This window comes from Phyllostomus discolor, chromosome 9, assembly GCF_004126475.2.
Source record: "Phyllostomus discolor isolate MPI-MPIP mPhyDis1 chromosome 9, mPhyDis1.pri.v3, whole genome shotgun sequence".
Lineage (NCBI taxonomy): Eukaryota > Metazoa > Chordata > Mammalia > Chiroptera > Phyllostomidae > Phyllostomus > Phyllostomus discolor.
In genome coordinates this window covers 67,741,101-67,988,571 of record NC_040911.2, presented here as the reverse complement: position 1 = coordinate 67,988,571, position 247,471 = coordinate 67,741,101, and the positions used below count along the sequence as shown (strand labels likewise).

Here is a 247,471-nt window from a genome sequence, read left to right as displayed (position 1 = left end):
CATTTTTCCCCAAATATACCCAGATGTTTTCATCCCATTTGAATGGAATAAGTTGTCAAACAGGAGGTAATGAAGAGAACATAAGTCACTGTTTTTCAAAGATGACTTTCAGATCTTCTTCCTGTGCTTTCTTTATTCTGGTGTGATGAATCTAAGGTTTTATTCCTGCCAGCTTCACTGCAGTTGGGGTGGTGAAGAGTATATCCAAAGGTCCAGTCCACTTTTCTTCTAGTTGATTTTCTGGGGATCCTGTCCTCCAAATCTTGAGCAGCACCTTATCTCCTGATTTGAACGAATGCAGTGGACCTATGGGAGAGAAGTCCCTAATACATGCAAAGTTATTCATCACAGCTAAGGTCTGATTTAAATATTGCACATATTTTTTTCTACCTTCAGATTTTTATCCATATACATATCTTTCACCCCAATTGTGACCCGAAATGGCTATCTGTACACAATTTATAGGGACTCAACTGAATCTCACTTCGAGGAGCCACCTTTATCCTGAGCAGGGCAATAAGTAAAGCTTGATCCCAATGAAGATGAGCTTCTTGACACTTTGGCTATAGTTTTCTTCAAAGTGTGGTTCATCTTTTCTACTTTCCCAGAAGCCTGGGGTCCCCATGCCGTATGGAGTCTCCACTTAATTCCTAGGATTTTACTAACCTTCTGTGTGATTTCTGAAACAAAAGCAGGTCCGTTATTGCTCTGAATGCTGTCAGGGAGGCCAAAGCGAGGGATTATTTCCTCTAATAATGCTTTTACTACTTCTGAAGATTTCTCTGTCCTACTGGGATAGGATTCTACCCATCCTGAAAAGGTGTCCACAAAGGTTAACAAATATTTCCACCCTCGGAGCTTTGGCATCTGGGTAAAGTCTATTTGCCAGTCCTCGAATGGGCACTGTCCTTAATATTGCTTTCTTTCTTTCTTTTGGTGGGGTTCTGTTTTGGGATTGTTCTTTTGGCATACAACACATCTAGCAGTTATATTTCTTATTGCTTTAGAAATTCCAGAACCTGTGAGCCACAGTTGACATAGGTGGTTGATGAGTCTTTTCCACAGTGCGTGGCCTCGTGCAAATGCTTTATGACTGGCTCTAATAAATGTTCAGGAAAACAGTATAGCTTCTTTCTTATTCTTTTCTATTGGCTATCAGGACCTTCTTCATTAAAACTCATTCCTTAAGTTTTTCTAAGTCTGCAGTCAAATATTCAGGGTCAAATTTTGACAAGTCCAGAACAAGTACTAATGGCATCATAAATATTCCTTTAGCAGCTTCTTTTGTTGTCTGTTCAGCCAGATTGCTTTCTCTAGCCACTTCAGTTCTCTCTCTTTGATGTCCCGGGCAGTGCATGACTGCCACCTGTAAGGGTGCCTGGACAGCCTCTAATAACTTTAGAATTTTGACTGCATGCTTAATTTCCTTTTTATTGGAGGTTAACAGTCTTTTGTTTTCTCAGATGGAGCCATGTGCATGCAAAATCAAAAAGCTTACCTTGAGTTGATACACACATTTACTCTCTTTCCATGAGACAATTCCAGCACCCTTGTCAATGCAGCCAGTTTAGCCTTCTGGGCAGAGGTTCCTGGCAGCAAGGCCTTGGCCTCCACTATTCCTTGAAGAGTCACAACTGCATCCATCTGTACAGAGAGTCCAGTCTGCTTTTTCTACAGGATGCTTCTGTAAATCAATTCTGCTAGAATACACTTCATCAGTTATTTCAGCACAGTCATGTATTAGTGCAGCTGAGTCAGGGTCTGGGAGAAAAAGGCAGGAATTACTTCACTTACAGTTTAGAGGGAGACATTGGGATTGTCGAGAAGAAAGGGCTTGGTACCTGCCCATTCTTTCAGCAGTCAGACACATATTTTCCTTTTGCTCCAGCAGGCTCAACACTTGCTTCGACACATAACTGGCATAGGCTGCCCCAAGGCAAACTTTTTCAGTTTCCTCCAAGAGCTCTCAGGTGGTTGCCACTCAAGCAGGCTGGCCACACCAGGACAGTGTGATTTAATATCCTTGACAATTATGCGATGGATTGCAAATGCCACTAAGCATTTGGGTGAGGAATCCTAGGGCAATGCCCTGTTTCTCACACACAGATCATTCATTGAAAGGGCTCCAGTAGGCCTGAAAGCCCCAAGGCTGGTGCTGAAGCCAGGTGCACTTTCAGAGACTCAAAAGCCTGAGTGCGTTCCTTTGTCCACTCTAAAGGGCTATATTCTGGTTCCTTCAGAGCCTCACACGGTGGATTAGCAGTGAGCCCAAAGCTTGGAATTCAAATGCAGCTGTCACTTGCCATCCTCAAGAATCTTCTTAACTGATTCCTAGTGTTGGGAGGAGTCCTCTGTGGACTTTTGTTGCACGGCCTGCACTTACTCAGACTTTCTGTTCAGGGATCTCTTATAATGCTCTAAGAGAGAGAGGCCATCCCCTTAAGGGTCCCAGTTGGGCTCAGTTCTATAACCTATGTATTGCCCTGGGAAGGCCCAGAGCCCCATCTGGATTTTCTTGGCTTAATCTCCAAGCCTTTTCATTTGCCTTATCCAATACCAGCCTCTGCTCATCCCCCTTACTGAAGCAAAGAATTCAATAAGGCTCCTATCTCTGCCCAATTGAGATGATAAGTGGCAAAAACTGACGCGATCAAATCAGTCATTTTAGCAGGGTTATGTCCATAAGAAGGATTTGAGCTTTGCCAGTTTAACAGATCCAATGTACAAAACAGAGTATGTGTCAGATAACATCTAGCAGACTGGCCTTCTGGCCTTACTCTCACTAAAAAAAAAGTCTCCAAAAAGGATATTGCCCTGCCCTGGTAGGGGCTTTTCCTCCACCGAATCTGGTTTCTTGACCAATTCAAGATAGCGGTGCCGGTTCAGGCGCACTTTTCCCATTTCACTCACAGGAGTGGATCCCCTAGGGCTGCAAGAACTCTGACCAGCCTGCAGTGGTTTTAATACCTAGATCTTCCTGGCCCCTCTCCTCTGACCTTCTATCTTTCATATGTAAATTCTCTTTTCTCTGAGCCATTAACTGACTTTCCCCCCTTTTTTTTGCTTTTTAACTCTGCATGAATCTTTATCATGTAAACCCAAAAACTTCTAGGTAAGGCACTTTGTCCCACTTCCCTGATTTTGACAAAACAACTTTAGTTACAGTATAATACAGTAATTTAAAGACCAATTAATCCAGTGACCAGCACTCTCCTGAGTGAAATGGGAAAAGTGCGCCTGAACTGGCACCGCTATCTTGAATTGGTCAAGAAACCAGATTCGGTGGAGGAAAAGCCCCTACCAGGGCAGGGCAATATCCTTTTTGGAGACTTTTTTTTTAGTGAGAGTAAGGCCAGAAGGCCAGTCTGCTAGATGTTATCTGACACATACTCTGTTTTGTACATTGGATCTGTTAAACTGGCAAAGCTCAAATCCTTCTTATGGACATAACCCTGCTAAAATGACTGATTTGATCGCGTCAGTTTTTGCCACTTATCATCTCAATTGGGCAGAGATAGGAGCCTTATTGAATTCTTTGCTTCAGTAAGGGGGATGAGCAGAGGCTGGTATTGGATAAGGCAAATGAAAAGGCTTGGAGATTAAGCCAAGAAAATCCAGATGGGGCTCTGGGCCTTCCCAGGGCAATACATAGGTTATAGAACTGAGCCCAACTGGGACCCTTAAGGGGATGGCCTCTCTCTCTTAGAGCATTATAAGAGATCCCTGAACAGAAAGTCTGAGTAAGTGCAGGCCGTGCAACAAAAGTCCACAGAGGACTCCTCCCAACACTAGGAATCAGTTAAGAAGATTCTTGAGGATGGCAAGTGACAGCTGCATTTGAATTCCAAGCTTTGGGCTCACTGCTAATCCACCGTGTGAGGCTCTGAAGGAACCAGAATATAGCCCTTTAGAGTGGACAAAGGAACGCACTCAGGCTTTTGAGTCTCTGAAAGTGCACCTGGCTTCAGCACCAGCCTTGGGGCTTTCAGGCCTACTGGAGCCCTTTCAATGAATGATCTGTGTGTGAGAAACAGGGCATTGCCCTAGGATTCCTCACCCAAATGCTTAGTGGCATTTGCAATCCATCGCATAATTGTCAAGGATATTAAATCACACTGTCCTGGTGTGGCCAGCCTGCTTGAGTGGCAACCACCTGAGAGCTCTTGGAGGAAACTGAAAAAGTTTGCCTTGGGGCAGCCTATGCCAGTTATGTGTCGAAGCAAGTGTTGAGCCTGCTGGAGCAAAAGGAAAATATGTGTCTGACTGCTGAAAGAATGGGCAGGTACCAAGCCCTTTCTTCTCGACAATCCCAATGTCTCCCTCTAAACTGTAAGTGAAGTAATTCCTGCCTTTTTCTCCCAGACCCTGACTCAGCTGCACTAATACATGACTGTGCTGAAATAACTGATGAAGTGTATTCTAGCAGAATTGATTTACAGAAGCATCCTGTAGAAAAAGCAGACTGGACTCTCTGTACAGATGGATGCAGTTGTGACTCTTCAAGGAATAGTGGAGGCCAAGGCCTTGCTGCCAGGAACCTCTGCCCAGAAGGCTAAACTGGCTGCATTGACAAGGGTGCTGGAATTGTCTCATGGAAAGAGAGTAAATGTGTGTATCAACTCAAGGTAAGCTTTTTGATTTTGCATGCACATGGCTCCATCTGAGAAAACAAAAGACTGTTAACCTCCAATAAAAAGGAAATTAAGCATGCAGTCAAAATTCTAAAGTTATTAGAGGCTGTCCAGGCACCCTTACAGGTGGCAGTCATGCACTGCCCGGGACATCAAAGAGAGAGAACTGAAGTGGCTAGAGAAAGCAATCTGGCTGAACAGACAACAAAAGAAGCTGCTAAAGGAATATTTATGATGCCATTAGTACTTGTTCTGGACTTGTCAAAATTTGACCCTGAATATTTGACTGCAGACTTAGAAAAACTTAAGGAATGAGTTTTAATGAAGAAGGTCCTGATAGCCAATAGAAAAGAATAAGAAAGAAGCTATACTGTTTTCCTGAACATTTATTAGAGCCAGTCATAAAGCATTTGCACGAGGCCACGCACTGTGGAAAAGACTCATCAACCACCTATGTCAACTGTGGCTCACAGGTTCTGGAATTTCTAAAGCAATAAGAAATATAACTGCTAGATGTGTTGTATGCCAAAAGAACAATCCCAAAACAGAACCCCACCAAAAGAAAGAAAGAAAGCAATATTAAGGACAGTGCCCATTCGAGGACTGGCAAATAGACTTTACCCAGATGCCAAAGCTCCGAGGGTGGAAATATTTGTTAACCTTTGTGGACACCTTTTCAGGATGGGTAGAATCCTATCCCAGTAGGACAGAGAAATCTTCAGAAGTAGTAAAAGCATTATTAGAGGAAATAATCCCTCGCTTTGGCCTCCCTGACAGCATTCAGAGCAATAACGGACCTGCTTTTGTTTCAGAAATCACACAGAAGGTTAGTAAAATCCTAGGAATTAAGTGGAGACTCCATACGGCATGGGGACCCCAGGCTTCTGGGAAAGTAGAAAAGATGAACCACACTTTGAAGAAAACTATAGCCAAAGTGTCAAGAAGCTCATCTTCATTGGGATCAAGCTTTACTTATTGCCCTGCTCAGGATAAAGGTGGCTCCTCGAAGTGAGATTCAGTTGAGTCCCTATAAAATTGTGTACAGATAGCCATTTCGGGTCACAATTGGGGTGAAAGATATGTATATGGATAAAAATCTGAAGGTAGAAAAAAATATGTGCAATATTTAAATCAGACCTTAGCTGTGATGAATAACTTTGCATGTATTAGGGACTTCTCTCCCATAGGTCCACTGCATTCGTTCAAATCAGGAGATAAGGTGCTGCTCAAGATTTGGAGGACAGGATCCCCAGAAAATCAACTAGAAGAAAAGTGGACTGGACCTTTGGATATACTCTTCACCACCCCAACTGCAGTGAAGCTGGCAGGAATAAAACCTTAGATTCATCACACCAGAATAAAGAAAGCACAGGAAGAAGATCTGAAAGTCATCTTTGAAAAACAGTGACTTATGTTCTCTTCATTACCTCCTGTTTGACAACTTATTCCATTCAAATGGGATGAAAACATCTGGGTATATTTGGGGAAAAATGTCCTGAATATTTCTGACTTTTGTCTTGCAGGAAGAACTTGTGTAAAACAGACTTTCACTTCATGTCTTACAGGCGTCTGTGCCCCTTTGGAAAGCTTTAGAAACTATACTATGTTTGAGCATATTGAAAAGAAAACGGCCTACTCTGACATTTATAATTGGGGACCAGTGGTAAATATAAAAGATAGGGAAATGTTTTCATTGAAGGTTACTAATGTAACCCCAGCTAAAGAATATGTAATTTTTGTCAACTGCACTAAAAACTGTCTTGTGCTGTCAGCAGGTGTGAAGATGAATTGCACCACCACCACTGATGTATCTTATGCTTATGCCCATGTTAAGCAGCCAATAGGATGGTTCCTGATATGTGGAATAACAGTTTATTCTTATGTTTCAGCAAACAGCTCTGGGGGACCGTGCTCTCTGGGAAGACTAACGGTGTTTATGCCTCAGAAGCCCCACTTAACCCGGGTTTGACGGGATGTCTCCCTTGCACCTGATTGAATCAGTGATTTAAGCCTCTTGAGCCCTGCTGAATACGTGTCTTTAACTATATTTGTGATGCCAACCATGGTAACTTATTTAAATATAGAAATAAGCAAGTTAGCCTGGGCTATGGTGAAAGCCTTAAATGCCACCTCTCAAACTATTAGTGCCATTAGTCAAGGATTAGGACAAGTCAGAGAAGCAGTACTGGAAAATCGTGCAGCTATAGACTACCTTCTTTTGAGACATAATCATGGATGTGAGGAATTTAAGGGACTCTGCTGTTTCAACCTAACTGATACTTCACAGCTTAGAGAGCATAAAGTAAAGCAAATAAATGATGTGGTGTCCAATATAAAACAGGGAAAAGGATTCTTTGGCATTAATTGGTCTAAACTAACCTCCTGGCTGCCCAGCATATCTGGTCTTCAAGAAGCTTTTATTGTTTTTATCCTGGTCGTTTTCTTCAGTACCATAGCTTGTTGTTGTATACAGTCTGCCCCCTTATGTAAGTCCGCAGTTTGTGTGTTCCTAAAACCCCTGCTGAACAATCGAGTGTCCATAAACAGGCACGGCAACAAAGTGAATACTTCCATAGGAAGCTGATCTCATAGAAATGAGACAGTTTAATACTAATGGTGGGGAATGATAGGGGACTCAAAACTTGGAAAATTTTAGCTTAAGGTAAATAGCCAGAAATCTAGCAAGTAATGTGTATGTTAAGCTTTTTGTTCCAGAAACTACAGATAAGGCCCATCTGGTGCCTGAGGAAAAAAAAACTGACCTTCTGGAGTGCTGGCTAAAGATACCACCTGGAGACATCCCCACCAGGCGACTACCCCTCCCCTTGGAATTTCAAAGACTCTCACTAACTCCTGTTTGCCCTCCCCCAACCCCCTTATAAAAGATCTGGCCGGGAAAGAAAGATTAAGATGGTTTGTTAGGGTATGAACCCGCCATCTTCTCGGATTGCCGGCCATCTGAATAAAGTGCCTATAAAAGATTCGATCATTGTCATTGCTTATTGGATTTGGTAGTGACAGGCAGCCCCAAAGCCGGTGTCTTTTCCGGTTACAGTTTGAGTCCCCTATCAAATCAATCGTGTGTATGTGTGTGTGTATGTGTATGTATATGTGGTATATATACAACTCTGAAAGGACACTTTCCAAACCAATGATAAGGTTTAATTTGGTAAGGGGCAAAGAATTGTAGGGGAGTAATGGTGAAGCTTTCTATACGGCTTTCTATTAAGGAGACGGTATTGATAGATAATTTGCATAATTAAAAAATGTTTAAATCACCTTTTAAATTATTGGATAAAAAGGTGTTGGGACAATTAATTGGAAACGTTTTTCTTTCTTATACATTTTCAGGGTTTTTTCCCCCTATAAACCTACTTTTTTTAAATAACCTGAAGAATACAACGAAGGGATTTTTCATTCCGTAATTATTTTTAATACTTTTTGGCTCTCTAGCAGAATGACCCAGGGCCCATCTGTGTCATGGCTCAGGGCCCAGGGGCTCCCTCTCTCTTGGCAGACGGTGAAGTGTTCTTGCAGGAGCCATCCACACAACTGCTGCCTCTGTGGCTGCCAGCATCACCTTGGCTACCTGCAGAGACACACTTCCACAGCCTCTCAGGTGGAAAGAGCTCCCTCCCCATGAGATTGAGCACTTATTAATATAAGATGAACAAAGAAGCAAAGGAAGGAAAAAATACAGAGGGCCAGTCCTTCCAAAGAAGTCCTGTTTCCTCAGTACCACCCTCATACCCCATGTCACATTTCTCTGATTAATCTGGCTCTCACAGTATTTCTCTCTGAAGAAAAAACTTGAAATAAGTTCAAAGGGCAGATGGATGTTGTATATCCTTTCCCACCTGCACTGGTGTTCCACACCATGCCAGGTACCTCATCTCTCTCCTGTCTCATGGTGGATTCTCTACAAGAACTTATGAGACGACCTTAGCTGTTTCTCTGCCTCCAACCTCCCCTACAGAGTGTTCTAGAGTTTCTGTCCTGAGTGGTTAAGTCTATTCTAACATGGTCTCCTCTTTCTCAAGGGAAGTCCATAGGCCTATGACTGGTTGTAGAAGGGTCATCAACAAGACCTGGTAGACTTAAGGAAACACATTTTCAGATTCGGTGCCTCCTCCTGGGTCCCTGACTTAGGACCCATACATGCTTATCAGTCCCTTTAGCCATTGTACAGGGATGGGCAAAAGTAGGTTAATAATAATAATAATAATAATTAATGAATAAATAATACAAGAATAAATTGATCATGTACTCACAACTGAAAACCTTTTGCCCACCCCTGTATTTGAAGCAGGAAGTTGTGGCCTGAGTCTTTCCTTGCATTATTAATCCCCATCATCTATGTATCATGACCCTATACAGAAGAGTTTGTTGTGTTTATGCTGGGATAGCCAATTCCGAAGAACACTACTACTAAGTCATGCTACTCTGTTAATAAACTGACAAGTTATACAAGACAAACCAGCTAAAAGGCAGATTCAAGCTACTCTTCACTAGTTGTTGATGTTACAGTAGCCATTTCCCCAGGTTTAAATATCAGTATATTATATTTTCTTTAAAAAATAAAACCAGCTGATGGCAAGTTAACACTGACTTTATTTCATAAGAAATAAAACCTCTACTCAGGAGCTCAATCATGACTTATGGCTCAAACTTTCTAAATTTTCTCAGAAACAAGATGATATCCTGGATTCCTAACATCTCTCCAGCATGTCTAGTTTCTTCTACACAGAGATGTGGAGGTATTTCTACTCAGGAAGGAAAACATTTACTTTCCTTTTTTTCTTCCAAGGGAAAATATTTTAATCTTTATCCTCATTATTTTTTATGGTTGGTATTTTCATTATATTAGTCAAAAAAGGTCTGGATTAAATAAAGTGTAAAACAAAAGGCATTTGAAATGGCTTCCTAGTCAGGAAGATACTGTATCCATCTCAGGAGTTTCTGGCTTCAGGAAAAACAAATGAAATCTGGGCTGGCCAGGAAGGGCATCTAACAGAATCCAAGCAATCAATGCTTTCTGCTCTTTTTTTTTTTTTTTTTCTAAAAGCTCAGAGGCACAGCCACCATTATTTGGATACACACTCCTTGTTTTTTATAACCACAGAGTCTGGTTTAGCTGAGTGTTTCTCATGTCAGGTTACTGCTGAGCCAATATTTATTTCAGATATTTCCATGAGCTATAAAATAAATCCAAAACCTGCTGTACCTTCTATGGGTGTTTCTTTTTTCTTTCTTCTTCTTCTTCTTTTTTTTAATGCTACATTTATCATCAATGAAAGTAACTTTTTTAAATTTATTTTTTTAAGATTTTATTTATTTATTTATTTTTAGAGAGGGAAGGGAGGGAGAAAGGGAGAGAGAGAAACATCAATGTGCAGTTGCTGGAGCCCATGGCCTGCAACCCAGGCATGTGCCTTGACTGGGAATTGAACCTGTGATGCGTTGGTTCACAGCCTGCGCTCAATCCACTGAGCTACACCAGCCAGGGCTTTATGGGTGTTTCTTGAATCCCACACAGCATTCACCAGACCACGGGCTACTTTCTCCTGCATGGAGGATCCTCTTCAAAGTGTGTGGCCTGTTGCCTAAAGCTCCATTCCTTCCCAACTAGAGGACCTAGACCTCTCCTGTGTCCACAGGGTCAGGGCAAGGCTGCAAATAAAGGAAGCTATAGAGGTTTGAGGGAGGAAGTGACTCACTGGCTCAAGGAATGCGAGGGAAGATTTTTCACAGGAGCCAGAATATGAATGAACAAGTAACTCCTTCCACTTCCAGGATGGAAAATCTTGTGAGGGGACAACCTCTTAATGACTGGACCTGAATTTATTGATCAAAAAAATTTTGTTCAGTTATTGCAGGATCTGACATGTTTGCCTCTCATTTACATGTAAGAGTATGTGACATTAATGTTATTTTCTCCCTTTGTGCCCATCAGCTCCCTTTCCCCAGGTGTGGATATCTGAGAGAATCTCATAAGTCCACCACCTGGATAATTATACTAAGTTATTGATTTTGCTGTAAAAATATTCACTGTGTCAAGAGTTCAAGGCCTACAGATTACAATTAAAATTCAAGGGTTTGCCTCAATATCACTAGAATGAATACTCCACAAATTGAAAATACTGTGCTAGATACTCAGTGAAGCTTCTGTGTAGTACAGGTATCACATTTTAGAGTTAAAGCTGTTAAATTCATCAATGCCTTCAATTTGCAGGTGAGGATAAGAAAGCCCACAGAGGTGCACCTTCTAGGAGGTCACAGAGCAAGTCAAGACTGGAACTTGTAGCCCTGGCTGGGTAGCTTAGTTGGTTGGAGCATCTTCCTGATACACCAGGGTGTGGGTTTGATCTTTGGTCAGGGCACATACAAGAATCAACCAATGAATGCATAAATAAGTGGAACAGCAATCAATGTCTGTCTCTTTCTCTTCCTCTCTCTCTCTAAAATTAATAAAATTAAAAATAAAGAGTAGAACTTATAACAATAGTATCAGTACCCTGTTGAACAACTGCCAAAAGAAATATTGGAGTCTTAGTGATAAAAGTGAGAGTTACACTAAAAGGCACTTGAATTTCACATCACATCCATTGTCCCCTGGCTGTTAGAGTTGCTGTCCTTTAACTTGCTCTGAGTTCTTTTGTCCTGCAGAGCTTGGGGTTTTTTGCCTGACCCATCATTTGACATTCCTTATTCTGCCCCTAGATGAAGGGAAAACTAGGAAGCAAGCCAGAGCAGCCCCACAAAGCACACAAAATTCACATCTATGTCTATCTACTTAGGTTTTGTGGTCCATGGAGTATAATTTTTTAGTAGGAACATTTGGTATTCTTTCTTTTCAAACATCAGTCTGAGTGAGCCTTCGAGCTACCTTTTTCATAATTAAATGAGAAATCATGTCAGTGAGAAACACACACACTTCCTTCCTCTTGGGATACCTCATGCATTATGATCTGTTAATATCTCCTGGTATGATCTACCCTACCAGTTAGAATCCTGAGAATTCTCAAGGGAACCTGGGCTGAACTTATCTTGACGTGGATCTCTTTTCACTAGTGATCTCCTTGTGGCAGGCGCATGACTTATTTATCTTTGTATTCTTGGTAGCTAACATGGCCACAGGTGGCACACAGTAGGATCCCAGTAAACTTCTGCCAAATCTGACTGAAAATACTTCAAAGTGGCATCCCATCATGAATGCAAACAAGATCACTCTTTTGCCTCCAACACAAATTTTTATGTCTTTTATATGAGAAATTCAGGTGGTAATAATAGATGATATAGTGATGCAAACATCTTTTAAAAGGCTCAGGATGCACAGACTCTTGCTTGGTTAGCATGCATTAGGTTGAAACATAAGAAATCCATGCTTTTGTAGGTCAAAATAGTTTAATATTGTCTGTTTCCTAAGTTCAACCTGATATAATTGATCATAAAGATGTCATGTAACTGTAAATACATTGCTTATATGATGATATAATAGTTTTTTCTTTAATCCACCCTGATCTCTTTACATGGTCTACAGGTTCTACATGATCTGCTTACTGGTTACACTTTCAGCCTCAGCTGGGTCCACCCACCCTAGCCCTCCAGGCTGCAGCTGCAGTGTCTTCCTTTGTTCCTGAGCTAGTGTAGCTCATTCTCTCTACAAGGGAGGCTCCCTAGTTCTATCTTCACATTGCTAAATCCTTGGAATTTAAATCTTAGCTTAAATTTTACCACTTTTGAGACTTCTCTGAGTACCAGTTTAAACGCGCCCCCCCAACCCCCCCTTTCCCTCTGTCACATCACATTTTTACTGTCATTAAAGCACCTATCACTTCCCAGTACTTTTTTGTTTAGTTGTTTATTGTCTGCCTGTAGCTATCTGGAATTTGAGCTTCAGGACAGCAGGAACCTTTTCATTCTTTTTTTTTTTACAGTTCTAAGTTAACTGTAATGATTTAATCTTTTTAAAAAGATTTTATTTATTTATTTTTTAGAGAGGGAAGGGAGGGAGAAAGAGAGAGAGAGAAACATCAATGTGCAGTTGCTGGGGGCCATGGCCTGCAACCCAGGCATGTGCCCTGACTGGGAATCGAACCTGTGATGCTTTGGTTCGCAGCCTGCACACAATCCACTGAGCTACACCAGTCAGGTTGGAACCTTTTCACTCTTATTCATGCTCTGAACAGATTTGGCACATTGCATTAACAATATAAATGTTGAAATAATGACCTCAATAATTAATTTAAAAATGAAACAGAACTGAAATTGCAGTTATTTCTTCAAAGATTTTCTTCCCTCAGTTTACTAATTTCAATCTGAATTTTTTTTTTTTAAGATTTTTTTCTTTTAGAGAGGGGAAGGGAAGGAGAAAGTAAGGGAGAGAAACATCAATGTGTGGTTGCCTCTCGCACACCACCCAACTGGGTACCTGGCCCACAACCCAGGCATGTGCCCTGACTGGGAATCAAACTGGTGACCCTTTGGCTCATCAAGCCAGTGGTCAATCCGCTGAGCTACACCAGCCAGGGCTCGAATTTTCTTTATACAGATACTGGCCCTTTTCTCTCTACCCTCCATGCCTCTTAACGTTTTTTTATTCTTTGCATCTCTATCCTTTCTAGATACCTTCTAAGAATTAATTCCTTGACCTCTCTTGCGAATCATATCTTCATTTTTTACACATATTCACTGTGTTTTCCAGCCCATCCACTGAATATTTTAGTTCAAGAATATGTTATACTTACAATATCTTCAATGTTTCTATAACTGTTGTTCTTGCTTCTGGTTTCCTGATTTCTTTCCTTATCTCTCTGGTTTCCCACTATCTTATCTTTACTATGCTCACTTTAATTTCTTGTCCTGCTTCTTCTGCTTGAGTTTATTCAGCTGGTTATTTTTCTTTCAAAATGCTTGAATCCTTTCTATGTCTATGTCTTATCTTTACCTCATACACTCATACACACATCCTTAAGATTCTCATCTACCTGAACTTGTAGAGAAAACCTGGGGAGAGAGTGAAAACTGGTGCTACTCCTGGAGAGTTTGGAGGGAGACAGATGGGGATGCATCAAGCTGAGAAACCTCTGATGTTGCAATCTGTACTCAACTTCCCACATCTTAACCAGGAGGCCCTTCTAGAAGACTTTCCAGTACCCCAACTCCTCTGTTTCAGGATATAACTATTTAGTCCTCAGGGGCTGGGGAGGTGGAAGTGGGGTGAGAGAAAGTGCCAGGGTTGGGAAGCCTACTTGTATTATGTTAGTATCCCTTCCCCACACCCCAGCAGAGCTCCAGCACTGCCTCGGTATCACCTGGCAGCCTCCGGGGTCAACACTTGGCTGGTTCTGAGGTTTTCCTGCCCTATAGTAGTCATGGGAGAGGCAGAGTTTTGCAGAGCATAATGTTCTGAGAGCTTGCCACTATCAGCCTATTACTGTTTATGACATGCCTTTCTTCTCCTCCGTCATCTCCCTCCCATACTTACCCGTCATGTAAAATAGTCCTTCTGTTTTTTCTAAAGTTATATCTTTTGAGCTATAAGGGAAGCCTTCTCATTTTTATGTTACAATTTGCTGCAACATTTCTATTCACTTTACTCTTACCTTTCATGATTTTATAACTGATCGTATTCAACCCTCAGGCTTATTTACATTCTGAAGAGTTTGCAGTCATTTAGTCAATAATTATAGCAAATACCTCATACCTTTATTGGTCTCTTTTTTAATATTTACGTGTTTTTTTCCTTTCTCCAGAAATACATCAACCTGATAGGAAATGTAGAGAGAATGTATCATGCTTCTGAAAAATGGGAAGACTGATGGACAGATCCCCAAGACATACTGTGGAATGAGTGAACAAAGACAAGCTGCCATCCTAACTATATTGAAGAGGCTGTTTGTATTTTTTAAATGCTCCAAATTATCAGGGTCTGGAAGGCTTCATGCTGAACTTACAACCACTCTGATCTTGGCATATGTATTGTAGTAGAAGAGAAAAAGTGGGACTCTTCCTTTATCCCTACCTTAAGTTTCCTTTTTAGAACATTTCCCAAAGCCTTTCTTGAAATACCAGTTTAATGGATGGGCATCAGGCCTGAAATTGTATGCTAAGCTTTGTGAGTAGTAGCAAATGTCTGCTTTTCTAGAGAGAAGATCTGTACAAATTTTCATCAGAATCTCAGAGGAAACATTTGGTCCAAGAGGGGTTAATAATCATTGGTCAAGATTGTTGTGCCACTTTCTACTCCATTTTCTCACAGATTAACTCAAAAAGTACATATTACCTGTACAACATGTCATATTGTTCAATTTTTAATGTCATAAAATAGTAATATATGGCCTTTACCTTAACATAAGTACCGATAGAGTAAGTGTGTTACCATGTAGTTCTGCATTACCCCCATGAATATACCTAAATGTGTTTATCCCTTTCCTAAAATGGATGCCTGGGCCCTAGGGACTGTCTGAATATCCAGAATGTATTGTCTACAGCTTCCATTTGCTTTGCTTTGTATAAAAGACCCTGTTACATGAAGGAAGAGCAGAAGTACCTCATTTCTCTTGTTCAGCATTACCCATGAATGACGTGTTATGTGGCCTGACAGTAATCTGCTGGGCTCCTAAGGAACAACAGCTCTTCACCTTACCTCTTCCATAGAATGGGACTAATAATATCATCTATGTATGGTAGTCACCACTAGTTATCTCCAAATGTCCATTCCCCCCTTCTTCCTTAGCAAAGGAACCCCAGATTCTTAGCTGAGTATACTTCTTCCCAGAGAAAAGACCCCATAACCCAGCCTCCCTTGCAGCCATATGACTAAGTTCTGGTCAATGAGATAATAGTGGAAAATCAGTCTGGTACTTCTTTTTTAAAAGGAAAGGGCAAACTTCCAGTTTCCAGTTTTGCATGGGAGGAGCTTGGCATTTGTCACTCAGTCCTAACAACAAGTAAAAAGCTGAACAGGCAACTCTTTTTTTGATTTATAAGAGAAAGGAGGACACAGCAAACTTCTGCCTCCAAAACTGGAGACATACAAATATAGGGAATTGCAACTTACCAGAGCAAAGACTCAAGTAGAAACCATTGTGGCAGGGTAGGAAAACTTGAACTGTAGCTGAAAAACTGCTAGAGGCACAATGTGGACAAGTCGAGAGTTAAACTCTAGGGAGACTCATTCATGGGGGTAGGGAGCTCCCACACTTCTATGAGTTTTACCTCTGGAAGCTCTACTAGGTTCCCACAGTAAATACCAAGACAAATCCCTCTGGCTTCTGGCAGAGGGGAGGAGAGAAGGAACTGTTTAGAAATATACCAGAGCACTGTGTTCTTCTTAACAAGGCCTGCCTGTGGTAAACTAGTTACCACAGTCTAATTTGCTGGGGTATTAGCAGAGTCTAACTGACCTGGGGAAGAGAAATATCCCATCTACTCTAGCCATCGTGTCCCAGCTATGGGGGGAAAATACTGGAAAACACTTGCAAAGTTCACAGTCCACAGGCACGGACTCATTAAAAGACTGAGACCTAATCACAGGACTATAGAAAGTTTCCCCTCCCCACCACACCTCATCATCACATTAAATAAAAGCCTATTTACTGCAGTTCTTTTTCCCTAGTATATCATGGTAACCTATCAAGAAAAAATGACAAGGCAAAAATCACAGAAATGACAAATGCATCTTTAAGTTAAAGGATATATCAAAAGAATCCTCAAAATCAAAAAGCAAAGACAATACTGAAAAAAAAACAGAAGAGAAAATACAAGAACTGTAGGACAGCTACAAAAAGTGTAACATATGTGTAAGAGGAAGACCAGAAGAAGAAAAAGAGAAATAGGAGAAATATTTGAAACAACAGTGACTGAGAATTTCCCTAAATTATTGCCAGACACCAAACAACAGATCTAGGAAGCTCAGAGAACACCAGGCAAAATGAATTAAAAAAAACAAACAAATAAAACCCAGAAAACAAAAACAAAACAAAACTACATCTAGGTATATTACAGAAAATCAAAGATAAGGAAAAAAATTCTGAAAGAAGCTAGAGGGAAAAAACACCTTACCTATAGAGGACCAAAGATGAGAATTACATCTGACTTCTCCTCAGAAATCATGCATTCAAGATATTGAAATAAAATATTAAAAATGTTGAAAGAAAAACCCCACCAACTTCAAGTTCTGTACCCAGCAAAATTACCCTTCAAAAGTGAAAGACAAATAAGGACTTTTTCAGACAGACAAATTGAGTTTGTTGCCAGTAGACCTACCTTGCAATAAATGGTTTATTTATTTTTATTTATTTTTATCCTTAACAAAGGACATATTTAGAGACATGAAGGGGGTGGAAAAGAGAGGAAGAGAGACAAGGAGAGAGGGAGAGGGAGAGAGTAAGGGAGAGAGAGAGAAAGAAAGGAACATCAATCAGCTGCCTCTCGTATGCATCCCAACCAGGGATTGAACTTGCAACCTAGGTATGTGCCTTGACTGGGAATCGAACTGGCCAACTTCTGGAGTTTGGGACAATGCTCCAACCAACTGAGCTACCCAGCCAGGGCGCAACCAATGTTTTAATAAGTTCTTTAGCTAGGAGAAAAATAATATAGGTGAGAACTCAGATCTACATAAAGAAAGAAAGAACGCTGAAGAAATAAGTGAAAGTAAAATGAAAATTTTAATTTTCTTATTCTTAATTGATTTAACAAAAAGTTTATTCAAATGACGGCAACAATGTAATAATTATATATGTTTATGTATATCTGTGTGTGTGTGTGTATACATGCCATGCTTATGAATGCTTCAGGTGAAATAAACGACAGTAATGACAGAAATGAATTAGTATTATTATATTATTATAAGAAGTAGTAGAATGTTACTTGAAAGTGAACCTGGATTAATTGTAAAGCTACATTGCAAACTCAAGGGAAACCACTAAAGAAAGTAAAAAAAAGAAGTAAAATTTATAAGCTAAGAAGGGAAAAAAATGACATCACATAAAATGCTCAATTAAAACTTCAGAAGGTAGAAAAAGAGTGGATAACAAAAATAGGAAGAAAGTTCAAAGGTAATAAATAGAAAACAGTAACTAATATTGTAGATATTAATCCAACTACATAACAATTTTGAGTGTCAATGGTCTAAATGTATCAATTAAAAGAGATTTTCAGAGTGAATCAAAAAAATGACCCAAATATATGTTGTTTACATGAAATCCATTTTAAATGTAAAGACACATATAGATTAAAAGTAAATGGATGAAAAAAAATGGATGGGATGAAAATACCATGTGAACACTAATCAAAAGAAAGCAGGAAGAGCTATGCTAACTCTAGACAGAGCAGAGCAGACCTAAGTTATTAGAGATAAAGAAGGGCATTATATAATGATAAAGGGGTCAATTCTCCAAGACACAATTCTTAATGTGTATGTACCTAATAATAGTGTTAAACTACATGAAGAAAAAACTGATAGAACTGCAAGAAGAAGCAGATAGTTGGAGGCTTAACATCCCTCAATTAGAAATGATTAGGTCCAGCAGGCAGAAAATCAAGAAAATCAGAAAACAGTCTATATGATACCACACACCCAGCACAAAACCATCATACAAAACACCAACAAAAGCAAAATGCAACACAAAACACTTGCACAATGTTTACTTCTCTGTAAGGCTATAGACCAAAGTAATCACAGTGGTTACCTGTGAGAAGGTAACTGAGAAGATGGGAAAGGAGAGCAGAGGTGCTCAAGGAGCTTGGCTTTATTATATTGTTGAATGTTTTATAATGAAAATATATTCACATCTTACTTATATGTTCAAATTATTTTTTTTAAAAAGGGGCTATACAAATAAGCAAGGGAATGAATAGGTGAACTTGTGGGGAGAGAGAGGAGAAATTCAAAAAATCTTTTCTATACAATATACTGTCTTGCCAAAACCCTTTTTCCAGTCTGTTGATTAACACCCACATATCTCTCTCTTCAAGCTCCCAATTATATAATATTCTTCCCTATCACTCATGTATGTCATAAGTGAAAGTACCTATATGTTCACAGACTAAGTATGCAAAAACATATTAAGCATGTTTCCTAAATGAGAAATGGAATACACCCATCTTATATTTAAGGAGAGACCTTCTTTCAAAACTTTTTCCTTCTTTGGGATAAGGAGGAAGGAAAATATGCAGCAAATTTATATGTAAATACAGAAGTTAAAGTTCAATGGGACCTTAAGAAAAATGGGGTTTCATTTTAGGTTATAGTGAACTGATATAGAAGTTTGTCTGATGAATTGTAAAACATCTTCAGATATTGGCTTACTTTGAACTATCTTATCAGGGTCTCTGTTAGGTCATATATAAAATGTATCCTAAACACCCCTTGTCCTCAAACCTCAGTCTAATCTGGTGGTAGTGGTAATATATGAGGCCTGTCTAGAAAAAGTACAGCCATTATTAATATAACAAGAATAGTTTGCACGACAGTGATGCAACCTGGCAGCCAAAGCGAGTGGATTGGAATGCACATGGGTGAACAAGCACAACTTCACTGTACTATTTCAGTGTACTAATTGTTAGAAATGCAAATTCTTCGGTCCTACCCCAGATATACTGTATCAGAAAATCTGGTGGGTGGGGCACACAAATCCAATTTTGAGTAAGCTCTTTTTTTTTTTTTTTTTAGATTTTATGTATTTCTTTATTTTTAGAGAGGGAGGGGAGGGAGAAAGAGAGAGAAACATCAATGTGCGGTTGCTGGGGGCCATGGCCTGCAATCCAGGCATGTGCCCTGACTGGGAATCAAACCTGCGATGATTTGGTTCGCAGCCCGTACTCAATCCACTGAGCTACGCCAGCCAGGGCGAGTAACTCTTTTTAAAGTGAGAACCACTGCTCAGCCTGTCAAAAATCCTGTAACATAGAATTGCTTAGAATTAAGGCTTAGAATTGTCACAACTTGTTTCCCTAAAAACAAAAGAAACAAAAAGAATGTGATGAATACAGTCAAGCCAATGTCCTCAAACTTAATTTGTTCAATTTGCAATTGAAGAGGCAGAAAAAGAGGGAAGGGAGGATATTCCTACTCTACTAATCAAGGAAATGCTTGGGAAACGGCAAGGAATGCAAAGTTTTATTGAGAAATATCACCCTGACAAAGTAGCAAACCTTGCAATAAACTTGTACAATGAATGACAAAGCAGTGTTTCACTTCAGTCAAGTGTAAAACACAGGCAAAACCAAAAATCATTCAATAGGTTTTTAGTGAAACAGAGGCCAAGTAAGCCTAAAGCAAGATCTAGTAGTAGAACAAAGAGACAAAAGGGAAAAAACACCCAGACCAGCTACCTGACATTTTTATGGAAGGGGACTCCCCTTCCAAACAATAACATCCCTCCATCCCTCCTCTCCATATTCAGTCATCAATAGCTCTCAACATTAAAGATAAATCTAGTGTATACAAAAATTTTCATTTTTTACTGTACATTTCACTTAATTTTTGTTGAATTTTCATTTATACTTTAAGTCCTTTTTGTTTTAAATTGTTAATTAATAGATTCAACAGTGCATTAGCCATGTACTGTATATAAAAAAGGTTAAAACAGGCAATTATTTGGAGGTCCACAACAAATTAATTCAATTTACATTATTTTTAATGGGAAAAATGATTTGGTTTTCAAACTAATTGCTCTTCGAATAGCCTTCTGGAACAAATGAAGTTAAGAGAACTGAGGTTCCACAGCTACATTGGTTAGAACAAAAGTCACAAACAATTTAGATTTTAGATAGTGCCCAGAAAAAAAAAAGAAAAAAGAAAACACAATGACGATCCTGTCCAAAAAACCTTACATTTGGAGAATTAAAATAGTTTTGGTAGCAGTCATGATGTTCTCAGTAGCTTAATTAAATAAAACCTAAAATAAAATTAAGCAGGGATCCAAGATGGGTTAGGTGGGAGCTACACTAACGTCCTCCTGATACATAACGAAGTTACAACTAAATTATAGAAGAATCATCCTGAATAACCCAAATGAACACTAGCTGGAGAGAAGCCTTATAACCAAGGACTTACAGGAGAACCCACATTGAAACTGGTAGAAAGTGCAGAAATGTGAGAGGGCTGGCTGGGCTACAATTGGTGGCAGTTGAAGTTCTGGAGGTATATCTCAGCTGTGGGGGGGTTCCCTCTGAGAACTGTGGGATCTAAACCCCAAGACAGACTCCCCAGCCCATAGCATCACAACTGGAAAAAGTACCTATATAACATCCAGCTGTGAAAAGCAGTGGGGTTTCCCCCTGCCAGGGAAAGACAGCTAGAAACACAGTTACCCTCTTAAAGGGCCAACCTACAAAATTTCATTTGTAGCCACTTACTGTGGGCTCCAGTGAAAAGAGGGCAGAGCAAACTAAAGCAGCATAAGGAGAGTCTGTGGTTGGTGGACTGGAGAGAGAGCTGAAGGGTCAGCTGCCAAATCACTGTGCTCAGTCAGTCATCCCCCTATATTGCAGAAGCTGTCTTTCTGGGGCAGATCGCTCCTCTCCAGATGGCATCAGCTTAGGAGAAACGATAGCCTCCGCCTCAGGAATCCCTCTTGCCCCACCGTGTGGAACTTCAGTCCTGCTGAGATGGACAGCCAGAGGCTCTGTCAGTGACAAGGACTAACAGGTAGCTTGCAGGCAGAAGCGACTGTGGGTACTTTTGAGACTTTTGCTGACACACTCTGGGAACAGTGCAGGTAAAAGCTGGTCTTGGTGCATACCTTGGTCCTTTCCTCAAGCACCCAGCCCAGCAGAGGGAACCTATGGATCACTGATCGATCCAAACATATTGCCCATGGACAGTCATAGGTGGTGACTGACATAGGCCTGTACCAGAGTCTTGCAAGTCTACCTAATACCAACAAACAAACAAACAAACACAAAGAGGCAGCCAAAATGGGAAGACAAAGAAACAGGCCCCAAATGAAGGAACAAGAGGATGCTCCAGAAGAGCTAATAAAATGGAGCCACACAATTTCTCAGATATCGAGTTAAAAGTAATGATTACAAAAATGTTCAACAGCATTAAAGAGGACATACAGATGATAAAAAAGGACCAGACAGAAATTAAAAATACCTGAAATAAGTAATACCCTGGAAAGAATAAGCAGTAGGTTAGATGATACAGAGGATTGAATCAGCAATTTGGCAGACAAGGTAGGAAACAACACCCAGTCAGAGCACCAAAAAGAGAAAAGATTATTAAAAAATGAGGATAGTATAGGGACCATTGGGACAACATGCAGTGTAACACCATCCATATCATAGGGGTAACTAGAAGGTGAAGCTAGAGCACAAGGTATTGAGAACCTATTTGAAAAAATGATGACCAAAAATTTCCCTAATCTGGTAAAGGAAAAAGACACACAAGTCCAGGAAGAACAGAGAGTCCCAAACAAGATGGACTCAAAGAGGCCTACAACAATACACATCATAATAAAAATGGCAGAGTTTAAATACAAGAAGAGAACCTTAAAACCACAAAGAGGAAGATAGTTACCTACAAGGGAGTTCCCATAAGACTGTCATCTGCTTTCTCACAGAAACATTTCAAGCCATAAGGGATTGGCAAAAATATTAAAAATGATGAAAAGTAAGGACCTACAACTAATGCTACTTTACCCAGTAAAGCTATCATTTAAAATTGAAGGAGAAATAAAGAGCTTCCCAGACAAGAAAAAGCTAAAGGAGTTTGTTAACACCAGACTAGTACTGTAACAAATGGTAAAGGGCTTGCTTGAAGAAGAAAACATAGGAACATAGTTAAAAAATAAAATGGCAATAAATACATATCTATCAATAACCACTTAAAAGTAAATGGCTTAATCAGGGGTGTCAAACCTTTTGGAGTCTCTGCACCACACTGGAAGGAGAGTTGTTTTGGGCCACACATTAGGGACATTGTGACATTATAATCACAAAAAAATCTAATAATGTTTTCAGTAAACTTATAATTTTGTGTTGGGCTGCATTCATAGCCATCCTGGGCTGCATGAGGCCCATGGGTTACAAGTTGGACACCCCTGGTTAAATGATCCAATCAAAGGACATAGGGTAGCTGAATGGGTAAGAAAACAAGACATATATATGCTGTCCCCAAGAGACTCACCTCAGAACTAAAAATACACAAAGACTAAAAATAAGAGGATGGAAAAAATATTTAATGCAAATGTAAAGGAAAAAAAAAGCTGGGGTAGCAATACTTATATCTGACAAAATAGACTTTAAAACCAAGGCTACAGTAAGAGACAAAGAAGGATACTAGATAGAGATAACAATCCAAAAGAGGATATAATCCTAGTAAACATTTATGCTCCCAACATAGGAGCACCTAAATATGTAAAGCATATCTTGATAAGCAAAAAGGGAGATATTGACAGAAATACAGTCATAGTAGGGGACTGTAAACCCTCTTGATATCAATGGATAGATCTTCCAGACAAAATAAACAAGGAGACAGCAGCCTTAAATGACACACTGAATCAAAAGGATTTAATTGATATCTACAGAGCATTTCACCCCAAAGAAGTAGAATATACATACTTTTCAAGTACACAAGGAATGTTTTCTAGGATAGACCACATCTTAGTACACAAAATAAGTCAATAAATTTAAGAAGACTGAAATCATATCAAGCATCTTCTCTGACCACAATGCTATGAAACTAGAAATCAATCACAAGAAAAACACTGAAAATACACAAAAAGACATGGAAAGTAAATAACATTTTCAAAACAATGAATGGGTTAACAATGAGATCAAGGAATAAATCAAAAGTTACCTTGAAACATGTGAAAATGTGAACATAAGAACCTAAATTTTATGGGGCACAGCAAAAGCACTCATAAGAGGGAAATTCATAGCATTACAAGCCTACCTCAGGAATTGAGGGAAAAACTCAAACAATCTAACTTTATACCTGAAGGAACAACAAAAAAATAAACAAACACAACAATAAACAAAACTGAAAGTGAACGAAGGAAATAAAGATCAGAGCAGAAATAAATGAAAGAGTGTCAAAAAATAAGAAAGATCAATGACACCAACAACTAGTTCTTTGCAGAGAAAAACAAGACTAAAAAATATTTAACCAGGCTCATCAATGGGAAAAAAAGAAAGAATGGATCTAAATAACTAACAATCAGAAATAAAAGAGGAGAAGTAACAACTGACACCAAAGAAAGACAAAGGATTGTAATAAAACATTATGAACAACTATATGACAACAAATTCAATGATCTGGAAGAAATGGTTAAATTCCTAGAAACAAACAATCTTGCAAAACTGAATCAGGAAGAATCACAGAATCTGAATAGACAGATTTCACCTAGCGAAATTGAAGCAGTAATCAAAAAGCACCCAACAAACAAATGCCTTGGACTGGATGGCTTTACAGGTGAATTTTATCAAACATTCACAGAAGATCTAACATCTCTCCTTCTCACAGTACTCCAAAAAATTCAAGAAGAGGGAAGACTCCCAATCTCATTTTATGAGGCCAGCATTATCCTAATTCCAAAACTAAATAAGGACACTACAAAGAAAAAAATTATAGGCCAATATCCCTAACAAACATAGATGCTAAAATCTTCAACAAAATATTAGCAAACCAAATATAGCGATACATCAAAAATATCATACACTATGATTAAATGGGATCTATTCTGGGGATGCAAAGTTGGTACAATTTCTACAAATCAATAAACATGATATACTACATAAACAAAATAAAGGATAAAAACCACATGATTGTATCAACAGATGCAGAATAAAACATTTGATAAACCCCACCACCCATTTTTGATAAAAATGCTCAGCAAAATGGTAATAGAGGGAAAATACATCAATGTAATAAAGGCCATGTATGACAAACCCAGAGGCAACATCATATTCAATGAGCAAAAACTGTAAGTGTTCCCCTTAAGATCAGGAACAAGATACGGATGTCCGAATTTGCTTGTCTTATTCAACATAGCTCTGGAAGTCCTAGCCATTGCAATCAGACAAAAAGAAATAAAAGACATCCAAATTGGAAAGGAGGAAGTAAAACTCTCATTTTATATGCAGATGACATGATACTGTATATCGAGGACCCTAAAGATTCTATCAGAGAACTACTAGAATTGATAAATGAATTCATTAAAGTAGCAAGATACAAAATTAATATCCAAAAATCAGTTGCATTTTTATATGTCAATAATGAACTATCAGAAAGTGAAATTAAGAAAACAATCCCATTCACAACTGCTTCAAAAAGAATAAAATACCTAGGAATAAATTTAACCAAGATTGTTAAGATTTGTACTTGGAAAATGATGAGACACTGAACACAAGAAATTGAAGACACAAATAATTGGAAGCATATACTGTGTCCATGGCTAGGAGGAATTAACATTATTAAAATGTCCATACTACCCAAAGTAGTCTACAGATTCAATGCAATTACTATTAAGGTGCCAATGATGAACTTCAGAGAACTAGAACAAATATTCCAAAAATTTACATGGAACCACAAAAGACCAGGGAGTGATCTTGAGAGTGTACAACAAAGTTGAAGGAATCACACTACCTAATATCAAACTATATTGTAAGGCCATAGTAATCAAAACAGCATGGTACTGGCATAAAAACAGACATATAGGTCAAGGGAACATAATAGAGAGCCAGAAATAAACCCATGTCTTTATAGTCAATTATAATTTCACAAAGGAAGCGAAAACATACAATAAGCTAAATATAGTTTATTCAATAAATGGTGTTGGAAAAAATGGGACATATTCATGCAACAAACAATGAAACTAGAGTATCTTCTTACATTGCACACAAGAATATGCTCAAAATGGATTAAAGACTTAAATATTAGACTTGAAACCATAAAAATCCTAATAAAACACATGCAGTAAAATCTCAGACATTGCTTGTAGCAATATTTTTTCTGACATGCCTCCTCAAGCAAGGGACACAAAGCCCTGAACAAACTGGACTACATCAAACTAAAAAGTTTTGCACAGCAAAGGAAATCAACAAAATGAATGGGCAACCCATGGAATGGGAGAACATATTCACCACTATATCTGCTAAGGGATTCATATCTAAAATTTATAAAGAACTTTAAACCCAACACTAAAAAACCAAACAACCCAATTGAAAAAATGGGCTAAAGACCTGAATACACACTTCTCCAAAGAGGACATACAGATGGCCAAGACATTTGAAAAGATGTTCCATGTCACCAATCATCAAGGAAATGCAAATTAAAATCACAATGAGATATCACCTCACACCTGTCAGAACAGCCCTCAAAAAAAAAAAAAAATCAACGAGTGTTAGTGAAGATGTGGAGAAAAGGGAAGCCTCCTGCACCGTATGGATTTACCTCAAAAAATGAGGAACGGGCCCTGGCTGGTGTAGCTTAGTGGACTGAGCGCCGGCTTCAAACCAAAGGCTTACAAGTTTGATTCCCAGTCAGGGCACATGCCTGGGTTGTGGGCCAGGTCCCCAATGGGGGCCACACGAGAGGCAACCACACATTGATTTTTCTCTTTCTCCTTCCCTTCCCTTGTCTAAAAATAAATAAATAAAATCTTTTAAAAAATGAGCAATGGATCTGCCTTATGACCCAGTGATTCCACTTCAGGGAATTAATCTTAACAAACCCTAAACACTAACTCAAAAGAATATACGGTACCTTAAGTTCACTGCAGCGATATTGACAATAGCCAAGATTTGAAAACAACCAAGTGGCCATCAATAGATGCCTTACGGGGGGGAAAAAAAACCACAAAAAAAAACCCTATTACACATTTACAGAATGGATGGCTACTCGCAGTAAAAAGGAAGAAAATCTGCATGGATGGACCTGGAGAACATTATGCTAAGTGAAATAAGCCAGTCAGAGAAAGACCAATGCCATATGATTTCACCCATATGTGGAATCTAACAAACGAACTGAATAAGCAAAATGTAGACACACTCCTAGATAAAGAGCAGGCTGATAGCTTTGGGGGTGGGATCAGGGGGTCGGGGATGGAGAAATCCAGCAAAAAAGAAAAAAAGAACTCATGGTAGGTACAACAGTGTGGTGATTGCAGGGCCAGGGCTGAAGGTGGAAAAGGTATAGGGGTGATAAATGGTACTGGAAACATACAATAAAAAAAACAAAATACAATTACACAACAGATAAAATTAAGTAATCATCCCAGTTGTAAATTTTTTCTATTCCCTCTATCGCCACAAAAACAACCTCAGGAAATACGCTGGGATACTTTTTGGTCCTTTGAAAACTGTGTTTCTGATGCAACCGCCCATTAAAAAAAAACACAATCCCAAATTTAAAACCTAAAAAACGGAGCAGCAGGGCTGACGCAGTCATCTCAAGAGAAGTGGGCCGTTTCCCAGCCACACCCTTGCGGACCGCAGGGCCTCCTTCCTCAGGCTGTTCCCAAAGATAAATAAATCTCTCCCTGTTTTTTCCAGACCTGAAATTAGCTATGACTCAGAGCACTCGGTATGGCCTCAGTCGCCTTGGGAAGGAGGAGAAATGTGCAGATTTCCTCCTTCAGGCAAAGGCCCGACTTGCTGGGCAGGACCAATCAGGGGAGGATGGCGAGAATCGCACCAAAGTAGGTATAAAAATGCGGGATGGCGTTCCCGTACCTTCTGCAACTGTACTCCCGCGGGTCTTGTTTTCAACTCCCTCCCCCGAGGCCCCGCCCGCCGTCTGACCCCTCCCTCTTCTTCCCCCGCCATCTCCAGGTCCCGCCCCTTAGCGGTGGCGCACACCTGGCCAGGTAGCTATTTCCTTGTAAGGCCAAGGGATTCGCAGTGGGCGTGGCGCCACATGGCCCCGCCTAATTGTTGGGAGCTGGGTCCACCGCCCTGCATTTTACTTTGCCCGCCCCTCGCTAGCAGGTGCCAGTCCAAACTCCGCCTCTTGTACCTCAGTAGAAGACGGAGAAAAGACCCATCCCTCCCTCCCATTGGACCCGAACTAGTGAGAGAGAATCCCAGTTTCCAGAAGGTTGGGAAATCGTCCCGCCCGCGGGTAGTTCAGAGGGCCGCCTGGGCGGGGCGTTACTAGCCCGAACGGTTGCGGAGCAACGGCGGATGGCGCGTGACGTGCGCACTGTCGTGCTAGGGCAGGAGGCGCGTGTCCGCGCACCCGTCCCTTGGTAGGCTCGCGCCCTGGGTAGGCTTCTCGCTTTGTCGCTCTGTCTAGCTTCCCTGAGGAGGACGTTCAGCAGACTCAGCATCCGCCGACTTATTCCCCCGCGTCCGTGCTACCGCCGCGGCGAAGATGGTGAGTGGGGGGATGATCGAGGAGGGAGCTGGTCTGAGGGGCGAGCGCTGTCTCCCCGTCCAGGGGTGACCCAGTCCCTGCTGCTTTCTCCCGACCGGAGGGGGTTTAGGGTGTCTGCTGCCCGCTGGAGCTCTTGTTTTGGAGCGGCTCCCCCAGCCGCTACGTTGGTCGCAGCAGCAGTTCGACTGCCGCGTCGCCTCAGTGGTTCCGCCCGCCCGGGCCGTGGTACCACCAGCCGGGTTTGAGCCCCTTCCCCCCCCCCCCCCCCGGTAAAATCAGCAGGGTGGGGGGCGTCTGAATTCCGTGTGGGCCTTGCTGGGGCTTGTTGCTCCTAAAGCGCGGCATAGAGGAGGCCAGTGACTCGTGCGAATTTCGCTTGAGAGGTCTGTCCATCTCGATGAGGAAAATAAGGCCTTTATTGAACAACCCTAGAGGGCGGAGTGATCACTACGAGCCTGACCCTGGCATGATTAAGAACGGGTGGCCTTGCAGCCGCTTTGTTGTCGTATCTGGCAATCAGCTTCCAGCAGCACTCTCGTCGTGCTCGTCGAGCTTGGCAGTGTCTCCTTAACCCTCGCCTCCCCAATCTCTCATCTGTGGTTATAAATTTTCTTTTACCTGTAAACAGTTTGGCTGTGCCAGAACTTAGCATGCAAGGTGAGGGCACGATGCTGGGATGCTAATAAAAACAAACGAAAAACTTTTAAAAAGTCCGTTAAATTATCCAAGTCTCTAAAAAGGAAACGGAAGCTCATATATGCTAGGTGATGGATACTTTGCTTAATTTACACATTTTTTCCTCTATGCTGTAATTCCAGTTTGCTGTAAAACAGTATTAACGGGACAATCAAGTAGAACATTTGCACACGCTATTACCATTTTTGGTCAATGGTTTGCAGGCAAAAGCTTACCAGACTTTGCTATAAATATTACACTGTTTTTACATCTGTCTGCCTGGAAGCAGTTGGTACCAGCTTATCTGCATACAAAAATGTTCTCACTGAATAACAATTTTGGTTTTTCTTAAGGTATTGCAGACTGTCTCATTAGTGGAAGAAAATGAGGTTGATCATTTTCTAAATGATTGGGGATATGTAATTGAAATTTGATGTTCAGTTTCTGATTCTTATTTGGTTTAATTCTGTAAGCTACAAAGAGGATCAGCACTTGAAGACTTTTTAACCCTTTTAAGATTATAAATATATATATATTACTTTATACTAAAAGACTTTTAATCTAAGAGTGTTGGGTTCTAATAAATGTAAGGCCATCAGCTCTGATGAAAGTACTTTGGAACCTGCTTTAGGGTCCTCTGATTTGACACTCTTTTTCTTTTTTTGTTGGGGGGGGCAGGTGTTGCTAGACTGCAAACTTTATCTTCTGTTTGAAAATAGGACCAAGAATTTTAACTTCAGTGAAATGCTTAAACTTTAGCTAAAGCTTTACTTCCTTATTCCTATAATTCAAACAAAATGAAGAATCTTATTTACTGGTTCTTGGGGGAGGAGGAGAAATAAAAACCATGATGGGGGATTCCAAATACATTTCAGACTTGGTTTAGAGACGTCAATAAGACCTTATAACCTAGTCTTTTTTGGATGTTTGCAAAGGAAGTTCAGAATATAGACTGACCATTTCTAAGGTTACTCTTGTATTTAGCCTCATGAGAACAGGGCATTTTATTCAGGCCAGCTATTAGAGAATATTGTGGAGATGGAAAGTTCCTTTATTATACCAGATTTAAGCATTTTACTTATGTATTTGGAACTGTTTAGATCTGCTGGTTAGATGCTTGGTTCCTTTTTTAAAAAAAAATAGGTTAAATTTTAACTGATTGTTTTGTTCTACATTAACAAAATCACTTCCCGTTACTCAGCAAGTCTTCTAGAAACACTTTGGAATAAAGCAATTTGAAACCAACTCAAAAGATCACTCATGGCACTTTAAGATGAGATTTCACATTTTCAAAGTCTCACTTTGCAAATAAAAGTGCCAATAAAAGGGAAAAAAAGCCCTACCCTCCACATCTACACACTCAAAACAAAACTTCAGTGTCTGTGCTGGATGTGCCAGTTTTCTCAGACAGATTGTTTATCAGCCCACCCACCAAGTTCTTTGGGTTGTCTGCTCAGTAGTTCTTGTGTTGGGTATGGTTTGAGACATAACATAGACTTGCCTAGCTCCTTTTGTAACTGATAGTATGTGCATTTGCAGTATAGCTATATTGCTTTCTGGGAAGTAGGAGTGTAGTGTTGCCCTTGAAATAGTGTAAAGGTCTACATGATAATCTAACCCTTAACTTTCCCCTAATCAGAATGCTACTCTAACAAACTGAGCTAAATGGCTTAGACTGAATTACAAATGTATTCTACCACTTGATGACTAGTAAAAACACTTTCACTTATAACAACCTAGTGGAATAGGTTGGACATGTATTCATGTGCCTATTTAACATATCAGAAAATAGACAAAAGGATTGACTTGTGACCTTTTCTGACTCCACATCAAGTTTTAAAATAATTTAAAAATTAATTTAGAAACATTTTAAACAGAGAACTATGCAGAATAACAGATTCCTTTGTCATATTTCAGGTTATGTTACCATTACATCTAAGTATGCAACTTTCTTACTCCAGTCTCTTCCCTTCCCAGAGATAGCCAACCATTCCAGTGTCAAAGGCATAATGTACCAGCCAATTAAGGAAATGATTTTCTTTAGGCTCTTGCAATTTGGAAGGCATCAATTAATGAGGAATGTCTCAAAAAAAAATAAAAAAGGCATGGGGACCTGGGGCAGGTAAGCCAGGGAATCTTAAGGATACACAGGAACGGAGTTTTATCTCCCATTGAGCCAGGGCAGAATCCTTTTCTTACCTGTTCTGCAGAACACAAAATTATGAGGGTGGATTTCTTAACTGGCACTGCTTTCTAGGAGCACATGGCTCAGGTAAAATTCAGCAGTCACCTGAAATTAGCGTATTTCATGCTCATGGATATTTCTATACTTTTATCTATGCATATATGCATCTGCAATAATACATACTGTATTGCCTTGATATGTTTTTAAATTTTATATAAATGTTATGCTTTGTATCTTTTTGCAACTTAAAAAAATTAAACTTGGTCAGGTTTGGGGGTGGTTTTTAGTTTTAGTTGTTGCTCGGGTTAACTGCTGAATACTTTTCCATTTAACGACTATGTTAAGTTTATTCAGTCCCCTAAAAAAAGGTTTGGCCAACTTTTTGCCTTTTTATCTTGTTTTTGTCTACTTAAACTGTTTTGCAATAGATGGTTTCCATTTTTATATATCACTATGTATTGCTTCCCTAGCCCTAGTGAGTGTCAATTTAGTGTATATCTACAAACAGAAGTCCTGGTTTTGGAGACCATGCATATGTATTTTTTATTGTATTGGGTTGGCCAAAAAGTTCATTTGTTTTGTCCATAAGATGGCTCTAGTAATGTTTAGCAGTCTTTAACTTCATTTGAAACAATTTTGTTAGATTGTATTGTGACAGCTGTCATATCAGCATGAATTTAAACATTTTACAAAATTGGCAAATTTTTGTGTAGCCATTTTAATTTTGAAGATGAAAGAAAATAGGTAACATTTTGGCATATTGTACTTTTATTATTTTAAGGTAAAAATGCAACTAACATGCAAATTAAGATGTGTGCAGCGTATGGAGAAAGTGCTGTGACTGACTGAATGTGTCAAAAATGGTTGGCAAAGTTACGTGCTGGACATTTCTCACTGCATGATTCTCCATGGTTGGGTAGACCACTTGAAGCTGATAGCAATCAAATCAAGACATTAATTGAGAACAATCAAAGTCCTACCATGGGGGAGATAGCTGATATACTCAAAATATCCAAATCAATAAAGTTATTGGTAAAAATGAAAAAGGTGTCTTTTATTTTACGGAAAAAACCATATAGACTTTTTGGCCAACCCAGTACCAGCAGTGGTTATAATTTGCATCCATCCATCCCATCATCTACATTTAGGAGCCTGTTTCTCCATTTCTCTTCATCATTTGCTATTATGAGACTTAAAACCTTTGCCAATCCGATGGGTTTGAAATGTTTTCTTATTCTTTAATTTGCATTTCTCTGATTAGTACCAGTTGAGTATCTTCATGTGTTTATTGAAGTTTATGTTTTTACATACATGTGCATTCAGTGAACTTGACATTTGGGAAATATATTATTTAACATGTCTTCATCTAAGATAATTGTGGAGCCATCAAATAAATCCAGAGTTAAAAGAAAATCAACAAGTATGTGATTGTCAAGCCCAGAATTACATACAGAAGACTAATTCTACTCTCTTTTGGCACCTGGTTTCTTTTCAAGCCTCTCAAGCTGCTAAGTAAGGAAAGTTCAGTACTTTCTCTTAATTCTAGACACCTGGTAGTGGTAGACTGCTGAGTAATCTAGGATAGAGTTCCATTTTTGCCAAGGGCCCTGAGTGTTAACATTCTTTACTTTATATTTACACTTTTCTTTTTCCTAGGTGGTTCATCTAGCCTAAATGTTAAAACACACACACACACACACACACACACACACACACACAGAGGCTATGTAGGAACTCTGTGCTCAGTTTTACTGTGAAGTTAAAAGGTCTCTTAAAAATAGTCTATTAACAACAACAACAACAAAAAACCCCAAGCAAAACAAAACAAATAACCATGACTATTTTTTATAAATAGAATTAGTTTAAATCAAAAGTGTTTAACTTAATATAAGACTGTAAACATTTGTGTTTTTATAATAACTATATTTTCTTCCATTAAGATACTTTGGGATGAACATCATATTTGAAATTTAAAAAAAAAACCTTGAAACTTTTGAAAAACGATTTTTAAAAAAAGATTTTAGTTATTTTTAGAGAGAGGGGAAGAGAGAGAGAAAAAGAGGGAGAGAATCATCAATGTGTGAGAGATACATCAATCAGTTGCCTCTTGCATGCCCCCCAACTGGGAATTTGGCCCGCAACCCGTGTATGTGCCCAGACTGGGAATCAAACTGGTGACCCTTTGGTTTGAAGGCCACCCACACCAGCCAGGGCAAAAAAAAAAAATGGATTTAACATAATTATGTATATGTATTACTTTTATCTGTAGAGCAATTCTCTAGTCTCTGAGAAACTAGGCCTAGTCTTTTTACTGTACAGGCATACCTTGTTTTATTGTGGTTTGCATTGTTGTACTACATATATGTTGAACTTTCTACAAATTAAAGGAAGACCCTCCACCAGCAAAAAGATTATGGCTTGGCATTTTATTCAGTGGTCTGGAACCCAACTGGCAGTATCTCTGAGGGTAGAGTTTGCTGTTTGCATACCTAAAGTGTAGAACATAATAAAGAAATAAGTAGAAGATTGTTACTGCAGTATCTTGAGCTTCTTTCTCTTGTAGTGTAATATTCTTCTCTAGATTGTCCATGAAGATTTACACCTCACACTTCAGAAATATTTTAATCCCAGCTTTTCTTTTCTGTCCCTGCCTTTTTGCCTTAATGTTAGAAGTGAATTTCACTTGAAATTGTGCTTCTAAAAACTATCTCCTATTTATTTTTCTTGAAATTTTACATTGGGAGAAGTATGGAAAAAGAAACATTAGATTGGTTCGTGTTAGTGATGACAATCCTGTTACTTACATTCATCATGGAATCTTCTGTGCAAGGACCCCCATAGAGTTGAGTAGTTTTTAGTCTAGAGTGATTTTTAATTCTTGAAGATAGTCTCATAAGTAGTTGATGTCGTAATGTTTATGTGATTTGCTTTCATATGTTAAAATTTAGGAATCAATTTTTACTTAGATCTTTAAAAAGCAATTAAGTAAAAATGCACTTAAAATTCTTAAAATTCACAGTTTCATCTGTAGGTGAAGGTGTGAAAAAGCTGAGAGTTTGACCTTTTTTAACCTGGGAAGCTAGCATCAAAGAGCTCTGTTCTGTTGCAACAGGGCACAGGATAAGCATTTGAAAGGTAGACACTTCAATGCATACTGTAGGAGGAAACCTACACTTAAAACTAATTTGTTAGCCCTGGCCAGGTGGGTCAGTTGGTTGGAGCCTCATTTCGTATGCCAAAAGGTTGCATTCCTGGTCAAGGCACATACCTAGGTTGTAGGTTCTTTTCCTGATTGGAGCGCTTACGGGAAGCAACCAATTGATTGATCTCTCTCTCTCCATATTTATGTATTTGTAAAATCTCTCTCTCCTGTCCTTTTCCTCTCTCTCTTAAAATCAACATATCCTTGGGTGAGAATTAAAAAAACAACGAAATCATCATCGTGTTTGTGCTTTTGGATCATATTGACGGAGTATTGTTTACTCCTTTCATCATTTTTGCATTACCTTATAGGGTGTTAATCCCATTTGCCTTATTACAGAAAATAAACATTAATTTCCTACCCATATTCCTACTTGGCTTGCTTTCAGAAAATCGCCAACCTTAAATGTAATTAGTGTTTACTTTAAAGTGCTATGGTTTCACATAGCACATTTTTGTTGGTGGTGGTATTTTCATGTAGTATTAGAACTAAAACTAAAGCATAGGCAAATACCAGTAAGACTGCTTCAACTTGCTAGAGCTTCAGAGATTTGAGAATTCCTTAGGGCTCCAGAGCTTCAATGATTGACTTAAAAGATTGCTCCCTAGCAAGCTGAAGGAGGAGTCTTTTCATCTGTGTTGTTGACTAGAAATAAAATACGAGTTACATATGTACTTTAAAAAAATTTATTAAATTTATTGAGGTGACATTGGTTAATAAAAGTATATGTTTCAAGTGTACAACTCTACAATACATCATCTGTATATTGCATTGTGTGTTCACCACCCAAGGTACACATATGTACTTTTAAATTTTCTAGTAGCCCTAGTTAAAAAAGTAAGAGAAAGGTAAAATTTATTTAACTCACTATATCTGAAGTATATCAACATTTAATTGATATAAAAATTAATGAGACATCTTACTATTTTTTATGCAAGTTTGAAATCAGTCTATATTTTATACCTAGAGCACATCAATTGAAATGCTCAATTTACATTAGAAATATTTTAAATATATTTAGATTTATATTTTACTGTTGAAAAAGTAGATTCACATACCTAAGTTGCTCTGGGCATACTTAACAAGTTTTTCCAGTAATAGAATTGATAATCAGTTTTTAAAATTTAAGTTAATTAGCCCTGGCTGGCGTAGCTCAGTGGATTGAGCGTGGGCTGCGAACCAAAGTGTTGGAGGTTCAATTCCCAGTCAAGGCACATGCCTGGGTCGCAGGCTGTGGCCCCCAGCAACCGCACATTGATGTTTCTCTCTCTCTTTTTCCCTCCCTTCCCTCTCTAGAAATAAGTAAATAAAATCTTTTTTAAAAATTTAAGTTAATTAAAACAAAATACAATTAGTCATGCAGTTCTTCAGCAACATTAGCCCCATTTAATGAACTCACTAAACCACATGTGGTTAGAGGCCACCTTAATGGACCAGCCTCAGAGTATGTGGATTGGCCTATTTGTAAGGGAAAGTTAGTATGGATATCAACCAACACAGGTGTTAATTCTCTGCATTTCTGCACATGTCTAAGAAACAGTGCTAAGAGAGTATATGAATATCTTTTCCTTTTTTTAGATTATAAAAATAACTCCTTTAATCAAGGCTTTTAACATGAAACAGATTTCTTGAATAAAATGGAAAGTTTCCAATACATTGAAACATAAATCACCACACATACAACACCTGGCAGGAAAAAACCAAAACAGCAAGTTTACACAATTCCTGTAACAGCCATGGTCTTTTTCTCAGATGCTTCCTCCATCTGCCAAGTGTGTTCTGCTGAGTACAGAGCTCACCATGTTTCTGGGGTTATACTCAGCAGAGGTTGCACAGCCCAAAAAGCACTCCTCTGGCTGGGTTGTGCTGTTGGCTCTGCTCAAGAAGCAAAGCAGTCACCAGCACATCAAACAGTGTATTTTACACATCCTTTAAATATCAAAGTGAGAAACAAGAGGGCAACACAATAATGTTATCAGATGTTAGCCAGTGAGGACAACTGTGTAAAGCTTGAGGCTGAATGGTGGTTCCTCACTTTCATTCCTTTGGCTTCTTGGGCAGTGGCCATGGGAACAGCAAGATGTGAGGCTCTGGTTCATGAATCATATAATGGACCCATCCCTGACTCTGCTGAACACCAAGATTCCTCTATTCAGATTCGGACATCAAATGGGTTTTAGGGACCAGCTTGGCTATGTCCTTGGGCAACAGGACATGCTGGTACTTGAACTTCTCATCATATTTGTCCGAATACAGTCATCCCTCGCTATATCGCAGTTCACTAATTGCAGCTTCATTGTATCGCCTGTTAAAACCCGTGAACCACGATATAGTGAGGGACGACTGTATACTTCACTGGTGAGTACCCATATAGAATTTTATATGTTGTTAAAATTATGTAGCTTTAAGAGTGTAGAAAATGTTTACAAGCATATGAAGTGTTTATAAGGGTGTGGGAAAGTTAATAAGAGAGTGGGAAAGGTTTATAGGAGTGTGGGAAGGGTTTATAAAGCCTTAAAATATATATAAATAATAAAATAAATATAACGCCACTACTTCACAGATTTTCACCTACCGAGGGGGTCTCTGGAACGAAACTGCCAAGATAGGTGAGGGATCGCTGTAGTAAATTTGTTTGTGCATCATGACCACTCTGCCTGAGGACCATAAAGGGATAGCCCCGCATGGCCAACCTCCAAACAACTCCCAGCAGCACACCTAAATTCCTTTATGGCACTTAAGATGTTTTGTGGAACTAGGCTATTAGCACCTAAGAAAGGGTTTATATATTTCAGTAGCAAGATGCCTTTCTCATAGTAGGCCTACAACATAGGTTACTGAATGAACATGAATAGGTGAATAAGAGGACATTTTTAACTAGGACAGGAACAGGTTCCCCATGAAGATGGATTACTTTAATTTTTATACTTTCTATTCCTACATACTTTTTGTAATGCAATGGAAATGGAGTTTTAACTACTAAATTGAATAATATCTCCCCTTTGTATACTGCATTGCATTTTAATTTGAGTTTTATGTGAAAATCCTTTGAGATAAGCACCTTTAAAATAAATCTAGAAGACAGAAACTACTAAAAAATGTGAGTTTTTCTTCTTTTAAAAATTAAATTGAAGTTCAATTCCCAGTCAGGGCACATGCCTGAGTGGCGGGCCAGGTCCCCAGAGGGCCCATGTGAGAGGCAAGCACACATTGATGTTTTGCTCCCTCTCTTTCTCCCTCCCTTCCCCTCTCTCTAAAAGTAAATAAATAAAATCTTTTGAAAAAAAAAAGAAATCTTTAAAAAATTAAATCGAATGGTATTTGGTGCTCATTAAGGCATCCTGAACCATAGAAAAGCGCTTGAAAGGAAGAATGCTATCTTAGATAACTTAAGTATTTACTATTTGTCACTAAATTAAGGCAATTGTGTTGCCTTATCTCATCCAGTCATTATAGCAACCCAGTGAGGTAGATATTGTTATCATTCCTGTTAAATTATACTAAGAAATGGTTAAGAGGATAGGCTCAGAGTTGCTACCTAGGTTTTTTGAATCTTGGTTCTGCCACTTACTAACTGTATCACCTTAGATAAGGCATTGATTGTTCTTTGCCTCAATTTCATCATTCCTCCAAATGTGGAATGATCATAGGAGCTAACATCACAGCAATTTGGGTGATGCATATAACTAATTTAAAGCAGTGCCTAATATGTAATAACATTAAATAACCTTGGGTCCTAATTAGATTATCAGTGTTGTTTTCTTTATATTCTGAGTATCCTAGTGCATGCTTCAGTGATTATAGGTAAAATGAAATGGGAAGAGAACATTAGAACATGTTTCCAATAGTTTTATTACTTCTTTAATGTTATTATATTTGGAATCATTATTTACTTATGACCAACTTTTTAATTTGATTTGTCAGTTGACTTGATTCTTGATAAAAAAAATACCTCTTAGTTTTTAAAGAATTAAATAAACATTTTTCCTGAAGTAATTAATGAAGAATCAAATATAGTTCTTCACTGCCTTCAGGGTTTAAAATAACAACCATTTATTCAGTAAATAGTTGAGAAATTTGATATGCCAAGACCTGATCCAGGTACTAAGGATACAGTACTTAAAAGCAAAACAAAGTCATTTTCTTGTGGAAATTATATTCTAATGTAGGAGGAAAGAAAAAAATGATAACATGTCAGATAATCGTAAGTGGTATAAAGGAAATAGGGTAATCAATAAGGAGTACTAGAAGAATTGGCTACTTTTAACTAAATTGTTAAGGAAGGCCTCTTAGGAGGTGACATTCGAGCTAAGACTCTCATGGTAAGAGAGCAGTCCATGTGAAAAATATTTCAGGTAGAAGGAACTCTGTAAGTAGAAAGTCCTTGAGAAGAGAATGAGCTTGACATGCCAGGGACAAAAAAGATTTGTGTAGTTAGAATTCACTGAAAAGAGGAGAGAGAAGTAGGAAATGGATTGTAGAGGCAAGAGCTAGAACAGGAAGAACTTTTAGACCAAAGTTAGGAATTTGAATTTTATTCTGACTACCCCAGGAAACCACTGGGTTTGTGGTGGTAGGGAGGTGTTAAGGAGTTAAGTAGTGGGATAGGATGGGATTTATCCTTGTGGTTCATGTATAGAGAAGTACAAATGGGAACAAAGACTGATTGAGAGACTTGCTATTATTCAGGCAGTTGATGGGGTAGTAGCTTGGCTTTGGATGGTTAATGGGGAAGTAATTAAGATATACAGTTGACCCTTAAACAACACAGGAGTTAAGGACACTGACCCCTGCACAGTTGAAAATCCACATGTAACTTTTGATTCCCCCAAAACTTAACTACTCCTCGTATCTGTGAGGAATTGGTTCCAAGGATCCACCTCAGATACCATAATCCATGGATGTTCAAGTCTCATATATAAAATGATGTAGAACCGTGCATACAGTCAACCCTCTGCATTTGTAGACTCCCAACTGTGGATCGAAGACAATACAGGTATTTACTGAAAAAAATACCTGTAAATGAACCTATGTGGTTAAAATCCATGTTGTTCAAGGGTCAACTGTATATTTTCGGCACTAAAGCTGATAGTACTTACTGATAATTTAGATGTGTGGCATAGTATAAAAAAGACATCAAGGATAACTCCTAAGATTTAGACCTGACTACTGGGAGTTGGTGGTATCATTGTGTTGGGGACCTATACAAGAAGCTAAAATAAAATAATTGGCAAAAATTGAGGCTCTTAGAACTTTGAGGAATAACACATTGATCCAGAAATATTACAGATCTTTAAAATATCTTTAACTTCATATCTGATTATAATTATGTTTCATTATAAAACATTAAGAAAAAATTTAGTTGTAATGGCAATTCCAACCAAAGTATTAACATTTGATATATTTTCTTCCAGGGCATTTTTAAATATATTTTCATTCTTTCAATAAATGATTTGTTAGGTGTCTTCTAGGAACCAGGTATGACAGGTCCTCGTTTAATGTCATTTCATTCTAATGTTGATTGCGGAAATTCTTATTTATATTAATTAGCTTGTGTTAAAATTGGTTTCATTATATGTCATTTTTTAATTTTTGTCTTTATTGTATGCTTATTACTGTTAGAGTATGGTTTTTTAATAAAGATTTCATTTACTTATTTTTAGAAAGAGGGGAAGGGAAGGAGAAAAAGAGGGAGAGAAATATGAATGTGTGGTTGCCTCTCCTGCACCCCCTACTGGAGACCTGGTCCACAACCCAGGCATGTGCCCTGACTGGGAATTAAACCTGAGACCCTTTGGTTCACAGGCCACACTCAGTCTACTGAGCTACACCAGCAAGGGCTGTATGTCATTTCATTTTATGTCACATAACCTGTCAATGATGTTAAAGCTCTGCTTACACATGACAAAGTCCCTGTCCCTGTGATGTATATACTATAATGGGGGAGACAGGTAAGAAATAAGTAGAAAAAATTGAGTAAGAAAATTGCAGATTGTAATAAGTACTATAATGAAGATAAGGGAGAAAGTGATTATCTGACGACTACCACTACAGTGGTAGTTTTTTCTTACACAGTTGAGTTTATCTGTAACAGTTTTATATTATTTATTTTCCATATCCCAAAGTGACAAGGGTGCCAAGCTAATTCAATGGGGGAAAGAATAGTGTCTTCAACAAATGGTACTGGGACAATTGGATATTTACAAGCAAAAGAATGAATTTGGATCCCTGTTTCATATTGTATGGAAAATTTAACTCAAAATATATTACAGACCTAAATGTAAGAGCTAAAAATATATAACTTATAGAAGAAAACATAGGCATAAATATTTGTGAACATGATTTAGGCAGTGTTTTCGGTCAATTTTCTTGGCCTTTCTAGGCAGTACAGCAGAACCTCCAGTGGCAAAAGAAAAATATGTAAATCAGACTTAATTAGAATTAAAAACTTTTTTTTTTGCATCAAAGAAAGTGAAAAGACAACCCACTGGATGGGAGGAGGAAACATTAGCAAATCATATGTCTGACAAGGAACTTGTATTCAGAATATATGAAGGACTCTTACAGCTAAACAGTGAAAAGACAACCTAACCATATGGACAAAAAGCTTTGAGTAGACATTTCTTACAGAAATGCACTTGGTCAATAAGCACACCAAAAGATGCTCATAACTAGCTATTAGGAAATGCAAATCAAAACCACAGTGGGATACTTCACCCTCACTAAGATGGCAGTACTAAAGACTACATCATACCCACTAAGATGGCAGTGATTAAAAAGACACAAGTAACAAAATGTTGGCAAGGCTGTGGAGCAGGCGGAACCCTCATACATTGCTGGGGGGAATGTAAAATGGTGCAGCCACTTTGGAAAATGATTTGGCAGCTCGTTAAGAAGTTGAACTTGGGAGTTACCATGTGACCCAGCAATTTAATACTTAATTATATACCCAAGCAAAATGAAAACATCTGTCTGCATAAAAACTTACACATGAATGTTTATAATAGCATTATTCATAATACACCAAATACACCAAAAGTGGAAAGAGCCCGAATGTCCACCCGCTGATGATTAGATAGGTAAAATGTTGTATATTTGTACAATAGAATATTATTCGGAATAAAAAATGAAGTACTGACTCATGCTATATAACATGGATGAACTTTAGTGAGAAAAGCCAGTTAAAAAAAAGACTACATATTATATGATTCACTTACATAAAATATCCAAGATAAGCAGATCCATGGAGATAAAAAGTAAATTAGTGGTTGGCTAGGTCTTGGGTGGGTTAAGAATAGGAAAAAGGAGTGATTGCTCACAAGTAGAGTTTCTTTTGGGAGTGTTCAGAATGTTGTAAAATTAGATTGTGGTGATGGATATATATTACAACTTGGTGAATATTCTAAAATCCACTGAGTTTACACTTTTAAATTGATGAATTTTATATTAACTATCGATATAGTTAATGTATTTGCTATAAGCAATTAATTAACTAAAAATACTTAAATTGTTTAATGATATCCTGCACATACAGTGATGATATTAAATTTTCTTCTTAAATTTAAATATAGTATTTTAAGTGATGCTGTCATCTTTGTGCATAAATCTTTGCTTGCATTTGCATTATTCTTCAAAATAGCATAGTTTATATATATTTCTAATTTTTAAACCATTTTTTATTGTTCAAATTTCTAATTTTGAAAATATGCTCATCACAGACAACTTTGAAAATACAGAAAACTAGAGAAAAGATAAAAATCACTTATACCCCCACTGTTAGACATAAAATTTCTTTTCCCTATACTATTTTACATAGTTGAGATTACACTGTATGTAAAACTTTATATCCAGCTTCTTTTTTTCTACTTAAATCATAACTATTTCCCCATGTCATTAAAAACTTTCTGTAAACAGGATTTTAATGGATGTATCAGAAACTATCCTGTGGATACACTATAATTTCCTTTGCAATTTTTCTGTTTTTATTTATTTGGGTTGCCTGATCTTTATGTATTATGAAGTTTATTTCCCCAGAATAAATTTCTTGAAGTGGAGTTGCTGAGTTAAAGAGTCAGAGGGTTTGGATTATTTTAAGGCTCTTGATATAAATGGCCAAATTGCTTTCTGAAAGGTACGAGTGATTCATACAATTGCCTGTGGTGGAAGATGTATCTGGAAAAGTAGGTTAGCTTTGATGATAAAGGGTTTTTAATGCTCTGTTAACAAATATGGACTTTATCTTGTAGGTGCTTGAGAATTGGTGAAGACTTTTAGTCTTGGGAGTGTTATGAAATTTTAAGAGGAAATGAGAAGAAACAGATTTGAAATACACATTTAAGGAGAAATTGGTAGGGCTTAGAAACTGAATGTGACCATGGAACAGAGAGGTAGGTCAGTTAACAACATCAAATCTGTTTCCTGTCTTAGGTTCACTTATATGTCAGTTAATCATGCAGAGAGAAGCCAAATTGTTAAGCCAAGGAGAAATCTTTTACCTTTAGCTCAGCAATTTTCAACCAGTGTGCCACAGAATTTTTAAAACATGCATTACCTATTTATTTAGTCAGGGGCACTGACCTTTTTTCCTTTAGATTGTCAAATAAAAAAATGACCAACAGCCAACATAACAATAGCCATCTGGTATGAATGAATCAAAATTATACCTATTTGTTGTCAGACTGGCAAAAAAATATATTTTTGGTGTGCCACAGAATTTTAGTATTAGGTTATGTGTGCCATGAGATAAAAGAGTTGAAAATCGTGGCTTCAGTTTATTGTGTTTCAAAATGGTCTTTCTCAAAGGAAGATAGAATATTTTTATATTGTTGCTTTTGAAATAAAGACTAGAAGTAATGCATATGTATAATTTGTCCATACAGAATAATTTACATAAAGTAAAATTCACCATTTTTTAAAATTTAAATTTATTGGGGTTACTTCAGTTAAATTAAGTTTCAGGTGTATAATACTGTAGTGCATCATTGGTATATTGCATTGTTTGCTCACCATCTGGAGTCTAGTCTCCTTCCATTACCGCATATTCGACCCCCTTTACCCTCTTTATATTCTCCCACCTCCCTTGTTCTCTGGTAACCATTATACTGTTGTTATGAGTTTATTTGTTCAGTTGTTCCTTTCTATTTTATATCTCACATATGAGGTCAGTCATATGATTCTTGTCTTTTTTCTGGCTTAACTTCACTTAGCACAATACTCTCAGGATCCATCCATGTTGTTGCAAATGGTAATGCTTTTTCAAGGCTGAGTAGTATTCCATGAATTGGGTTGGCCAAAAAGTCTCTCTGGTTTTTTCTGTAAAATAAGAGGCTGATTTTTTATTTTCACCAATAACTATTGAGCTGGATATTTTGAGGATGTTGGCCATCTCCCACGTGATAGGACATTGATTGTTCTTCATTAATGTCTTGACCGATCACTATCAACTTCAGTGGGTCTATCCAACCATGGAGTATCATCTAGTGAGAAATGGCCAGCACAAAACTTCATGAACCACTTTTGACATGTTCAGTCAGTCACACACTTTCTCCATACACTGTCCAAATCTTTTTTTGTGTGTTTTGGTAGCGTTTTTACATTTCTCAAAATAATAAAGCATAATATACTGAAAATGTGTACTTTCTTTAATCTTCAATATTAAAATGGCTACACAAAAATTCACCAGTATTGATATTTTAATAATATATTTATTGATTATGTTATTACAGTTGTCACAGTTTTCCCACTTTGCCCCCCTCGACCTGTTACCTCCAGCAGTCACCCCTTAGTTCGTGTCCATGGATCATGCACATAAGTTCTTTGGCTTCTCCATCACCTTTATTGTTCTTAACAATAAAGGTCCCCTGTCTATTTTGTACCTGCCAGTTTGTGCTTCTTAATCCCTGCACCTTTCCTCCCATTCTTTCCTGTCCCCTTTCCAGCTGATATCCCTCCAAATGATGTCCATACCTATGATTCTGTTCCTGTTCTGCTTGTTTGCGTAGTTTGTCATTTGAATTCAGTTATTGATATTTGTGAATTTATTGCCATTGTAATGTTCATTGTTTTGATCATCTTTTTCTTACATAGTTTCCTTTAGCATTTCATATAATAATGGCTTGGTGATGATGAACTCCTTTAGTTTTACCCTGTCTGGGAAGAATTTTATCTACCCTTCCATTCTAAATGATAGCTTTGCTGGATAGAGTAATATAGGTTGTAGGTCCTTGGTTTTCATTACTTTGAATACTTCTTGCCAGTCCTTTCTAACCTGCAAAGATTCTTTTTAGTAATCAACTGACAGTCTTATGGGAACTTCTTTGTAGGTAACTCTCTGCTTTTCTCTTGCTGCTTTTAAGATTCTTCCTTTATCTTTAACCTGTGGCATTTTACTTATGATGTGTCTTGGTGTGGTCCTCTTAGGGTCCATCTTGTTTGGGGCTCTCTGTGCTTCCTGGACTTGTATGTTTATTTCCTTCACCAAATTAGGGAAGTGTTTTCATTATTTTTTCAAATAAATTGTCAATTTCTCGCTCTTTCTGTCCTCCTGGAATCTCTGATTCAGATGTTGGTACATTTGGAGATGTCCCAGAGGCTCCTTATTCTATCCTTGTTATTTATTTATTTATTTATTTTTAATCTTTTTTTAAAGACTTTATTTATTTAATTTTAGAGAGGGAAGGGAGGGAGATAGAGAGAAACATCAATGTGTGGTTGCTGGGGGTCATGGCCTGCAACCCAAGCATGTACCCTGACTGGGAATCGAACCTGTGACACTTTGGTTCAAAGCCCGTGCTCAATCCACTGAGCTACGCCAGCCAGGGTTTTTTGTTGTTGTTGTTTTTATTTTTTTTTTAATTCTTTTTTCTTCCTGCTGTTATGATTGAATTCTTTTTCCTTCCTTATGTTCCAAATTGTTGATTTGATTTTCAGGTTTATCCCCTCCATCATTAATTCCTTGTAGATTTTTCTTTATTTCACTTAATGCAACCTTCATTTCTTCCAGGGTCTTTTTTGTGGCATTGAAGAACCCAGTGAGTTCCTGGAGCATCCTGATAAACCAGTGTTTTGAACTGTGCATCTGATAGGTTGCTTATCTCCATTTCATTTAGTTCTTTTTCTGGAGTTTTGTTCTGTTCTTTCATTTGGGCCATATTTCTTTTGTCTCTTTGTTTTGGCAGCTTCTCTGTGTTTGTTTCTGTGTATTAGGTAGAGCTGCTTTGACTCTCTGTCTTAGTAATGTGGCCTCTGGTAGAAAAGCACACCTATTAAATTGTATGGGGCAGAAGCTTAGATAATCATCATGGTGGGGCAATCCATGTTACTGCTCTGTTGTTCTGTGTTGGGGAAGGTTTGGAGAGGGGACAGTACCACAGGCTGGCTTCTGGAGTTTTGCCCAGGAGGAAGCAATCTACCAGCATTCACTCTTCACTTTCCTGCCTCTTCTGCCTCTGGTGTCCTTCTAGCTGTTGCCCTGGTGCTTAGTCCCAGAAGGGGTGGGTCTGTGTGAGTCCTAAGTCTGTTGTGAGTCCTTTAAGAGGAGTCTTTTGAGAATTAGCTCTTGAGAATCCGGCACTTTCTTCCACTGCTTCAAACCCCACTGATTTTTACAGCTGGAAGTTAATGGGGATTTATCTTTCTGATGCTGGAACCCTTGGCTGGGTAGTTTGGACTGGGGCTGGGATCCCTTGCTTGCTGAGTTAATCCTCCCAATTTTTATCCTCCTCTTGTGGATATGGAACCACCTCTTCCCATCTCCACACCTCTCTGCGCCATTCAGTGCTCCACACATCTCAGCGCTTCTCCAACTCTCCACACCTCTCTGCGTCTCTGCCCCTCCTACAGGTCTGGATGAATGTGGTTTCTTTAAATCCTAGGTTGTCTGACTTCCACATAGCTCGATTTTCTGACAGTTCTGGGCCTTATTTGATTTGTAGTCTGCTTGTGTATTTTCCTATTATTGTGCACAGAGGTGAGGCATGTTTACCTATGCCTCCATTTGACTGGAAGTAGTTTTTTTTTCAATGCTCACTGATATGACAACTGTCACACTACAGTCTAGCAAAATTGTGTCAAATGAAGTTAAAGACAACTAAACACGAGTAGAGCCGGTTTACAAACAAATGAACTTTTTGGCCAACCCAGTATATATGTACCACATTTTCTTTATCCAGTTATCACTCAATGACACTTGGGTGGTTTCTGTGTCTTTCTACTAATTTTGAAATATGAAAAGTATACACAGTTGTATAACTACCACCACAATCAAAATATAGAATATTTCCTTCACTTTGAAAAAAACTTCCTCATGTTAATTCCTGCTCCCAACCTCTATAACCACTGATAGGGTTTTTGTCTCTATAGTTGTATCTTTGCTGGAATGTTATAACTGAAATCTTCCAATTATACCTTTTGAATCTGACTTCTTTTCACTTAGCAAAAGGCATTTGTGCATCAGCAGTTTGTTCCTTTCTATGATGAGTAGTATTCCATTCTTTAGTTGAGAAACCCTAGTTATTGAAATTAATTCATTCTGGAAGGCAGTTTGAGAAATGATTTTTTTGAAAACTGGATCATTTGTTTCCCATTAGAAATACAGGTATCTGTCCTGGCTGGTGTGGCTCAGTGGATTGAGCACCAGCCTGAGAACTGAAAGGTTGCCAGTCTGATTCCTGCTCAGGGCACATGCCTGAGTTGTGGGCCAGATCCTCAGTTGGGGGCAGGCAACTGATCGATGTTTCTCTCCTTCTCCTTCCCTTCCCCTCTCTCTCTGAAAAAATTAATAAAACCTTTTAAAAAATACAGACATCAGCACTGAAAGGGTTGTCAGGTCAAGAATTGACCACTGAGACATTTTTTCTGTGAACAACTTAGTTGAGAACTGAATTAATTGTTTGAGGTGGGAAACATTTGGGAACTGAGGTTTGAATATATTCTTTTGTAAATTTCCTGTCTTCCTGAAGAATGAGACAGTATATTGTAGAGAACATTTTCCAATATAAATGCTTGAAACAGTCATTTTTTCTTTCTTGTGTAAATCTACTAATAGATATATTCTTATTAAATAGTGCCCTTTTTTATTTTTTGAACTGCACAGTCAAAGAGTTATTTAACAAGAGTATAGATTTCAGGAATTTTGAAACATGTCCATGTGTCCTATGGGATGTTGATTTCTTAATGGTTATGTTCTTTGAATATTGATTGCTGTATACATTAATGGCTCTTATCCAGCATTTGCTCTGAAATTAAGTGATGCTCACATATCAGACACATTTAACAATAAAAAGTATGTGTTTGTGACTTTTAGAATAGAACATGAAGTAGAGCTTGTATTGATTAAGTAAACATTCATTATGCAGCTTCAGAATTCTGGGTAGATGGGGTATTGTGTGTATATGTTGGGCAGAAGAAATTGATAAAGATACTGAATTAAGGTGATATCTAATTGTGGTTTTGATTTGCATTTCCCTTTGATTATTGATGCTGAGCACCTTTTCATGTACCTGTTGAACATCTGTATGTCTTCTTTGGAAAAATGTCTATTCAAATCCTATATCCATTTTTAAATTGGAATGTCCTTTTTTGCTGTTGAGTTGTATGAGTTCTCTATATATTTTGGATCTTAATCCCTTACCAGATACACAATTTGCAAGTATTTTCTTCCATTCTTTAGTAGACTCTTCATTTCATTGATAGTTTCTTTGCTTTGCATAAGTGTTTTAGTTTGTTGTATTCCCACTTCATTTTTTTGCTTTTGTTGCCAAACCCCCCAAAATTATCACCAAGACCTATGTCAGAGTTTACAGCCTGTGCTTTCTTTTAGGAATTTTATGATTTCAGGTCTTACATTCAAGTTTTTAATCCATTTTCAATCACTTTCTGTGTATAGTGTAAAACTGGTGTCCATTTTCATTCTTTTGCTTGTGACTGTCCAGTTTTCCTAACACCATTTATTGAAGAGACTGTCCTTTCCTCACTGTATATTCTTGACTTCTTTGTCATAAATTAACTACATGTTTTAGAATGGCTGTTATCAAAAAGACAAGAAATAACAAGTATTGGTGAGGATGTGGAGAAAAGGACCATTGTGCACTGTTGGTGGGAATGTAAATTGGTGCAGTGATTATGGAAAACAGGATGGACTTTCCTCAAAAAAATTAAAAATAGAACTACAGTATGCTCTAGTAGCCCCACTTCTGGTTATTTATCAAAAGGAAATAAAAACTGACAACAAATTATCTCACTAATATGAGGAATTTAAAAACAAAACACATTCCAAAAAAAAATCACCCTGAACCTACAGATACTGAAAATAGATTAGCAGTTGCCAGAGGCAGTGGGCAGAGGGTAGGCAAAATGGGTGAAGATGGTCAAAAGTACAGACTTCTGGTTATAAAATAAATAAGTCATGGAGATGTAATGTACAGCATAGTGAACATAGTTAATGGTACTGCATTGAATATTTGGAAGTTGCTAAGACTAAATCTGAAAAGTTTTCAATACAAGTAAAAAAATTGTAACTATGTATGGTGATGTATGTTAATTAGACTTATTGTGGTGATCATGTAGCAATATATATAATTAATGGTTCATTATGTTGTACACCTAAAATGAATATCATCAATTATAGGTAAAAGAAAAAAGTTTTTTAACTTTGTCCAGAGGAGATTCATGTTGCCCTGATGAGATTGATGCAGTGAGTTGTCACTTAAAAATGTAGTGTGAAATTTTTCCATCTTTACAAGTTTTTTTCTTGTCGGTTATGAGGAGTCTAAAAACAAAGAATCATAAGTATATGTGAACTATTTCAGAGGAGTGAAGTTCTGTATCTTCAGGATAAAGACAGTAATAGCAGATTTCATCAGGACCAAAATATTCCAAGGGAGATCAATAAAATTTGCTTAGAAGTTTTTTTTGCTTCTCCCCCCCCCCCCCCCCCCCCCCGAAAACCCTAACATTTCCTTTCCTTTTTTTATTGTTAACACTGTTACAAATGTCCCCATTTCTCTATCTTTGCCTGCCTCCACCCAGCCCCTGCCTGCTTCTCTGGCCATGACTTGTTGTTGTCTGTGTCTATAGGTTATGTATATATGTTCATTTGCTAATCCCTTTACCTTCTTTCACTCAGTGCCCCCCTACTCCAGGTGGGTGATATCTCATTATGGTTTTAATTTGTATATCTCTGATGGCTAGTGATGTTGATTATCTTTTCATATTTCTGTTGGCCATCCGTATGTCTTATCTGGGTTTTTTGCCCATTTTTTAATCGGATTGTTTGTCTTCTTGGTGTTGAGTTGTATAAGTTGTTTATATATTTTGGAAATTGACCCCTTGTCATATGTATAATTGGCAAATATGTTCTCCTATTCAGTGGGTTCCCTTTTCAGTTTGTTGATGGTTTCTTTGCTGTGCAGAAGCCTTATAGTTTGATGCAGCCTCATTTGTTTATTTTTTCCTTTATTCCCTTGCCCTAGGAGACTTGTCAGCAAAAATACTGCTCCAATAGATATCCAGGATTTTACTGCCTATGTTTTCTAGGATTTTTATGATTTTGAGTCTTAACATTTAAGTCTTTAATCCATTTGAGTTTATTCTTGTGTATGGTGTAACTTGGTGGTCTAGTTTCTTTTTTTTTTTTTTTGGCATGTGTCTGTCCAATTTTTTCAACATCACTTATTGAAGAGACTGTCTTTACTCCATTGTATGCTCTTGTCTCCTTTGTCAAATATTGATCATATAGGCGTGTGTTGATTTCTGGGCTCTCTGTTCTGTTCAATTGATCTGTGTGTCTGTTCTTATGCTAGTACCAGGCTGTTTTGATAACAGTGGCCTTGTAGTATAGTTCGATATCAGGTATTGCTCTCTCCAACTTTGTTATTTCTCAAGATTGCTGAGGCTATCTGTGGTCTTTTTTGGTTCCATATAAATTTTTGGAATGTTCTGGATCTATGAAGTTATGCCATTGGTATTTTAATAGGAATTTCATTGAATCTGTAGATTGCTTTGGGCAATATGGACACTTCAGTGATGTTAATTATTCTAATCAATGAACATGGTGTATGTTTCCACTTTTTGTATCTTCCCCAGTTTTTTTCATCAATGTCATATAGTTTTCCAAGTATAGGTCTTTTACCTCTTTGGTTAAATTTATTCCTAGTACCTTATTTTTCTTGTTACAATAGTAAATAAGATTGTTTTCTTAGTTTCTCTTTCTGATAATTCATTATTAGTGTATAGAAAAGTACCACTGATTTCTGAATATTAATTTTGTATCCTGCTACTTTGCTGAATTCATTTGTTAGCTGTAGTAGCTTTTTGGTGGAGTCATTAGGGTTTTCTATGTACAATATCATGTCATCTGTGAATAATGACAGTTTTACTTCCTCCTTTCCAATTTGGATGCTTTTTATTTCTTGTCTAATTGCTATGAGTGGCTAGGACTTCCAGTACTGTGTTGGCTAAGAGCGGTGAAAGTAGAAATTTCTATCTTTTCTCTGATCTTAAGGGAAACACTTAGTTATTGCCCATTGAATATGATGTTGGCTGTGGGTTTGTCATATATGGCCTTTATCATGTTGAGGTTTTTTACCTCTACTTCTACTTTGCTGAGGGTTTTTATCATATATATGCCGGATTTTATCAAATGCATTTCTGCATGTGTTTATTGATCATGTAGTTTTTATCCTTCACTTTGTTTATGTGGCATGTTGTGTCTTTTGATTTGTGGATATTATAGCAACCTTGCATCCCCAGAATAAATCCCATTTGATCATGGTGAATGATCTTTATGATGTATTGCTATATCTGGTTCACTAATATTTTCTTGGGCATTTTATTATCTGTGCTTATCAGGGATAATGGCTTATAATTTAATTTCTTTGTAGTGTCTTTTTTTTTAAGATTTTATTTATTTATTTTTAGAGAGGGAAGGGAGGGAGAGAGAGAGAGAGAGAGAGAGAGAGACAGAGAGACAGAGAGACATCAATGTGCGGTTGCTGGGGGTTCTGGCCTGCAACCCAGGAATGTACCCTGGCTGGGAATCGAACCTGGGACACTTTAGTTCCCAGCCCGCGCTCAATCCACTGAGCTACGCCAGCCAGGGCTCTTTGTAGTGTCTTTATCTGGTTTTTGAATTTAGGATAATGCTGGCCTCATAAAATGAGCTTGGTAGTCTACCCTTTTCTTGAATTTTTTGGATTAGTTTGAGGAGAGGTGTTCTTTGAATGTTTGGTAAAATTCACCCATGAAGCCATGGGTGGTCCAGGACTTTTTTCTTCCCCCAAGCATTATTTATTTTTAATATTTAAGAAACTATTTATTTATTTATTTATTTTTAGAGAGGGGAAAGGAGGGAGGAAGAGAGGGAGAGAGCATCAGTGTGTGGTTGCCTCTCATGTACCCTGCACTGGGGACCTGACCTGCAACCCAGGCATGTGTCCTAGACTGGGAATCGAATTGGCGACCCTGTGGTTCTCAGGCCAGCACTCAGTCCACTGAGCCACACCAGCCAGGGCTGGTCCAGGACTTTGATTTATTGGGGGGTTTTGATTACTGCTTCAATTTCACCACTTACAATAATCTGTTCAGACTCTGTGATTATTCCTGATTCAGTTTTGCAAGATTGTATGTTTCTAGGAATTTGTTCATTTCTTCCAGATCATCCAATTTGTTAGCATATAGTTTGTAATATTTTTGTACAATCTCTTGTATTTCTTTGGTGTCAGTTTTTACTTTTCCTCTTTTATTTCTCATTCTATTTATTTGGGTCCTCTTTTTTCTTTTCTTTCTTTTTTTTCTTTTTTCTTTTTTTTTTTTGATGAGTCCAGTTGAAGGTTTGTCAGCCTCGTTTATCTTTTCAGAGAACAATCTCTTCCATTCATTAATCTTTTGTGTTGTTTATATAAACTCTATTTTGTTTATTTATGCTCCAATATTTATTATTTCCTTCTTTATACTTTGGGCTTTGTTTTTTTTCCCCCTTTTCTTAAGTTTAAAGTTAGATTGTTTGAGTTTTTTCTCATTTCTAGAGGGGGCCTTCTAATGCTATGAATTTCCTTCTGATGACTGCTTTTGCTGCGTCCTATAGATTTTGGGTTGTTGTGTTCACATTTTCACTTGTTTCAAGGTAACTTTTGCCCTGGCTGGTGTAGCTCAGTGGATTGAGTGTGGGCTGTGAACCAAAGTGTCTCAGGTTCAATTCCCAGCCAGGGTACATGCCTGGGTTGCAGGCCACAGCCCCCAGTAACCACACATTGATGTTTCTCTCTCTCTCTCTCCCTCTCTCCCTCCCTTCCCTCTCTAAAAATAAATAAATAAAATCTTTTTAAAAAAAGTAACTTTTGATTTCTTCATTGATCTCATTGTTAACCTATTCATTGTTTAATTACATGTTATTTAGCCCCCATAACTTTGTGTTTTTTTTCTTACGGTTAATTTTTAGTTTCATTTTATTATGGTCAGAGAAGATACTTGATATGATTTCAATCATCTTAAATTTATTGAAACTTATTTTGTGTCTTAACATGTGGTCTATCTTGGAAAATTTTCTATGTGCACTTGAAAAGAGAAAAGAATGTGTATTCTGCTGTCTTGGGATGCAATGCTTTGAAGATATCAATTAAATCTTTGTGTGTTATTCAAGGCCAGTTTCCTTGTTGATTTTCCATTGATGTCAATGGAGTGTTAAAATCTCCTGCAATAAGTGCATTACTGTCAATGTTTCTCTTTATGTCCTTCAAGATTTGCTTTAAATATTTGAGTGCTCCTTTGTTGGGTGCATAAATGTTTACCAGAATTACATCTTTTTGTTGGATTGCTTTTTTTTATCATTATGTAGTGTCCTCCTTTGTCTCTTATAATAGCCTTGGTTTTAAGGTCTATTTTGTGATACATAAGTATTGCTACCCAAGCTTTTTTTTTTATTTCCATTTGCATGAAATATCTTTTTCCATCACTTTACTTTTAGTCTGTCTTTTTCCTTCACCAAGTTAAGGAAGTTTTCAGTCATTAGTTCTTCAAATAGGTTCTGTCTTTTTCCTTCACCAAGTTAAGGAAGTTTTCAGTCATTAGTTCTTCAAATAGGTTCTCGATCCCTTGCTTGCTCTCTCCTCCTTCTGGTAGCCCTATAATGTGGATGTTGTTACGTGTTGTCCCAAAGTTCTCTTAAACTATCCTCATTTTTAATTTCTTTTTTCATTTTGCTGCTCTGATTGGGTGTTGTTTTTTTTTAATATGTTGTCTTTCAAATCACTGATCCAATCCTTTGCTTCATCCAGTGTATTTTTTATTTTTCCAGTGTGTTTTTATTTCTTCCAGTGTATTCTTGATGTCAAATACAGTATTCTTCATTTCTGACTGGTTCTTTTCCATGTCTTCTGTGTCTTTTTGCATGGTCTTGTAGTTCTAAGTTGCTGGAATATCCTTATAACCATTACATTGAACTCTTTATCTAATAGACTGCTTGCCTCTATTTCATTTAGCTCTTTTTGTGGACATTTCTCCTGTTTTTCAGTTGGGGTCTGTTCTCTGTCTCCCCATTTTGGCTGTCTCTTTGTATTTGTGTCTATGTACTCGAAAGATCTGATGTGACTCCCAGTCTTTGTGGGGTGACCTTTTGTAATAAGTGTCCTGTGGGACCCAGTGGTGTGGTCTCCTTGATCTCCTGAGCTGGATGCTCTAGGAAAGTCCATTGTGGGATGGTGTGGGCCCTCCTTTGTAGTTTGGTCCTGGTTGCTGTTGTCCTGTTTATACAGGAGATCGATCCTTAGGCCAGCTGACTGTGAGGCTCAACCCCAAGTGTGGCCTGTGCTGCTGGAACAATAAAAGAGTTTTATAAGTATGTGCAGCTGCTGTGCAGATGTGAAAGTTCTCCTGGTCTTTTTTCTCCACAGCTTAGGCAGCTTTAGGTATCCAACCTGTTTATTAGTAAAATGACTGACAATTTTATATTCAAGTCTACAGAAGGCACTCTACAACTCCAGTTGGAATAGTACTCCCTGGGGTTGGCATAGGGGTGCATGCTATTACCCCACTTCTGCCATGACCCTATTTGGAAGTCAAAACCCTGAAGTTTTAAGGTGAAAAAAGTTTTGCTTGATATAAGTTGAAGAATTGTAACCCAAAGAATGGTTTAAATATCTTGAAAATAATAGTATATTTCAGAACAATTTTAAGGGATAATCAGGGTTTTGTTTTGTTTTTGTTTTTTTAACTTGAAAAAGTAGATGATAGTTTTAGGTAGAATAGGTTTTTTTAAAAAAAGATACTGAGAGTTAGTTGTTTCACTTAAGGCAATAAGAGAATCAGACAACCAGTAGACAATCATGGTGTTAGATAACCCTGGAGGATTAGAGGTGGCGTTGAGGGGCCAAGTAAGAGCTGTCTTCCAAGAGGAGGTGATGTGTGAGCTGAGCCCTACAGTACTTAACCAGGTGAAGAGGAGGAAGGTGAAGCATAACAAGAGAACATAGTGTATTCACGGAATCACAAGGAATTGTACATGACTAGAATTAAGAGGTATGTGTCAGGAGAAGTGGGAAAGGAAGCTGGAGAAATACGGCATAAAGGGCTTGATGTGGCATGGATTTTTATCCTGAAGGAGATTGAAAATTCTTGAAAGAAAACAGTAAAGGTATAGGGTTATTTGCCATTGTGCCTACTACTCCTAGGTTGCTAGTGTTTTTGAGGAAAGGAGGAGTAGGGAGTATTATTTTTTTTCTATCAGGCTTATAAAACTCTTTTATTCTTCCCAGTGTTCCTGTCCTCCCTTTCTGACTTTTGCCTTGTTGTTGGGACAAGCTGGGTATCAACGAACACAGTATTATCTATAAAATAAGATCTGAATGAAATTGATTATTTTTAGTAGCTGAGTTTTATTATATCTAATCCACTTTGGCTGTTAACATGCTTTTTCTGTAAGGTTTGATTTTTCTTATTTTGGTGGGGGGGTGGTATTGCATAGAGTTTGTTATTGAATGAATTTTTATCCCACTAAGTAAGGTGTAACCATAAAATTGTTTTAGTGGAACTCTTTAAAATTAATTCACAGCTAGTAAAATTGCTATTTGGTCTGCATAGGCTATCTCAAAGCCACTGTCTGTAGGAAGCACTTCTATAACTGGAAATTGGTTGTAAATTTAACAGTCACTCTCGTTTTGGGGGTGACTTTGAACATTTTTCTGGGTCACTGATAACCTATATAGTGAGTGACTTTGTATAAATTGTGTAATGGTGCTTCCTCTGGGCGATGTGGCCTCAGAACACAAACAGATGGCACTCCTTTGAACTGTAGAAGCTCTGCAGGCACATTCCTTGAAATTAGCTGTCTTGACCCAGGCACTCCTTAAGCAAGGCACCATCTATAAAACTATACCCAGCATCTCTGGACATTTTGAATTTATCAAAGACTGCTGTGTAGGGCAGGGACAAATTTTAGGACAGAGCCTGTTAGCTCACCCCATAGGCCCCAGTTTTCAGCATTGGATTTTGATTTATGGCCATAGGTGATAGTTGTGCCTAGGATAATGGCAAGAAGTAGTAGTGTAACTGAATCTTAATTGTGTTAAAGAGACTTTTATTCTTTTTGTTCCTGCTTGTTGTTGCTAGTCAATCATTTAATAGTCATGGGAATGTCAATATGGTTTTTTAATCCATAGTTCTGGTCATCAGAGAACAGAAATTATTTCAATCTAATTCAAATAGAAATTTTAAGCCATATGGATTTCTTTTATCCATAACCTTCCATTACCTAAAGGCCATATAGGTAACTAGAATGAGTTGAAGAAGTTATAACAGGTTTTCTGGTTAATAACGGGTCTTTACTTACTGAATGGTACCATTGCCAGGCAGTCTACTTAGGTGATTTACATGTAATGTGTTGCTGTGTCAATCCTCTCGATTTAGAGTGATCATGATTCACATTTTACTGTAATGAAACTGAGGTTAGAGAAGTCAGCGTACTGGCTCAAGTTATTTGAGTAAGTATGATTTGATTCAGTCTGACTCTGACTTAGGGTGTGCCTTTTCCTCTGACTAAAAAAGTCTTCTAGACTTCCGGCCAAGATGGAGGCATAGGTAGACACACTGTGCCTCCTCCCACAACCTAAATAAGGACAACAACAATTTAAAAACAAAAAACAACCAGAACTGACAGAAAGTCGAACTAGATGGAAGTCCGACAACCAAGTAGTTAAAGAAGAAACATCCATCTAGACTGGTAGGAGAGGCGGAGGCAGGCAGCTGAACAGAGCGGACTCGCAGCAAAGCAGTGGTAGAGGACCGGGGCTGGCAAGGTGGCTGGTGGACCCAGTGAAGTGGTGGATTGTGGAGCGGGGCAGGCAAGGCAGCAACGGGTGGAGCTGGCAGTCCGACATTCACGTGCGGCTAAACCACGAGGAACACCTGGGGAGCGAGGCCGACCTCACAACCTGGGGTCCCAGCCTAGGGGAAATAACACCTCAAACCACTGGTTGAAAACACCTGTAGGGGGTTGAGGCAGCAGCAGGAGAAAGTCCCAGCCTCACAGGAGAGTTCATTGGAAAGACCCACAGGGTCCTAGAACATACACAAATCCACCCTGGAATCAGCACCAGAAGGGCCCACTTTGCTTGTGGGTAGTGGGGGAAGTGACTGAAATCCCTCAGAGAACTGAGCAAGTGCCATTGTTCCCTCTTGACCCCTCCCCCACATACAGCATCACAAAGGAGCCATGTGGGTTGCCCCTCCCTGGTGAATGCCTAAGGCTCCACCCCTTATATGTAGCAGGCTCCAGGAGACCAAAAAAATGGCCCAAACAAAAGAACAGATCGAAGCGCCAGAAAAAATATAACTAAGCAATGAAAAGATAGCGAACCTATGAGATGCACAGTTCAAAACACTGGTAATCAGGATGCTCACAGGACTGATTGAATGTGGTCACAAATTAGATGAAAAAATGAAGGCTATGCTAAGTGAAATAAAGGAAAGTGTATAGGGAACCAATAGTGATGGGAGGAAACTGGGACTCTAATCAACAGCGTGGATCAGAAGGAAGAAAGAAACATCCAATCAGGAAAGAATGAAGAAACAAGAATTCAAAAAAATAAGGAGAGGCATAGGAACCTCCAGGACATCTCTAAACGTTCCAACGTCTGGATTATAGGGGTGCCAGAAGGAGAAGAGGAAGAACAACAAATTGAAAACTTACAAATAATGAAGGAAAACTTCCCCAATCTGGCAAAAGAAATAGACTTCCAGGAAGCTCAGAGTGTCCCAAAGAAGTTGGACCCAAGGAGGAACACACCAGGGCACATCATAATTACATTACCCAAGATTAAAAATGAGAGCATCTTAAAAGCAGCAAGAGGAAAGGTGACAGTTACCTACAAAGGAGTTCCCATAAAACTGTCAGCTGATTTCTCAAAAGAGACCTTAAAGGCAAGAAGGGGCTGGAAAGAAGTTTTCCAAGTCATTAAAGGCAAGGGACCTACATCCAAGATTACTCTACCCAGCAAGACTTTCATTTAGAATGGAAGGTTAGATAAAGTGCTTCTCAGATAAGGTCAAGTTAAAGGAGTTCGTCACCACCGAGCCATTATATGAAATGTTAAAGGGACTTAACTAAGAAAAAGAAGATAAAAATTTGAATAGTAAAATGACAGCAAACTCAGTTATTAACAACCACACCTAAAACAAAAGCAAAAGCAAACTAAGCAATCAACTAGAACAGGATCAGTACCACAGAAATGGAGATCACATGGAAGGTTAGCAACAGGGGAGTGGGAGGAGAGAAGGGAAAAGGTACAGAGAATAAGTAACATAAATGGTGGGTAGAAAATAGACAGGGGGAGGTTAAGAATAATAGTATAGGAAATGTAGAAGCCAAAGAACTTACATGTATAACCCAGCAACATGAACAAAGGGTGGGGAATGTGGGTGTGAGGGGATGTTCAGGGCAGAGGGGAATAATGGGTGGGAAATGAGACAATTGTAATAGCATAATCAATAAAATATATTTTTTAAAAAGTCTTCTAAGGTTAAATAAGTTTTCTAAATTCTGTTTATAAGAATACAGCAAATTTAAAAATTCAGTATCTGACTTTTTCTATTTATTTTAAAAACATATAACCTAATTAATTATACAATTCATCTAGAATAACTGTGTTTAATATTACAAAAAGTGGCATTATCTGTATTGCTATTAAATAAACCTTGTATTTTAAAGTAATTATTTCAGTTCTTCCTTAAATCCAATTTGTCCCCCCAAAAGGAACAAAAGAACTTTTTGTTATACCATCTATAAGAAAATCTTTCTCTGACTTATTTCACTTAGCATAATACCCACTCGGTCCATTCATGCTGTTGCAAGTGGTAAAATAATTCTTTTTTATGGCTGAGTAATATTTTATTATATGTATGTACAACTTTTTAATCCATTTCTCTATCAATGGGCACTTGTGTTGCTTCCTTATCACGGTTATTGTAAATAACGCTGTAGTGAACATGGGGTGCATACTATCTTTTCAAATTAGTGTTTTGGATTTCTTCAGATATGTACGCAGAAGTGGAATCACTGGGTCATGAGGCAGTTTCATTCTTAAGTTTCTGAGGTTCCTCCATACTGTTTTTATTGTCACTGCACCAATCTGCATTCCCACCAACAGTACAAAAGGGTTCCCTTTCCTTTACAGCGTTACCAACACTTGTTGACTTATGGACAATAGCCATTCTCACAGGTGTGAGGTAATAGATCATTGTGGTTTTTAATTTGTATTCCTTTGAATATTAGTGATGTTGAGCATCTTTTCATATATATATTGGCCATCTGTATGTCCTCTTTGGAAAAGTGTCTCCATATAATTTTACTTACATGTGGAATTTAAACAATAAAATAAATGAACAAACAAAATAGAAGTAGACTCATAGTTGTAGAGAACAGATTGATGGTTGCCAGAGGGTAACAGGGTTGTTAAGGCCGGGTGAAAAAGATGAAGGTATTAAGAAGTACAAATTGGTAGTTACAAAATAGGGGGATGTAAACTATAGCCTAGGGAATATAGTCAATACTATTGTAATAACTGTGTATGGTGCCAGGTGGATACTGGAAATATTGGGGGAGCCACTTTGGGAAGTGTATGATTGCCTAACCATTATGCTATGCACCTGAAATGAATACAAAATAATATGGGCTAGTCTGGTGGTAGTGGATTATCAGAACTCAACTAAAGTTTGTGTCAACATCATGTGAATGTCAACTGTAATTGAAAAGTAAAATAAAAGAAGAATTAAAATCTTTGTTTAAAGTTAAACCTTCTTGTCTGAAGTTTTATAAACTATTCTTGATTTTGGTCATTTTGACTTCCAAATTAACAGGATATTTCTAAACAAAAATGTATATCTGAATCTCTCCCTAACATTGCTTATTTGCCCCCAGAAATAGTTGACCATAATTATTATAGTAAACTAGAATTGAAATTCTCACCGTTAGAGGTATTCTTCTATCAATGCATGGTATAATAGCTGAGGTTTCATAAATTTAAATATGGAACCTCAGGCTAAATTTAAATTTAACCTTTCTGCCTTTTTCAAGGCAGGAAACTGTGACATCTTTTATAAGTTTGTTTCCTCAAAACATACTATTTTGGTGTTGAGAATTAGTTTTATGTTAAATTATTTAAAATAAGATAAAATTAAAAATTTAGTCCCTCTAGTGTATTAGCCACATTTCATAGTCATGTGTTGTACTGTCTCCCATATTGGACACAATGGATATAGAACATTTGAATCATCACAGAAAGTTCTGTTAGGCCTCAAGGTAGTAATGGTGGTAGAGAGAGTGTGTTAGCATTCATTTACATATGTTAATCTGTTTTCCTGTTTTCAGTATGATGAAAGCCAGGAAGATCTACTGCATATACCCTACAGAAAATGAACTCCAAAATTCCAAGGATGTGGAGGTGGTGGCTGGGTGGAGTCCAGGAGAGGGGGCCCTAGGGATCTCAGTGCTTCTCAAACTAATTTTACTAATTTTTCCTTATTTGAACTTCCATTTTTCTTCTGCTCTCCTTGTCCTTGTGGGTTTATGTTCTTTTTCTTTTCTTTTTTTAAAATCTCATTTTCTACTTTCACTGGAATCTTGGGAGGGAGATAAGATTAGATCCCCTCGTTTTAACATAGGATCTATAGGGCTCTGACACTTCTGTATGGAAATGTTGCTCATTTCTTAAGTACTGACACTCATTCTATTTGTTGTCTCAACACTATTGCTCAACCAAAAGCTCAAATATTTTGTACTCAGTTGGTTTTCTGTTTCTTCTGGTCCTTGTGCAAGGCATGTTGTAAATAAAGGAGAAGCATGAACCCATTTTTAAGCTCCCCAACTTCTTTGATTAGCAGTTATGCTGGGTTTTTAACGGTTGGTAGGTTGAGAAAGGAATTGTTTTCTGCCAGGTGTAAATTTGAAATTGTATTGTATTTTTCTGTATGCAGTATTCTGTCAAATATTTTAGACTATTAGCTTAGAAAAATAATTTTTTAAATTAATATTTTGAGGGAGGAAAATAGCTTTCGTTCCTTTTTCTCCAGTGAGTGCTGGGTAAAGTGTACTTGGCATTAATTATGGAGCCAAAGTTAGGTATCCTACTTAAGTTAATGGTGTAGAAATATACCATTGTTTCTGATATGTTGGTTTAGGATGGGTGGCTGTTAAGTTATTACATTTAGGGTTTGGACTGGTTCAGATTTTTATAAAAATTGAATCAGAAAAACTTGATACTCCTTTGAAATGGCACTTACCCTTATGCTAGAATTGAGAGAATTAATGTTTTAAGTGTGTTTCCTCATTTACAGCTTTAAAATGTCCAGTGTTACAAATTTTCTGTAGCATTTACTCCCCTTCTATTTGTGAGTAGTAACTTTATTTAAAGAAGAGTGAGTACAGTTAGTGAATCTTGAGTATTGAGGCAGTACCTTGCCTAATGTCTGAATCAGTGTTTTACAAAAGCTTTGCCAGAGGAGACTGACGGGTTTGAGATCCATTATGCTTCATGAACAAGTTAAAAACTGGTAGTCAAGTGAGATAAAACACAGTGAAGTAATGTAACAGCAACTGTTTTGACATGAGGGTGGAGTTCTGAGAGCCACTGTTATTCTCCAGTGGTCAGTGGTACAGAACACAGTGAAACCAAAGTTGTGGATAACATATCTTTTTAAGGTAATCACAAAGCTCTTGTTGCAATAGCAGTCTATTTTTACTCTCAAGATTTTCCTTCTGAGCCGTGCAGCAAATTTCGGTGCTATGTTCAGAATATTCTTGAATAGTCTTTATTGGTAAACTTTGTAATTGAATATAAATAATTTAAAAAAAGAAATTTAAAATCAACACTGAATTTGATTTTGCCTTTTAAAATAAGCTTTAGCCTTCTCAACATCTGAGTAGTTAATATCTTAGTCACCTAACATTTTAGAAAAATACTTAAAAATGAGACTGATGGGACGGGACCTTTTCTATTAGGTAAAAGGACAATGTAAAGTGAAAAAGCAATCAAATGACTGTACAGTCACAGCTCTTTTGTTTTAAGATTCACCACAATATCTTTTTGTGATAACAAATCCACTGAAATTGATACTGTCACAGGAATTCATCATCATCATGATCATAGATGAACTATATTTCAGTATAATTGTCTAGTAACGTTATATGTTTTATTTTATTTGAAACATTTTCAGAAGGCTTGATTAGTTGTCTGTGGCACAAAAATACTTTGATATTCTTATTACTACTGCTTTATTATATTAAACCTGTAGGCAAAGCAGTAAATTAGCTTTGAGCTAAGATTTTATTATATTTCATGCAATTTTAGAACTATATTTTACTGATTTTTACCTGGAGTTTATAGGAAATGCAAAATCTTAGACTCTACCCCAGATATCCTGAATCAGAATCTGAAATCTACCTTTTAACAAGTTCTTTAGGTGATTCCTGTGCATTTTAAAATTTGATAACTGGTCCTGTGTTCTACCCTAAATAAATTAGTTGAAGGAACTAATTTACTTTGAAGATGTTAAATGACGTGCCCAAAGTGACATAGCTAGTTAGTTAGTAGAGAAGCCTGGATGGATTGGTTGCTCTTACAATTCTGTACTTTAGTTTTACATTATCTTCTTTTGGCTCCAAGATGTTTATAAACTATAGTTACTTAAGGATTATTTTATTTTCTTTCCATCCCACTAATCTTTATCCCAGTTTTTAATCCCACTCCCTTACCTCCCTTAGAATCAAAGGTAAAAAGAACTATCAATTTACTGAGAGGATCAATGCTGGTACTAGTTTAGAGATTAGGAATGGAGGAACCCTGCAACAGTTTGGGATGGGAATGTAGGCAGTATTCCCTGCTTTCTCAGTCTGTCCTCATGGTCTTAGTTTTACTTTATAAAAATAATTGTCAAGAAACTAGGGATGAGTTGTTTAATCTTCCATATCAATGTTATTTCAAGGATACACTAAGTAAATCAAGATGTAACAAATTTAAGTATATTTATTCATTATAATTGAGTCTAATACACACTTTACTTGGTAGATTATTTTTTCATTTTCATGGACAAAATTTGTTATTACAATGTTAGTAGTCATCAATGACTCTAAAGCCTCACCACAATGGCAAGATAAAATGTGCATTTGGCGATATTAATCAGCCTCTTGACCACCAAATTTACCATTTTATTCTGACTCCTTCCTTTCCTCCATTCCTCTCCTAGTCAGTGGTTCTCAAGCACAAATGTTTGTACCTGTGTATTACTGACACCCAGCCCTCTCCCTCATACTGCTCCCACTACTCCAGTGAAGACCTTGATCACCTCTTGCCTTGCGTACTGAATTAGCCTTTTAGCTGGTCATCTTACTTTACTTTTTAAAACTGTCCAATGTCTCCAAACTATTGAACCTGCTATTTGTGGTCTCTTCCTTCTGAACCACGTCTCAGCTTCCTCCCTTCATATTGTATATGCCAGGTTCCCTTTGTCAATCCCTTTGTCAGGGACTTTTTCATTTTTTCAGTCCCCTTGTTTTGGAGTGCTTTAAGTCAGTTTACATGTGAAACCCTCCATGAGTACCTGTGTACCCCTGTCCCCAACTTAATCCCTGCCTTCTTTAAACTCCCTTCCATTGGAGTTTATTAGGGAATAATAGTTATACCAAATATTGAAGATTTGTATATGTTGTCTTTATCTTTGCTAATAATCAAACTACATTGGGAGTCTGATTCATCTTTGATCTCTTCATAGGAACACAATAATGAACAAGACACACACAGTCTATCATAAGGAGCTTAGTTTTAAGGAATTTACAGCCTATTTGGGCAGACAATCATTAAATAATCTTAAAGAGAGAACATTGAAACTGTGGTTAAGTGCTATGGGGTGGAGATAAATGGAAGCATATAATAGTGGTTTTGACCTAGAAAACTTATTTGCAAAGTGAGAATTGATCTAAGATCAAAAAAGTGAATCAGGCAAAGAAGGGTAGAGAAGTGCTATCCAAGCAGGGTGTACATTATGAGCAAAGGCCCTGAGGTGAGAAGGAACACGGCAAGTGGGACTAAAATAAGGCCCAGGTAATGAGATTGCAGAACATGTGTGGTGTAAGATAAGGCTGTAGAGATGGGTAGTGTCAGATCATACATGCTACAGAATTATTACTTTTTACCCTCAGATCAATGGAAATGCGTCGAAGTGTTCCAAGCATGGAGATAGGATCTGTGTTTCACATCTCTGGCTGCAGTATAGAGAATGAATTGGAGAGTGGAGGGGGCTCAGCAGTGGGTATGGGCAGTCTATTGTATTTGAACAACTATGGTAACAAATTACATCCCAAATCTCATTGACTTAACACAGAAAAAATTCATCTCTATCATACAGAGTTCAGCAGAGCTAGGCAGTCATCTTCTGTCTTGAAGTGTATCCACCAAGGTCATCTTGTCAAGAGAAGGTGGAGCTGGATCACTTAAAGAGCCATGCCTGGAAGTGGTTTATATCACTGTGTCTACCTGTTGTTGTATAGCAGAACTCAGTCATATGGCCCCAGGTGGGGCCATGACTGAAGGAAGGCTGGAGAATGTAGTCTTTCTTTGTGCCCAGGAAGAGGGAAACAGTATGGTACACACACATCCTGGTCTCACTCCCCTCCCATGCAGTCAGTTGGGAGGTTATTGCAAGGGTTCAGAACAGGCAGTGATATCTTGGGCTGGAAGAGTGGCAACAGAGAGGGAGAGATATGAATGTCTTGGGAGAATATAAGAATCTAAAGAGCTAACTAAGAGAGGTGAAAGAGAAGGAATTAGAGGATGTCTCAGGGTTGGGGCTTATGTAACTAGGATGGTGATGTCTTAGAAAAAGATATGAAAATATCTTCCTGAGAAAGGAAGAATGACAAGAAGGGGACTTTGGACATGCTGAGCATCAGATCCCTTTGAGACATTCAGCTGGAGGTATTAGATGGGAAATTGGGTGTAAAGGCTGCAAGCTCAGAAAAGCAGAAGTCTGAACAGTGTGTGAGTCGTTGGGATTAGATGATTGAAACCTCAAACTTGGATAAAATCTAAAGATTATACAGAGTCCTTTCTTTCTACCTGCACTGCCATCCTGCCACCAGCATCTGCTTTCTGCCAAATTGCTCTGCCATCACCGTCTCTGATCTCAGCTGAAACTTTTGATGTCCTTGGAGCCCATTTGCTTGTCCTCAGGTGATTGATTCCCTTTGATACTCTGCATAACAGCTATTCTAAATCTTTACCTAGTATGCCCTCATACACTGTGCTTTTCTCCTCCTGGCTTATACTTCACAGAGGAAATAGAGCCTGTCAAACACAGTTTCTAGCAGTGCATCTTTCTTCCTCCAGCTGTTACCCTCCCTTTTCCTATTTTAGAGGAAACTAAGACTAACATCTCCATCTATGCTATGTCCTCAGTCTCTTTAGAGTTCTGCCTCTTAATTATGAGTGGTTATGAATATTCTCTGGAGCCAAATTGCATGAGTTCAGATCTCACTTCACTACCAGTTTCTGTGTGACCCTGACCTCAATTTTCCCATCTGTAAGAAACAAATAATAGTAGCTTTCTCATAGAATTTGTTGGTGATTTAGAAATGTCTGACAATAAATACTCACTATTAGGTTTTTGTATCCTTTTTCTCTTTAGTGCCTTGTTTTCCTTTCTCTTGTTCCCACAAGAGCTCTTTGAGAAGACAACTTCCATAGTTAGCACTCAAGTCTTCCCTCTTCCCTTGACCATTAACCCTCCTGTGTTTTTTACCTCCTCAGTTCCCTTGAATCTTCATCCCATTTCCCTGGACTTCTGCCCCTTCTTCCAGTCTCCTGAAGTGCTCCAAGGCCCAGTTGTCAAGCCCAGTTGTCTGTTTTCAGACATTCTCAAGCTTTACATTTTTTGGTATTGATGATCTCCTTCTTCAAAATACTCTCCCTTGGCTTCTAGGATGCTGTTTTCTCCCTTCTTAATTTTTCTTTTTAGCTTTCATGTTATTTCTTCTTAGTCTCCTTGACTTGTTTCCCTTTTGCTATGTAATGTTGGTCCCTCCATGGTATTGACTATAGTCTAAATAGATCTGTGACTAACAGATCCATGCTTATATTTCCAGTTGAAATCTCTACCTAAATGACTTGCACATTCTTCAAAAAAATTTTTTTAAGCTGAGTAAACTTTTATTTTATTTTAAGATTTTATTTATTTATTTTTAGAGAGGGAAGGGAGGGAAATAGAGATAGAGAGAGAGAAACATCAATGTGCAGTTGCTGGGGGTTATGGCCTGCAACCCAGGCATGTACCCTGGCTGAGAATCAAACCTGGGACACTTTGGTTCCCAGCCCGAGCTCAGTCCACTGAGCTACACCAGCCAGGGCACATTCTTCAAAATGAACATGTCAAATTCTACCCATCTTCCTTCCTCTTCTGTTTAAACACCACAATTTTTCTAGTCACCAATCTGGAGAATAGCATATCTTCTTTGATGCTGCTACTTTATGTTTCACTCAATTATAATATATTAGTTCTACTTTGAAATGAACTTGGACTTGTTTTTTTGTTCTCAGCTCCACTGCTGTAGTTCAGAACTTTCTCCTCTGGATATTTGTAGCTGTCTCAGAAGTGGTCTTCCTGTTTCCACTGTCTTTACCATTTTCTCATTCTCGGTCTTCAGTGTCAATTTTCTAAAGCAGAAGTGTCTCCTCATCAGAGACCTTCACAGACCCTATTGTTCATAGAAAAAGCCCAAACCCCTTGTTACTGAGGCTTTTGAAGTACCTGTAAATTACAGCTTGATTTGGCTGAAATCAGTTGCATTATAATTGCAGAATATACTTTCTTTTCTGTTTTCAGTTACTGGTACCTGATTAATTTAGTTAATTTCCAATTCAGAATTTAAAGTGTTTGAAATACTTCACTTAGATATTGACAGATAAATTTAAATATTGATTGGTTAGATATAAGACTTTAAATACTGCCTTCATGTTTTTAAAGATGGGTTGAGCTAGTGTGGGTAACAAATCAACATTATAGACTTGGGAGTTACAGGAATTGGGGTCTGCTTTTAGTTATTCACTATTTTGTTACTTTAAACATTTTGTTCATCTGTTCAAAAAAGCAAAATAAAGATTCTTAACTTGCTGAACACACATGAACTGTGAAAATCGAAACAGTACTACTTCTAATTTAGTAAGAGGTTTAAGAAAAGTACTTTTTAAAGGTAGGAAAGAGGCTGTGGATGGTATGGATAAGCTGGTTGGAGTGTCATCCTGTAAACTGGTGGAAGGTCTCAGGTTCAATTCCTGGTCAGAGCGCGTGCCTACGTTGCGGACTTGGGTTCTGTATGAGAGGAAACCAATCAGTGTTTCTCCCCCACACCTTCCTTCTCCTCTCTCTAAAATCAGTAAGCATGTCTTTAGGTCAGGATAAAAAATAAAAGTAGGAATGTGATACAATTATATAGATTTGGAAGTAATTTTCTAGTCTTAACTTTCTGTATTTACTACTTTGTTATTTTAGAGTGAAATGTCCATTTATAAACAAAATGTGGATTAGATCAGGTAGAATTGAAGTGGATTAGATGGGATTGAAGTATATCAGCTCTTAATGAATATAATTAAATGGTCCAGTTGCCTTAATGTTAAATAAATTCTGGGATCTTAGTATATTTTAGCTCTCAGAATTCCTATATGAATTTTTAAGTAACAGCTTTATTGAGATATAATTCATACACTATAAAGTACAGTTCACTGGATTTTCAATATATTTACAGAGTTGTGCATCCACCACTGCTATCAAATTCCAACACATTTTATCACTCAAAAAGCAAAACAACATCCATATTCATTAGTTGTCACTCTCCATTCCTCTTTTCTCTTAGCTCCTGGAAACTGCCTAATCTTCCTGCCTGTGCATTTGCCCATTTTGAACATTTCATAGACATAGAAGCATGAAATGTGGCCTTTTCTGTCTGGCTTATTTCACTTAGCATAATGTTCTTCAAGGTTCATCTCTCTTGTAGCATGTGTCAAAACCACATTTTTAAGGGCTGAATAATATTCCATTGTATGGGTATACCACATTTTGTTCATTTATTCAGCAGTTGATAGACATTTGGGTTTTTTCTAATTTTTGGCTACTATGAATTATGCTGTATTTCTCTTGTGTATATACCTAGGAGACTGGCATTGCTAGGTGTTAACTGCATGTTTAACTTTTTGAGAGACTGCCATACTGTTTACCCAAGCAGCAGTAGCTCTGTCAGCAGTGTATAAGGGTTCCAGTTTTTCAACAGCCTCACCAACATTTCTTACTGTTGTCTTTTTTGTTATAGCCATCCTAGTGGCTGTGAAGTAGTAGGTCATTGTGGGTTTGCTATATATTCACTACCCTAATGACTAATGTTGTTGAACTTATTGACCATTTTTCTGTCTTTGAAGAAATGTCTACTCAGATCCCTTAAATTGGGTTATTTGTCTTCTTTATTGAATTATAAGGGTTTATTATATATTCTGAATATATAAGGGTTTATTATATATCATATTATTGGATATATGGTTTACAAATGTTTTCTCCCAGTGTGTGCATTATCTTTTCATGCCACAGGTATTTTTATTTCTTAATCAAATTACTTGACATTAATTTTGGGTTATCATTAAAGTTTTTGCATTATTTAGTATTTATATTCTATTAAGTTTCAGTTATTGCTTTAGAAAAGATAACATGCAAACCAAAGTAGTTAATGAAGCATATAAAAATTATGGACACAGTAAAGTTAGTGTAAATAGCACATTCCTTAAAGATTAAAAGGTTAAAAAATGGTTTTAGAGCTTTTGCTATGATGATCTTGTATAACTGCTCCCTCATCTCAAACCTAAAGGTTTATTTTTCTTGTCAGTATAATCCCAAATAAAGCTATATTCTTTGTTACAGCATAAACACTTTTTTATTTCTTTTTTTTTATTGAGATATAATTGACATTCAACATTATATAAGTTTAAGGTATACAAAATGTTGATTTGATACATTTATATATTGCAATGTGATTATCATCATAGCATTAGTGAACACTTCTATCACTATCATTCCTTTTTGTGGTGGGGAACAATTAAGATCTAGTCTCTTAACAATCTTATTTATTCTAATCTTAGATTAAAACTTGGAATTTAAGTGAAATATTAATGAAATAATGTTACTGAATATTAATCATATAATTTTGAAATGTGAATAGACCAAAGACTTTTTTTTTTTAAAGATTTTATTTTTTTATTTTTAGACAGGGAAGGGAGGGAGATAGAGAGAGAGAGAAACATCAATGTGCGGTTGCTGGGGTTATGGCCTGCAACCCAGGCATGTACCCTGGCTGGGAATCGAACCTGCGACACTTTGGTTCGCAGCCCGTGCTCTATCCACTGAGCTACGCCAGCCAGGGCGACCAAAGACTTTTTAATTCTTCTTTTATTAGCAAAAGCCATGCCATAGGAATGGAATTTTTCCAACCCAACTGCTCTGATCATCTGTTACTCATTATGAATATAATCTGGGGTAATGATAATAACCAAAATGGGGAGATGACTATCCCAGTAATGGCTCTGAGCAACTTTTATAAGAAGAAAATAATCCAATACCTCGGAAGTACATTTTTTTTTTCAGGTTTTAGGGTAGGAAGGGCTGCATAAATGATTCTTCCCTTACTCTCACATAATAGTGATGAATGGCTTATGTATGTAATCTTGTAAAAGTTCAGTGGCTGAAGTTAGTGATTGCAGCTCAGGTATCCCAGTTTCTGTACTGGATGATAAGTATACCTTAAAAATTATAAGTGTATGTCAGTCTGTAAATTATAAGCCTCTTTTTTACTTCCTTTTCTCATTGTAGGCCTCAGGAGTGCAAGTTGCTGATGAAGTATGTCGTATTTTTTATGACATGAAAGTTAGGAAGTGCTCCACACCAGAAGAAATCAAGAAAAGAAAGAAGGCTGTCATTTTTTGTCTCAGTGCAGACAAAAAGTGCATCATTGTAGAAGAAGGCAAAGAGATCTTGGTTGGAGATGTTGGTGTAACTATAACTGATCCTTTTAAGCATTTTGTCTCAATGCTTCCTGAGAAAGATTGTCGCTATGCTTTGTATGATGCAAGCTTTGAAACCAAGGAATCCAGAAAAGAGGAGTTGATGTTTTTTTTGTGGTAAGCAGTGATAAAAAAATAACCTCTGTAAAACTCTGAGTTAATTTCATTGTTAGCTTAGCATTTGGAGAACCAATACCTGGGGCCAAAGTGATTTTCAGTCCAGTTGTCTACAGTCATTGTCATTTAATTTTTATTTACAAGGTATCGTAAAAGAAGGTTTTAGCTGGATTGATGTTGGAGAGACCAAAACTAAATTTTAACTTTTTTGTTTACTTGAAAGATGACTTTGAATAATTGATTATTTTGGAGGTCTAAGGGGCAGGGAATAGATTTCTTTGCATCCTCTGAACTCCTCATATCAGGGGGGACCAAAAAAAAAACTGGAATCATTTTCTAAAAGTGGGCTCTTGTAGTACAGACTTCCCCCACTAGGTGAATGTTCTAAGAACCCATCTGTATCAGTGTTGCAGCTTGCGATGTTTTGAGAGGACGTGTTCGGCTTCAGTGAATTTTTTTTGAAGACACTTTCAGTGCGTATGCTTATTTCATAGTGGGTGATTTACAAGCACACCTGCCCACACCATGCTTAGTGTTCAGCAGTTTTTGAGCTAAAACAGCATGACCCCAGTACCCCACTCTACCTATTCACCTGATCTCCCTGCAAGTGAGTTGGTTGATGAAAAAAGTCCTCAAAGGTAACTTAATGATGTGCCCTGGTGTGTTCCTCTTTGGGTCCAACTTCTTTGGGACTCTCTGGGCTTCCTGGACTTCCTGAAAGTTTATTTCGTTTGCCAGGTTAGGGAAGTTTTCCTTTATTATTTGTTCAAATAAGTTTTCAATTTCTTGCTGTTACTGTTCTCCTTCTGGCATCCCTATAATTCAGATATTGGAACGTTTCAGGTTGTCCCAGAAATTTCTCAGCCTCCCAAGATTAAAGACAAAGTGACAATCTTAAAAGCAGCAAGAGGGAAGGAAAGAGTTACCTACAAAGCAGTGCCCATAAGGCTATCAGCTGATTTCTCAAAAGAAATCTTGCAGGCAAGAAGGGGCTGGAAAGAAGTATTCCAAGTCACAAAAGGAGCGGACCTACATCCAAGAATACTCTATCCAGCAAAGATATCATTTAGAATGGAAGGGCAGGTAAAGTGCTTCCCAGATAAGATCAAGTTAAAGGAGTTCATCATCACCAAGCCATTATTATATGAAATGTTAAGGGGACTTATCTGAGAGAAAGATAAAAACTATGAACACTAAAATGACAACAAACTCATATCAACAAATGAACCTAAAAAAAAAATAAAAGAAAAAACAACAAAAACTAAGCAAAGAACTAGAACAGGAACAGAATGAGAGAAATGGACATCACATGGAGGGTCTTCAGTGGGGAGTGGGAGGGGAGGAATAAGGGGGGAAAGGTACAGGGAAGAAGTAGCATAATTGGTAGGCATAAAATAGACGGGGAGAGGTCAAAATGGTATAGGAAACAGAACTCAAAAGAACTTATACGTACAATCCATAGACATGAACTAAGCAGGGGGCAATGCGATGCTGGAGGGTTCGGGGCACAGGGCAGAGGGGAGATAAAGGGAGAAAAATTGGGAAAACTATAATAGCATAATCAATAAAATATAATTTTAAAGTCCTCAAAGGGAAATGTTTTGCCATTGTGGAAGAGGAGAAACAAAAAATGGTAGAAGTACTAAAAGACATCAAAATCAACAAATTCAAAAGCTGAGCAGTGGAAAGAAACATCTTGATAGGTGTATTACATCAAATGGAGAGTACTTTAAAGGTGACGAGTTTAAACATGTAAGAATAAGTACACATTTTTTTTATGAATTCTGGGGTTTTTGGGTCCTCCTCCCCATAAGCTAAAATTCCTCTGAAAATTCTTCCTAGAATACTGAGAAGAAATTTTATCTCAACAAAATCATTCTTTAACTTGCAATGCCAGGAATCAGTCTTACTTGTGCCTCTGGTTTGCTACTTTTGAAGTTGGTACTGTCATTGCCTCCAAGCTATTTGCTCAAGTTCACATTGTGCATAAGGGTAGCCGCTAGCCACTGTGGCTATTTAGATGTAAAGGAATTAAATACAATTTTAAATTTATTTTCTTAATTACATTGCCACATTTCAAATTCTTAGTAGCCACATGGGACTATTGGCCCCCTTATTGGGTAGCACAGATAGAGAACTTTTTCATCATTACAGGAAGCTGTACTGGACAGCATTGCTCAAAATAGTGAAAGTGTTATAAAGTGATTTATGTGACCTTTTTCTTGAAAGGCTGTTTAAATGAGTTATCCTGGTCTTTTCAAGTAAGTTAATACTTGAAATTGATTATGTGTGATTTAAAAGTCACACCTGTATCCCTCATTTAATTTATTTTAAATACTTCTTGATGTGGAATTCATACATAGACTATTTCTAGCTCCCAAGGGGGAAGGGGAGTGGTAACAGCCTCTTATTTGGAGGGAGTAAGAGTCTTATTAATACTTTGGCCTGAGCCAGGGCAAGGCAAGGGGTTGTTTAGCTCTTAGCTGTGTGCCACCAAAATAGCTTGGGGTGTGGGGCTAGGAAAGCAAAAGAACTCTGATTTAAAGGAATGTGACTCTAGATCACACCTCAGTTTCATTTCAGCAAGCCTATTGTACTCGACTAAACCAGAATGCTGTGAGGAATATAAATATGAGGTCTAGGTGCATTTATTAGGGCAGCTTACAGTTCTGCAAACGAGGCAGCTGCATACATACATGCATACATACATAAAGTAGTTAGACAAAAGGAGCACATTCCTGATTTGAGTGATGGTGCATTTGTTAAACTTAATTTCAATTACATGCCAGGCGTTGTATCATGGCCTGGGAAAACAGGTATGAATAAAACAGGTTCAGATCCCTGCCCTTTCTGGGATTTACAACTGAGTGGCAGATACGGCAGCTAAATAAAGATTTTGGCTTTTTAAAAAATTTTGTATTTATTAAAAGAAACTTATTTGGTAAGGTTTGGCTTTTAAATTGGTGAATTCAGGGTAGGGGGAAATGTAGGTTTACAGTTGTGAGCATGCAAAACAGTTTATTTTTATATTATTATTTATTAATGTATTATTTTCATATGAAAAACTGTAAACCTACTTCTGCCCCACCTTGTATTTCCTTCATTTGTACTATTATCCACTGGTTTTTATACCTTTTTTTTTTTTTTTTTTTTTTTGCTACAAAAAGGATCTTCCATAAGGAAGAACATTTGGGAAATAAAAATAGAAGAAAAGGAAATTCCATGTTAGTGCAGTGTTTTACTTTGCACTATTGCTTTTTTAAAGAAAAGGTGAAACCTTTAGGAGTGTTCCATTACAGTCTCTGTTTAAAAGGCCCAGAGAACACCTCTTAAAGTGTTTTAAAAATCTGGTCAGAGTTAAATCAGAGCTGCAAATAGGCCCCTGCCCTATTTTCCATGAGAAAAGTACTTTGCCTCAGCCAGACCTGAGACTTTGCCCCCTTCCTTGGATCTTAGAGTTGGGAAGAAGCAGCATCTGAGAGACAGAGGCTGCCCGTTTTCTGGTTCCCGAGACTAGAGTATCTCTGCCCGCAGTGGGAGGAGTAGACTAGGTGAGGTCCATGCCAGGCCATGATGTTAATGAGGGTGGAACATCCTGGAAATATGGCAGTGAAATGGAATCATTTAGTGCTTAAAAGTATGTAACTACACTCCATTTACCCTTTGGTATCTTGGTAGTGTGGAGTGGTGGTAGACCTGAGGTTGGGTGGTATAGGGGGAAATGATGCATTCACAGATAGCAGTTTCAATAGGATGGGATTTTTCTGTCAATTGTTAATGCTTGTGTTATTTTTTTCAATATTACTAGTGAAGAAAGTGGTGAAGTGAACGCTTTCTTTCTAGTATTCATTCAAAATGAGGCCAGCCCAAAAATATTTGTAAATGCAGGATAGTAGTAATATTGACTATTAAAACATAGCTATTGCAGAACTGTCATTAAGTTTTAAAAAAGAAATCTTTCTGACATGTTTTATCATGTTAGACTAAGATGGAAGAAACAAGTACCCATGAGGTCAGAATGTGCTCTTAGATTAGACATAAATGAAGGGACTGGGGAAAGGTAAAAAGGAAACTTTATTTGTAATACATTTTTTTAAGAAAACAATTTTAAGTAAAAATGCCAAAATTGCTATAGCATTTCTTAATTAGAGGTGGTAGATATTTGATTTACAGATTAAGAAATCTGTAGGTACTTCTCTGTATTAAAACTGTTTCTAATCTGAAAGGGTTCGTACTTCTCTATATTAAAACTTTTTCCAGTCCAAAGGAGTTAAGAACCTTATATAAAGATGATTGTTATTAGCCTAAACTCAAGCCTTTATTGATAAAAAAATTTTTTAATTTGTTGTAAAGAAAACAAGTTGGGTAATACATTGAATTATCCAGTCAGTGTTGGTTCTTTTATTCTAGTCCCACTAATATTATTTTTAATTGGTGGTTCTGTACTTTTTCCTCTCTTGGTCAGCCTGAGCCATTCTGTATGTGCCCAACCATAACAATTCTCTCTAAAGAGGTAAGGACGTTGAAAAACTGTGTAGCTGAAAGAACTCCCAGGCTATTCTGAGGACTCTCCCTCATCACTTGATGCAAATGTTTAACGTGATGTAAATTTCACTTTCTCTAAACCATTTTCTTTTTTGGGATCTCTTTATCCAGGGCTCCAGAGCTAGCACCTCTGAAAAGTAAAATGATCTATGCAAGCTCCAAGGATGCAATCAAAAAGAAATTTCAAGGTATAGTCTAGATTTACTTCCAAATACTTAAAGGTGTGGTGAGCCCCTGGAATGGGGGCTGTATCTTTTCTAGGAAACACCTTATTTTCTTCAGAGGACCTTGGCCACAAAGAATGGAAGCACTACCTGTTTTGAGGGAAAAACCAGAAGGTTGAACCTAGTTTTTAATGTGTCCTCTGCCTTGTGCTGGTCACTTTGGGGCTACATAGCCCATGTTTAGTAACCCTGTTCTCTCTACATTGTTGCACATCACTTGTTCAGGCTGGTTTTAAACAAGTTTGAGATGCTGCCAAGTTTCTCACATAACAGATGGAGACTAATTAATTGGTTTACATTGGTCATACTAAATGATAAATTTGCTCTTGCCTTTGAATGTAGTTGACATAACAAAGTTGAAAAAGGAAATGCATGTAAATGGGAAAGGATAGTTTTATCTCTAGCTTTACTTTGAATTGGTATGATTTTTAGGTAATTGACTCGTCTGTATCCAAAGGAAAGTTCGCTTCTTGAGCTGCCCAGTTTGTTTGCCTTGCCCACTGGGTGACTGAAATCCTGATGAGAGGGCCTGACCATACTGACTGTTTCCAGCCAGGAGGAAATGTTGGTATGATGGGAAGAGCATGGGGCAAGTGCCCAAAGGCCTGCACTGAGTGCTCAGCTTGTCTCTAACTGCTGTATGACATTGACCAATGCTGCTTAATCTCCTTGGGCCTTGATTCTCTCAGCTGTAGAATAAGAGATCATCTAGGTTGTATGAGCTCAGTCTCCAAATAGCTATCTCCAAACAGCTGGGTGAGCCATGGCCATAAGGGCTCGGCCCAGTGTGGTTTTTGTTTTGTTTGTTTTACTGTGACTGATTTTTACATTCTTGTAATTGAACAGGTTTGCCCTGTCTTGTTTTATTGTACTTAGGGAAACAAACTTCTTGCTTTCCTGGAACCTGCTGCTGCATGTGTCAGGCCTTGTCAGGTTCTCCATGCCTTTGGGTTGATGCCGGACCATTCCCCAGAAGTGTATTCACCAGTTGGTTAACTGATGTTTTTATGTGACTCCTTAGCTTCAATACTTCCACAAATGCAATTGAAAAGGATTCAGGGTGGATTCCTCATCCACTTATCATCCTTATTCTGCATTGCCTTCCAATAAGGGGAATTGCTACATACACTTGATCTGATCATATTAAAGATGGCCACTATGTCACCTTTTTCTAGTGAAACCATCACTGGCTTTCTGTAGTCAGTCCTAAGAGGTCCAAAAGCTAGCTGACCTGATAATGCTTTCAACAGCTTAAGAAATGGTCTTAAAATTATGGAAAATCAGGAACAATGTAGCTATTTGAAAGACAGTTATTTACAGAGAAGCTACTGTATATAATCAGATAATTGAGCTCATTCTGCAGTGTGGTGATACAACTTTTCTTAGAAAACAATTAATACATTTTACATAGTTTTCCTTGATAGATTTCTTAAATGTGTAATACCACTGAGGAACTATTTTGTAGGACAAAAGAATGCCAGTTGTAAATATTCTTACTCTTCAACACAGTTGACTAAATCAACTGTAATCAAAACAGCAAATTCATATTTTTACTTATATTTTAAAAACGAAGAAAAATATTGCTAGATTTGTTTCAATTTTTACTGAAGTACATACATTATATCTATTAAAAACCCATACATCATAAATTTTTGTAGAACTCAGTGAATTTTCACAAATTAACATTATAATGGTCATTTCTTGGTTTAGTGACCAGTACAGAAGTCTCACTTGTGTCCTTTCTAGTCACATCTCCTTTTACTCCTTCCTTCATAGAGTAGCCAGTACCCTGGCTTCTAACAGCATAAAATAGCTTTGGCTGATTTTGTGTTATACAAATGTAATCATCCAGAATGTGTGCTTTGATGTCTGGCTTCTTTTAGTCAACATTATGTTTGTTAGACATTCATTTCATGCATGTAGTTACAGATTATTTATTATGTGTAGTATTTTGTTGTTTGTGTATACCACAGCTTTTCTATCCATACTAGAACTGGTCTTTTAAAACAGCCTGACATTTGCCCTGGCCAATGTTGGATGGAGCTTTGTCCCATACACCAAAAGGTTTCAGGTTCAATCCTCGGTCAGGGCACATACCTAGGTTGTGGGTTTGATCCCTGGTTGAGGCACTTATGGGAGAGAATTGATCAATGTTTCTTTCTCACATTATTGTTTCTTTTTGTCTCTCTCTCTCTCTCTAAAAATCAATAAACATATCCTTGGGTGAGTATTAGAAAAAAAAACAGGTAAACTACTGCCATGATTCTAAACAGAATTATTTTTCCTCCCTAGGCATAAAACATGAATGTCAAGCAAATGGGCCAGAAGACCTCAATCGGGCTTGTATTGCTGAAAAGCTAGGCGGATCCTTAATTGTAGCTTTTGAAGGATGCCCTGTGTAGATCATCGTTCAGTGCCACAAATCAAAAGCTTCTGTGTTTAATATTATCCTTTTGCTATATAAGTAAAGCAAATATATTTAGGCCAGTCTCACCAGGGAGAACTATCTTGTCATCTGTTAGGGTAAATTAAATATTCTATAAACATGTGCAAACAGCCCTAAATAAATTTAAAATCTAAAGTTTTATTGGTGTGAAATTAAATCCTTACTGACCAAATGCCTATTTTTAATGAGCTGGCTTGTAAAGATTTTTGCTGAGCTCATGATTTTTAGTAATGCAGTTCACAAAACAGTATAAGGTCATATGAAAATTATTGCTTCTTGGTTAACCTCAGCAATCACTTTGTTTCTTTAGAGAATTGGTCATAATCTGGTTATAATTTTTGCTCAAATTTTCCATTCTCTCAAGCTAAACTGAATAATGGAAGATAATTCTCACATGTATGTAATAACACTAATTACAGTAAGATTAAATTAGGCAGTCTTTTTAATTCTACCACATGTGTAATAAAGACCATCTCAGAATTGTGTACACTTTTATAATCAGCACTGGTCTTGCAAAGCACAGTTTCAAGCCTGTAGTTGGAATACAGGAAGCACCTACTCGCATCTGCAAAAAGCTCTCCCCTTACTAGTCGGGAGACTCTTCTGAGAGTGACCTTTCATCTTTACACTGATGACCTCCTCGGGAGAATGTGTAGTATCTTGTAACCAATTATAATGCAAATTAGGGCTCCATTGTACTACTACAGTTTGTTAATGAAAATGATAAAACAGTATATTGATAAGCTGCGACACTTGTGATAGCTTTGTGTCTTCAGAACTTCATTGCTTCTGGCACAATTAAGGTGTGGGAGTATTAGGTATGTGTTTACTCTGGGGCCTGGGAGAGCTTCTTAATATCCTAGAGCAATTTGTCAGTTGTATGTGAAATGGGAGCTGGTAAGACAAATGATGACACCCACAGAAACCCACTACCTGATGACACTTGGAAGTGATTGTCTTTAACATCACAGCACAACACTTTGAACAATATAGAGATGCACAAACAGTTGAACTTAGAATTAGCTGTATTGGCTTTATGTAATAAAGGAAGCATTTTTAACTTATCTCTTGTGTAATTATTCACTTGTGACTTGGGGATAAAGAAGTTTGTCTTCCATATATGGGGAAGGTTGTTGGAGGTTTGGGTATTTCAGACAAGTCAAGTCACAGCTCCCTCCTTGTATTGAATGAGAAAATTGGGTTAAAAGTTGGGAATCTTCTCATCCCAAATACCAGGCTTTTATCTCCTCTATTTGAGAGACCAAAAAAAAAAAAGGCTTTAATTAAAATACTTTCTTTCAAAATTGTTTAGAAAATAGTGCTAGTTACTGGTTTACTGATAAGCTGCTTGTCATTCTTTCATCCCAAATTTCTTGTTTTGCCGTTTGCAGTGCTTTTAGTGACTGCATATTAACAGGTCTCTGAGAAGCACTGTAGGCCCAAGGCTGCCCTGCTGAAAAATCAGCCATGTAGATAGAGCCAGGTAGTTGGTCAAGTTTTAGAAGAAAGTCTTTTCTGTGGTTTTAGCTTGTGACATGTGGTATGACTTGGTAACCATCATTCCATGCAGGTGCACATCCAAGTGTGTGGGTGGGGGGCTGTGGAATGCTATGGAAGGATTTCAAGCAGTGTGCACACCATGTGATATGTAAACTTCTACCAACATTTCAGTCTTATTACAGTAATTGGGAGTTCTTAGGTACTATATCTCTACGTAGGCCAACTGTTGAGAAAGAATCCTACTGGAGTCTTGAGGGTGGGGCCCAAGAATCCTGTAAAATTAGAGTTTGGGACCTCAGCTGACATTGGTGAGAAACAAAACTGCAGGTACACTCTACTTTCAGTGAACAGATTCCGTTTTTACAAGTGTTAACATTACAGAATTATGTTTGTGGAAAGCTGACTTACAATTCTAGTGAGTATTCTTTTGCCCTAAGACAGCAGCAGATAAAGTCACTGCTACTAGAAATTCAGAACTTGACTTGTGAAGCTTGTTATTTCAGAAACAATCTGGGGAAAAAAAAAAAAACAGTGTACAGTGTATTGGCTTACCCAGTCCCAAGAGGGTAGGGGGTACACAGTGACTTGAATAATATTGTAGAATTAGGCTTAGTTGAGTGATTTCCTTTTTGCAGAATTGTCCAGAGTGCTGGCTGGTCAACACACAGGAAATGCAGCTTCTGTTTGCCTGGTATGTTGCTTGAGATTGAATATTCCCAAAGATACATCACTTCAAGACTTGGGGCATTTCTGAAATGTAAGTTTCCAGACCAAAATCCAGCAAGTAGGGTCAATAATTTAATTGTTAGTGGGAATGGGGGAAGTTCCAGGAGCCAGGTTCTCCATGGAAGGTTGTAACGAGCTGTTTGGCCAGGCCTCTCCTGGGCTTTGCCCAGTCCCAGGAGGGTAGAAAGGGGGCTTACCCAGCCTGTAGTCAGTGAGTGCCCTTAGTAGCCAGCCTTGAGAGGTCAAGTAACTTGCCTAAAATCACACAACTCATGAGCAGCAGAGCCAGGACAACTTGGATCTCTTGTTTTCTGGTCCTAAGCTCTTGCCCTTGTATCTCTGGAGTGTTCTTTGTTTCTCACACCTGGAATTCTCAAGTTAGATCTTAAGTGGGCAGTGAAACCTGTTAGACCCTTTGAAACCTGAAGATGGTATCTGTGGAGTGTGTCTAGTGGTTTCTAAAATCTTCAGAACTCTGCCATCCCTGAAGTTGGTGGTCTAAGACTGATGCAAGAATTCCTAAAACATGAAGTGTACCTATTTAGTCAGACACTGACCTCTTTACATTAGTCTGTCAAATAAGACAGCCAAAACAATAGCTGTCCCATGTGAATGAATAAAAATTATACCTACTTTTTGGATCAGCAAAAAATATTTTCGGTATGCCACAGAATTTTAATTAATGTGTGCCATGAGACGAAAAAGGTTGAAAATCGCTTGTCTAAGATGAGCAGTAGCACTGCACCCAGGCTGTGGCATACTGGAGTCAGGCCTTGGGAGAATAGTGCTTCCTGTTAGCAAGCCAGCCAGTGCCTTGAGTTGACAAATGCAGCAACCCAGCCTGGGTGATTCCTGCCTCCACACAACTTCATTGCAAAGTGACTACAAAAGCCAGCACTCCAGTAGCCACACCAGTGAGCCAGGCTTGGGTGTCTGTTACATATTGTGGGACACCAGAGCGGCCTGTCAGCCTCTTGTGCTGCAATCATCAGACGGCAGTTGCCTCCCATACCTCCTCGAAGGGCTCTTTCCTCTAGCCAGATGATCAAGCCTAGCCAGGAACAGCCCTAGTGACAAGGCCAGGCTGAGGCTCCCTGGCAAACTTGGGCTCCCTCTGCTGGCCTGGGACATGCCACTGCTGGGCCTAAAGGCTGCTCAGTCCTTCCCTGGGAGCTTGGCTCCAGACAGGCTCTGAGGTAACATTTCCAGAGCCCCATGGGGCCCTTACACCCTGCACTCTTACCTCCTCTCCACAGCTAGACATTGGGTCCCTACAAGGTGGGCTGAGAGAATAGGGCTGTAGCCAGGACCCAGGTACCAGTCTTGCCCTGTGAAACCAAAACCAATTTGGTAACCCCCAGGGTCTCTTGTGCCTTCAAAGTGCTTTTGTCCAGCATAGGAGTTCTCAATTCTACAGTCAGGGGAGGCTCCCAGGCCCAAGGAAGAACTCGCTAAGGCCAACCACTGACCTTACATAAGGCCACTACGTATGGGAGGACAGGTTGTGTCCTACAGGGCCAACCCTCCAGCACTAAGCCCCTGCTTCTGAGGCACAGGGCACACAGGAGGTGCAGTGAGGGACACTCTTCGTGGAATCGAAACACTCCAGATGACATTCTCCCTCCAAATAACCCCATAGGTTGCCAGATGCACAGCCAGGTATTAGATGACAGATGGGTTTATAACCTGCTTGCCTTTTACCTGTTGAGCTACCTTGTTTTACCAGGGAGCTACCTTTTCATGGGGATTGTTTGCAAAATAGAGGGAAGATTCAACTCCCATGGGAATTGATTCACGTGAGAACCAGGCAGAGGGCTGGACATGTGGCAGGCAGCAGGTTTTAATGGTCACTTCCTCTGGCTGTCTCCTGGCCAGGAACTACAACATCCATGTCCCAAGTCCAATGGGCTTCCTCTCCACTTCAGCCTCTCCCTAGTTCTAGAACAGGCATGACTGTCTTCTAATGTCTGTCTGACCTCTCCAAACTCTTTAATCCTCCACACTTGTCCCCTGGGCCTTAACCCTTCTTCTCTTCCTGACAAATGCCTCCTGTTCTGGTGAACTCCAGTTCTAGCTTAAGCTTGCTTCTCTGGGGAACCTTCCCAGAATTTCCAGCACCCTGATCCCAAAATGATAGTAGCACATTAAGTGCCACAGTGTGGTGAGGTAGTCCACAAATCAGGCACTCTGTGAAAGCTGGGACCATGCCTTGGTCATGCAGGTTGTCGTCAGCATTGCCTGGCCTCTGGCAGCTGCTCAAAATGGGGGCGGCGCTAAAGACATGTAAAGGATACACATGCACAATGCTTCCCAAGGACTTGAGGTTCTCATGACAACCATGCAGAGGAGTCAAACCCACCACCTAAAAGGCTGCATGAGATGCAGAGAGGTCTCAAAGCAGGTGGTGGATGGGCTCCAGGGAAAGGCTCATAGCTGCCTTTCCCTGGAGCCCATCATCCCCTCTGGCTGGCTGGACCTGATATCAAAGTGCTCCACCTTCCCCAACCAAGTTCAGCTAATAATCAGACCCTTCCCCCTCTCATTTCCCAGGGCTGAGGCTTGGAAGATGGAAGTGGGACAGTGCTTGGTCCCGGCATCCCTTGATAAAACTGGTTGTCCCCAAGAACCCAGACTGCTCAGATTCACCTTCCATGGCTGGGGTGTTTTAATCCTTCCTGTGATTCAGCCTCTTTTTTTTTTTTTTTTTTCTTAAGCTCCAGGATCCTATTTCTTACAAAGTCCCCAAACACTTTTTGGCCCAAGATTCTTCTGGATCACACTGTTTTGGGCCACCAAGGACAAAGTGGGTCTTGAGGACCACAGGAAGTCTCAGCTGGCTGTTCCAGCCCTTGCTCTGCCCCTCCTGAAGTGAGGATATCTGTCCAAGCCCCAACCAGAAGGGCAAAGACCCCCTTATTCACTCATGGAGCTCATTTCACACAGCAGCCTAGGCCACTCACGGCTCTGCTCGAGTAACCTCAGATCCTCAAGAGTGGGGACCACAGTCAGTGCATCTGGCCACCACGCATCCCAAGGCTATGTTCACCCCACCTGGCAAGCAGTGGGGCCTGAGTGGCACAATGGGGAAAAGTGCTGGGGGCCAGGAAGCAACACATTTCACCCCCCACTTTAGGCAGAGCTGCTGATCCTGACTTCAGAGAAACCAGAGCCACACTTGCTGTCTCCTGAGGTATCCAGCCACTCCTCATTCCTCATCCTAGGCTCAGCAGTCAGTGGGGAAGCCCCAGCAGAAGAGCAGACAAGATGGCAGTGCCGGGCGACAATGTTGGTTTTAATGGCATTAACATCCAGGAGGTCACGCACCAGTTCTGGTTGGGAGGGGTGAGGGGCTGTGGCTTTGCTGGGCTGGGCCGGGCCCCTCCAGTCTGTGCCACAGCCTTTGAGACTCATCACCTGGTCCGCCCACCTCCCGACCCACTGAAAGACAGAACAATTGCACTGATCGACATACAGAGAGCTAGAGGTCCCGGCCTCCCCAGCACACAGCCTGGGGTCTGTCACAGCTGGTAAGGGCTTTGGCGTCTGCTCTGTGGTGGTCCAGGGCTGGTCATGGGGAATAGTGTTTATTGAATGTGACAAAGGTTCTTTTACAAACTGGGGGTCTGTCTGGAAGATCTACTTCTGTGGTTCTAAGAGACTCAAGTCTCTAATGTCTTCTCTCAGAGCCACCAGAGTTGGGCCTGGACAACGCTGTGTCGGTTTATTTGTAAGGAATGTATAAGGCATTTTGGTAAGTTGAACAGTAACTTCTTTTTCTGCAGAGGAGACTCAGACAGAGGTGCCCTCCTTTGAGCTGCTACCGTCCTCCTGCAAACAGGGCAGAGGGAGAGTGAGTGTGGGCCAAGGAGCCAAGGGGAGCACTTACCCCAACTCCCAGGGACCTCTAGGTCCCCCTGGATTTACATCCCATACAACTGCAAGCCCTTCAGAGAACACACAGGACATCTGGAGAACCAGAGCTGACTCCTGGGGCTGGAGGGGACGCCTGAGGATGGGCAGGAGCTGAGGGCCCCAAGTCTGGGTGAGGACCTTGGTCCCACAAGCTTTGGGCTGGTAGACATGCTTCTCACCAAATAGAGTCACGAAAGGGTAGGTACTGCACATCCTGATGCTGCGTTCAGAAGTCTGTCCCCACCACCTTCTGCTCCAGGTCTGTGTCTATTCTGCTTCCCAGGAGTCCTAGGGCTCCCAGTACCACGCCCACCCCTTCCATGCAGCCCTGGAGAGAGGCAGTGGCCCTGCATGGCCAGGGCACTCACTATTTTGTCCAGCTGCTCCTGCAACAACTTCACTGTATCTTTCTCCTTTGCCAGCTGTTCCTGGGTCATTTTCAAAAGCTCCTGTAATTTGGTGGCAGCACGTCCCAGGTCACTCGTTAACTTCTTCTCTTTTTCTAGTCTCTCCTGTGGATCAGAGGGTAGAAGGAGGTCAGCCTTCATGTGCCACATATCAGGAAGGCTGCCTGGTTATGCCTGTCAGGCCCAATGCCCTGGGAACTGGGAGCCCCATGAAGGTAGGAGGAGGCTGCCTGCCTCCTTGTTACCCAGACACATGCAGCGATGACTGGGAGCAAACAGCCCAGGCTACAGTTGGGTTAGTGCCCTATCATCAACGCCAAAAGAGCTTCCTGTGATACTGGGGATGCTTTGATGTGCACCGTGCAACACAGCAGCCACTGAACAGACGTGGTGGCTGCTAAACACTTGCAATATGGCCACTACAACTGAGGAACTGACCTTCATGTTTTATTTAATTTAAATAGCCACATTGACTAGTGGCTGCCATGTGACCCTGGAGGTTTAGGAACTGCACCCCCTCCCCCAACATCAAATTAGGCTGCACCCTGCCTAAGGGGCTGCAAGATGGCTCCTCTCCCATTCCAGGTGGTGGCAATGGAAAGCTGGCACCCAGAGCTGAACCTACTAGAGTCTTGGAGCAGAGCCCACCCTTCTACCTTTAGCTGTGTGACCGTGTTTGCTTCTGCAGACTCAAGGGGGCTGGTGCGGAGTTTCTCCAGCTCCTCCTGTAGCCGACACGCCTCGTTCTGAGCCTTGGCAGAAAAGGTGCAGTGCAGTTAGGGCATGGGGTATGGGTGAAACAACTCACAAACCCAACTAGACCACTTGGGGACAGAAGGGCACTCAGCACAATGAGATAACAGTTTCAGTCTGTGGACAGGATGCAGGTGACCGAATGCATAGCAACATCCCCAAGGGAGGGACCCTCCAGACCCACAACCACCTGCCTGGGCCACACCTCCACCATCCCCTCCACAACCCACTCAGGGTCCCCCAGGTAGGGCCTGACCTCCTCAAACTCAGCCATGAGCTTCTGCCGCTGCATCTGCTCGTCCTCCAGGATGGCTTCTGTATGCTCCAACTGCATTTTCAGCTGTATGGAAACACCACAAACATACTTTGGGAACCTGGTAAAGGACCCTCTTAGGGGCTCAGGGCTCCTGGACAGGCTGAAATCTGGGGACTCCACCTTCTAGCTGTCTGAAGCGTGACTGCTTTTCCCTGCCTCTGGCCAGCTGGAGTGGCTTCTACCCAACAGCCAGCCAACCAAGTCGCTTCCAAAGCTCCCCCTTTTCAGGAGATGGTGCCTCAGCCCCTCAGTACAAAAGCTGATGTGGCTGCAGGGAGATGCTGATGGGACCTCTGCTGACCTCCGGCACCTTTAATGAGGCCCACAGGACAAGGAAGCCTCAGAGTCACTAGGGCAAGCCCCACCCCACAGCAGTATCCCCACCCAGCAACCATCCCACTATTATTCTGGTGACAGGCCTCTGCCTCTTGGTGAGGGCTTCTAGCTGCAATTACTTGGGTCAAAAGTCTGGAAAGCAAGCACCCTGCTAGTGATACCCTAGCAAGGGCCACAGTGGGAGATCAGACCCCAATGGCAGGCCTGGCTGCCCCACCTCCCTCTCCCAGTCTGTCCCACATACCTTGTTAGGCTCAAGCTTCTAACACCTCCCTACCTAGACACCTTCCCTGCCCTTTCATCTGCTCTGTGGCTTCCTCAGAGCCTAGGTGACCCAACCTAGGTATCTGGGCAGAGTGAGGTGGGGAGGGCAGGCAGTGGAGACTGCAAGTAGCAAATGTTTAGCCAGAACAGAGGCCCACCATCCCTGTGTAGAAGGGGCCCAGGGACAGTTAGTGACACACATCTGAGGACAAGCTCACCGCCCTAACCTCGACAGGGTCCTGCTCTGCTTGGGGGGGATCTGGGGGGGAAGCCGGAGACCCAGCTACGTCACCATCCTCTACGTGGCTCTTCATCTCACTCAACTGCTGCCTGACCTGAAACAGGGAGGGGTGGGTTTGTGCTCAGCCAGATGCACGCCCACCCTGCACACACACACAGATGCCCCCCCCCACCCTTCAAGAGCACTGCAGATGCTCTCAACAGCCAAAGCCCCTGCAGCAGACCTGGTTTGGTAACTGTGACCTATGTCGGAGTCCTCAGGCAGGTTCACTGGGGTAGGGGACCAATGCCTTGACCCCTCAGCTGTGCCAAAACTAGGCCCAGGGTCCACTAGGGCCCTGGGCTGGGCTGGCCTGACCCGTGTGTTCTGCCCAAAGACCAGCCAGCAAAGAACTCTCCCCAGGAGTAAGGTGACCCCTGATGGACACAATGTACACAGAGCTAAGAAACCCAAAATGGAGTGAGAGGCAGCCACCTGGCTCAGCATAGATAAGCACTGCCTAGGTCCTGGATTCCTGTCAGATGTTGTCTGCTGTTCAGAGTGCTTTTTGGGGTCTAGAAAAGATTATGAGTTGACACTCGTGCCTAATAGGTCCCCTCACCCCTCAGCTCCACTGCTGGGGGCAGGTGACACATCTGGTGGTCCCCAAGACCCCAGACCATTAAGCCTCAGATCTGAAGAGGCAGCAGCATCACCCATGAAGCTCAGCTAAAGGTTCCAGTCTGGGGAACTGGGTAGCCCTTGGCATGAACTTCCCAGGAGACAGAGGTGATCTAAGGCACCCCAAGTGTGTGGGGCCTGCTCCTTTTCTTCCCTCCCTCTCAATAATCCCTAAAGGTGAAAACCGAACTGCCCGGGCCAATGATGAGGACTCAGGGGAGTCTTCTCCACAGGTGCCCCCAGCCTGGGCAGGAGCCTGTCACCCAGACCTTGCTTTAGGGAGCAGCCCTTATGCTCAGGCGGTGACTCAGGATGTGTGGCACCCACTCTCCAGTGTGACAGTCCCAAGTAAGGCCCCAGGGGAGACAGGAGTGAATGCACCACACAGGGGCTGCTCAAAGCTGAGTGGATGCTGCTGTGGGAACGTCAGCCCATGCATGAGACCTTTGGTCCCCTCACAGAAAACCAGACATATCCATTCGTATTGAAAATCTCCCAATTTCTAAGTGTTAACTAGTTCAAAAATTTTAAAAAGACCATACAGATTAAACAGAACACATTTGTGGCCTTACAGGCTGCTGCTTGCAGCCCCCATCCCAGGAGCTGGTATTGGGACAGTGGGGCTCTACCTCTGTAAAGGCTGGGCTAACCCTGCCAAGGAGCAAGGACTGTGACTAGACACCAACACTGAAAACTGGGGGACCCAGAGGCCAACCTCACAGCAGGGAGTTCTGCAAGTCTGCTTCTACTGCCAGCCATGAGGGAGGCCTCTGTCCCAGCCTGAGTTGGACAGAACCAGGCTCAGCCACTGCTATGATGAGAAGAGGCCCAAGCCCCACAGAGGACAAGGCCTGTGCTAACAGCCATGAAGCAGAGAGCAGCCTAGCCCAAACACCACATGACACTGGGCTCACAGGAATCAGACTACACCAAGCTTCCTGCACTGTGGCCTGGGACGAGTATGTACCAAGAGAGATGGGAGGTGGGACCTGAGTACATTGGTCCCAACAGCTACAGGCCCAGCTTAGAGTTTTGAGCAAACGTGCAAGGAGCCCCTTCAGCACAGCCCAATCAAAGCCTGACCCAAACACCAAACTGGTGCACGTGGCACCACCGCACTGCATCCCCTCTGACAGGACATAAAGGCACACCTGGAATGAATCTCACACACACGCCACTCCATGTCACACACTGTCCCACTCCACGTTCACTCACCAGGGCGAGCTCATTACTCTGCTTCTGGGCTTCACTTTTGGCTGCATCCAGTTGAGATTGAGATTCTAATAAAAGCTGCCTCAACTTGAGGAGAAAACAGACCCAGGCGATGCAGGGGGAAAGGATAAAGAAGAGAAAACCAGCTCCTGTGAGTTAGCACCTAAACACACAATCTAATACTACACCCCTGTAAGCCAAACCCTGAAGTACACTGCAGAGCAGAGTGAGAACAGCTGGCCCCCAGGCCTCTGGCAGCTCCCATTTCTTCTTTGAAGACTCAGGAAGGCTGGCATTCACTGTATGCCTTGTCTGGGGTCTTTGCAAATGTTTATGGATTATCCCGCAAAATAAGGTCAACAGATCAACATCAGATTTGGTTTCAGATCAAACCAAAATGGAGGTGCTTTCTGTTTCTCAAGTCAGAAAACAGTATCAGAGATAAGTCTACTTTCCCCAGAAATGGTGTCACCAAACCACGTGGAGAATTCTCTTGCTGTACAGCTGACCTGGCTTCACCCCTGCCCTGTTGGCTGACGCAAGCCCTAGAGCAAAGCCTGAGAACCGGAACTTCAGGCTCATCTTAATGAGAGCTGCTGAGGAGGGGCAACTCTGGATAGGCTGAGACCCCATGGGAGACTCACCCCTGCCACCTCTTTGGCATAGCTCTGACACTCAGCACTAGCAGCTGCCATGTGCTTCTCCAGCTCTGCCTCCAGATGTGAGGTATGCTCCTTCACCTGGAAACACACACCCACATCACACATCAGGGGCCTCAAGCTGGCTAGCAGAAAACAGGGTGATGGGGTGACAAGTGTAGCTGGCCCGCTGATAAGAGCTAAGAGTCCTTCACGGCCCACTGGCTATGGAGCAAACCAAGGCCAGGAAGAAACAAGTCCATGGCAACAGAGCTTTCTGTTCTGAAAGAACTTTCCTTTCTGAAAATGGTACCCAAACTCCAGCACTCCTGGGTCCATGTTCTCAGACCTCAGCAGTCAAGGAAAGGACAGCTTTCAGATTTACTTGCTAGGTGGATACCAGGTGCACCTTCTTCAAAGCCAGGGCTGACAATGTGTCTGCAGAGGGCAGTGGGGCCACCTCGTACACCTCCAACTCAGAAGGCCACTGTAGAACCCAATATTTACCATGGCTGGGCATTCTGCACATGGTCTACACTGTCTCTGGCCACTCAGGTGGTGAATGCCTCTCATTTAGGAAAAGCAGGACTGACAAGATCCCCAGCCACTCTTAAGACATGGGAGTCCACAAGGGAGAACTGACATGGCCTCAGGAACAACACTGCTCTGCAATATGGAAAGCAGCCCTCTGAGCAGATCCCCCATACGTACCTGATCTGAACTTTCAAGTTCTCCTTTTAGTTTCTCTACAATCTCTTCAAGATGTTTCACCATGGCCTGTGACTACAAAGCAAGGGGAAGGCTCCGTGTCAAATGCAAGCCCCATCTCTCAGGAAGCCCAGTGGTGCCCACCCACTCTGAATGTGACCCAGCAGCCTCTTCCTAGAGGTGACTGTGGGGGAGCGGGTGGGGTCTCCTTGAGATTGAGGACTTAGCTGTCATTCTGCAATCACCATACAAATATGGCATCACCAAAAACCAGCAAATGTGACTCTTGTCTCCCAAATGACCCCAGTGGCTTTCCCCTGGGATTTTTATAGGATTCTAACCCAGCTGTTTTTCTTGAGTAAGTTATGTTTGAATTCCTAGGGAAGGTGGACCTCCTGGAGCGATATTCCTATTGCTGGACCCTGGCGAGGGTCAGAGGGCTTGTGGTGTACCTTCTGAAGCTCCTCCTCCGTGGTGCTGACTTTGGCCTTCCATACCTGCTCCTCCTGCTCCACACTCTTCTGAAGGTTTCTGAGCATGCCCTCCTGGGGAGACAGGTACTGAGGCAGGGCCCTCTCTGTGGAGGCCCCGCCCCACATAAACACAACTGAGTTGTCCTGTCCATTCAGTCTCTCTGTGATGACCACCTGACTGCCAGCGTGACCATGCTCTGATTTTTGTCAGTCAGTATCACATGGGGAGCAAGGTGGGCCATAGTCCTGGAGTGGGGCCCTCTGGCCAATATGTGAAGGAAGGCTGCGGGCCACACATGGGAATGACACCTGTGACCAAATAAGGCCACAGGATTCTCATCTCTCAAGTTTTCCCCTAGTGCCAACTGCAGAACAAGAAACACAGGATGGGGCCAGTCAGGGTGAGAGAACCAGATCTAGCATTGCTCTTGGAGTCACAGAGACCATGACTTCAAGCCAGCTGTCAGCCAAATCCTCATATCTTCCCTTCCCTTCCCATATTGCTGTATCATATGACCAAGTCTCTCCAATTTGATTGAGATAGAGTTCTGGCCAAGATGGAGATGTAGGTAGAAACCCTTCGCTTCCTCACACAACCAAAAGGAGGATGGATAATGACCAATCTAAATATCAATAAACAACCAGAAATGCCAGAAAATCAAACTGCATGGAACTCCAACAACCAAGGAATTAAAGAAACAGTCAACCAGAACAACCAGACTAAGATGCCAGCGAACCATGACAGCAGGGCTGGCTGAGAGAACCCTGGGCAAAGCAGCAGACCATGGGGGCGGGGGCTGGCTACAGCGAGGCAGCAGGCTGCCTGGGTGAGGCTGGCTGAACAGGAAATTGAGACTCAGAGCTGACTGTGGACTATGGTGAGAGTTGCCCCGGTAGGAGAAACTCTCAGTCTCACATGAGGGTTCCTAGGAAAGTGTGATAGAGACAGGGTGGGGGACCGCGCTGTTTCTTCTCTGGCCCCTCCCCCACAGACTGCTGCAGTTCAGCAAGGAGGGTTGCCCTGCCCTGGGGAATACCTAAGGCCCTGCCCCCTTACAACTTACCAGGTGCCCTGAGGCAAAGAAATAGGGCCCAAATGAAAGAACAGGGAAAAATTCTAGAAAGAGAGCTAAGTGATGAGGAGATAGCCAACCTATCTGATGGAGAGTTCAAAGCCCTGGTACTCAAAATGCTCACAGAACTGAATGAGCCTGGTCTAAAAATGAAAGAACAAATGAAAGATACACAAAATGAAATAAAGCAAAATATTCAGGGAACTAACAGCAACAGGAAGGAAACCAGGACTACTCAAATCAACAATGTGGAACAAAAGGAAGAAATAAACATCCAACCAGAACAGAAAGAAGAAATAAGAATGAAAAAAAATGAAGAGAGGCTGAGGAACATCTGGGACAACTTGAAACATTCTAATATCCAAATTATAGGGGTGCCAGAAGGAGAACAACAACAGCAAGATATTGAAAACTTATTTGAACAAATAATGAAGGAAAATGTCCCTAATCTTGTGAAGAAAATAGACTTCTAGGAAGTCCAGGAAACTCAGAGAGTTCCAAAGAAGTTGGATTCAAACAGGAACACACCAAGGCACATCATCATTAAGTTACCCAAGATTAAGATAAAGAATCTTAAAAGCAGCAAGAGAAAAGGAGACAGAGGAGTTCCCATAAGACTATTAGCTGATTTCTCAAAAGAAACCTTGCAGGCAAGAAGGGGCTGGAAAGAAGTATTCGAAGTCATGAAAGGCAAGGACCTACATCCAAGATTACTCTATCCAGCAAAGCTATCATTTAGAATGGAAGGGCAGATAAAGTGCTTTCCAGATAAGGTCAAGTTAAAGGAGTTCACCATCACCAAGCCATTATTATATGAAATGTTAAAGGGACTTAATCTAAGAAAAGATAAAAAATATGAACAGTAAAATGACAACAAACTCACAACTATCAACTAATAAACCTAAAAAAATAAAAGAAAGAAAAAACAACGAAAACAAAAACTAAGCAAACTAGAATAGGAACAGAATCAGAGAAATGGAGATCACATGGAGGGTTTTCAGTGGGGAGGGAGAAGGGAGGAATAAGGGGGAAAAGGTACAGGGAAGCAGCAGCATAATTGGTAGGCATTAAATAGACAGGGAGAGGTAAAAAATGATATAGGAAACAGAGGACTCAAAGAACTTCTATGTACAACCCATGGGCATGAACCAAGGGTGGGGGAATGCTGGAGGGCTGGAGGGTGCAGGGCAGAGGAGAGATAAAGGGGTAAAAATTGGGAAAACTATAATAGTATAATCAATAAAATATACTTAAAAAAAAGTCTTTCCAATTCCCTGAGAGCAGACTCGCACTTTCATCTCAGCCCTCTCCAAAGCTTAGAAGCAATGAAGAGCAACTGAGCGCCTTCCTTATCCCTTTTACTATTCAGCCAATGATATGGGGCCCGGATTGGGTCAGCAACTTGCCCAAAGTCCTACAGAGCCTCTGAAGCCAGGGGTTTTCAAAGGGCCAGTGGGCTTTCCCAAACCACCACCTGCTTCCTGCCCTCCAGGCCTGGAAGCCCCCTCATAGGATAGAGGCCCCAGCCCTCCTGCCTTACTGTCTCAGCCAGAATGGTGCGGTATTGGTCACACTCAGCCTGCAGGGTGCTCTGGATCTCCTCAGACTCCCTCAGCTTGGAGGCCAGGTCCTAAGGGAAGATGGCAGAACAGAGCTCGCTTAGCCAAGCACAAAGGCTTCTCTGGTGGCCTGATGAAACCGAAACACATCCCTTCCCAGGGAGGGGAGAGCAAGTGGCAGCCCCTCAAGGGTATGTTTATGACCTGCTTACCAAGAGGGGCTCTGTGTTCACTGCTGGTTGCTTGAGCAGTTCTGGGCCTTTCTCTCTGAGTTCCCGGAGCCACTCGGTATAATTCTGCAACAAAAATGTGTGAAGGGGGGCTGAGTGGCATTCTTGACAAGCAGTGGGGTCCCAAGGAGTGCCCCTCTCCATTACCTGGTGGGTTGAACTAGAGAGGGCTGGGAACATGGCCAGCAGGGCCTCCTTGGTCTGTGCCTCCATCAGGCTGAGCTGCTTTTCTGATACCTCCTGTAAGGGGAGGGAGGGAGGGCACTGTTCAGATGCGGAGCTTTAGAGCAACCTCTGGGGAGTGTTTTAGAGATGCTGGGGTCTCCACCCCAGGAAGGAACAAGGGCCAAAGGAGAAGGTGGATAGCTTCATGACAATCCCACAGCCTGTGCCAGGTCAGTTTTAAACAGACTCAGTTCTAACAAAGGGGGATAGCAGGCTGGCCCTTGTGGCAGGTATGGGTTAATCCAACACCTCCCAGCAGATCCTCAGGCTAAATCAGTTCTCAATTCCCAAGTCACCCGTGTGTGTCTGTGTATGCACGTGCATGTATGTGTGCATACACTGTAGGGATAGGGGAGGGGGTCGAAGCTACTGTGGAAGCCAAGCACAAGGTGAAGAAGATGTGTATCTCCCACTAGCCATTAGAGTTATGAACTACTGCTGGCCAGGGGTGGTAGGACCCCCTAGTAACCCTGGAGGAAGGAAGAATCAGTATTCCTACTTTGCAGAGCAGGAATTAACCCGGTGAGGATACGACCTTGGTCAGGGTCATGTCTCTCCCAAAGCCTGACTCATGCTGTGGTCATGCCATGCTGGGTCAGTGCCCACATTGGTCCTTGAAGCTCCCACTCACAGCCTAAAGACCAAAGGAGCTACAAAGCAAAGCCTAAGACAGCAGCATCCCCTGAAGACAAGTAACACCCCCTCTCTCCACACCCTGCAGGGGTGGGGAGTGACCACAGGAGATTTCTGACAAACAGAAAGTCTCCTCTAATAACCTGTCCCCAGCAGGTTGAACCTACTGCTAGCTGTTCGATAATCTCAGCATGGCCTGAGACGCAGCTTGAGCCCCAAAGGCAACATTAGAGTTGTCGATTGGTGCTCTGGACTATGTGTAGGGAGGACGTCTGACAAACGGACACCCAGCTTGACCACAGCACCACAAGGTCAGGACTCAAGTCCTAGAAGCAGACTCTTCTTGACTCACCTACTGATTCATAGACAATGCCCATGGCCTGCCATAGACCCCTGACCACTGCTCAGGTCCCCAGTTATGGGAGTCTGAGGCCACAGCCAGTGGAGCCTGAGCAAGTCAGGTGATATCTCTGGTCACAGATTCTGCATTTACCACAGAAAAGCCAGACAGGCTCCCAGGTCACCTCTAGAGAGTCTCTGCCACAATGGGACCCGAGGCCAGCCCTCCACCTCATCCCAGGGTCCCATTTTGTACAACCTTTGGGCTTCCTGGGAGGCTCATGAAGTCAATGCAAAGCTCCTGATAACAGGAAAGACAGTTGTTCTGCATCAGCAAGGATGGGAGGGGAGAGATAGCCACCTGGGGTGCTACATTGGGGATAGAAATGTGTGGTGGTGGGCAAGGCCTCCACTTGCTGCAGTTGTAGGCCATGTCCCCAACCAGAGCCGTGGCACTGGCTCCCACCCCAGGGCTCCAGAAGTAATGTGAGGACCCCAGATACTGCGATGCCTGTACTCTCTCTAACCTGGAGCATAGGACCAATATGGACATCAGGGCTTGAGTGCTGCTAAAGATGTCCTTCCCCTCTGTGACTTACTGTAAAGAGCAATCACAGAACCTACTGGACCATGATTTCAGAGGGCCTGAGAAAACAGCAGGATCAGACAAAATACCAGAGTTTTGAAGACGGCTCAATGTTGAGCTTACTTACAGGAAGTGTAGGCAGGTGGGCTCACAGCCCCAATGGCCTCTGTCTCTGCCCTCTGATGGCAAAGGGCCCAGGTAAGAAATAGCAATCAAGGGTACATTTCCCCCTGCCATCTTATGGAGAGATCAGGGGATTGGGGAACAAGGAAGATGGAGGAGCTGGGGCACTCCATGTACTGGCCCCTTGGAGGAACCCTGGTATGGATTTCTGAGATGCTCCAGGGCCAAGGCTGCGCTGCACACAGTGTGTGTTTTGTGTTTTGCCAAACTACACAAAGTGCCGCTGATCAAGTCTTCACTAGCAGGAAAGACAAGGATGGGACTCTGACCTTGGCCTGGGTCAGGGAACGAAGCTTTTCCTCGAAGGCTCTCTCGGCTGAGGCCAGTGCCTCCATCGCCTTCCAGTTCTTCTCTCGGAGGTCCTGAGGGGAGGACATGGAAAAAGTCAGTAGCCAGATTGGAGCAGCTGATATATCCCCCATGAGCTGCCTCAGTGGGTCTCAGCAGGGCAGGGTCTCCCTGACCCCACTCTGGATCCCACAGGGGGCCTGCAAAGGGACAAAGTGACCTTTCTCTTGGGCTGCACCCACTGGGCCTCTCTCAGGCAGCACTAACACAAGGCCAAGGTGCTGCAGCCCACTATGGTGGGGAGGCTGTGTCATCAGGGTGTGAGTAGTCTGAGCATCTTTTCAGGGAGACTACCCCAGAGGAGGGATGGTCAGCGTGACTCCTAAGAAAGAAGAGGCTCCTGTTACCAAACAGTAAGCACTGACTCCGTGGCTGGCTCTGGCCAAGCCAGGCACAGGTAGGAATAGGTAGACACTCTTCTGGGGAGAGCAGACAGGGCTACCTAAAAGCTCAGGCTCTCTGAGGGGCAGTAGGTAGGCAGCCTGGTGGGGAAGATACAGCCAAGGCTCCTGTGCATCCCCCCACCCCCCGCACAGAGGAAAGAGACTTCCACATCTCCTTCTCCTGATGCAGCCTCCCTACTACAAGGTGACTGACCACATGACCCTGGTAAGGCTAACAGAAGCACTTTCTCTATAATGGGGGCTCCATGTCAGGACACATGACCCAAGATGATTTAATGGGAAGTCTGCCCTGGGTCTCTGGATGGACCTCAGGGGCAGAGAGGCTCCCCAAACCCTCAAAGACAGGCTTTCAGCAGTGAGTAGCACAATAGGATGTGAAGAGGCAGCTGGGCCCCTTCCATACTAGTCTTAGGCCAGCCTCACCCCCACCACTGCCCCCTGTGCACACGCATGCCCTTTGACATGCATGCCATTCTCAGCCCCATCACCTCTGTGTACATATGTCCCCAATACTCACGTTGTTCTTCACTTTCTGCTGCTCAACTGCCTCCCTGAGCTCAGTGGCCTCCTTTTCCAGACACCACAGCTGGGACTCCAGCTCCTTGAAGCTGGAGAGAGATGGTCGGGTCACTGCTGGGCTCTGAAGGCACACAGCCCCCAGTCTTGTCTCAGGACTAGCCAGAAGCACCTCCCACTCCCCTGACTGCCTCTTGGGGCACAAGCTTTTGGGAAGAACAAGCAGCTACCCACTCCCTTAACTCATTCTGAATGCCCTGGGACCAGGGTACAGATCCCAGAGGCCACCAGAGTCCCACTTGGTGACAATGGCCACTGAGACTAGAGAGGTCAGAGGCCAGAAGCTAGAGCAGGGATGGACCCAGACAGTTGAGTTTTGGGGAAGCTTTTTCCTCTAGTGAATCAAGCCCACTCCTGGTTACACAGCTCTTGGCCAACCTGGTTCCACTCTGTCCCCACGAAACTTGCTAGCTGGCCCTTCTCAGAGGACACTTGAGCTACAGACTCATGTGGCATTGTCACCTGCACACCCACAGACTCTGAGCACTGCTATTCTTGGCAGCTCACTGGGTACAGCAGGACCATCCCTTATCCAAATCCTAACTCTGCTGAGACTTAAAAGCTGCTCCCTCAGTCTGTGCCTGGCTCCAAGAAAGCAGCCCCAAGATGACCTCCCAAGATGTCTGTCCCATCTTTTCACGCTTTTCTCCAGATACAGTGGCCCAATGGGCTTCGTTCAATCTCATCATGGAAAGCAAAAGGCTGACACTACAACCATACTAGCTGTTCTGAGGAACAGGCTTCAGATGGACACTTGGATATGTTACCTTCTGCATTAAGGTTTGGGACCAGGAAGGCCCTATGGATATATGAAATTTAAAGTCCAGAGTGATCATGCTGACCTGAATCAGCACAACCAGAGCCACTGGAAAAATGGGAAGGAAGCCCCACCAAGGACACTCCTGCCAGAGGAAGGCTGCCACTGCCAACAGATGGGGATAAATATATTTGTATTACTTATTATGGGCCATGATTGAAAACTTGTTGATAACCACCATTCTAATGCATGTTAGGAGTAAACATAATTTCAGTGTGGGCTGAGCACAATGGTTATCCCAACCATCCTACCTGGGAATGGATACCCACTATACACCAACTCACATCTTTATTCTAAATACAGTTTGCATCTGGCCTTGAAGACAGCTGTTGACTTCTTAGATGTTGGTTTCAAGCCCACAAAACCCTGACCCCACCCTCAAAATTCCTATGGGACCCTTCACAGATCTTCCCTCCAGTCCCTGCATTACACAACAGCTCGTCTCCAGCATATTCCAGGAGGGTCCCCAAAAGAACAAAAGCCCTGAGGAAGAAGGCTCAGCAGGCCAGTGGCGAGGACACATTGACAACCGCCCCCTTGGTGACCTCTGAGTTCTAGAACGTCTAGGGAAAGATAACTCATTTCCACTGAACAGAATGGTCGGGCCTAGACACAGCTTTCAGAAAAAATGTCTGAGAAGGAAAAAAAAAAAACCCAATTTCTACCAAACACATCTGCATGATGTAAAAAATTGGAATGAACCCTATTTATACCATGACTAAGCGCCCTAGGAATTCGCTGTGTGGCTGGAATCTGACTTCAAAATACAAGAGAGCAAAAACCTAAACAAATAAACCTCTCTACCCCAACATATACCATTAAGAAACAAAACTCCCCCAACCTTTCTGGAAAAAAAATACACTGGGAAAAAAAGATGGGGAGGATTCTGCAAGGTATTTTGGGCCCTCTAGGCAGCTGGCTTCTGTCCTCAGTCCCCATACCCTGGAGCCTATAGCGAGGGAACATGGGTCATGGACTGTGGAGACACACGGAAGATGACTTACTGACAGCAACAGCCAGAACAAGGGCCACCCTCCATGATTCACCCCCACATGGCTAGTCTGTGTGGACCCCTGACCAAAGCAGCCAGGACCCACCTCCTGAGCCCATGGGCATCTACTAAGGGACTCATACCTGAGATGTGACAGTTCCAAAGACTGGCCCAGACTTAAGCCACCCCACCCAGATGTTGGCTCTGGCCTGAACAACTGCAAACAGTCCCTGAGCAACGCCTAGTGCTGGGCTCCCAATATGGAAGGAAAACAGGGTCTGTCAGCAGTGACTTTACCTTGCAGATAACTCTTCACCTGGTCAGCTCTGAATTGTACCTATGTCCCAAATCTGTGCAAAAAGCCTGGACTACCTCCCAGGTTCTCTATTCAGGGTGTGAAACCATTTTCCCTATTTGATTTATGACTTCAGTCTCTAAAGTCCCTCACCTGTAGACACAGGGAGAACTCCTGACCACTAGTCCCTCCCTATTGAGAGGTGGATAGATGGCAGGAGGTGCCCCTGCCGAGGCACTGGCCACTCTCCACACAGATTAGTCTTGCTCCTCGAGAGAAGGTGAGGAGCTATTTGCAGGGCTGTCTTCTTTGCCAGCCAGGCCTATCCCCTGTCCTCAAAGTCACTGCAGGAATGAAGAAAAGGCAGAGGCCTCTGAAAATGGCTCTTGCCAGGGACGTCATGTGCCCTGCTAAAATCCCTGGCTCCCAGGATCTTGCCACCCGGTGCTAAGGCTACAGCCTCCGACCTCCACGTACCGTGCCTGCTGCTGGTCAGCCTCCCCTTGGCTGGCCTGAAACAAGAGACAGAAAGCTCCTTAGTTACCATAAGACAACTCATTTAGCAACTAGTTGGGGGAGGGGGAATTTGCTGTCATCCCCCTACACAAGGGGTCAAGACTTGATAGTGTTCTCCCTCCCCTCTTATTAACCCCTGGAGGAGGTGCCAGCTGACCTGGGAACCCTGGACTTCCCGGGCCTGGCCTGCCTCCAGCAGGGCCTCAATGGACCGGATTCGCTCTGTGAGCTGTGAGTTCTCCGCTCTGGACTCCTTGAGCTGTCCGTGTAGACCACTCAGCTCCTCGCACTTGCTCTTTACCTCTGCCTCAGAGGACTGTAACTTGCTGTGCAGCTCTGTGCCAGAAGGGGAGCAAGAGTAGGTCAGGGGCAGCAAACAACTGGGATGGATACCACACCTGCTGCTTAGCACATGGGCACCAAGGACTCCCTCCCCTGCCTTCTCTATGTGCCTGAGGGTTTAAGACTTACCTCTGACCACTGGGGCATCTTATTAGCTTTGTTCTTGAGGATTCATTAGGGTAAAATCAAATGCCTTCAGATTACTCATGGGAAAAATGATAAAAATCTAGAATGGATTTCAATTGCAACTAAAAATCTGTTCTCTAGAAAACTGGCTCCTATTAGCTGAGACCAAGGGCAGGGGTCTTCTGGGTATGTCCTCCCTCAATGACCTCAAGTCCCATGGCTCTATATGTCATTCATGTATGTATGACTGTGCAAAGTCCCAAAGCTCTGGTCTCATCCCCAAACCCAGGCTCAGCTGCTTGACACTTCCCAATGAAGCTCTGCTTAGGCAACTTGAACCCAGTCCTCCAACCTCCCCATCATGACTGCCCTGCATTCCTGTGCCCCACCTCTCACCCACCTTCAAGGCCTATCGATTCTATATCCACTGTCTGCTGAGTCCATCCCTTCCTCACCAGCACCTCAGACAACAGTCTGAGTCCAGCCCTATTCCCTTTTGGCCTGAATTACTGTGAGAACCTTACCCCTGGTCCCCTGCTGTCCCTCCAGTCCACTCTCCACCCAGCATCAGAGCATCCAGAGGTACAAAGGGGATCATGTCACCCCCTGCCCAAATGCTGTGAGCACTCCCATCACTGAACATAGCATCCAAACTCTTCACAGGGAGTGTCACCCATCTGGCCCCACACTGGCCACTTGCCTTCTTGCTTCAGTCACTCACCGACCTATTTCAGCTCACCCACAGCCACGACTCCAGCTGGGTTCCACAGCAAACAAGGCCAGAAAGAGCAGTACCTTTGGCTACCACCTAGCTCTCACAGGCTATGTCCCCCTATACTCCCCACATCCTGCCCTCTGAAGCTCTACTCCCTCACCCATTCTACCCTGATTCAGCTCTCCCATGGAGGTGAGCCTCACCCCTGCAGCTCTAGTCTGTCCCCCAATAGGGTACAATCCCTACTTCACAGACTAACAGGACTGGCCCACTTTATGGGTTCTGGCCCTGGCACAGACCCTCCTGCCCCTCCTGCGGACTCCTAGCCAAGCCTCCACCCTCACCGGCCAGCTGCAGCTGCTGTTCCTGGGCCTTCTCGGCATCTGCTCGAAGGCTGGCGTGGCTGGTCTGAGAGCGACAGAGCTCCCGGCTGACCTCATCCAGGCGCTTCTGCAGGGCCTCTTCACTCTCCTTGTGAGACATCTGGAGAGCAGGCAGAAGGAAAGGGCCATGAGGATACAGAAGGGAGACCAGGCCCTCTGCTGGCTCTGAGGATGTGCAGGACACCCTGCCATCCACTCCAATGACTTTTATAAAACCTGCCTGCATTTCTAAAGTCAGTACATCCACTGGAAAATGCCAGGAGACCATGCCCATCCCAGCCCTGAAGAGCTGGCTCAGAGTTACGAAGAATAGTCACAAAAAGGAAAAAAGAAAAGTTCATTCCAGCATGGCACACAGAGATGCTTCCTATAACTTAAATCCCCAGTCTAACTTGGAGATTTCTGGAGTGGGCCCTTGTACAGTTCACATTTATTGAGCTCTTTTTCTGTGTGAGGTACCATCCTAGGCCCTATGCATACGCCACTTGGTTAATCCCCAGCCACCCCGTGAGACAGGTACTACTGTCATGCCTATGTTACAAACGGGAAAGCAGAGGCTCTGAAATTCTGCAGCAGATACCAGGGGCCCTCACTGTTGATATGATGCTCTGGTCTCCCTCACCACCCATGGCCAGCACTCCCAGAACGGACTCCCTGGTGTGGCCCCAGGGTGAGAACACATAACTCAAGGCCTGAGAGGGCAGAAGACGGTTCAGAGTCTGGGGCTTACTGATAAGAGCTAGGCCCAGGCCTTGGCCCCAGGCTAGGTCTTTAGAAATGACACAGGTGATGACAACACCCTGGGCACCAGAAGCAACAGAACCACCTGGGAACCTTTAAATCATGGTCATGCCTACCCCAGCAACTCTGATTTCATTGGTCTGGGTGGACCTGCTTTACATGAAAATCAGTAAACACCAAATTATGCACCTCAATTCCACCTAAACAATCAGACTGTATTTATTTGTCCTTTTTAGTCTCTTATATACACATAAGCATCAGTCTTTCAATTTTATCTATCATTCTCATCCCTTCCACAAGACAGGCCCATTGCCCTATGTGCTACAGCCTAGTGTCAATGACTGAGCAGAAACAGAGCCCAAGGCCCTTCAGGATGGAAGGATTTCCTCATTATCCAGAAAAGTTAAATGAACAGCAGGCATGATATCAAGGCTCTCCACAACCCACCACCCTGCCCCAAAACAGGCCAGCTGGGGGATCCAGAAGCAATCAGGCCAACAGGCAATCAGTGCAGCCACACTAGATATTGCCCAGCGCACTTTGGGGACAGGAGGACACTCTTTCTTCCTCTGGAAAAAGGGCATCTTCCTGGGAAAACAAGAGCTTCTTGGCCACATCTAGGTGCTAAAAAGGAAGAACCCTCACCTAGCCTTGAAGCCAAGAAGCTGCTAATGTTAGCTGGGATAGCTATGGCTGGAACTGTGGTACCAGAGATGGTAGTGAGTGTGGGAGAACAAACAGCACTGGGGCTAGACCTGGGTTTGAAATCCTGCCTCTATGTAAATTTGGGGTAGTTGCTTAATTTCTCTATGCCTCAAATTTCCTTATGGGTAAATTTCAGATAGTAATAGAAGCTACCTCATAAGCTTACAATAAGAATTAACTGAGTTAATGCTTCTAAAGTGCTTACAACAATGCTTATCACACAGAAAGCATCCATCTGAAGCTGGCAAGCTGTAACTATTATTCAGGAGGCCGAGGTTGGGGGTTCTAGTTCCAGCTCTGCCTGAGTCTCCAGTTGTCAGTCATGACTAAGAAGGCATGTCTCTATGTGGCTGAGCAATGACCCCTCCCTGCTACACAGGCAGGCTTGGTGGGCGGAAGGAACAGGGCACTGAGGTGAATGCCACTACAACTCACCTGCAGCTGTAGGACCTGCTTCTCAAAGGTGGCTGCTTTGGCCTCCAGAGCCTTCCGCTGCTGTTCCTCCTGCCGTGATGCCTCTGACTTCTCCACTAGCTCCTTGCTGACCTTGCTGAGCTCCTGCCGGAGCTTGGCCAACTCTGCATTCTGCCTGCAAGATAGTCACCAGCCCCCAACTGACAGACAGAAGAGGGCTCAAGTCAGCTGTTGCCAGCCCAAGCACTGTCCCTGGCTGACTGGGACCGTGATATGAGCCATCCCACTGAGGCACCTGCTCTTTCCTAAGTAGTTATACAAGTCTTGGAGCTACTATCAAAGCCCCTCTTGCATTATCAGCCAGGTGTCTGGACCAGAGACAGCAAAGAGAAAAACTTGCACTAAAATATCCCAGAGGTGCCCCCCCCTGCCCCCCCAGGCATCTGGAAATTCAGATAGAAAGAAGGCAAGACACTCTTTTCCTCATTGCCAACCAGGGTCCAAACAAACCGTAGGATACAGAATGCCTTGCTTCGACACCCCTGCAGGGCCAGGAGAAGTAGACTGTTGGAGATGTCCACGTGCCTTATTTCACTCAAGGCTACCCAAAGCGGAAGGTTGAGGCACTTTACAAAACGTAGCCCTCACCACTGCACAGAAGGTGGATCTCAGGACCAGGGAGAAGTTCAGGAAGGAGGGAAGAAGATTTGCTTGACAGGAAAGGAGTAGCAGCTCAACTGCCTTTTCTAGTGTAATCAGCATGCTTCCTTCACTAAACACCACTCTCCAGGACAGGACTGATGGTCCAGCCAAGAAACAGCACCAGACAAGACTGCCCACAACTCTGGGAGGCAGGAAGCCTGGCCAAGACCAGCTGTCTGGTGCTGGGAGCTGAGAGGCCGTCCCACCTCTGGACTTGGATTTCCTCATCTGCACCAAGGAGGCTATCCAGAGCTCTCTGTGGGGCTGTCAGCTTCTGCTTTATGGTACCAAGATTCAAGACTACAGAGCTCAGAGGACAGGCCAGACTCCAGCACCCTGGGAGGGAGTTGAGAGGCTGGGTTGGAGGCCCCTTGGGACTGATTTGCAGCTCTGGGGGCAGCCTGGGAATATCCATCCCACATGGGCAGTTTCCACAGACTGACAGAGTCAGCAGCTGCCAGGTCTTCATGCTTTGAAGCTTTCCCCAGGATGGAAACCACAGCAAATATGTGAAAGGGGAAGCCAGAGTGTTTCTCCATCTCTGTGTTCACCTGCTTATGGCTGCTGAGAGGAAATCGCCACAAACTTCCAACCCAAACAACAGGCCAGGATGGAGATGAAGATGTGTACACACATACAACCAGAGGGGACCTCTAGAGAGAATGGACCAGCCTGGGAAAGGTGGCCTTCAGGTCTCACCTGAAGGTGAGGGCCACCAGCAAAACAGAGGTGTGGGCACTGATTTCCCTCCCTGGTCTAGATCCTGAGCCAACATTATCCCCTTGACTTCCAGCTAAAGCACACTCAAGTGCGTGTATTCTCTGCCTTAGTCAGTTCTCTTGGCATAGGGAGATATTCTAGGGATAATGCAGATTCCCAGAAAGTCCCTTCAGGATGCTTCAGGCCAAGAGAAGGCAAAGAAATATGAATCAAAAGAAAATGCAGGGTGGGTTCCTCCAGGTCAGCCTGTTGAGACCATAAAGCTCAAACTAGAGAATCAAAAGAATGCCAAGGTGTCCTGAACATGGTAAGGCTCCATGTTGCCCTCTGGGATTGGCCCACTTGCTGTGCACTTCCTAGAACTTCAGGTCCAAAGAGGCAACACTGAGATCAAGAACTCTGCTCAGCAGTCTGGGCTGGTGTGCTGTGAAACAGTACTTATCACCAATGCATTAAAGCACATGTCCCGCCAGCACAGGAGACCACATCCCCAGTGGAGAATCAAGACGCTCAGGCCCTACGCCACATCAAACTCTGATCTTAGACAATCCACTTGACCCTGATACTCTGAGCCACAATCAGGAGTTTCTAAAAGCCTCAAACCAGGAAGTTGTGAAAAACAGACATGGACAAAGTATCTGCTCACCCAGGAAAAGCATATGCTGGCCACAGCCAGGACCTGCAGGGTACTTGATCACATAGGCATGAGCATGAGCTCACCTCTCCCTGCAGCCTGACCACTGAGAGGATGCCAGCCTGAGAGCTGAGAGGATGCCAGCCATGCACTGGAAGGCTCAGCCAGCCCCAGATCCAGTAAGAAACTAGAGTGCACCCACTGCAGCCTTGCAAGAACCTTGGGAACCCTGCCCAGCTCCAGAGTACCCTGGACTGTGCTGTCACAGAGTCCAACTGGGAGCACTGAACTTACTTGCTCTCCACCTGGCTTGTGGCTTGGTTCAAGGCATCCCTCAGGATGGAGTTCTCCTGCTGCAGACGGGCTAGCTGTGTGTTAGGGCCATTCTCCAGCTGTTCCTGAAGAGTCCGGATCTGAAAATCATTGATAGGGTATCAGAGTACCGCTTGGCCTTACAGAGGGAGCTGACTTCTGGAGTAAGGTTAGTGAGATCACAGCCTGCAAACCAAACCCCAAGGGTGCTGCTTCTCCACATGAGGTAGGGAGGGCCTCTAAGAACAAGAGGTTTGAAAACTGAACAGCTCCAGCAACAGGAGCTTGGGGCCAACAGTGAACCCCAGCCACACACCTCCTCACTCCTCTGCCTTCCAGTTTACGGACTCCAGGTGGCAAAGTTCTTTGCCCAGAGTTCTAGACATGCTCCACACACTTGGCCTCCTTTGTCTGAGACAGCCAAAACCACAGCCTATAACTAACCCAAGGGAGCCTCAGTTCCTGCCCCCTGGCCTCCTGTGGCCCACCCTGAGGAAAGTGCAGGTTTAAGCAGATGAGGCCCAAGGTTCGTACTATGCAGGCCAAGCTGTACAGGCCCTCCCCTGACCCCATTCCAGAGCTGTGCAGTTTTTAGGCCTTTTGATTTAGGTGATCTTCCCAACCTCAAGTGGAAAAGGCAGAGCCAGCATTAGTCTAGGGTCACACAAAGGCTGAGAACTTGACCCACAGGCACCCAGGAGATGGGACACAGGGCTGACCACTTGGGACCACACTGTTTTCAAAAAGCAGTCTTTACAATGTATGTTACATCTTCCTGGTTAGTAACAATGAACACACATGATAGGCTGGCTGCCAGTGTCTGGCCATATAAAACAGCTGTTTCCTCCAAAAATGAACCAGATTCTGCATAACTCACCCCACCTTCACCCCCGAGGGCATCCTGAACTGCCCTTTGGGAACCACTCCCACCCCCCCTGGGCCCACCTGTGCCCCCACCACCCCTGCCCACCTTGCCCTGCAGCTGTTGAACCTCCTTCATATGCTCCCGGTAGCTAGCCTGCATTCGGGCCTGCACAGCCGTGATCTCCTGCTCCCTGGCTACCAGCTGCTTTTTCACTTTGGCCTCCCCAGCTGCTGCCTTGGCCTTTTCTGCTGCCAGCTCCTAGAGAAAACAAAAGGCAGAGAGCTGGTTAGGCAGGGGCAGCAGCTTACCAGATGGGACCAAGATCATCAGAACCCAGAGCATTGGCTGGGGCTGGGAAGAGCTTCAGAGCTGAGCCACAAGACCCCTCTTCCTGAGCACTCAGACAGATCCACGCCAGCCACAGCAATCAGCAAGCAGGAGACAAAAGGTCCCCAGAAAACCCTGCTGGCCTGACTGGTTAGGGGCTAGGTGTCAGGCCTTGGTCACAATGGATGTGGTGGACACAGAAAGGAGCTAAGCAAATACAGCATGCTGTCCCTGGGCTCTCCAGACACTGGGTCGGTCCTGCTAGGATTACAATACTCCACTTGGCTTGGTCCCTGACATCCAGGCCCTCTATCTACCCCAGGCCCGGAAGTGTCTGCTCTCAGCAGTGTTGGATGCCATGATGAACACTGGATGCTGGGCCTGGGGACTCAGAGGCTGTGGTGGAGGCAGAATACAGGGTGGGAAGGACAGGTGGAGGGAGAGAAGCTGGCTGGGATCTGTGTCATCCTAGAAGGAAAGGCAGTAGATGTAAGCCTTATGGAAGCAGGTAATCACAGTGTGAGCAGGTGTTCTCCATCCAGGATGCAACTACTTGGTGTGGGTCTAGTTGGCCTGGGTGACTGAGATGCCAGTGTCTCAGGAGACTCAAGGATTTGCCCCTTTTCCATCCTGGGCAGTGAATCAGAAGTGAGAAATCCTCTCCCTTTCTAGGCTAGGGCTGCAGGGAGGCCCACCCCAAAGGCCCAAAGTGTCCCTCCTGACCCAGATGGGATAGAACTGGAGAGGAGCTGGGAGCACCAGGGTTGACACTGGGTGCCAGAGCTGCTCTGTGTGCTTGGCATTCCTTTGAACCAGTGGTCCCCAACCTTTCCGGCACAAGAGACTGGTTTCATGGAAGACAATCTTCCCATAGAAGCGTTGAGGGGGCAGGGAAGGAGCTCAGGCAGTAATTCAAGTGAAGCTTCAAATGCTCACTTGCCGCTTACCTCCTGCTGCATGGCTCAGTCCCTAACAGGCCATGAACCGGTATCAGTCCAAAGCCCGGGGATTGGGGACCCCTGCTTTGGACCACTTGGGACCCACTGGTCCCACTTTTCGAAGACAATCCTTCTCCTGGCTCCACCCAGGGTGAGAGCCCACAGGAGCATGAGGTCCAGGCTCAGAAACATTTCACTGATTATCTACAGAAATGGGAAGGGTGGCTGATATTGTACATTTCCTCTGGGATAAGCAGGTGTCTCACTTGATTCTCTTAGATGAGGATCTTGATCCCCAGTTTAAAGCTGAGCTCACTGAGCCCTGGGAAGAAGATGTGTCTCAGGCAGGGTAGCAACTGTACATCGTAGAGGTGATCTGGAACCTGGGGCTGTGTGAGTCCAAAAGGGTCCCAGAAAGTGGGAGAAATGACAAAGTGCCTCACTCCTCTGGCTGGCCTGGCACCTCCAAAGAAGTAGGACAGGGCAATTTAGCAGGAATTCCAAGTTTCACCAAGCTTCCTCTAATACACATGCCCTGCCAGCCCCACAAGCAAAACGCCACACACTAGCAATGCAGGGAGACCCCTTCTAGAACAGGATCCAGGCTTGGAAGAAAAAACCAAACCTCAGAGAGACCCTAGAGTGCCCAGAGCCACAGCAGCAGCAGGTAGTGCAGCTACATGTGGGTCACCCTCTGCCCATCTCTGCTGGCTAATGAACACCCACAGACTGGTGCCAAGTATCTGTCTAGGGACAGCCTTCCCCACTCTGGACAAGACACATGCAGTTTCAGGTACCTAGCTGGGCTCAGGGCATAAAACTGGTAACCTGTTGGGAACAGGATCCGAAAGCTACCAGAACTCAATGGGATTTCCCTTCCTTTCATCTCTGGGCTTTTTATAAGAGCAGAGGAAGATCAGCTTTTCCTCAGAACATTTGTTTAACCCTCCTTGGCTTCTTTTTCTTTTAAGAGCTCAGAATCCCAGGATTCTTCTTGTTTGTCAAATTCTTAATTCAGCTGCAAGGGTCAGATTCATTTTCTTGAAAGGCATGCCCAGTGGTGGTGGGGACTGGGCTGGGAGAGGAGGCAGGGCACCATCACAAGCACCGCTGGCTCAGAAATAGAACTCTGCTCTCCAGTCCAAGAATAGGTTCTGCTTGGTGTGAGCTTCCAAGGCCTGCTGAGGCATGGACAGTAGGTGGCTCCCATCAAAAAGGTCTACCACCAAGAATGTCTCCCACCCCACCCCTGGGAGCACATCTACCCCAAGGGGCTCCTTGACTGCGTGAAGTTAAACCCCAATCTCCTAGGTGAACAAATACGGGATGGGATCTGGTCCAGAGCTTTGCCTCAGGATAGACACCCCATGACAGGGTACCTGGTGCCTAAGACGACAACAGCTAGAAAGATGGTTTTCCAGAAGGGCTGCCCCAGAACCATGCATGGTTCCTCAAACCATGCCCAGAAGACTCTCAGAAGGCTGAGGTATCTCGGGGTGCCTAAGGCTGTGATTAACTACTGCAGCTGGTGCCTGAAATAGTCCTTGAGCCCAACTCTGCTGACACTTCACCCATTTGCAAAGCATAGATCAGTCCAGGGAACAAACCACAAGGACAAAGAAAACGTGGGGAGGAAAGCAGATCCTAGCCCTCTCACCAGCTCCTGTGGGGAATTAAGAGGAACTTCCACATTTTCAGTAATTTAGTTTCTTATATAACTTTCCTCAGTGGTGGTGGACTAAGAAATATGACAAGAAGGAAGTCAACACATCAGCTCTGTCCAAAACTCCCAACAGAGAAATGTAGGTACCCGACACCCATGGGTTCCAGAAGCATGGGGAAGAAAGATGGCAGTGCAATAACCATACGGGGCATCCTCTTAGCTGGCCTCAGGCCTCGACAGCCACTTGCTGACAAGCAGTCTGTTTGGCTGAGCCAAGCAAGACAGCAAGAGTCACCAGGGACCGATGCAATGGCACATTACTGCAACAATGACCTCTGTGCTGAGACAAGAAAATGAGGGCTCCAGAAGGATTCCCAAGGTCCAGTAAATTAAGTCTTCAAGCACAGAGAAAAAATTTCCCACCAGTCAGGCAGTGAAGGGCATTTGAGGCTAATGGAAGAGGAAGAGGAGGACCAGAGGAGTATAGACTAGAGTCTGAGATTAGGAGCCACTGGCAGTGCTTCAAGAAGGCCTCTCAGGATCAGATTAGCACTTGAGAGCCCAAGAGAACCTCCTCTGGCTGCAGGGAAGAGGATATAGTCAGAGGAGGGAGGGCTGGATTCCCAGAGGGTGAGATGAGTAATGAAAACTCACAAGCCCCTGCAGCTGGCAGCCAGGGAGATCTATAAGGGGAGGGCTGGAAATGCATCTTGACCTGAGGAGAGTGTCTGTAGATTAGGTGCCACTGTGATTTTGGAAATCCGGTAAAGCAGCCACCAGGGAGGGATAACAGTAAGTATCCCACACAAGGGTCAGTTTCTAAGGGACTTCCTTCTGCAGGAAGCACTTGCCCCTGGTGGCTGGAGACACCAGCAATGGGGAAGAGAGAAGCCAGCATCACTGTCAGATGTTGCTTTTATTCATTCATCTTACCTGCAGCCCATCCTGAATTCAAGGTGGCAGGCACAAGCAACCAGCCAGGCAACCACATGGTCAGCCAGCTATGGGAACACTCACTCCTGTTTCCTCTCAGTTTACTTTGGGAGTACCAACAAATTCTCAGTTTGTCCAAAAGAGGATATGAAAGAATGGCTCCTGAAACCACAGACTCTTAACTAGAAGTGTGCTGGTCAGCTGGTTTTCAGGCAGGAGGGTTCTGATTTGTAGCACTTTCATGGTATAAATGCTCCTGGCATAGGACACAATGTGGCACATCTAACAGGAAGAGACATTTTCAGTTGGCACATGGGAGTAGGATGAATGGCTCTAGCCACTTTGCATTTAACAACCCAAGATAGGCTCAAGAGAAGGCCACATGTGAAAAGTTTTGAGAGAGAGCTCTCTTCCTCCTGGGCACAAGTAACCAAACTCTACTACAGACTACAGACAACTGCCTTTTTCTTTCCTTCTCCTGGGCAGAGCATTAACCAAGTGTAAGAAGTCAAAGGCTCATCTTCTACTCCTGCTGTCCCCTACCAAACAAACTTTCCCATTTGGCTTGGAGCTGCATCCCTCCAATGTAAGGCAGAAGCTCAGGCCGACTCATTTCCAATTCTCAAATGAGCAAATAGAGGTGTCCAGAGGAGAGGCTGTAGCCCAGACATTGTGGGGCATTCTGAGGCACAGGCCACCTCCCTGTACCCACTGCACCAGCAGGGAGGCAGGTAAACAGGGAGAGGGCAAGAGCAATGCTCAGCATTTTGCTGGGAAAACCTAGCTCCTGGGCTGGGGCACCACAACTCTCTCCTCAGAAGGAGCAGAGAGGAGAAGCCTCAGTGAGTTCTGGCAGGGAGAGAACAGCCCTTTGTGCATATGTCCTGACTTATTCAACTGTTGTTCACTGAGGACAGATGTTAACACACCAAGCCATCACCTAACACGAGGAGCCAGGCTTTCTCTGCAGGATCATCTCACAGACATCAGGAAACAGAGAAAAGCAGCCCTTCTGCCCACCTCCCCACATATTTTTCCACCAATTCTCAGGAAAACAATTGTGGATCAACAGTGCCCATCCTCTTTTCAGGGTGTAGACTCTAAAACAATGGCCCATCACTGTGGGGCAGGCCAGTGACATTACGGTTCACCCCAGCACACACTGAGGACCCTAACCCTACTCAATGTTCCTGTATTCTTAGTTGTGAGAAGGGAGCCACTACCACGTAGAGCTCCACAGGGGCTGCAGAGGCTGGCCTCAGGCTTCACACAGTCACAGTGCACCCTGGTTTGACGGGCAGTTAGAATAGACAGGCCAGAGTGAGGAGCTACAGTAGGGAGGTTGACCCCACAATCCAGGGGCTCTCGGGACAGGGCATGCCCTCAGCCATACCTTATTGAGTTCCCTTAGTTTGCTCTTGGCAACAGCTGCATCTTCCTGCTCTGTAGCCAGCAGCTTTTCCTTCTCTTCCAGCTGGCGTTTCAGAATTGCCACAGGGTCACCCTTCTGAGTGGCCTAGAAATGTCCACAGAGCCATGTTAACAGAAGGTATAGACAGACACTGTTTGTTCCTCCCAACCCAGCAATCAGACTTTGACCCAGGAAAAGAGCAGTGTCCTCATGAAGTGGGAACAGAAACTTCAAGATGAGCAGGTGCCATGCTGACTCCAGATACTTCTGGGCGAAAGCACCCTGCCTTAGCAACACAGTCTGCAGGGCCTCCAAGACCCATATGTACAGAAGCTGTCTGGCAAAAGCACTAGATCTGTGAGGTAGTTTTTAGGAGCATGGTGTTTCCCATTAACTTGAGTCAATGTTAGGGCCTCTTCCTGCCCCACTGAGGGGCAATGATCATTGTTTCTGGTTCAGTGCCCACCTCTAAGATGCTGTGTGCAGCCCATAGCCATTAGCTGAAGCACAAGAGCCATGGGAGGGAAAGTATATTCTGGGAACAAAAGCCTAAATTGAGTCAAGACCTCTCCTTGGAGGAAAAAAAAAAAATCCTGACCTTCTCCAGCCACTCACAGCCAGGACACCTCCTGCCACTGCCACCTCCCCACCCCCATGCTGAATAAGCAATTCCTTGAGACTACATGACACATCACAGCTCAGCAAGGGTCAAGAGGGAAGGAACCCCCACTAGCCTCTCAAGATACTCCTCAACATCTCTAACCATTAAGCTGCCACAAAATTCTTTATCAAAATTACCTACAACTTTACTTCTGATTAAGGGTCAAATAAACAGCACTTCCTGGTGGCAGCTCATTCGCTAAAGTACCAGAGGGTGGGTGCCAGCCTCTGAACTGGCCAACAGCAGGAGGGAAGGTACTTCTGGGCCCATCACAGGATTCCCTTACTCAGTGTGTCCCTACACACCGGAACCCTGGCCTCAAACCAGCCAGGCCCCAGCTCCTGTGTTCCACCCCTAGGCTCCCTATAACTCAGAGCTCTGCACTGGCTCTGTGTGTTTCAGTGGCTTGGCCATGGCTGGGCTGTGGCAGAAGCCAAAGGATCTGCAGGGTCATTTATGCAGCCTCTGCTTGAGAAAGGGCAGCAGGGTTCTGCCAAGAAAATTATGCGGAGACTATTCCCTGTGCAGCTTGGCAAGCCAGGTGTGGCCAGCCCCGGGACTGAGTAACCTCCACAACTCACAGTCCCTGAGAGGGAGGGGGAAGAGACAACCACCCAGGTCAGCTGCAGAGAGCACTGAATGTGGGTCAGGGAGGGTGAGCTCACCTTATGCCAAGTATCCTGAATGACACCAGCCTTCTCAGACAGGATCTCAATGAGCCGCTGGGCCTCACCCTCGTTGAACACCATGCTTCCAACTGTGGAGACCAGCGTCTTGTACGGGAGGTAGAGAGGACTGTCAGTGTCTGGGGGCCCTGTGCAGACAGAAGGATCAGGGACTTATACACAGACACAACCAAGCCTGTCCTACCCCAAAGCAGCAGGGGCCAGTCAGAGCCAAGCACTCTGTCCAGTTGCCTGGGGGTATGGTTCCTTGACTTATGATGGGTTTACATCCCAACAAACTCATCATAAGTTGAAAATATCTAAGTAAAAAATGCACTTAGTACACCAAACCTACTAAACATCACAGCTTAGCCTAGCCTACCTTAAATGTGCTCAGAACACTTACATTAGCCTACAGTTAGGCAAAGTCATCAAACATATAGCCGTTTTATAATAAAGTGTTGAATATCTCATGCAATTCATTATGCATATTGCTTCTGAATCATCATAAAGTTGAAAGACTATAGGTGGAACCATCATCAATTGGGGACAGTCTGTGCTCAGAAATGGAATAATTGAGGTCCCTGCAGCTGAAAGACGGCCAAACGGGGTGCCCAGGTAAAGAAAGGTGGGGAGTCCCTGGGTTGGGGGTGATCCTCCTTACCCTTGTCATCAAAACGAACACAATTAATCAAGACAATGGTATTTTTCCCTTTTTTCTCAGATAGGATCCTTCTTTTTTCCTTCTTTTCTCAAACAGCCCAGCAGGTCTCTGCATGACCACACCCTATGGCCTGTGGGTTCTGACTGAGCAGTGAGCCTGTCATTTCCCACAAACACAGAAGCCTACAGCCACACCCCTGGAGTCACAGGAGAAGCATGGAAAGCAAAAGCCCCATGTCCCCAAGGTTGCTGCTTCTCTGATGCTCTAGGGAAAAGGAGGCTGCCTCCCACACACCCAGGTTCAAACATAATGTCCAGCTCTCCCTCGAGGAAGCTTAGACACATTTTAGGAGAAGGAAGGCCAGACTGGGTTCTTCAGGAACGGGCCTGCCCATTCCTTGGACCATTAGTGACCTCTGGAGGAGGCAGAGCCATTTGCCAAAAACCAGCTGTCACCTGGGAAACAATCCTGATGTCACCACCCCAAAAAACTTTACTCTTGTTGCAGGCTCTCAAAGCAAGAAAGGAGAAGCTGAGATGCCCCATCTGGTAGGATCCCTGCCTGAAATGCCTGGGCAATATTTATGCTGAGGCTCAAATCTGCCCCATGGCTGAATGACAGGCCAAAAATGAGCTGAAACCAAGGAAACAGGCCGACCTGCAGTGGCCCCTTTAGCTAAGCCCATCTCACTGAGGACAATGAATGCAGAAGGCTTCCATGGCAACCCTAAATTCACTAGCTTGTCACAATATTTTCACCAACTAGTCACAATATTTTCATCACAAGTCATGCAGTTAGCACAACAGCTTAAATAAGGGGACTGTGGGACAGGGGCAAGCTGGTTGCTACAAGCACCTTCATTTTAGAGCTTATTACCTTGGTGAACCTTGAGTTTAGAAATAACCACAGTGACATTAAAGGCCTAAGAGCTGAAGGGTGTCATGAATATGGGTGAGTGCATGGGGGAAGGAAGCATGTCCCCTTCGGCCTTCTGTCTTTTCACTGAAATATACATATATATAATATAAAGTGATTTTAATGGTAAACCTATGAACACTAGAAAAAATTCTGAGTACAGCTGAGCCAAAAGGGAAAAACAAACAAACAAACAAACAAACAAAACACTCTCTAGTTCATTATCTGGAAAAAAACCCACTGTTAGCATTTTGAGTTACAAGTTTCCTGCTTTCCTCCCTTGGCCTGTTACACAAACATTTACTGCCAGGGTTTTCCAGCAGGAGGACCATTTGTTTCAAAGACACCCTGGCGTAAGACTGGGCAAGACAGACTCCCTGAAGCTGATCACTACACAAACAATTTCCTGTTCTCACTCAGGAAGGTCTACTCCTGTACTGCCTGGTACACTGACCTCCAGTCATATGGGGCTACTGGGCACCTGAAATGTGGTCATGTGAACTGAGGTGTGTTACAAGTGGGAGTATACACTGGATTTCAAAGATGTATAAAAATATATAAAATCTGTCATAATTTTCTCTTGATTTTATGTTGAAATTATAATATTTGGAGTAAACTGGGTTAAAAGAAAATGAATTCCATTTGTTTGCCTTTTTAAATGTGGCTACTAGGAAGATTTAAACTCCATCTGTGACATACACTATGTTTCCATTGGACAAGCCAGTCTGCTCCTTTCCAGCCCTGAGACCTACAAGGCACTCCCTGCTGAAGTCCTCTGGTAGCCCTCATCCCCACAGGGGCTTCAGAGTGACCAGGGGCTGAGGCTGCTCCAGAAGGCTCTCCTTGAAGACCATCTTGTAGGCCCCTAAGGCCCCTACTATCCTGCTAGGATGAAGGGGACATCGAGGTAATGCAACTGCACTTCACTGTGAAATGTCATTTCCTTCACAGCCATCACCACAGTAGTCTTGACAAATGTTCATTCCCTCCTGGAGGTCTAGACACCCTGTCCATAAACCATTTCTGAGAATGTTCTGTGACAGTGTCATTCTAATATACCTTTAACAAAATGTTATAATGTAAATATATTAAAATTTATTATATATTAATGAATTAAGTAATAAAAACTTGTAACAAGTGAAACAATCCAAAGCTATGTACAGCAAAACTTAATTCCCCCTGCCCACTCCCCTCCCAGAAACTGTCATGGCCTTCTCCAACCTCATACAAACACTATCTTTTACATGATTTTAATAGAGCCATGACTTTACATTTTTTCATTAAGTCTTTTAGGTAAGAATGGCACTGTCTCTATGCCTCCCAAATAAGGGAAGTATAACTGAAAGAAAAAGGGACTTGGAAGTAGGAACCAGAACTCTGGACCTCTGTGAGGGTCACATTTATTTCCAGGTTTCAAGATCCTCTCACCACACCAGCGGCACTAAGCCCACATTGATGAGGGACCCATAACTGGGAGACAGGCACACTACATGTAGGCACATACCCCATGTCTCTAGCAAATACTTGGAAGACTAGAAATAATCCTTGGTATTGTGAAATCTTAAGGCACCAAAATAAACTTGTCAAAGATTCAACATCTAATCTGTTAAACCACAGACTTCACAAAAATCGTGAGGCAGTTAAATCTAGTAGGATCAGCTCACTGAGGGCCTGCTCTTGTAGCTAATTTTGCCTACCTTGGTGAGTTTGAAATACCAGGAACAGGACAGGGAGGACTGAGGAAGAAATGAGATAGCAGGAGGGCAAAGAGGAAGGGCCAGTGTCCCACGGCTCTGGAGTAATCCAGGCTCCTGTCTGGCAGGGATCGGACAGGCCTGGGTGCACGGGGAAGCCTCTTTGGAGCGAAGTGGCCATGGGCATGTTCCTATGATCTGAGCCAGAAGCTTCAGAGTTGTGGACTTGTTTTAGGAGAGCAAGACAAGAAATTTTTATGTTATCTCCTGACCTTTGTGCTGACAGCTAACTCAATTAAAAATAGATAAAGAAAACCACTGTGAGGCTGAACAAACACATCTATGGATCAGGTCCAGCCTTTAGGTTACCTCTGCCCTTGGGTACAGACATCATGGTCAGAACAAGGCCCCTGGTGGCCTGGGTTCAAATTCCAGCTCATCTCTTTCCTGCGGGTTCATCCTGGACAAGTGGCTACACCTCTCTTTGCCTGTTTCCTCATATGTGAAATGGGGGTAGTTAATTGTTCCTCTCTCACAGCCTCACTGCAATGTGCTTGAACAATGCTTAGCACAGGATAAAATACTGCAAAACCCACCCACAGGGCCACCTTCAAGCCCCAATCACAGGAGAATCCCAGACCCTGACCCTTCCCCAGACAGTGCACCTAGGCAGAAGCTCAGGGTGGCTGAAGCAATTCTGCCTTTTCTCCTACTCCTACCAACAGAATAGAAGATATATGAAGGTGGTGTCCAGGGGGCAGCCCTCAGTGGACAGAGCACCACAGGCTGGCTCCTGCTTTGTACCACTGTCCTCACTCAGGAGGTTAAAGGGGCAGAACATATAGGTAGATGAGGAGCCTTCTGCCTCCCTGGGCTCTCATCCAAGAAGCATGTAGAACTCAGATAATGTGCATAATGCTTCAAATTCCAAAACTACGTTCCCTTTCAAAACCACACTGGGAGTCTTAATCACCTAAAATTAAACTTATCTTGCAAAAAAAAAAAAAGGCACTCAGGAATCTCTTTCTCACAGTCAAGTGGGGTCCTTCGGGGAGAATTTTCTCTCTGCCTGCATCATTACCAGGATCCCCAGTGGCCAGGTTCCAGCCAAAGGAGACCCATGGGGTTCCATAGTTTAGCACTGTTTCGCATCATACCCCTCCCCGGTTCCAGTTCCTGAACACTGCTGGCACTGTTCATGCCCAGCTTACTCAACCAACAGGGAGGACATTGGTACTGCTCTGCTCCAGGAAGTACTTCCAGAGCTTGAGACAGCTGATGATCAATGAGAAGAAATTATTGCCCCAGCCCTGTAATGGGCTCTAGTTCAACTCCAGCTGTTGTTTCAGGTGACTGGCAGTTGTGCCTAAGGCAGGCAGGTCCAGGTGGTCTCCACACACATAATATGGACCTACTATGTACCTGGCAGTCTACAAAAGGCTAGGCCTGGAAAGGTAAGTTAGGAGTGAAGTGCCAGCTAACCCAGGCGGAGGTGGTGGAGGAAATGGAGAAGGCAAACACACAGTGGAGCCACACAGAGGGAACTTGGGGACTGTGCATCACTGCAGAAGCAACTATGGCAGCAACACCAGAATAACATTTAAACAGGGGACACTTAAGCAAAATACTACTGGATAAGGAGAAGGCATGTGCTGGGGCTTCAGCAAGAGGTGCAGCACAGGACCAGCATGGAGGCTTGCAAGGGGCCTTGCTAGTCAGAGTGCAGGAAGTGAGGCCAGAGTACATCCAAGCCTTCACAGGCCCCAGGAGTCTGGGTTTTATTCCACAATCAAGAAGCAAAGCCTAGAAGTGAGCAACATTTGCATTTTGGGAAAATTATTCCAGCACACCTAAGGAAACAAGGTTGGCAACAGGTAGATCAGAGAAGAGCCCAGGGCCATGGACCAAGCCTGAGAGTATTTAGGAAGCCAAGCTGTGGAGACAGAGGACCAGGTACCAACCCAGTGACTCTGACAGCAGAACCTGCCAAAGGGCTGTTGTCTTGGGAGTTAGGGAAGAACACCACTGGCAAAGACACTCATTTTGTCAGAGAATGTCTGGACTAGTCTGAAGGCCTCAGATGCACAGATGCAGGCAGAGTGGCTGCTGCCTCTAGACCACACACAGGGCAACAGCTTAGGTCAAAGGGCCTTGCATGGCCTCCCAACAGAAAGTCAGACACCAATCTCAGGGTACCTTCCAGGCTGACATCCCCAGTCACTTGAGCCAAACTCCAGTCAAAGACCCCAGAGCCCCAAGAAGGGCTCCCCTCCCTGCTCCTTCTTGAAGCTTAGGACCACACAAACAATCTTATCATTCAGCAATGGAAGACAAGCCCTGACTCCTACAGACCCCAAGTTCAGAGAGTGTCTCCCCGAATCACAGAAGCAGGTGCACCCATCCCTAGAAAAGCAAAATTTGGGCCAGCATTGCCACTGGCCTCCCCACTAGCTACATGTTCACTGACAGGAAAGGGTCTTCCTGGGCTTGTGCGGAAGCAACACTAATGAGGCCCTTGATGAAATGCATCAATGGCAGTGGCTGCAGTCCCTGCCATCTTCATCCATCCTCCATAGCAGAGGTAGGCTTTCCAAGCCCAGCTCAGCCACGGAGCCCAGCACTGTGCAGGGGCTGTTCTGCCCTCATGACTGGGTGCACTCATCCCCTCACTGCCATAGACACTAACATCTGGCATTTTAATTGCACTGGAATGAAGTACAAATAATGTCAAGAGCAATACTATATGGGGCCTTTGAATCAGGCCTTTTCCTTTGGTTGGAGAAAAAAGTAATCTGTTAACTGAGAAATTGTGCTGTTAATGATGTCTAATGGAATTTTTAAAAATTCTATAAATTGCATGACTTATTTTTCTCATTACACTACACTTGTTTTTTCTCCAAATTTAAAAAAAAAACCCACAATTTATATTCAAAACATGAACACCATCTTTAGCTTCTCTAAGACATGGCAATACCACACTGTTACTTGGCTTGCTTCTCTAGGGGATGCTTTTGTTCTTTTTAAAAAGAAGAAAAGAGCTAGATTTGAAGAACTTAAGAGAAAGTGAATAAAGGGTCAAAAGCCCTACGGAGATTTCTCCAGAGCTTCAGGACCTGAAAAATTGAGTTAAGTTCAAAAGAAAGAGTATCAAACTTATTCTCAACACACACCTGTCTGTTCTAGCCCTAAAGGGGTGCTACAGATAGAGGCCCAGGCTCTAGCTCTGGTCCCTGCCCTGCTATTTTGCTGGCTCCTTGATTTCAGGGCTTTGGTTTCTGCTTTTGTGAAACAGGTAAAAATGTCAATGCACCTTTCAGAATGTTAGGGGAATAAATTCATGAAAAAGAGCTTCATAAACCATGAACCTAACCAAACATCTGGTTGAGAACAATGGTATCACATTCCCAGTGGTGACCCAGCACCACACCTCAGACAGAGCAAGCCCACAGCACAAGGGACAGCCATGGCAGGAGGAGAGGTAGAACAGGAGGAAGGAAGAAGTGGCAGTTTTATCAAGTTACATGGTTTTTAGATGAGGCCACTGCTAAGCTACAAACACCTTGAGTAAAGTTTTCCCGGTAAGTCTGAAAATTTCTTTCCATTTCCTTTGACCTCTAGTAACACTGCCCCACTGATTAGGTTATAGCATATGATCTTATTTGCATTTCCACCTGCTGTGGCAGAGGTAGAAGCAGCCTGGTGAAGCCTCCTTGCACAAAACATGGAGCATCCAGGCCCCTGGGACACTGTCAGCTTCGCAAATGCAGGGCCCACCTTAAAATTTCCTTCTTAGCTCAGTTTGTGACCATCTACTGGGTGCCCAAGACAGGGATAAGCCTGAGAAGAACTGGCAACTTTCTTTCTTCCACGTGGTCCCCCTAAAGAGCAAGGATTTTTTCCATTGCTCAGAGGATGCTCAGGGGGCCTCTGATCAGGGCTGGATAGCCTCACAGCGCCTGGAAGGACAGGAGTTCTGTTAGATACAATGAGGGCCTGTTTATTTGACTCAGACAAATAGTGGAGTTTTTGTTTCATAACATGCTACAGGAAGCTGGGAAATACAAAAGGGTAAAAAAAAAGATATTGAGATTTATCTACAGTCCTGTCCCCCAAAGATGGCCTCTTTCTCCATATGAGTGTGTGTGTGTTTGTCAACGTGGTCATCATGGGGCTGTAGAAGCTGTGTCTCTTGGGGAGTGAGTGGGCTCCCTGGGCCCTGTCATGGTGGCCTTTTAGCCCCAGATAAACAGCCCATGTCTGCAGATGGGGAGCGTACCAGGCATAAAGCCAGCCCACCATCCAACAAAGGAGGGCCATGCCTAGGGAACCTACCTGGCTCCAGCCTTCATCAGCTGCTACACCTCACAAACCAAATCCAATGTTCTAAAGCCCATTTAAATGTGGAATTTCCAGAACAAGCATCCTGTACTTCCCAAGGCTAAGTCTTTGGTATGTATAGCCAGGCCTAGACCCACTCTGTGCTAGTCTGGACTTACTTTCAGGTCCTGAAACACAGCTCTCCTAAAAGTGTAATGCTAACAGGCCCCTTAGCACACACTAGGTGCAGGGTGGCAGGCCAGCATAATAGTGCAGGTAAAGACTAAGTCTGAGGACAAAAATAGAATTAAAAAAAAAAACCACCACCACCACCACATCCACACACTTCCTGTGAAAAGAAACATGGCCTTCCTAATAAGCACCATGCACAAGTGCTGAGGTAACTATCAGAGAATGAACCTATGCCTACCTCCATACCTGCCAGGCCCCCCTTTTGAGCATCTGTCAGTGAGGACCCCCGTGGGTCAACCTGGTGATGATTAAGGAAGCGACCCCATCTCTGGTGGACCCCAGCTCTGGGGTAGGTTTTGCCATTCATTTGTCACGTGTCATGGCCAGCCTCCATGACCTCACTCGTCACATCACACTGTGATATGCAGGTTAATGTGGAGCTCAACCACCCCACTCAGAACGCAAGCAGACAGAACAAAGAGAAAGCTGCATGGCTCCAGCACAGGGCTGCAAAGACATGTTTACTTCCACGGGGCCACCTTCCTCCTAGTGACTCTTGTTTAGAGCAGTACTATCCAACAGAGGTTACTGTGCTGATGCAGATGTTGTTCTTCATATGCACTATCCAAAAGGGAAGCTGATGGCCATGTGTGACCACTGAATGTTTGGAATGTGGCTAGTATGATGGAATCCTTCATTTTATTGACTTTTGACTGACTTCAGTTTTAACTTATATGGCCCCATGTGACTAGCAGCTCCCATAGTAGACAACACAGTCCTAGCACTAGCTCTTTGGGGTCAAAACCTCATTACCCTGAGGTACCTCTTTCACCTGAGTTAAGGTGTTCTGATTTGGTGGAATAACTTCCTTCATGGCCTGCTCCACTCCAGTGACCCAGAACCTACTCCCCAAGTGCCTCCCTATGGTCATCAGGCCACCTGCCCCACGTGAAAGTAGCCACCAAGGCTACTTTCATCTCTAGGTCCCCAAGTTTCTAGACACCCAGGGCCAGTCAGCCCACCCAGAGCTGTGTCCAAAGTTCCCTTCTCCAGGGCACACAAAGCCCTGGAGATGCTGGAGGTGGACAGGCCCTCTACAGACACAGAGAAGCTCAACTCCAGCTGGAGGGCCAGAATGTCAAAGGTAGACAGCTGGGGCTGACCACAGCCTCATAGGACATCAGATGTAACTGCATGAAAAGAATGTGGCTTGCTTCTCACTTGGCAACATGGTTACAGACACAAATGCTAAATATGAGTCGGATTAATTCTGGAACACTAAACTCCACATAAAAGGTGTAACTGTAAGAGAAGTATGAGCCCCATTCCATAAGCCCCTGGGAAAACCCATGATTTCATAATCATGGAGCTGGGGGCAGGGAGTGAGCTTCATCTACCTTGGAGGGCCCTGAAGATGGCTTTACACATCGACCCCAGGAAAACAGTGCTAAGATTGCACAGTGCAGATTCTGGGAAATAAAAAATAAAGTACATACTCTGTCTGGTGTAGCTCAATGGATTGAGCACAGGCCTGAGAACCAAAAGCCTGCTGGTTCAATACCCATTCAGGGCACATACCTGGGTTGCAGGCCAGGTCCCCGGTTGGGGGCATGCAAAATGCAACCAACTGATGCTTCCCCTGCACAATGACGTTTCCCTCTTTTTCTCTCTTCCTTCCCCTCTAATAAGAAATAAATAAAATCTTTAAAAATAAATAAATAAATAAAAGTAAAATAAAGAACATGAAAATACTTCCCCATGTTTTCAGACTCTCAAGACACCCTAAAGAATAAAGAAATTCACCTTCCAGGTGTCATATCAGCCATACATATTACCCCTTGTGGCTATTTTCATTTTGGTCCTTTCTGACTATCTCACGTGGTGGTTTCTGTGGCCAAGAGCTCCATATTGCACCCTTGCAGTGATAGTCTCCCAGCGTCTGGGCTGATCAATACTAATTTTGGCTGTCTTTTATATTTTCTAGGGTTTGATTTCTTTTTCAATTACAGTGGTACCTTGGTACTCTTTGTTAATTCATTCCAGAACTCATGACGAGTGCCAAAACTGTTGAGTACCAAATGATGAAGCATTTCCTCTTACAGGGCAGCGTCTTGACTTCATAAAAGTCCTTGCCGGTACAACAAGTCCCAAGCAAGCAAGCATCAAGTGCTGAAACATTTTTTTTCTCATCAAAATGCAGTGGGTATGGAATTTGATGAGTTCTGAAGGCAATGAGTACCAAGGTATGACTGTTTATCTAGTTCATCTAAGCCTTACATTTTTAGAGGGTTGTAGGCAGACTCTTCCAAATCTTGAACATACTGCCCAAGATCATTGCCTCAACATTTCTCCTCCCTTCTGAAATGAGGCTCCCTTCCCTCATTGTAGTTCCTAGGGATGATGCCGTCTACTTCAGAACCATTTTATTCCCACACCTGGCTGGCCAGCACCCTACTTGTACTTACAATAGTTTGGGAATACGGAGTATATTCACACATCACACAAAACTGGCCTTCCAAGAGCCACTTAAAACTATCCAATAATCTTATCTATTTTTCCCTCCAGATGGGACTTTTAGAATAGTTTTGTCAAGAGGGAAAAATTCCATTGAAATTTTGGCTGGAAGAATAATAAACTACTAAGTGAACTTTGGAATAACTACATTTTATCTATAATATCTAATTGTTATTCTCCTGGACCATGGTGCTTCTTTCCTCTTCAAATTTTGTCTTGTACCACCATATACCACCATATCAGTTGAGCTGCTGTGTAGTTTCACACAGGCATAAAGGTCCTCCTAATTACTGCAGACAGTTATAGGTAGAGTGTTGGGGAGTCTCCTCAATTGGCCAAGATGGTAGCAGGGGGAAGTTCTTACACTGAGAGGGCCAAAAGCTTGAAATATGAATAGACAGGGCCTGAGGGTGCTAAAAGCTAGAAAGATGAATGAATAGGGCCCCAAAGGGCACCAAAATCTAGAAAGATAATTGGATATGAAAAAAGCCCTCCCCTCCCTATCCCTATAAGAACCTCCAGCTTGAGCAAGAAGATTGAGATGGTCTTTGGGATGGAAGTCCACCACTCTCCCAGGTCACGCAACCCCTGAATACAACCTCTCTTCTTTTGCACCAGCACCTACCTCACGAGTTTGGTTTTTGTTGTGACAGGCAGCCAAAACTCTGTTTAGTTCAGGTAGGTTTTGGTGACTCTGGTGGGACACTAAGTCTCAGAGGGCATAGGCTGACCTTAAGAGAACAGGACTGTGGGGATTTCCCGACAACTCCTGAGAATTTTTCTTGGGGAATATCCCTGTACTCCTGCTCAAGGTCTCAGCCACCTGAAATGCTTGGCTGGTGAAAGGAAACAAGTCTGGGGAGCAGATGGGCTCTGGGACTGGTTAAGTCGAACCAGCATGCAAACCAGGGGGATCCTCTATCTCTGCCCCCTGGGCTTTGTGCCACTTGAACTTTGTGCCACTTGAGTCCAGTTAGGACCATTTGTGGTACCAGTTGGCAGGATATCCCTGCCACATGGGCTTTGAGGCATTTGGGTCCAGTTAGGACCACTTTCAGTATTGGTTGGCAGGAAGTAAGACATTAAGCCTTACTTGTAAGCACCAGTTTGGAATAATGGAATTATAAGATTTAAGTTTTGTTTATATGGTCCCACTTTGAGGTCTTGCTATGGTTATGGTTTTGGGTTTGTATTTTTGTACCATCAGGGGTTGTTCTGTTTTCATTCCTGTAGGAAATCTTTTGTGCCACATTTTAGCAGTGGTCCAAGTACAGCTGTGAGCCAATGACTAAGAAGGAATTGGTTTTCTATTATAACACTGCTTGGCTTATGTATACTTTAAACTGTCGGGAGAAATGGCCCCTAAATGGCTTCCTAAATTATTTTGCCAATGGTCAGGGAAATGGGACAAAATCCCTTATGTTCAGGCATTTTGGTCTTTACACAACAAGGATTCAGCAAAGAAAGGGAACAACCTAAGGATACAGAGAAGGGAAATGGCTTCAAAATCCCTCTCTGATAATAAGACACAAGAAGAAAAGGAAAATGAAGAAGTGAATCTCTTTAATGCCCTGAACCCAGGGAACATAGGATTAGCAGAGGAAGATTTCCCCTACCACCACCCCTGCTGCTGGATACCCCTGAAATAGAACCCAAAGGGGTGACAGCTCCACCCCTCTGTGAGGAAGGAATGGTCTCCCCCTGAAAGACCCAGTAGGGCACCCGATTTGGCCAGGGAGCATCCCTATCTGGAGCAGGACAATTCCCTTTGAGGCAATACCCTATAGGCACAATAACCAGGAAGACTAGCCCACTGGTTACTATTAGGCCCGTACTCCATTTTCCACTTCAAATTTACTGAATTGGAAGAATTCTAACCCCTCACATAAGGAGAACCCTCAGGAAATGGCAGTTCTTATTACCTCTATTTTTGCCACTCACCATCCAAACTGGGGAGACGTACAGGCTCTCCTTAACATCCTGCTAATGGTGGTGAAAGGTGGCTCGCCATAAATAAGGTTAATGAAGAGGCTGAAGAGAACTCCAATGGAACCCCCAACCCAGCCAGGGTGATTCCCTTGAAAGAGCACAACTGGAACCTGAATAGCGAGAACCTAGCCTCCCTAAAACACTACAAAAGGTGCATATTAGAAGGGCTTAAAAAACAGGTATCTAAACACAAGGGCCTGAATATAAAATGTGCTATTCAACACACACCAAACAAAGACTCTTCTGAATATTTAAAAAGGATGTATTAGGCCTACTGAAAGCACACCGATGCTGATACACAGGCACCAGAAAATGTCTAGATGGTAAACATGATTTCTGTTGAGCAAAGTACCCCGGATGTCAGAAGGAAGCTCCAACATTTAGACAGGGCAATGAGAATAAATTGTTACCAGCTGGTAGACATAGCCTTTACCATGCCTGGAAAAAAAGGGGAATTAAAGCAGGCCACCATTTTCTTAGAAACACTGTGTGGAAACCAGGGGAGGCAGGACCCAAAAGGAAAAGGGTCCCACTTAGCACCAATCGATGTGCCTACTGCAAGGAGGAGGGCCACTGGAAAAAGGACTACCTGGAAATCAAAAGGAAAAACAGAAAGGAGAAACCCTCACCATGAAATGTTAAAAGGGGGAGTACTGGCTGAAACCGGTGCTTTGGAAAATATCAAGCCATTTTATTACACAACCCAAATGTTGCCTTGCAAACCACTACCACCTTAAACCTCATCACCCTACTCCTGGACTCTAAGGGAGTCTCAGACCTCCAGCAGGATTGTTTAAAAATTACTGCCAAAGTTTATTCCAGCAAACCAAATCTATGGGACCAGCTACTGACAGAACCAAACTGGGAATTATATACAGATGGGAAAGCCTTCATGAGGAGAATAGTCAACAAGGAGCCGGGTACATGGCAGTCATCACAGAGAAGCTAAGAGGAGCTCAGTTGCTTGCTGTAGGAACCTCAGCACAAAAGGCTGAACTGACAGCCCTCATCAGACCTTTAGAATTTTCCTAGGGGAAAAATGATAACATCTACACTGATTCTAAATATGCCTTCATGGCAGTCCATGCCCATAGGGCAATATGGAAAGAAATTAGGCTCTTGGGAGTTCCAGTCAAGATGGAGACATAGTTAGACACAATGTGTCTCCTCCACCTGTGGGGGTTGGGACAGCATCGGGAGAAACTCACCTCACAGGAGAGTTCATTTGAGAGACCCACAGGGTCCTAGAATATACACAAGCCCACCCACTCTGGAATCAGCACCAGAGGGGTCCAATTTGATTGTGAGTAGTGGAGGAAGTGACTGAAAACCCGCAGCGAGCAGAGCAAGCACCACTGTTCCTCTTGGACCCCTCCACCACATACAGCGTCACAATGCAGTGACCTGGGTTGCCCCACACTGGTGAACACCTAAGGCTCCACTCCCTACTATATAACAGGTGTGACAAGACAGAAAACGGTCCAAATGAAAGAACAGATCAAAGCTCCAGAAAAAATACAACTAAGTGACAAAGAGATAGCCAACCTATCAGATGCAGAGTTCAAAACATTGGTAATCAGGATGCTCATAGAATTGGTTGAATACAGTCGCAAATTAGATAAAAAAAAAGAAAATGAAGGCTATGAAAAGTGAAATAAAGGAAGATGTACAGGGAACCAACAGTGACGGGAAGGAAACTAGGACTCAAATCAACAGTGTGGACCAGAAGGAAGAAGGAAACATTCAACCCCAACAGAATGAAGAAACAAGAACTCAAAAACATGAGGAGAGGCTTAGGAACCTCCAGGACAACTTTAAACATTCTAACATCTGAATTATAGGGGTACCAGAAGGAGAGGAGGAAGAGCAAGAAATTGAAAACTTATTTGAACAAATAATAAAGGAGAACTTCCCCATTCTGGCAAAGGAAATAGACTTCTAGGAAGTCTAGGAAACTCAGAGTCCCAAAGAAGTTGGACCCAAGGAGGAACACACCAAGGCACATCATAATTACATTACCCAAGATGAAAGATAAGGAGAGAATCTTAAAAGCAGCAAGAGAAAAAGAGACAGTTACCTACAAAGCAGTGCCCAAAAGACTGTCAGCTGATTTCTCAAAAGAAACCTGGCAGGCAAGAAGGGGCTGGAAGGAAGTACTCCAAGTCATGAAAGGCAAGGACCTACACCCAAGATTACTCTATCCAGCAAATCTATCATTTAGAATGGAAGGGCAGATAAAGTGCTTCCCAGATAAGGTCAAGTTAAAGGAGTTCATCATCACCAAGCCCTTATTTTATGAAATGTTAAACGGACTTATCTAAGAAAAAGAAGATAAAAAATATGAACAGTAAATTAACAGCAAACTCACAGTTATTAACAACCACACCTAAAACAAAATCAAAAGAAACTAAGCAAATGACTAGAACAGGAACAGAATCACAGAAATGGAGATCACATGGAGGGTTATCAACAGGGGAGTGGGAAGGGGAGAGGGGGGAAAAGGTACGAGAATAAGTAGCATAAATGGTAGGTAGAAAATAGACAGGGGGAGGGTAAGAATAGCATGGGAAATGTAAAAGCTAAAGAACTTATATGTATGACCCATGGACATGAACTAAAGGGAGGAAATGTGGGTGGGAGTGTGCAGGGTGGAGGGGAATAAAGGGGGGAAAATGGGACAACTGTAATAGCATAATCAATAAAATATATTAAAAAAAGAAATTAGGCTCTTAATCTCAGGGAATATGGATGTCAAACATGCAAAAGAGATTTTCAAGTACTAGAGGCAGTGAATCTACCAAACCAGATTGTCAAAATGCACTGCCCAAAACATCAAAAGAATGGTTACTAAACAAGCGAGGAAACCAAACTGCCAAAAAAGCAAGACAAGCTGCCCAAGGGCCACAATTTCTTGGGGCTTTAATTCTCTATCTGGACTTGTCAGAATTTAAACCACATCACATGGAACAAGATGAGGAATGGGCCCATGAATGCGGATTTTCTAACACTGACCCTAATTCTATATGGAAGATCAACCTCATGAATCTTACTCCCTGAGGTTCTAGTATATCTCATCCTCAAACATGTATATGAATGGACTCATTATGGAAGGAATGCTTTAATGGACCTCATTAGGCCACATTTGAAGGGCCCTTATTTACAAAGGACCATTCAGGAGATTGTCCAAGCCTATCAGATATGTCCAAGCCTACAACAGTATGCGCCCCAACAGTAAAGGGAGTACAATATAAAGGGAAATGTCCATTTAAGGACTGGCAAGTTGGCTTTACACAGATGCCTAAAACTATGAGAAACTTTAAATCTTTATAGCTATTGTAGACACTTTTTCTGGATGAATTGAAGTATCCTCCACTAGAACTGAGAAGACAACTGAGATTGCAAAACTTCTAATCAAAGAAATAATCTCTAGGTTTGGACTTCCTCACAGCATTGAAAACAACGATGGATCAGCATGCACTTCAGAAACCTTCCAGAAAATAGGACAGGCACTATAGATTCAATGGAAACTACATGCATTTTGGAGACTCCAATCTATGGGGAAATGGAGAAAATGAACTACACAATAAAGAAGACCTTGGCAAACATTTGAAATGGGAATAGGTACTACCTATTGTCTCACTCAGGATTAAAGTAGCATCCCAAAGTGGGCTTAAATTAAGCCCTTTGAAAGTTTATGGGAGATCCCCCCAAGTTTCTGTTTTAGGAATACCCCCTTTGGATTTAGAACATGAATCAAAAAGCAAACAATATGTACAACATCTAGAGCAAAAACTACCAATTTTGCACAAGTTTGCTCATTGGAGGTCCACCTACCCATTTGATGAACCCTTACACCTGTTCCAACTGAGACACAGTCTTACTAATGACCTGGATGACTCAAGGCCCTAAATAGCAGTTAACTGAGCAATGGGCCAGTCCCCATGATGTCCTGCTGACAATACACTCTTCCTGAAGCTCATGGGAATCAAGCCTTAGATCTCTCACACAAGGATAAAGTGGGTGCTGCATGAGGAGAACTTGAATCTAGCTGCTGCTGTTGATACCAAAACGGAAAGCTGCACCTGCACTGCTGAGGGAGATTTAAAATTCTTCTTTCAAAGAGGAACAGCACCTCCCAAAGCTAAGTGACAATGTTACTCTTTATTTTATTCTCCATTTTCCAGAGAGTGGCTTCCTCAGCAAATTCTGCTTTTGGGTGTGCCACCCAATAGATCACAGGGATCCTTTCGTCTCTCCAGTTCTCTCTGAACTACCAGACATACTCCTCATTAAACACTTGAGTGACTGCACATTAGGTCTTACTTTGGAAGCCCAACTCCATCTCCTGAAATACGAAGCAGCCTACCAGCTTTACTTGTTCAGCAGTGCCAAAGTGTAGACACTGTGTATGCTGCCCTCTGAAGACAACAATCCTTCTCCCTCACATAAAGGCTTTCCTCCATTCCTGATCCCAACCCCCACCTTCCTTTAGTAGATAGTAAGAATGAACCCAGGGATAGGTAAGACTACGTCCTTTGACAGCAGGAAGTAATTACAGGAGATACCTTCATCCATTTGCCCACAGTTTTAGAAAGGTCCAGAGTTTTGAAGAGTGGGGGGGGGGGGGGGTTGTTACCATAGACAGTCAGAGTGCCGGGAAGTCTCCCCCATTAGCCAAGATGGCAGCAGGGGGAGGTTCTTACACTGAGTGTGCCAAAAGCTAGAAAAATGAATGGATACAGCCCAAGTGCACCAATAGCTAGAGATATGGATAGGGCCCCAGGCATGCCAATAGCTAGAAAGATAATTGGATAGGAAAAAAGCCCTCCCCTTCCTAACCCTATAAGAACCTCAGGCTTGAGCAAGAAGACTGAGATGGTCTTTGAGATGGGAGTCCACCATTCTCTCAGGTCTCACAACACCTGAATAAAACCTCTTTCCTTTTACACCAGCACCTGCCTCTAGTTTTTGTTGTGGTATACAGTCAAACCTCCATTTTGTTCAGTTGCATTCCTCCTAACAAGAGCCTAACAAGGTTCTCTACTTCCTATTAATTAATACTATTTTGCCTTTCTTCCTATATTATCATCACTTTTCTGTTTCATGCCTTATCTCAGCTGTCTAAAGCCATTCATGGTAATAATGGCCACAGGACAGAGAAAGCTCTATTCTAAATATACCTGATATTAGAGAGCCAGAAATCAGGCTGGTTCTCAATCCCATCCCTGTCTTCACAAATAAATTGCCCTTGTCCCTGGGTCAAGTGGAACATCACCTTCAAAAAGGGCAGTGTGCCATCCCTCCAGCCTATGGAGGCAGGGCTGAGGCTGAGTGGTTGGGCTTCCAATAAGCTGAGAGGTTGACCTGAACTATGGGTACAGGTGGCTGGTCCCTGATCCTCAGCAGGAGCCCAAAGCCACTCATAAAGTGTGGTCCCCTCACATGGAGCAGGAGCAGGGTGATGCCTGAACAAATGCTCCCCTCAATGTTGGGAGAATGACTGAGAAAGGTAATATAGCTTCACAAAGAAGCAAGAAAGGGAAATCCAGCCAAAGAGATAGGACCCTGTGTACCCAGTATAGGTCCAAACATTTCAAAACCCCTAAGGTACCTCATCAAGGCAAATGTAATTCATTTTCCAAATCAACTAGTCAAAGACTTAAAAGAAAACATAAGACTATTCTATCAAATGAATGATGAACATGTGAACATGAAATATGAACCAACTGGCCCAATTTCTATAGTAATATGAACTAAAAAGATAACAGGAAATTAATGTTCTTTAGTATATATTCCATTAAAATAATTGGGATAGGTGTTAGGGAAGACAGGACACTGGGAGGTTGGGGGGTGGTGAATACCATTGCTTCTTGAAAACATCCTACCATTATTGACTCAATAAACACATAGAAATGAATAAAGCTATGCTGCTAAAATACTAGGTGAGGTACGCAACAGAACAGGATAACAGAACACAGACATTTAAGAAAGATTTGCTGTCTCCTGACTCAAGCTCACTCACAGACTTGCTCTAGTTAAGAATGTTACTTGGAAATGTGCCCTTTTATAGCTCTACCATCCATAAGAATGGTTTTTGCCCTGAGAGTCACTAAAGTCCCAGGCTGAACCCCAGAATGAACATGTGAAGAGACCTACGCTCAACCTGAAGCAAGGAGCCAAACCCAGTTGTACTGTAGTGTAAACAGAACCACTCAGCTAAGACAATATACATCAGTCAACCTTTAATCAATTCAACAGAAGCATGAGCAAGAATAAATGCTGGTGTAAGTCACTGAAATCTGAAATGTTTTGTCATGTAGCCTTGTGGCAATAACTAACTGACACAGATGACTTCCCCAAATGGACTCCATAAGCCACTTAAAGATTGCCTTTCTCTGCAAGGTCATAAAGAAATAAAGCTACTTACCAGGTTCACCTTTTTTCTTTGAACCAGACTTCTTCTTTGCTGGAGCTTCTTGCTTTGGTGCCTCCTGGCTCTGAACCATATCTGCATTTTTGCTCTGGCTAGGAGTTGACTCTGACTTTTTACTCTGATTGGCAGATGCATCCACCTTTTTGCCCTGGTTGGGGGACCCTTCTGACTTTTTGCCCTGATTTGGAGTTCCCTCTGCCTTCTTGCCTTGATTAGGGGCTCCCTCTGCTTTTTTCCCCTGGTTTGCAATACTTTCTGCCTTTGTGCCCTGATTAGCAACTAAATCTGCCTTTTTGCCCTGATTCTGAGCCCCCTCAACTTTTTTGCCCTGATTCTGGGCCCCCTCTGCCTTTTTGCCCTGATTCTGGGCCCCATCTACCTTTTTGCCCTGGTTGAGGGCCCCCTCAGGCTTTTTGCCTTGGTTCTGGGTCCCCTCCACCTTTTTGCCCTGGTTCTGAGCCCCCTCCACCTTTTTGCCCTGGTTCTGAGCCCCCTCCGCCTTTTTGCCCTGATTCTGAGCCCCCTCTGCCTTTTTGCCCTGGTTCTGAGCCCCCTCCGCCTTTTTGCCCTGGTTCTGAGCCCCCTCTGCCTTTTTGCCCTGGTTGGGAGCACCCTCTGCCTTTTTGCCCTGGTTGGGAGGCCCCTCTGCCTTTTTGCCCTGATTCTGAGCCCCCTCTGCCTTTTTGCCCTGGTTGGGGGTCCCTTCTGCCTTTTTGCCCTGGTTCTGGGCCCCCTCTGCCTTTTTGCCCTGGTTGGGGGTCCCTTCTGCCTTTTTGCCCTGGTTCTGGGCCCCCTCTGCCTTTTTGCCCTGATTCTGAGCCCCCTCTGCCTTTTTGCCCTGGTTGGGGGCCCCCTCTGCTTTTTTACCCTGGTTGGAGGTGCCCTCTGCCTTTTTGCCCTGGTTGGGGGCCCCTTCTGCCTTTTTGCCCTGGTTCTGAGCCCCCTCTGACTTTCTACCCTGGTTGGGGGTTCCCTCCACCTTTTTGTTCTGATTTTGAACAATTTCTACTTTTTTGCCCTGATTGGGGCTTCCCTCTGCCTTTTTGCCCTGGTTGGGGGCCCCCTCTGCTTTTCTACCTTGATTCTGGATCCCCTCCACTTTTTTGCCCTGGTTGGGGGTCCCCTCTGCCTTTTTGCCCTGGTTCTGGCCCGTCTCTGACTTTTTGCCCTGGTTCTGGGTCCCCTCTGCCTTTTTGCCCTGGTTCTGGGTCCCCTCTGCCTTTTTGCCCTGGTTTGACACCCCTTCTACCTTTTTGCCCTGATTTTGGGCCCCTTCTGCCTTTTTGCCCTGGTTGGGAGTTCCCTCTGCCTTTCTGCCCTGGCTGGAAGTTCCCTCTACCCTTTTGCTCTGGTTCGGGGTCCCTTCTGCCTTTTTTCCCTGGTTCTGGGACCCCTCTGCCTTTTTGTTCTGCACAGTATTTGTGGCTGAGGTACTGGACTTGGCTCCCACTGGGGGCACAACCACCATAGGCACCTCCTTAGGAGCAGTTTCCAAGATGGCAGCCTTTGAGGCAAGAACCTGGATAGAATTCACTACAGAACTGACTGCTGGTTCCACCTTTGCTACTTTTTTCTCCTTCTTCTTTTTGTCCTTAGGGGAGGAGGCCAGCTTCTCTTGGGGCATGGCTGGTACTGTGGCTATAGGGGTTATGACCACAGAGGGATGGACTGGGGTTGGAGCCACAGCCACTGCAGGTGCCCTCACTGGGTCTTTGAGGAGGATGGTCATGTTGGGGGCTGGCTCATGGTCAGGTATCTTCCCATTGGGTTTCTCCTCCTTTTTCTTGGTCTTTCCTTTTTTCTCTACTGTTTTCTCCTTCTTTTTCTTCTCCACTTTCTGGTGATGAGTTTTTGCCATTTCTTTGCGCTGATTGGCCAGAGCTTCTTCGTATGATGTCTCCTTCATGGAGAAGGTTGACACCAGGAAGATGCCAATGGCGGAAACAACCATGAATCCACCAAAGACTACAACCCCCAAGGTTTGAGTGTCGTAAATGTCCATTCTGGCTTGCTTTCTGTTACCTGCCAAACACATACACATAGATTACCTTTTGCAGAAACAAAGACATTTAGTTCCCAGCCCCACCCCCACCATCAAACTTAAGGTTTCACTGATTCTTAAAACTGACAAAGTCAAAGAAGAAACAAATCCAGGCAATCTCTGATGTCATACATTCTTAGCTGCTCCTACTTAGAACTGAATAATTTTTAAGCAAGATATGAACAGTCCTTTTCAGTGCCAGCAGATACAAAACACTGGAAAGATGTCAGAGTGCAGGTCTGTACTTATGGAATATGATGCGCTGGAAACTGAGAAACTTTGATCACAATTCAAATATTCCCCACAGCAGGAATTAAACATGTACATGTGCACAAGTACAGGCCAGATGCAAAAAAATTGGGAGTGATGAGGACTGTGGCAAAAATGTTCCACTAAATTAGGGAACTAGTGTCAACTAGCCATACCTGACTCGCCATAAACCTTTTTTACTCAATGTAAAATTGACAAAGGTTTTTTTTAAAGAATTTATTTATTTATTTTTAGAGAGGGGAGGAAGGGAGAAAGAGAGAGAGAGAGAAACATGAATGTGCAGTTGCTGGGGGCTGTGGCCTGCAACCCAGGCATGTGCCCTGACTGGGAATCGAACCTGTGGTGCTTTGGTTCGCAGCCCATGCTCAGTCCACTGAGCTACGCCAGCCGGGGCAAAATTGACAAAGTTTAAAAAATACCATGTAAGTCTGATATAGTAGGCAGATAAACATGAGCAGAGTAGGAACGATAAACCAGACATGAAAGGTCACCAGAGCAAAAAGCCCTAGGTGCCTAGTACCAGACTATTTTAAGGTAGAACCTTGCCCCCAGGGTGACCCGTTTCATATAGCTGGTCATGTGGTTCAGACCCTCCCCTGACCTTTCCTCACCTGGCACGTCCCTACTCAAGCAGTAGACTCCCTTCAGAGGAGGAACAAGGGGACCAGAGAAAAGCCTCATACAACTCCCATACAAGTCCTTGCATGACCACTCCCTTAAGCATTAAGCCCCCAAGACAATGAGGTTCTGACCTACATCAAATAATCTTAGCCTAGGGCCTACTGATCACAGAGACAGAGTTTGGGTCAAACTAGAGATAAACATCTAGGCCTCAGTCCTGTTTCAGCTCCAAGCCTAGAAAAACAGCAAGGCCAGGTAGGGTGATGACATGGCTGACGTCAGGACCAGATGCCATGACTACCATTCCCCTCCCAGGGGCCGACCAATCAGTACAGACCACGATCCTGAAAAGACACACCTGGAAAACCGATGAATATTCTACTGAGATCCTCCAGAGACTTTCCATAAAAGTCCTTAAAACTCAGCTTGTGTGCTCTCTCTCTTTTCCCCACCCTCTTCTTTCCTCAGGCACATTCCTGGCCAGGCCTTTTCTTCCCCCTTTCTTCCCTGAAGGCATGTACCCTTGCTTTCTTTCTTCTAAGTTCCAAGGGCCTCTCTTTTGCTCTGGAATTTGTTTCCTGAGTCCACACAACCTAGCTGGCTCACTTCTTCCACAGCTCACTTCCTCTACCTCTATGACTTTCTAAATAAACTTTGGCTTGTATTTGAGTCTTGGTTCTGAATTTTTACTAGCCAAACTCATGGACAGAGGTCTAACATCTGGTGCCGTTTGCCATTAACAAGCCAGACCAAACACTTCTGCAGGCTTTCAGCAGCATGCATTCTGGCCAGAGGGTCCTGATGTGCTATCTCAACTCTGTCACCTCCCTATTTCCCCATGCTGGTAAATACAACTGCCCAAGGTCAGGAAGGAAAACTTTTCATTACTAGTCTAAAAACTGACCAAGAATTTGGTGAGGAAAAAAAAAGGTCTTTGCCAGTGATAGCTGCTTAAGAGTTATGGAACCCCAAATTCACACATTATAAAGCAGGAGGTATCAGTCTTGGGAGGCCCACAAAAGACCCCAGGTTTAGAATGTCACATCTGGGTGCTACAAAGAGGAAGTGAGGACAGTGTCATTAGGCCCAATCTTCACCCCAGAGAGAGGGCCCTTTGCCTGGTAACACATTCCAAACCAAGAGGAAAAAACATCCCTTCTCATTGCCCATGCACCAAAGTCCAAAGGGTCAGAGGCAGGCTGGTCCACACTTTCCTGGCTGACAGGCCAGGCTAGGTTTGACTTCACTGAGGAACTCCAAGGTTTATTTATTTGGATACAATCAACTTATATCAACTAATTTTGATATTATTATAACATTCCCAGCCCTGTGAACTAGAATGAGAAATAGAGCCTAGCTCCCTATAGAGAGGATCAGTGGTGTAATTAGCGAACAGAATGTGAATGTATTAGGTGGGTAATGTATCAGGTGGGTAAGGGAAAGCGGAAAGGGGTAGAAGAGGAGCAGGGGAGGTGTATACCCTTCCCTAGCATAATGCCCCAAAATCTCTAGACACAGCATCCAGGTCAGGTCCAGGATTGTCAGTGGCTTAGAAGTTGAGATTTCTCTTCCAGAGGGAGTGGGAGACGGAAACAAGAGTAGGAATTTCTAAACAATCTTGAAATCTGAATTTCAACCTTAGGCATTTTAAAGAAGGAACACAGAACAGAGATTGTTTTAAATGGCTCAGCATTATGTTCTAAGAAAAATCACTGTCCTCTCAGAACAAGCACTTTCTTTCTTATGTGAGAGCGAAGCATTAACTGGCTGCCTCCCATACGCACCTGGACCTGGGATTGTATATGCCTAGACCAGGTATCAAACTCACAACTTAGGTACCTGCCCCAACCAGGAACTGAACCCACAAACCTTCAACTACAGGACTACACTCCAACCAACAGAGCTACATCAGAGGCACAAGCACACTATTTCGTAGTGCTTTTCTAATAAAACCCTTGCAGGAAGATGGTTTAATGTGCTCCTGACAAAAACTTCACACATGTGCTCTTTGTGGTGGTAACTCCATCAGCTACAGCTGTGATGCTGCTCCTAGCCTATATCCCTGGGTCTGCCAAACTAAGTCAAACTCTTCATTCCAGTCGGAACCTCTGAGATGGGCTCATGGAACCTTCAACCTAGGCAAGTGGACCATGACCTCTGGTAGGTTCCAACATCATAATCCACAGCTAGGGTGCCCTCATTTATGAGGGTCGACAGAGTATGTCCCAAAGTAGTCCTTTCAGGAACACACTCACAAGCTAAGTGTCGAAAAGGAACCTGTGCCTTGCTAAGCCTTGGAGGGCTCCATGGGGTGGGAAGGCAGGGACAAGAAGCCTTGAAATGGGCTATGGTCAACCTCCATTTCTTGGTGGGCATCCACCAACTTAAACTCCAGTCCTCACAAGGACCTCTCAGAATTTTACCAATGGACACATTCGGGTACAAAAACTTATTATAATCACTACATTCAGTCTATTCAGATGACAAAATTCCTCTGAAACACCCCTTCTCCAGAAGCAGCAAAATACCAGGGGCCTGAGTCACCCTGAACAAGTCTCCATTAAGCTCCAAGTGGCTTCCCGACAACTCTGCACTTGAGAGGTGTTCTCTCATGGAGCTGCAGGTCACCAGGCTGCTACAAAGTAGGATCTGTCCCTGTCAACCACTGTGGGGCCTATGCAGCCTCGTGGTTTAGGCAAAAAGAAAACAAAGTTGAAAAATTAGCCTTGAATCTTTCTGAAGTTAGGCAAACATGGAATACAAAAATATACTCTCTGTTGGAAGCACAGAATCGAGAAAGGCTAGCTTGGGAGAATACTTCCCTCAGCTGCACACCCAAGTGTATGTTTGGCAGCAGTGCAAATGTATCTTCCCAACTTACGCAGAATGGATTGCTCTAAAAAGAAATTATATCCCCACCACTAATTCCTAGGTCAGCATTTTTTTAAAAGAAAATTTTCACAGGAAAATAAAAAGCCCTAACCTTAAGGAGTAATACACTGAAACATGTAGTCTAAGGCCATATCACCACAAACAGCAAAGAAATGTAAGTGAAAGTCAGCCTTCCTGCTGTCCTGCAGGGTGAGCTTGGGTAGGAACACCATGGGAGATGCCTGTTTTACGGGAATGTAAAGCACAAAGTGCTTGCATGATCAGCATTCAGGGTGCTTTGTTTCTGAATTCCCCACTGGGCTTCCCATAGGCCATGCCCAGGTTGGCAAACAAGGTATATGCTGGCCCATATTCTATATCTGGGCTGACCATAAAGCACCTACATTCTGTCAATTTTGGACACTTCTATGAAAATTTACTTTTACTTACTATTGCTAGTACTCTTAAAGTGTAAAGTAGAAAGGCAAAGGCCCGTAAAGGAAGGAACCAAGAGGCCACCCAGAGGCTCAGGGACCACTCACTCCCAGGCTCAGCTGGCTCAAACTCACTGGCCCACCTTGAAAGTCCTGAGAGAATGGCTTTTCTTCTGTTCCTAGAGGGTAAAGATTCAAGGAAGAAAAGTAAGTGGAGGTCCTGGCCAGTGTAACTCAGTTGGAGCATTGTCCCATAACCAAAGGGTTGCAAGTTCAACTCCCAGTCAGGGCACATAACTAGGTTGCGGTTTGATCCCCAGTCCAGGCACAAATAGGATACAACCAATCAAGGTGCCTCTCTCACAACAATGTTTCTCTCTTCCTTCTTCTCTCTCTAAAAAGCAATAAAGAAAATGTCCTTGGGTGAGGATTAAAAAAAAAGTAGAAACCCCAAATTCTTCAGACATGGGGTACATCTGCTAACTTATATGGCCAGACCAATCTAGTCCAGTTAGGCCAGTTCAGTGCAATCTGGCAATTGGGATGACATAGGTTTTGCAAAAGAACCCTCAACAGTACCCTCAGGGCTGGGCGCTATCACCAACCAGCTCTCCTGCTGTGGGCCATGTGTGGGCTCTTGGAGAAAGCATGGGGCAGGAGTGTGCTGAAGGATGAGGTGTCATAGAGAACAAGTCCCCAGATATATTTCCTGGGCACAAGATGACCTATCAGTAAGGTGCAAACCTAAAACAGAATGACAATGAAACAGAGGTCCTAACAAATATGATTGTATCAGTATCACTATCTAATACACAAAAGATTAAGAAAACTATTGTGAGCATCCATTTACCTACCACCCTACCTTTGATAAAGGTTTATCATATCCAAACATTTCACATTTACTTCTGATACTCTTAAAAATTTCTCTCTTGCTCTCTGTCAGCACCTGGGATGTGTCACTTAGCACCTCCACATGTTTACACTTACATTATAAACATTATATCTCCTCTAATAAAGTACCATGTAACTCTGAGTAATGATGAGTGCTGTATAAATAACACTACTGCCCTGGGTCAGTGTGGCTCTGTTGCTTGGAGCATCATTCCTTGGCCGAAAGGTTGTGGGTGTGATTCCCAGTCAGGGCGCATGACTGAGTTGTGGGTTTGCTCCCTAGTCCAGGCACATACTGGAGGCAATTGATCGATGTTTATCTCTCGCATTGATGTTTTTTCTTTTTTAAAGATTTTATTTATTTTTTGAGAGATGGCAAGGGAGGGGTAAGAGAGAGGGAGAGAAACATCATTGTGCAAGAGAAACATCAGTGGGTTGCCTCTCACTTGACCCCAATGGGGTACCTGGCCTGCACCCGGGCATATCCACTGACCAAGAATCGAACAGGTGACTTTTCAATTTGCAAGACAACTCCCAACACACTGAGCACACCAGCCAGGGCTTGCATTAGTGTTTCTCTCCCTTCCTTTCTCTCCAAAAAGGAATAAAAAAATGTCCTCGGGTGAGGATTATAAAATATACATATGTAATATATATATAAATACTGCAGGTATTATCAGGCAACATTTTTTAAAACCTGAACTTAGTTTTTGAGATATATATAAATACACATAGCTTTAGTTCATTTTAATTCCTATATTATGTGCAGTAAATAGACCACAAATGGAAATGGGTCCACACTCCTATAACAGGCACTTAGGCTTTAAAAACTTACACTATTCACACAAAACTAGAGTGTGACATATCCCCCAAGTTCCCTGTGCTCATGTACAGCTTTCTCTATGATACATGTAGAACTAGACCGACCAGGTCACAGAGTAGGCACGGCTATGCCAGATGCTGCCAAACTGCTCCCCAGAGGGGCAGGGCCGACTGAGAAGGGCCTGCTTTCATCCACATCCCTACCAACATGTGGTCAAACGTGAGATATGGCACCAATCAAATGAATGTGACATGGCACCTTGTTACTAGCCCTTCAGATTACTTCACTGTGTCACTTACTGTTCATATCCTTTGCTCATTTTTCTAACAGTTTTTTTTCCTGTTTGTAGGTGACTTACATATTTGGATATTAATAATTTTTTAGATGTGTCAAAGTCTGTGGTTTCTCCTCCAGCCAATGTATAATGTTTTTTGATATCAACTACTATACTATTAATGTCCAATTTACTAATATTTGCCTTATGGTTTGTTGTTCTTATTCATAGCTAATATCTCTGAGTCATAAGGAGAATATTCATTTTTTTCAAGGAAAAAGGTGTCACTATCCTTTAAATTAAAAGTTACTCATTTACATTACATAAAGGCAATACATTCCTATGGGTCAAAACTCATACAGAGTGAAAATCTCCCTTATATCCAACTCCCACACGCCCAGGTTCCAACCATTGGGATGGCAGACAACCATTATGACAGAAGTCATTTCACGGTTTAGAAGTTATTTTCTTCTAAAAACCTCAGTAATGCTTTTCGTAGGTATTTTTTTTTAATCACCTGGGATTTGCTCTGGCATATAACAGGAAATAGTGATATAACTTTTCCCTATCAGTTTAATTATCCACACCATTTCCTGACTGTTCTATCTCTCCCTCCACATTGCTCCCTGCAATTATAGGTTACCTCTGTCCTAACAAGTCTGAAATATGCCTGGATCTGTTACTGGACTCCATACTTTGTTCTACCAGTATATTTATCTATGCCCTGCACCACTACCCCATTTTGGCCTATGCATTCTCTCCAAAAATTCTACTGAGGCTTTTATTTGAATCACACTGAATTTACAGATGAACGTAGGGAAAACTGACATTGTACATTATAGGAGGTTTTCCTTTTTTAATCCTCACCTGAGGATATGTTTATCAATTTGAGGGATGGGGAATAGGAGAGAGAGGGGAATGGAGAAAGATGGAGAAAGACAAACCAAGATGGAGAGAGACAGAGGAAAGAAGGGAAGGAGGAGGGATGGTGGGGGAGAGGGAGAGGGAGAGAGAGAGAGAGAGAGAGAGAGAGAGAAACATCAATGTAAGAAAGAAACATCAACTAGTTGTCTCCCCATAAGCAGCACCCCAATCAGATACTGAGCCCACAACCTAGGTATGTGCCCTGACCTGGAAACAAACCCAGAACTTTTTGGTGTACAGGAAGACACTCCTACCATTGAGCCACTTGGCCAGGGTCACTATGGAAGTTACTCATCAATGAGCATAGTAATGGTATAGTTCTACATTCTTTTAAACTTATAAATAGCCCTATAAAAGTCTTACCCATTTTTTTGTTAAGATTATTGTTATTTTTAAAATACTAAAAAAGATATCTTTTGTAAATTACTTTTCCTATTTCTAGCTATAGACAACCAGCAAAATTATTCCTTTTTGCACCTGTCATTTACCCAGATATTATGCTAAAACTACTGTCAAATCTAGAAGTTTGTAGATTCTCTTGAATTTTCTTTGTTTAAAGAAAATCACCTATGAGAAAAGACAATGTTGTTTCTCGCTTTTTAAGCCATATTCTTTCCTGTCCCTTTTTCTTGTCTTACAGAGCTCTGCAGCAGTGTTGAACAGCGTGAGATAGGGAGCTTCCTGGTCTCATCCCTGAGTTTGTTGCTACTTCTATTGTTTAACTATTAGATGTTGCATTGATCATGGTTTTTTAATTGAAGCACTTTCTCAGGTTAAACTATCTTACATTCCTAATTACCTTTTCTTAACAATTAGATACTGAATTTTAGCAAATGCTTTTTCTTTATCACTTGGCATTTTCTCTTATCTGAAATGGGTTGAAATGCAGTAATATATATTAACTCAAAGATGGTTCTTATGCTATAAACACTTCTTGATGGTAAGCCTTTTCTTTTTTAATGTATCACTGTATTTGCTTTGCTCACATTTTTAAATAAGATTTCCATGTACGCTTTTAAGTGAAAAGAGTTAGAGGTCATTCTCAGACTTTTCTTATATAGTCTTGGTAGCAAGGTCATTTGAGTCTCATAAAATGAGCTAAGGATCATCCCTTTCACCCTGTTCTTGACAGGTTTGGAAGAACTTGCCTGTAAAAATGTCAGGATCTGATGTTTCAAGATCTGTTCTTGGAGGGAAGTAAGGAGTAAAGAGCTGATTTTTTTAAATATATTTTATTGATTATGCTATTACAGTTGTCCCATTTCCCCCCTTCACTCCCCTCCACCCTTTATACCCTCTCCCACCCATATCCCCCTCTTTAGTCATGTCCATGTGTCATACTTATAATAAGTTCTTTAGCTTCTACATTTCCCATACGATTCTTACCCTCCCCCTATCTATTTTCAACCTACCATTTACGCTACTTATTCTCTGTACCTTTTCCCCCTCTCTCCTCCTCCCACTCCCCTGTTGCTAACCCTCCATGTGACCTCCATTTCTGTTGTTCTGTTCCTGTTCTAGTTGTTTGCTTAGTTTCTTTTGGTTGTGCTTTAGGTGTGGTTGTTAATAATTGTGAGTTTGCTGTCCTTTTACTATACATGTTTTTTCTTTATCTTCTTTTCTTAGATAAGTCCCTTTAACATTTCATAAAATAAGGGCTTGGTGATGATGAACTCCTTTAACTTGACCTTATCTGAGAAGCACTTTATCTGCCCTCCCATTCTAAATGAAAGCTTTGCTGGACAGAGTAATCTGGGATAGAGGTCCTTGTCTTTCATGACTTGGAATACTTCTTTCCAGCCCCTTCTTGCCTATAAGGTCTCTTTTGAGAAATCAGCTGATAGTCTGATGGGAACTCCTTTGTAGGTTACTGTCCCCCTATCTCTTGCTGCTTCTAAGATTCTCTCCTTCATTTTTACCTTGGTTAATGTAATTATGATGTGCCTTGGTGTGTTTCTTATTGGGTCCAACTTCTTTGGGGTTCTCTGTGCTTCCTGGGTTTCCTGGAAGTCTATTTCCTTTGCCAGAATGGGGAAGTTCTCCTTTATTATTTGTTCAAATACATGTTCAATCTGTTGTTTTTCCTCTTCCCTTTCCGGTACCCCTATAATTCAGATGTTGGAACGTTTAAAGATGTCCTGGAGGTTCCTAAGCTTCTCCTCGTTTTTTTGAATTATTTCTTCATGCTTTCCTGTTTGGTTTTTTTCTTCCTTCTGGTCCACTCTATTGTTTTGAGTCCCAGTTTCCTCCCCATCACTATTGGTTCTCTATGCATCTTCCTTCATCTCTTTTATGGTAACCTGCATTTTTTCATCTAATTTGTGTCCAAAATCAACCAATTCTGTGAGCTTCCTGATCAACAGTGTTTTGAACTGTGCATCTGATAGATTGGCTATCTCTTGGTCACTCAAAAGGATGAGCCCTAGGGCATTGATCTGTTTTTCTGTTTGAGACATATTTCTCTCTCTCTCTCTCTTTTTTGGTCTGGTTGCTCCTGTTACAGTGAGGGGCAGAGCCTTAGGTGTTCACCAGGGCTGGGCACCCCAGTCGCTAGATTGTGACATTGCATGTGGGGGTGGGGGCGGGGGCGGGAGGGAACAATGGCTGTAGCTCCGTTCTCCTGGGACCTCAGTCCCTTCCCTGGGATCCTGGGCTGCACGCTCTGCCCCGGTCCACAATAGCCGCCTCACTGGGTCTGCCAGCTGCCACTTGTGTGCTCAGGGTCAACCCACTGCAATCCTGCGTGCCCCAGATGCCTTACGTGCTCCCGGTTGCCTTATGCGCCCACTGCTCTCTGCTCTCCGCACTGCGACCCGTGCTGCAACCCACACCCGGCTGCTCCTCTCTGCCCTTCCTACTGGTCTGGATGAACGGGTCTACTTCAACCTCTTGGCTGTCCGACTTCCATTCAGATAAATTCTCTGTCAGTTCTGGGTGTTACTCTGCCTCTCAATTGTTGTTCTAATCTTGGTTGTGCATGGAGGTACAGTGCGTCCACCTATGCCTCCATAATGCTGGAAGTCTCAAAGAGCTGATTTTTAATTGCTTGATTCAATTTTTTCCAGTTTCAAGATATAATTGACATACAGCATTGCGTATACACCTAATGATTTGACTTAGATATACCATGAAATGACTACCACAGTAAGTTTAGTTAATATCCTTCATCATGTATAAATACAAAAACAAAACAAAGGAATTTTTTTCTTGTGACGAGAACTCTTAGGATTTATTCTCTTTACTTTCATATGTATCATATAGCAGTGTTAACCACAGTCACCATCATGTTGCATATTACATCCCTAGCACTTTTTTATCTTACAACTGGAAGTATGTACCTTTTGACCACTTTCTTCCAATTCCCCCTCTGCCAATGGTCACCACAATCTGCTCATTCTTCTGTGAGATGAGCTTTTTTGGGGGTTAAGATTTTATACATAAGTGAAATCTTACAGTATTTGTCTTTTTCTGATTTATTTCACTTAGCACAATGCCCTCAAGGTCCATCCATGTTGTTGTAAAAAGCAGTTCCCCCTGTGTATGGCTAAATAACCTCCCACTGTGTGTTTGTATGCATCCTACAGCTTTTTACCTATTCATCTGCTGATGGACACTTAGGTTGTTTCATGTCTTGGTTATTATAAATTGCTGATTCAATTTCAATGAGAACTCCTGAGTCAGCTTTTGGGTTTGTGATCCAGTCTATTGTATTTTGCCATGTATAATGCACATTTCTATGCCCAAATTTTTGAAGGAAAATGAGGATGAGCATTATACATGGATAGTACCTGAAATAATTTGTATCTGTTCTTGTGTTTTGTAATTATTTGTTATATAAAATTTCTTGTACCATAATGTGTCCAAAAATAAATGCTAAAATTCCTTTATAATACAAAAAAACAAGTATCTAAATATAAATAAATAAATAATTAAATTAAAAAATTAAAATGAAAGATTTTTTTTTTCCCCTGAAAGTTTGGGCAAAAAACGTAAGTGCACATTATACACAGGAGTACATTAAGCACAGCAAAATATGGTATATGATTCTCATTATTCTTTCATCCAGCCTCTACTGGTTTATTTTGTTCTTACCTCTTGATGTCACATTTGTTAATTTTCAGGATTTTCTTTTTTCTTGTAGCATATCTTTAAAGTAATAAATTTCCCTCTAAGTACTGCTGTAGCTTCACCTTACAAGGTTCAATTGTAAGTATTTTCTAATTCCCATATGATCTCTTAGACTCGTGAGGTGTCAATGTCCTTAACCTTCCAAGCACACATCAGGGTTGAATTACCATTGATAATCCCTCATTTAACTGCACAGTCATAAGAGAATCTGATCTGTATGAGCCATAAAAATAATTTTTTACATGACCCAGGGTGGACTCATACACACGTATGTGCATATGTATGCAGATACACACATAAATAAAACTTCAGTGAAACAATAACTCAGTATTAATACATGGGATACATTGGTATTTGCTATGCCATCAAAAAATTTTAAAAAGTTTTTCACAACCAACTAAATTGAGTTTGAGGATCACAATACTTTGAAAAACACTGATTTAGATTACAATATTTGATGAGTTTTGCTAGATTGTGGTTAATCTTTATAAATACATGTGTACTCTATGGAGTGAAGGGTCCCATGTTTATCTTTATAGATTGTGGTCAATTTTTTTTATCCTTACCCAAGGACATTTTTTTCATTGCTTTTAGAGAGAGAGAAAGGGAGAGAGACAGAGAGAAAAACACTGATGAGAGAGAGAAATATCAATTGGTTGCCCCCCATAGTGGAGATCCTACAAACCCTGACCAGGGATTGAATCCACAACCTCTTGTTATACTGCCAATCCTCCACCCCAGCCACACCAGCCGGGGTGACTATGGTCAATTTTTATAAATACATACGTCCTCTATGGAGTGAAGGATTTCACATATATCCTGAGTTTGAGCTTAATAACCTTTTATAGCCCTGACCAATGTAGCTTAGTTGGAGCGTCATCATAACAGAAGAGCTGAAGGTCTGACTCCCTGCCAGGGCACAGGCCTCGGTGGCAGGTCTGATCCCGGTCCAGGCTCAATTGGGCCACATGCTACAGTCAACCAAGACAACCAATCGATGTTTCTCTATAGCATCCATATTTCTCTCTCCCTCATCTTCCCTCCAAAAGCAAATAAAAAAATGTCCTAAGGCAAGGATAAAAAAAGTAAAAAAAAAAAAAATTTGTTATGGAACCATACTAATTTTTTTTGCCTGTTTAATCTAATAGCTATTGAGAGCTTTAAAAATCTCCTACCATGTGGGGAGTGGGGATGGCTGGCATGGGGTGGAGTGGTGGAGTAAAATGGAGGTAATTGTACTGAAACAACAATTAAATAAAAAAATAAAATAAAAATCCCTTACTATAAACATGAACTTACCAATTTCTCCTGGTATCTGTCAATCTGTGCTTTATTTGGAAGCCAACTCATTAGGTGAACATGAGATCAGAACTGTTACATCTTCCTGACTAAGTAGCTGCTATTTTCCACCTATTATATAGTGACCGTCTTTATATCTACAATGAATTTTTTTCATTAAAATGTAGTATGTCTAATTACAAGTTATACCAACTTTTGGAGGGTTAATATTAGCCTACAATCATTTTCTATTCTTTAGTTTCAAACCTTTCCATGTTCATATATTTTAAGTAGAACTCTTAAAAATAGCACATAGTTCGATTTTAAGACCAGTATGTCAATTTGTCTTTTTAACTGGTATATTTAGTTCATTGATATCTATTGTGATACCTTGTATAACTGGACTAGTTTATACCCTGATTTTGTGATTCCTACTCAACTCATGATACTACTTCTTTGCTTCCCCACCCCTCCTTTTTTTGCATTCTATTGGACTACTTAAGTTATATATTCCCTTTTCCTCTATGGTGTTTAGAAGGTATACATTCCACTTCTATTTTTTAGTGAAACTAAAATTACAATTAAAATGATTTTTCCCCACACATTTTCCTAACAAACATATTTGACCTCATTTCACTGATGCCTCTAGTCACTTCCCCAAAAGAACTGCAGAAGGCTTGAAGTCTAGTACCCTTCCATCTGACTGAACTCCTGTTCCACCATGGTGCACCCCTTCCCCCTCACTCCATCACACACACTAGGACTTTTTAAGTTGTTTTGTTCCAAACGGCTCATGTTTAAATTATCCAAATGTTTACCAATTTATTTGCTCATCACTGTTTCTTGCATCTCATTCCCTTCTTTTGGTATCTTCCTAAAGTATATCCTTGACCAGTTCTTTCAGCAAGGACTTCTTTAAAAACTTTCTGAGTCCTTACAACCCTAAAGAAACTGAATGGATTTAACTGAGTATGGAATTCCATGCTGACAGTTATTTTTTCTCACTGCTTGAAGATATATTTTGTCTTCTAGCTTTTGGGGGAGGGGAGTGTAGGGGGGCATAGTTACTGCTGAGAAACATGCTGTCAATTTGTCATTTTTTGTACCTTTTAAAAAACCTGTTATGACTATTAAGTTCCATGTATGGGGTTCTGAGGATTCAACAAAAATAGTTCTTGGTGTGTAATTATTTTTATTTATCTTATTCAGGCTCATTGTGTTTTCTGAGTTTGAAGAGTCATGTTTTTCATTTAATCTGGAAAACCCCTGACCGCTTAGTTATTTGTAAAATTTCTTATATCTGTTTCTTTGTGATAGAATTAATTAGAGCTCAATCTCTCTGTGCTCCCATCTAGGAAAATTTCTCAGATGTGTTCCACTTCACCAATTATCTCTTCAGCTGAATCTAACCAACTTTATAATTAGTCCTTTAACTTACTCTGTTTTTTCAAGTCATCCTGGTTTTTATCCTAGTATTTTTTCCCATTGATTTTTTTTTCACTACCTACTTTTATGCCTTCAATAATGATTCTGTGTCATATCTCTGTTAGGACTGTAGCAGTGGCAATCCTGTCTGGGCTGAGCTGTGGAGTGATCTCTACAGAGCTGTTTTATCTTTGCTTAGGACTTACTTTTTTATGACCAGTATGGACATCCTGTTACAAATCCTCAATAGACTTTGCCTCCTCCCCTGCCTCAGGACAAACCAGATAATTCCAGATTACCATCCCTTGCCACTAGTCTGTCCTTTCATTGAGGGGGTGAACTTTCAAGTGTGTAGCTTTTACTTGGGTGTATGAGAGGAGGCTGGGGTCTCAATCCCCACCTTAGACAAACCTTAATCCCTACCTGGACATCAAAGCCAAAGGCCAAAAACCCAAGATGACTCTGGCTGAAAACACCCCACCCACACCCCAGAGTTAGTTTACTCCTGGGTCCCTGCCACTCCTCTCACCCTCAGTTTATGGCCTCTGACCATCTCTTCTATTTCCTAGTAAGCTCAGCTATGCTTTTTAAAAATAAATATGAACATTTTCTTCTTTTTTTAAGATTTTATTTATTTACCTTTAGAGAGAGGGTAAAGGAGGGAGAAAGAGAGAGAAAGAAATAACAATGTGCAAGAGATAAATCTATTGATTGCTTCTTGCATGCCCAACCGGGGACAGGTCTGCAACCTAGTCATGTACCCTGACTGGGAATAAAACTGGCGATCCTTCGGCTTGCAGGCCAGCACTCAATCCATTGAGCCATATCAGCCAGGGCATTTTAAAGCATGTTTATTCACTTCATCTAACATTTCTAAATGGAGAAGATAATTTTAAGATCATCTGATTAAAATTTTAAGTATACTTCTGATTTTTTTTTACCCAAAGAAACAAAGTAACTAAAAGGTATAGTCTAAAATAATTTATTTCATGCTTTAATAGGATGGAAACAACTGACTTCATAAAAAAATGCTACTCGTTTTAAAGAAAGACAGAAACACTGAAAATAGAAATGTATTCTATTATAAGCCTCTGCTTATTCATCAGCCATTTTAGATTCAATTTCTATGCATAAGGAAAGAAAATAAAGAATTGACATTATTTTTGTATTTCTCCACAATAATAGTCTTTGGAAAAGTAAGTACTTAAATGGATCTAAATCTTCTGAGAGCTTACAAGAAGCCTATAGGCTTCACCTCTCTATGAAGATAACATGCCTACAAGGTAAGAATTAAGAACCCTGAAATCTCAAAATGGATATGAACAGTTAAGATGTGCTAGCCCAGGACAGAATTCTTACTGCAGTAGATACTAGGCTCCCAGATAGCAGGGACCAGTCTCTTCCGCACTGTATCCACCAAGCAAACCTCAGTACATCAAGTGATTGAAGGTTCTACTAAATACAACACCAGGATAGGAACTGCTCATTTATATGGTTATAAAAACCAGATCTAAACAGGAAAACACAGGTATCCTGGTAGAGGAAAATAATGCACTATGGGGGCTTAGCATGCTTTTGGGAAGAGTTATTTCTTGGTTCTTCATAGTTTTTACACTATTACCAACAGTGTCTCTTTTAAGTTTCATTTTCTTTTATTGTTGGTATACAGAAATATAATTGGTTTTTTCCCCAGCAACCTTGCCTAACTCTAGAAACATATCTATAGATTAAAAAAATTTTTTTTCTATATATATAAACATATTGCCTATGAATCATAGCTTTTGTTTCTTTCTTCCCAATCTTGAAATCTTCTATTTCACTTTTCTTGAATTTTCTGCACAGGATAGGACCTCCCACACAGTGCTAGAGAGAAGGAATGACAGCAGGCATCTGGTTTTTTTCCTAATCTCAAAAGGAAATTTAGGGGTCTTCCTATTTAGTGTGATGTTTGGTATAGGCTTTTTGTAGATATCCTTTTATTAGGTTCTTGGTTCTCTTCTTGGTTCAGTGTTGATAAGTTATATTTTCCTAGAAATCTATGTTGTCAGAACTTGCAAAATTATCACCACGTTGAGGTAAGAAAGAAGGCTTCTATGTATGGTGTGTGGTACAGCACCCCCTCTTCTGGATCCTTCAAATGTTTTTAATGAACCTATGACACTGATTTGATTTATTTTTACTTAGCACAAGTTGTTCATAATAGTCACTCATTTTTCTAATATCAACCACGTCTGTAACGAAGTCTTTTTTCACATTCTTGATATTAACTATTTGTGCTTGTTTCTTGGACCACTTTGCTTTATATTTGTCAATATTATCTTTTGTAAGAATAAGTTGTGGCTTTGTTGAACTCTACTGTATATTTGTTTCCTGTTTCATTAATTCCTTCTCATTATTACTTCCTTTGGATTGGTTTAACATTATTTTTACCTTTTGTAACTTCTGGAGACAGATGTTTACTTAGCTCATTTATTTTTCTCTTTTCTTCTTTTTTAATATATGTATTTAAAGCTATAAGTTTCCCTGTAAATAACACTTTAGCTACATCCTACAAGTTTTGATATGCAGTGTTTTCATTATCACTCACTTCACATTTTCTATTTCCCATTTTTTTGACATACAAATAATACTAGAAGCAGATATTTTAAAAATGTCCAACTAGTCAGAGATGTTCTAATTATATTTTCATTCATATTTCTAGTTTAACTGAATTGGGATCAGACTACTTGCTGTAGACAATTTCAATCCTTTGACATCTGTTGAGACTTACTTTAAGGGCCTGGATATGACCAACCTTTGAAAATTTTTGAAATCAAATATGTGTTAGCTAGATACAGTGTTTTATTTATACATAGTTATACACAGACCTAATTTTGTTCAAAGTTCTAATCCTCATAGATTTTTTGTCAATTACTGAGAGGATGTGCTAAAATTCTCTACTATTTGGCTATTTCTTCTAGTCCCTGTCAATTTTTGTTTTATGCCTTTTGTGATTATGTAAGATGCAAAGTTTAAAATGCCGTATCTTTAAGGAGAACTGAACTTTTATCATTTCATTATGAAGTGAACTATTCTCTAATTATTTTGTTAGTCTATTATAACAATATACCACTTTTAAATAAACTTTGAAAATATGATAGCTTTATGTTTTAAGTAGAGGATTTAGTAAATTTACATTAAAAAAATTTTTTTTACACTCACCTGAACATATTTTTTTCATTGCTTTAAAAGCAAGAGGGAGAGATAGAAACATCAATGTGCGAGAGAAACATCCGCTGGTTGTCTCCTATACCACCCAGACCAGGGACCGTAGGAGCCTGACCCAGAGATTGTACCCACAAGCTAAGCATGTACCATAGCCAGGAATCAAACCTGCAACCCTTTGGTCAATGCTCCAACTCACTGAGCTATACTGTCCAAAGCAGTAAATTTACATTTAATATGAATGCTGATATATCTGAGTTTAAGTCTATAGTCTTATATTGTGCTATTTCCCTACTGCCTTTGGATCTTTTTATCTTTCTTATCTCCTTTTGATTTTAAAATTATTCCATTTTTCCTTTCTACTACTTTTTTAAATTTTTTTTAATTTTTTATTTTAATCATTGTTTAAGTACAGTTTTCTCCCCCCTATTTCTTGGTAATAACTTTAAAAAAAAAATAACATGCAGCGTTCACCAAGTTAAACAAAACTTTCCCCCTCTATACTAATTCCATTACCCTTTAATTCACTGTTATTGTTTTCATGTATTTATTTAATCTTAGTCTTTTCTTAAGCTCCCTCCCCACTGCCAACATCATTATTAGTCTTTTATATTTGTTTGCAGTTGCCCAAATAAAAGTATTTACCACCTTCTTCTTTATTCCTCTTGCTTGTACTCTTCCCATTTGGCATTACTTTCCTTCCAGGAATATCCTTGAGATTTTCCTTTAATACAAAACTGTCTTCCCTTTTTTTGGGGGGGGGGTCTTAAAAGTTACCTTCATTTTACCCTCACTCTTGATTTTTCTCCTTTGGCTGCTCTATCAATCACTACACTGTTTACATGTTGTATACACATCTGTTTATATAATCTGTTGTATAAAATTTTTAGTCATTATCTCATCATGTACTGATTCAGTCCCATAATCTCTCTCCTTTCTGAGAACTCTAATTAGACACACTTCTCAGTCTACTCTCCCTGATTCTTAATAGATCTTTTAAAAATATATATATATTTATTTTATTTTTAGAGAGGGGAAGGGAAGGAGAAAGAGAGGAAGAGAAACATCAATGTGTGGTTGCCTCTCAAGCACCTCCTGCAGGGCACCTGGCCCGCAACCCAGGCACATGACGTGACTGGGAATCAAACCAGCAACCCTTTGGTTTGCAGGCTGGCACTCAAACCACTGAGCCACACCAGCCAGGGCTGATTCTTAATAGGTCTTATAAATCATTCACCTATTTGATTCTCTAAAATGATATCTATTTTTTTCTGGTCTATCTTCCATTTCATTTATTCTCTTCAATCTACTGGGTTTGTAAGTACAATTACTAAGATGTTCATGTCTATAAGTTACTTGTACCTATCCCTTTTTCAAACTTGCTAGGTCATTTGGTAGTTTCTTTCCCTTGTAGCTATTTTCAAGCTTGTCTATTACTTTAAGAATAGTAAAAAGTATTATTTAAAATTGGTGTCAACCACTCAACTCTCGTATTCTCACAAATCTATTTCTACTAGTCCTGATTCACAGAGCTCTACCTTTTTTGTGTTTAATTATTCTTAACTAGAGACTACTCATTTTCCCTTATAAATTATACCTGGGGATTCACTGAGCCTAGAATAAAGGTGCAGTCCGTCAAAGATCTGTTTGCTTGTGGACTGGCTCAGGAATGCTATCTGCCCAGGTCAACTCTAAAATAAAGAATTCAAAAAGCAGCTTCAGAATTTCTTACCACTTACCACTCATGGGATCTTCATGAGGCACAGCCTGTGAGTTCAACTTTGCAGCAGGCAAACAGGCCTTCTTCTGACTCACCTTCACCCTGACAGTGTGGGAGTTCCAGCTCTAGGTGAGGGTCTCCCATCATATTGTGCCCAGAGATCCCATCAAAACTCAAGAGTTTGCCCAGTTTGCCAAATGCCTTCAGGGTTGTGCTTACTGTCCAGAACTACTCCTTTCACTGAGATTTCAGCCTCCTCACTCTCTTCCTCAATATTTTCCAAGCTAGTCAATGCTTTCAGAAGATGTTTGAACTGTTATGTAGCACTTGCCCCACCCCATTCCAGTCAGACGACTATCACCAGCAACATAGTGCCCCTTCCTTCTTTAAGCCATTGACATTTGGCATGGGTGTCACTAGTTGTCCTAGCCAAATCAAATCCTAGCCAACCAAGCTCTTAAAACAAAAAGGAGACCATCCCTGCTACATGATAGGAGGACTGACTATGCTAGGGAGCCTTCCACAGCCAAACCTGGCTATATAACAATCCAGGAGGAAGGGAGCCTGCAGTGTCCTTATACCACCAACCCTGGGCTTTGAACAAGAATTCCAGGAGGTGGGTGGATTTTCAGGTTAGAAATGTGTGGGCCAGGGATGAATGACCTCTGGTACTCAACTGCTGGCTCCTTTGTTTTTAAGAAATCCACTTAATATTCCAACACTCATTACATTAACCTGGGTGGGGAGTGGCATCTGAGGAAGAACTCAAATCTCCAGATCACAGCACTGCTGAGCTTCTTCTCCATTCACTTAACTAAAGCAAGGGGCTGCCTTTCTGCTCAGAATTGTGATTAAGACGCAGCATTTTTTCGTAGACAATAAAATCCAACCATCTTTCACAACCCCTCTGCGTAGGTCCATCTTTGATTAAAGAATCCTGCAGCCAAATCTTCCCATCTCTCTGACAAGGAGAACTGATATATGAGAGTTATTTCTTATTAACAATGGTAACTATACTTCATTCTGGCTCCTTTTTAAAGTCAGCCATTGTATAACATATTCCAACCTCTCATATACTGTTGGTGAGAGTATAAATTAGTACCAGCACTTTGGGAAAAAAAAAGTCTGGCACTCTCTTCTAAAGCTGAGCATATGTCTCCTTTTGATCCTGAGATCCCACTCCTAGGAAGAGACCCAACAGAAATGCAGACAGTCACCAAAATTAGGGGCAAGCCTCTGTATTTATAATATAATAAAATTTATATATAATATAAGCCCCATATTAGAAACAATCCAAGTATTCATCCATAGTGAAATGGATAAATTGTGATTTGTTCACATGATGGAATACTAGGCAAGAAAAATGAATTGACCTGACCATATGGATGAACCTCACACATAACCAATGAAAGACCCAAAAGAACATATGCCATAGGATTGCACTTCATTTACATCCAGTTTAAATACAGGCTGAATGAATCTGTGTGCTAGAGAGAAATCAGGAGAGCAGGTATCCTGGGGGGTGGACAGCAACTAGAGGGGGCACAAGAGGAGCTGTGGCAAGGACTGGCATGGGGCATGATAATCTGTTTCTTAAATCTGCTGGTTAAACAAGGGTGTTAAGCTTGTGAAAGTTTATATTGATCTACAGACTTATGACTACATTTTTCTGTATATGTATTTTACTTTAGTAAAGGAAAAAAAAGTATATATATGCCAACTTTGGTAGGAAAATGATCATGGGGATCTGAAGGAGGAGGATCTTTAATGACCGGAGAATCTGTTACAGCACTTTCACTCCTGCCACATCCCAGACCTTGCCTGTGTGTGGCATACATGATGTTAGCTGGAACAAAGGTCAAGATGGACAGCCACCTCCTGGTTTAACCATCCCAAGACCTTCACTGTCTGTGGCCAAGCCCCACTGTGCCATCTTCCTCACTTACTTCTAAAAATCAAACTGTTCAGAGTAAGGCTCAGGACCGTCCAACTTAAGAGGGAAACAACATAACATAGAAAAAAGTGGCTGGGCTTCAGAGCTATGGCTGAAGTTGACCTTTTAAATGTTCCTTGACCATCACTAAGGAGACTTTTCATTCTGGGTGTCAATGATACATCTGTTCTTCAGCAGTGATTTCTTCCTTCCCTTCCATCACTGTGATCACTACTACATTCTGAACATTAAGATCCTTGCTAACTACCACAAGTATCTAGACCTCACATAGAAATGAAAGTGCATTCAACAGAAATAATGCTGGTTATATTTAATTCCTATTCAGGATGAGTCTTACTTGAAAATAAAATAGTTTTTGATGTGTTATTTTAATGACTGAATGAGAAGTTCCAGAAAAACATACTAGTTGGGCTTAGGGCCAGAACAAGGGTGTTCCACATAAAATGAGTAGGCCTGATCCTCTGGTCAGAAATGGCTGAGAATCTAGAACATACTTTTTATTTCTTTGCCTGAAAACAAAAGTAGAAAGAGAGGAGGAGAAACTAAGGATGGAGGCTAGGTCCTGAAAGGTCTCTTACCAATCAGACCATCTGCCCCCATAATTTTCCTCTACCTCCCTGGCCTCCTCTGGCAAGTCCTCCCAGAAGAAAGAAAACCACCACATGGAAAGGCAGGAGGTTAATTTTGTCAATGCCTCTTACTCTTCAGTCTGACTAAAAGAAGACAGAATGAAATCCCAGCTACAATGAAAGAATTTTCCCTCCTACTGCTAAGAAACACTCAATGCCAGTAAGCACAAAACCCACCTCTTTTCAGAGCAAACCCTCTCATTGTTCAAATCAAAAATAACCTTTCGTTTACTGGTGAGTTTGTCATCACTGATATGCTGTTACTCTGCAAACCCCACCTAACGCTCATCAGCTACCCAGAAAATAAAGATGCAAGCTGCCAATTCTCAGGAAATTGGTGTGAACAGGGCTTGGGAAGGGCTTGGTCTAGTTGAGGGATCCTAGCATAAATGATGGACTGGGGAAGTCAACACAACCAGCATGGAGGTCTGGAGCACCAGATATAAAGCAAATGACCCAGACTCCCGCTAAGGGTCATTTCAAATCCCCTGGCCTCTGCTGGCAGAGCAAGACTGGCCACACTTGACAGCGCCCCTCCACAGGTATAACTGTCAATTTCCCAACTGTAGCCAGGCTGGAGGGAATCCAAAGAACACCTGAATTTGGAGTATGTTTATATTTGATGCTCTAGGAATCCATACAGTCGAAGCTAAATAATAGTATACTCATAGAACACAAGCACTAGAAAGTCATCTCTACGTTATTAGCTCAGTAAAGATGGGCACCTACTGCATTCCAGGCATTTAGGGATACTTAGAAAAAACAAAACGGATACATCTCTGTACTGGTAAAGTTTATGCTCTAGAGGGAGAGATGACAAAATAAGTCACATATGCAGCATGTCAGGAGGCGATAACAAAGAGAAAACCACGCAGAGAGGTGGAGCAGGGAACCAGAGTAGGAATGGGGGATTGTCAGGGATTGTCACTTCACAGACAGGAAGAAGGCTGAGAGAGCAAGCCATGTGGCCATCTGAGGAAAAGCTCCCCATTGAAAGCAACAGTGTGTGTGTAAAGGCCTGAAGCAGTGTGAAGCAAAAGCATGCCTGAGAAACAAAGAGAAGGTCAGTGTGAATGGAATAGAGGACAAGGAAATGGTAGGAGTAAGGCCAGAGTGAACGTATGGCCCTTGGAGGCTATTGTGGAGACTGTGGCCAAGTAGAATCTTGAATAGAAAAGTGACATGATTTGCTCTTGGAATAAATTAGAAGGTAGGGGATGAGGGCAGAAGCAAGGAGACCATTTCAGGGTTAATGAAATAACCCAGGCAAACCAGTATTTATCAAATTAAAAAAGAAAATAACCCAGGCAACATGAGAGGGATTTGGATCAGAGTAGTACCAGTGAAAGTGGTGAGAATGGCTGTATTCTGGCTCTGATTTGAAGGCAGAGTTGACAAGATTTGCTATTGTATACAGGATACAAGTAAGAGAAAACAAGGAGCTGAAGATAAACCAAGGTTTGTGGCCTGAAAGATGGAGCCATCTGGCCTAGTTTCATTTCACACCAGGAGGAAACTGAAGGCCAGGAAGGAGACAAGGCATGTCTAAGGTCACACCATCTAGTTCTGGGACTGGAACCCCCAACAAGTGCTTCTCCCACTGTCCCACGCTGTAGCTCAGCAGAAGACAATGGTAACCACTCAGGTGCCTTCCAGCCCCTCTCTGCTCTCTGATGCTGAAGAAGAAAGTGCCCCCTCAGAGATGGCCAATCCCCACACACGTCATGTAAATCAGAATAGGATGCTGGTGAAAGAAAGCATGGGCCCTGATCAGAGAGGGGCCCATGGTCACCATTCAAGAAGACAGACCTGGTATGACCAGAAATTCCCATTTTTTCCCAAAAGAACCCCAAAATCTAGATTTTTGAAAAAAGTTACCCATTTTAAAAAGGTGGTTTAATTGTCTACTAACATGAGGTTGGCCAAGCAAATCTCATGTGCCCACCAAGTTCTATATGGTGTCCATAAAGGGCACCAGCCTGGAACCAGTCTCAAGACAGCCTAAAACAGATCTTATTTTCTCACATCTCGACCAGAGCTAGGGTATGGAACTAAAGATTTGGGCTTAAAATGGTATTTTATTCCGGCTTTTGAACCAGCAAATGATATTTGTTATCACTATAAATGGAGTGGGCAGGCACAATCTTAGTGGACTTCCTCTCTGACCAAGAAGAGAATAAGTAGCTGCCCATCATACCGGGTTGGTAACTTTGGTTTTATATCATTCTACTTAGAGTACTAAGACCAGCTCACTAGTATAACACAACCTTGCAAATAGTCACTGACCCAGGAAACAACTTATGTCAAGTATAAAAATGACAGTATGTTGAACAAGTAAGGTTTGGGAACTGGCAACTGTTCCCGCCTTTTCAAAAAACTTAAATGTAGACATTACTAAACTTTCTTTATAAAGTTGCTTCCCATTGCAATACAGGTGGGAAATACATGTCACTTATAGCACTTAATGGAAGCACACTAGACATGTCTGGTTTTCAAACCTGGAAGTCAGGTTGCCTATTTCCAGATACTCATCAGAATTTATCAGGCTCAGAAAACAGCCCCCTATGAAGTACTCAAGTTAATTTTCTCTAATCCTAAATGGCCCTTTTGCCCAGTCTGTCACTTTGAATAAATATTTACTTCCCCTACAAGCCGTATGTTTTTTGCCCAATAACTATTTGTATGTGTGTGTTGGTTAGGCCATTTTTACACTATTGGAATAAAGTAAGAATCTCTCCAGGGCAGGGCCCTATCTGTGTTGCCCACTCACCCTCCTTTCTTATTCTTGGTATGCAATTTACAATGCACCCAAACAGCAGGGTGCATTATAAGATATCCTGGTAGTTTGAAGCCCATGAACTGCCACTGGTCAGCTGTTTTTGACACAAAGAACAGGTAATTCCATATGGCTCAATATATCAATACTTCTAAATGATCCAGAGGAACAGACTTAAATTATTTTTTAAGATTTTATTTATTTTTAGAGAGGGAAAAAAGGGACAGAAACATCAATGTGTGGTTGCCTCTCGCACATTCCTACTGGACACCTGGTCTGCAACCCAGGCATGTGCCCTAGACTGGCAACCAAACCTACTTGATTTGGAGGCCAGCACGCAATCCACTGAGCCACACCAGCCAGAGTGAAACTTAAATATTTATAGAATACAAACCATCTCTAGACTACCACTATTTAAGAGAATGTACAGTGATGATGGAAATGATCTAAATCTCCACTGACCAACACGTAGCTACTGAGCACTTGAAATGTGGCTAATGTGACTAAGAAAATGAATTTTAAATTTTATTTAACTTTGTTTTAAGTTGGAATAGTTTTATGTGGCTACCATGTTGGACAACAGTTTTCTAGACTGTAGCTTCTTCAGATAAGAACTAGGTCTCACTCCTTTTTTTGGTGTGGTATTTACGGTGTTTGAAGGCACAGCACACATGAGATGCTTCAGAAAGAAATGAAATTAAAAGTACCTTCTTGCACTAACACAGTTTCAACTGACTCTCCACCTTCCTTCCATTGAAGCTCTTAATTTAGATCTTCTAATTCCATGTCCTCCCTTGGATAGTTACTGTCCCAGCAAGTATGGAATTAAATGTCCCAGTAGGTGAACATTAAGGCCATACCCACATCACCTAGCCAGTGGGCAATGGGAACTGGCCTGTCAACCGCCTGACCAGCTAGGTCTCTATGTTATCATCTACAGAATGGGGACAACCATACCTATTTACAGAATGGGGCTGTTGCAAGACCTAGGTGTACGTCAAAGTACGGAATCTGATTCTAAAGAGTAAACCTTTAAAATAAAGTTGGGCTCAGCTTCACTTGTCCAATAAGATACAAACAACTAATGAGACTATGGTAATAGGTACTGCGGTTCACCTCATTTAGTCAACTATTGTTAAGGGCTAGCACAAGGCCTTGACTGTTGGCAGTCCAGGACATACAGATAGATAGCACAGTCCTGCCATCTAATTCTGACAGATCATTTTTTCCCAAAACAAAATTTTGGCAAAGAAAAATCTGGTGTCTGGAAAATACTATTGATTCCCTGCCTATGTGTCATTTACCTATTAGTTTAAGCTCTTGGGAATAAAAGAGCAAGTAAGAAAAGTCTGGGGTCCTGAGACTTTTAAAAGTGTTCCTGATACATAACAAACCAATATTCCAATTAAATCACTTGTATCTTCAACTACTTAAATGAATTTGGTGCTGTATGATTACTGCAGTTTGTTGACTTAGGTATCATTCCAGCAAAGAGCAAAATTGCTTAAATATGACTCAGTGATTTGGGATTTATTTAAAACTCTCCCAACACCAAAAATATTCATGCACAAAGATGCCACTAACTTCTTAATCTCTTCATAGATGTTCAGACGCCTATTCCTTACCATGAAAGAATTCTGTTACGATATACTGCCTCTATCTCTACCCGCTGGACTCTCTATCTCCAAATCCTGAGACACCTTTCCTGTCCCCCTTCTGCCCTCAGCAGGGACCAGAAGCCCTGCAGGCCAAGTCTGAATTGATCTAGTAAAGGGAAAACAATCTACTAGGTCTGTCCCCACCTTCCACTCTTTTCTTAAATAGAGAGGGAAGTGACAGCTCCAGGACCTCAGAATCAGAAGCTACTCTCTGGAAGGGAAAAAGGTTGGCAGCCCACAGTGCAGCTGACCTTCAGAAAGTTCATAAAGGAACTGAGACATCACCACAGTACACAGCTTGCAGCAGGATCACCAAGACTTCTCTGGTGTCAGATTAACAGGAAGTTAAAATGACCAAGCACAAAGATAAAGTGTAAAGCAGGAGGTAGGGTCAGTGGAGAATACACAGTCCACAAATGCATGAGGACAGTGTAAAGCATGCAGCTGCTCTTCCTGGGAGTGATGGACAAAAAGACCTGAGCAACAGTGTTCTTGAAGAAATCTCTAGCCTGAATGTGAGGCCCAAACTCCAGAAATGGCCAGCAAGGTCCCCACACCCTGAAGGCTCCAGCATACTAGGCAAACAGTGATGTGGAAGGCTCCCAAGGACCTTCAAAGTTTCATTTCCTTGGTGCTTCCTAGTCTCTGCTCACCTCCGACCTCCAGGAGTTATTACCCAACTGCCTTCTGTTTGCACAAGGTCCCTGTTTTATCCAGCACTTGCCTGGGAAGCTGCCCAGCTTCTCATTGTAAATGTGTTTTACTATCTCCAGGCTACAGATAACGAAAACCAGGTTCAGAGAGGTTAAGGGACAAGCTCAGAGGGTCGGTAAGTATGGCAGCACAGGGGTGAAATCCAGCCCTGCAATTGCAGCAGGCAGGATGGCGCCAGACCCAGACTCCACTTCCCTCGCACGCACCACACTCCCCTAAAAACTCATCCCAACAATAACGGCCAACACTTGTTATCTACTCCCTACGTGTGCTGGGTCTTCACTGATTTTTCTCTTAAGTAGCAACATCAGCAGCCGTATTTTTCACACAGGTTAACTGGACACCCGGAGAGAAACAGCTGGGTCGAGGTCATCCTCAACCGTGCTGAGATTTCAGAGGCCCCTCCCTTAACCATTACAACATACCGATCCACCATCTATGATCTGTAACCTGGGGAAGGGTCCGTGAAGCTCCCCGTATGCTCCAGTGGAAGTGCGGACCCCAGCCTGCTCTCCTCTGCCCCAGGAGACTAGCAGGCCGGGGCGGGCGCCAGGCCGAGTGCCAGCGTGCTTGGCCGACCGGGCCGGAGATGCTCGCTTCCGCCCGGACCTGGCAACGCCGGCCCATTCATCTTGGCACGGACAGGCCGGGCCTGGCAGGGCCCGAGGTGCCCCTGTCCCCTAGCCCGGCGCCCTGGAGCTGAGCTCCGCTCCGCCGGGCCTGGGAAAACGATGCCCCCAGCCCCACCACCAGGGGGAGCAGAGAGCCTCCTCTCGCACTCCGGGAAGTTGCCACGGCGGCGGCCCCGGAGTCCGGACCCCGGACAGCCCTAGGTCCCCGCACCGCCCCACAGGCAGCGCCGCGTCCCAGGCCCGTCCCGTCGGGGGCCGCTCTGCCCCCAGAAGCGCCTCCAGGTCGCAGCCGGCAGGCAGGCGCGCTCCGCTCGTGGGCCCCTCATTCAATCCCGCCCTTCTCCCCCCCGGCTGGCCTCCGCTGCCTTCCGCTTGTCCCCCCCCCACCCCCCGCCCCAAGCCCAGACTCCAGCCCGGCAACGTCATCCGGCCGCTTCCCGAAACTTAACCCTTTCCTCCGCCAGCTGTGCGCCGCCCTGCCCCGCCAACAACTTTCTTTGCCCAACTTCGGAGCGCTCAGGCCGGCCCGACGGCCCGCCGGGGAGGGATGGGTCTCCACGTCCCGCCGCTGGGCCGCCGCAAGTTTCCCCGACGGCAAGGGGAGTAGGGTTCACACCGCGGGGCGCGTTCGGCCCACGCCCGTGCACGGGGTTCGGCCGGGCACACGCCCCAGGGGTCCGACCCAACCCCGAGGGTCAGCTACCACGGCGACGGCTGGCTGCGCCGCCGGGGGAGGGGCCGCCAAGGAGACGTGTCATTCGCGGCGCGGCCGGCTCCGGCGCCCCGACGGCCCGGGCCGCACGCCGTAGCCGCCAATACTGGGCCCCGCCAAGTTTCTTACCTGCAGCCGGAGAAGCGGGAGGGAGAGCGTGAGGGTAGGAGCCGCTGTCGCCGCTGCGGAACCGGGAGAGGAGTCGGCCAAGCCTCCGCCGAGAAGACGCCCTCGAGTACTTGCAGGCGCCGCGACCCCGACGCCGCCCGCCCCGTCTGCCGTCCGCTCTGGCCGTTAGCTGGTTGCGTGCGCGTGTGTGGAGTCGTGGCACTTTCTGCCTAGGAGCTGGCGAACGGCCCCCTCCGCCGGGATCACCGCCTCCTGCCTTCCCCACCCGGGCCAGCCATTCATCGGGCCGCCTCTCCCAATTGGTAGGCGTCCCGCCATTCCGTCGGCTCCTGACCAATTAGAGTGCGGATAGCCAAGCAGCGGTGGCAGCCATTGGGCAGAGAGGAGGGTCTCCTCCTCGACCAATGAGAGAGGGGAGGAGCTGCGGAGAACGGGGAGGGCGAAGCCGGGGAGGGCGGGGCCGCGCGGCGCGGCGCTAGTTCCTGCGTGGGGGCGGGACGGGGCTGGACGCCCGGCCAGGCGGGGGGGGGGGGGGGGTGTCGACTTGGCCACGCTAACTCCGAAATCGTCGCGCTGCTTTTAGACGCTGACTTAAAGTAGGCTCTATCTTGGAGGGCGGCGAAGGTTCGAATCCCGGCGGCGCTGGGCCTGTGTCCCTGTACCTCGCCGGGCTTAGGTGGCAGTGGGTATTGTAATGAGTAGGGCTGCGCAACCTGCCTACAGCCGGGAGAAATGCTTTATTGAAATCCAACTACCTCCACAACAGCGCCCCCTCTAGGCCCCAGGTGTGACGACAGGCTCCGATGTGGATAGACTAGGAAGGGCAAGTCCGTTTCTTCAGAGACTGCAATCAGCACCAGAAATTTTCTTAAGTAAAGGGAGGAATTGGATGAAAAGGCCAGAAGGTGCACAAGGAATGGATGGTGCACAAGGAATGGAGGGACGTTATTGCACTCATTTTTAGGGTACAACTGAAGCATAGTCTGTTTAGAGTTACTCATCCAAACCACAGCTGGCAGAGCGATAATTACAGGCAGCCTTAGGGCTTTTCCTCCGTGCATTGGGGAGGGCGAGAGGGCCTGAGTCAAGAAAACACCCATTTCCCAGAAAACTGAGCAAATAGTACTTCCTCATTGCATGACGTTATCCCCCAATGTAAGTCAACACTCTCTCTTCGTAACCAAATGGGTGTTTCAAATAAGATAATTCAAAGCCTGTTTTTTTTTTAACCGTTGTATCAGTCAGTGTCTCTTAAAGTTAAATGTCTCTTAAAGCTAACCCCTTGAACTTGAGCCAAAACTAATGTCTTTGAAATGAAGGTTTCTGGAGGTCAAAAGGGCTGTGGAGTCCTGATCTGCTGCACGTGACTTCCCTGGCCCCTGGGGCTGCAGAGTTCTGTTTCTAATATCAATCTCTTGGACAATTTCACATATCCCCGCCCCCACTTTTTGTCACTTGTGCTGTACTAATTGGTGTGAGGACTATGTGGAAAATATAAGCTGTCATGAGAGAATAAAGAGGAGCTAAGTTGAAGTAAAACTGTTCATTCCTATTTTTAATCTCAGCAGTTCCTTACATATTGATGATTAATCAACGGGAATTAACTGGATTAGCTTTCAATACCCAGTCTTTTTCCAGTGATGATCTCTGGCTTGAAATAAAAGCCAAGAAATCCAGCTTTTTGGCTAGCATATGCTATCATCTAGTTCTAACTGAGCATGGGTAAACCACTGCACTCTCTAAAAATAGGTGTTCTCCTCTAAGACAATCATTGCCCCCTCTGGGTTTCAGAGAGGAAATTCATCCATTAATTTGTGTTTATTGACTGCCTGTTAGGCAAGCAGCCTAGAGTGATGACACTGACCCCGCAAAGACCCAACTGCCCACAAGGGCCTTTCTGTGGACAGAGACGGCCTTTACCTTATTTACTATTTAGGTTTCTCAGAAAGAGATCCTGACAGGAGGATTTGGGTTCAAGTGACTCATTTTGGGGATGATCACAAAACAGTAGTAGCGAAATGGGATGAGAAGGAGCTGATAAAGAGCACAAATCAAGTGACTGCTGTGGACAACCAGGGCTCACTATCTCTGAGCATTCAGAGACCTGTGAGTACACACCCCAAAGATGTCCTATCTGTGGGGTGAGGAAGTGGGTTATTTATTTACCCACCCACTCCTATCAATCCACTGGTTGAGGGCTACTTCTGGGGTACTTGAACTCATTTCCATGCCCTGTCAACCAGAGCAAAGCATCAAGAAGCCCTTGGTGGAAGGTGAATGCCTAGAGGACTGGAAGCGGGATGGGGAGGTAGGGGAGGAGTGGTCACAATAATGGCTTCTCTGACCCAGCACTGCACCAAGTCAAGGCTCAGTAAAGACATGTTCCATAAATATTAAATCAATTGTGGGATTACACTAGGAGTAAGGGGTGTTTACTTAAAAGGGGCTCTTTGTTCCCTCCTATAATTTAACATTGGTTTGGCCTCAACAGAACATGTGTTCAAATTTGTAAAGGTAACCTGGCCTGAGCCTTCACCTTTCCTCCTTCCCTGCCCCTTTGTCCTCCCTCCACCAGGCTCCATCAGGGCCAGTTCATCCCCTACCTCAACCACCCACCCTCTGGCCTGGCCTGGCCACTGCTGTGCCCCCATGGACTGCCATCCTTGGCCCTGTTCAACCTCATCATCATGTTTTAGCTTTGCTCTCTCCCAAGTTGTATCAGGGGAAACCAGAACTACCCAGGACTACATAGGCAGGATGCCTGTATGAAAAAGTAGGGGCTTACCCAGGCTCAGAGCCTCTGGCCCTGCTGTATCGTCTACTGCATGTCTGTATCTACCAAATCACACAGCCTTCTATGGCAGAAGAGAATGCCCATCACAAAGTCTGGCCTCCAGACTTGCCTGTTCAGTGCCAGGCACCAGGCTAGAGCTTGGGAAACAGGTCCCTGCCATCCCCCTGGATGACAGTCCAGTGAGGTATTGTCATGTTTGAACAGGTCAGAGAGAAAGAGGAGCCCATTGAGAGGGATGGGCAGGAGCCGACAGGGGTGTTAACCCAGACTGAGGACAGTAGAGGGGGTGACAGCAGAAGCCTGAAAGACAGGTGGAGTTAGCCAGGTCCAGAAGTGAGTGAAGGATCCACCTGGTGACAGAACAGCCTGGGCAAAGGCCTGGTGATCTCAGCATGATGCTCAAGGGGCAACTACAAATTGGGTTTTGCCAAAGCCTGAAGGATGAAGAAGAGGTTAAGAAGAGATGAGTCTCAAATGGTGGTCATAATGACAGAAGGGAACTCTTTTGGAGTGATGTAGATATCCCATATCTTGGTCACAGTGATGGTTACATGATCAAAGTATACACTCTTAAAAAGGGTGAATTTGGTTTCTAAGAAAATTATACTGCAATCAGCCTGACTCAAAGAACATACTGTGTTTTAAAACAAATAAAGCATTTTTATTAGGAAAAACTAAACATACAAGAATAATTACCTAGTATGGTTCATTAACTCATGACAGTGCTTTGCTTTTTATTACTAAATTGCAAATATTATTTTAAAAGACTAAACAGAAAGATGAGACTATGTTATATTTTACAGTGTAAAAAGAGGTTTTGCTTTATTAACAACTCTGAAAGGATGATAAATGGCAAACAGGATAAAATGCCATGTGGTAAAAAAAATCATCACAATATATAACATTTTTAGGTCTTAGGTGCTAGGCACTATTCAAGATGTCCTACAAATAAGTAAAATTATTTGACCCTCAGATCAACCCAATGAAAGAGATATAGTTATTATCTTCATTTTAGAGATGAGGAAACTAAGCACAGAGAGGTTGAGTAATCTGCCCAATGTCAGAGGAGTGCTGGTCAGAGGCGGGTTTGGCCCTAGGGTTCAACATATAACTACTGCATTTGGTGCCAGATCTTAGAAGGTGTGCTATGCCTGTGTGTGGGGTGGGGGGATTGGTGAACCTTTGGTGGTAGTGACTCAAGGAGGGGTTTGTCATCAATTACAGGCAAGATCACTCCCTTGGCCCTCTTTTATGGGTCATTATGATGCTCAGTTAGGTTGTGGATCCACTGGGTTGGTAGTCATTGCAATAGCTGAGGTGACAGAGGCTTGAACAGGCCAGTGGTAGAGTGGGAGGTTCAAGGGTCCTTCATTAGAGATATTTAGGAAGTGAGGTAGGTAAGGCTTGGAAACTACAAACTGTAAGGAATAGGGAGGAGTCCCCTGTGAGCCTCTGTTCCTGGCCTGAGTGACAAAGAGCATAGTGGTGTCACTGTAGGGGCAGGACACACAGATGGATGAACAGGTTGGGGATGGGAATTGGGGAGGATGTTGCATGTTGTTTTGACATGTTGAATTCCAGGAGTTTGAGAGAAGTCCATATGGAGATATTGTCTCTGTGGATCTGAAGCTCGGGGTTGAGGCCAATGTGGGTGATACAATTTGGAAACCTAAGCACATAAGTGGAAATTCAAACCTCAGAAATGAAGATGATCATACACAGCCTGTGGAGCTGGGAGCTGCATGTGGATAGGGACAGGAGAAAGCCAAGGCTTAAGTCCTGAACAGAGAAAGGAAAACCCACAAGAGTCTGTAGCAGTCAGCTTTTGCCAGTAACAAACCACTTTAAAACTCAGTGGCTTAAAATAATTACCGTTTCTTATTAGAACTCACACATCTGTGGGACAACTGAGGTTTGGTGGCTCTTGGCTGGCTCATGCATTGGTCTTTGGATAGGTTAGGGGTTCACCTCTGCTCTGGATTCAAGTGGGGCAACCTAGGAGCTCTGCTTCACTCAGCTCATGCCCTTCTCCTGGAATAAGCACTTCTGGTGATGGTTGAAGAAAAAGAAAACAAGTAGAAATACACAAGTTCACTTGAAGGCTTCAAACTGTGTCACTTCTACCTCATTCTGTTGTACAAAGCATGTCACATGGACAAGCCCAGATTTGAAGGGAGGGGAAATATAATCCAGGGTGAAGAAATGACACCATGGATTCACTCTACCACTGAGTCCAAGAAAGAGACATGGAAAAGTTAAATCAGGAGAGGGTGGGTTTATGGAGGGGTGAGTTTGAAGAAGTGGAGAATGGTAAGCACTGTTAAACGCATCTTGGAAATCCAGCAAGATAAAACTGAAATATGTGTGAAACATTCAGGAGTCACCAGTTTTAAACAAGGCAGTAGGTGACAGGGTAGTCACCAAATTGTGGAAGGCTGAGAAATGAACGGGAGGGTAGAAGGTAGAAGCAATATGCATTTATTCATTCAACAAATGACTCCAATCCAATACCTACCACACTGTTCTAAGTGGTGGGAGACAGCCATGAACAAGGCAAACAGTTTCCTTTCATAAAGCTCACACTCAAAGTGGAGAGACAGTAGACAAGACAACCAATAAATAAATTAGGATGATGCAAAGAGCTACAAGGAAAAGAGTACAGGCTAATGTGATGGAGAAGGATGGAGATTTGGGAATGAGTACAGTGGATACACAGTTATTTGGAGAAAGCCTCTCAGAGAAGGTGATAGTTGCATTGACAAATGATTAGAAGAAATTGGTCTTGTCTCAGAAAGAAGGATAAATACATGAAAAAATCCTGGAGTGGGGAGGAGCTTAGCAGCTGATTCAGGGAAAAGAAAGAAGTTTGTGTAGCTAGAGCTGAAGGAGGAGGGAAGCAAAAGGCAAGAGATCTGTGATACAGAAAGGTACTAGTATGAACGAGGGCCTTTGGATATATTGCAAAGCCAATGGGGGCAGGGAGCTTGAAGGAGAGTAATGAAATCTAATCTGCATTTTATTTTATTTTTTATTAAAATATAGTTAATAAATAATATTACATTAGTTTCAGGTGTACAGCATAGTTACTCAACATTTATATACCTAATGAAGTAATGACCACAGTAAGTCTAGCAATCATTTAACACCATACAAGTTTATTACAATATTATTGACTATATTCCCTATTCTGTACATTATATTCCCTTGATTTATTGGTTTTATAACTAGAAATTTGTGCCTCTTATCTCCCTTCACCTTTCACCCTTCCCCACTTCCTTTCTCTCTGGCAGCCATCATTTGTTCTAGATGTCTATGGGTCTGTTTCTGTTTGTTTTTTAGATTCCACATATAAGTGATACCATATGAAAATGCTAATTTGAAAGATATATGCATCCCTATGTTCATCACAACATTATTTACAATAGCCAAGATATGGAAGCAACCTAGGTGTCCATCAATAGATGAATGCATGAAGAAGATATGGTATGCATATGCAATGGAATATTACTCAGCCATAAAAAGAACACAATCTTGCCATTTGCAACAACATGGATGGATGTAGAGGGTATTATGCTAAGAGAAATGTCAGAGGACACATACCATATATTCTGCATTTTAAAAGATTACGTTACCGGTGATGTGTAGAATAGTTAGGATGGTGTAATAGAGGCTCTCAAGATTAGTAGGCTTTTGCAAAATTCTAGGCAAGATACGTTTGATGTGCTGGTAAATATTTAACAATTGGCTCTCAGAGGTTGTAGGTTGGGGGTGTTCCTACTTTGTAGCATTTGCCAGTTGACATGTTGTAAATACTGCTGTCATAGCTGATTTCAAACTACAAAGTCACTGAACACTAAGGTAGAGAGAGCTTTGCAGGAATATAACATTATATACCAGGTAGATAATCTCATAAATAGTCTCAGGGACTATATAATAGTAAAATGTAGTCAAATAACTTGGGAGTCATAGGTTGAGTATTTATTGCTTTTGTTTTTAATATAATCTAATTCACTATAACTTTATATCATTACATTTTATTTATTTATCTATTTTTTTGAAAGAGAGAAACATCAATTTGTTTTTCCGCTTATTTATACATTCATTGGTTGATTCTTGTATATGCCCTGACTGGGGATCAAACCTGCAACTTTAATGTTTTGAGACGACACTCTAATCAACTGAGCTACCTGCCCAGGATGATATAATTAAATTTTTAACAGTGGCTGTGTTCCATGAACTGCTTGAAAATTTTATTTAAAATGTAGCAATTAACTCTTATGAGCTGACTCCTTTATTGAATTTAGTAGTCTCCTGGACCAGAGTGGAGGGTGTGTGTGTGTGTGTGTGTGTGTGTGTGTGTGAGAGAGAGAGAGAGAGAGAGAGAGAGGGAGGTGAGGAAGGAAACAGGGAACAGGGAGAGGAAAAGGAACACAAAAGGATTAGAAAAATGAAATATTGTGCACATTCATGTTGACATTTCTGCACACATCTCATTCCCTTTCTGACTGTGGACTCGAGGCCAGTGGCTCTATCTGATACACCATTATGTTACCTGAACACTTAGCCAATGCCTTGATTCTGGTAAAAATTCACCTTAGGTTGGATGTCCCCAGATGAAGACCTAGAGAAAAAGATTTGAGTGAAACCAGGTTGTTTAGAAGGTGATCCCAGAAATCACCAGGAAGGAAGTGAAGACATGAGATAAGGAAGGGAAGGCAGCCAATGAACAGAGCATCTTCAGCAAGTTCTACTGTGGACAGCTGAAGCCTAATCCATTGAGGAACTCTGGGGTTATGTATCAGAATTACCCAAAATGAGAAACAAGGATGCCAAAAGACTTATTTACCAACTCCTATCCATCACTGTATGAAGGCTGCTCCTGGCATTTTCAGCCTACACCCCAGAGAAAGTCCTGGCGAAAAGATTGCTGGTGTTTGAAACCAGAGGCTGTTGATAGACCTAAGAATGACAGAGGAGATGTGAACAGGGCAACACTGTATTGGTCCAAAACTCATAAATATTTATTGAATGAATGAATAAATGAACAAATGAATGCATGAATGTAGGACCCTTTGAGCTCCTTTAAACAAATTTAGCTTTTAAAGTTTTTAAAACAGAATACAGATTCTTCTACTGTACAGTCAGCACATTTCTTATGTACTTTTGCAAAATCTAGAGAGGGGGACCTATGATATCCTAGACTATATAAATTCTGCAGTATTGTTACTCAAAATCAGAGTAATGTTATTGTACACTTGAAGAAAAATCTCTATAGGTAGATTATAGTAACTGGCAAAAGAAAAATAAAACTTAACACACAAAAAAAGATGGTAAGCATGAAACCCAAATTACCAATTTTCATGGTTGCTAGTAGCAGTAAAAATACAACCAGGGTAAGAATATTTGGATTGCTGTGTGGGTGATATTGGAAAGTGAGTTTAGATATAGGAGCTTTTGCAAAACTGAGGATTGATCCAGTGGCTGGATATGAGTATCCAAAGAAAACAAGTGAAAAAAAATAGAATGAGGTTTGTCTGGCACTTTCCTGTTTGTAAAGTGCTTTGCAATGATCCTTACTAGAACCATGAAAGGAAATTATTATCATTACCCTCAGTTTACAGGTGAGGCAGCGGCATGCAGAGAAATGCAGTAACTTGTTCAAAACTTCACACTTACAAATGACAAAGTTAAATAAGCCTAAGAGACTCCAAAAATGCCATCTTTCCATGATTCACCTCTCGACTTCCCCAAGGAAAAGCCAGTGGGGAAATGAGCAGATATAACAGACCTTTAGGAGTTTATGAAATATTTTTCTTCTTTCTACTGACCTTCCAAGACTCCATGGGTCACCCCTTTAGCCTACTCCTCAGATAACAGTGAGCATTTGGTAAGCTATCAGAAGTGTTTTAATTGAACTATGGATACTGTCCAGTTGTGCTGCCCAGCTATGTTGTCTAGGAAATCCCAGGATCATATCCCTCTTTCTCAGATGAGAAGTATCAGTCATGAGAAACATTCCATGGCCCTGAGGTCAGACTGACATGGCTAGATGCCTCACACTGGACATCTTGAGACAAAATTCAAGGGCCATTAAGTTAAGAGGCACCTGGGTCTTCATCTTTTGTCCCTGAACAGAGTATCCTTAACTAGCCTAGCTAGTCAGACATCTTGGCTCTTATCTAAGATCACCAGTGATGAAGAATTCTGGACTAGAACTTTCCTCCCATTTCTGGTTTGTTTACTTTATTCATTCAGTAAATATTTATGGAGCACTGATGTATCCTAGGGTCTATGCTAGGTGCTAAGAATTCAATAGAAAACAATAAAAATTGGACCCCATATTCAGTGAGCTTGTGGCCAAGTAGAAATGGAGACAAGTAATCAATAATTCATTAGACTAACATTCAGCTTATGGTACATGCTCCAAAGTAGATAGAATGAAATGATATATAGATACTATGAAAGACCTAGCTATTTTTTTCTTTCTCTTCCGATCTATTCCCCTCACTTTTAGCAAACCTAACATTCTAATACCACCTATTTCCATCTTGTCTTGCTTCCTCTTCAGGACCCTGAAATGATTCCCATCAAATCCTCATTTATCTGCCTGACCTTTGCGGAGGCCTATAGCCTGGCGCCCCCTACAATTTCCACCTATTCCCATCTATGCCCACTCCATGCCTCTGCCCAAAGCACACTCTCCCCAGCTGTGAGCCATCTACTCCCACTCCATCTTTCAAGGGCTGCCTTTGGTCATTCATTCTGGAATTGAACACCAAGTTGGCCAGACACCCTCTTGTTGATGGGGCACAAAACTGGATTGAACTTGGTTTTGCTCTGCCCTTAAAGAACCACAGAAGAACTGCTTCCTCCACAAAGTCCCTGAGTACATTTTCTCCCTATTACCTTATTCATTTAGAGGTTGCTTTGACACAGCTGGGCACCAGAGTTTGTTAGTAGATTCTGTGTACAGGAATTATCGCTCTTCAATAATGATAAAAACCTATAAAAGGCCGAGTCTTGTATTTTTCCTTCTGAGTTCCCTGTGATTTCCAGGTCTGCAACAAGCTGCTTTTAGCTTTGGGAAATCCTTTTTAAGTCCATCTTAAGTCACTCCTACCTCACGGTATACTCTGCTAGGTGTTCACAGAGTGCGTGTTAGTTAATTAGTAAGTGCCTGCCACTTAAAAATCATTATTCTATCTCCTTCTCTGTGTTCTTCCCAGAGGAGACTTAAAAACTGCATCTCCTTAAATATTTCTTCCACATCTTTTCCTCAACCACTTAATCATCATGTAGCTCTTCTGAAACTCTGTTAATCAGCTTTAAAGAATCATTAGTGAGCATTTTAAAGAGGATCTTTAAACCAGAACCAAAAAACAAAGTATAATAAAATTCAGAAAGGCCTGGTAGGGTGATTGAACTCCGCTTTCTGATTTTGGCCTGGCAGGCCCTACAACCACATAATAGATCAAGCAGACTGTCCCAGCTCACAAAACCCTCCAACCTCCAATCTGAATGTGTGCTGTAGAAAATTTCAATTTTGAGAAATGAGAACTTAGTTGGTAGCCCCATTGACACCCATTTTCAGATTGCTATTGGTCACTGCGGTCAGAAAAATCCAGGCCTGTGCATAATTTATTTAGCCAGTCTAGGCAACTTCCATTCTTTCTTACAGTGTCATTTCATTGTGAGTTTACAGATTTACAGAGTTCTAGGTGCTAGCTGAGGGATGCGTGTGTGTGCACATGCTTGTGTGCGTATGTGTGTGTGAGAGGATGAACTAGACTAATTCACATTATAAGTTTTAATGACTTACCATAAAATGCTTCTTAAACATTTTCACCAAAATGCCTCTAATGGCAGGGGAAAGTGAAGGTGGGTACTAAGGATGAAGGTCTCTGGCTTCTAAACCATCTGTGTCGGGAAGGCATTAGTATTAAATTAAAGATCCTTGTGGGGTTTTGCATTTTTCTCTAAAATATATCCCCAAAAGCAGATTTTCTAAAAATGGAAAGCATTTCACTGTTATTTTTATGACATAACAGTAACATATATGAATGCATAATGCAGGTAGTACAAGAAAAAGTAACCAGAACAATGTAGAAAATCACCTGAAGTCCCAATCCCCCATGTGACATTTTTCACGTTTTCTTTTTTATACTATTTGCTATTAAGAAATGCACATCACTTGTTGGTTCTTTTAAAGATTTTATTTTATTTTTTTCAGAGAGGGGAAAGGAGAGAGAAAGAGAGGGAGAGAAACATCAGTGTGTGGTTGCCTCTCACACACCCCCGACTGGGGACCTGGCCCACAACCCAGGCATGTGCCCTAGACCAGGAATTGAACTGGTGACCATTTGGTTCACAGGCCAGCACTCAATCCACTGAGCCACACCACTAGGGCCACATTGTTCATTTTAGTATAAAACAAAGTATTAAATTATTACCACAGTGTAAAAAAGATTCTGGCTATTTACCTGGTGGTGTCAGGTCCAGGCACTGGGGGTGGCCCACCTGTTTTCCAGTTGAAAAGCAGGGCCTTAGGTGCAAGCCCTCCTCCTCCCCCCGCCACCCCAGGAGCCCTGCACATTTCAAAAAAAGAAGGAAAAAAGAGGGCAAAGAACTTTCTGGAAATGTACTGGGTGTACACTTTAGGGGGAAATGGGGTGCATTCCTGCCTGCTCAAGTCTCAGAGCAACCCCACCCCCAGCCCTCAGCCCCAGGGCTGCACACAGCTATGGGTGTGGATAACACTCAGGGGCCTTGCAGGCCTGTGAGGACTTTGCAGTGTGCTGGGTTTTCCCTGAATGACCCACCTACAAACCTAGATTAATCTTCCTTGCAGGGAGGCCTCACTCTCCTTCAACAGAACACTAAACATGCCAGTTCCTAAAGAAGTATTTTCTTTCTCTCAGGCAGGAAAATTAATGAGCTCCATCTTTGGCATGGATTAGAGAATTCCACTGTGACGCTGGCAGGGCTTCTTCAGAGGCACCAGAACTTTAAAGAAACCCCACATTTAGAGCTATGAGAAACAAAGGTAAGGCTGATTGGCCTGATTGCTTTGCTAACAATCCAGAAAAGAAAGGAGGAAAAGAGACAGGAACAAAGCACCTGGCTAGGAGAGGTGTTGTGTCCAGTCAGAAGGAGGTACTTTCCCCAAGCCCTTCTCCGAACCCTCCATTTCTGTGGACAGCACAATGCTGTCCTTATTCCCTGTGTCCTCACCACACTGTGGCTTACTTGGAGCCTTACCCAGAGCAGCGTCAGTGGCAAATGTTTAGACCCATGGCTGCCAGGCACATCTTGAGCAGATTCCTTTGGCTACTCGGGTGGATTCCCACTCTCAGCAGAGGTGGACAAAAGCAGTGTTTGACCCATAGTCTCTTGTTTTTATAAAACAGTTGGCAAACTAAACTGAATAAGTAGTTTGTCACCTATTTATCAATAAGTATTTGTTCATTCATTCAGTAAATGATTTTGAACATCTATTATTCTACAGGGGCTAAAGACACAGCGTAAACAAAATAGACATATACTTTCTACACAAGAAGGTTTGGGATGGGAGGTCACAATCAGCATTAAACAAATGAAATAATTTCAGGTACTAGTAAGATGGGGTAATGAGATAGAAAATGATAATGGGGAGGAAGCTATTTTAGGATGCTTAGGTAAAGCCTCAAGTGACACTGAAATAGAAATCTGAATCACCTGAAGGAACCTGGCTGAGGAAAGATGTGGGCACAATAATCTTCTAAGCAGAGGTAATAACATATGCAAAGGCCCTGAGGCAGGAATATGTTTGACAATTTTTAGGAAACTGAGTGAAAGCTGGTGAGTAAGTAAGGGATAAAGGAAGGCAGGGACTGGATTTATTACAAGAAACATCACAACTAACATTGTAAAGTGCTATAATTTGCAGAAGGCTTTGAACACACACTATCTCAATTCAGTCACTCCAAATAACCCTATTATGTAAATAAAGAAACAGGCTCAAGAGGTACCCTTTCCCCCACAAATTTGGGAGGAATAATGGTTGTTAATACTGCTGTTGAGTTCTGTTTACATTTACATTGGTGAAATATTATGTTATTAAATATTTTAGCACATTTTTTGCTCCAAATTTTTTCTCCTATTTTCCTCCTCTAAAACCTAGGTGCGTCTTATAGTCCGAAAAATAAGGTAACTTCCTTAAGGTCACAAAACTAGGAAATGATGGGACAGGGACTCTGACCAAGAATTCTGTTTGTACAACTCCAGAGGACACTATCCAGGCAGCAGGAGAGCCCTTTGTGTCCTTGTCTGGACTTTGTGCAGTGCACGGTCTGTGTCACTATACATAGTGACTTTATGCCAGCTCTGGTTTATTTCCTCCACATTTCTGTGCTTTTTCTGTGCTAAGGGATGTTGGGAATACAAAGAATAAAGATATTATACCAGCCCTTGGTGAGCACATGGTGTAGTTAAAGAGAAATAATCTATGAAAAGATGGTGGATGATATTAGACAGTATTGGTTTCCAGAAAAAACATTATAGATGACTTAGGTGATATGAGAATTAAGCCTGTCTTAAAGATTTAGATTGGTGGATGTACTGGAAAAAAATCCACAGGACTTCATTCCTCACAAACATGTAGTGAAATCTGATGTGTTATAGACAACCATAAGTGCTTGCTTCCAGCAGCTTGAGATTTTTTAAAATAAACATTGATTTTTCTATCACATAAAAGAACCATACAGGTAAAATTTTGGCAAGTCTAAGAAGAGAAGAAAATAATCTGTAATCTCATCATGAAAAACAGCCACTTTTTTCATTTTAGTATTTCCTTCTGGATTTAAACATGTGTGTGTGTTTATATGTCTATATATGTGAATATATATGCAGGGTCTGTCCAGAAGGTATCCAGCCATGTAATATGAAATATAGAGACATTTATTGAAGAAGATGCAAGATACAAAAAATATTGTACATAGAATAATGCTGCCTCAGTCCCCTTAAAGTAGGCACCTTGGGACCTCACAGAATTCTCCCAATCTCCATCAGCTGCCCCATCATATTTCCTGAATGTCATTGACAGTCTGAAATCTCTTCCCTTCCAAAGGTGATTTTAGTTTTGGGAAAGCCAGAAGTCATAAGGTGCCAAATCTGGGCCTTAGTGTGGCTGAGTTACCTGGGCGATTTGATGTTTTGCCAAAAAACTCTGCACAAGACGTTATGTATGAGCAGGCACATTGTTGTGATGAAGCTGCCAATCACCAGTTCCCCACAGCTGAAGCCTTCTGAATCATCTGAACAGTTTCTTCAGAGGAATGTTCAAGCTTAGTGCAACATTTGATGCAGATTTGTTCCTCTACTCACTCACTCATTTTGAATGTGACAGCCACACAGTACACATGCTCACTCAATGGCATCTACCACTCTCACTGATTAGTACAATGAAGTTGTCATTGTTCACGCATGCACATTCCAGTCCGCTCTCCTTGGCTGCCAGTTTACATCAATGTTGTGCAAACTGTTCTCATTATATTAATAATGGCTGGACTTTTTCCAGACAGACCTCATATATACAATATTATATGTCGTATGTATACACACCTCACATATAAACTCACTCTTATTGAAGTATAATTTACATGCTTTAAAATTCACACATTTTAGGAGTGTAGGATGATGAGTTTTGACAAATGCATGCACAAGAATAACCACCACTATACTAAAGATCTAGCACATTTTCTTTACCCCACAAAATTCCCTTGTCTCCTCAGCCCTCTTCTCCAGGCAATCACTAAATTTATTTCTGTGACCTTGGACTTAGAGTAGTTTTTCCTGTTTCAGAACTTCATATAAATGGAATCAAATGTACACTCTTTTGTCTCTGGACCCTCTTGCTCAGTCTATTTTTGAACTTTATCATGTATGAATCAGTCATTTGTTCCTTTTCATTGGTGATTAATATTCCACTATAAGAAGATACAATAATTTATTTATTCATTCACCTATTAATGAACATTTGGGTTGTTTCTGGTTTGGTGGTATTATGAATAAAGCAGCTATTAACATTCTTTTTTTTTTTTAAAGATTTTATTTATTTATTGTTAGAGAGGGAAGGGAAGGAGGGAGAGAGAGAGAGAGAGACAATGTGCGGTTGCTGGGGGTTATGGCCTGCAACCCAGGCATGTACCCTGGCTGGGAATCGAACCTGGGACACTTTGGTTCCCAGCCCGCGCTCAATCCACTGAGCTACGCCAGCCAGGGCCAGCTATTAACATTCTTGTATAATTGTGGATATGTTTTACCTGGAAGTAGAATTGGTGTGTTGTAGAGTAGATCTATATGTTTAACTTCATAGAAAAGTACTAAGGTATTTAACAGCATATGGAAATTCAGTTTACTCCACATCTTATCAACACACAGTATTACTGCTCTTTTTGATTATATTCATTCTTGTCACTTTGTGGTGGGTTTAATTTTTATTTCCCTGATTATTAATGATGTTGAGAATTTTTCACAGGCAAGTGTTTTCATAGTTGTAGTTAGTTGTATTCTTTGCATTTTAAATTTTCCCTTAATCTTACCATTCTTCTATGTTACCCTGTAGGCTTCATGACCATTATATTAATGGCGACTAATATTCCAACAAGGGAATTCTCTACAATGTATTTAATCATTCCTCTATCACATACATTTAAGTTATTTCCAACTTCCCATAACTAAATAACACTAAAATTAACACACGAATACACAAATTTCTAAATATTTATTTCAAAATATCATTTCTAAAGTTCTAGATTATTTTTTAAAATTAATCACAAATGTAAAATGATTGGTTCAAAGTCATTTTTATGGCTTTGGGAATGTAAAATATCACATGAGCATTGAGACTGCTGTCTTCAATGGCACAAGGCATTTACATCTTTTAGCTCTGTCCTAAGCTCTGTAAGAATAGGGTCCATTTGTGTATGTAATCCTTTTGTTCAGAGACAGAGCTAATGGCTGTTTTGCAGCCAATTATTTTTTGAGTCCTGGTTAATGCTGAAAAGGTTAATACTGTTAGTGACACAATGCTCTAGTACAATACGCTTCAATTTCCTTCTAATCAAGTTGAAATGTGAGGAAAGAAGAATTTTGGAGTGCTTTGCCCCCTAAGGATGATTTGTGAAAGTGCCCAGACAAGCAGCAATTGGGTTCATTCAATGGCAATTCCAGAATTTCTGTAATGAAGAGTCCATTTGAATGGGAGTGGAAACTTGATTTGAAGAGCATTTTGGTGCCATGTGCACTGTTGTTATTTGGATTGTATGTTTGTGTGGAGGGACTCTGGGAGGAAAGATGATAATGATGGGAAGGCATATGTGAGAGGAGCTGGGGGGACTATGGCCCATTTAAAGGTAATGGAGGAATTGGATTAACTCTGCCATATTGCAGGTGTGAGGCTGGGCACAGCCATGACTGGAGGCAGGGCACCTAAAAATCATATTAATTCTATTAGGCCTGCAGAGACCCTCATCAACCCCTCTCTAAGCATCCAAGCACCCCCAGAACCTAACAAGAGTCACATTTTATATGGTGCCTGGTCCACCTGCATGTTCTTACCTCAGGAGGAGTTGTCCAGAGAGGTGGAAAGCAGGAGAAATTTGGTTAGCAAATCAGTACCCTGACAGTACCACAGACAGGACTCCATTTGTGGAAGAAAAGCTCTTTGGGCTAGGTTGCCAGGCCCCTTCTCCCTGTCTGCCTCCCCCCGAGAGTATCAGTCAAGTTCCTTCATTTCCTCAAAGCACCCTGATGACACTCCAAAAGGCAACCAGCAGAACACCTTCATCTACTTGTACACCTGACACTCTTCAGCAGTTCCCAGAAATTCCTAATTATATGAAGGTACATTGTTGATGTTACCCCCTCTAAATGTGAGTTTACCAAGGACAAAAATCATTCCTTATGCACGATGTCTTAGTTTGGGTTCCCAAACAAGTGCAAGTCATTTATTTAGGGAGTGACCGTAGGAGACTCAGGGCAGTGAGGACATGAGCCAGGATGGGGAGGACAGCAAGACAGGGTATTTTATCAAGCCAGTTACCACTTGGTCCTGTGGGGACCTCTGGGAGAAGGTACAGGGAATGCCTCTATGTTACCTTACTGAGCAGGAGGGAGCTGGAGTATTTATCCGCCAACTGCGAAAAGTCATCAGTTGAGGATATTCCTGGGGAGACTTTAATTCCTGACCTTGCATCTGTACCACCTGCAGGTAGGGTAGGTTCCAGCAGCTGGAGACAGTCCCCAAACAAAGAAGCACAGGTAGTTAGCAGCAGGAAGTTAGGCTACCTTTGTGCACTGAAGTGATAAAACCAAGAGGCCATGGGCAAGGCACAGACAATGTCAGCTGTGCCTTCCCAACATGGCTGATCACTGGTTGGGTTGGTTGAACCCAGAGGGCTCAGCTAGCTTTGGCTCCAAAGCTATAGCTCCTGTTTATTCTCAGGCAACCCCAGAATACTGCTATGAGGTGGCTGTGCTATTTTAGGATCAAACCCAGGAGCCCAGCATCCCTTACATTTTCAAGCAATTGTTCTCCAAGTGTGCTCTCTGTAGTAGCAGCAGCAGTATCACTTGGGAAGAGTTTGTTAGAAATGCAAACTCTTGTGACCTAGGCCAGACCTAGTAAATAAGGAACACTGGGGGGCAAGGCCCAGGAATCTGTATTTTAACAAGACTTTCAGGTGATTTGAACAAACCCTAAAATTTGAAAACCACTATTTTAGACTCTAAATTTAGGACACTCTCCAGGGCAAACCCATTTACTTTGCACTCCCAATCTGAAGCACCAGAGGAGAAAGGGAATATAGCCTCTAGAAACTTTTTAGCCTTTGGCCTCTTTTGTGAGTTTTCTTTTTTGGGCTTATTAAATATAAGTTGTACTTAATTACCAGTGGCCTCCAAAGGAAAGCACAGGCATTTACACTAGAGAAGATAACTTGAAAGAAATCTGTGTTGGATTTGACTAAAGAAGCAAACAGAGTGTGGGTAAGATTTATGTTCCTGATTGTTTTCCTGAGCTAATATTTAAGTTTTTTTATTTTCCTCTGAACACACCAGGTTAAAAACAGGGGAAAAGTCTGGGGTCTGCCTTAAACTTTTAAATCAATCACAGAAAATACTCAAAGAAAATAATTTAGGATTGGGCTACCCCCTTCAGTCAGTTTGTGAATCAATGTGGGAAAACTGATCTTGGTGTAACCGCATTGACTCAGGCCAGGCAAAGGTAGGAACATATGGCATTGAGGTGATTTCTCCCACATTGATTGATGGTCTCTACCAGGACAGGAACCTCTCATTGTTTCTCCACCGTACCAACCCCTGACATTACCCAGATGTGTTAATTTGTTCAGAAGGAGCTCTCTGTCCTCTGACATCAGCAATAACAGCAGGTCTTGGGAGGGAGGGCATCCCAGTGCTGTGACATCACAATGTAGTCTATTCAGGATCTTGGGACTGACTTGCCCCTGGGCTTACCCTCCTAGGGCTGGCCTGCACTTACAGGGCCACAGCAACCAAGACAAGCTGACCTGTGGCACCAACCTACTAGGCACTCTTGGTGAGTATTTAGACTTCCCAAGAATCATGGAAAGAAATGTGGCCAATGGCAGGTTGGCCCAGTGCTTTGGAGTCTTATATTCACAATAGCATTATCCAATCTGGGTCCAGAAATGTGCCAGGACAAGACCAGAGCCATTCCTGGGAAAGCTGACTCAGCTGATGCCAGTACCCCTTTCCTGACCTTTTCCTGTGCATTTGTTGGCCACAGGAAGTGTTATCCTAACCACCTCCAAGGCCTGGTTTGCCACTGGTTCCAGCTCCCTAGATAAAGGTCAACTGTGTGCTTAACAGAGGCTCAGGGCAGGGAGGTCAGGCTCTCCAATGGGAAATCACTCCCAATGGAGCATCACAATCCAATGGAGCATCACTCCAAGTGCCAGCCAAGGTCACAGGCAGCTATCTGCCCAATGACACTCCTCAGAGCAGTGTGAGCAGGTGTAGCTTTGTGGTGATGCAAGGCAGGCTGTAACCACCTCCCTCCAAAAATGTGCATGATGGCTCCTCCTCTCCATACACTTTGCCTTCTCTCTGTTTTAAATCCAATTCCCCATGACCCTTCAGTGTATCAAACCTCTTCCTTTCCTTTATGGACGGTGAAAGATATTTCAGACCATTATGGGAAGTGGGAAAATGGATTAGAACACCAGAAAAGTAGGCAAAATGGAAGCAGGTAGGGGGATGGGAGTAGGGCTGAAAGCCATCTCTCTGAGAAAATGCTGGCTCTTCCCTGCTTGGTCACCAGCAGGTGGTTGAGGGTGGTCTGAGGGCTACAGGCCTCTGCAGCTAACTGTGGGACTGGGGCAGGCATCACCAGAAGCGAGAGCCAGCCTGCCCCAGTGTCACACACTCCCACAGCCTATCTGTTCATTGGCTTCATGCATTCAGTTGGGCCATTCGAGTTTGTGAGAACCAACAAATGCAGCCATAACACACCTCACACAAAGAGGTGGTTTTCTGAAGGGCCCAAGATTTTAAGCAGCTCCTGGCTTTACCTGAGTGCCTAAGGCAGAAACCAAGGTGAATGGTGTGATAAATCTACCCTGAGGCTGTACCATCCCCTTTGGTTTTATTGTGACGGCAGATGCAAACCTTTACTTCACACAGAGTCTGCCCAGCCTGGCGAGAACATGCCAGCTCCATCCCAGGCCCCACTGAAACAAAAGCACAGTCTAGGGGACAGGGCTAGAAGTTCTCCACTTGTGCCAGTCCTCCTTTGGAGAGGAGAGAGAGAACAAATACTTACTAAGCACCTACTATGTGTCAGACCCACTACCTACAGTACGGCTCTTAATTCCTACCACCAGGAAGAGGAAGCAGGTATTCTCATGCTCCTTGATAGATATAGAAATTGAGAACTGTGTTCTGTGATGGGCATCACATTTTAAGAGGGTCATTAACCTAGAATTTATATGCACTCCACATAGAGACAAGTGTCCCCAACATTAGAGGGTTCTGAAAATAGAAGGAACCTCTCCTCAAGGCACCAAGAGTGTCCCTGTGAAAGGATCCAGGCAAATCAGGTGCTTTCCATAATCAGGGCTGGGACAGGGTCTTTGTGATCAGTTGGGAGGTGAACGAAAAGCTCCTTAAAGGCTGTTCCAAATCTCAGATTGCAAGATTTGGAACAGCCTTTGGATCTTGATACTTTCCTAATCCTCTGAGTTCAAACTCAAATGAGCCAGGCCTTCCAGGGTGTCTCTGAAGTTTATTAGGAGAGGAGAGCTGGAAGGAACTGTAGAGATCAAATCCATGGACCTTCTGGGCCCCAGAAAGGAAGAAGGAAGCCAGGCTGGTAAAGGGTGTGTCCAATGCCACAGAGCCAACTCACAGAATGAATATTTGTTGAATGAATAAAGGAAGGAGTGATGGCCCAGGACTAGAAGTAATTGGAACCTGAATGCTAATCAAACATCCCTTAGCTCATCTCTCTTTTTTTCTCAACACTTTCCTATCAAGATTATGTTTCGACAAGCATTTACTGAGCACCAACTGTATGCCAGCTGTGTTAACAGATTATTTAATGAAATCAGTCCCAGTTCACCAGATGGATGTCATTGTCTGCATTTCTTAGATGAGGATGGTTAGGTAACCACCCTGGATGTTAGGGAACTTGTGAAGATCTCACGAACACTAAACAACAACGTGAATCTCCCTGACTCCAGGGAAAGAATGACATCTACCTGCTGGCTCCCAAGGAAGCATTTTTCTATGTATCCTTCCTAAAGACAAACTGCCAGTGATTCGCTCATTCCTCAGGGGCTATTATATAGCCCCTCCTTGATTTTGTCCTGGCTGATGTTGGGCTCCCTGTGGGCCCACCTGGTTCACTGCCCATGCCTCTCGTCCTGATAGGAAAGATGGAACAACTGCTTCTACAGTAACAGATGTTAGGCACCAAGGAAGAAAATATGCTAATCTAAATCAGCTTTGGCTAATTGTAGCAGTTTCCCTTCTGCATGTTGCCCTGAAATAGTAGCCCGGCTCTGTTCTTTTTTCACATCAGGGAACCCCAAATTGGCATTGTAAATGAGGTTGTGAAGAAGTCAGTTAAACAGGCCTCTTTGCTGCCAGTTACCATGGATGAGGCCTTGAATATGCCTGCTGGGTAAGACCCAGGTTTAGCTGCTTGTGGACTTGGCATCTCACTGAGGATAATTTGGGCCCACTGTTGGGCTGGAAGAGCCTTATTTAATCCTGTGGAAAACTAGAACCTCAAGAGATTTAAAGAAGTACCAAGGCCAGAGCACATGGTTTGACCTTGAACCCTGGCTTGCTTCTTATGGCCAATAGAACTTTCTGCATTGACAGTAATGTTCTTATCTATGCTATCTCATTCGGTAGCCATGAGCCACATGTGGATATCGAGCATTTGCGGCTATGGGACTGAGGAACTGAATTTCAATTATACTTACTTGCAATGTAAGTTTACTGAATTTTAATGTTAAGTTTGAGTTTAAAGTAAAATAGCTTTGAGTGCCCGGTGGCTGATAAACTGGATGGGACAGTTATAGCCCTGACAACTTTTGTGACTTCTCTCAACCTTATCCCCCACCCCCAGCTTTCCGTCTTCCCTATGCATTCACCATTAGACTGGTGGCCTGGCATGTCCCTACTCAGGGCTTTGGCACTTGCTATTCCCTCTGCCACCAAAACTTTTCCTCTGATCTTTTTACATTTTGCCCCTTTTCAACAACAGGGCCTCAGATCAAGTGTGTCTCTGTGCAGAATCCTTCGCCATGTTGTCTAATATTGTTCCCTTTCCCACTCAAAATTGTTTCTTATCTCTCTGAAACTATTGTGTGCTTTAGTTCAGACTTCTATAACAAAGTACCACCAACTGGGTGGCTTATAAACAATAGAATTTTATTTCTCACAGTGCTGGAGTCTGGAAGTCTGAGAAAAGGATGACAGCATAGTTAGGTTCTGATGAGGATCCACTTCCAAGTTGCAGACAGTCATTTTCTCATTGTATCTTCACATGGTGGAGAGAGGGATGGAGAGAGAGAGGGAGACAAGAGAGAAAGGGAAAGAGAGAGCAAGAGAATTTTATAAGTGTGCTGATCCCATTCATGAGGGCTGCACCCTAATTACCTAATGACCTAATCACTTCTCAAAGCCACCACCATCATACTGAGAATTAGCATTTTAGCATATGAATTTGAGGAAGACACAAGCATTCAGCCCACTACATTGTGTTTTCCTGTTTATTTTTGTCTTCCTGGACAAGAATTTCAGTTCTGCAAAAGCAGGAGTGATGTCTATCCTCATCACCACTCTACCCAGGCCTGGAACAGTGCTTGGAATAGAACCTGGCAGGTAGAAAGTTCTCAGCCCAGTGTCCAAAGTGAATGAACATTCTGCAGATGGCCTGGGGGCCCTTCCTCAGCCTTCTATTTTCTTTTTTTTTCTTTTTCTTTAAATTATTTATTTATTTCTAGAGAGGGAAGGGAGGGAGAAAGAGAGAGAGAAACATCAATGTGCGGTTGCTGGGGGCCATGGCCTGCAACCCAGGCATGTACCCTGACTGGGAATCGAACCTGCGACACTTTGGTTCGCAGCCCGCGCTCAATCCACTGAGCTATGCCAGCCAGGGCAGCCTTCTATTTTCAACTGCAGGAAATATAGTCACTGCTTCAGTAATCTTTTGCTGTGTAACAAAATAGTCCCAAAACTTAATGTTTAAAATATCAGTGATTAAGTATTTCTCCTGATTCTATGGACCAGAAATTTGAGCAGAGCTCAGCTCTGTGTAATGTCAATGAGGGTTGCTTTTCAGTTGCATTCAGCTGGAGACTGGGCTGGACTAGGCAGTCTGAGCAGGCCTCCCTTGGTCATTTGGAACTCACAAGTTCTCTGGTGGCATCTCCATGTGGTCTCAGGATAGTCAGACTTTTTATGTGACAGCTGGCTTCTACTGGTCCAAGCAAGTCATGGAGTGAGCCCAGATAAAATGGGAATGAAAATTGTTCACTTCCTGATGGTTGGGGCAGTGGTGCATACAGGAGAAAGTGGTGGTGGCCACCTTTGCATGCTACCAATAACACTATAGTGGTGCTTCCTAAACTGGAATGTGCATAAGTACTACCTGGAATCTTGTTACAGTGCAGTTTCTGATCCAGTAGGTCCTGGGTGTGGCCTGAGGGATGTTAATTGATGTTACTTAAAAGGCTATGTGGTCCAGGGAGCTCAGAAGACAATGGATTAGGCCAAGTCAATAGTTCCCTCTGTGTAGGCTCTGTCAGAGCCTTGAATAAGCTGGCATACATTGTGAATCACCAAGTGTAGGGGGAAGATTAGATGCTATTGTCCTGTTGACCATACTTGGGGAAACTATTAACCTCCACTCCACCCATTTGATAGATGAAGCAACTGAGGCAAGAAAGGAAAAGTGACTTAGACAACTAACTAATATGGGGCTTATACCCAACTACTGTAATGGTGACACATCTGATGCTGCATAGAAATATCACCTTGTCTCTAGTGCTGGTTGTTTTCCTTCCCTCTGGAGGGTGTTTATTCTTCTTTCTCACAGACATCCTTGAACAATCACTCAGACTTTCATGGCATGGACTCTGTGAGGGGCTACAGGTGCCCAAAGTCCTGGCCTCCTCCTGGCATGTGCCCCTCACTGCTGCAGACCTGAAGGGAACTATTGAATGTACAGAAAGCCACAAAGGTCTGGACTTAGGAATACATGTCCACCTGACCAGCAAGATGACGCCATTGATGACATTGAAGAGGCTTGAAGCTGTGCCAAATGTGGAAGAGTAAGCAGCAGCCAGGGCACTGAGAATGCCAGGAAGGATGGGCCAGAGGGAAAATCTTGTTCCTGCAGATACACATGCCCTTTAAATCAAGACAGAGATTGTGTGTCATGGCTGTGGTATGCTGATGCCAGGTGACTATTGAAATTATTTTTGAGAACTCTCTAGACTGGGCAGTTCATATATGCTCCCTTTGGGCCACTTAGTGACACACATGTATAAAGAAGAGAAAGCAGACATCAGTTAGTTGGCAGAACTCACAAATATTAACTAAACACAAAGGATTCAAGCTCTTCTTCTTGCCAAGTGCACAATCTCATATGTGTTATTAAACTCTCTAGGCCTCAGTTTCTTCACCTGTTAAATGACGCTAAAATGAGTTCCTGCCTCACAGCTTTGTTATGAGGATTAAATAAGATAATGTTTGGAAATAGCAATATGTCTAACCCATCCATAGTAAGGACTTCTTGTGTGGTGGCAAGAATGAAGAGGTCAGATCAGGGTCAAGTTCCCAGCTAGTAAGGGACAAAACCAAGGTCAGACACAGGTCCAGCCAACACCCTCATTTGGCTCCTTCCTGCCCCTCCACTGTTACTCAGAGAAGCAGAATTCATGAGCAGATAGTGGTGCAGAGAGGTGCAAAGGGCTTTTCTAAGTCTTCCTCTGTATAAAAGGAGGGTGGCATATGTGTCTCTTTGATCACTTTCAGGTGACTCTATACAAAGGCCAGACAGAAAACTAGACATTGTAAATGGGGTGGAGTGTGCATACCTGACCCCTCAGAGCAAAGCCAGTACCAATCATGGCTTAGATGGGCATTCATCATCATCACTCAAGACCAGACAGAGGGAAGAGCCTGGGGACCACATGCTGGCATGCACTGCAAATCAAATGTTCACCAGTGGATGTTTACTTAAAAAAAATTGAGATATAATTGACATATAACATTACATTAGTTTCAGATATACAATTATTTGGTATTTGTATATATTGTGAAATGATCACCACAATAAAGCTAGTCAACATCTAATACCATATAGAGTTACAAATATTTTTTCTCATTATGAGAAATTTTAAGATCTACTCTCTTAGCAACTTTCAAATATACAATACAGTATTATTAACAATATTCACCATGTTGTATATACAGTCCCATGACATAGTTATTTTACAACTGGAAGTTTGCACCTTTTGATCATCTTCACTAATTTTTTAAATTCCACATATAAGTGAGATTATATGTTATTTGTTTTCCTGCCTGACATTTCATTTAGCATAATGTCTTCAAGTTCCATCCATGTTGTCACAAATGGCAAGATTTCCTTCTTTTTATGATTTGATATTTCTTTGTATGTATATACCACATTTTCTTTACCCATTCATTTATGTCTTAGCTATTGTGAATAATGCTGCAGTGAACATGGGCGTGGATATATCTTTTCATGTTAGTGTTTCCATTTCCTTTGGGTAAATATCTAGAAGTGGAATTGCTGGATCATATGGTAGATCTATTTTCAATTTGTGAGTAACCTCCATACTATTTTCCATAATGACTGCACCAATCTACATCCCCACCAACAGTGTACAAGGGTTCCCTTTTCTTCACATCCTTGCCAAAACTTGTTATATCTTGTCTTTTTTATAATAGCCATTCTAACAGGTGTGAGTTGATATCTCATTATAGTTTTGATTTGCATTTCCTGATGATTAGTGATGTTGAACATCAGAGGACACTTTTGAGGTGAAAATCCCAGTGGGTATTTATGGGAAGGTGCTAGGAGTAGTGTCTGCCACCGAGTGGAAGATGGAAGTGGAGGCAAGAATGCTGGCTACCTACTTGAAGATATCCTTAAGAAGATCAGAACATGTCCCCAAGAAACCATGTCCAAGGTTAAAGATGAGGATGAGGGTTTTATAAGAGTTGAAACTTGACAATGAGATTCCTAACCTGGGACCTTGGCCCACAGCCCCCTGAAACTTGAAGTCAAACTTTATATGTGCAAATTTGGCATTTTTCTGGAAGGAAAGTTTACAGCATGAGAGGCTAACTGGTAGTGTGACTTTTTCTGTTGGGTCTAGGTTGTGTAACAGATATTTGAATCATTGCTCAATATTTTAAAATTGGGAACCTGCACATAAGATCAAAATTTGGGGATTCTCTTAAAATGACCCACAAGATCTGGTCACCTGGGACCCACATTCCTAAGAGGGGGCTACCTGTTTTAGGAGGGAGTGAGATCCCAGGCAGCCACTGTCCACACCATTTTGTGACCTCTCTGATGAATGCCAAATGTCACTTCTTGGTTATCATTGCCCTTGCATGGCCTTTCCTCACTGATTTATTTTTTTTTACTTGCCTGCTCTCTCTGATTTTTATGTTTGTAATTCCTAATCTAAACTTTTAATAGACACTCAAAAAGGTGTCTGATTTCAAAAAGGTGACTGAGACTAAGATCTGTTCCAGCTTAAACTCTTCCTTAACAATCTAGCATTGAGACAGACCTTTAGCAGGAACAGAACCAAGGAGCCCAGACTGTATTCCCCCTAAGGAATGTGGTTATGCTCTGTGTCCATGAGGGTGCTTACAAATAAGCAGGCTTATCATTTGATGGCTACAAAACTCCAAAAGGTCTGCAGAAATTACTGAACCTCCTTCATACAGTCTTTGCAAGTATCCTGTTTATGATATAAATATGTCATTATCTGCTCAGAAGAAAATGCCATCAATGAAATCAATGACAGTCTTTGGGAAATCATTTATTTGTGGCCTTGAGAACCTGGCTTTTAAGTGGAGACAAGTCAGAAATAACACCTGTCTGAAGCCAGAGCCAACAAGACTATGATTTCTTTTTTTGAGACTTAAGTAGATCTTTGCATTTGGAAAGATTGGACAAGTCATCTGGGGCCCATTTCTGAATAAAGACTTACATATGTATGGAATTCATAGTTTCATACCCAGAAACATGAACTGGAGGAGTCCTTAGAAGGTATTGGAACTGCTGTGCTGAGAACCAGCAGAGAAAGGCAATGCACAAAATGTGAGAGTCTAAGGGATAAAGAAAAGTTGAACATTGAAGCAGGTGCTCTGTCTGCCAAAGAACAAGCAGACAACGCATAGAATGTGGGCCTTACGTATCTTAGAATGGAATCAATGTAATGCTTAAAATGCCACCCAGTTACACATTTCCATCCTATTAAGGGTACATTTTGAGATGTACCCTTGCTAGCTGACAGCCAATGCTGTGGCCCCAGTTTGTATTTGCACCTCAGTAGAGAAATTCAGTCCAGAGCTGGAAGGAGAGAAAATGATTGCTCAGAGCCCAGAAATCCAGAGGAAGCCTTTCTTGATGACACAGTGCTTGAGAACACAGATGTAGTCTGAGGTACACTGTGGTGTTTGAGATACAGCAGTGCCCTGAGTCAGTTAATGTATCTTATCTGTAAAATGGGGATAATCATAGAACCTTACCTCCTTGTGCAATGGACAGATTAAATGAGACAACACATGAAAAGTGCTTTGCCCAGCACCTTAGGAAGCCTGGAGAAGCACTAACTGCTCTCCTAGGCTGGATTTCCCAGTTACCAACTTTGAGAATCTAATTTAAGTACAAGTACAGATGCTCCTAAACCCTTGATGGGGTCATGTCACATAGTAACATACAGTAAGTTGAAAATATCATAAGTCAAAAATGCATTTAGTAGACCTAACCTACTAAACATCATAGCTTAGCCTAGCCTACTTTAAATGTGCTCAGAACACTTATATTAGTCCACAGTTGAGCAAAGTCATCAAACACAATGAATACACTGTAGAGCATTGGTTGTTTACCTTCATGGTCACTTGGCTGCATCTCACTGCTGCTGCCCAGCATCACCAGAGTATATTGTTACATATTGCTAGGCTGGGAAAAGATCAAAATTCAAGATTCGAGTATGGTTTCTACTGAATGTATATCACCTTTGCACCATCTTAAAGTAAAAAATCATAAGTTGAACCATTGTAAGTTGGGTCATTTGTAGTTAATTTGGGAGGGAATTCAGGTCACATGAGTAAGGAAGTAAGGAAGCAAGACAGGGAAGGGAGGGCCACCAATAACTGTGATCACTATCAGGTTACCACCATCCTACCTGGAATTGGCAATCAAGGCTGGATCTCTCAGGATGTTTGGGAGGTGACATGAAACAAGCCTCAGAGTTGTTCCACTTAAGGGATATGGGGACTTTGTGTTTATTTACCTACTGGTACTTTCTCCACAGGTGCTTGCAGTGGAGACTGTGAGCCCTGAGGGGATGTGGGCAGGCAGGGATGGACTTTGCTAAAACTGCTGTTGTTTTTCTTCTGATTGTCATCCTGCAGAGCAAAGAGCATGGGCTTTCGAGCCTCCCAGACCTCATCTTACATCACAATACTGTCTTTTACTAGATATGCAACTTCCTTTGCCCCTCTTGGCTTCAGTTTTCCCATCTCTCAAAATAGGAACAATTTGCTGGTGCTGTCAAGTTAATTTTGAGGATTAAGTGTGATAATGACCATAAAGAGGAAGGCACAAAGTAGGTGCTCAACAAATGTGAACCTCCTTTGGTTCCATTTCTCTCACTGGCCTGCAATCCTTATTCTCTTCCTAGTCTCAGAGTAAGCCTCAGCTGGCACTAGACATTCTTTCCAGATGAGCAAGGACATGCTGACATCCAAACTAGTGTTTGTCCCCAAGGTGACTTCTGAGTGACATGTTGTCCTACCACAATGATTTCCTCAGCTGTGTATTATAATGTTGTTTCCTCTTTAGCTTTGAACTTCATGAGACTGTGGCTTTCATCAGAATCAGAGTAGGGAGACCTAAGTAGCTTGCCAAGCCAGGAGCAAAATCCCAATCCAGTAGCCAAGGGTTGGGAGTATGGGAAAATCAGGGTTTCTGCCGAATCAGATGGTGTGGAAGAGGCCTGCCAGAAAAAAATGCAAGATGCCCAGTTACGCTGAATTTCAGATAAATGCAAAACTTTTTTAATGTAAGAATATCTTGTGAAATGCTTGGATATACTAAGAAGTTTATCTGAAATTCAAATTTAACTAGGCATCTTGCACTTTTATTTCCTAAATCTGCCCATCCTAGTCTGGGTGAACAAACCCTCGTGGGAAGTTTGAGCTAGAGACCAGTCCAACAAATACTCACTCAGCCCTACAGGCAAAGAGGTGCAGTGAAGGGCTACCTGCTCCTAGATTGCATTCCTGGGGGCCTTACTCCCTCATTAGGGTCATTTTTTTTTTTCCTTAAGACATTGCTAACTATACAGTGGAGACAGTCACAAATTCACTTGCATTACACTTAGATGTGCAAAGAAAATGCACTTGTTTATTCTTACACATCACCATCAATGGGGTACAGGGAAACACCGATAAGTCAGCAAAGTGTTATTGTCTCCAGTTGGTTCCCCTGAGACCAGGATTCAGGTGCATGTGGCCCAGTAAGGGAGAGAGGGAAGAGAGCAGGAGGAGGACAGGGAAAGAAGCTGAGCAAGGCCAGCGCCCACTGAAACCAGCTTCTGCCTGACCCTAAGGAGCTCTGAAGTAGGATAGTGCCAGAGAGGTGGTCCTACCTAAAGACTGGGGATCAGGTTTTTGTACTTCAGTGTCAGAGGTCACCAGCTGTCCTCAAGCAGGGCCTGGGCCTTCTAACTCCCAGGTGTACCTAGGTGTGGCTGCTTCCATTGCCAGTGGAATCCAGTACTCCCAGGAGAGCCATCCAGATGAGCACTTTTAGCAGCTAAAGTGTGTGCACTGACTAGTCCAGGGAGCCATCCAGGTGAACACTTTTAGCAGCTAAAGTGGGTGCACCGGCTAGTCCAGGGAATCTGGCCATGGCACCAATAACACCTACTATGCTCTTTATTCAGTTTCACACATGTCCCTTCAGTGTGAGTAGTCAGCTATCCAGGCCACTTTAAAGAGTCTCTGTTGGGAGCTATGTCTCTTCAGTGTCCACTCTGTCCCTCCCCCCTACCTAAGGTATTATGTGGCTGTATGTGTAGGGAGCAGTGCCTATGCATCTTTATGGCAGTGGGGGGATGGGGCTTTAAAAACTTGTGGTGTCTATAGGATGATGGCCTGATCCTTATGGCAGCGTGGCTGCTCTGGTCTGCAGGGATATCCAGGTCTTCTGGTCTTGTAAGGATATTTTGGCACCTACTGCTAGAGTCTATGGCTTGGTCCCTCATTCATGGAACTTCTTTATTCTGACTCCAGGCTTCTACCCAGTACTCAAAGCATCTTCTGCCCAGTGCACATGTTCATCTATCCAGCCATTGTACATCAAAAGTGGTCTGTTCGTATCATTTGGTAAGTGCAGGGAAGCATTTCCATGGCACAGCCAATGTTCCAGACCTTGCCTTCTGGTATCTAGCGTGTATGCCCACTTTGAGATATTTTGTCTCAGAGAGGGAAAGTCAAGCCCCTTGCCCCTGTTATCTATTTCCCAAACATCATCTTCTCCCTTGTGGATAATGGGGCAAGATTTTTCCTTTCTAGAATCTGTGGGCAGAAGAAGCAGATACTCCCTTCCTCTTTTTTCCTTTTGGGGTAACTCCTTCTGCTTCCCAAGATGATGTTGCTTTTACCTCCTCTCTGGAGCTATGATGGCAGAAAGAGGAGGAATTGAAAAGCTCTACTGATAAGGAGGTGTAAATCAAGAGGTTTAAAAATATATGTTATAGTACACTCAAGTTCACAGCAGAAAGGTGGAAGCAACTCAAATATCCATCAATGAATGAATGATGATAAAATGTGGTATATACATACAATGGAATATTATTCAGCCTTAAAAAGAAAATTCTGACACAGGATATAACATGGGTGAAACTTGAGGACATTATGCTGAGTGAAATAAATCATTCATAACACAACAAATACTGTATGATTCCACTTATATGAAGTATCTAAAGTAGTCAAATTCATAGAGACAGAAAGTAGAATGGTGGTTGTCAGGGGCTGGGGATTGTTCAATGGATATGAAAAAGTTCTGGAGATTGGTTGCATAACAATGTGAATATCTTTAACACTACTGCACTGCACACTTAAAACTGGTTAAGCCCTGGCTGGTGTGGCTCAGTGGATTGAGAACCAACTGGGAACCAAAGGGTCACTGGTTCGATTCCTAGTCAGGGCGCATGCCTGGGTTGTGGGCCAGGTCCCCAGTCAGGGCACATGGCTGGGGTACACAAGAGGCAACCAAATATTGATGTTTCTCTCCCTCTCTTTCTCCCTCCCTTCTCCTCTGTCTAAAAATAAATAAATTTTTTAAAAACTGGCTAAGATGGCAAATTTTATGTTATGTCGATTTTACCACAATGAAAAGTAAAAAGTGAAAATATATATTACAAATGTAAATGCCTTGCCCATGGAGGGTAAACTAATACACACATCCATATCTTAGATTGGAGGCTTTTTTAAAAAATCAGCCCCTGATTCTTTGCAGAGACTAGGGCCCTAAAAGAGAGGAAATATTTTCATGAAGGAAAGATACAATCAGGAACAGTTCTAGCCAGAACCACTATCTAGACAAAGGATATCCAAGAATAGGTAGGATTTTAGAGAATGGGGACAATTACATGCAAGGGAAGAAGACTGGGAGACTTAGAGTCATAGATGAAAAAGGTGGGGTATAGACAAGCTGGGGAGACAAGCGGCATCTTTGGGGGATTGTTGCAGTTGTCTTGACTACAGGCACAGTGATCTAAGCACAGGTCCATAAAACCTTAATCAAAATTACTGGAGGCAGTTTTGGAGAATTAAATTTTTCCTTTGAATTTTAGAAAGGCATATTATATTACAGAATACATACAGAATATATGTAATATATAGGATGTTCTATATGTTACAGAACATTCCCAGTGGAGTCTGGCTCAGCACCCTGTAAACAAACCCATTAATATTCCTGTGGCAAATGTATAAATATTCACACTAAGTGGGATAATAAAGACTATAAATAGCATCATGTTAGTTCAGGCCAGATTTTGCTGCCAAATGGTTTTTTTTTTTTTAATCTTCTGGTTTATATAAACTATTGAATTAAAAATGGCAGAATAAGGATTGTGGACCTGTCTGAATTTTGTACCATCTAAAGACTATAAATTAACGAAGACACAAAATGTTGGAAGGGATCAGAACAATGGGACCAGCACATCCAGCATTCTTATTTTATAAATATGAAACAAAAGTGACTTGCTCAAGGTCACACTACTGGCCATAGGCAGAGCTAAGATCAGGCTCAGTTCTTCTACCCCCAACCCAGCACACCCAGCAGCAGTCTAGCAGTGGCTTTCACACCAAGATTTCCCTTTGAATGAAGTCTAGAATCCATGGAGTCAACCCTCCCTCTTCTTTCTCATTCCCTCAAGAGGTAACCTCTTGCCTCTAGGAATGCCCTCCTTAACTCTAACTTCTGCCTGTTATATTTCACAATGAGCCATGTAAGTGTTCTCTGGAAGAAGTACCTACAGAAGACCTTGTTCTCCAGGTTCATAGATTTAACTCAAGGCCTTGTATATAGGTGATTCTCAGTAAAGGTGTGAGGAATCATTGACTTTGAGTACTAATTGCTTGTAGACTTTTCCATTTATTGATGGATGGACTATCATTTGGCCTTAAAGGGTCATGTAAGACAGCCACCAAAGATTATTTGCCATTGTAGACTTGGACCTAAGGGCAAGGAAGGCAAATATTACTCTTATTCTGGAATGATGAACATTAATGGTCATTGAAAAATGCTTTTTCCATCCCTGATGCCTAAGCCATGGGATGAATCCTGCCCTTGGTCTCTGGGCACAATCAAGATGCTTTTGTGTCTAGCATAGTATTTTGCACATAGTAGGTGCACTACAATGTTGAATGAGTAAGTGAATGAATATTGGGAATATTTTAGTTAGGACTCTTATTTTCAAATAGCACAATCCCAGCTTAAACGGGATTAAACAACAGTGAAAAATATTGCCTCACATAATTGAAAAGTCTGGGGGTAAATCCAGGTCTGCAAATGATTACTGGGGACTGTTTCTTTCCTTCTGTCACATTTGCTTTCCTACATGTTGCTTCCTTTTCAGGCAGTCTCTCAGGCACAGGTAATAGCAAAGATGGTCACCAGCAGTTCTGCACTCACATCCTACCAGCTCAATAAGCCTTCCAGAGTAAGATGGACTTTTTACAGTAATTCTAACAGAACTCTGAGATTTAGCCTGGGCTAGGTAGTGTGCCCATTTCTGAACCAATCGCTATGGCCAAAGTAATACTCTATTTTCACTGGCAAGGCCTGAATATAGTTGTCCCCTGGAGCTAGGGTGTTAGGAAGACAGAAAATGAGGTTTGGGGAAACTGGTCCCTACAGGGAAGTAGAGGTCATCACCTCTACTTCCCAGAAGTAGAGAGCATGGTAGACGATGGACAACTTTTATGGGGGTGGATGCCAAGGTGTCTGTTCATGGTGTGTGAAGAGTGCATTAAGCTCATGTTTTAGAAGATAACAGTGCTTAGAAGAAGCATAAATCGATCAAAGATGGCAGCTTTACTCCAGGCACCATGATTCTCGGCTTCTGTGAAGAGGAGGGAAACTCGCAGATCGGTGGAGGAACAGAGCAAGTGGCCTAGGTTACCGAAACATTTTTGAAAACAGGACATCAAAAATTATAGCGATCATTGAAAAACCAGATGGTAAGGAGACTGCTTCAGGACAAAAGGGACCCAGGGATCAGCACGGGGACCAGGGGGGTTGCAGTCCTCAGGCCCGGTGCTCCCGGGTCTGCCTCAGGGCACCTGGGAGAGCAGAGTCGCTGCTCTCTCCCCAGACTACGGAGCTTGAGCAATACCAGGGGACACCTTGTGGCTTGAAGGCACAGAGAGGGCAGTTGGAATGGGGGAAAATTGCCCAGGGGCTGTGAGCACCCACCCATATCCCTGGGAGAAGTGAGTGCCTCCAGCCCGCACGACCAGAGGTGGCCTGGAAGTGTGCCTGCACCCCCAGCCTGGTGGGAGTGTGGATCAGTGGAAAACTCAGACATCACAGCCCTGATTCAGGAAAGGGCTTGGGCGTTCTCAGGTTTCTGGAGCCTGTGGTGCTGAACTGTGGAAGTGCACACCCCCTCGGGAATCCTGACTCTCTCGCTGTGAACCCGGAAGGGACGAGGCGCTTAGTGCATTCCTAGAGCCCAAAACTCAAAAATTCGGTGGATGGGCGTGCCCTTTTACAATTCCCAGAGATGGCACAGTGAATCCAAAAAAGTCCCGGGTGCTTCCTGAGATCATAGGGCTCGCCACGGTGGAATTTGGGGGAAGGGCACATCTCCTTGCAATCCCGGGAGCTTGCATCCTGAAACCGAAAAGTCGCTGGAGTCCTGAGGGGGCCCTGGAGCCTGGGAGACCGCAGCAGTGAGCTCCGGAAAGCGTGCTTGGGAGCACTCAGGATCCTGTAGGGGAAAGTCAGATTGGACGTGGGGAGAGCGCCCTGCAGGCCCTGGGGATAGTGCCTGAGATACTTAACTGAGATTTGGCTGGGAAGAGTGATAAGCATTTCAAATGCCCCTCAGCCTGCTGAAGCCAGCAAGATCAGAAAAACTGGTCTGGCCAGTTTGAAACCAACAAGAGGTTTTTTTGTTTTGGTTTGGTTTGGTTTGGTTTTTTTGGCTGTTGTTGGTTGATTTTATCTTGTGTTTTAAGTGACTTTTTATTTTTCAATTCTTATTATATTTATATCTCTCAATCCCTTATGTTTCTCTTCCATTCATCCTAGTATTATTCCTTCCACTCCAAATTTATCTCTCCTGCACTCCATCTTCTGCTGCCCCCCTTTTTTTGATCTTGCAAGTTACTGCAAATTTGTATTATCTTTTTCTCACTTTTCCGACATTTTTTATTTTAACAGTATTTTGGTATTCTTTTTCTTTCTGTATAATCTTCTTTGCTTGGCTGGTTATATTGTCATTTGATAGGTTTCCCCTGGTATCTCAGTCACAGCGTGTTGCTAATTTACTATCCTTCATCTGTGTTCCATTAGTACCCCTCTCAAGGTTCTATACTCCTTATTCTTGTTATCTAGATCTCATTGATTCTGCCACAAGACTGTTGCTTTAATATTCCTTTAAATAAGACCTAGTTCATACAATTGTAAATACTACTCAACATCCCTACCTGATCTCAGCCCATTTTGCAATTTCCTGAACTATACTGTTGTGGGGGTTGTCTCTATTCTTTTACACACTACTCCTATTTACTAATCTTTATTCCAATCCTACCTTAGAATCTGACCTCCCACAGCCTCACAGCTTTCTGGATCCAACTAACAATCCTTTCGTTCCCAATAAGAGTCTTACCTTCTTTCCATCCTTTCTAAAATGTGGATAGTGGGGTGGAGGATCATGGTTAACACTATAAGGAGCCAAAGGATAACCCATCTCTTTTCTACTGGCTGCTAATGTAAATATCATAGTACACTTTCTTGCTGTCCTAAACCATTTTGCCTTACTCCTCCAATTGATCACAAAAAAGAGTAGGGGGAAGTTGTAAACACCAGGATACACGAAGGAGACTGCACCACTGAATCTCACAGGTATTCTACCACAGAAGTTCACACCATAATCACAGGGAACCAGAACAGATCAATTTAAGAAATAGAGGCTAACAAGAAGAATCCCACAAACAATGAGAAAACAAAGAAACAATCCCCAATTGAAGGGAAAGGAGGAAGCCTCAGAAAAAATGCTAAATGAAATAGAGGCAACTCAACTATCAGATAGTGAGTTCAAAACAATGATTATCAGGAAGTTCAATGAACTCACAATGAGCTATCAGAAACTAGAGGGAAGCTACAACAATCCCACTGTAAACTATATAAACATGAAAAAGGAAATAGAAACTCTCAACAAGGGCCAAGAGGAAATGAAGAATGCCATTTCTGAACTGAGGAACAGAGTAGAAGGAATGAAAATCAGGATTGATGAAGCAGAAGATTGAATTAGTGAGCTAGAGGACAAAGTAGAAAAGAACACCCAGAAAGAGCAAGAAAAGGAAAAGAGGCTCAGAAAGAATGAAGAGGGATTAAGAGAAATGCAAGACAATATGAAACGTAATAATATCCGTATAATAGGGATACCAGAAGGACAAGAAGAAGAGCAAGGGATAGAAAACCTGTTTGAAAAAGTAATGAAGGAAAACTTCCCTAATTTGATGGGAGAAAAAGTCACACAAATGCAGGAAACACAGAGAGTCCCAATCAAGAGGAACCCAAAGAGGCCCACCTCAAGACACATCATAATTAAAATGGCAAAATTTTAAGACAAACAGAGAATCTTAAAGGCAGCAAGGGAGAAACAGGAAGTAGCATACAAGGGAGCCCCAATAAGGCTAACAGCTGACTTCTCAATGGAAACACTTCAAGCCAGAAGATAATGGCAAGAAATACTCCAGGTAATGAGAACCAGAGGTCTGCTACCAAGGCTACTTTACCCAGCAACACTCTCAATCAAGACAGAAGGCCAAATAAGAAGCTTCCCAGACAAAAGAAGTCTAAAAGAATACACCTCCACTAAACCAGCTCTGCAAGAGATTCTAAAGGGACTGCTTTAAGGAAGGGAGGGAAAAGAGAGAAAGAGAGGGGAACACATGTACATAAAAGGCAATGAATAAGTACCTATCAATAATAACCTTAAATATAAATGGATTAAATGCTCCAGTCAAAAGACATAGAATAGCTGAATGGATAAGAAAAAATGGCCAACATATATGCTGCCTACAAGAGACCCACCTCAGGATAAAAGAACTGCACAGGCTGAAAGTGAAGGGCTGGAAACAAATCTTCCAAGCAAATGGACAGGAAAAAGAAGCCAGGGTAGCAATACTCATATCAGACAAAATAGACTTCCAAAAAAGGTCCATAAAGAGAGAACCAGAAGGTCACTTCATAATACTCGAGGGAAGAATCCACCAAGAAGACATAAATATTGTAAATATATATGCACCCAACATAGGAGCACCCAAATACATAAAGAAAATCTTAGAGGACTTCAAGAAAGATATGGACAGCAACACAATTATAGTGGGGGATTTTAACACCCCACTATCAAAAATGGGCAGATCTTCCAAACAAAATATCAACAAAGATACTGTGGCATTGAACAATACCCTTGATGAAATGGACTTTACTGATATATAAGAGCCCTCCATCCAAAAGAAGCTAAATATACATTCTTTTCAAATGTACACGGAACATGTTCAAGATTGACCAGATGATAGGACACAAAACAAGCCTCAAGAATTTCAAGAAAATTGAAATCATACCAAGCATTTTCTCAGACCACAAGGGACTGAAGCTAGAAACCAACCCCAAGAAAAAAAACCCAAAACACTCAAAATCATGGAGATTAAATGGCATGCTATTAAACAATGAATGGGTCAAGAATGATATTAGTGAAGAAATCAAAAGGTTTCTGGAAACAAATGAAAACAAACTCACGACAACCCAAAACTTATGGGACACAGCCAAGGCAGTCCTGAGAGGGAAGTTCATAGCAATACAGGCCCACCTAAAAAGGTTAGAAACATTCCAAACAAACAACCTAACCCTACATCTACAAGAACTCGAGGAACAACAACAAAGACAGCCCAGAGCAAGCAGAAGGAAGGAAATAAGCAAGATCAGAGCAGAATTAAATGACATAGAGACTAAAAGCACAATTCTAAGGATCAGTGAATCCAAGAGCTGGTTCTTTGAAAAGATAAACAAAATCGACAAGCCTTTAAGTAGACTCGTCAAGAAAAAAAGAGAGAAGACCCAAATAAACACAATCAGAAATGAAAGAGGAGAGATTACAACAGATACCACAGAAATACAAAGGATTGTAAGAAATTACTACCAAGAACTGTATGCCAAGAAATTTGAAAACCTAGGCTAAATGGACAAATTTCTAGAAAAATATAATCTTCCAAAACTCAATGAAAAAGAAGCAGAAAGCCTGAACAGACCAATAACAACAAAAGAAATTGAAGCAGTAATCAAAAAACTCCCAACACACAAAAGCCCTGGACCAGATGGTTTCACAGGAGAATTCTACAAAGCATTTAAGGAAGAGCTAACCCCTATCCTTCCTAGACTATTCCAAAACATCCAAAAAGATGGAAGACTCCCGAACTCTTTTTATGAGGCCAACATCATCCTAATTCCAAAACCAGATAAAGACACAACAAAGAAAGAAAACTTCAGGCCAATATCACTGATGAACATTGACCCTAAAATCCTCAACAAAATACTGGCAAACCGCATCCAACAATACATGAAAAAGATCATACACCATGACCAAGTGGGATTCATTCCAGGGACTCAAGGATGGTACAATATTCACAAATCAGTAAATGTAATACATTACATAAACAAAAGCAAAGACAAAAACCACATGATCATATCAATAGATGCAGAAAAAGCATTTGATAAGGTACAGCACCCATTCATGATAAAAACACTCAGCAAAGTGGGAATAGAGGGAGCATTCCTCAACATAATAAAGACCATATATGAGAGACCTACAGCCAACATCATACTCAATGGGCAAAAATTAAAATCTTTTCCACTAAGATCAGAAACAAGACAAGACTGTCCACTTTCACCACTTCTATTCAATATAGTACTGGAAGTCTTAGCCACAGCGATCAGACAAGAAAAAGAAATAAAAGGCATCCAAATTGGAAAGGAGGAAACAAAACTGTCAATGTTTGCAGATGACATAATAGTGTACATAGAAAATCCTATAGACTCCACCAAAAAACTGCTTGACCTAATAAATGAGTTTGGCAAAACAGTGGGATACAAAGCCAATATCCAGAAATCAAAGGCATTTTTGTATACCAACAATGAAACATCAGAAACAGAAATCAAGGAAAAAATCCCATTTGAAATAGCAAAAAGAAAAATAAAATATCTAGGAATAAACCTAACCAAAGAGGTAAAAGACCTGTATTTAGAAAACTACATAACACTCAGGAAAGAAATCAAGGCAGACACAAACAAGTGGAAACATACAGCGTGTTCATGGATTGGAAGAATTAATATCATCAAAATGTCCATACTACCCAAAGCAATTTACACATTCAATGCAATTCCTATTAAAGTACCAATGGTGTATTTCACAGACATAGAACAAACACTTCAAAAATTTATATGGAATCATAAATGACACTGAATAGCTGCTGCAATTTTAAGAAAGAAGAGTAAAGTAGGAGGGATCACAATACCTGACACTAAACTATACTACAAGGCCACTGTAATCAAAATAGCCTGGTACTGGCATAAAAACTGGCACATGGACCAATGGAACAGAACAGAGAGCCCAGAAATAAACCCAAGTCTCTATGGTCAATTAATATTTGACAAAGGAGGCAGCAACATAAAATGGAGTAAAAATAGCCTCTTCAACAAATGGTGTTGGGAGAACTGGTCAGCCACGTGCAAAAAAATGAAACTTGAGCACCAGCTTACACCATATACAAAAATAAATTCAAGGTGGATAAAAGACTTAAATATAAAATGTGACACCATTAAAGTCCTAGAGGAGAATGTAGGTAGGAAAATCTCAGATATTTCACACAGAAACTTTTTTACTGACTTGTCCCCTAGAGCAAGGGACATAAAGGAAAGAATAAACAAATGGGACCTCATCAAAATTAAAAGCTTCTGCACAGCTAAAGAAAACAGTATCAAAATTAAAAGAGAACCAACTGTATGGGAAAACATATTTGCCAATGATACCTCAGACAAGGGTTTAGTCTCCAAAATATATAAAGAACTTATACGACTACACTCTAAGAAGACAAGGAATCCAATTAAAAAATGAGCAAAGGACTTGAACAGGCACTTCTCCAAGGAGGACATACAGAAAATCCAAAGACACATGAAACGATGGTCAATATCGCGAGCTATCAGAGAGATGCAAATTAAAACCACAATGAGATACCACTTCACACCAGTCAGAATGGCCATCATAAACAAAGCAATAAACAACAAGTGTTGGAGAGGTTGTGGAGAAAAGGGGTCCCTAGTGCACTGTTGGTGGGACTGCAGACTGGTACAACCACTATGGGAAGCAGTATAGAACTTCCTCGGAAAACCAAAAATGGATCTTCCTTTTGACCCAGCAATTCCACTGCTGGGACTTTATCCTAAGAATACTAAAACACCAATCCAAAAGAACCTATGCATCCCAATGTTCATAGCAGCACAATTTACAATAGCTAAATGCTGGAAGCAACCTAGATGCCCATCAGTAAATGAATGAATCAAAAAAACTATGGTACATTTACACAATGGAATTCTATGCAGCAGAAAGAAAGGAGCTCCTACCCTTTGCAACAGCATGGATGGAGCTGGAAAGCATTATGCTAAGCAAAACAAGCCAGGCAATGAAAGACAAATACCATATGATCTCACCTTTAACAGGGACCCAAACAACAAAACAAAGAAACAAGCAAAATATAACCAAAGACACTGAAATAGAGGACAGGCTGACAGTGACCACAGGGGAGAGAAGAGGGAATTTCCGGGGAGAGTGGGAAGGATTTACAGGAACAAATTTAAAGGACACATGGACAAAAACTAGGGGGAGGGCGGTAATGGGAGGGAAGTGGGGAGGGTTGGGTGGGTGGGCTGGTTTGGGAGTAAAAGGGAGAAAATTGTACTTGAACAATGATTAAAATAAAATTTAAAAAAAAGCAGAAATCAACTTGAGCATATAACCATAGATAATTGTTCAATAATAGGCTTGAGAAATAATGATTAAATATAACCCCAGTGAATCAGCTTACCTGTTGGGTGTTGACTCTATTCTAGATAGTTTACTACACATTTGCTATTCAGTTAATCATTTGATCTGCACAGCCATCCTGTCAGTGGGTGACATGATCCTCACCTAACAGGTGAGGAAATTGAGTCTTTGGTTCAGGAATCCCCTCTAGGTCTCACAGTCAGTAATTGAAGGGAAAGATATTTCCACCTACTTATTGCTGACTCCAGTGCTTGGGCATTTCTTCTCTCTGCATTGCTGGAGGCTTCCTTCTCTCAGATCTGTTTTTCTCTATGTTGCTTCCTCCTCAGGCAGGCTACCCATTGGTGGTGGGAAAGACGGCTGTCAGCAGGCTTAGATCCCAGCAGATGATCAATCCTTATAGGAAAGTCATTCATTGGTATGCCAGGATGTAGCCTGAGAAGGTGGAGTGGTGACATGCCAGTCCCAAGACACTGTGGTGAGCATGGTGTGCCCTGAAAGTAATTCTCTAGCTGAGTATACATACTAGAGCCCTATGTCTTGAGGCCATGAGCTTCCAACCTTACAGGGTCTCCTCAGTCACTTACATAGCTTAAAGGAAAAAAGAGTTCCTCAGAGTCAGACCTCAATATCATAGAATTATTATCACCCTTCTTTTTATCTATGAATGACTGGAAAGGGACCAGACCTAATCATTTGAGGGGAGAAGATGCAGCTTTGAGGAGTGGCAAAGAGGTACTAAGAGTCAGGAGTAGTGTTTGACAGACAGTATTCCACTGGATCCTGATGGGTGAAGAGTGTGTAGTCTCCTCATTCCCTCCTGGTCCAAGCCCATCATCCCGCCATCCTCTGACTGGAGGCCTAGGGCTTCTGGCTTCTGTAGAGACAATCCTGAGGTCATTCTCACCCTCATTCTCTTGCCTTTATTTGGTGCTATAAATATGCAGTTTTTTGAGGACATAGAATTGGATCCTGAATTTTTCCCATAAATCTGCTTAGTTTAGGAACTTTTAATATTCTCCTTATGTTTGAAGCTTTGAGCAAATAATAAAGCAGTGTTTAATAAAGAGGTGAGTACTCTGAGCACATGAAGTTAAGTTTTAAAGACAGAATGAGAAAATGGAGGCATTGAACAGAAGAAGCAAATATGAGCACTAAGAAGGGAGGTAGGTTTTAATCCATGCTAATTTCTCTGCATGGTCTTCATATGTAGCTCAAATCTTCCTAGCAGGCTGAGTAAAAGAAGAAATATATTTACAAATTCTTTCTGTTATAAAGGTAGAAATATTTTTAAAGATATACTTTTTTCATTAAATTTGAAAAGATTTATCATGTGGGACATTTTGTAGGGCAAAATATGGGCAGCAGTATTCTCAATAATGTTAACACATATGCAGGTTCCCCTCCATCTACTCCTTGCTACCCACCCTCAGTAAAGGTTGAGAGCAAAACATAAAGTTAGACTATTAACACCTCAGTTCCCTGAGGCAATCCCACATAAGTCAAAAATGTAAAGCAAACATGAAAATATAACCCTCTATTTTCTCAACAAGAAGACCCCCCCTACAAATGTTTGGCCATTTGAATATATAAACTTTTAGGATGGGTTTCTGGGTTTTTTAAATATATGTTATTGATTATGCTATTACAGTTGTCCCATTTCCCCCCCTTCACTACCCTCTGCCCTGCATACCCTCTCCCACCCACCTTCCCCACCTTTAGTTCTTGTCCATGGGTTGTACATGTAAGCTCTTTGGATTCTCCATTTTCTATACTATTCTTAACTTCCCTGTGTCTATTGTCTACCTACCATCTATGCTATTTATTTTCTGTACCTTTTCCCCCTTTCTCCCCCTCCCACTCCCCTGTTGATAATCCTCCATGTGATCTCCATTTCTGTGGTTCTGTTCCTGTTCTAGTTGTTTGTTTAGTTTGCTTTTGTTTTTGTTTTAAGTGTGGTTGTTAATTATTATGAGTTTGCTGTCATTTTACTGTATTTGTTTTTTATCTTCTTTTTCTTAGATAAGTCCCTTTAACATTTCATATAATAAGGGTTTGGTGATAATGAAGTCCTTGAAGATAACTTGACCTTATCTGAGAAGCACTTTATCTGCCCCTCCATTTTAAATGAAAGCTTTGCTGGATAGAACAATCTTGATGTAAGTCCTTGCCTTTCATGACTTTAAATACTTCTTTCCAGCCCCTTCTTGCCTGTAAGGTCTCTTTTGAGAAATCAGCTGATAGCCTTATGGGAACTCTTTTGTAGGTAGCTGTCTCCTTTTCTCTTGCCGCTTCTAGGATTCTCTCCTTCATTTTTACCTTGGCTAATGTAATTATGATGTGCCTTGGTGTGTTCCTTCTTGGGTCCAACTTCTTTGGGACTCTCTTAGTTTCCTAGACTTCCTGGAAGTCTATTTCCTTTGCCAGATTGGGGAAGTTCTCCTTTATTTAATTTGTTCAAATAACTTTTCTATTTGTTGCTGTTCCTCCTCTCCTTCTGGTACCCCTATAATTTGGATGTTGGAATGTTTAAAGATGTCTTGGAGGTTCCTAAACCTCTCCTCATTTTTTTGAATTCTTGTTTCTTAATTCTTTTCTGATTGGATGTTTCTTGCTTCCTTGTGGTCCACTCCATTGATTTGAGTCCCAGTTTCCTTCCCATCACTGTTGGTTCCCGTACATCTTCCTTTATTTCATTTAGCAATGCCTTCATTTTTCCATCTAATTTATGACCAAATTCAATCAAATTCAACCAAATTCAACCAGGATAGTGAGCATCCTGATTACCAGTGGTTTGAACTCTGCATCTGATAGGTTGGCTACCTGTTCATTGCTTAGTTGTATTTTTCTGAAGCTTTGATCTGTTCTTTCATTTGGGCCATTTTTTTTTGTCTTGATACATGTGTAGTGAGGGGCAGGAGCCTTAGGTATTCACCCGGGAGGGGTAACCCACGTCAATGCTCTGTGACACTGTATGTGGGGAAGGGGTCCAAGAGGGAACAATGGCACTTGCTCCCCTCTCTGCTGCCTTTCAGTCACTTTCGCTGCTTCCCACAAGCAAATTGGGCTCTTCTGGTACTGATTCTGGGGCGGGTTGGCTTGTGTATGTCCTAGGACCCTATGGGTCTCTCCAACAAATTCTCCTGTGAGGCTGGGAGTTTCTCCCACTGCTGCCTCAACCCCAACAGGTGTTTTCAATCAGTGGTTTGAGGCTTTATTTCCCCAAGCTGGAGCTCTGTGTTGCACTGTCTGTCTCAGTCCCTATTTATTCCTCCTGGTTTATCTAAGCACAAATGTAGGACCGCCTGCACCACCAGCCATGCTGTCATATTCTCGCTGGCCAGCTGCAGCCTTGCGCGCCTGGCTCCACAATCCAGTGCTGGGCCTGCCAAGCACCACCCTTGCCTGCCCTGGTCCTCCCTCCACCACCTTGCTGCAAGCCCTCTCTGCACACCCATCTCTGCCCTTCCTACCGGTTTGGATGAGTGTGTCTTTTTTAATTCCTTGGTTGTTGGACTTCCATACAGTTTGGTTTTCTGTCACTTCTGGTTGTTTTTTGTTTTTAAATTGTTGTTGTCCTTCTTTTGGTTGTGTGAGGAGGCACAGTGTGTCTCCTATGCCTCCATCTTGGTGGGAAGTCCTCTGAATATATAAACTTTTAGGGTTTTAAATAGTCAATTTATACCATTTGATTTCATAATTTAATTATGCATATTTAAAACCACATATATAAAATAATATATTTTAGAAATATTATATTTTCCCCATTTATATTTTAAGAAAACAATAATATTCTCATTATATTAATGTATCACCCACAACAGCATTTTCATCATTGTAGTCAATTTTTGAGTCATCTTGTAAGGTTTTCAGAGAATAATGACTTCAATTTCAGCTAATGGTTGCTGTGGAGAGATGTCATTTTCTGAATTTGTGTATAATATTCCCACTAGAAATTGTATACCAAGTCCCAAATACCCATTTATGTGGCATTAGAGCAGTCCCTTCACTTCCACTCCACTTACCTAATAGGGCATATTTGTGGTGCCTCCACATAAAAACCTACTGTATAGATTTTTAAAATGATCTTTCAACGAAATCAAACATTTGCAACTAAGAGGTCATTCCTTTGGGAGCCATGGTTAAATTCCATTGACTCTTTTATTCCTTATTTAAACAGGTGACTTTCTAAGCATCTAACTAAAACCAGACTTGATTGAGGTCATTTCCTGCCAGTGCGTCCTTCTCCAACAGTACTTTGTGGTTCAAAACAAAGTAATTGAGAAAACACCGTGTAACACAAGAATCTGTTATGGGACTATTTAAGGTATTTGCAGTAGTTTTGTCACATGGTGGCCAAATGTTTCACCTGCCCATATCACAGCCCACCCAGGAAATTCTGAGTGGGCTTTGCTAGGTCACCTAAATTCTTGGGCATCTATTTTCTTATGGGTTAAATGAGGGGCTTAGGCTAGATCAAAGAGGGTTTTGGCAGAGCACAAGGGGAACTGTGGGAATGGCTCCATGTTTTGGGGGGTGAGGGGCCCCCCCGGGTGCCCTCACCTCATTCCCAAGTCAACAGGGTAATTCTGCTTTGATCTATCTTATATAAAGGAACTCCAGGTAAAATTTCCTTTGAAGTAAAGATCCATTTTCTTTAAATTAAAAAGAAAAGGGGTGGATAGGCTGGTATTGAGGCCTGCTGGCTCTGAAGTTGCCTGACTTCAAAGCTATCAGGGGTCACAGTTAAACCATCCTACCAATGGTTAATGAGGATAAGTTATCCCTGGTGGTTGAGGGTGAGGGGTAGATACTGCCTGTGATTTGGTAGGCATATGCCCACCATAAAATCCCACTTCCTAACTGGAGTCCCATCATCCTAGAAAACCTGCTCATAAGTTTATGAGAAAGAAGCAAATGACAAGGAAGAAGTGATTCTCAAACTAAGTCAGAACCACATGCTATGCTAATTAAATTAAGCCATAGAGGAGGGACCCAAGCATCAGTGATTTCTAAATCTCCTAGTGTGAGTCTACTGTGCTGTCAAATTTAAGAATAGGTAACATTGATACAGCCACTATGGAAAACAGTGTGGAGGTTCCTCAAAAGATTAAACATAGAATTAATTACCTTATGATCCAACAATCCCCCTTCTGAGTATATATTCCAAAGAATTGAAAGCAAGACCTTGAGCAGATATTTGTACACCTGTGCTCATAGCCTTATTCACAATAGCCAAGAGATGGAAATAACCCAAGTGTCCATTCACTGATGAATGGATAAACAAGATGTGGCATATACATACAAGGTGAGCTTCCTTAGAAAGAAAGAAAATTCTAACACGTGATACACCATGCTTGACCCTTGAGGACATTATGCTGAGTGAAATAAGTCAGTCACAAAAGGACAAATATGAGGTATCTCATCAAATTTATAGAGACAGAAGGTAGAGTGGTGGTTGCCATGAGCTGGAAGAAAGTGAGGATGGAAAGTTGTTGTTTAATGGGGACGGAGGTTTGGTTTTGCAAGATGAAAAGAGTTCTGGAGATTGGTTGCACAACAATGTAAATATGCTTAACACTTCTGAATTGTATGCTTAAAAATGGTTAAGATGATAAATTTTACACTATGTGTACAGTAGACTGCTCTTATCTGCAGTTTTACTTTCCTATTTGTTACCTGTAGACAACCATGGTCCAAAAATATTAAATGGAAAATTCCAGAAGGAAACAACTGATAACTTCTGAGTAACATGAAATCTCATGATATCCTGCTCCATCCCACATGGGACAAGAACTATCTGTTTGTCCATTGTCTCCACACTGTACAAAGTCTGTCTGAAAAAATGTCCAGCCATTGTTAATATAACCAGAAGGGTTTGCATGACATCAATGTAACCTGGTAGCCAAGGAGAGTGGACTGGAATGTGTATGCGTGAACAATGACAACTTCACTGCACTAGTCAGTAGGGGTGGTAGACAGCATTGAGTCAGCACATGTACTGTGTGGCCATCACATTTAAAATGACTGAGCAAGTATGAATCTGCATCAGATGTTGCATTAAGCTTGAACATTCCTCCATGAAAACTATTCAGATGATTCAGAAGGCCACAGCTTTGGGCAGCTGGTGATTAGCAACTTCATTATAACAAGGTGCTCACTCACGCATCACATCTCATGCAGAGTTTTTGGTGAAACATCAAGTCACCCAGGTAACTTAGCCCCACTACAGCCCATATTTGGTGCCCTGCAACTCTGGCTTTTCCCAAAACTAAAATCACCTTTGAAAGGGAAGAGATTTCAGATTGTCCATGAAATTCAGAAAAATATGAGAGAGCAGCTGATGGCGACTGGAAGTGTGTGAGGTCCCAAGGTGCCTGCTTTGAAGGGTACTGAGATGTTATTGTCCTATATACAATGTATTTTGTATTTTGTATCTTCTTCGATAAATGCCTCTATTTTTCATAGTGCATGGCTTGATAGTTTCTGGACAGACCTCGTATGATGCTTCTGCCTGTTAGTCATTTAGTAATCCTCTTGGTTATCAGATTAACTGTTGTTAGGTACTGTAGTACTTGTGTTCAAATAAACCTTATTTTACTTAATAATGGCCCCAAAATGCAAGTGATGCTGGCAACTCAGATATGCCAAAAAGAAGCAGTAAAGTGCTTCCTTCAAGTAAAAAGGTATGTGTATGTGAAAAAAACATATCATATCAGTGATTTTCAACCTTTTTAATCTCATGGAACACGTAAACTAATTACTAAAATTCTGTGGCACACCAAAAACTATATTTTTTGCTGATCTGGCCAAAAATAGGCATAATTTTGATTCATTCACACCTGACAGCTATTGTGGTATGGGCTGTTATAAATTTTTTCTTTTTATTAAATTTATTAGGGTGACATTGGTCAATGAGATCATATAGGTTTCAAATGTACATTTCCATGACACATGATCTGTATGTTGTCATTTTTTAAATTGTAAAACCTAAGAGAAAAGAGGTCAGTGCTCCTGACTACATAGTCAAGTATTGCATGTTTTAAATTTTTTTTGCAGCACCCAGTTGAAAATCACTATAATATATTGTAGGGTTTGGTACTATCTGCAGTTTTGGGCATCCACTGGGGTCTTGGAATGCATTCCCCACAAATAAGGGGAGACTGCTTATTTTAAATATAAAATAACATAAAAAGAATAAGTGGCATAAGCCTTGCGTGGGTGCTTGCTTGGTTGGAGCATTGGGGCACATACCTAGGTTATATCCTTCCCACTCAGGGTATGTACAGGCAGCAACTGATCGATGTTTCTCTCTCACACTGATGTTTCTCTCTCTCTCTCTCCCCCTTCCTCTCTCTCTAAAACCAATAAAAATATCCTCAGGTGAGGTTTTTAAAAAAATAGCATCATATAACATCTTGCTAGTCAAAGTATGATCTGTAGGCTGGCAGCATTGGCATCTTCTTGGGAGCTTGTTGGAAATGCAGCATCTCAGACCCCACCCCAGACCTGCTGTATGAAAACCTGCATTTTTCAACAGAACCCCTAGGTGGTCTGTGCACACATTAAACTTTGAGAATAATAGAGCACGGTTAAAAGATAGTGGATATGGTCATTAGGTCATTTGTCTACCCAGCAACAACCTCCTCTCCTGATTTTTAGAGAATCTTACATTCTTTCTAAGTAACAGGAAACTGACTTCATTCATACCCTATGCAGTCCCACTCCCTCGGCCAATAACTGGTTTATGTGTGAGTGTGTTGCCTGGTTCTAGCCTATAAAACTAAGGGAAGTTCTGCTGAAGATGTTCTGGGGACACTAAGAAGAAATGGCCTCTCCTTACTTTGAAAGTCTCCATGTAAGCATCTTGGGGTCACGGGGGCAGCTAGGCTGGTCCTTGACAACACAGAGCCACTGACTGACAAAATCCCGGGTCCACCTCAATGGCAGATTTCTGCTTATGTGAGATTAGAAATATATTTATTAAGTGTTTGAACAGGGTTTCTGTTACTTGTGGCTGAGGGTTTATCAGACTTAAGGGGGTAGGGGGACTGTTAGGTGCATTATAGGATGTTCAGTAACAACCCTGACCTCTGAGTGTTAGGTGCTAATCGAACTTTCCCCTCCCTCAGCTGTGACAACCAAAAGTGTCCCCAGACACATTGCCAAATGTATGGGGGTTGGGCAATTCACCGCTAGTTGAGAACCACTATCTCAGACAAAGGCATCCTAATGAATGCAAACATCCTTTATTTAGTGGGTCCTTAGAGGGTAAGTTCACTGCCCATGCTCCAGAGAGTTTCAAGGAACAAAGTGAGATCAGGTGTGTGAGAAAAGCAAACATACAAGGTGTTGCTAATCACCTGTCTTTAATGCTGCTGGTACACTGATAACGATGTTGTAGTTTCCATTTATTCTTGTAATAGGCAAAGATGTTTAACTTAACAGATGGCCAACGTGGATAGTGGATGGAATTTTCCCTCAGCAGAGTTGGGGAGCCCTGCCAGCATGCTCTGGCTCTTCATTCTACTCAGATATCTTGATTCCTTACCTGCCCGTCCTGAGCTGGGCCACCAATCCTGATTCATTGTCCACATGGTGATGGGTGCTGCAGAGTTTACCTGTTAAGATATTTTCACAGATTAAGAGGAATCTGTACATTTAGCTGCTAGAGAGAGGGGTGAGTGCCCTCTGTATAATAATGTATTTGCAGTTCACACATTTGTGTATTTGAGACACACAGAGGGGACTCTGGACAACTTCTCCTGCCTTATGTTTTCTTTCCCAGAATCAACCAACACATTGAGACCACTTTCCTTAGGTGCCCCTGGCTCCTAAAATCAGTGCCTTCAGATCCAGTACTTCTTGACAGTTTAGTTTCATCTGAAGTGTCTCAAAACATCTGGAGGCAGGAAGGCTTATAGAGGGAGCTGTACTTTACAGAAAGATCTGGAGAATTGGAAGTGTGGAGACAGGCAAGGGGACTAGTGCTATAAAATGGACACATATGAAAGCATGGATGCATAGGTCATTTATGTCACTGAGTGCTTACCATGTGTGAGGCTCAGTACCAGGCACTGGGGCAGGGGCTCTGGTGGGGACCAAAGGCCATTAGAAGCAGCTGTGGCCCTTGGGGCCTCATGATCTACTGGGGATTATGTGGTGGGCACTGGGTTGCTCTCCTAACTCTGTCCTATATTGTGGTGTAGGGTAAGTACTCCCAGTAACACAGCAACTACTCTGGTTTTGTGCTCCATTCCCACCCCACAGCTTATGTGCTTTGCAAGTGACATGCTCACTTTCTGAACCAGAGGTAGAACACTCATATTAGGCCATAGATAACATTTTAGAGCCTGGCATATGGTGATTTGGACTGAAGAAGGCATTTGTTGGCAGTTTCTAGGAAAAAAAAAGTGTTTTTCTTTAGGGGTGTTGTAGCTTGCAAAAACTGTGACAGGCCCTGCTGCAGTACTGTTATTTCCATGAAGAGTCAAGCTGAGGATTGAGCCAATATGTAAAGAAAGGCTGAGTCAACAGTGTTGCAGGGAAATCAAGTCTTGATGAAACCTCATGTGATTCAACCCTGGACTTTCGAGAAGCTTATACTATTAAAGCCTCCTACTGTGTAAGCTAGTTTGAACTAGATTTTTAGTTTCTTGTATCATAAACTTAGAGGATGTGACAATGAGTAAACCTTAAATGTGGGTTAGCTGAGAAAAGATGTTCACGCAGAGTACTCAAACTAGGAAGACAGAGATCCTGGTTTAGCAAAATGGCTGGTATGGTGAAACTGATGTATTCTGGGATACAGACCTTCTGAAATGGAGACATAACATTTGGAGAGCTGATGGGAAATATTCAGGATGTTGATTACTTCTGGTAGTCTTCATCAAGGTTCTAGAATCTAGAAGACTCACATTTAGGGGGAAGGTGGTCCATCTGAGAGTGGACAGGGATGAAAATACAGCTTTGCTAAGAGAGGGCCTTTCTGCCTGTGGCCTGTAATCTAAAGTGACTGGACATTGATGAGCAAGTCCTGCTGGGTTGGAAAGCTGATTTTTCTAGCTAAACTTAGAAAATAGGAAACAAGTTGGGTGACCTAGCAAAAGAAAATAACTGGAGCCCCAGAAAAACATGTCCCAGTTCCCTCCCACATCTCTTCCGAGTATCTTGTCTTAAAGATGTCAAACTTGATAAAGGGGATAATTGACCTATTGTGAAGATGCAGCTGGGATACAGCTGGGGGACAAGGAACACATTTGGGGTACTTCCCATTTCAGAGATGAAAGGAGATGCCACTAATCTGAGGACCAGGGCAGTGGGCAAGGCACAGAGGCCAGTTGCTAGATCAAAGATACCGAGGTCAGTCTCTCAGCTCGAACTATGAGCCCATGTACTTGAATAGAAGAAACCCATTCAATTCTTAAGGGAGCTGAATTGTCAAAGAAAGTGGCCAAATATGGTCTGAGATTGCCCATGGCTCAGGACAATCTCTAATCTTGTACCTGAAAGAAGTGAGATGTTAAAACAGTGACTCTCCTTGGAAAGCATCAAGCCCATGCCCACTCAGATTTTAACAAGGCCATAGACAGAGGATAGGCACTGAAACCTAGAACTGGAGACTGCTGTCTTGTTTGACTGAGGAACTTGCTTTACCACCAGGACAAGGAATCCTCATTATTTCCTCAATATTGCATGTACTATCAACCATCAAAAGCTGAATGTGTTTCCCATTCTTTTCTTCTCCGATGAAGAATTCCCATTCTGGAAATGCTTATTGTAGGTTTCTTAGGTTTTTCTTGGTATTGCTGACTATGCTGATGGTGATGAACTTCAGAATTTAGTTCATAGGTTACCATTCCATGAATAGCTACTTTCAGACATGATTGAAAGTATGATGCATCTTTCAGAAAATATGAACTTGAATTGAATCCAGTAACTGGCTGAATCATAGGACTTCACCCTTTGGGGAAGGGGATGAATCTTTTTAGCCAAGTGTGGGTATTTCTGATGACTATGCAAGTTAAGGAGAGTATATGAATATTGGTTCAACAAAAGGGTAGATCTTAGTGGGATGTTATGGTTACATCTCCCCAACTTTGAATAATAATCCTGATTTTGTTTAAGTAACTATGCTTGAACTCACAGCTCACATGTGGCTTAGAGAAAGCCAACTGCAGTTCCATGTCTAGGACTGGAGCACACAGCTAACGCTAAGCTTACATGGTGACTCCATGAAGACCTTTGAGACTGAATAAGGCTCTGCTTGGGACTCTTCAGAGACATGTTCTCTCTCTTCTTTTTGGGGGGTGCCAGTGCTGGGGAGTATAAGTGCTGGAGTAGCCATTTCACCACCATGAGGGGAAATAACCAAGACTGAAGCAAACACAAGGAGGAAAAATTGAAAGAATCAGAGAAATGAAGCTGTGACCTGATTGTACCATACCTACCTTTACCCTTGGGCTTTTGTTACATTGTCTTCTTTAACATTTGATCCAGTTTAAGAGTTTTCTGTTACTTGTAATCAAACAACTATTATAGAGTGTGGGTGATAGAGAAAGTAGGGTAATTAGCTAAGAGAAGTGATATTTCTTTAAGCATTTAAGATGGAAGAAGTTGAAAGGATTATTGCAGTTCTTAGTATTAAAACACCCTTTCTGTGGGGTTTTATTGGACTCATTTGCAGCCATCACTAGATATCTCTTAGTCCATTCAGACAAAGAAATGGATGTGGAAATGGATGTGTAAAGACCTTCAGGGCTGGGCATGGCACCTGGCATCTGAAAGTCTCCAATAAATTTGGAAGATGAAATGAAACCTGTCATTTGTTCCACCCAGTCCCCCAGTAGGCTGAGGGAGTTCCCCAATGTGCATTCACACTGTAAGCAGCCAGATACTTCTTAACCCTTTTCCTCCACTGCTATTGCAGAAAATGGATCACATGTCTCCCAGGTTGAGAGCTTTCCTCTCTGAACCCATTGGAGAAAAGGATGTTGTCTGGGTAGATGGGATCAGCCATGAACTTGCAATCAATTTGGTCACCAAAGGTTTCAACAAGGTAATTTCATTTATCTTATTCCTCCAACTTCTTTTTCCTAACTTCCTTCCCCTAGTCCTGTGAGATGGCAGCCACTGCCACATGTCCCTGTACATGCCTATGAGAGAGCAAAGCTGTCACCTGGCAGGGTGTCACATGCTTCTGTGCTCATGACCACCCCCCTATGCTTGGGCAGCCTCAAGAGCCAGTGGGTTAAGGGAAAATTGAATCTCTTTGTTTCAGAACAGCTGAGTCAAGCATGATTTACTTGGTGTTCAAACATCCATGAGTTAGCAGAGGTGAGCCAGCACCTGAGTCTGGGGCTAAACTGTTAGGATCTATGATTTGGGTGCACTCCCCGTCCCCATGAAAAGACCTGTGGAGTCTCACTTGGCTCTTCAGGACACCAACCTGGTGGTGGCAGGTGTGCAATAGCAGCCTAGGTTCTACACCAGAGTAACAGGATGTGAGTTCAAAGATGTCACAACCCAAGTATGGCCCTTGAGGCCACAACCCAAGTATGGCCTCAAGGTTATCTAGTGGAATCTGAACATTCTTTTCTATGTAATTTTTTCTATGGTACTATTATAAGGCTGCTTAGAACTTTAGGAGAAAATGGGAGATTCTCTCCTAAATGGGAGATGATCCCAATGAACACCCAAAGAAAGTGAGTACATACAGAGGTGGATGGAAATTTATACAGTCTTGCATGCTTCATCAAGAAGGGACCAATAACAGAACTATTGTTGCTTACCCCCTTCAGTTTTCAACATTAGTCTACACTACCAGGCAGGAAGATAGTGCAGAAATATCCAACAAGGCTGGAAATCGCTGCATGCATGGCTGATAATCAGTTTGGTCTGCACTGGCACAGTGTGCAGCTGTTTTCAGGAGGCATCTGAACTACTGGGTCTGTGATTTTCTGATTGACACATTGCTTGGCACCAAATGTTAAATATTCTGAATATCACCCCAATCTAGCAGCCAATTTAGTATCCAATAGGTGGTATTGCTAGGAAGTTGGTGTACAATTGAGGTATATTTGATTCTTTCCTCTCAGATAAAGGAGATAGGACCACTCCCAAGCATGTAATAAAGTAGGCAAGTCTGGCCAAGGGAAATATGTTAAATTAAAAATTCTTTAAAAAAATGATTGTCTGTTTTACTTTTCATTGTGGTGTAATGAAGGGTTTGGCTCAATGAATTTTGACAGATATTTATATATTCATGGACCCATTACCTGGATCCAATGGTCAGATACCTCCAGAATTCCAGATGGTTCTCTTGTGCCTCTTCCAGATCAATGCCATCCCCCACTCCCAGAAGTAACCAGTATTCTGGTTTCTACTGGCATCGATTTAGTGTTTCCATAATTGTGAGATTTTGTTATTGGTCAGCTATATTCATCATTTTAAAAACAATTTTATTTACATACAGTAAATTTCAACTTTTTAGTACACACATCTTTCAAGTTTCAACAGGTACATGTACTCATGTAGCCACTACTACAATCAAGACATAAAACAATTCCATCACTCCAAAATGCCCCCCATGATCTTCATATTTCCCTCCCTTAGTCCCGTCACCTCTGATTTGTTTTCTGTCCTGGTAGTTTTGCCTTTTCCAGCTTAACAGTGTTTTTCATGAGGATTGTAGGTAGGGCAATAAGCATATTTAAGACAAAAGAATACATGACTGAGAAAGTTTCAGACATCCATAAACCCGTTACCAGAGTCAGGGCTGTAGTCACAACTGCTTTCTTGGCCTTGTCTCATGGGTACTGGCTCTTTCTGCACCCTGAGGACCTACTGAAATGCAGAACAAGAAGCAACCCTCAGCACTGCTTGTCTGGCCATCAGCACTCTCCCAAGACACCAGGACACTGGAGCCCAGACCTCCTGCTGTGGATTCACCCCAGTCTCCTGAGAAGCCCAAGAGTCAAACATTTGGCTGCATTCTCTCTGGGTGATGTCATACCTGCCCTTCCCTAGGGCAGTCAGTTTTTGCCTGAGGACCTACACTGTGGCCATTGGACACTTGTACTAGTGAGCATCTATCTGAATTGAGATGTGCTCAAAATGTAAAATTCACACAGCAATTTTAAAAACTTAAAACAAAAAATTCAAACTATCTCATCATTATTTCTCATTATAATACTATTGATTACATGTGGAAATGATAATATTTTAGAAATACGAGAGAAAACAAGACATTATTAGAACTAATGTCACCTGTTCCCCTTTTTATGTGGCTACTACAAAAATCAAAAATTATATATGTGGCTAGCTCACATTAGGGTTCTCCTGGACAGCATTGGTTTAGATTTAATGGAAGAAGAGCTGCAAGGGAGAAAGGAATTACTGAGAAAGGAAAATACATTATGCACAAAATGCTTAAGGCTTTCCACAGCCTATCTCTAGCTCTATCTCATATTCTTCTATCCCTCCATGCACTCATCCCCATACTCCAGCCAGACTGTCCATGATGCACAAACATATATGTGACCTCCCTCCTGCAGATTGGAGGCCCTTTTCAAAATGGATTCCCAACTACTTCAAGGCCCCCCTCACAGCCCACCTCCTCTGGGAAGTAAGTCTTCCTTCTGCTCACCTATCCCAGCCTAACAGGCATATGTTTAGGAAGACTTTGAGTATTCAGTGGGACCCCTTGCTGTGTTATCTATACCATTGACTATTTTTCCCATGTGTGGACTGAGGAACATACTCAATAAGTTAGAAGCACAGCTTGCCTTTGGTGTACTTTCATACCCCCTCTGAGGTTGAGTATGGTTCTATGTTCTTTGTCCCCTCCCACTCCCTATCCAAATCTCTCCCAGGAGTGAGTGACTTTCTAGGCACTTGCTAAATTCATAGTTAGTGGGCAGTGCCCCATGAGGGAAAATTCATTACTTTGGGGATAATCTGGAGTTATTCCAACATCCTAGAGACACTGGTTTGGCTCTTTGAAGACACTATAAAGTCATATTCTTGAGCCTAAATTTTCTTCCTGAAATATGCTTGGAAGGTCAGAGTAGAATAAATGTTCTGGGTTCCACCTGCTCCCCAAATCTCTTCTAATAACAAAACTAGAACAGGAAGTTTGCTACATGTCAGGCACTGTTCTAAGTGCATCACATATATTTACTTCATTTAACCATCAAAAAAATTCTATAATTAAATGTTCCAATAAAAAGACATAGAATAGCTGAATGGATAAGAAATCATGACCCACACATATGCTGCCTACAAGAGACCAACCTCAGAACAAAAGACCCACACAGACCAAAAGTGAAGTGTTGAAAAAAAATATTCCAAGTAAATGGACAGGAAAAAAAAGTCAGAGTAACAATACTCATATTAGACAAAATAGACTTCAAAACAAGGGCCATAAAAAGAGACCCTAAAAAGGGCCCATAAAGAGAAGAAGTTCACTTCATAATACTCAAGGGAAGAATCCATCAAGGAGACATAAACATTGTAAATATATATGCACCCAATATAGGAGCACCCAAATACAAAAGGAAAATCTTGGAAGACTTCAAGAAAGATATTGATAGCAACACAATTATTGTAGGGGATTTTAACACCCCACTGTCAAAAATAGATAGATCTTCCAAACAAAATATCAACAAAGATATTGCAGCAGTGAACAATGTCCTAGATCAAATAGACTTAACTGATGTATATAGAACTTTTCATCCCAAAGAAGCAAAACACACATTCTTTTCAAATATACATGGAACATTTTCTTTTTTAATTTATTTTTTTTTATTTTAATTGTTGTTCAAGTACAGTTCTCTGCCTTTTGCCCCATCCCAGCCCCCCCCAGCCCTCCCCACCTCCCTCCCATTTCCACCCTCCTTGTTATTATCCATGTGTCCTTTATATTTGTTCCTGCAAACTCTTCCCCCTTTCCCCTGAAATTCCCTCCCCTCTCCCCTCTGGTCACTGTCAGCCTGTTCTCAATTTCAGTTTCTTTAGCTATATTTTTTATCAGGGCAGAATTAAATGGCATAGAGGCTAAAAGCACAATCCTAAGGATCAATAGGATCCTTAGGAAACAAAGGATCTTTTCAAGATCAATTGTTTGTTCTTGAAAAGATAAACAAAATCAACAAGCCTTTGAGCAGACTCATCAAGAAAAAGAGAGAGAGGACCCAAATAAACACAATCAGAAATGAAAGAGGAGAGATTACCACTGATACCACAGAATATGAAGGATTGTAAGAAAGTACAACAAACAAGTATATGCCAAGAAATTTGAAAACCTAGGTGAAATGGACAAATTTTTAGAAAAATATAATCTTCCCAAACTGAATGAAGAAGAAGCAGAAAGCCTGAACAGACCAATAACAGCAGATAAAATTGAAGCAGGAGTCAAAAAACTCCCAGCACAAAAAAGCCCTGGACCAGACAGTTTCACAGGAGAATTTTACAAACCATTTAAGGATGAGCTAACCCCTATCATTCACAGACTATTCCAAAATACCCAAGAAGACAGAAGACACCCAAACTCTATTTATGAAGCCAATATCATCCTAATCCCAAAACTAGGCAAAGACACAAGAAAGGATGAAAACTTCAGGTCAATATCACTGATGAACATAGACACAAAAATCTACAATAAAATATTGGCAAACTGCATCCAGCAATGCATTAAAAAGATCATACACCATTAATCAAGTGGGATTCATTCCAGGGATGCAAGGATGGTACAATATTTGTAAATCTATAAATGTAATACATCACATAAACAAAAGGGAAGACAAAAATCACATGATCATATCAATAGATGCAGAAAAAGCATTTGATAAGGTACAGCACCCATTTATGATAAAAACATTCAGCAAAGTGGGAATAGAGGGAGCATTCCTCAACCTAATAAAGGCCATATACTAGAGACCTACAGCCAACATCATACTCAATGGACAAAAACTAAAAGCTTCCCCAATAATATCAGGAACATGACAAGGATGTCTGCTTTCACCACTTTCATTCAACATAGTATTAGAAGTCCTAGTCACAGAAATCAGACAAGAAAAAGAAATAAAAGGCATCCAAACTGGAAAGTAGGAAGCAAAATTGTCTTTGTTTGCAGATGACATGATAGCATACATAGAAAATCCTATAGACTTCACCAAAAAACTACTGGGATAATGAGGGGGAAAGGGGGAAGAGTTTTTAGGAACATGTATAAAGGACACATGGAGAAAGCCAAGATGGGGTGGGATCAGGGGAGGGAGATGGGGATGGCTGTGGTGGGGGGAAAATGAAGACAACTGTACTTGAACAATAGTAGTATTAAAAAAAAATCCTATAAGTCATAGTCATTTCCACTTTACAGATGGGAAAACAGGCACAGAGTAGCCACATGATTCACTCAAGGTCACTCAAAGTAAGAGGGACAGAGTTTGAATCTGGGCAGACAGGCTCTGGGACAGGCAATCACCTAAGTTTGGGGTTACCCTGCATAGGATTGCCAGATAAAATAAGGATGCCCAGTTAAATGTCAGATAAATAATTTTTTAGTATAAATTTGCCCCAGGGAGACATGGAAGAGAAAAAAGAAGGGGCAAGTCGTCCACTGGATTGAGCATTCACACTAAAAACAAGGAGTTCTAAACCCTATTCACCAGGTTGTCATTGGCTATCAGTGGCCATGAAGGCTTAAGAGCCAACATAGAGCAACGATTTTCAACCAATGTGTTGCAAGAATTTTTAAAGCATGCAATACCTGACTATTTGGTCTGGGACACTGACCTGTTTTCCCTTAGATTATCAAGTAAAGAAATGATAACAGTCAATACAATAGTGGTGTGAATGAATCAAAATTATACCTATTTTGTCAGATTGTCAAAAAATATATATTTTTGGTGTGCTGCAGAATTTTAGTGATTAGCCATGAGATGAAAAAGGTTGAAAATCGCTGAGTTAGAGTAAAGGTTGTTAATGATACAGTCAAGTCTTGTGACAAAGTAAAGTGCACTCACCATAGGTGCAGAGGAGCTGTGGGCTTTGGTAGAGGGAATACAAAAGCTTGAGAACAAGAGGGCTGAGCCTCCATATCGCTATTTGAAAAGGCAGATATCGTAGTGAAGAATGCACATTTTAACTAGTGTGGATGAGGACCAGCTATCTAATTTGTGGGGCCCAGCGCAAAATGAAGATATGAGGCCCCTTGTTTAAATGTATTGAGAATTTCAAGATGGCAGCAGCAGAGCATTAAACTAAATTGGGCCTTCTGAGTGCCGGGCCCAGTATGACTGTGTGGGTCACAGACAAGGGAACCCAACTCTGGTGCAGACACAAATATTGCTACTGTTTAGCAAGAAATTGGCACAGCAAACTTGAGAGTTGTTCAGACCTGCTCATTGGACTTGGACTTGAGGGGAAGTGTGCCACAGTTGACCCATGTGGGCATGGCTGCCATGGGAAAGAATGAACATCCCTGGCTTCAAGGTTGCTACTTGTCCAGGGTGGTGGGAGAGTGGGAATGTCTGCTCAGGGTTTCTGTTTCTCTAAGTCACCATCCCCACAGCCAGATTTTTCTGAGCTTTGGCCCAAGGACAGAGAGGGGAAGTTACTCTTCTCCAGGGTTAGGGGCTGGCTTTCTGAAGCCAGAAGAGAAACCAGGTGGGCTTCTGGCAGTGCCTCCTTCCTTTGTGAGCAGAGTGAAACAATCTAACTTGCCCTCCCCATGGATGGCAGGGAGCAGTGTGAGACTAGAGAGAAAATGAAGAAGAGGGCATCAGGTTACAATTTGGCTCTAGAGGCTGCAAGATGAGGACCTTCTTCCTGCAGCATTCCTGGAAAGTTTGCCTCTGGCCCTATGTACCATGCATTCCCTGGCTTCCTGTCTGCTGATCCCAGTGGAGACATGGAGTCTCCAACACCAGACCAGCAGATACCAGCAGCAAGGCCTCAAAAATGGCAGAGGGCTCCATAGATGCCTGGGCAGACTGTGGATAGTTGAAATGTGCAAAACATGGGGCTGAGGAAAACAGAAATCTTAACCTAATAGGACAGGCGCACATGAGGATCAGAAGGATTAAAATGTTCCAGGGGCCTGGAGCCCACCAAAGGTGTTCCGAACTGCCACTTAACTATTACCAAAACCAGCAGTGTTCTCTCTACTTAGACAAAGCTCTGTGTTTCTTTTCTTTTTTTTTAAAGACGGAACAAAACAAAAGGCATTCTCCTATAAAATTTGGGATTGTTACTAAATTATCGGACAATCTCTTCTACTCTATTTTTTTCCATACCGGTTTTCCCTATCTAGCACCTTACATTAGTACATTTGTTGCAATTAATGAACTAATATTGTTACAGTTTCATGAACCAAAGTCCATGATTTATTCATAATTCCTCAGTTTACCCATAATACCCTTTTTTAAAAATAAATTTTCTTGATTATGCTATTACAGTTGTCCCATTTTCCTCCTTTTATTCCCCTCCATTGTGGACACCCCCACCCACCCACATTCCCCCCTTTAGTTCATGTTCATGGGTTGTACATATAAGTTCTTTGACTTCTACATTTCCTGTACTATTCTTAACCTCCCCCTATTTTCTACCTACCATTTATGCTATTTATTCTCTGTACCTTTTCCCCCTTTCTACCCCCAAATCCCCCACCCACTCCTCCACTGATAACCCTCCATGTGATCTGCATTTCTGTGATTCTGTTCCTATTCTAGTTGTTTGCTTAGTTTCTTTTTGTTTTTGCTTTTAGGTTCAGTTGTTAATAGCTGTGAGTTTGTTGTCATTTTACTGTTCATAGTTTTGATCTTCTTTTTCTTAGATAAGTCCCTTTAACATTTCATATAATAAGGGCTTGGTGATGATGAACCCCTTTAATTTGACCTTATCTGAGAAGCACTTTATCTGCCCTTCCATTCTAAATGATAGATTTGCTAGATAGAGTAATCTTGGATGTAGGTCCTTGCCTTTCATAACTTCAGTACTTCTTTCTAGCCCCTTCTGGCCAGTAAGTCTTCTTTTGAGAAATCAGCTGACAGTCTTATGGGCACTCCTTTGTAGGTAACTGTCTCCTTTTCTCTTGCTCCTTTTAAGATTCTCTCCTTATCTTTAATTTTGGGCAATATAATTATGATGTGCCTTGGTGTGTTCCTGCTTAGGTCCAACTTCTTTGGGACTTTCTGAGCTTCCTGGACTTCCTGGAAGTCTATTTCCTTTGCTAGACTGGGGAAGCTCTTCTTCATTATTTTTTCAAATAAATTTTCAATTTCTTGCTGTTGTTCTTCTTTTTCTGGCACCCCTATAATTTGGATGTTGGAATATTTAAAGATGTCCTGGAGGTTCCTAAGCCTCTCCTCATTTTTTTGAATTCTTGTTTTTTGATTCTGTTCCAGTTGAATGTTTTTTTCTTCCTTCTGCTCCAACCTGTCAATTTGAGTCCTGGTTTCCTTCTTGTCACTGTTGGTTCCCTGTAGATTTTTCTTTATTTCACATAATGCAACCTTCATTGCTGCCTGGGTCTCTTTTATACTGGTAAAGTACCCAGTGAGTTGCTGGAGAATCCTGATAACCAGTGTTTTGAACTGTCCATCTGATAGTTTGACTATCTCCTCATCGCTTATTTGTATTTTTCCTGGAGCTTTGATCTGTTCTTTTACTTGGGCCATTTGTGATTTTTTTGTCTCAGCATGCCTGTTACATAGTAAGGGGCAGAGCCTTTGGTGTTCACCAGGGCAGGGCAACCCACATTGCTGCATTGTGAGACTGTATGTAGGGGAGGTGTCCGGGAGGGAACAATGGCACTTGCTCTGCTCTCTGCTGGCTTTCAGTCACTTTCACTGCTTCCCACAAGCAAATTAGGCCCTTCTGGTGCTGATTTCAAGGTGGGTGGGTTTGTGTATGTTCTAGGACCCTGTGGATCTCTCCAACAAACTCTCCTGTGAAGCTGGGAGTTTCTCCTGCCACCTCACCCCCCCCACAGGTCTTTTCAGTCAGAGATTTTGAGGCTTTATTTCCCCACACTGGAGCCCTGGGTTGCACAGTCTATCTCGATCCACTGTTGTTCCTCCTGGTTTAACTATGTGAATATGGGACCACCCAGTCTGCAAGCCACGGCCTCACTGGGTCCGCCTGCCACTGCCTTGCCTCCCCAAGTCCTCCAGCAGCTGCCTTGCCACAAGTCCTCTCCACCCAGGTGCCCATCTCAACCCCTCTTCCTGGTCTGGATGAATATTTCTTCTTTAACTCCTTGGTTGTCAGACTTCCATACAGTTCAGTGTTCTGGCAGTTCTGGTTGTTTTTTATTTTTAAATTTGTTGTTGTCCTTCTTTTGGTTGTGTGAGGAGGCACAGTGTGTCTACTTACAACTCCATCTTGGCTGAACAGCTCTGTGTCTCTTGATACTTTTATATTCACATCAGTACTTCCCACACCTACTGTAGCAATTAATTCAATTAACATTCAATAAATTTTAATTTTTAAATGTCTGATTAAAAACATCTCAGTAAATAAAATCCATCACTGAAAATTCAACTATACTTATAAAGAAAAAGAAAATCACCCTGGCTGGCATAGCTCAGTGGATTGAGCGCGGGCTGGGAACCAAAGTGTCCTAGGTTCGATTCCCAGCCAGGGTACATTCCTGGGTTGCAGGCCATAACCCCCAGCAACCGCACATTGATGTCTCTCTCTCTCTCTCTCTCTCTCTCCCTCCCTTCCCTCTCTAAAAATAAATAAATAAAATCTTAAAAAAAAAAAGAAAATCATTCTAAGCAACTATACTGCTTTTTAGGATAATTAAAATAGCAGTTTTAAATGTCCATGAAATCCTGGGTTTTTTCTTTTTTTACCAACTGGACAATGATTCAAAATAAGAAACCCCAAACTTCAATGCCCAGGTATATTTTATGACTGGGGTTCAGCTTTTATTTAATTTATCTTTTAAAAAATATTTTCCTTTTGGTCAAAAAGACGTTTGCTTTGTTTTGTAGACCTGAACATAAACAGACATCAGTGGGTTTTCCAAGAGATGGCACAGAGCTTGTATGGACACTGGTTCTCATCCACTCCAGGCTGGAGTGCCCCCAAACCACTCTGCAAGTTGGACATTTAACTGGACCTCAAGTATCCAGGCTTCACTGTTTGGTGGCTGGACCCAACTGCAGCCACATGATCTTAAATGTCCCTCTCTCCATGTGGTCCTTGCTCCTCATTAGAATGTGATTAAATTGTAAAAAAGAAATGAAATGTTGTGGGGCAAGTAGTTAGGAAACTAAGAATGCCATAGATTAGGAACCCTGGAATCTTTATTTTACATGTGTTTTTCATCCTCAGAGGCTCTTCAGAAGGGAAAGATGGATGTGTTTTATGCCTTCTGCTTCACTCACAGGCCTGTGTATTCAGGTTGATAAAGGAATTTACATTATTCTAATGCTCTCACATTGAACTCAATTCAATTTGTGGAATGGGGCAAAGCATACTGTGTTTAGCCTTCGAAAGATGCAGAAACTGAGGCCAAGGTTCTGTGGGTTCTCACACTGAAGCAAATTGGTGCTAAGGTGGCCTTTATAGCATCTCCCATGGCAATGTCTGGAGATGGTTATGAGTGTCACAGTTTGGGGAGTGGGGGTGTGCTACTGACATCTAGTGAGTAGAGCCCAGGGATGCTGATAAACTTCCTATAATGCACAGGATGACCACCCCTTACCCCAACACACAATTATTCAAAATGTCAACAGTGCCAAGGGCTAGAAACTCTTTGCTAGAATAATTGAGAAAGTAGTAGAGTGGAGATGTCTAACTCCACGTGTGTGTGTGTGTGTGTGTGTGTGTGTGTAAGAGAGAAATACAAAATCAGAGGCTCTAAGGTAGCATCAGAGGTATGCTTGGCTCTTGCTACTCAAAATGTGTTCCTTGGACAACCTTCATCCAGGAGTGTGTTAGAAATGCAGGGTGTTGGTCACTTTCAGACTTACTGAATCAAAGCCTGCCTTTTAACAAGATTCCAGGTGATTCATGTACTGCTCATTAATGTGGAGAAGGCCAGGCTCTGGTTCATCCCAGACTGGACAGCCTCTAAACCTGCCTCAAGCGATGGGCATTTAACATGTCACCAAAGGTCTGTCCCCAAATCCCCATCTCCCACTCAGGATTTTCAGGACTGCCAGTCTCCCTCAAATCTTACCTGCCCTTTCTGTAATTTTCACATGGGTCTTCATGTTGGGGAAGGAATGGCATATCTGAGCAAGTTTATTATAACCTTTCCCATTTTCCTCCCTGCTTCATCCCCTCCCCACAGGCCTACACCCTGCTGGGACAGTTCCTTCTGATGCACAAGAATGAAGCTGAGTTCCAGAGGTGGCTCATTTGTTGTTGTGGTGCCACAGAGTGTGAAGCCCAGGAGAGTTCTAACTGCCTGAAGGAGTGGTGCTCCTGCTTCCTGTAAGCACACCTCCTTGCTCTGCCACCTGGGAAATGATGTGTTCTGTACCTAGACCCAGGCTCAGAGTCATTATTTTTGTTTTTAACTTAAATGATACATGCTTGTTATTAAAAGTAATCCAAGAATATAAAAAGAACACAAGAAAGAATGACCCAAAGTTCACCACCCAGAAGTGACTATCATTCCCTTTATATGAAAATCATGCCAAATATCCTAGTACATATTTATATACAAGAATGGACAAGTTTACTTAAAATGGGAATTAAATTTTGCCAGTGTATTAGTTATCTTTTGCTGCATAACAAATATACCCTAAATGTAGCAGCTTAAACAAGTATATCTCACTTAGTTTCTGAAGGTCAGGAATTAGCTGACAGGTTGACCTCTTTCTTATGCTACATGTTCAATACATGTCATCAGGTGACCATCATCTGTTGTATTCACTTTGAGACTTAAGCTCATGGAGATTCCCTCTCAACATACACCTGCATGAGTACAACACAGTGGTGAATTACACAGTGTCTCTCAAAGCCTCTGCCCACAGTGATTCCCTCAACTTATATTCTCATTTCGTTGACCATGAGAAAATCATATGGTCATACCTAGCTTCAAAGGATCAAGGATTCTTCTGAACTCAGAAAAAAAATGGAAGTATATAGTGACAGCAACACTCAATTAAGTTAGTTATTTTTTCCCTGAATGTCTCACAGTTGTTATATTTCCTAAGTTTATAATATCACTGAGATATCTCTGTTGGAGTCTGCTTAACTCTTTCTAGCTTTGCTTCTTTAGTTCTCCCCAAAAAGTGACCAAAGAAAAGAATTACAGGTAAGTCAACTGGTTGGCCCAAAGATTTTAATAGCTCCATCTCTTGAGAGCTCAGGTTCTAACCATCCAGAACCTTTTCCCTGCTTTCTCCTGCTCAGATTAATTCAGTGGATTAATTCTCCATTGAAATAGTTTTGATATTAGAAGTCTTTCATTTTCTAAGACAGGATCTGGTTGGCTATAGGGTAAGGAGAGAGGGAAATAGAACGAGGGATGTACCCTGCTCCCCAAAGTCTTCCTCATATGTTTCCCACCAGCCATTCATTCCTTTGTGTTGATTTTTGCCTTCCTCGTAGATAAAGTTAGTTATTGTCTGCAGTTCTTCCCTTCTCCCTGTATGATCCACATTAGTCATGGGATTTTGCAGTCCCTCCCTCTAGAAGCAGAACTTCCAGCCACTAAATGTAGATTTGGTCAGTGTTATGAGTCCAGAATGACAGTATGCCAGTTCTGAGTCTCATCACACATTTCCATTTGCTCTCCTGTGCCTCTGTCAACACTGAGAGAAGAGCTATGACCAATGCCATCTTATCTTGGGTGAGATACATAATCTCACTGAGCCTCAGTTTCCTCATCTGTAAAGTAGGGGAAAGAAGGTAATTACTCTGCGTCACAAGATGAGTTAACTGAAATAGTATACATTAGGTATGAAGTGGCTAGCAGAACCACTGTCCCTGTTCTCAAAATCTCCTTGAGCCCAGCCTCCTGAGAGCTTGGACATCGTGTAACACTCAGGAGAGAATTCACAGCCATGAGCTGGAAGGGAGGCCAGTTATTAAATTATCCAGTCTAGTCCAATTCTGTCCTACATATAAGTACTGGACACTGTACAACTAGGTAGGGACTACATACTCTCTAATGCATGAATATAAAAAAACAACTAATAAAAATCAGATTACTTCAGATTTTTATTGGGATCTTGTTAGGGTCACATTAGCCCATGGAGGCCCAAAAGCATTTTCTTATTTATTTATTTATTTATTTATTTTTATTTTAATCATTGTTCAAGTACAGTTTTCTCCCCCCTACTCCCATTCCAGCCCACCCACCCAACCCTCCCAAAAGCATTTTCAAAGACCCTCAGGAGCAGGCTTGCATGTGTGTCCTCAGCCTAGTCAAAGGTCCATCTTCTACTCAGCAGGGCAGTTGTTTGAATGATTTGGGAAAGGATAGGTGCCTGGGAATATTTACAAATTGTCATAGATTTGACCAGCATCTTAAACAGGAGCTGAACTGTCTGCAAGGAAGAGGGGCCAGATGTTGACTTTTGGCTCAATATCTGTAGCCTAGAAATATCCATGAATCAAAAAGTGGTTTGGGTTAGTATTTATAGAGTATATAAGGTTCTGAGTATGGTTAGGTGCTATGGAAAAAGCAACAGAAGTTTCAGTTTCTTTAGCTTCAAGGAGCTTGCAACTTAATACAAGGCAATTGGGAAAAGGGAGGGCAAAATAGCAAAGGTGTTAGGAGGTATGTCTTAGTTTGAGCCACCCACCCAGAAACAGACCCTGAGACATGGTCTGAGGAAAAGTGGTATATTCAAGAGTGCTGCCAGGAAATGCCAGTAGGGGAGGAAGGAGTGTGGCAGAGAGGGGAAAGCTACCAATAAAGGTGTGTCATCACTATTTATCACTGGGGACAACTGGACCCCAGTTCTACCAGGGAACTCCAGGAGCCAATGTAGACAGGAATTTAGTTACCCCACCCTGGGGTATCTAAACACCACTCTTATCAGTTGTTTGTTGAGCACTGGTCCCACAGGAAGTTAATCCTTCAGTTCTTGAGACTGCCACATGGGTAAAATAAACCTCACTGAGAAAGTAGTCAGGCAAAGAAACTCAGGCACTGGCAGCTGGAAGGAAGGCCAGCCACATGCACTGAAGTGGCAAGCATGAAGGCACATGGGTGGGCAGGACACCCATAGCTTGGATGTAGGACAAGCTTGCCTTGGATTTGGAGTAGGACAAGCTTGGCTTTGAAAACAGAATCCACCCCTTACCACCAGTTCCAAGACCTTTGGAAAGTCACCTGCTAGCCCCAGCTGCCCACTTGTAAATAATGATAATAATAGTATCTATTCAAGCATTAGGAAGATTAAAATTCCTGATACCTGCTGAGAGCTTCATGCATGGGTGGCTCTAAAAACTTAGGTATTAAATGTGCAGTGCTGATTGTGTATTAGTATTTAAAAAATGGAGAAGTGGGAATGGGTGAGAGTGGTCAGGGAAGCCATTTAGGAAGAAGTGGCATTTCAACTTGATGTTAAAGGGGGAGGTTAGAGTTTAATGAACCAAGGAGGGAAAGACTGAGAAGGACAGGGAGGGGAGAGAGAAGGGGCTGTGAAGGGAAAAACAAACACAAATGGCTCAGAAAGAGAATTGTGGGACCCTGTAGGAATAAGTAAAGAGTAGGGCTAGAATCTGTAGGGTAAGAGACTTTCTTCCATTTCCCCAGAGAGAAGCTGAGTGTAAGCTGGTAGCTGACTCTGTCTGAGAAACCAGTCACTGCAGGGTCTCCATCCTGAGGAAGATTGGCACTCTGCAGCAGTCACTAGGAACTGGGACTCCATTTATCCTGATAATCTGGAATAGGTCAGCTCTGTTCCCTGACCCTGAGAAAGACCCTGTAGTAATTGATTCTAAAAATACCTACAACCCCTTACTCCTCCTTCTATTCACACCCTTTATTTGAGTTTATAGCTCCTCCTGCCAAAAGGTGGAGTTGATCTCCCTTCCTATTGAATCTGGACCAATCTTGTGACTTGCTCTGGCCTAAATAATATGGCAGATGTGACATTGTGACATCTGTGAGCCTATGCTTCTGCTTGCTCTCTTGTACCCATGACCACCATGCGAACAAACTTGAGCTAGCTTCCAGGAGGATGAGAGGCACATTGCTTAGTTGTCCCATTGCCTCAGCCAATAGCCAGCCAACCTCCATACTTGTTAGTGAGGCCTTCCTGGATCATCGAACCTAAGACCTGACTTCAGATCCATGAGTCCAGCTGAGATCAGCTACTATATTCTAAGCTACTATATTTTGGGGGCAGTTTGTCATGCAGCTATAGCTAACTGATAGACTTCCCATGTGAGGCCTCAGAGTGTGGAGTACCTCCAGCTGTGAAATGAGAACCTCTTACTTATTTTTCAGAAAGCATCCTGAGTGATATTTTTTGTATATGGTAATAATGAAAGGGATCACCTCAAATCATACATGAAAACCAAGCAACTGTGATGGGGAAATGAGTAGGGAGAACAGTGGAAGCTAAGGTTCAAACAAAGTCTTTTTTTTTTTAAGTGTGACTCTGAATGGAAGAAGATAGGACAAAACTATAACAGTCTCAGAAGGTGAGACAAGCTATCAATTGTATGACCAGTTGTGGGTGGCCTGGGTGATTTATTCCTGGAAACTTCTGAGAGAAAGCTAACTCATGCAGATAAACCTCTTAGCAAGTGTTTCTGGAAATGTATGTAAATATATATACAATTTTTAAATGTTTGCTGCTCTAAATCTTTACAAACAGAAATATAAGCTGTTGATTCAGTGCATATTACACCATGTACTATAGCATTCCCCAAATCCTTCTAGTGTTGAGGCCAGGGGTATTTTCTCTGTCTTACAGATTGGAAGTCTAAAAACCAAAGAGGTTAAGTAACATAGCCACAGAGATTCAGTAAGTCATTCCACTCCAGACTACCTGATGTTAAATCTGTACCCACTGCCTGCAGAGCTGCCCTGGTGGTGGTGGTGGAGAGTATATTTGGTGACTGCTTTCAGGGATGCAAAGGTTATGCCTACCAGGGACAGACAGGCTTTAGAAGAAGTAAAGGAGACCCATTCAAATGGTCATGGAGAGATGCCTGCAATGCATTAAGAAAGAAAGTAGGTTATTTAAAAAATTATCCAACAAATATTTATTGAGCACTTACTATGTGCCAACTACAGTTCTAGGTGTAGCAAAATAATAGGGCAGACAAAACTGTATTCCCTCAATAGCTGGAATTTTAATGGAGAAAGGCAGAAAACAAAGGTTAATAAGTAAAACATATATTAATTTGGATGATACAAAATTGCCTTTTTGGTGGCAGTCAAGATTTATTGAATACAGACAATTTAATATGTTTCAACTTTATGTATTAATTTCAGGATAAGTGCTATGAAGAAAATAAAGCAAAAAAAAAGGGTCAAGAGAAGTGGGGAGATTGGAAATTTTAAGTAGTATAGCTAGAAGAGGCATAATTAACAGAAGTAAAGTCCTGAAAGAGGTGAAGCTGAGAGCCATGGGAAGACTGGGAGAAAACAATTCCAGTCAGAGGTAATAGCCAGTGCAAAGGCCCTGATGAATTCAGGAGGAAAATGAACCCAGTGGAGCACAGCAGGAAACAAGGGCAGAGAGAAAAGGGTGTAAGGCCTTATGGGTCATCAGCAGGTCTTTGGCTTTTACTCAGGTAGAAATGGAAAAACCATTGGAGAATCACGTGATCAAACCTACATTTGAGAATGATCACTATTGCGTTTAGAAGAGTCTCAAAGGGGTTCTGGCCAAGATAAAGGCATAAGTAGAACCCCTTTGCTTACTTGCAACCAAAAGGAGGATAACAACCTATCTAAAAATAATAAACAACTAGATGAGCTATAAAATCAAACTTCATGGAACTCCGACAACCAAGGAATTAAAGGAATAGTCAACCAGAGAATTTCTGGCCAAGATGGAGGTGTAGGTAGATGCACCGTGCCTCCTCGCACAACCAAAATAAGGTCAGCAACAATTTAGAAACAGGATAACAACAAGATCTGACAGAAAATAGAACTGTATGGAAGTCAGACACCCAAGGAGTTAAAGAAGACACATTCATCCAGACCAGTAGCGGGGGGCAGAATTGGGCAGCCAGGGCGGAGAGGGCTCAAGGCAAAGTGGCAGCTGGGGGACCCAGCAAGGTGGTGAATTGTGGAGTGGGGTGCAGCGCAGTGTGCAAGGCAGCTGGCAGACCAGGTGGTCCCACATTTGCACCAGGTGAAACTGGGGAGGGAGACAGACCATGCGACCCAGAGTCCCAGCTCAGGGAAATAAAGCCTCAAAATACTGATTGAAAACACCTGTGGGGGTTGAGGTGCCAGGAGAAGCTCGCAGCCTCACAGGAGAGTTCGTTGGAGAGATCCACAGGGTCCTAGAACATACACAAACTCACCCACACAGTAATCAGCACCAGAAGAGCCCAATTTTCTTGTGGAAAGCAGTGAAAGTGATTGAAATCCAGCAGAGAGCAGAGCAAGTGCCATTGTTCCCTCTCGGACCCCTTCCCCACAGTCAGTGTCACAACACAGCCATGTGGGTTACCCCGCCCTGGTGAACACCTAAGGCTCTGCCCCTCACTATGTAACAGTTGAGTCAAGACAAAAAAAAAAGGCCCAAATGAAAGAACAGATCAAAGCTCCAGAAAAAAAATACAACTAAGTGATGAAGAGGTAGCCAACCTATCAGATAAATGCACAGTTCAAAACACTGGTAATCAGGATGCTCACAGAATTGGCTGAATTTGGTTGCAAATTAGATGGAAAAATGAAGGCTATGCTAAATGAAACAAAGGAAAATGTACAGGGAACCAATAGTTATGGGAAGGAAACTGGGACTCAAATCAATGGAGTGGACCATAAGGAAGAAAGAAACATCCAATCAGAAAACAATGAAGAAACAAGAATTCAAAAAAATGAGGAGAGGCTTAGGAACCTCCAAGACATCTTTAAACATTCCAACATCCAAATTATAGGGATACCAGAAGGAGAAGAGGAACGGCAGCAAGTGGAAAAGTTATTTGAACAAATAATAAAGGAGAACTTCCCCATTCTGGCAAAGGAAATAGACTTCCAGGAAGTCCGGGGAGCTCAGAGAGTCCCAAAGAAGTTGGACCCAAGGAGGAACACACCAAGGCACATCATAATTATATTACCCAAAATTAAAGATAAGGAGAGAATCTTAAAAGCATCAAGAGAAAAGGAGACAGTTATGTACAAAGGAGTGCCCATAAGACTGTCAGCTGATTTCTCAAAAGAGACCTTACAGGCAAGAAGGGGCTGGAAGGAAGTATTCCAAGTCATGAAAGGCAAGGACCTACATCCAAGATTGCTCTGTCCAGCCAAGCTATTATTTAGAATGGAAGGGCAGGTAAAATGCTTCTCAGGTAAGGTCAAGTTAAAGGAGCTCATCATCACCAAGCCCTTATTATATGAAATGTTAAAGGGACTTATCTAAGAAAAAGAAGATAAAAAACAAATACAGTAAAATGACAGCAAACTCACAATTATTAACAACCACACCTAAAACAGAAACAAAAACAAACTAAGCAAACACTAGAATAGGGACAGAACCACAGAAATGGAGATCACATAGAAGGTTATCAACAGGGGAGAGGGGGGGAAAAGGTACAGAGAATAAGTAGCATAGATGGTAGGTAGAAAATAGACAGGGGGAGGGTAAGAATGGTATGGGGAATGTGGAAGCCAAAGAACTTATAAGTATGACACATGGACATGAACTAAAGGAGGGGAATGTGGGTGGGAGGGGGAGTGCAGGGTGGAGGAGAGTGAAGGGGGGGAAATGGGACAACTGTAATAGCATAATCAATAAAATATATTTAATAAAAAAAGAAAAGAAGCACTCAACCAGACTTGTAGGAGGGAGATGGGAAGACAGGTGGATGGAGAGAACCTGCAGCAAGGCAGCAGACTGCACAGGTGGGGCTGACTGAAAGGACCAGCATTGAGGCAGCAGACCAGACTGGGAGGTGTGGCCACCGTTGACTGAGAGAACCCAGGGCAAGCCAGTGGACCATGCGGGTGGTGCTGGCTGAAAGGACTCATGGTGAGATGGCAGATTGAGCAGGCTGGCCTGGCTGAATGGGAAACTGAGACTCAGAGCTGACTGTAGACTACAGCAGGGGTTGCCATGGTGGGAGAAACTCCCAGTCTCACATAGGAATTTGTCCAAAAGGGGGACTAGAGCCAAGCAGGGAAGCTACATTGTTCCCTCTCTGACCCCATCCTCACAGACGCAGCAAAGAGGGTTGCCCTGCCCTGGAGAATACCTAAGGCCCCACCCCCTTACAACTTAGCAGATATGCTGAGACAAAGAAATATGGCCCAAATGAAAGAACAGAGCAAAACTACAGAAAAAGAGCTAAGCAATGAGGAGATAGCCAGCCTATCTGATGTGGAATTCAAAACACTGGTAATCAAGATGCTCACAGAACTGATAGAGCTTGGTTGAAAAAGCAAAGAACAAATAAAGGCTACCCAAAGTGAAATAAAGCAGAATGTTCAGGGAACCAATAGTGACAGAAAGAAAACTAGAACTCAGATCACTGGTTTGGAACAAAAGGAAGAAATAAACATCCAACTGAAACAGAATGAAGAAACTAGAATTCAGAAAAATGAGGAGAGGCTTAGGAACCTCCAGGACATCTTTAAATGTTCCAATATCTGAATTATAGGGGTGCCAGAAGGAGAAGAACAACAGCAAGAAATTGAAAATTTATTTGAAAAAATAATGAAGAAGAGCTTCCCCAGTCTGGCAAAGGAAATAGACTTCCAGGAAGTCCAGGAAGCTCAGAAAGTCCCAAAGAAGTTGGACCCAAGCAGGAACACACCAAGGCACATCATAATTATATTGCCCAAAATTAAAGATAAGGAGAGAATCTTAAAAGCATCAAGAGAAAAGGAGACAGTTATGTACAAAGGAGTGCCCATAAGACTGTCAGCTGATTTCTCAAAAGAAGTTTTACTGGCAAGAAGGGACTAGAAAGAAGTGCTGAAGTCATGAAAGGCAAGGACCTACATCCCAGATTAGTCTATCCAGTAAAGCTATCATTTAGAATGAAGGGTCAGATAAAGTGCTCCTCAGATAAGGCCAAGTTAAAGGAGTTCATCATCACCCAGCCCTTATTATATGAAATGTTAAAAAGACTTGTCTAGAAAATTGAAGATCAAAACTATGAACAGTAAAATGACAACAAACTCATAACTATCTACAAATGAACTTTAAAAAAAAACAATGAAAACAAGTACTAAGAAAACAACTAGAACAGGAACAGAATCAGACAAATGGACATCACATGAAATGATGTGTCCATCACATGGAGGGTTTTCAATGAGGAGGGGAGGAATAAGAGGGGAAAGGTACAGAGAATAAATAGCATAAATGGTACACATAAAATAGATGGGGAAAGGTTAAGAATGGTACAGGAAACAGAAGTCAAAGAACTTATATGTACCCATGGATATGAACTAAATGAGGAATGCTGGAGGGTTGTAGGGTACAGGATAGAGGGGAGATAAAGGAGGAAAATTGGAAAAATTGTAATAGCATAATCAATAAAATATACTAAAAAGGGGGGTCTCAACGGGTGAGAGTAAGAACAGAGAGACCAGGAGACCACAATATTGTGTACCAAGAGCATACACAATAATCCAAGTAAGAGATGAAAGTGGGTCAGGCCAGGATCTGTTTTGAATGTAGAGCCACTGGGAGTGAGCACAGGTAGAAAAGGCTGAGCCCTGGACACTCCATGTTTAGATGGCAGAGGGATAACAGAGAGCTACAGAGACTGGGAGGGGTACACCAAAGTAGGGAGGGGAGCAACCATGTCAAATGCTGCTGATAGGGCAGCTGAGGTGAGGACTGGGAATGGATGTTGGACAGTATTTTTGCATACTGTGCAGCCCATGCCAGAGGGAGGGGAACTCTGGTGATATGGGAGAGAGGTAAGCATTGCTGGCACTGTGTTCTTGTGTAGGGGACAGGTGAGATCTAGGGCACAGAAGGAAGGACTGGCTAGGGGCACACACAGCTCCCCTATAATGGGCCACTGAAGGGAAGAAAAGAGCAAGGGACCCTACCCAGGAAAGTAGGCTGTCATGGTGGTGGGAGAATATGGAGTTTCTCTTCTGATGGCCTCTATTTTCTCAGTGCAGTAGGAAACAAGATGTCAGGCTATGAGTGAGAATGGGGGTCGAAGTTATTTGTCTATGACAGCGGAAGAGTAGATGGATTTTATAGAGAGATTGATTCATTTGTATAAACAATATAGAAGATAGATAGATAGATAACAGATAGATATCATACAGATATCTATCCTAGAAGAGATCCTAGCTATTCAATAGGCATATGCATAGAAAAAAGTCTGGACAGAGACAGAAAGACATCAAACTGTCAACAGTGGTTATCCTTGGAGGGTGGGATCCCTTTCACTTCCCACTTTATACAATAGTCTATCTGGGAAAAAGACAGTTACATTTTGGAATATAAAGCATTAGAGCTCTAAAGATGTTGTACTGAGGCCTTTCAGACAGTGTTCTGTGCAGCCAACACCTTGTCCTCCCCTGGGTTCTCCCATATGGCAGGTCTCACATCATGACTCTGTCCCTGCAGTTGGAGAAAGATTGTCTGAGGTTTCTCCAGGTTAGAGAATTTGGACCTCCTTTCTAACTACCTCCATGCTTTCCTTCTCCCTTTACTTTCTGAAGGCCAAGGTTACCTTGGAGAAATAGAAGAGGGTAGTTGCCTTTATAGACCCAATCCTGCCCATTTGCCAGATTCTTCATAGCTGTGCATTGGCTTCCCCTCCATAGTCAAATTTCTAGTTTATTTTAAGGAGAAACCTTATTGCACAAACACTGTTTAATTGTTTGGCCTAGTCCAGTCATTGGATCTTTTTGGGTCAGATGGAACAGCCACAATGGCCAGGACAAGCAGAGGGAAGACCTGGATAATGTTATTAAATTGGCCTGGGACCATGGATGAATCACTTGACTTATCAGTGAAATAAGGAAAATATCTGATTCTCCTATCTTCCAGCTTCATTTTGAAGATAACTCAAAAATAGAAAAAACATTTTAAATGAAAAGGAGGTGACATGCCCTACAACAATGTAATGTGCAGTTACTGCATCATTTTATTTTGGACAGCATCTACAGATGGCTAATGGCAGCAGCAGCATCTACTCAGATCTCATTGTTTGAGGGCATTAGTCAGTACTGGCTAGGTTGTTACCAGAAAAAAACAAACACCAAGTACTCAATGGCTTAGAGGAACAAAGCTTCATATCTCACATCACCTCCCATCTGAAGTCTGCTGGGGATGGGAGCAGCCCTGACCTTGAGTGTTTGAAGGTTGCTTCAGCATAGAGAGCCTTGGGGGTGTCTCACACTGGCAATTACACACTCTGGCCCAGAAGTAACATATCTCTTTCACTAGCAAACTATTGGCCAGAACTAGTCATTTAGTCTCAGCAAACCCCAAGAAGATTAAGCAGTGCCTTCTGCTGGAAGCAGGGAGAAGGAAAATTGGGGCAAACATCACAAATCACAGCCATGGAAAGGGGAGTGAGGCTTACAGAAAGTCCCTGAGAAGACTCTATTCCTTACTACATTTGTCCCTTTTCTCAGTCTTTTTGCAAATTTACCACCATCACTGAAATATAAGAGAATATATAGGAGAAAATTACCCCCCAAAACCACTATTACTTTCCAGTCTTTCTTCAATTGTACACATCATAAAATTAACCCTTTTAAGGTATACAATTCTGTGGTTTTTAGTTTATACACAGAGCTGGGCAACCATCACTATTTAATTTCAGAATATTTTCATCACCACCACCCCTCCCAAGAAAAACCCATTAGCAATTCCATTAGCAGTCACTCCCCGATCCTCAGCCCATCCCCTGGCCACCAATAATCTACTTTCTGTCTCTATGGATTTGCCTGTTTTGGACATATGAAGTCATACAATATGTGGTCTTTTATGGCTCCTTTCGCTTAGCATAATGTGTTCAGGGCTCATTCAAATGAGAGCATGCACACGTGGACATTTTTTAAAAAGCAAATTGAGATCCTACCAAGTAGTTATCCTGTTTTCTTTAGGTATCTGTTTTAAACATGCTCCCTCATTATTAAATGGTTGAAAAATAGATTTAACAGTTATGTAATAATGCATCAAATTTATGTGCTGAATTGTGCCCCTACTTATGGACTTTTAGGTGATTGTTAGTTTCTTTTCTTTTCTTTTTTTTATTTTAATCATTGTTCAAGTACAGTTTTCTCCCTTTTACTCCCAATCCAGCCCACCCACCCAACCCTCCCCAACCCTCCACACTTCCCTCCCATTACCGCCCTCCCCCTAGTTTTTGTCCATGTGTCCTTTAGATTTGTTCCTGTAAATCCTTCCCACTCTCCCCGGAAATTCCCTCTTCTCTCCCCTGTGGTCACTGTCAGCCTGTCCTCTATTTCAGTGTCTTTGGCTATATTTTGCTTGTTTCTTTGTTTTGTTGTTTAGGTTCCTGTTAAAGGTGAGGTCATATGGTATTTGTCTTTCACTGCCTGGCTTATTTTGCTTAGCATAATGCTTTCCAGCTCCATCCATGCTGTTGCAAAGGGTAGGAGCTCCTTCTTTCTTTCTGCTGCATAGAATTCAATTGTTAGTTTCTTTTTCATCATTATAAACAAGGTTTCTATGAGCAACTCTATACATTTTTTACAGAATGAATGAATGAAGTCTACTAAGCATAAACCTTCACAATATTTCCCATTCTTCCTTTAAGGAAGCTGTCTAGAAATGGATTTAATGGAGTGAAAAATTGATATTTCTAAGGCTTTTGATTCTTACTGCAACTGCTTTCTAGGAAGGTTGACCCAACCTGCTGATTGTGGCTTTGAATTAGTCCAATCACATCTCACTCCATCTCGCTCAGTAAAACCAAATTTCTTACAATGGCCCATGGAGGCCCTGCGCAGTCCAGGCCTGTTCTATCTCTAATCACTTTTCTTCTCTCTCACACACCAACACTATGCACCCCAGTTAGTCCTTTCACACAGCACACCCACTCACTGGCAAGGATGTCAGCAGCCTTTGCACTTTCTCAGTGAGTCCTTCCCTTTAAAAACATCACCCCTTATCTTCTCTCTCAGCTTCATTTTTATTTTTCTCCATAGCACTTACCATCTTCTAACATACTACAGAATTTGCTTATTTTGTTTATTATTTTAACCCACTAAAATTAACCAGGAGACCCTGGTCCAGTGCCTGGCCTAGGAAAGCAGGCACTCAATAAACATCTGTTGAATTTAGTTTAGTTATAGTGCTCAGCACTCTCCTTATAAAATCAGGGGTCCACACCAACATACAACCTAGACATCAGCAGCGGGTTCTGGTCTTCCAACAAGTCCTAGTCAGCTGTTCTTTCTTGACTAGGCTCCAGAGCAAACTAGACAGGTAGCTTCCCTGAGTACTATTTGTTCTGCCCTGTAGTGAAACCTGGAAGAGGTTGCCCCTAACAGATCAACCAACTTGTGACTGGGGTGGACAAAACTTGATTTATAGGAGTGCAAACATTCCCAGGGCCCACATAGAGCAGAGCCCACCAGTGACCCACCCAGCCTCCAGCCCCTAAGCTGCCCATCAGATTCCTGTGAACTCACCAGGACATTCCAAGGGAGCAGACTCCCATACCCAAACATGGACTGCAGCCCACTGGTCTCCACAGAGCAGGCAGTTTCCTGCACAGGCTATCTGCAGCATAGGCAGGGGGCAAGAGAGGAAGAAACTGTGGGAAGCTTGGAAATCCCTTCTCAGGCCAGGCTGGCAAAGCAGCAGGGAGTCCCTCAGGAACCTCCCGCTGTGGGACATTTCCAGCCAGGCTCCTGGGGTTTCCAGTGCAGGAAGAGGATCAACATTCCCACACCCAGACAACAATGTTTTTAAAGAGTCTGTGGGTCAATGGATAAATAATGCCCCATAATTAATGATTATAGTGTTGGCTCCTCAACAAAGGAAGAAAATTCAGGACTGGTACCAACACCAGAGCTGCTCCTAAGTCGTCTCTACCAGCAAGAGGTCCCCTCTTGAGGGTCCAGGGACTTTTCCTCCTGATTTTCCCCATAAGTTCATTGCACACCTAGGCTCCTGGGGGACCCAGACACTGTGGAGTAGATGGGGGGGTACCCAATCCTGGCTCAGAACATTTCTAGAATTCCTCCTTCAGAATAGCCACTAACACCAAAAATGTTCTTCTAAATATTATCAATGTTGCAAATCTCTGTATTCTGAAAGTCCACTTGAATTTAGGGAAGAATGAAGAGCAAAGTATTATGAATTTGATGGAACATGGGTTTTGAAAACTTTTTCTGGTGTTGAAGTATAATGTATACTCAGAAACATGAATAAATCATAAATAATTTGGGACTTTCCAGAAATTAAATACCACCAGCTAATCATCACCCAGAGCAAGAATAGAATATACCAGCATCCAGGAGGCCCCTTAGGTGCCTTCATACAGGCTCACCTCTCCAGGGGTATCTGCTATCCTGACATCTAGCAGCAGTGTCAGCCTATTCTTGAACTTGATATAATGGGAGCCTGCAAATATGTACACTTCTGTGCCTGACTCTTTCCACATTATGTTTCTGAGACTCATGTGTGATACTGCAGGCAACAATTCATCCCTTCTCATGGCTACATATTATTCCATTGCACTAAATGACTTATTGGTTTATTTACTTACAAATATTATTGTGGAGACCATTCTTATATGTGTCTTTTGGTGGATGTATTATCATTTATCTTGGGAATTGCTGGCTAATAAGGGTGTAGCTGTATTTAACTTTCCAGATACTGACAAATATTCCAAGTGGGAAGCAGTGATTCAGATGATTCTCAAGGGCCTGGGGGTTGGGGAAGAGCATGGAGTGCCTCTCTCAGTGGCATTTCAGAATTTGCACAAATAATTCCTCAAACACCCCATCTCTCCCTCACCCTCGAAATTCCTGAGTGCCCATCAAGGGAAGCCCCTGGTCTTTGGTTAAGAAAGTTTGTCTGACAAATTGGCAGTTACAAAATATTCACAGGAATATAAAGTACAGTGGAGGGAATATGTCGATAATATTATAATAACTATATATGGTGTTAGGTGGGTACTAGACTCATCAGAGGATTACCTTGTAAGTAATATAAATGTCTAATCATTATGCTGCACACCTGAAACTAATATAATATTGAATGCCAACTAAAATTGAAAAAAATTATTAAAAAAACAAATCTCATGGGGCAGGTGCTGCCTCCCTCAGAAGTGTTGTGAGCCACTGTCCTAACATCCCAGGCAGACAAGGAATGATGACAAATGACAACCCTTTTTGGAGACATTGCCAAAGGCCTAGTACAGAACTGATCACATATTCTGGACTCCAAAGGTACAGTCTCTTCTTCCCTCACCCTCATGTCTAGTTCATTGTTAGTCCTGTCAACTTTAATTCCAAAATACATTCACAACCTTCCCAATTCTTTACTCCATGTCACACTATAGATCTTGTCTGGAAGATGGCAACTATTTCACACCAATCCACCTGCTTCCACACCTGCCCCCATGGCCCATCTTCTGCTTGGAAGGACTCTTTAAAACAAAGTTAGATTATGGCAGCACATCCTTAAAGCTACAGTGCCCTCCATTGCACTTAGAAAACACACAAACTCTCTGGGACTGCCAGGTCCCATGAGACCTGCTCCTGTTTCCCTTTTGGTGCTTGTTTGTATTTCTTTCCCTGAATCCTCATCAAGACTCCTTTCCATTACTTCTGTAAGACCAGTTAGTTCCTGCCACAGGCTCTTTGCACATTCTTTTCCCTCAACCTGCAATGCTTTCCCCACTGATACTTGCATTGAGTTCAAATATCACCTCTTCAAAAAGGCCTTTTCTGACCATTCAATCTAAAGTCACTTCCTCCCCCTGTCATATCACCTTGTATATGTTCTTCATAGTGCTTATCATCTTCTAGAAAGGTCTTCATTTACTTCTGAAATGCCTGTCTCCCCAGCACTAGCATGTGAGGTCCCTAGCACCTTTAAGGGGGACCATCGTACTACAGGAATTGCACATGAGTTTGCTGAGTAATTCACACAGGGTATCTTCACCGCAGCTCAAGGGCCACCTTCCTCAGGGGGATGTCCATGAATGCATGAGAGTATATGGCCTTTTTCTACCTTGGCTACAGCCACACAGGGAAGGTGAGTCCTGCCTGCTAACAGTTTGTGCAGCATGATCTGCTCCACTGATGCAGAGTGTACCTGTGTCTGTCATGGAACTGGAACTGATTTGTTTTACAACAGCAAAAGTGAGTCATGTGGGCATTAATGAGACACATTTGAGTACCTGTGGGCCAGTTGCCATCTCCCCTGGCCCTCCACTAGGCTCACCTGTGACTGCAGCAGATACCCTTAAGCACACTGCAGGTTTCTGCTTTTCTAAGGGCTTGCAGCACTCACACACTTGGCAAGCTGAGAGTGGTGGGTGTTATGGCCTCAGGGGTTGTCACAACTAATGAGGATGACAGCTGGTGGATAAATACCCAGCTTTCCCATTCAAATTGGGGGGCATTTTACAGTGTTTCCCAGAGGTGCCCAGCAGAACTGAGCTCCATTTATTTACAGGTCTTCCACCCACTGGCATGCCCAGTATTGGCTTCCTTTCCTCCTCACCTCACTTTTCCGACTCTTCCCTGTGCTTCTTAGATTCAACTCCCAATAAACTAGCTGTACCCAAGTTCTCATCTCAGTGTCTGATGTGGGAAGAACTGGGATAGCCGGGTGTCGCCAACAGCAAGCAGTTGGCAGTATGCTAAACTGGAGCACCCATGTCCCCATAAGGGTCAGCTGACACTCCACTCAGGCTGGTGCTGGCCATTTTGTCATCTCTTTCAGTTTTTCAGGAGTTGCCATAAACCCAGGTTTCCATATGATGTCTCCCAACTTTTTATGTTGTCACAATTGCAAAAGTTTGAAAAATATGGTGTAGAGTATGGCATGTCAATAACTGGAATCTGTCTCAAAGCCAGGAATTTGTCACACATAAAAAAAATGTGTCCAGGGAGCTTGGGACCCCAGCCAGGAAGGTGGAGGAAGGCGAGGAAGCTTTCTGAAAGGAAGCTTCTGAAAGGAAGCTTTATGATCTTTGAGTGGGGTTTCGAGAAGGAGATGGCTAGGGGAAGAAGATAGGAAATAAGAGGAAGAGAATGTCAGGCAGGAGTACCAGTCTGAGCCACCCATGGAGAATTAAATACAGGCTTAGAGCTTTCAGGATTGATATGTCTGGATGCAGAGTATGAGTGGGGATGGAGAGGGAGACCCCAGTTTGTCTGTAAAGACCAGAATGATCGATGGCAATCCACTCTGTGCCAGGCACAGTATTAAGCACCTGCATGCATTTTTCATTGCATCTTCAGAATAGAAGTTGGAATTATTGTTTGCTTTGTATGTGAATGAGGCATTGAGAGGTTAAATTATTTGCCCAAAATCACATAGCTAGTAAGTAGAAGAGCCTTGTTATAGCTAGGTGGGGTGGAGCCAGAATCAATTGACACCTTGTGTGTTATTCCCTGATCTTTATAGTTTTTCCTGATCATGGTGGGAGACACTAGAGGGTTTAAGCAGAGAGGTTCATATCATTATGACCACAGCATAGGGAAGGCAGGAGGAGGAAAGCCAGGATTGAAAGTGGTTGCAGGAATCTGAGAAGTGGTGGGGTCTCAGTAAAGACTGTTTGGATGGGAAATCAACGAGAGAGACTTAGAAAATATTCTGTAAGCTGCCCGAACCCTGCTAACTAAGACTTGGGAACTGATTGGAAGTTGGAGGCCAGAGAGAGGTTTGTAGGGGAAGCCGATACGTTCTGTTTTGGACACGTTGAATTGGAGGTGTCTGTGAAACATCTGAAGGGCAATACCTTGCAAACAGATGACCCTTGGATCTGGAAGTCAGGAAGAGCACTGGGGCTGGTGAAGTCCCTTTAGGGGTTACCAGAACATAGGTTGAAGACACGGGTTGGGGAGAGTTGGATGATCAGAGACAGTGGGAAAAGGAAAGGAGCTGGAACAGAGTCTGGAGAACAAAGTGTTCAGGAGCGGAAAGGAGTAGATTGACCCATGATGGACACCAAAATGGAGACTCTGAGGAATGGGAGGGAACCAGAAGAAAAGGTTCTGTGGATCATCAAGAGAGGAGAGAGTTTCTGAAAGACAGTGTCATTTCTTCAGAGGCTGAACAAGAAAATGGTCAAAAGTTCCCCTGAGATTTGGCAACAAGAATGCAGCCAGTAAGTTTAGTGAATGCCCTTCAGTGGGGCAGACTGGGTGGGGTGTGTTAGGAGTTAACAGGAGGCCAGGGCATGAGGACAGTGAGCACAGAAATGATCAAGAGGAGTGGGGAGCAGCAGCCAGTGTTTCTGCGCAGCACCCTTTCCAATCCAGGGCCTCTTGGCAGGCTTTGATGAAGGAGGCCTTTCAGCTTTCAGTTTAAGGCCATATTTAATGGGTGTTTTCAATCAGGTGTTTGTGCATCAGTAATCTCTGTTTGACTAGCCTTTGGAAGAAGGCCTTCTTTCCATTCTTTTATTGTCTTGAAGAGCGCTTACAACTGCTTACAGAGCAGTCATTCATACACACCATCTCTCTCGATTTGATTTCAAGCTTAAGTTCTTATGATGGTTTTAACCCTCCTGAGAGGGGCTGTGGGCAGGAGACTCACCTTTCATCTGTTTGCTTCATGTGAAAAAATCTAGAATAGCGTGTGGACACTGATAATCAATACCCAATTATTAGGGTCAGTGGAGCCATCTGGTCCTCTGTCAAAAGCTGTGTTACACCAAGATCAATGGGACACCTCCACATTCAGCCTGAGAGAGCCTCCATATGCCGCATTGTTCAGAGCTGATCCAGTATCTGCCATCAATGGCTTGAGAAGAAGTCAAGGTGTTAGAAAACTCAGTGCAGCAACTCATGTCCTCACTCATTGATATGTTAACCCAGGCCAGGAGAAAGAGAAGCAGAGCAGACAATAGAAGAACTTTCTAATCAAGATGCTATGGAGAAAAAAAATGCGTTTATCTAAATGTCCTCCTTTGGAGAGGTTCCTCAGTATGGGCTTTGACCTCAATGACTGATAAATGAAATAAATGACCTAAGGACACCTTGATGTAGAATCAGTCATTCACTCACTCATTCATTCATTCATCCAACAAATATTTATTGAAAGCTGTTGCAGTTTTTTTTAATGGCCACAAATTATTTTATATTCCTCCCATGAAGAACTAGAGTGTAGATTCCTTTTGACCAACAGAGTATCATGGAAGCTCTGCTGTGTGACTTCTTAGGCTATATGTCTCTAGACTAATTCACTGAAAGGCTAAGCCAACATAAAGAATCTGATGTTGCCCTGTCTGGCGTAGCTCAGTGGATTGAGCGTGGGCTGTGAACCAAAGTGTCGCAGGTTCGATTCCCAGCCAGGGTACATGCTTGGGTTGCAGGCCATAACCCCAGCAACCGCACAATGATGTTTCTCTCGTGCTCCCTCTCTCTCTCTCTCTCTCTCTATCTCTATCTCTATCTATCTCTCCCTCCCTCCCTCCCTTCCCTCTCTAAAAGTGAATAAATAATAATAAAAAAATCTTTAAATAAAAAAAGAATCTGATGTAAAGAATCTGACAACACTGTGGTTGCCAGGCTGGGTTCTAGCCAATATTCTCAACTGAGCCCAGCCCCCCAACCATTCCAGTGCAGGCATGAAACATGGGAAAGAGGAAGACCTCTTGGAAGTGGATATTCCAGCCCCAGGCTAGCACTTTGAGTTGCCCCAATCACTCCAATCATCCCTGCTGAAGTCTCACACATTGTGAAACAGAAACTAGCTACTCATGTTGGGCCTTCTCCAAATATGTGGGTATAATAAAATGGTTGCTGTTTTATGTCTCTAGGTTTGGGAAGACCATGCAGAGTAGATAGCTGGGACAAGAACCTACTGTGTATTATGCGCTATTCCAGGCACTACCGATAATCAATAGGAAAGATAGGCAAAATTTGGTCCTGTGTAGGTGCTCATGCTCTTCCTGGGGATGACAGATAATGTAAATAAACATTCAATGATTTAGAAATATAAAGCCAGGGAATGTAATAGTGACTGTCTATTGTGACAGTCACTAGTGACTGCCACCTTGGGAGGTGGTAGGGTCAGGGAAGCTCTGAGGATGTGATGTTTGGGTTGAAACCTGAATGATAATAGGAGGATCAGAGGAACAGCAAGGACAAAGGTGCTAAGGATGCTGACGAAACAAACAGCAGCAAGTGAGGTGGAAAGTGGTGAGGAAGGGCATGAATGCAGGAGACAAGGACAAAGTCTCACTGCAAGGCCTTGTGAGACAAGGCAAGGAGGCTAGATTATATCCTATGAGCAAGGGCAAATGATGTTGTCTATATGTTGTAAAGATGGCTCTGGTTTCTGAGCAGCAGATAAATTACAGAGGAACAAGGGACAAAGCAGAGATTCTAGTGAGGAACCTTGCATAGTAATCCAGACCAGAGATGGTGGTGACTGGGACAAGGAGGTCATAGTAGAGATGTCCTGAAGCAGATGAAGTAAGGCTGTGTTCTTGAGGTAGGGCTGATAGCTCCCAGGAATGAATTGATTGTAGAAAGCAAGGGACTAGCAAGAATCAAGGATCACTCCTAGGTTTCCTTGTGTGAAATAATTTTGGATAGTATTGTAGGCATTATAAATGCTATTTTGTCAAAACTCTGGATTCTATTCTATTCCTTTAAAGATTATTAATGTTTGCATGTGTGTTTGTTTACTTGTTTTATAAAGCAATATACTTGCTAGACTCAAACTGCCAGCTGACTTTTGGACAGCAGTTCAAATCTCAGTTCAGTTCTCTTAGCTTTAGCTGGGCTGTTGTAAGTTACCCTACACATGCATGATTCAGTGGTCAGCCAAGAGGTTTGGACAGAATTAATACTCAGAGTGTGGAACTTTCCTTCTATGGGCCCCACCTTTCTGGGGGTATTCTTGCACTTTCCAACAGCTGTGTTTGCCCAGACTCTGTCCTCTGGTTCTTCAAGCCAGAAAGATTGCAGATTTTCTATTGGAGTTTTATCTACCTTACATAGTTTAGGTAGGGAACTGCCTTCAGGCTAAAAGCCATAAAAAAAAAATGGGATACTCTCCCTATGTCAATCCTTTATGGCCGAATTCAGAGCCATCCTCCTTGTGTTCTTACCTGCTTTTTTTTCATTCTCCAGTATACTCAGGCAGTTTTTTTTTTTAATTAAACTTTTATTTTTTAGATAATTATAGAATTATATTCATTTGTAAGAAATAATACCAAGATAACCTTTGACCCTTTTCTCAGTTTCCCCCAATGGTAACATCCTGCAAAATTATGGTACAATATTACAATAAGGATATTGATATTGATATGGTCAAGATATGGAACATTTCCATCACCATAAGGGTTACTCATTGCCCCTGTATAGACACACCGACTTCCCTCCCACTGTCATCCCTTCCTTAATACCTGCTCACCACTGATCTGTTGTTCACCTAAAACTTCATCATTTCAAAAAGATTATATAGTCCAAGCTGGGTTGCTCATTGGTTGGAATGTTGTCCCATGCATCAAAAAGTTTCAGATTTGATTCCAGTCAAAGCACAGACCTAGATTGTAGGATCAGTCTCCAATCAGGGCCCATAGAGGAGGCAACCAATTAATGTTTCTCTCTCCCACTGATATAAAGAGAGAGAGAGAGATTTATTTGAGAGATATTTGATATATATCAAATAAATAAAAACATAACCTTGGGTAAGGATTTTTTAAAAAAATTATCTAAATGGAATCATATAGCATATGGTCTTTTGGGGATTTTTGTTTTGTTTTTGATTAGCATAATTTCCTGGAGAGTAATCAAGTTGCACCTATCAATAATTCATTCTTTTATTCTGTGGCATGAGTGTGCCATGGTTTTTTTTTTAACTGTTCATCTGTTGAAGGACATCTGAGCTGATTCTAGCTTTAGACCATTACAATAAGGCTGCATAGTTTTATACAAAAATGTTTGTATACACATTTTTGTGTGGACATAGGTCTTCATTTCCCTGGGATAAATGCATTTTTCTAGGAATGCAATTGCTGGGTTGTCTGGTAGTTGCATGATTGCCTTTTTAAAGAAACTGCCAAACTCTTTTCCAGAGTGGTTGTACCATTTTACATTTCACTAGCTATGAAGGAGTGGTTCAGTTTCTCTGAATCCTCACCAACATTTCATGTTATCACTACTTTTATTTTTGCTATTCTGATAGGTGTATAACGACATCTTATCATTTTAATTTGCATTTCCCTAATGACTAAAGATATTAAGTATCTTTTCATGTGCTTATTTGTCATCTGTATATCCTCTTTGGTTAAATTTCTATTCATTTCTGAGCTTTGTCTTTTGGAAAGCAAAGCAACAATTGCAGTTCTAAAGTCTGTATTCCCTGCAAGTCTCCACATTATCAGGCACTCCATATTCTACCAGCTGAGGATCCTAAAGTCAGGCCATTGTTACTCTTGGGTTCAAGAGATGATCATGGGTCTTAATCAGATCAGCGAGGATGCTGGGAAGAGAGTTGGGAACAGGCCAACTTTGTGGTGTCCTTCAACAGAGAGCTGTAGATGGATTCCTTCTCTTTCTTTTCACCTAATTCCTCCTTATTGGATCTGAGCAAAGGCCCCTGACACAGTTGTCATGATTTAATTCCTTCTATATCTTCTTCAGGCATCCTCTCCTATAGATCCTCTCAAAGCCACAAAAAGCTGACCATGTTGTATTGCTCCATAAATATCTGGGTTTAGTGGAATACTTGGGTTTCATTGGAATACTTGGTGTGTACTTGACAAAAACCCAATTAGACCCACCCAGAGTAGGCGTTTGTTGAAGTCACTTCTGAGATATCACAAATTAGTGTGGTATAGGTAGGAGTGAGCCTGGGTCTCATGCAGCTGGATTCATAATCCAACTCTGTACTACTCTCTCTCTCTCTACCTCTCATCTCTGTCTCTCTCTGTCTAGCAGCTTTAATCTCTCTAACAATAGACTGAAATTTCCACAATGCAGGGAACCTGGTTGCCCCCAGCCCTGGAGCCTCACATCCATAGCAGCCAGAAACAGAGGACCTAATCATTAGTTGTAGGTTTTAAAGTCCTGGGGGAGGGCAACAATCATCTCAGTGGTCATCAGGAATAGGCTACCATGATTGGCAGTAGGGGAGAAAGAGTTCCTCAAAGTGGGTAGCCTTGCAGGCCCAACCATAGATGTCCCCTCCAAGTTTTCTGCCAGCTTTGAATGGTCTCATGAGACAGGTAGAAGGTACCCAAAGCTCATGCTTTCTTTGTTCTTCTCACTCTCCCAACCTGGAAGTTCTGCTCAACTTTTGCCAAAATCCCACCCACACATGGGAAATTATTCAGGTTGGCCTCCTCTGTGACCTCCTTCCTAGAGTCACTCTAACTCTTGATGACTTCCCCTATGAGTTAAGGTAGTACTAGTTGCAATAATAAATTAGCCATTACAGTACAGTAAGTTGCACAATACAACTTTGTTTCTGGCTCACTTAAAAGTCCAACCTGTTTGTTTAAAGCTGAGTTTACCTTTCACATGTTAATGCAGGGATTTGAATTCTCATTCCACTTGTGGCTCTGTCTTTCCCTGTCTCAGAGTCCTTTGCATTCTGCCCAGAAGATGGACAAAGGTAGAATGGGAAGACACACCATTTCTTAAGCATATTGCTTCTATTCACATTCCCATTGGTGGAAACTGGTCACATGACTCTACCAGGTTTCAAGGAGTGATGGGAAATACAGTTCCTGGTTGTAAAACTTCTTCCCAACCACAACTTTATACTTTTAAGAAAAACATACATTTTGGTGGAATGTTAACCATCTTGCCACCCCTCCTCCTGGCGGTGC

The 247,471-nt window shown here is 42.1% G+C and overlaps 3 protein-coding genes across 44 annotated transcripts; 2 read left to right on the top strand and 1 right to left on the bottom strand.

Moving 5' to 3' along the window:
* Nucleotides 1-27,553: 27,553 nt before the first annotated feature.
* Nucleotides 27,554-77,994, top strand: DSTN (destrin, actin depolymerizing factor). The gene is made up of 4 exons (XM_028524087.2): nucleotides 27,554-27,963; nucleotides 69,408-69,715; nucleotides 74,372-74,448; nucleotides 76,777-77,994. Exons 1-4 carry the CDS (start codon nucleotides 27,961-27,963, stop codon nucleotides 76,884-76,886), a joined length of 498 nt encoding a protein of 165 aa, XP_028379888.1. The 5' UTR covers nucleotides 27,554-27,960; the 3' UTR covers nucleotides 76,887-77,994.
* Nucleotides 77,995-82,427: 4,433 nt separating this feature from the next.
* On the bottom strand, nucleotides 82,428-160,212 carry RRBP1 (ribosome binding protein 1). Of its 42 annotated transcripts, none has more exons than XM_036009521.1 (25): nucleotides 130,536-131,848; nucleotides 130,476-130,505; nucleotides 129,821-130,415; nucleotides 111,109-111,257; nucleotides 109,765-109,887; nucleotides 104,616-104,768; nucleotides 103,628-103,746; nucleotides 101,299-101,452; nucleotides 99,379-99,517; nucleotides 98,009-98,187; nucleotides 97,813-97,847; nucleotides 95,174-95,264; nucleotides 94,174-94,266; nucleotides 92,086-92,178; nucleotides 91,921-92,004; nucleotides 91,690-91,779; nucleotides 89,056-89,148; nucleotides 88,607-88,678; nucleotides 87,902-87,997; nucleotides 87,261-87,344; nucleotides 85,363-85,479; nucleotides 84,485-84,568; nucleotides 84,132-84,227; nucleotides 83,437-83,580; nucleotides 82,428-82,984 (listed from the first exon to the last, which is right to left on the bottom strand). In XM_036009521.1, the coding sequence occupies exons 1-25, from the start codon at nucleotides 131,826-131,828 to the stop codon at nucleotides 82,946-82,948; spliced, it is 4,245 nt and encodes a 1,414-aa protein (XP_035865414.1). In that variant the 5' UTR covers nucleotides 131,829-131,848; the 3' UTR covers nucleotides 82,428-82,945. The 42 variants fall into 42 exon arrangements, with proteins under 42 accessions (XP_035865414.1, XP_035865428.1, XP_035865410.1 ...); XM_036009535.1 differs by lacking the exon at nucleotides 130,476-130,505 and adding an exon at nucleotides 130,446-130,475 and having other exon boundaries at nucleotides 129,821-130,205; XM_036009517.1 differs by having other exon boundaries at nucleotides 129,821-130,505; nucleotides 130,536-130,565; nucleotides 130,596-131,848.
* Nucleotides 160,213-212,309: 52,097 nt separating this feature from the next.
* Nucleotides 212,310-223,947, top strand: BANF2 (BANF family member 2). Its single transcript, XM_028525075.2, has 2 exons — nucleotides 212,310-212,435; nucleotides 223,689-223,947. The coding sequence occupies exons 1-2, from the start codon at nucleotides 212,310-212,312 to the stop codon at nucleotides 223,833-223,835; spliced, it is 273 nt and encodes a 90-aa protein (XP_028380876.2). The 3' UTR covers nucleotides 223,836-223,947.
* Nucleotides 223,948-247,471: the final 23,524 nt, after the last annotated feature.

Bases quoted from the DNA above. Each gene is read 5' to 3' on its own strand.
- DSTN (XM_028524087.2), top strand. The intron at 69,716-74,371 runs GTAAGCAGTGAT...CTCTTTATCCAG, and splicing joins GAGTTGATGTTTTTTTTGTG to GGCTCCAGAGCTAGCACCTC. The intron at 74,449-76,776 runs GTATAGTCTAGA...TTTCCTCCCTAG, and splicing joins AATCAAAAAGAAATTTCAAG to GCATAAAACATGAATGTCAA.
- RRBP1 (XM_036009510.1), bottom strand. From the start codon at position 131,828: ATGGACATTTACGACACTCAAACCTTGGGGGTTGTAGTCTTTGGTGGA. The intron at 92,005-92,085 runs GTAATGGAGAGG...TTTTTGTTGCAG, and splicing joins TCTCTAGTTCAACCCACCAG to AATTATACCGAGTGGCTCCG. The intron at 84,569-85,362 runs GTGAGCTTGTCC...GTTTCCATACAG, and splicing joins ACCCTGTCGAGGTTAGGGCG to CTGAAAATGCAGTTGGAGCA.
- BANF2 (XM_028525075.2), top strand. From the start codon at position 212,310: ATGGATCACATGTCTCCCAGGTTGAGAGCTTTCCTCTCTGAACCCATT. The intron at 212,436-223,688 runs GTAATTTCATTT...CCCTCCCCACAG, and splicing joins TCACCAAAGGTTTCAACAAG to GCCTACACCCTGCTGGGACA.